Source organism: Typopeltis vanoorti, chromosome 21 (assembly GCF_054136105.1).
Source record: "Typopeltis vanoorti isolate ZY-2024b chromosome 21, IOZ_Tvanoo_1.0, whole genome shotgun sequence".
In the NCBI taxonomy this organism is placed as follows: Eukaryota; Metazoa; Arthropoda; class Arachnida; order Uropygi; family Thelyphonidae; genus Typopeltis; species Typopeltis vanoorti.
Window position 1 is genome coordinate 90974743 of NC_143569.1, and position 288358 is coordinate 91263100.

The following is a 288358-nucleotide window of genomic DNA, read 5'->3' on the forward strand; positions in this document are numbered from 1 at the left end:
TTCAAATTAATTCTCCCACATTGCCTCAAAACCTTACCCACATTTTTTCCCAAATCCCCTTTCCTTTCAACACCCTAATAGCAAAACTATGCATATCACAGAAAGAAGACAGCCAACAACATCCAAAAAAATGTACTTGCGAATTTCTTCCTCTATTACTCTGAATATATATTTGTCTTTAAAATACATCTATAATGCCCTAAGAATTCTTGAGTTAAAAGCCAATGCATTAAAAAAAGGGGCACTCCTAAACGAAAGCAGGCAAAATAGCCGTAAAAATAATGAATTTGTTAATTCTTCCGTCCGTTAGGAGGCCTTACGACCAACGTGGGAGAATCACATGTACTTTCGTGTAAACAAAAATGAAATATCAACCGACTAAACCTATGGTAATTGGGAGTGCGTTTGGTGTTTTTGTTGGAGGTATTGTTTTTTTCAAGTGAGTGTCTTAATTAGTTAAGAAAATGAATTAAAAAATAAATGAAAATATTTTAGGATTAAATTAATAAGGAAACGTGTGCGAATGAACAGAAAAGCTAAATTTAGTTCCTGAGGTAGCACCAGGAATGGGGATCAATCGTTCGCTGCTGTTGGTACACTCTCCCTCGATGAATCTTTGGACTCCCTGGAGGTGTCACATAATAATAATAATAATGGGGGATGGTTAGTGCAAAGTATAATTGCAAAGGATGCAAAGTGCAAAGGATAGTTGTGGGCTGAGCAGTTTAATACGCTTTTTGTACACTAATGCCAAAAGCAGGAATTTTTGGCCCAAAAGTCCTTGGTATTAACGAGACATAGTTGACAGAAGGTGATATTACTATAAAATGTGAAGGCTAGAGAATTTTTAGAGCGAATAGGGGGAAAACAAGATGCGGGGGAAGGGTACACTACAGGGATAGATAGATTGCAGCCAAAAAAGAAAAAAAGAGTAGTAGTTCAGGGAGATGGAAAGTAGCGCAGATTAGAGTTTTTGAGTTGAGCTAACGGACGTTTGGTGTGAGATAGATGCTAATAGGGACAAAATATTTAGTCCCTTGCTGCTCTAGACCAGAGATTGCAAGGAAAGCTATGAATGACAGGTAATTATTATTAGGATTTAGCTGTGGGGACATGGATTGGAAACGGGTGTATGGAAATGGAATTTATGCAGCTGCTAAGGCAGCATATGATAGAAGGTAGGATTTAGAGTGCTGGATCTTGTGATTACATCAGATAATTTAGTTATAACTAAGATGGCTCTGTGTTGTGGCTAGATGGTAAGAATGTGGAATTTTCAGTAAAGAAGGGTGTTGTATAAAATTAAAGTTGGTAGTAATAGCAAAGTCAGGCAACTTCTTAGAGTGGTACCACAGGAGGACAAATTGCAAAGAAAAAATGTTAGTCATTCATGGGAAGTGGTCAACGGGTGTTTGAAGGTAGTGGTAGCAAACCTAGTCTAAAATAGGAATTAAGTGAATGAGTAGCTCATTAAGCAGGAGTTGGAGGGGAAAAAAAAAGCTTGTGGAGGGAATTTAAAGAGAAAAAGCAATCAGCATGCCCACAAACAGTATAAACCACAAGCCAAAAAGGGTGACCAGTATGGTTAGAAAGAAATCAAAGTATGACAGAGAATTATCTAAAGTAATCCAAACTAAGTCAAAAAAGTTCTTTTCAATATATGTAGTAAATGAAAGGAAGAATGACTATGGTAAAATAATTTTGATGAATGCTGATGGTAGAGAGATGTGAAGCAGATGAAATAGTTGAATTACTGAGCAATCAATTTGCAGAGATGTCCAGGCAGAGTTACTGCAGTAATAGATGTGATAAGGGCTGATGTGTGTATAGAATATTACAGAACCCTGATGTGAATACAGCTATGGGATTTTGTGGAATATCAGCTCATGCATTACAAGAATGTGCTTGGTAACTGGTAGTGCTCTTGACTAAATTGAGTCTCAGTTCTGGTAGAGTTCCCAGGAAGTGAAAAGAGAGGAAAATATTTGTTTCATAAAGGTGGTTCCATTATAGAAGTAGCAAATTGGCATACAATCAGCATTTCAGGAGTGGTCGTCAAGGTATTAAAGAAGTTGGTTAAGACAAAATTCAGGAATAGATGGATAGACATAGAATACTGTACTGGGGAAAAGCATGGATTTGTGAAGGGTAGATCATGCCTCAGTAATTTACTCACTTTTGATAATAAAGTGACAGCCGAGTTGGATAAAGATAATGGCTACAGAATGATACTGCTGGACTTTTCAAAAACATTTGACAGGGTACCACACAGAACTGTTGCAGCAGATGGGTTTGGATATGAAACCGGTGATTGGATAAGAGGGTTGTTAATGGATAGATATCAGAGTAAGCTAGCTGTAATCCAGAGGTATTTTAATAATAAGGTTTTATACCTTTTCACTATTTGTATATGAGAAATACATGATTTCTGCATTTCTTCAACCAAGAAAAATAACCGGAATTGATGGCAAAGGAAATCAGTTCTGGTTGTTTTTCTTGGAAGAACAAAAATCTACAAACAGGTAGAGGGAACCATTATGGGTCCCCCCACACTTACCCCTCTTGCCAATTTTTACATGGAAAATCTTGAAAAATAAGCCATAGACTCAACCCCTCTCAAGCCTTCTATCTGGCTAAGATATGTAGATGATGTGTTCTCTTATTTCGCCTCATGGCCCAGACATATTAGACTCCTCCCTCAATCACCTCTATAGCCTACATCCAAGAATACAGTTGACAATGGAAAAGAAAAATAACAATAGTTTACCCTTGACACTTTAGTAACACGCCTTCCTAATTGTAACCTTTCCTTCTCTTATATAGAAAACCTCTCACAGGCAGATACATTCACAACCCCCCCCCTCCACTGCTTAACAATATGGCATTATAAAACTAACCAATAGAGTCCACAAGCTTTGTTCCAGTGGAACTCTCTTTCAACTGAACTCAACCACATACACAATACCTTCCTTTCCAATGGCTACAGCGATTACAGAATTAAAAAAAATAATCAGTTCCTCTCCCATTCCTGGCTATCTCTTCAGAAGGACTTCAGAAATGCCATCACCATACCCTACATCTGTGGCACATCAGAAAACATAGCCAGGTCATTAAAAAAGTACAACCTCCACACAGCGTTTAAGGGGTAAGTGTAAACTTACTACCCTTATCCGTTCCACCAAAGATCATCTCTCCCTCCTCTCTTAGTGCCTAGAGTATATAGAGTACTCTGTTCCTGCAAGCTGGCTTACTTTGGACAGACAGGCAGATCAGCAGTCATCTGTTTAGAAGAACACAAATCATACATCTGCATTCATGACTATGGTCAATCTGGCCTTGCAGACCATGTTTTGGATACAACCCACAGGATCTCCTGAAAAAAAAGCCACCATGCCCCATCATAGTAAATTAAAAAAAGAATGACTGTTTTTAGAATCTGCAGCGGCACCCAAAAATCAACCGAATTTAAATAAATATGGTTGCATAAAACTTCCCAAAATTTGGAAAACTTTAATTATCAGAGATCCCACGTTACATCCTAGGCCACCTACAAACAGACACACTACCTAGATTAGGACTTGAGTCACCCATGTGTTTCACTTAGTATTGTATTTGAGTGTGTTATTACAAAAGTTATTTGTAATCCCTGAAGATGTCTCAGTGACTGAGATGAAATATTGGAAGCAGTTTTAATTAGTTAATTTAATTAAATTTTAGTTGAAGTTAGTAATTTTAGTTAAAATTGGTTAATGCCTGTGTAGCTCAGTGGAAGTGGTGTTTACGCTCCTCAGTGCCAAACTGCCCAAAGAAAGAGCATCACTAGTGCGATTCTAGTTGCCAACAGGAGGAACTTTTTTTTAAACCTTTTTTCAGTTGGTTCTTCCCGAGTCAGTTGATCTCTGGCATGGGCAAGTGAGTTTTGTCTCTCTGAAACTCAAGAAAATTGACCCTGGAACCCACACTATTTTCAGACATTAAAAATATTGTGTTAGGGTTACGTACCATGAGATGGCAGCAATAGCCTTGGATCAGCTATCTCTGATTGGCTTACAGTAGAGATTGAACTGCTCACTCAGTCTCCAAAAGTGAATACAAGGCATTAGCTGATTTTTTTTTATAGTTTTAATCCTTTCCCAGTGGTGAAAATATTCCATTAAACTTCTAACATGATGTTGGAAGTTTAACCTCACAGCACTTAAGCCTCAACACACGCACACACACTGTACTTGAATCTGGACCACGCTGTTTAACTTTTATACAAATGATGTAGAAAATGACTCGAGGGAAATATTCAGGTTTTTTTTTTTTTTTCTGATGATATAAAATTTGGTAGAGCAATAGTTAATAAGGATGATATAAAGATCTTGTAGGATGATTTATATAGACTGACAGACAGTATGAGCAAAGAAGAATAGCTGTTAGTTTAATATGGCAAATTGTAATTAAGTTGTGCATTTTCAATGAAAAGATAACAGCTGTGTACTGTGTTGGAACTGGGCTGCAAGAAATTAATGTGGCTAGGGATTTGTGGGTACTGTGCATGCACTCTGATTATATTGCAAAAGTGGCTAAAATAGCTTGTAGAGTTACGGGGTTATTAAAGGACACACTGACAGAGACGAAGTTGTTATACTTATTTGATACATAGTCCCATCTTTATTATGAACAGATCTGATCAACTGGGTTTTTTGAAAATGTGGAAATGATTCAGATGCAGGTTACCAAGATGCTCCATATATATGAGGATAGATTGGAAATTTGTGGATTTCAGAAATTGGTTATTAGGTGGGGAAAAAATGGAAGGGTATAATAGAGACATTTAAGTCAATTAAAGAGATTTTTTGGATTGATCCAGATTAAATTTTTCAGTACATGACTAGGGTGAGGAAAACCATAGTCAATCCTGGAAATTAAGTAAGAATGTGGTTAGCAAGGGCATGAGGACTAGATTTTCATTTGTATGGAGAATGGTGAATAAGAATGGATTGGAAGAATCAGTTGTGCTTTGTCAGTGCATGAGGTCAAATGGATTTCATGTAGTGCCCATATAATAGTAATGATGTATGCAAATACACATAAACGCAGAGTGTACTGTATATTTTTTCATTAATCCATACTCTTCTCTTTCCAATTCAGATTAACAGAGATTTTCTGTTAAATGATATAAGATTTCTTCTTTTAATGCATTCTAAAAATGCCCTACAAATCAATGTGGCTAAGCAGTGTTAATGTCTGAATTACTTTCCAAATAGAGACAAAATCTATGTTGGAAATACATTATGAAAATTATGGAAGCAACTACCATGTTAGAGTAAAACTTGAGGTAACACGAAGGAAAGGACTATATTGGAAATAATACCCTGATCATCAGAAATGATCACTGTATTTGGAAATCTGAAAACTGCTGTTGTATAATATAAATGTAAATATTATTTCTTCTCTATCTCTCTTTACTATCCTGTATAATGATATGCATGCAGGAATACCTCCCCGCCCCCCCTTTTTTTTTTTTACAAGATTCCCAGTGTTTTTATAAATATTCTAGTAGGATAGCAAACATTATCAATTACTTACAAAAAAAAGTAAATAACTTTAAAAAAGATATTATTATTATTATCGGGCTTCATGAAGTTACAGAATTCTTTGCAAGAAGTCTGTCACTTGTGATAACTTTTGTTAAATTCATTACCAGTACATTTATCTTCAACATGATTCTCTTAAACAAATCATGATTATTTTATTATTATTATATTATATTATTTGATCACAAAAGAAATGAAGAAATTATGAAAGAATTAAACCAAGAACCATTAATAATTAAAATTAAAAAATATAAGCATAAATGGGCGGAACACATTCAAAGAATGAAAACAGAAAGATTACCAAAACAAGCATTAAAGTACAAGCCATTAAGAAAAAGAAAACCAGAACGTCCTCTTAAACGATTCAACGATGACTTCTAAGGCCAGAACAGGCCATGCTAGGCCTAAATCCTTGATATTCATGATGATGATGATTATATTTCATGTTAAATAAGGATTATTTTGAAATTGGTGTAATTAGTCAAAAATGCATTAAAATTTTATTTTGAATCAATTATGATTTGTGAGTTATAAAACAGTTTAATCTTCTTAAAAAAGAAATTGATATTGCATCTTGTGGGAGTGCATTTATTTTAGCTTCCATAAAATGTTTACTTGTTTTGATATTATTTATTCATTTAGAGAATACATCGGTGGCTGCAGATACAGAGGACCAGAGGTTCTTAATGGAAAAACAGCTATAGTCACTGGTTCAAACACTGGCATTGGCAAGGAAGTGGCAAAGGAATTTGCAAAAAGAGGTAATTATTTTTTATAATTTATTTCCCAGTATCCTGAATTATGATTAAGTATTTCAAAAATATTACTAATAATTAATTACTTTTAGCAAATTCAATCTACTATGGAGTGATGATTAAGATAAGGTATTGGAAAATTACGTTACAGCTCACTTTCTATAATACAAGAATACTCATAAAGTGATATTTAAATCAAATGAGAGAAGTAATTATACTACATTATAACTGGACTTTGCAAAGCCATTTGATAGGATGCTTCACAAAGCCTATTACAGAAATTGGAGCAAATGAGAATGATTATGAAGCTGGTGATGAAAAATGATCACTGTATCATTTGTCATCTGCACTGTCCTACCAGATTACTCTAGAAGGATAGTGTCTAAGAGACTGAAAGTGATCAGATGTATAACCTAATATGCCATAGGACTCAGTGCTAGTACCATTGCTGTTTAATTTATACATTAATAATATTGGAAATTATTTGAACTAAAGCATTAGGTTGTTTGCATGTGATACTTGCTGAAGAGGACAATAGTAAATGAAATTAATGTATAAATACTTAAGGAGGATTTGAATAGAACATCGTGAGCAAAAGATAATGACTGCCAATATTAAGAAAGATTAGTTTGATTGAGGAGATTATAATCCTTATGTTTCATTGAGACTGCACTACATGAAACTGAATAAGGCTGTGGATTTGGGAGTGGTAGTGGACAGGGAATTAAAGTTCAGGAAACACATTGCAAAAGTGGACAAAACAGCAGACAGAATCAGACAGAATAGCCTTTTGGCTCATTATCTTAGCAGACAGAATCATTGACATTAAACACACACACACACACACACACACACACACTGAGTAGGGATAAGGAATTAACTCTCCCTTTGGACTACTGTAGTTTGGGGCTTCATGGAAAAAGAAAGTGACGAAGTCCAGTAACCAAAATAATATAAAGTCTGTGGTGTCCTCACTGTGTGAATGGATTAAAGTTTTGGTTGTAAATTTTAGTTTATCACTGGTCAATTAGAAATTTTGTAACTAAAATCAATACAAGCAGATGTATTCATTTCAGACAAATTATGGAGACTACAACCATGTTAGAAATAATTATTTTAATTTTCTGACATTTTGACCTTCATATTAAAGTCATCATCTGGAGTACACACACATATACTGTGTGACCACAGATGCGAGACCCCTCAACACTTCCTCGCATGGCAGAAGGTGAATCCATTCCGATAATAGGGTAATCAATGCATTTCGTGTTGTGAGTTTATTATTATATGTCAGAAAATTTTCTTTTTCTTTTATGGGAATTCTAGTTTATAAAATGGTAACTATTTTGCTTGTACAACAGTTGGAAAATTTTACGTTTAAAGCACGTGATTTTGCGTGTTGGTGACGAATTTGTACATTCCTTATTCCTTTCTCCCCTTCAATATGAATTGACTCTTCTTGGCACATTGTCAGCTGAGGTTCTGGCATCAGTGGGTGGACAATATATACAGAGACAAGCTACATTACATTTCACACAGCATGCCAAAGAGACTGATTTGATCAATGGTTATTCTACTGGCCTCTAATGAAAAAAAAAAAAAATAAAATAAATAAATGAAATAAAATAACTACATCAAAGCTATATTCTATTTCTGACCACCTCAGAGAACAATTTCATATAGATTACAGCAAAAGTGATGTCCTAATTTAACATGAGAGTTGTTATATTAGAGTTAAGATTCTGGATTACCTACAATCCTATGTATAATTAACTCTTAGGCAGAAAGGTCAATGGTGGTTAGAATATGTGCCTTCCATATTCTTGGGATTATAGGCTGTTTGTTTCTTTTTTGGATAGGAATTGTGCTTCCTATTTCCCTTATATAGGGCAAATTAGAGGTGCAGTGAATATGGTATACTTCAGTCTGGGCCAGCAGAGGAGGATGCTTGGATGAGTTGAGTAAGTTCTTTAATTTTGCAGGAGGTTTAAAGGTGGCTTTAAGGTTGTATTTCTGTAGCATTCTGTTTATTTTATCTGATATCCCTTTAATGTAATGATATCCCTTTTATGAAATGGATACAGTTTTTATTGTAATCTAGTTTATTTTTTTAAGTGAGGTCTTGTGAAGAATTTTGTTGATAGTATTTTGGCTGTAGCCATTTTTCAGGAAGGTATTGCTGTTAACTTTTAATTCATCTTTAAGTGCTTGTTCATTGGAGCAAATCTTCAAAGCCCTGTTTTTTAGTGTGTTAATGACATCTAGTTTTTGTGTTGGGTGGTGGTAGGAGTTTGTGTGTATATACATTGGCCAGTATGGATAGGTTTCTGGTAAACAGCGAAGCAAAGACTGCCAGAAGGAAGATGTGTGACAAGTGTATCTAGAAAAGGAAGTGTGTTCTACCTTTCAATCTCAGTTGTGATTGAAAGGAATATACCATATTCATTGCACCTGAATAGGTAATTTTCCCTATATAGGGAAAAAAGGATGTACAATTCCTTTCCAAAAAAAAAAAGAACATAAACGGCACATTAAATTTAATAACTATGGTAAAGCTGGCCTTTCTGATCATGTCCTGAATACTTTACATAGAAGTGACTGGAAAGACACCTGTTGTTTACATTTTACCAAAACGTTGTATGAAAATAAATTTAAGGAGGCCTGGGAAATTCTTATCAACCACCCTAATCTTAACAATAATGATGGTCTGAAAATCCCAAGAATATGGAAGGCACATATTTACATAACCCTTTCTGCCTAAGAGTTAATTATAAATAGGACTGTAGGTAAAACAGGATCTTAACTCTATTATAACAACTCTCATGTTAAATTAGGATATCACTTTTGCTGTAATAAAACTATCTGTGAAATTGTTCTCTGAAGTGGTCATAAATAGAATATAGTTTTGATGTAGTTATTTATTTTATTATTATTATTATTTTTTCACTAGAGGTCAGACCAGTAGAATAACTGTTGATCAGCTCATTGTCTCTTTGGCATACTGTGTAAAATGTAATATAGCTTGTCTCTGTATATATGTGTGTGTATACTCTAGATCAGTGCTTCCCAAACTGTGGGCTGCGGCCCCCTTGGGGGCCGTAAGTTTTGTTGAGGGGGCTGTGAAATAATGAAAACAAATTTAAAATGTTTTAAGACTAAGTAGATTTTTTTTCATCTTAAAAGAAACGTATTTAATTTTTATTATTTATTATTTCTTTTTTGTTCTTTTTTATATTTTAATGGAAAAAATCACACATTGGTGTTGGTTCACAAATTTTGCTTCTTGCGTATTTCAGTGATTAATGAATATTAGCAAATATATGCTTATTCATATAAGTTTCATTTCAAAGGTATTGATAAGAAACATCATTTTGTATTTTGGTTTAAGCCAATAAGAATACAATTTGTTCGGCTAAATCCCAAATTGCCAGCCCATCTTCGTTTGTTCACTATCCAGGTAGATACCCAACAGGGTGCACCATGAGAAGGTGAGGATTGGACATTAGGTCAGAATTTCATCCAGGAATGCATTAGCAGAGCTAATCTCAGGTGGTATGGTCACTTAAACAGAATGGGCAAGGAAATATTAGTAAAACAAGTGTTCTCTGCCAGGTTGGCAGGAAAATGACCCAAAGGAAGACCAAGGATACAGGTGGATTGATATGGTACAATGTGCCTTAGACGATAGAAATATAAGATCTGATAATGTTGACGATTAACAGACTGATTTGGAGGAAAATTTTAGATAGGAATTTAGTAATGATGTAAATTTTTCATGTAGTACTATCATATCCTGTAACACCCCTTTGAGAGTACATGGCAGGAATTTGATGATGATGATAAGAAACACAAAAAAAGATTACAAATGCAAAATCTTGAATATAAATACAATAAATATTATAATAACATGTGTCTATATTACGATTTTTTTTTTCGATGGGGACCGTGAAATATTTTAATTTTTCCAAAGGGGGCCTTGGCATCCATAAGTTTCTGAGGCACTGCTCTAGATGATGACCTTAATATGAAGATCAAAATGTCGGGAAATTAAAATAATTATTTTTAACATGGTTGTAGTTTCTAAAATTTGTCTGAAACGAATGTAAATTCATTTCAGACAAATTTTACTGTGTAACACTAAAGAAAAAACAGATATATTATTTTGGGCACAATTTAAGAATTGATTTATTCCCTCCCCCACCACCATCACCAATCATATAAGGGTTTTTTGTTACAAAAAGCATTAGCATGGTTGATTGTTCTTCAGTGATAAAAATTAAAAAATAAAAATCCATTATTTTTATTATTATTGTATTGACACCTCTATGCAGACCAAAGACTCATTGCAGGAGATCCAAACTATTTACACAATTTATCATATCTCTCCTTAACCCCATTAACAGACAAAGTGCCCATAACTGACTGGCAACCCATTCCGTTCATTCACCACTTCCCAAGCGAAAAATGTAGTCTCACACACCTACTAACCACACCTTTACTCACCTTCCGGGGATGATCTATTGTTCTGCATCCTCTATCCAAGTTCTGAAACCTCTTCCTTGTTTCAACCCTATAAAACCTTTTTAAGTAACTTAAATGTTTCTATCATATCTCTTTTTATGCCTATCAATCAACCTCTGCAACCCACGGACCTTCAGTCTCTCCTCATGGGGAGCATTCCACAGAGACCAATCACCATCTTGGTCACTTGCCTCTGAACTCTCTCCACCACTTCCTTATCTCCAAGCAACCCAGTAGACTAGACCTGAGCACAAGATTCCATGTTTGGATGTATCAAGTCCTTATAACTTCCTTGTCTCTACTTGTTAATGTGTTTTTCAATAATGAGGTAATCTTATGAGCTACTTTGTCATTCTTAGCAATATATCTTTTAAACTTTGACTCTCTCAATCTACTACCACTCTCAAATCTCTTTTCTTAACAGGAGATGAGAGAAAATATGGATCACTGTAGGAAGTGTGATATTTTATTAGACTATGAGTAAACAAATGCTAAACAGACTGAAGAAATGAAAGATAGTGTAAATGGAAATGGAACAAAAGTTAGTGAGAATGAGAGAGTGAAAGAATACAAAAATGTAGAAGTGAAAGTAAGTGATAAGGGAGTGAAAGGAAGTATAAATGAGGAAACGGAGGTAAGGTGTGGCAGAACGAGAAGTAGAGAGACTACAGGAGTGACAGAGAGTGAAATTGTCGGAATGCAAGATTTGATGAAGCCGTTATTCAAAATGAAAAATGAAATGAGGAATATGTAGAGTGATATTAGATGTTTAGTGGGAAACAAATGAAAGTATGCAAAAGAATAAAATGGAAGAAAAGAGAGTAAAAGAGGTGACAATCGATTCAAGAGGATGGTAGAGTCCATATGGTCTGCTATCCAGGAGAAAGAGTGAACAAGATAATGAGGAGAAAATTAGCAAGAGAATTAGTGGTGGTTGTAGGGGCAAATGACTTAAGTGGACATAAGGAGAATGTGAGGACAAATATCAGGAGGTCACTGAGAAGAGTGAAAGATAACAGTATGGTGGGAAAGGTTGTCAGTGTGTTGCCCAAGTATGACAATGAGTTGAGATGAAGAGCCAGAATCATGAATGGTATGCTAGCAGAGCTGTGTGAGGAGAGTACAGTTTGTGGATGTATGGCATGTGTTTGAAGGAAGAATGGAATTATACAGACATGGAATGTATTTGAATGACTTCGGATTGAGTGCAGTGGAGAAAGTGAAGTGAAATATCAGGAGCTTGGCAATTGAAACAGTATTAGTGTCAGAGTTGAAGAAAGAGTGCAAATATCAGGACAAATATCAAAACTGATGCTGAACAACCAGCTTCTGTCCACTGTTTGGATTTTGGTGTGTAATGGTGAATCCAAGTCTCATCCATAGTAATAAATCAACGCACAAAATCAGTTTTATTCTTGTTAAAACACTCCAAGCACTGTTCTGAGATTTTCTTGCGAGGGCGTTTTTGATCTGCTGTGATCAAGTGCGTCACCCATCTTGCACAAAGCTTTTTCATTTGCAATTCTTCATTCAAAATATATCCTATATGTTCTTCTGAAATGCCTATAGTCTCAGCAATTTCATGCACTTTCATGACTTGCCGGTCATCCAATACCATATCGTGCACTTGATCAATGAGTTCGGTGTTGTTACACTTTTTTGGACGTCCTTCACGTGGATCATCTTCAAGGCTATTACGGCCATGTTTAAACTCGAAAGCCCATTAAACCTTCTTTTACAAAGAATTTTATAACCACACGATACTCAATTTTATCCATTTCAAGGGATAATACAGATAACACTTTTGCTTCAGACAGCTGTATAAAACAAACTACTTGATAGAATGACTTGCAATTTCACATGGATGCTTATGACAGATATACCAACTTAGAAAAAAAAAATCGTGCTAATAGTATTGCCATCTATGGTTGAGGCCGAGAACTTTTCAGACCACCCTCCTATGTATGTATGGGAATGATTGATTAGCATAGAAATGGGATAGATCAGGATGTGGATGGGGAAGTTGAAACTAAGTGGATATATGTGGAAGCGGTGATAGAGGTGATTGGGCGAGGGCAGGTGTGGTGGGGATATCACAACAAAGTGGCTTGGATAGGACTGGTTATAGACCTAAAAAAAAAAAAAAGTGAACTGCTGTGTTTATTTACAAATGCCAGAAGTATCAGAAATTAAGGAGATGAAATGGTTTCACTGATTGAGTTTCTTCACCGTAAAATTGTTGGAATAAGTGAAACATGGTTGAATGAAGATACAGTATTTTTCACGAAGGATAAAAAGGACAAGAAGGGAGGGAAAGTACTGCTGATGATAGCAGAGGAATTATGTCCACATAAGGTAGACATGAAAGAGAGAAATAATAGCAATGACAAATAGCATATGGGAATAAGGAAAATGAATTTCTTGAGTTCTCGAGAGACAACTATCTTGGGCAACATGTAAAGGAGGCTACGTTTAGATTGAGTTTTAGATCTGATCATTAAATCAGAGGATGTAATTGTGAGTGGGGTTTCCCACTTACTTTCAGTTGTTGAGAGTGATTATGAAATGATCACATGGGTTGCAGCTAGCCATATGCAGACGTCTGTGAGGAAAGGATATATGTGGAAGTACAAGACTGGTGATTATGACAAATTCAGGAAACAGTGTGGAGCAGCTATACCATGGAATGAGGGCTTGAGCAGTAAGGAAATAAATGCTGCTTGGGAAGTGACAAAGAAATACATAACAGCCAATTATATATTTGGATTAATCCTTTATCCAAGTGTAAGCGAAACGAAGTTTGCGCCTGAAGTACTTTCAGGACTTTGGCAACTCGTGGTAAAGGTGGTGTAAGTTCTCATCCACTTGCCTTAGTGTCTCCCATAATGCAAAGTACATCTCCTTGCAGAGATGTATAATGCTGTGCATTAAGGGAAGGGCCATTACCCAGACCGGTTTGGACCTTTATTGAGGTCTCATCAGTGGGAGCCAGACCCAGAGGTGGTGATACTAAGGTGGAAGTAATGGAGAAGTCATCATATTTACCTATACGAGTTGTCAAAAGGTGTCACACCTCATTATAATTCTCTGGATTAGAGATAAATTGATGGAAGTTTTTTCACTTGGCTATGCTACCAATTATGATGTGAAGTGATGAGAAGTTGTACCAACTTTGCCTTGAGTTGACCCAGTCCTGAAAATACTTCAGGCACAAACTTTGTTTGCTTACACTTGGATAAAGGATTAAACCAGTGTTTCTCAACTTTTTTTGGATTATGCCCCACTTCAATGTCTCAGAGATTTTGATGCCCCCCCTAGCATAATAGTCAGCCAAATTCTGAAAAAGTATAATATAAATATGTATATGTACATTTTCTAATTGCCCCCCCCCAAAAAAAATATTCAAATTGCCCCACGTTGAGAAACACTGGATTAAACCAAATATATAATTGGCTTTTATGTATTTCTTTGTCAGTTCCCAAGCAGCATTTATTTCCTTAATTATATAATAGCATATAATATAATATAACTTGGCTATGATACCAAATATATAATTGGTAGCATAGCCAAGTGAAAAAACTTCCATCAAATACATGACAGCATCAATATGTGAATGTATTCTGAAGGTTAAATGGCTAAATAAGGTAAAATGGATGAATGAGGGGCCTAAACATGAAATCTAGATGGCACTTTGGAGGCAGTACAAGATGAATAATGGTAATAATTGATTGCATGAAAAGTATAAAGAACAAGCCAGGAGAGTGACTCAATAAGGACAACAAAAGTGCAGTATGAACTGGAATTGGCAAATCAGGTGAAGAAAAACCACAAAGAGTTTTTAGATATGTGACAAGTAGAAGGAAGAATGATTATGGTAAGTTGAATGTTAATGGATGAAAATGGTAGAATGGTAAGTGCTGCAGAAGACATTGTTGAAGTATTCCATGATCAATTTATAAGTGTGTTTCATTCATCAGGGTGAAATCATGAGAAACTTAAGTGTAGAGGACATAGGAGAGGATGGCTTAATTATGAGTGAGCAGGAGGTATTTGAGGAAATACCCTTGATGTCAATAGGGTGATAGGATTTGGCTGTAGAATGCCTGTTTAATAAGAGTTTTACAACAGCACAAGTTCCAAGGGAGTGGAAAGAAGGTAAAATTAATTTACTGCATAAAGGCGGTGAGAAGGCTGTGGCTACAAATTATAGGCCAATCTGTATATCTGGAGTTATGAAGGTACTAGAAAGATTGATGAGAAGTAGGATGCAGAAATGGATTGATAATAGCAATATTCTCTGTGGTTATCAGCATGAGTTTGTTAAAGGGAGATCATGTTTTACTAACTTATTTATGCAGTATAACAAGGTGACAAATGTCTTGGACAAGGGAAATGCATATACAGTGGTATACTTAGATTTTGCAAAAGCTTTTGATAGACTGCCACACGACAAGCTGTTAAATAAATTGAAATAGATAACAGACTTCTGAGTTGGATCAGTGACTGGCTGTCAGATAGGTGTCAGAAAGTTGTATATGGGGGTGCAATATCCCGAAAGAGAAGGTCACTAGTGTTCAATTTTGGGAGTTGTTCATTTTTTATATTAATGATATTGGGATGGGTTTAACTGGTGATATGCAACTATTTGCAGATGCAAAATTCGGTAGAGCAATGCATAGTCAAGCAGATATCCACTGCTTCAATCTCTTGTCCTGATTCATACATCTGACACCCACTTTCATAGCATTTTCAGCACACTGTCTCTCTCTCTCTCACTCACACACACACACACACACACACACACACACACACACACACACACACACACACACCACTGTCGCTTTCAAACCAACATTCATTCGCCTTAAGTAATGCATACATCTCATAGACAGTGCACTGAATAAAGTCCATCTGGTTGAATTTCTTAAACATCAGTGCCATTTGCCATGCCATATAACTCAGCTTACCCTGCAAAATGACTTATATTAACTATATTTAAATAAAAATTTTAACTTAAACCTAATTAACACCATAATACAATCTAGTATTGTGGTGTTAATTTTTATCTAAAATCACTAATTTTTCTAAACTAAATAACTTAGCTTTCAGAGCTCGCCAAACACAGGTCTGCTACCATTATATATGCATGTAATGGCTCTTAGAATGTTATTTGGAATTTGTCTTTCATATAAGGCATTAAATAAAACGTTTCTTTTTACCTTATCAAATGCTTTTTCAAAAATCACTAAATGCAATATGTGTTTCTGTGTTTTTCTGTTATTAATGTTAGAACAGAAAGCTAGATTTATATACAAATATCTTTTTCTAAAACCATTTACTGCTTCCAGAATAAAGTCTTTGGAATATTTTGGAAGTTTTTTATTTAGTATTTTGCAGCACTCATTAATGTACAGATTGTTATTCAGTCTGTACATACTCCCTGCAGGTCTCTCTTAATAATAATAATTTCAAACTGGCATCTTCAGAGCATAAAACAATATGTTACAGTTCACACGTGACAGTGAGCAAGTGAAATAGTTCAAATTGTAACAAACAAAAGATCTAAAGTTCTAATTTGGTGCCCTCTAATGTTGTAAAAAAAAAAAGTATTAGAGCTATGTATTAGTTGATCCTGATCTTAAGATAAGTCTTCCAAATTTTTGGCAAATTAAAGATAGTTTGATATTGATAGATTGCATTTGAAGGAGTTTGGTTCGACAGTGGAGAATCTGTTGTTTGCTGAGAGTGCACAGTCATAACTATCTTTAGTGTTATTTACGACCGCGCTAGAAGTTATGAGAAAAAGTTAGCATAACTAACTTTATCTCGACTGTGCACTCTCAGCAAAATTCTCCACTGTTGAACCAAACTCCTTCAAATGTAATCTATCAATATTAAACCATTCCAACATCCTTTATTGAGTTGCATGAGACAAGCCTTTGCCTCATGCAACTCAGCCATCCTGCCATTCATTATCTCTGCTATCCTTCTCTATTCACTGCTGTCATATCTGGGCAACAAGCTAACCACTTTCTCAACAGCACTATTAACCTTTAATTCTGCAACAACTTCCTCAAATCTTTATCCATATTCCTTTTTTTTTCACCATCTAGATCATTTGTGCCCAACTACTACAAATTCTGATGCCTGTTTCTTCCTATCATGCAAAGCATGTTTATTTGTTTCAATGTTCCACCTAGAAAACATGTATTATTTACACTTTTATTCACCATACCTCTAATGATTGAATTCTCAAATAAACAAGCAATTATCCTCTGACATTTGCTTCATGCTACTAACTTTCTGATTCACATCAGTCAGTCTCTTCTTTAGACATTGTCTCAGCCTCCAGATGTTTCATTTCACTATTCATTTTCATCAACTCTTTCCTAAGCTCCTTCATTCTATTACAATTCCTGTCATTACCACCACTTTTATCCATTTTCAGATTATATATAAAAGTAATTATTTTGAACAAATTAACAAAAAAGAGGAATATGGTTGGTTAAAAAAAGAGTTATTTTATATCTAAGCATTAACCAGTCAGGGTTACAATGGATGTGAAGTGCATATTAAAATTGTAATACCATTGATATTATGTTGAAATATATGATAGATGCGAAGTGTATGCAGAGTGATGTATTTTATCTATATGGCCGGTTGCGTTGTTAAAATTGGGGAAAATATGTTTATTACATTATATAATATACTTCTATCAAATTGACATTAACATATCAAGCTGTTGATTTCATCTGAAAAATTAAATTAGGACATCTGTAAATTGGAATAATTCAAAATCCCACTTGAGTTTAAAATGCAGTTATTATTATAACTTTTAGGGGCAAGAGTTATATTGGCTTGTCGAGATCTGAAGAAGTGTGAACAAACTAAAAAAGAAATAATATTGGAAACCCGAAATAAGCAAATTGGATGTCGTCATCTGGATTTGAGCTCATTAAAGTCTATTAGAGAATTTGCACAATATGTGAATGAAAGTAAGTTCTACTATTTTAATGATGTTTTTATTTTTTTTAAAAGATAATTTATATTTGTTTCTCAGATTTGCTGAAGATATTAGTAAATAATTTGAGCCCAAATATGGATACTAAAATCATAATAGGACACAAACTTGAAAAATATTTTCAAATTTTGTCATATGTGACATCATTTAGCACACAAGGAGTAAATGATAAACCAGATACAATAAAAATTATTGTATTTGTCATTAATCTCCTTTCCCAGATATGCATTATCTCAGTTAAACATGTATGGATTTTACTTTTGCAAAAGAATGACTTTTTTTATTATTTTATTAGCATAAACATTCATCTTGGTATTAAGGCATCTTTGGTATGATTGCAAATTAAACAGCTGAAACAGAAACCGGTAGATTTAATCAGTTGAATCTAGTGGTCTCTGTTCTGTTTGTGTATATACACACACATACAATAACACACCCATTTATATATTCACTTTAGGAAATTAACTTTTTTGGCCATAAATTTGAAAGACTGTTAGTTGAAGGAATGCTGCATGTACCATGGGGAAGCGCCTGAGACTAACGAATGCATTTCGCATTATTATCAAATTATATAATTGCTGAAAGTTTCAGTGGATTTCTTCAATAATAAAAAGTAGTAAATAACATTTAGACATAATAACCTTTCTCACATAGCAATTAGGAAATTCTTGAAGTGGAGGAGGAATAGAGGGAGATTTGATCGCAACTAAACAAAAAAATATTAGTTTTGTTCGCTATATTTAGTTGCATTGTCTGTTTCTAGAAGAAAGTGATTGTTTTTCTTGATTATTATGTACTTCCTTTCTATCAAATGGAGAGTTCTAACCACAACAACAGGAGAAAAACAAAAATTCCAATTACAAAGGTTGAAAGTGCAAAATCACAGATATTGGAGATGTTAGTGGGATGATGCAATCAAGTGCAGGTCTAGCCACCCCTGTGACACATGAGTGTGCATATAGAAATGATCATGCAATGCTGAGTTCAGTTTTACAGGTTTAGAGTCTGAAAGGGTTGATGATTACATCACACAAGGATAATTGTGGGTTCAATGGAGTGTTGAAATCACATATACAAATGCCAGAAGCATTAGAAATAAAGGGAGTGGGGAATATTGATCAGCTCGACTTGAGCCAAAATTTATCCGCATCTGTGAGACCTGGTTGACAGAGGATGATATAGTTACTGTAATAGAATATAACGGATATTGTATTTTCAGGGAGGATAGAGGGAATAGGACAGGAGAAAGGGTATTACTGATGATAGCTGAAGATCAGCTATTATCCATTAATACCCTTCACTTTAGCCAACACAGAAATAGAAATTCAGGAAGGGAAGAGTTTAGGTTTGAGAAAAATTCTTCATTTGAGGATGTGTGGTGCCAGATAGACTAACAGCACAAAATATATTGTTGTTTTCTGCTATAGACCAGGGGATTATTGTTATTATTATTATTATTCAGGCCTCCATGGAGTCAAAAGACTCATCGTGGGAGGTCCTTTCTAAGAAACAAGTCTATCAGGACTCATCGAGGGAGGTCCCTCCTAGGAAGCACAGTCTATCATACCACTCCTTAAATGCATCGACTATTCTCGATCTCACCACTCCATCAGGCAATGCATTCCATGGTTCAACCACCCTCCATGCAAAGAAACCACTCCTCACCCTCTTTCTCACAGTTTCCTTTCGTAACTTCCAGGGATGGCCCCTTGTAGTCGGAGATTAACACAGTGAGTGCAGGCTGAGCAATTATTATGAAGTACTTCGACTATGGTGGACATAGGTTGAAAGAGAGAAAAGAGTGCATGGTAAGATGGAAATAGTATTTATAAAGGAATATTTATTACATGAATAAATGGTATTTATTACATACTGTTTCAAGTAATTGATAAATCAATTACTTGAAACAGTATGTAATTGAGGGACCAGGGACTTGAGAGTGTTGAATCTGATAATACCATCAGAAGGTGTATCCCTAACACCTGTGATCAGGGAAACTAATCAACCTTCCAGAACAAGGCTGCTAAACATGTGGAATTCTCCATAATGAAGTGTGAACTGCAAAGCGTGATTAATGCAAACTTAGGAGGCAGCCTTGGAGCAGTGCCATGGCCTAAGAAATTACAAACAAATAATGTCAAATAGTATGGAAGGTTGTATTATCGGACTGGTATGCCCAGGGTCAGGAGGATAAACCAATTAAGGGTTAATGGATGAGCAGAGATATATAGCAGGAACTGCAAAAAAAAGAAAAACATTGTGCTGGGAAGAAGAGTGATTAGTATGGTAAGAAAGGCTAAATCAGATTATAAGAGGAAATTAGCTAATCAAACCAAAGTAAATCCAAAAAAAATTTTTTACGATGCAACAAGTAAGAGAAAGAATAATTGTAGAAGGATAGTTGAGCTACTAAACAATCACTTTGCAAATGTGTATCATCCAGGTGGAGACTTCATCGTTCTGATGGGACAGAGACTAATGTGAAAATTGAGATAGACAAACTGGATGCATGCTTAACATATTGAAAAATATCAACATGAATACAGCAGTGGAACAGAACGATATGTCAACCTGTGTGCTATAAGAATGTGCAAGACCATTGGCGCACCCAGGGAGGGGGGGGGGGGGCAAGGGGCCCTGGCCCCCCTAAATAAAAAGGAAAAAAAGACTAGAAAATTTTCCAAAAATATTTACCTAATTAAAATTATTATTATTTTTTTATTTATGTTGTGTCTTCTACTTCTATACTACTTATGAATTAGCGGTCACGTAAGGTGGGGATACCCTCTGGCTCTCAGGAATCACGGCCGTTGTGAATGCAAGCCGAACGAAGTAGTGTTCGGGCGATACTTTGTTTGCCCGAGCCAAACCAGAGATCACGGGTATCATGTATTGGCGATCACTGCAGATGCTCAGTCATAGGTTGTATGCAATGCATAGTGTGTATTCTCAAATCGTCTACTCAACTCGCCCCCCCCCCCAAGATTAAATCATGAATACTCGCCCCCCCCTCCAAGATTAAATCCTGAGTGCGCCACTGTGCAAGACAACTGGAATTGTCTCTGACGAAGTTGTTTAATCTAAGTCTCAGCTCTGGTTAGGTTCCAAGGATATGGAAAAAAGGTTAGATAGTCAAGTAGCAAATTACAGACCAATTTAGTACCTCAGTAGTAGTAGTGTTAAAATGCTGAAAAATTTGGTCAGCTCAGCTCAGCTAACGCCTATTCGTTCCTGTATAGAGAGTAGGTGGAGCTGTTTACCCTATCTAACTTTTGGAGACTGAGTGGGCAGTTCAATCTCCACTGATAGCCAATCAGAGAGAGAGAGATAGCTGGCCCAAGGCTATGACTGATTCATCGGTACGCAGTGAAGAAGGCGGTAAGCTAGTGCCGCCATCTTGTGGTCCCTAACCCTAACACAATATTTTTAACGTCTGAAAATAGTGTGGGTTCGACGGGTGATTTTCTTGAGTTTATGGGACGAAAAACCAGAGTTTCCAGGAGAAAAAACCCACTAGCCTGTGCCAGAGATCGACTAACTCAGGAACCGGTCGAAAAAAAGGCTTAGAAAAATTTCCTCTAGTTGGCGACTAGATTTGAACCACCATATCCTTTCTTCATGCGGTCAAGCCTTCTACTGAGCTACACAGGCTCTAAATGTTTTACAAGAAAAATTTGGTTAAAAGTAAAATTCACGAATCCACTTTATTAAAATTTCCATATTTTTAGTTATTCATGTTGAAAATTTCTGGAATAAACTACATAGACACAGGAATGAAATAACCAAACTTAATAACTGAATTAATTATTTACAACTTGACATTTTGCCAACTCAAGCTAGCATTAATAAAGGCATTTTTAAGATACACACTCAACAGAGACTAGAATTTCCCGAATTAATTCTGCCCCCTCAAGTCCAAACTATGGCTGAGATATATAGATGATGTCTTTGCCATTTAGCCACATGGTCCACAAGCTCTTTCCAGCTTTTTACAATTCCTCAGCAATATCCACTCCCAATCACTTTTACTTTGTAGAGGAAAAAGAAGCAACGCTAGTCTTCTTTGGATACCTTAGTTACAAGGCAACCATTTGGGTCCCCCATGTGTTCAGTCTACTGGAAGCCCACACAGAGGGAGATACTTACATGCCACTTTAGGTCACCATCCTGGCCAAAAAATAGAATATTCAAAATTTAGCCTCTACATCAGAGTAAATTTCATCCTCTTGACAGGCAACATGTCTAAACAAGAGGCTCTACTTACACTTTTTGAACAGAATGATTATAACAAAAAATCCTCACTAAACTTCTAAAAAAAAAGAAAAAAAAAAGAACAGTCTCCCCCATTCAACCTGATTATGTATATATCATATCCTTATCCTTATCCTTACTTATTTCAAAGGTACAACATATAAACCAGGTTCACCCTTGAAGTAACACAAAATCAGAACATACAAACTGCTAGACAAAGTCTCCAATTTCTTTAGACAAATTAAGTACCACGAGGATCCTCTTTCCTTCTCAGATGTCTACAGTATCCCCTGTTAATAAGAGATCCAGTATTTTGGACAAAGAGGATAGACAGACCACTGTTACCAGAAAAAAAGAACATAAAAAATATATTTGGTATGAATAATGAAAAAGTGACTAGCCCAGCATGCTTTAGATGAAGATCATTTCATTAGGTGGAAAAAAAGCAAAACTACCACATATGTTCCAGTTTAAATCATGGAGGCTGTTCCTAGAAGTGACTCACATACTACGAAACCTATTGAATTGTAACAGAAATGATTGTGTAATTCTACATAAATTTTGGTACACCAACCCCGAGGGGTGCTTAAGGGTCAAAACTGAGAGGAGACCTCCACATAGCCTTTAAAGGAATGTGGAGAACCGACCAGTGCTTCCGACCTAATGTCCAATCCTCACCTTCTCGTGGTGCACCCTGTTGGGTGCACCACGAGAAGGTGAGGATTGGACATTACCTGGATACTGAACGAACGAGAATGGGCTGGCAATTTGGGATTTAGCCGACCAAATTGTATTCTTATTGGCTTAAACCAATACACAAAATGATGGTACAACATGACAAAATTTCATGCCGACTGGGGCGTAACCCAGTTAAATAAGGCCCCCGTTGTTTTTGGCAGAGAACCAGGGTGAACAGCGAAAAGTCAGCTACTGGAACAAATCTGAAAGCACGCCCCAACTCAACGTCACCAGAGTTAAAGATCAGTACTATCAACATAAGAAGCCTGAATGGCAAAGAAATGGAGCTAGCTGAAGAATTAGATAAGTACAAGAGCGACATAATAGGGATGACTGAAACTAAAACGACAGAAACTGGTGAGATCTTTTTGAGCAATAAATACAAAATGTTATATTCAGGAAATGACAATCAAGGAAAAGAAGGAGTAGCCATAGTATTCAACACAAAACACGAAGCTAATCTTCTTGAATGGCAGGCAGTCGCAAGTAGAGTGATGTGGGCTAATATCAGAATGGGGAATTGGACGATGAGACTTATTTGTGCCTATGGTCCCACAGAAGGTTCTACTAAGATAGAAGTGGAGGAATTTTTTGATGCTTTAGAAAAAGCAACTGACACAATGAAAAAAGAAAAGCTGGTCCTTATTGGGGATCTAAATAGCAGAGTAGGAAATGATTGTCAGACATACGAAAATATTTTGGGAAAATTTGGAGAAAAGAGCAAAGCTAATAATAATGTCAAATACCTGTTGGATTTCTGCTCAGGACATGGACTGGTTATTACCAACATAAAAATGTGCACACACTATCAACACTTAATGTTGATAGTGATGTTTTCTACCTGGTGCAGGACACCGGAGTGTACAGAGGATTTGAAATTGGAAGTGATCACTATTTAGTCTTGAGCAGGATAAAATTGAATTTCATATTGAAAAGAATAACACGTAAGAAAGTTTTAAAGAGAATAAAAGTTGAGCAGCTCTCAGATGTGAACTGTAGACTAAAATACACAAAGATTATTGAAGAAAAAATTAAAAAGAGTTTGAGAACAGGAACCAAACCTTGGGGTTTCAGCCAGGGAAGCATGTGATGAGGTTGTCTGCAATGATAGAAAAATCAGAACTCCATGGTGGACACAGGAAGTTAATAAGGCAGTGAAGGAAAAGAAGAAAGCATATCAAAAGTTCCTGGCAAATAAGTCAGCTTTTGCTCTTAGAGAATACAGAGAAAAATGTAAGAAAGCGAAACACTGTGTAAAACTAGCTAAACAAAAGTCATGGAAGGACTTTGGCAAGAACATAGAAAATAAATATCTAGGTGTTAAGATATTCTGGAGGTTGTTGAAGAAGCTTAGGAATGGAGGAAAGAGTGCTGTAAAAGGAGTTAGAGATGAAAAGGGGACATGAAAACGGGAGAAAAAGATATCCTTGAAGAATGGAGCAATTACTTCAAAAAATTGCTAAACGAAACAAGCATTGTGATAGCACAGTGGTAAAAAACACTCAACAGGCATACAGTCAGGAATACATATCCATACTTGAAGTAGAAAAAGCCATCAAAGGCTGAAATGTGGAAAGGCAGCAGGAGTAGATGATAGTCGACCAGAAATGCTGAAATATGGTGGTATAAAAGTCTTACAGTGGCTGCACTGCATAGTTCAGAAAGCCTGGACAGAGGGAAGAATTTCCGATCATTGTAGTAGAGCTTTAATAGTACCCATATATAAAAAGGGAAATAAAACTGAATGTGAGAATTACAGATGTATTTCTCTGCTGAGTGTTCCTGGCAAAATCTAGGCAAGTATACTTGAGAAACGGTTGAGAAGAATTGTGGAAGAAAATCTTCGTGAAGAACAAGCTGGATTCAGGCCAGATAGAGGCTGTCAGGATCAGATCTTCACTTTACGAAAAACAGTTGAGAAAGCATGGGAACATAACAAAGATCTGTATTTAAGTTTTGTTGATCTGGAAAAGGCATATGACAAGGTGCCAAGAGAGAAGCTATTCAGTATGCTACAGTTATATGGTGTGAATGGGGCATTATATCAAGCAATACTTAGTCTTTATTTGAGTTGTAAGTCAGCAGTTAGGATTGAAGGAAGTACAGGAAGAAGGTATAATGTTCAATCTGGTGTGAGACAAGGATGTACATTATCCTCTCTGTTATTCATTATCTATATGGATCACATTATGCAGGAAAGTGGTATTAAACATGATATCAGAATTGGAGATGTTAATGTCAGCTCTTTGCTTTATTTGGATGATGTTATACTTCTAAATAAATCCGCTACAAGTTTGCAAGATTCCCTGACTAAATTGAATAACTTTGTAATAGATATGGTATGAAGGTCAGCAATAAAAAGACAAAGACAATGAAAATAGGCAGAATCATTGAAAATGTCAACTGTGTTGTGAATGGAGAACCTGTGGAATAGGTAAAACATTTCAGCTACTTAGGCACGATTTTTAGTGAAGATGGTAAATTAAATATGGAAATAAACAATAGAATCAACAAAGCTGGTATGGTAGGAAGTCAATTGAATAAATTGATTTGGAATAAGAGAGAAATTAGTCGGAACACTAAATTAGTTGTATACAAGACAGTGTTCAAACCAGTTTTAACTTATGGATCTGAGAGCTGGGTCAGAAGTAAAACACTTGACCAAAGACTAGAGACTACAGATATGAGAGTCCTGAGAAAGATTAGAGGAGTGAACAGATGGCATCAATGGCAATATCATATTAAAAACGAGGATATTATGAAAGAACTTGACATTGTCAGCATCCAGCAATGCGTTAGCAGAGCTAATATGAGGTGGTATGGTTACTTAAACAGAATGGGTGAGGAAAGATTAGCAAAACAAGTGTTCTCTGCCAGGTTGGCAGGAAAACGACCCAGAGGAAGACCAAAATATAGGTGGATTGATACGGTACAAAGTGCCTTAGACGATAGAAATATAAGATCTGATAATGTTGACGTCTTGACAAGTAACAGACTGATTTGGAGGAAAATTGTAGATAGGAAGTTAGAAATGATGTAAATTTTTCATGTAGTACTATCATATCCTATACACCCCTTGACAGTAAATTTCAGGAATTTGATGATGATGATGATCCTATCTGCCCATCAGCAATAGCCACTGTCACTTCCATACATTTGACTGTCCTTGTTCTGGAGGCCATTGTAATTCTAGTCTTGGTTGAGTGTGTATCTTAATAATGTCTTTGATAATGTGTTGAGCTGGCAAAATATTAGGTTGTAAATACTCAATTGAGTTATTAAATTTAGTTATTTCATTCCTATGTAGTTTATTCGAGAAATTTTCAACATTAATCAACATGAAAATTCACAAATTTGTGGATAGGAATATGATACTCTATGGTGGGCAGCTTTGTGTAGTAAATAAATTAATCTGAACAAGCTGAATTTTCATCAAGTTTTTGGTTTTGGTTTTAATTCACTTTAGTTTGTTCAAGTGCTGCATGTTTTATTTGTCTCTATGATGTTTATTAATAGTGTTGTGTGTTTTTAATAGTGTAAACAAGTTGATATTTGTAGTGTTTTATTCATTTTGTGCAGTTATAAAATGGATACATCTGCAAGAAAGCATTCAAAAATATGCACTCTTTCTTAGCACACATCCATGACTCAAAGACAAATTGCTAATGAGTGTGGTGTTGGTTTGGGTACTGTTAATGTAATTGTAAAGAGGTTTAGGGAGACAACCTTTTCTCCTGCCAGAAAAGGAAAATGTGAGTGAAAAAGGAAAACTACATTTAGTGGGATTACTGTTTCTGACATGACAGTCCAACGAAGATTGTTGGAAGAGGACTGTCCACAGACCAAAAAAAGAAATAACTGTTCATGAAGGCTATGCAAAAAAAAGTGGGAAAACATGTACAAAGATTGGACTGTTGAGAAGTGGAAGAAATTTCTATTCTCAGATGAGAGCCTTTTCTTTGTCCAAGGAGAGCAAGTATCCTATGTTTTGCAAATCAGTGGTCTAGGATCTAAACTTCTAAACATGGTCTAGGTCTCTAGGATCACTTGTATCTGTTGACGGTATGATGAAAGTGACCAATACATAATATTGGAGAAAAGAGTGGTCCCACAGATCCAGAAAGACAACTCATCTTTCAACAGGACTTCAAAAAAAAAAATGAAACAGTTCCTTAAAAATCACATCTAATTTCTTCAGTGGCCAGATAACTCTCCTGACATTAACCCAATAGAAAATTTTGGGTCATAGTGAAAAAAAAAGACTTGGAAAATTAAATTGTGATACAAAGAATAATAATCCATTATAAAAGTATGATTTTGAGATGTATAAGTAAGAAAAATGTGTTCTGCGTTAGTAGAGTTCATGCCTAACCGAATTAATGAATTTATTAGGAACAGAGGAACACATATAAATTATTAGGTAAAGTTGTTTTTAGTACTTATTTTTTGAAATTAAAAATTTTTCTTTAAGATGTGTGTTCGGATTAATTTGTTTGCTTCTGTAGGTCCTACCTTAGTAACGTATTCATATTTTATAATAAAGTGACAGCAGAATTGGTTAAAGGAAATGGTTACACACATACTGGACTTTGCAAAAGTGTGTTAAGGCTTAAGTGCTGGGAATACTAATTTTAATCAGTTTATAGTGCTGTTTTACTCCATTAAACTTTTATCATGACTTTTCAAAGGAATTTGACAATACTGCATTGAAAAATGTTACATAAGTTGGAGCAAGGATATGGATATAAGGTTTCTGTAATGTATGGGAGGGGATGCTGACATCATTGACATCATTGAGCAGCACATCATGGTATGGAATCAAGGCTAAAACAAAGGTGAGTGGAGCCTACTGTCCTCCTCATTTATATATTAATGAGGAGGACAGTAGTTGATAAAGGTGATGAATATATTCTGCAGGGGGATTTAAATAAATTGGCATTGTGGGCAAAAGTTAATTGTCAATATAATGTTGCAAGATGTCAGGTTATGCACTTTGGGATGAAAGGATTACATACTTTGTATCATATTGATAGTAGTATATTGCAGAAAATTGATGAGGCTAGTCATTTGGGAGTGATGGACAGAGATTTGAAGTTCAGAGGGCACATTGCAAAAGTTGGCAGAATAGCCTCAAAGGATGACTTGGATGTTGGAAAAACACACAAGTAAAGATAGGGAAGTTATTATCCCTCTTTGTAAAGGCTATGATTTGAGCTCCATCTTGGCTACCGTGCACAGATTTGGTCACCTGGATTTATTGGAGAGCAGGAGATGGTGGAAAGGATTCAGAGATGATTGTTGACCAAGCTGGTGTCAGAGCTTTGGAATGCTTCATATTAAGATAGATTGTGTAGGTTGCAGAGTTTAGTTGAAATCCAGAGGAGAGGGAACATGCTGACCTGGTTGGCCAAGTGGTCAGCATATCTGCTTTCCACCCACAAGGCTCCGGGTTCAAATCCCGCTGTGGGCATAGATGTTTGCGATTGTCTGTGAACATACTAGCGGTGATGATAGGCTGTAGATGATGATGATGGTAGTTGCGATTCGTTGTAGTTGGTGGATTGAGTGGTGGAGACAGAGTTGTAGAGTAGGTGCCCTCCCTCAATGAGTCTGGACTCCCTGGAAGTGTTACTTAATAATAATACATAATAATAGAAACTTATAAAGTTACTAAAGGAATTCTATAAGATTGACACAAAAGAAATTTTTCAGTACATGACTAGGGAGAGAACAAGGGATCACCCCTGGAAGTTGTGTGAAAGTGGTTAGCATTAATATGCGGATGAGATTTTTTTTGCTTGGAGAGTGGTTAACGAGTGTAAGGAATTGCCAACAGTTTGAGTTTAAGGAGAAGTATGATTGGTATTGTGTGAATAATGGTAGCACGAGTCTCCAGTGTTGGGTCTTTAGACTCCATGAAGATACCTGTATAATAATAATGTATACTGACAAATATTAAAAGCAAGTGGCAGCCTCTTTGTCTATTAATGAATTAAATTTTGACTTTAGTGTTTTGTGAACCGTCAGATGGATTACTCGTTGGATGACTAGGCTCTCGATGGATCCCATTTATCCAGCTTAAGGGTCAAAGCTGGATAACTGGGAGGAGACCTCTCCATGTAATCTTTTAAGGAATGCAGAGAACCAGTCTGGTATGGGTATGGTGTGATGAACCTCATTAGTAGGTATCTACCTGGATACCAAATGAATGAGGATGGGTGTGCAATTTGAGATTTAGTCAACCAAATAGTTATTCTTATTGACTTAAACCATAATACAAAATGACAGAATTTGACAGAATAGTACAATGTGACAGAATTTTGTGCTGGCTGGGGCATCGTCCAGTTTAAAAAAAAAAAAAAAAAGGCCAACGTTGTTTTCTTCATGGAACTGGGGTAAACAGCAAAAAGTCAGCAACTGGAACAAATTTCAGAACAAATCACAACTGAACATCAGCAATGTTGAAAGATTAGCACCATCAACATAAGAAGCATCAATGGAAAAGAAATGGAACTGGCAGAAGAATTGGGTAATTACCAGACCAACATGATAGGTGTTACCAAAACAAAGAAGACAGATGCAGGTGAGATCTTTCTAAGCATCAAATACAAGATGTTATATTCTGGCAATAACAATCAGGGAAAAGGAGTAGCTATAGGATTTAACACTAAATATGAGGATAATCTTGAATGGTGGGCAGTTTCAAGTAGAATGTTGTGGCAAACATCCTAATAGGGAACTGGACAATAATACTTATTTGTGCCTAATGTCTCACAGAAGGTTCTACTTAGGAAAAAAGTCGAGGAAATATTTTGAGTTATTAGAGAAAGCAGCTGACACAATGAAAAAGAAAAAGTTGGTCCTTGTTGGATAGACAGCAGAGCAGGAGGTGATTACCAGACATAAAAATGTTTTGGGAAAATTTTGAGAAAAGAGCAAAACTAATAATAGTGGAAGAGTTCCAACATGAAAATGTGCGCAAATTCACATGGAGAGAAGATGCAAGAAATAAGAAGTCTCATTGACTGTGTTATTGTTAACAATATTTTCCACTGGTTCAAGAGAAAATTTGAAATTGGAAGTGATCTCTTTGTAGTTTTGAGCATGATAAAATTGAATATCATATTGAAAAGAAGGGTGTATAAGAAAGTTTTAAAACAAATCAAAGTTGAACAGCTTTCAGAGATGAAATGTAGACTCAATTACACAAAAATGAAAGAGTTTCAAAACAGGAATCAAACCTAGGAGATTCACTGGCAAACCCTGAAGAAAACTGATTGATTCAGCCACAGAGGCATGTGGTGTGTCTGTAAGGATAGCAAAATCAGAACTCCATGGTGCACTCAGAAAGTTAAAGAGGCAGTTAAGGAAAAAGAAGAAAGCTTATCAAAGTTCTTGGCAAGTAAGTCAGCTTGTGCTCTTAGAGAATACAGAGAAAAATGTAAGAAAGTTAAGCACGGTGTGAAACTAGCTAAACAAAAGTCATGGGAAGACTTTGGTAAGAACATAGAAAATAAATATCAGGAAGGTTGCACAGATTCTGAAGACTATTGTAAAAGAGAAATGGAGGAAACCGTACTGTAAAAGGAATCAGAGATGATAAAGGTGACATGAAAACTGAAGATAAAAGATATAGATGTCTGGAATAATTACTTTGAAAGATTGCTGAAACAAGCAGGTCATCACAGTGGTAGAAAACACTCCTCAGGAATGCAATCAGGACTACACATCAATACTTGAAGTAGAAACAGCTATCAAAAGCCTAAAATGTTGGAAGGAGCTGGAGCAGGTAATATTTGACCAGAAATGCTCAAATAGGGAGGTATAAAAGTTTTACAGTGGCTGCATTGAATAATTCAAATGGTCTAATCAATTGGTTGAATTCCAGATGATGATTGGAGTAGAGCTCTCGTGATACCCATCAAGTCATAAATCTTACCAGAAGCACTAAGGGTACTTCTGGTAAGATTTATGAAGTATACTTGAGAAACAGTAAAGAAACATTGTGAAGGGGAAGCTGGGAGAAAAACAAGCTGGATTCCTGCCAAATAGAGGTTGTCAGGAACAGATTTTCATTTTAAGACAAATAATTCGTTTAAATAATAAAAATAATAACGTTATTAAATGTTTAAACCCCTTCGTGACTTATGGGCCACCCTGCATATCTGGAAAATACGTTTTGCAAGTTGTGCTAAGAGAAAAGCTCTTATATAATTATAATAATTATAATTATTCAAATCATTTATTTTAATCAATATACTTTCCCTCAGCTTCGATACAACGTTTGGCATGGTCGGTTAATTCGTTAAATGAGTTTTTTATATCGGTTTTTGGGATACTGTTGTTATGTCCCCCTCCCCTTTCTATTTTTATGTCTATCTTATGGTCAAATTATGTCTCTTCCTTTCCTTATCTCACTTCTTTTATGTGCTCTAATCTTTACTCTTAACTTGGGGCTGTATTTTACTATAAGGATATGGTTCATGGGTTGAAAGCAAAGAGATTCCCACCAGACAATGGCAATTCCTTTGTTTCTGAGCTAATGCTGGCTCTTTCTTCGGACTCGGGGGAAATTTCTAATTTTTGCTGCGCCCCCCCCTAAGTTCTAGATTTTCAAACAGTGAAGAATCAAAGAACCAGTACCAAGTTCTGAACTGTATCCTTAATTTCTGAATCATATATAAAATAACTCGAGTCTCAAATTTATTCCTATCTCAGTCTACAGTTGCGACCTCCTTTCCAAAATGCCTCCTGCTGTAGTTCGATATTTATGGGGGGTGCAGTAGAAAATGATTTCAGGCAAGGCAATTGTTAAATCAAAAGAAAACATTTAATTATGCACTAAACAAATTACAAGTCATGGATAACTCAGACATACGTTTACTTCAATATCAATTTCGGATAAATCACAAGCACTCAATCTCTCTAATTCTGTCTTAACAAGCTTAGGTATCAGTTCCACATGGCACTCGAACAAAGGTGAAACAAACGCTAATGACTCAATACTGTTAAGGTTAACTCTATCATGCACTAACTTCAATATCAATTTCAGATAAAATATATGCACTCAAATTCTCTAATTCTATCTTAACAAACACAGGTATCAAATCCACATAACACTCAACAAAGGTAATACAAAGATTAATGACACAATTCTACTAAGGTTGTGCACTTCACAGACATTCAGGTCATGCTCTAATTTCTACATTCATGTCTTGGAATTTAGTCTGTCTTTCTAAACTAAGTTTCTAGAGTCCTTACGTGAAATCACAATATTCTAGACTTAAACGTTCTATTAAAAGTTACATTCACTCTTTCTGCACACTTTCATTGAACAAAGAAAAGGTTTCTATGTTACCACCCAGTTGGGAACTGCTGGAAAATCATACACATCTCGGTACAGCTGCACCTTCAAATTTGTTCCTGGTTCCATTTGACCTTGCCGTTCACTGGTCGCCAGGTTTAAGCAAAACTCGGCTGTCTATGCTGCATACCAGACCTCAGCTCCACTGGATGAACTTTCTATCGGCAGATTTTCAAGGACTGCTCGGCACTCTTTCCTCACTTGTGGCTTGACACTTCGTCCAAGAAACCGGGACGAACATCGGGGCACGGAGAGTATGACTCCCACAAGAGCAGATGAATGGCCGGCAAGGGACTCTGGCAGAGGATCCGACAAACGAGAGAAAAAAGCCCCGGTCAAGCGCTGCATTGCCTTTTTAATTTCCGCACCCCTACACTTCCGTACTACGTCATCTCCCTTTCCTTCCTTGCTTACGTCCAAGTACAACTCCCATCACTAGTGCCACATTTTCCCTTAGTAATCTCTTTGGTGGTGGTGGGGGGTTTTAGTCGTGTGCCTTCCCTTCACGGTCAGCGCGTACTCTGGCACATGTGCATTGCCCCTGGCAATCAATCTTTGATCCGTTAGACCTTCACTCAGTAGTGCACAAACACTCAATCTATTTTTAGCAAAGCTTAGGCAGTGGATTTAATCACAACAAAATACATTATAATATTAAGGGATAAATAACAGAATTCTAAAATTATTAACTTGTCTGGCACCTTTACATTTAATTTTACCTGCTCGACCTATCAATATGTGCAAAGTTTTAAAATGCATATTAAGCTCTGAAGAAATTACAAGTTAACCACTTTTAGTTTTATTCAGAACTTAACGCTGTTGATGGTCGTGGTTACTGTCACTTGAACATTTTCAGTGGTGTCGTATCGCTTTCCTTTCATTGGCAAATGAAGTCAGGGGAAGAGAAGGAAGTCACAGGGTGCTAAATTAGGTGAATACGGCAAGTGATCCAACACGCAAACTTGGTTTTTGCTCAAAAACTGTCTCACAATGTTCGAACGATGAGATGGTGCATTATTGTGCAAAAGTCACCAGCTGCCTGCATCATGATATTCATGCCGTATGCAACGAATTCTCACTATCAATCGCTTCAAAACTTTGAGATAAAATTCACTATTGACTGCTTGGCCAGGCAGAATGAATTCTTTGAAATCATTCCACTTTGAAATCGCTTAAACCACTCATAAACTTGAGTAGGGGATAAGCATTCACTGTATGCTTTTTGATGCGTTTCGGTAAAACGTTTGCCAAGTTTAACACAAAAGTCATTCGCAGCTCTCTGTTTGAAACTCATTTTCCGACCGTTCGTCAAAACACACTGTTACTCTTGGCACTATAACTCTGCTTCTAATAAAACAAATGTCATAAACAGTTGACACAACACTAATGAAGTTGCCGCTTTCAACAACAAAAAGATACAACAGGTGTGCCACTAGTTCCTTCTATTTTTGAATAGTTCGGTTTCTTTTTGGACAGAGAGTGTATAATGGAGGAATACATAGTCTATATTTCAATTGTAAATCTGCAGTTAGAATCTCAAGAGGTACAGGAAGATGGTTTAATATAAAATTGTGTAAAACTAGACTGCATACTATCTCTAATGTTTCATCATCTTTTGATCGCATTATGAAGGAAAGTAGCACTAAACATTATCATAATTTGAGAATATTAACCAGCCTTTGCTTTTTTTGCAGATGATGTTATACTCTTAAACAAATCCAGTACCAGGTCTTCAGGATTCCTTAATTAATGGATTTGGTGAAAATTGGCAATGAAAAGATAAAAACTATGAAAATAAGCAGTAATATGGAAAATGTCAGCTGGCATCCTGAATGAGAACTTATTGAGCAAGTAAAATATTTCTGCTTAAAATGTTGGCACAATTTTTAGTGACTATGGCAAATTAAATTTTGAATAGACTACAGAATAAACAAAGCTGGTATGGTGAGGGATCAACTGAATATATGGAATAAAAAAGAAACCAGTCAAATACTAAATTAGCAGTGTACAGGTTCAAACAATTTTAACTTATGGATCTGAGTGTTTGGTTAGAAGTTGATCAAAGACTAGAGTGCGAGTTCTGAAAGAAATTAGCAAGTGGTTAGTGACTGAAGTGGATTGAAAAAGCTCGTTGTTTATTCTCTAGAGCAGTGGTTGGCAACCCTTTTAATATGAAGGGTGCAATACTGCAGGCGCCATGATGCTCGTGGGCACTGCATTGCCGACTCCTCCTTATTTGCATAATTAAAATTACAATTGGCATGAATGGTTTTGAAATGTCTTTCTACATTACTTTTTTTTAGAAATAGCCACATTATTATTGCATAATAAACAAATAATTTGCCATTACGATTGATAAAGTAAGGTGCTCGCATCTGATCTGACAGATACATGCTAATTGTTAACATGTATCTGTCAGATCAGATGCGAGTGGACGAGAGACCTCTGATCATAAGTAGTTTGAGTTGTTAACATCATCTAGTTATAACTATTATGACAGTTATAACTATTATGCGATCGCTTTCACTACCCTTCACACCATTTCTAAACGTTGTTAGAACCTTTTGTTTTTTAGTATGTGTGTTTGTTGAATCACTCCCGCTATCAGTGCAAATACTTTGGTTTACAAAGATATTTCTAACCCTTTATAATGGATGTCATGAGCCCTGCATAATTTTCAAATTTTATATTGCGGTCTTCATATTAAAAAGGTTGCTGACCTTTGCAATACGTTTATGGAAAATACTAAGGAAAGAGGTCTGGAGCTTGCTCCACCTTTACTTCGAATTGCCCATAAGGCACTACTTATGCTTGCATCCGCCAAAACTTTTAGTTTCTATATATTCAGCACAAAACTCTTGTAGTTTCTATATTCAGCTATGAAATAATGTTGCATTCAATATTCACTTAATTTGTACCATCATGTATTATATTTGCAGTGTTTTTTCTTTGTTTTCTTGCATTTTAGCACATACTAGTAATGAATGTATCTCTCAGATATACTGCGATCTACGCTGCAAAATTACCGCTGCGAGCTCCAAAGCAGTTTACAATAATTTCTCTGAGGGCACACTAAAAATTCACTGCGGGCACCATGGCACTCGTGGGCCTGCATTGCCAGCCTCTGCTCTAGAGCATTGATGGCGAACCTGTGACACATATGTCAGCGGTGACACACCACGATGTTTTGGATGACATGCCAGCATTTGCCATCACCCAACAACTATTCTCCCTGTTTGAGTTCAGTTCAGCTTTTACACATTTTTGTAAACAAGAATTGAATTATTTTGTGTCAGTTCAACAAGTTCTAATTTCTTGTGAAATTCGTAATTTGTAATGCAAAGTTTTTATTTCTTTAATATTCTAGTCCTGTTATGGAGGAACCTCAAATTAAAAAATCACGATTGAGTGATAAAGGAAGTGGTCAAAGCTTTCAAGATGCATGGACTGAGAAGTACAGCATTATTGACAGAAATGGCAAATTATTGTGCCATGAAACAGTAGTAAGCAGAATGTGGAATGTAAAAAGACATTTCGAAACAAATAATCAGTGGCTTTTGGAAAAAAGTGAGAAAGAAAGGAAGGAATATGTTTCTCAGCAGCCACACTACAAAGAATGTCTATCAAATAACCTTCTTAAATTCTTAAGTGACCCTACGAATTTAACATCAGCAAGTTTTAGCATTTCTCACTCCATAGCTTAGCATGGAAAGGCCTTCAGCGAAAGAGAATTTATTAAAGAAACCCTTCTGAAATGTGTGCCTTTTTTGTTTCAAGATATGCAAAATAAATAAATAAAATCGGCTAACGCCTTTTTTCCCATATACGGGAGTAGGCGAGGCCATTTAGCCCTATCTAACTTTTGGAGACTGAGTGGGCAGTTCAATCTCCACTGGTACCCAATCAGAGACAGATGGCCCAAAGCTATCACTAATTAAGCGGTACGCAGTGAAGAGAGACGGCTCAAATGTGCCGCCATCTCGTGGTCCCTAACCCTAACACAATATATTTAATGTCTGAAATAATGTGGGTTCTACAGATGCTATTATTAAGCATATTTCTGATTTACCAGTCAATAGAAATACTATTAAAGACAAAGCGATGATAATGATCTTGGACATACAACATCAATTAAAAGAAGACTTAAATAATTGTAAATTTTTTTATTTGTCTTGACAAAACTACTGATGTCGTCTCATCAGCTCAGTTGGCTGTTATTGTTAGATTTTCTGATGGTCGGACAATGAGAGAACTGGTAAAGCTAAGAACATCAGCAATAAGCACATCAGGGAATGAAATATGCAACATTGTTCTAAAAATGCTCTGTGACCTATGCATTGATATGTCTAAAGTTATGTCTGTGACGGCAGATGGGGCATCAGATATGTGAGGAAAAAAAAAAGTCGGATTTGTGAAACTGTTTATGGAAGCTATTGGACATCTAGTTGTGCTGTTTCATTGCATTATCCACCAGGTGGTGTGTCCCAAGGCAGGATTCACAGGACTACATGATGTAATGACAGTTATAACAAAAATAGTGGTTTTAATAGCTCCTTGACCTCTTCACAAGCAAGAATTTTCTGCACAATTGCAGCAGTTGAATCAACTTACAACAGACTGCTGATGGAATTTTTAGTGCACTATTTGAATCCCAATTATCAGTGTACATATCGTTTTCTCTATTGTAAATCGCATTTTTCTTTTGTATGAAACTATTTTTAATAATGAATTTTTTTTCATCATTATTATTTTACATGTCTGAGTTTATTTTACTCATATTTCATTTTTGTAATTATTTCATGTTTCAATATATAATGCACGACACTATACATGATTGGACTGTATTTTTTTAATACAGTCCAATCAAAAATTCGGAAAATGCCACAAGTTAGGCATTTTCCAAATTTTTGACATGCCGAAGCCTAAAATGTTTGTCATCAGGGGGGAAAACTCATAGGAAGACAAGGTGGACAAATGCAGTTCAAAATGCCTGAGCAGCCCCAAATATAAGATCTGACAGTTTTGAAGCCCCAACAAATAACAGAGTAATACAGAGAAAAAAAAAGTTGCAATATTGCAAGCTTATCATGTAGCACTATCACAGTATTCTGTATAACTCCTCCTCCTTCCCACACCCTTGAGGGTACATAGCAGGAATTTGATGATTAGGTGTATTTCATTATCTTCATCAAATTCCTGACATGTACGCTCAAGGGGGTGTACAGGATATGATAGTACTACATGAAAAATTTACATCATTACTAATTTCCCATCTACAATTTTCCTCCAAATCAATCTGCTACCTGTCAAGGCTCCAACATTATCAGATCTTATATTTCTATCTTCTAAGGCAGTGCTTCCCAAACTTATAGGTGTAAAGGCCCCCTTTAGAAAAATTAAAATATTTCACCGCCCCCGTCGAAAAAAAATCATAATACAGACATATATTATTATAATATTTATTGTATTTATATCAATACAAAACATACACGGCACATATCACAAAAATCAAATGCAAATATTACGTTTTTAGCATCTTACATACACATTTGACATGGCACATTATCTTATATTTCAAAATATATTTTGACATGAAACTTATACGAATAAGCATATATTTACTAATATTCATTAAGCTCTGAAATACGCAGGAAGCAAAATTTGTGAACCAAATTTTGCTTCCAACACCAATGTATAATTTTTTTTCCATTCAAATATAAAAAATAACAAGAAATAATAAATAATAAAAATTAAATACATTTCTTTTAAAAGATAAAAAAAATCTACTTACTCTTAAAATATTTTAAATTTGTTTTCATCATTTCATGGCCCTCCTCAACAAAACTAATGGCCCCCAAGGGGACTGCAGCCCACAGTTTGGGAAGCGCTGTTCTAAGGCACTATTTATTGTATCAATCCACCTATATCTTGGTCTTCCTCTGGGTCTTTTCCTGCCAACCTGGCAAAGAACACTTGTTTTGCTAATATATCCTCTCCCATTCCATTTAAGTGACTATACCACATGCGATTAGCTCCAATAACACATTCCTAGATGCTAATAATATAAGTTCTTTCCTAGTATATAATATATAATTGTTTGATTTGAGATATGTTTTTATATATTATTCAGACAATATAATAGATGTAATAATAACAGCATACAATAATTTACAGTGCTAATTGTGAATATGGGAATTATTGTGTATCTTTCTTTTTTGACAGAAGAACATTCGCTCCACATATTAGTTAATAATGCAGGAATTATGAGGTGTCCTCGAATGTTAACTTCTGAAGGAATTGAGATGCAATTTGGTGTGAATCACTTAGGTAAGTGTGCTGTTTTGTGATCCTAAGTAAAGTGCAGAAAGCATTGCTTTTTTGAACTAAAGAAGGCAAACTGATCAGTCTTGTGCTTCACTTGACTTTCAACCTCATTTTTATTCATTCCCCTGTAGTTTACGATAATAATTGACTTAATATTTCTTTCTAATAAGAATAATTATTTGGCTATCATTATCTAACAAAATCAACATTTCTTAACCATTTCATGACTTGGCTAATTTAGCAATTTATCTTTTCTTGAACCTGCTCATAGCTAATCTAAAATTCCCTTATGACTTACCACTTGAAGATTGTCTATAGCATTTCTTAAGCTAATTAAGGCAAAAAAAAAAAAAAAAAAGTGAAATATAAAATGATTATTACAGTGTTATGTTTTATGAGACATCAGTAATAACATCAGAAGAGATTTTTCAGTTGTGTGTTTAAACAAAAGCCAAGTAATCCTGCCGCTTGGCAGCAAGCTGGTGTGTTTGACTTTAATTCACTGACCTTATTGATGCTTCTGCACTTTTTTTTTAACTGGGGATGATCAGTTTATTCTTCTCACATTCATTATTTTCATGTTAATTTATGGTTGTAATATAGTAACATAATACTTTTGAAAAAATAATTCATTACAATATTATCTGAATGAAATTACAGGAGACCTGAACTTGACATCAACAAAATAGTTAAGTGGTAATTAAAACCATGCCATGCCAGTAATAAACTCCCCACCTCCACCCCACTGTTTTTGTAAATTAAAATTTACATTTATTTCCATAATAAATCCAGCTATTAATTATTTTAATACATAAATAACATATGGGGTGCTTAAGGGTCAAAGCTGTATAACTGAGAGGAGACCTCCACATAGCCTTTAAAGGAATGCGGAGAACCGACCAGGGCTTCTGACCTAATGTCCAATCCTCACCTTCTCGTGGTGCACCCTGTTGGGTATCTACTTTGATACTGAACGAACGAGGATGGGCTGGCAATTTGGGATTTAGCCGACCAAATTGTATTCTTATTGGTTAAACCAAAATAAAAAATGATGGTACAACATGACAAAATTTCATGCCGGCTGGGGCGTCACCCGGTTAAACAAGGCCCCCGTTGTTTTCGCCAGGGAACCAGGGCGAACAGCGAAAAGTCAGCTACTGGAACAAATCTGAAAACAAACCCCAACTCAACATCACCAGAGTTAAAGATCGGTACTATCAACGTAAGAAGCCTGAATGGCAAAGAAATGGAGCTAGCTGAGGAATTAGATAAGTACCAGATCGACATAATAGGGGTGACTGAAACAAAAAAGACCAAAACTGGTGAGATCTTTCTGAGCAATAAATACAAAATGTTATATTCAGGCAATAACAATCAAGGAAAAGAAGGAGTAGCCATAGTATTCAACACAAAATACGAGGCAAATCTTCTTGAATGGCAGTCAGTCTCAAGTAGAGTAATGTGGGCAAATATGAGAATGGGGAACTGGACGATGAGACTTATTTGTGCCTATGGTCCCACAGAAGGTTCTACTAAGGTAGAAGTGGAGGAATTTTTTGAGGCTTTAGAAAAAGCAACTGACACAATGAAAAATGAAAAGTTGGTCCTTGTTGGGGATCTAAATAGTAGAGTAGGAAATGATTGTGAGACATACAAAAATATTTTGGGAAAATTTGGAGAAAAGAGCAAAGCTAATAATAATGGCAAATATCTGTTGGATTTCTGCTCAGGACATGGACTGGTTATTACTAACACAATGTTCCAACATAAAAATGTGCACAAATTCACATGGAGTGAAGAGGCTAGGAATAAGAAAAGTCTCATTGACTATGTTATTGTTGATAGTGATGTTTTCTCCCTGGTGCAGGACACCAGAGTGTACAGAGGATTTGAAATTGGAAGTGATCACTATTTAGTCTTGAGCAGAATAAAATTGAATTTCATATTGAAAAGAATAACATGTAAGAAAGTTTTAAAGCGAATAAAAGTTGAGCAGCTCTCAGATGTAAACTGTAGACTAAAATACAGAAATATTATTGAAAAGAAAATGAAAGAGTTTGAGAACAGGAATCAAACCTTGGAGATTCAGTGGCAAACTCTGAAGGAAACATTGATTGATTCTGCCAGAGAGGCATGTGGTGAGGTTGTGTGCAAAGATAAAAAAATCAGAACTCCCTGGTGGACACAGGAAGTTAAAGAGGCAGTGAAGGAAAAGAAGAAAGCATATCAAAAGTTCCTGGCAAATAAGTCAGCTTTTACTCTTACAGAATACAGAGACAAATGTAAGAAAGCTAAACAGTGTGTAAAACTAGCTAAACAAAAGTCATGGGAGGACTTTGGCAAGAATATAGAAAATAAATATCAAGAAGGTGGCAAAATATTCTGGAGGTTGTTGAAGAAGCTTAGGAATGGAGGAAAGAGTGCTGTAAAAGGAATTAGAGATGATAAAGGTGAAATGAAAACAGGAGAAAAAGATATCCTTGAAGTATGGAGTAATTACTTTGAAAAACTGCTAAATGAAACAAGCAGTGATGACAGCACAGTGATAAAAAACACTGACCAGGCATGCAGTCAGGAATACATATCTATACTTGAAGTAGAAAAAGCCATCAAAGGCTTGAAATGTGGAAAGGCAGCAGGAGTAGATGATATTCGACCAGAAATGCTGAAGTATGGTGGTATAAGAGTCTTACAGTGGCTGCACTGCATAGTTCAGAAAGCCTGGACAGAGGGACGAATTCCCGATGATTGGAGTAGAGCTCTCATAGTACCCATATATAAAAAGGGAAATAAAACTGAATGTGAGAATTACAGAGGTATTTCCCTACTGAGTGTTCCTGGCAAGATCTATGCAAGTATACTTGAGAAACGGTTGAGAAGAATTGTGGAAGAAAAGCTTGGTGAAGAACAAGCTGGATTCAGGCCAAATAGAGGCTGTCAGGATCAGATCTTCACTTTACGACAAATAGTCGAGAAAGCATGGGAATATAACAAAGATCTGTATTTAAGTTTTGTCGATTTGGAAAAGGCATATGACAAGGTGCCAAGAGAGAAGCTATTCAATACGCTGCAGTTATATGGTGTCAATGGGGCATTATATCAAGCCATACTTAGTCTTTATTTGAGTTGTGAGTCAGCAGTTAGAATTGAAGGAAGTACAGGAAGATGGTTTAATGTTAAATCTGGTGTGAAACAAGGATGTACATTATCCCCTCTGTTATTCATTATCTATATGGATCACATTATGAAGGAATGTGGTATTAAACCTGATATCAAAATTGGAGATGTTAATGTCAGCTCTTTGCTTTATGCGGATGATGTTATACTTCTAAATAAATCCGCTACAAGTCTGCAAGATTCTCTGACTAAATTGAATAGCTGTTGTAATAGATATGGTATGAAGGTCAGCAATAAAAAGACAAAGACAATGAAAATAGGCAGAATCATTGAAAATGTCAACTGTGTTGTGAATGGAGAACCTGTGGAACAAGTAAAACATTTCAGCTACTTAGGCACAATTTTTACTGAAGATGGTAAACTAAATATAGAAATAGACAACAGAATCAGCAAAGCTGGTATCGTGGGAAGTCAATTGAATAAATTCATATGGAATAAGAAAGAAATTAGTCGGAACACTAAATTAACTGTATACAAGACTGTGTTCAAACCAATTTTAACTTATGGATCTGAGAGCTGGGTCAGAAGAAAAACACTTGACCAAAGACTAGAGACCGCAGATATGAGAGTCCTGAGAAAGATTAGAGGCGTGAACAGATGGCATCAATGGCATTATCATATTAAAAATGAGGATATTAGGAAAGAACTTGACATTGTCAGCATCCAGGAATGCGTTAGCAGAGCTAATCTCAGATGGTATGGTCACTTAAATAGAATGGGAGAGGAAAGATTAGCAAAACAAGTGTTCTCTGCCAGGTTGGCAGGAAAACGACCCAGAGGAAGACCAAGATATAGGTGGATTGATACGGTACAAAGTGCCTTAGACGATAGAAATATAAGATCTGATAATGTTGGAGTCTTGACAAGTAACAGACTGATTTGGAGGAAAATTGTAGATAGGAAGTTAGTAATGATGTAATTTTTTCATGTAGTACTGTCATATCCTGTACACCCCTTGAGGGTACATGGCAGGAATTTGATGATGATGATGATGATGATAAATAACATATTAATAATCTTTATAAGTACATCTATATTGAATTTAGTGGAAACACTCTCTTTTTTGAAAAGATCTGAGTATAAATAAGTTTAGAGATGAGAAACATTTATGACATCTATCATCTGAAGATGAATTGAATTAGCTTGTAAGGTTTCCATTGCCCTTCTGCAAAAGAGACAAACTGGACAGATTATGCATAAATTGAAAGACATTGCAGAATGCAGAAACAGCATTGAGTAACTTATTTTATTAAAAGTATGATTAACCATCCTACTTTTATGTCTTCCAACTGACTATTAGCTGTAGTAATTCATCTATATCTTGGTCTTCTTCCTCCTGTTCCCTTTCCTACATTTCTTCTTGGGATGTCTATTTTGCTCTGCTCATCTCTCTCTCTCTCTCTCACACACACACACACACACCTCTCACATTCTGGTTAAGTGACCATACCAACTTTAATTAGCTCTTCTTACATATTTTTGAATATTAATAATGTCAGACTTTTCTATTGTCTCTTTTGGGTCCACCTGTTCACTTCCTAATTTAGTTTGTGCAGTTTGGTTGGAAAGACCCAGGCATGAATCCTATTGACACACTTTTGTAAGGACTTCACAATTGAAAGTCAGTTATCTGGTCTCATATGACAATTTCAAGTTCCATCCAGAAACTTTAGTTTTTCATCACACAAAGCAGATACCACTTAGCATATTCACATAGCTAGCAGACATACTGATCTCACTTCACAGCTTTCCTTGTTCCAACCATAATTCGACCCCCCCCCCCAATTTTGCATTTTGTTCAAAACTCTCATATAGACAGTTTCCAATATTTAATCTAATTTTATCTTTTTTTTAAACTAACACATTCATTGTTAAAGTGTTTGAACACTGTCTTCTTTTTGTCTCCTTCACACACACACACAAGTAAAAGGAGGTTTGTAAACTTATTACACATTAATTAGTATGCTTAGTGGGCTAATTGATAATTCCAGATTACCTAATCCTTAGCTCATATTTGGCTAAAGGTTTAAAGAACTGAGCTCATTATTATCTATATTGGCATCAGGTCTAATATCACTTTTTATAATCTGATCCATATAGATTATAAATAGCAGTGACAATAGTGAGTGATACAGCCTGATTGATTACCAAACTGTCATAAGTGTAAATTATGTATTAGTCTGCATAAAATTCTATTTAGTCCACACGGTTAGCCTAGTGGCTGTACGTTTCACAACCATATGCCTGAGGAAGGAGTGTCCTAGATTGAATTCCTGTCAGTGATGTGAGGAGCTGAAGGATCTTCCTCAGCCATAGCCAAGTTAGCCGGTCTTAGGCATGGACAGTAGGGTTTCCCCCTAGTTTATTCTGGGGTTTTTCATCCTGCAAAGCAGACAAACTGGCCTTGAGAACTCAACACTACAGGACATAGGAGTTTTCCTTTCAATAATTTTTTTAATTCCCTTTTTTATAAAATGGTGTAGTGTGAGCTTTACTCATCTGGGATTCATCCATCTGAATTTAGCTGCTGTGGTCAAATATCTACTCCAGCTGCCTTTCTGCATTTTAGAATTTGTTATAATGAATGCTATAAAAATTATAACATGTTATAGTTATAACATACATATAAATTCCACATAATTACATAATTATGTAAAAAATGTTATAACGAATGAAAGAGGAGAGCTCAGTCTGTATTTATTAAAATTCAAGGACAGATACTGAAATTACTGAAATTATTCTCAAATAATAAATTATTTAATACAAGTAATGAGGAGCATTGAGTAGGACATCTGCCTGTTAGTAATTTTGGTGTAGATGCTGATAATAATTTCAGTGTCTTTTCCTTGAATTCAAATAGTTACAGATCAAACTCTCCTCTTGCATTTAATATTATGTGCTATAATTTTATTCTATTATGTTATTCCATTTTATTATTTTTCTTTAACTGTATGTATTGAAAAAAGTCTTAAAATACGACCTGGAATTCTGCTCTCATTAAATAATTAATTTTTTGTATAAGTGAATTCTTTATCTTATTTACTTTTACTTTGTCTACTGCTTAATGTATTTATATTCCACAATATATGTAATTATTTCAGATATCCAGAATTGGTTATCTTCAGTTTTTGTGTAAGTTTATGATAAATTTCATTCTTTTATAACTTTGATTCTTTTTTGTGATATTATCTTCATTTAATAAACTTTTTCATTAACCTCCTCTAAAACATGATCACATTTGTGATATTTATATTCCGTATTATTTTTAAAATTATTCAATGATGTTTAGCTAGCTACTTTCACATATAATTTAGTTTCCTACATTTTTCTATATAATTTCTTCTTTTTTAGGGACTACTTTTTTAGCTTCCTGTGTCTATGGCAGTTTTACAATTTTTCTGTCTCTGAGGACCACATGCTTTCTTTCTGATTCAGGCAATGTTCACTTTGAATTTTACCAGTCAGTCTCTAAGATTTGGTTTTTATTTTCAGATGTGTTCACATCATCTTCAATAATTTTCTATATTTGTGTTCACAGTTCACATCTGAAAGTTGATTCTTTGGCTTTCTTTCAAAACTTTAATACACATTTCTGCTTTAATGTGATAGCTATTTTTATCCTGCTCAGAATTGCTCAAATCATTTTCTCTTTCAGCTTCTGTATATTATTTTTGTGTGAGCTTTTCATGTAAATTTTATGCACAATTTTTTTTGTTGGAATGCCATTAACAGTGATTTATATATATATATATATATATATATATATATATATATATACTGAATGGAAAACTAAATGGTTCTTTTATATGCAGATTTTCTCAGAACTTTTCTTTAGCTTAGAAATAGCCGGGATTCGTTTCTTATTTCAGTTTAGATATAAAAGAAGAACTAGCTGTTCCTTTTTCTTTATATTCTGTTCCTGTTTCCCTTTATATATCATTATGAATTGAAAAAATTCTGTTCTTTCTTGTTGGCACATACAGTTGTTGTCCAATTTCTCATTTTTATGAAATTTTCCTACAAATCCAGAAAACAGCAGGCACATTAATGTATATACTGTTGGCTGTCTTGGGTTAGAATCCTGGAACCCTGCACTTGAGATCAAATGCGGAACTTTCTCAAACCACTTTAAACCTCCAATAAGCAGAGTGGTAGTCTCACGCTGAGTGATGATCACAAATATACATGCCACAATGGAATTCAGATCCAGTTGGCCGGAGATGCCATTCACTCATCTAGCCAGACCAACTTGAATATACCTCCCATTTGTGCACTTATTTTCAAGTATAATTGTTCAAATACCATTTTAATTCCTTTTTTTCTTTTCCCCTCCCACATTCCCCATTGCCTGAATAGATCATATTATACTTATTAATTATAAACATTTTTCTTGTTTCCAGTGAAAAGTGAACACACATGCACACATGAAGCTGCATAATCAAATATCATGTTGGCTGATGATCTTGTATAACCAGACAGTGCCATGGCCAGGATATTTGATTATTTTGCTTAATATGTGATTCTGTTCCTCTCATAGGAGGTCCTCTGCATCCCATGATAACATGTCATATTAACATCACATTCTAACATTGTTGTGTTGCAATATATGTAAATAGTGATATTTCCTGTTCTGAGCTTCATAATGCATATAGTTTCAACCAACAAAATTACAATTATGGTTGACTAAGTTCCAAATTTTCAGCCAGCAATCATTCATCCAGCATCAAAGTGGATACTCACTAATAGGACATATCACAGTAGCGTGATTGACTGGGCATTTGGTCAGCATCCTTAATTGGTTATCCAAATTTCTTAACATGCTATACAGAGGTCTCTTCAAAAAAAATGGAAGAATTAGAACATTGTCCTATCTTCACACTAGGAATAAAAATTAACTGAAAAAGATTCTCTTATGGTTTCTTATATAAGGTGATTTTTTTAAGGAGTTGTCATATAATAATATCCAATATAAGATTACAGTTTAATAATTTAAAAAAAAAGCAGGAGGGGAAAGGAGGTAAACTGCTAGAGTATACCTCTTGTGGAAAAATAATTTGTAATTCTTGCTTTCTGTTTTATGTCTTAATTTAGGTCATTTTTTACTGACAACTCTCTTACTTAATAAATTGGAAGCCAGTGCCCCAAGTCGGATTATTAATGTTTCCAGTGTTGCTCATAAAAGGGGTGAAATCAACTTCAGTGATCTGAATAGTGAAAATTCTTATGATCCAGCACGTGCTTATGCTCAGAGTAAAATAGCTAATATTCTTTTTACACGAGAGCTTCACAAAAGACTCAAAGGTACAGAAGTTTTTATATTTTTACAAGTTGTATAATTCTTTACTCATTGTTTTTTAATTCTAAAATAGTAGTAGTTTTTAATTATCATTGATCCCCTCCTTCCATGTCAAGCTATCACACACACGCACATATAAACAAAGCTCATCCACACTCTCCTGATACAGCTTTCTGTTCTATTCCTCTCTCCTTTCATTCTATGAAAAATCTTTTCCACATTAATTTGGTCACTGCCCCTTACCAGCTCACATATTTACATCATATATAAACCCCCTCTTCCCTCTCTTATCAACTAGGCTTTGCATATAATGTACCTTGAATCAGTTCTGAAACTCAATCTTCCATATTCATTATACAATGGAGCCATAAACTCTTTCTTCTACATGTTATTCATAACAGTATTATTTAAGGAAATTACAACATACACGATATATTAATTAGAATAACTTCTAATTAATATATGTGCATGCTTGCACTATAGTGTCCCCTAGTGGGCTAGGATAGGTGTTTTTGTCTGTTAGACTGAAATTCTAAGGATGAGTACTTCCCAGATTTGAGTAGTTTCATACAACCAAATTTGTTGAGGTTTGAGTAATTCCTTAAAGCTGAGTCATATTCCAGGAAAAGTCTTTCATATTTAAATTTTTCTTCTGTGGAGTGAGATGGCCTTTTTTCATTGTATCCTGTGGTGGGCATCCAAGACATGATCAGCAAGCTCTGAGCAGCCATAGTGGTGGAACTAAATGTAGTCCTTGTCTTTGATAGGATATTGGCTGTCCTACTATGTGCATTTCCTTTCATTTATGGACAATAAATGAAAGGAAATGCACCTACACCTTTTAGTTTTGTGACGTGCAAAACTAAGGCAAAGCTAAAGGGATAAGAATATACTAAAAACACAGGAGAAAAAAAAATTATAATTTTTATCATCAACTAAAAGTGACCAGTGGTGTACCACAAGGCTTTGTTCTTGGTCTGTTGTTGTTTTATCTGTATATTAATGATATTGGAGATAATTTGAAGAGTGATATCCAATAGTTTGCTACTGGATGAGCCATAGACTTAGTCTCCCCTCCCCGCTACTCTCAAATTTTCTCTTTTGTTAAGATATGTAGGTGATAGGTTCTTTATTTGGCTTCATGGCCCAGACACATTAGACTCCTTCCTCTGCCACCTCAATAGTCTATATCCAAGAATCCAGTTTATGGTGGTAAAGGAAAATAACAATAGTTTACCCTTCTTAGACACCTTAGTGACACGCCTTCCAAATGGTAATCTCTCCTTCACTGTATACAGAAAACCCATAAGACCTATACTAGAGATCACTGATGCTCCATGCTACAAATTGTGAAAACAGCTAGTAAACTTTATTCACACAGGCATATACATACACAAACTTTCCCACCACCTCTCAACAATATGGCATCATTAAAACTCTAACCAATACAACTTACAATCTTGTTCCATTGGAACCTCTGTTTCAACAGAACTTAATCATTCCTATCCAATGGTTACAGTTCTTACAGAATTAAAAAATAATCAATTTTCCCCCAATTCTTGATCATCCCTTCAGAAGGATTTCAGAATGCCATCACCATCCCCTTTGTTCAGGATACATCAGAAAAAATAGTCAAGTCTTAAAAAAATACAATCTCTGCACAGCTTTTAAGCCTCACTGAAAACTTGCTGCCATTATCCATTCTACCAAAGATCAGTTCCTTTTCTTGTTAGTTGGCATACTTTGTACAGATCAGTCACCATCTGTTTAGATGAACACAAAACTTGCATCTACAATTATGACAATGGTCAATCTTGTCTTGTGGACCATGTATTGGATACCACTCACAGATCATCATCATCATCAAATTCCTGACATGTACCCTCAAGGGGCATACAGGATATCATAGCACTACATGAAAAATTTACATCATTACTAACTTCCTATCTACAATTTTCCTCCAAATCAGTCTGTTACTTGTCAAGACTCCAACATTATCAGATCTTATATTTGTATCATCTAAGGCACTTTGTACTTCAATCCATCTACAGCTTGGTCTTCCTCTGGGTCGTTTTCCTGCAAACATGTCAGAGAACACTTATTTTGCCAATCTTTCCTCGCTCATTCTGTTTAAGTGACCATACCACCTGAGATTAGCTCCGCTAACGCATTCCTGGATGCTGACAATGTCAAGTTGTTTTTAATATGATATTGTCATTGATGCCATCTGTTCACGCCCCTAATCTTTCTCTGGACTCTTATATCTGTGGTCTCTAGTGTTTGGTCAAGTGTTTTACTTCTGACCCAGCTCTCAGATCCATAAGTTAAAACTGGTTTGAACACTGTCTTGTATAGCTAATTTAGTGTTTCGACTAATTTCTCTCTTATTCCATATGAATTTTTTCAATTGACAGCCTACCATACCAGCTTTGTTGATTCTCCTGCCTATTTCCATATTTAATTTATCATCTTCAGTAAAAATCGTGCCTAAGTAGCTGAAATGTTTTACTTGTTCCACAGGTTCTCCATTCACAACACAGTTGACATTTTCAATGATTCTGCCTATTTTCATTGTCTTTGTCTTTTTATTGCTGACCTTCATACCATATCTATTACAACAGTTTTTCAATTTAGTTAGGGAATCTTTGCAAACTTGTAGCAGATTTATTTAGAAGTATAACATCGTCTGCATAAAGCAAAGAACTGACATTAACATCTCCAATTCTGATATCCTGTTTAATACCATTTTCCTTCATAATGTGATCCATATAGATAATGAATAACAGAGGGGATAATGTACATCCTTGTCTCACACTAGATTTAACATTAAACCATCTTCCTGTACTTCCTTCAATTCTAACTGCTGACTTACAACTCAAATAAAGACTAAGTATTGCTTGATATAATGCCCTATTGATACCATATAACTGTAGCGTATTGAATAGCTTCTCTCTTGGCATCTTATCATATGCCTTTTCCAGATCGACAAAACTTAAATACAGATCTTTGTTATGTTTCCATGCTTTCTCAACTGTTTGTCGTAAAGTGAAGATCTGATCTTGACAGCCTCTATTTGGCCTGAATCCAGCTTGTTCTTCGCCAAGCTTTTCTTCCACAATTCTTCTCAACCATTTCTCAAGTATACTTGCATAAATCTTACTAGGAACACTCAGTAGGGAACTACCTCTGTAATTCTCACATTCAGTTTTATTTCCCTTTTTATATATGGGTACTATTAGAGCTCTACTCCAATTATCATTGCAGACAACCTCACAAACCCTGATTGATTCAGCCTCTCTGGCTGAATCAATCAGTGTTTTCTTCGAGGCTTGCCACTGAATCTCCAAGGTTTGGTTCCTGTTCTCAAACTCTTTCATTTTTTCTTCAATAATCTTTGTGTATTTTAGTCTACAGTTCACATCTGAGAGCTGCTCAGCTTTTATTCGCTTTAAAACTTTCTTATATGTTATTCTTTTCAATATGAAATTCAATTTTATCCTGCTCAAGACTAAATAGTGATCACTTCAAATTTCAAATCCTCTGTACACTCTGGTGTCCTGCACCAGAGAGAAAACATCACTATCAACAAAAACATAGTCAATGAGACTTTTTTATTCCTTGCCTCTTCTCTCCATGTGAATTTGTGCACATTTTTATATTGGAACATAGTGTTAGTAATAACCAGTCCATGTCCTGAGCAGAAATCCAACAAGTATCTGCCATTATTATTAGCTTTGCTCTTTTCTCCAAAATTTTCCCAGAATATTTTTGTATGTCTGACAATCATTTCTTACTCTGCTATTTAGATCCCCAACTAGGATCAACTTTTCCTTTTTCATTGTGTCAGTTGCTTTTTCTAAAGCCTCAAAAATTTCCTCCATTTCTACCTTAGTAGAACCTTCTGTGGGACCATAGTCACAAATAAGTCTCACTGTCCAATTCCCCATTCTGATATTTGTCCACATCACTCTACTTGAGACTGCCTGCCATTCAAGAAGATTAGCTTCGTATTTTGTGTTGAATACTATGGCTACTCCTTCTTTTCCTTGATTGTCATTTCCTGAATATAACATTTTGTATTTATTGCTCAGAAAGATCTCACCAGTTTTGGTCTTTTTTGTTTCAGTCACCCCTATTATGTCGATCTGGTACTTATCTAATTCTTCAGCTAGCTACATTTCTTTGCCATTCAGGCTTCTTACGTTGATAGTACCGATCTTTAACTCTGGTGATGTTGAGTTGGAGTGTGCTTTCAGATTTGTTCCAGTAGCTGACTTTTCGATGTTCACCCTGGTTCCCTGGTGAAAATAACGGGGGCCTTGTTTAACCGGGCGACGCCCCAGCTGGCATGAAATTTTGTCATGTTGTACCATCATTTTGTATATTGGTTTAAGCCAATAAGAATACAATTTGGTTGGCTAAATCCCAAATTGCCAGCCCATCCTCGTTCATTCAGTATTCAGGCAGATACCCAACAGGGTGCACCACGAGAAGGTGAGGATTGGACATTAGGTCAGAAGCCCTGGTCGGTTCTCCACATTCCTTTAAAGGCTATGTGCAAGTCTCCTCTCAGTTATACAGCTTTGACCCTTAAGCACCCCACAACTCACAGAATCTTCTCAAAAAAAAAAAAAAAAAAAAAAAAAAAAAAAAAAAAAAAAAAAAAACAACATTATATAGCACAGTAAATTTAAAAAAGAATGACTTCTTGTAGCCAAATTTAAACATATATATGGTTGCAGGAAACTTATGTAGACTCCACAAGATTTTCTTTTTTTGCAGCTCATTATTAATGATACTACTCATCCATCTAATTCATACCCAATTTTTCTTTCTGACCTGGGATATACAGTATCAGTTTGACTAACAAATTGATATTGCTTCCTCCAGATACCCCTTGACTATCCCCCATGCACTGTGAACATCCTTCCCTTGCAGATGTTTATGCCACGGTACTGCTTCAAACTGCCTCCTCTAAGTATATCATAATCACCTGCCTTGTAGTTCCACATACACCCCTTCTTAATTGGGAAACATTAATCCTCAGAGATCCCAATTTACAACCTAGTCCTCCTGCAAATTGCAAATGTCCATAAAGGGTGGATAGGACCTTAGAGTCATATTTGATTAGTATCGAATTGCCTTTGTATAGGTGTGTTACAAGTGTTAATTGTATCTCCCCCTCCCCCAAAGATCTACCTCCAACATGAGATTTTAAAGTACTTTATTTCCTTTCATGCTATCTGATTGAGTTATGATTGGTCTACAGTTTGCTACCAGACTTAGATCCTCCTGTAAGCAAAGGAATTATTTTGTCATCTTCCACTCTCTTGGGAATTTGCCAGAGCAGAGACTTAAACGGCAGTCAAAGGCATTGCTAATTCCCCTGCATATTCTCTTAAAGCATGAGCTGCTATCCCATCCAATCCCACATCTTTATTTGCATTAGAATTCTGCAATATCCTAAGAACCTTCAATTCATCCATCCATCTCTGTTCCCACACAATCTCACATGTCACAGCTCTAACCTCACTTGGATGATATACCCTTGCAAAATGGTCACTCCGTAACTCAACTATTTTATCTGCTTCTGTCACCTTGTTACCATCAGTACTCATTAAAGTTATTCTTCCTCTTACTTGCTACATAATGCAAACTCTTCGACTAACTTCTTCTCATAATCTGATTTTGCCTTCCTTACCATGCTGGTCACTTTTCTTCTTATGTATCCTCCACAAGATTTTCTTTTTTTGCAGCTCATTATTAATGATACTACTCATCCATCTAATTCCTACCCAATTAAAGTTCATTACCATGCTGGTCACCTCTCTTCTTATGTACCCTCCACAAGATTTTCTTTTTTTGCAGCTCATTATTAATGATACTACTCATCCATCTAATTCCTACCCAATTTTTCTTTCTGACCTGGGATATACAGTATCAGTTTGACTAACATATTGATATTGCTTCCTCCAGATACCCCTTGACTATCCCCCATGCACTGTGAACATCCTTACCTTGCAGATGTTTATGCCACGGTACTGCTTCAAACTGCCTCCTCTAAGTATATCATAATCACCTGCCTTGTAGTTCCACATACACCCCTTCTTAATTGGAATTTCCACATTTTGCTATGACCCAAGATATGTATCCTAATCATTGTAGTGTTTTCCAGACGACTGGACAGAATTTGTTTTATATTTTTATCCAATCTCTCTCTTTCTCACACACACACCATTACACTGAGGATAGTAAGATATGGTAAAAATCTTAACATTTAGCAATTTACACAATATTAAGAGATGTAAACTGTTCTTCTTGATCTGGAAGTAAGGATCACACAGTTTCATATCCACAAATAATATTTAAGAACTTCTTTGCTATAGTCTTTGCAGTTTAATCTTTCATTAAGAGTACTTCAGGAAATCTATTCATCATATCTATGGCTACTAGAATATACTTATAGCCTTTTTAGAAGTTGGCAGCAGACCTATCACACCAGTAGCAAACCGGCCTGATAATATCTTTTTTGGAATAGGAAATGGTTGTGGCAGAGCTTTTGGCACTTAGGGCATGAATTTACTTATGAGTGTTAGTCTTCATTCCTTTCAAAATATATCTATCTTTTATTTCAAATCATAATTTACAATTATGAATCTCTTTACAATTCATAATGAAGGTTTATTTTCTTGATCCTGAGAATTAGTAATAATATTTTTGGTTTACAGATCAAGTGTTGATCAATTTTATTAACTTAACCAATTAGTTTCGCCAAACTTTAACTGTTGGCATCTTTAGGACACTTACATATAGGCTGAAACAATCTCACAATTATGTGTAACTATAAAACTGACAAGAATAACTGTAAAAAACTGACTAGAATAATTACAAATAAAATAGTATAGAACGTGCGTGAAACACGTATAGCGTGTACAAGATTAGCTAGCTGTTGGTAAGGAACTTTCTGTAGTTTGTATTAAAGTTCATTTCTTTTGTTTTTAAAGATTTGATTAGGGTTTTTCCATATCTCTGGGAGTATTAGGCCTTAATTTCTGTTAAGGTTGACAGTAGAACGGGCGACTGTGGCTGCTTCTTTGAAAATTCTTGAATGGTAATCTTCCTCTAAGTAAGGGGAACAACTTTTGTCCCACTCAATGACATGGTTAGTTGTAGAGAAATGAGACGATAGGCCAGAAATGTCCTGTCTGTTGTTTTTGACATAGCCAATGTGCTCTTTTTGCCTGATTTCAAATCTTCTCGAAGTCTGTCCGATGTAACTAGAGCCACACGAGCATGGAATATTATAAACTCCAGCATATTTATAGAAAAGGTGGTTATCTTTTGGAGATCTTAGTAGTTTACGAATAGATTCTATTGGTTTAAATGTTACTCTTATTTTGTGTTGTTTGAGGAGGCTGGCGTGATTGTAGGAGATGTGACTTACAAACGGAATTGCAATAGTTTTTATATACTGAATATCTTCTTGTTCTTTTTGTGGTGGTTCAGAGAAAAGGACTTTATTGACTAGTCTTCTTGGATAGCCGTTCAAGTACAGATTGTTGGAAATTAATGTTAACTCATCTTGAAGGGTCTCATTGTCTGTTTCACGCACGTTCGATACTATTTTATTTGTAATTATTCTAGTCAGTTTTTTAGTTATTCTTGTCAGTTTTATAGCTACACATAATTGTGAGATTATTTCAGCCTATATGTAAGTGCCCTGAAGATGCCAACAGTTAAAGTTTGGCGAAACTAGTTGGTTAAGTTAATAAAATTGATCAACACTTGATCTGTAAACCAAAAATATTATTCTCTTTACAATTGTTTCTGTACATTAGAATTTTTATTAGTTTGTTTTATAACTTGGCACTTACCACGTGCATGATTAGAAATTGATATTTATGTTTAAAAAAAAAAATGAAATGTTTTAGATTAAATGTGCATACTGAATATCTGATAATAATTTCATTGACAATTTATTCTAATTCACAGTTAAATGTACAGTAATATTTCTTGTTGTCACAAAGACACTCTCCTTTTGCTAACAACAAGGCAGCAATTACTAACTTCTTGCTTGCTCCTTAGATGAAGTGTGCATGCACACCAAGGAGATTCTCTGCACAGAGAGAGATCGTTGTTAACGTACCCTAGGTAATGAGAAAAATGAGAGAGAGGAAGTTTGAGAATGAAGACACAGAATTTAGTTAATGAAGTTTTAGTAAAATTTGACATTCAAAATGTATTAACAGATGATTCCAAACAAGGAATTTTTATAAGATGAATCCTTTGACTAACAAATTGATCTTGTAAACAAGCAGGTAGTAATAGAAGTAGATATTCAGTTGATGTTCTACTACAAGATTTGAAGAAATGCTGAAATGGAAAGTTTTTTTTTTCTGTCTAAGGGTGATCTGAGGGTGATATTGATGAATTATTTTATTATTATGATTAAGAGAGACCTCCAGAGAGTCAGCGACTCATCGAGCAATGCCACATGTAATCTGCACAAGCTGTCATACTCGTTCTTGAATTCATTCACACTACTTGCATGCACAACATTCAGTGGTAGTCCATTCCAATCACAAAATGTACATGGTATTCCTTCCACATTATCTTTTTCCTACGAATCTCTTGCTTAATAAGATTACGCATCCATTTCACTCCTACCCTATTTATTTTTCGAATTCTAGGGTCACATTCTGATATTGCATCATTTAAGTATTTTTTAAATGCTTCCTATACACTCTCAATATTCTTCCCATTCAAACTGATTAACCAATACCATAGCACAGAACCCAGCATAGCATACTCCTCCGTTAGGCATAATTTCCTGCTTTCTAGTTGAGCATGTAACCTTTTCTGAATGGAACATTTATAAACTAAGTCACTTCCCAAGTGAGTACTGCATGATCACTGTTACCATTCAGAAGCAAAATAGTTGTCTTTAACTGAAAATCCCCTTTGATACTAATCAAATCTAACACTCTTTGATCTTGAATTTCTTTTGTCACATGCTGCTTCAGGAAGTTGTCTTGCAGCAACTCATTCTTCTCATGAGATTTTACTGCTACCCAATGAATGTTTGGATAATTAAAGTCCCCATCATGATTACTCATTTCTCACCCATCATCTTTATTTGGTGATGCATTTCTTCATCACTAGCAACCAATCCACTAGGTCTGTAACAGCACCCCACTATGTATTTGATCTTGTGCTCCACCTCACTCCAGATGACTTCAAACTCACTGGCACATGAAAAACTGTTTCTGGTATTACAGTTATGGGTCTCAATGCTAACTGGATTCAAGTCATCCAGTATCATTAATAGAGCACCCCTCCTTCCCTATCCTGTCTATTCTTCAAAATACCATGTCTTTTATGCTCGATACCAGTTAGTATGTCTGCTTTTAATATTTTTTGTGGAAACTAGTGATGGAATTAGACAAATCTGAAAATGTATAATGGCATTAAAGATCAAGAGGTCTACTTTCTTGTTACATTTTATTTATTAAATATTAAGTGAAACTGTTTCCTCTGGAAAAGAATTGCAATTGTTGTTATAATTAAATTGACTCAGGTAAGACAATATTTTTGCTCATTGAGATGGGGGATAAATGGATCAAGACAGATATAAGCTAAACGAGAAAACTGTGTATAGTCCCATGTTCTGTGGGACTGTGCAGGATTTCCTCATTTAGCAGAAGATAAAAACAAGGGGGGTGGGAGCCAGAGTTATACATATATTTTAAAAAAAAAAGCCTGATAAAAAAACTTTGTTATAGAAACTTTGTTTTTTGTAACAGTTTTTGGTGATAAACTGCTTGGCTGGTAGATTGATAATTGTGTGGAACAATCTTTAATAGGATGACATTTCTTGGATAATGTAACTTGTGGGATATCCATTATTATAGAATCGCATGTACCACAGTAAAAAAAAAAAAAAAATTTCATTTATTATACAGATATTTCATTTTACATATTGTAAATCATCGACATCATCAGTGTGGACCGAAAACAGTAATAAGGAGTTTGAATAAAAGAAACAGTAGAGCACATATGTTACATTGGAATTCCTCTATGTATACAGTCATGTGTTCATTGGTTACAAACTGTTGGGTTGAAACTATAATTAAATTGGATTATTTTGAGTTTAAAAAAAAAAACCTTGAATATAATTCATGTAATGCAATTAAGGATGACAGTTTCTCACACTTTAGGAATTGTGAGGCAGTCATTGCAGTTGAAGTTAGGTCGATGAAGTAAGGCTTCAGCACTTTCCTCATATAAACATTAATGTTTTTACATGGTCCTGATGTTCAACTCTGAATGCCAAGGCTACATCCGACTCATCAAACCTCACAAAAACCTTGCCTAGCACAACACAGGATTGAAAACACCAGTGGAAAAATGTCAAAACGTTACATAGATCCATGTATAAACATTCATGTTTATACATGGATCTACTGTTTCTTTGATACAAATTCCTTATTGTTCTCTGTCCACAGTGATGATGTTCTTACAATATGCAAGAAAAAATATCTGTATAAATAAATTTTTTGCTGTGGTACATACATTATTCTATAATAATGTAACATGAATCGGTGTAACCGTAAATCAGTTTTTCCTGATTTAAGCTTACACGTAGACCTACACATTTTACCATGTAGGTGTTCAGAACCAAAATCCCACGGAATAGGTTGGTTACTCCTCATTCCTGGAGGTATCCTATGTCTGTAGAAGCGTATGTTCATGGTGCCAGTTTGCCTGTTTGCAGGAGGAAAAACCCCAGATAAATTGGGGAGAAAAACCCTGCAGTCTATGCCCAAGGTTGGCTAACTTGGCTATGTCTGAGAAAGATCCCAAGCTCCTCGTGTCAGCGACAGGAATCGAACGCAGGACACTTCTTTCCCGGGCATATGGTTGCAAAGCGCATAACCAGTTGGCTAACCATGCGGACAATCAATTTTATGGTTTTTAAATTTAATTAATATACCTTGTATATAATTTTCTTTATTGTGTGTGTGTGTATATTTTTAATTTGTTCATCGGTAAATAATTTCCTGGATTCTAAAAATAATGGATTTTAAAGTACTTGCATCAATTGGATATGAATTCTTATGATATTGTCTTTATAACAATATTTCATACTTATTTTCATAACACTCACTATGAACACAAGTTGATGCATCTTATAGGATACCTGAAGTCTGTACATATAACACACACTAATCAATCAGTTAGCCAGGTTGACAGTCAGTTTTGAAGTTTAAGTAATATTTGTTATATACACTTTGATATAAACAAATTGAATGAAATAATTAAATAATAAAATTTGAAATTTAAGTTTTGATTAACTGAAACTGTATAACTATTCAGAAAAGCAGTTTTTAGTTTGCATTTTCATTTCTGCCCATGAAATTAATTTCATTAGCTTTCATGGGTAGATTCATAGTAATTCAGTTTGACAAGTTTTTAGTTTATTTAATAAGATATAGAGTTTTCCTAAAATGTTTGAATTTTATTTGTACTCTAAGATTCTGAAGTACGAGTCTATGCAGTTCATCCTGGTATAGTTAATACAGAAATTACAAGGCACATGGGCTTTACAAAATCATTTTTTGCAACCATCTTTGTGTCACCTTTGCTGTGGTTATTTTCTAAGTCACCTAACCAAGGAGCACAGTCAGTCATTTTTTGTGCCCTATCACCTGATGTGGTTGATCTGAGTGGAAAATATTTCAGGTAATATTCTTGCAAATCAATAATGATTTTTTACTCATGAAATCTAATTAAATTACTCAAAATGCTAAATCAATATATATATATAGCAAAGTCCATTTTTGATGTTCACTTATAACTCAAGAATGAATTGACCAATCTTGATCATGTCTTCACCAATAGATAGATAGAGGATGTTCCAAAGATAGTTTATGTACATTTTCATCGATGTATACCCTCCAGATTATGGAGCCATGATTTTTTTTACCTCATTCCATTGCCTGCCTATGCATGTTCAACTAAATGTACTGGCTGAACTGTAGAAAATAGGTGCATACTATGTGTGACAAAAATGTAGATCCCCATGAGATCTACAAAAAAAACTCTGTTATTGAAGCAAATGAAGCAGCCAAGGCACATTGGTAGGTGCTCTATGGAGGGAAGAGGCTCGTCTTGCTCAGGCAAGAAATCATGGCCTAACACGAGCTGGCATGAGTTAGAAACATCCCATTCATGATGTCTGCCTGGTGAATAGCTTACTATACTGCAGTTTAACAGTATCTGGCCACTATTTTGCAAAGTTCTTTCATTATTACTATTATTATTATTACTATCATTATATTAATATCAGTGTTTATTAGTAGTTTTTATTTTTAGATTTTTAGTAGTTTTTATAATTATTAGTAGGTATTTTATTTATTTTTTCCAACATGCCATGATGGAGAGCAAATTCTATAAGTCACTCGATTCCTGCAGCAATGTGTATGAGGCTAAATAGACAGAGTGAAATTATTGAATTTTCTTGGAAGAATAAGGAACAGTCTGCTTTCTCTTACAATTGTAAGAGAAAGTAGACCATTCCTTAATCTCAATTGTAATATGAGATATTTCCCTGATTCAACAGTTGTGATTGGTACTATGACCATAGTATGTCAGCACTGTAAAGCACTTAAATATAGACTTGTATCGCCTGGAATGTGTTGATTGAATGGAAAGGTGAAACTAAAGGAAATCGCATTTCATTTAGCCTACCTTCAAGAAGCAAGGGCAAGTGTACCATTTGGCTGGAAGATTGTTGCCAGTTGAATCAATTGATCATAAATTTTTACAGATTTATTTTGTTTAAAACCTACACAAACATGCAGCTTTCTGTTGTAGACAGATCACAGGGTTCAACTCAGAAATTGCTAAAATTGAGTCTAAGCATCTCACATACATATGCTTAAACCAAAGTGAATTTCAGGTAGAAAATTATATGCATTTCTGCGATGCATTGCTTGTTGATGAAAATGTTCAAACATTGGCCAAATTCAAATATTGCCTTCTTTCATGGGAAGCTGTGTTATTTCCATGAAAAGAAACATATGATGCACAGTCCATGCGGACCTGTTAATCCAAACTCGCCATGCATGAAGAGATATCTAAGATCAGTTATCAATGAAACTCAAACTGGCGAGGATGGATATCCATGATATTATCGTGCTCCTTCAGATGGTGGCCGAATTGCTGCCATACATAATAGCCGAGGAACTTTTGAAATTGATAATTAGCATATATAGTTTTTAAATAACGAAACCTGCGGTGAGATCATAATTAAAAGATACACACATATTAACCACAGTAAAAATTACTTACTTGTAAATATTTCATCCTAAGTATCATCCATTGGGAAAAGTCTAAACTTTTACATAGATCTTTATATAAACATGAATGCTTATATAAAGAAAGTTCTCTAGCCCTACTACGCAGACCAAATTTAAACCGCAACAACGTTCTTACTATTCCTAAAGTATGGGAAATTGTCATACAAAATTGTGTAAAATAATTATTATTAGGTTCTTTTTTTTTATTATTATTATTTTTTTTTTTTTTTACTTCTGTAACGCGTTACGCACCTTTAATGAGATTCTGTTGTAATCATGCGCCCTAACTGTATGTTATTCCTATTATTGTTTAAACTACTGTACTGATGATGTCCTAAGATACTTAGGATGAAATATTTACAAGTAAATAATTTTCACTATGGTTAATATGTGTGTTTCTTTTAATTAGCATATATAGTGCCTTATAATCTGGTTTTGTCGCAAACCTTTAATGCACACATGAATGTTGAAATTTGCAGTTCTGTAAAATCCATCAAATATGTAAGTATAAAAAGCGCTCAGGCAAATCTATGTTTTGTTTGCAAAATGAATGTAGTGAAGTAGATCTATACCAAACCAGACGATGCATCAGTACCTCTGAAACTGTTTGACGGAATTTATCTTTTAATATTCTGAGCACCAGGGTCGCTTAAGGGTCAAAGCCAAATAACTGGGAGGAGACTTCCACATCGCCTTTCTGACCTAATGTCCAATCCTCTCCTTCACGTGGTGTGCCCCATTAGTAGGTATCTACTGGGAACTGAATGAACGAGGATGAGCTGGCAATTTGGGACTTAACCGACCAAATTCTACTCTCTATTGCTTAAAGCACAAAAGCATATGATGGTATAACATGAGAGTTCATGCCTACTGGGGCATCGACTGGTTAAACAAGGCCCCTGCTGTTTTTGTTCGGGAACCAGGCTGAACAGTGAAGAGTCAGCTACTGGAACAAGCTCCAACTCAATATCTAGAAGAAGAATAAACCCAGCATCAGAAGAACTGAAGATAGAAACCATCAATATAAGGAGTATTAATGGAAAGGAAATCGAACTTACATAATTAGCATTAACAAAAACAGATGAGATATTACTAAATAATAAGTATAGGATGCTATTTTCAGGTAATAATGATCAAGGAAAGGAAGGAGTAGCAATAGCAGCATTCAACATCAAATATGAAGATAAACTTCTTTATTGGAAGGCAGTTTCAAGTAGAGTTATGTGGGCAAACTGCAAAATGGGGAAATGGACAATGAAACTTATTTGTGCTTATGGTCCCACAGAAGGTTCTTCTCAGGCAGAAGTGTCGGAATTTTTGGAGTCATTAGAACAGGCAGCTGACAAATAAAATGGAAAAAGTGGTCCTTATTGGAGACCTGAGCAGCAGAGTAGGAAAGGAACCTCAGTAGGCATATAGGAACATTTTGGGAAAATTTGGAGAAAAGGGCAAAGCTAATAATAATGGTAAGTATTTACTGGACTTCTGCTCAGGACATGGACTAGCCATTACTAACACCATGTTTCATAAAGATGTGCACAAGTTCACATGGAGAGAAGACACAAGAAATAAGACAAGAATCATTAACTATGTCCTTGTTGATAGTGATATCATAATGCTAGTTCAGGATACAAGAGTGTACAGAGGATTCGAAATTGAAAGTGACCATTACTTAGTACTAAGCAGGATAAAAATGGATATCGTGTTGAAAAGAACAGTATGTAAGAAAATTTTAAAATGAATTAAAGTTGAGCAGCTTTTACAGGTAAATTGTAACCTCAACTATGCAAACATTATTGAAAAAAATTTACAGCAGTTTGAAAACAACAACCAAACCTTAGAGTGTCAGTGGCAAACCTTGAAGACATTGATGGATTCAGCAAGTTCCTAGCAAATAAGTCAACAGATGCCCTAAAAGAATACAGAGAAAAATGTTAGCGAACTAAGCTATGTGTAAAAGTAGCTAAACAGAAGTCATGGGAAGACTTTGGTAAGAATATATAAAATAAATATCAGGAAGGTGGCAAAATGTTCTGGTGGCTTTGCTTATAAATAAAGAAGCTTAAAAAAAAAAAGGAATCAAAGATAATAAAGGTGCCATGAAAACTGATAAGGATGTCCTAGTTATCTGAAGTAATTACTTTGAAAGACTGAGAAAATTTTCAAGAGGAGTACATGTCTTACTTGAGGTAGAAAAAGCCATGAAAAACTTGAAATGTCGAAAGGCAGCTGGAGTAGATGTTATTTGATCACAAATGCTTAAGTATAGAGGTATAAAAGTTTGGCACTGGCTACACTACAAAATTCAGAGCCTTTTCAGAGAAGTTTTCTCAAAACGAATATGCATGTTCACCTACATGGAGACTCTAATGCATATTCCTTCTCTTCAAAATTGTTAAAAATTGGCAATGATGAAGTACAGCAAAGAGACAGAAAAATTATATTAATACACCTAAATATTGGGAAAATTGTCCAAACTGCACACGAACTATTTTGCAGTGTCTACTGTTTGAAAGGTTTAATTTATTGTAAAAATATTTCATTCAGATTTAACAGGTAACAAAATTTCCAGAAGAATACTTGTATATATGTATAAGTGAAATTGTTAATGAAAAAACGAAATACAGTGGTATCTCGCTAATCTGAACTAATAAAAACCGCGCTCGTTCGGATTAGCGAATTTCCCCCCTTTAATTTATTGTAAAAATATTTCATTCAGATTTAACAGGTAACAAAATTTCCCAAAGAATGCTTGTATATAGGTATAAGTGAAATTGTTAGTGATAAAACGAAATACAGTGGTATCTCGCTAATCCGAACTAATAAAAACCGCGCTCGTTCGGATTAGCGAATTTCCCCCCGAGAGACCGCAATAACTAGCGTTTAAGACAAAAATAATAAGATTCTAATGGTACAATTCTGTAAATAAATGAAGTAACTGATAGAAAAAAGCTACTGTACTGTAATGTAAAACTTAAAAAATAATACAGTACACAAGTTGATTTTAGTAAAAAATTTAGTTTGTATATATCTGTATTGTTGAGTATTCTAATTTAATAAAATTGCGTAGTTCAGTACATAACTTAATTTGCGTAAAAAAAAAAAAAAATCACTTTCTTGTACGCAACACACACAAAAAAAAGTTTCACCAAATAACACACAAAAAAGTATTTTTATTAGCAATAAAATATTGTGGAATGGCGTATCATTCTGCTTAGCTCATTCTTGCACTCGTTAAAACTGTCAACTTGCCTCTTCATGTTTTACTTTTTTTTTTCTTCGAGTTCTTTATCGTCATCATCGTCTTCTAATTCATTCTGTAGCATCTGATTTGAAATCGAATTCACTTTCGGTTCTACCTGTGATCTATTCCGTAACATCTGTTTGTGAAATTTCAACATCAGAATTTATATTTTTAACCAAATTATGCACGTTTTGAATTTCCTCTTTTTGTGCATCACCATAGTTATCTTGATAAATTCTAGAAGGCCACAGTTTTTAACGACAGCGGTGATTCATGCCGACAATACAGTACGTACTATATTCTCTAGTATAACCGTACAATCCACAGTATGAAAAAAATACTGTACTGTAATAATAATAAAATAAAAAATAATAGTTAATTTAATAATTATTAAATAAAATGATAGCACACAAAATAATAATACATAACTTTTTTTCTTTCAAACCACAGTTCGGATTACTGGAGGATTTGGACTAAAGAGGTTCGGATTAGCGAGATACCACTGTAGTCTTTTAATTGTAAATTCTCCTATGTGTTATACTTTGTGTCCTTGTAAACCCAACAAGGGTTGAAATTTAGTGAAAAATATGTTAGCATGAGAAAGTTAGATCGACATAAACAATGAGATAATCAACTTATAAACATAACCCAAGCCAGTCACGTACTCGAAGACTAAGTTGCGCATGGGAACTCCCCGTGGAGAACTCTGCGAGGAGAGAATGGTACCAAGTGCAAGAATTTTAGGTGCTGGGTGGAAAAGGTGACATAGTAGGGAGAGCAGCTCAGGAAGGATATATAGAGCTTCGCGACGCGAACTCGTGTGGCCTTTTGCTTTTTTCTCCTTTGGATTCCTGTTCCAGTTTCTTGGAGGAGGAGTATGTGAGCGTGGTCGAGAAGAATGATATTCAGTGGCAGCTATGTGGCCAGTTAGCGATCCAGTGTGAGCGTAATCATCGGCACGGCAGAAAAGTCAGCACAGACCGAAACAACATGCAGGACCACATGGACCAATCCTGGCAGAGCAGCTTCGCCCACATCAGAGAAGGCAATTCATGATCTGAAGACAGCAAACCGTAGAAGGTAACAAGCCATGTGAATTTAATGAAAGATTGAGAGAGAAGACCAGAGAGATCCAGTTACTCGGTAATGTAGGAACTTTTTAATTCCTTTGTATACTAGAAAGAGTTAGAAAGCAATAATGTGCAGATATGCTTAGTGATTGGATTTATATGAATTGAAACAGGACTTGAGAATCTAGCCAGCCTGTAAATTGTGTCATGTCTGTAAATGAGATAGTGTAGAGTTAATGCACTAATGCGTGTCATAGCCTAGTATATCTTGAAATTAAATAGGGTAAATTCTTGTATAGGATTGTCAGATGTTGTAGGAATGAGTCAGTGATTTATACTAGTTGCACATATTGTCTAATGTTGAGAAAGATTAGGAATGTTAAGATTTTGTCTGTTTAACTCACTTAACTTGTGGAACAAATCTGAAAGCACACCCCAACTCAACATCACCAGAGTTAAAGATCGGTACTATCAACATAAGAAGCCTGAATGGCAAAGAAATGGAGCTAGCTGAGGAATTAGATAAGTACCAGATCGACATAATAGGGGTGACTGAAACAAAAAAGACAAAAACTGGTGAGATCTTTCTGAGCAATAAATACAATATTCAGGCAATAACAATCAAGGAAACGAAGGAGTAGCCATAGTATTCAACACAAAATACGAAGCTAATCTTCTTGAATGGCAGGTGGTCTCAAGTAGAGTGATGTGAGCAAATATCAGAATGGGGATTGAGACAATGAGACTTATTTGTGCCTATGGTTCTACTAAGGTAGAAGTGGAGGAATTTTTTGATGCTTTAGAGAAAGCAACTGACACAATGAAAAAGGAAAAGTTGGTCCTTATTGGGGATCTAAATAACAGAGTAGGAAATGATTGTCAAACATACAAAAATATTTTGGGAAAATTTGGAGAAAAGAGCAAAGCTAATAATAATGGCAAATACCTGTTGGATTTCTGCTCAGGACTGGTTATTATTAACACCATATTAACAACATAAAAATGTGCACAAATTCACATGGAGAGAAGAGGCAAGGAATAAGACAAGTCTCATTGACTATGTTATTGTTGATAGTGATGTTTTCTCCCTAGTGCAGGACACCAGAATGTACAAAGGATTTGAAATTGGAAGTGATCACTATTTAGTCTTGAGCATGATAAAATTGAATTTCATATTGAAAAGAATAACATGTAAGAAAGTTTTAAAGCAAATAAAAGTTGAGCAGCTCTGCTCTCAGATGTGAACTGTAGACTAAAATACACAAAGATTATTGAAGAAAAAATGAAAGAGTTTGAGAACAGGAACCAAACCTTGGAGATTCGGTGGCAAGCCTTGAAGAAAACCCTGATTGATTCAGCCAGAGATGCATGTGGTGAGGTTGTCTGCAAGGATAGAAAAATCAGAACTCCATGGTGGACACAGGAAGTTAAAGAGGCAATGAAGGAAAAGAAGAAAGCATATCAAAAGTTCCTGGCAAATAAGTCAGCTTTTGCTCTTAGAGAATACAGAGACAAATGTAGAAAGCAAAACACTGTGTAAAACTAGCTAAACAAAAGTCATGGGAGGACTTTGGCAAGAACATAGAAAATAAATATCAAGAAGGTGGTAAGATATTCTGGAGGTTGTTGAAGAAGCTTAGAAATGGAGGAAAGAGTGCTGTAAAAGGAGTTAGAGATGATAAAGGTGACATGAAAACGGGAGAAAAAGTATGGAGAAATAAAAGTATCCTTGAAGTATGGAGTAATTACTTCGAAAAATTGCTAAATGAAACAAGCAGTGATAGCACAGTGGTAAAAAACACTCAACAGGCATACAGTCAGGAATACATATCCATACTTGAAGTAGAAAAAGCTCAGGAGTAGATGATATTCGATCAGAAATGCTCAAGTATGATGGTATAAAAGTCTTACAGTATTTGCACTACATAGTTCAAAAGGCCTGGACAGAGGGACGAATTCCCGATGATTGGAGTAGAGCTCTCATAGTACCCAGATATAAAAAGGGAAATAAAACTGAATGTGAGAATTACAGAAGTATTTCCGTACTGAGTGTTATCTCAAGGGCTCACTTTAGTGAGTACGGGCATGGCAAACCAGAGGTACCTGATGCTGGACCATGCCTTACTTCATGTAATATATATCTGTTATATTAATCTGTAGACTGGTCCCTCCCCTTCTTTCTTTGCTTCTTTCTCCTCTCCTTGTTCCTTCACCCTGATGCTATTAGAGTATTCGAGGGCTAGGGGTGAGTCTTTCCTATCTTGCTAAGTCATTTCGTCTTATGCAGCCGCCGAAGGAGGCAAGCTAGCCTCAATAGGTGCTGGTCCCAAGCCCGGATAAATGTGAGGGTTGATGTCAGGAAGGGCATCCGGTCGGAAAACTTCAATGTCAGCTCAAACTATGATTATGAGTCGAAGTGAAAATGATATAAGGGCTAGGGCATTACCCCTTAAGCGATGCGCAGCCACATAGCCCTACAGCTGCGAGAAATGGACAAGGGCTACCGCATCAAGGGCAGGTGCGGTTAAAGAAGCGAGCCCAGCAGGTGGACAGGATGTTGCGAGTGGGAACACTGAATGTTGGAAGCATGACTGGAAGGGGAAGAGAGCTGGCAGACACGATGAGGAAGAGGAAGTTGGACATTTTATGTGTGCATGAGACAAGGTGGAAGGGGGGAAAGGCAAAGGAACTGGGAGATGGATATAAATTGTTCTACTCTGGAGTGAATAACAAGGGAAGAAATGGTGTAGGAATTGTGGTGTGTGGCAGAATGAAGGGTGAAGTACTGGACGTAGGTAGAAGGAATGACAGGATCATGCGAATGAAATTGGGTCTTGGAGAAGAGCGGGTGGTCGTATTATGTGTATATGCCCGGCAAGTTGGTTGTACAGCAGAGGAAAAAGATGAGTTCTGGAACGTGTTAGATGAAGAAATGAGGGAATTGGAAGAAAATGATATGGTGATTGTTGGAGGAGACTTGAACGGACACATAGGAAGACAGAATAGAGTTTGATCTGGCAATTGTGAACTCGTTTTTCTACAAGAGGGAAGAACATTTGATAACATTTAGGAGTGGTAACAACAGCTCACAAATTGACTACATTTTAACTAGAAGAAAACATCTTAAGGTTTTGACAAATTGTAAAGTAATTCCAACAGATCAAGTAGCACAACAACACCGACTGCTGTGCGCAGACTTTAAAATAAGATCGAAGATAAGAACTTCTGGATGCCGTGGAATGAAGACAATTAAGTGGTTTCGCTTAAAAGAGGAGAGTGTGAGGAATCGTTTTAGGGAGAGGGTGTTAGAGAGGATTTCAGATGGACTGGAAAGTGTACAGGATTGGTGGAAACATAATTCAAAAGTAATCCTGAGCTGTGCAATCGAGGTGCTTGGTGAGACATCTGGAAAGATTAGAGAGCAGAAGGAGGGTTGGTGGTGGAATAATGATGTACAAGTGGCAGTGACAGCTAAGAGAAAGGCAAAGCAGAAGTGGGATGAGTCAAGAATGGAAGAGGACAGAGAGGTGTACAAGGAGAGAAAGCAAGAAGCCAAGAGAGTTGTGGCACAGGCGAAGGCCATGGCATATCAAGACCTGTATGATCAATTAGAAACAAAGGAAGGACAGAGAAAAATTTACCAACTAGCGAAATGTAGAAATAAAGCAGCAAAGGACATCTTACATGTGAGGCAGATCAAAGATGCTGAAGGAAGAGTATTATGGAGGGATGTGGATATAAGAAACAGATGGAAACTATACTTAGAGGGACTTTTGAATGAGGAAAACGCAAGGACTCTCAGAGGAGATGGGCAGCCTTCTGAGGGGATGGTGCAGAACATCAGTAGAGTGGAAGTGACGGAGGCCATGAAGAGACTGAGGAATGGAAAATCGGTGTGCCCCGACAGAATTCCAGTGGAGGCATGGAAGGCACTGGGGGAAGAGGGAATTGACCTGCTGTGGAGGGAGAGTACTCTTGTCCCCATCTACAAGGGTAAAGGGGATGAACAAGACTGTAAAAATTACAGAGGAATAAAGTTGATGTCCCACACAATGAAAATCCTAGAAAGGGTTCTTGATGGTAGATTGAGGAAGGAGGTGGAGATTGCAAAGGAACAATTTGGCTTCATGCCTGGTAGATCAACAACAGATGCTATCTTTGGGTTATGACAGATGATGGAAAAATATCGAGAGAAACAAAGGGAGCTACATCTGGTATTTATTGATCTGGAGAAAGCATACGATAGAGTGCCAAGGCAAGAAGTCTGAGGGAGAAGAAGGTGCCGGAGAAATATATCAGGTTGGTGTGGGAAATGTACAGAAATGTGAAGACAAGTGTTCGGACCTGTTTGGGACAGACAGAAAGTTTTCAAGTAACAGTTGGCTTGCATCAAGGGTCAGCATTAAGTCCGTTTCTGTTTCATATTGTGATGGAGGTGGTAACAGAGGAGGTGAGAGAAGATGCACCTTGGACAATGTTGTATGCAGATGACATCTTGTTGTGTGTAGATTCAAGAGAAGAAGCGGGAACTAAACTGGAAAGATGGAGAAAAGTTCTGGAAGAGAGAGGTATGAGACTGAGCAGAAGTAAGACAGAGTATATGTGTTGCGCAGTGGGTGGCGGCCAGGAGACAGATCTCGAGCTGGAAGGAAATGTCATCAGAAAGGTGAGAGACTTTAGATACTTAGATTCAACAGTGGAAGAAGATGGAGGAGCTGAGAAGGAAGTAGGATGCAGGATACAACATGGTTGGAGGAACTGGAGGGAGATGGCTGGAGTGTTATGCGATAAGAGGGTGCCGATCAATCTGAAAGGCAAAATTTATAGGACAGTAGTGAGGCCAGCTATGACATATGCTATAGAAACTGTGGCCCTGAGGAAAAATAATATCAGCAGGATGGAAGTAGCAGAGATGAGAATGCTTAGGTGGATGTGCGGTGTGACCAGCAAGGATCGTCTGAGAAATGACTTATGTCAGGGGAACAGTGAAAGTTATGAACTTAGGAGTGAAAATACAGGAGGCAAGGTTGAGATGGTTTGGTCATGTGATGAGGAGGGAGGACGAATATGTGGGAAGAAGGGTCATGCAGATGGATGTGCAAGGAAGGCTGAAACGTGGGCGGCCAAAGAAGAGATGGAGGGAGCTGGTAGAAGAGGACTTGAAGATGAAGAACTTGGATGTGGTGACAGCCCAAGACAGGAAGGTGTGGAGGAGACTCATTACAAACAGTGACCCCACTTAAGTGGGAGAAGCTGCAGAAGAAGAAGATTTCCTTACTGAGTGTTTCTGGCAAGGTTTATGCAAGTATACTTGAGAAACAGCTGAGAAGGATTGTGGAAGAAAAGCTTGGTGAAGAACAAGCTGGATTCAGGCCAAATAGTGGCTGTCAGGATTAGATCTTCACTTTACGACAAATAGTTGAGAAAGCATGGGAATATAACAAAGATCTGTATTTTAAGTTTTGTCGATCTGGGAAAGGCATATGACAAGGTGCCAAGAGAGAGAGAGAAGCTATTCAATATGCTACAGTTATATGGTGTCAATGGGGCATTATATCAAGCAATGCTTAGTCTTTATTTGAGAAGTCAGCAGTTAGGATTGAAGGAAGTACAGGAAGAAGGTTTAATGTTAAGTCTGGTATGAGACAAGGATGTACATTATCTCCTCTGTTATTCATTATCTATATGGATAACATTATGTAGTAAAGTGTTATTAAACATGATTTCAGAATTGGAGATGTTAATGTCAGCTCTTTTCTTTATGCAGATGATGATATCCTTCTAAATAAATCCGCTACAAGTTTGCAAGATTCCCCTGACTAAATTGTAAAACTATTGTAATAGATATGGTATGAAGGAGACAAAGACAATGAAAATAGGTAGAATCATGAAAATGTCAACAGTGTTGTGAACAGAGAACCTGTGGAACAGGTAAAACATTTCAGCTACTTAGGCACGATTTTAGTGAAGATGGTAAATTAAATATGGAAATAGACAACAGAATAAACAAAGCTGGTATGGTAGGAAGTCAATTGAATAAATTCATATGGAATAAGAGAGAAATTAGTCAGAACACTAAATTAGCTATAAAGGACAGTGTTCAAACCAGTTTTAACTTATGGATCTGAGAGCTGGGTCAGAAGTAAAACACTTGACCAAAGACTAGAGACCACAGATATGAGAGTCCTGAGAAAGATTAGGGGTGTGAACAGATGGCATCAATGGCAATATCATATTAAAAACGAGGATATTAGGAAATAACTTGACATTGTCAGCATCCAGGAATGTGTTAGCAGAGCTAATCTCTGGTGATATGGTCACTTAAACAGAATGGGCGAGGAAAGATTTGCAAAACAAGTGTTTCTCTGCCAGGTTGGCAGGAAAACGACCCAGAGGAATACCAAGTTATAGGTGGATTGAAGTACAAAGTGCCTTAGACGATACAAATATAAGATCTGATAATGTTGGAGTCTTGACAAGTAACAGACTTATTTGGAGGAAAATTGTAGATAGGAAGTTAGTAATGATGTAAATTTTTCATGTAGTACTATGATATCCTGTACACCCCTTGAGGTACATGTCAGGAATTTGATGATGATGATGAACTTGTAGGGGAGATTTAGCTTAATTAAGTAACCTTTAGTAATTGTGTATTGTATTAGTATGATGAATAAATCTTTTTTCTTACCTAACAAAATTTCCTGTTCTGAAATCACAATGCACCACTCATTAAAATAGAATCATTAGTCGAGGATTGCTAAGACCAGAATAAGGGAAAAAATTTAGACATATAAGATTTTGGAATTGGAAGTATTAATTGCTTGATTGTCGATAAGTGTGTCATTCTGAGAATCAACTCCCTGGCAAAGAAGCTTCTCTTGTCTAAGAATTTAGATGGCGCAGCTTCAACAAATAAATTTTTCCAAATTCTGATACGGAGTTAATTCCAGAATTGTAACAAAGAATTTTGGCTCTAGCCTGAAGCAAATTTCTTTGTCTATCGAGTTTTGCACACGCGAACAATTATAGTAGTTGCCACAAAGTAATTAGAAGTTAATTGGAATTGATACAGGTAGCACGGTAGAAACAAGCTCGAGAATACGTATTAAGTATAATCACTTAACAAGTACAATAAGTAAGGTTAGGCTATCTAACAATTCACAATAGCTACTAAAATATATAAATAATAAATATAAAGAATTTAACACTACCTATCTATTGAAAACATAACAGAAAAGTCACCTTCTTGGTTCAGGGTATCCTCGCACCTCGAAATGATGCTGTGTCAGTAATGAACAAGTTGGCTCTTAATAGGGTTAATGGATCTGTTAATGTTTACAAATCAGTAGATACTCCTGTGGATGTTGATGATTCAGTTCATTTTCCCATGGAATTTTTAAATTTGCTTAATCCACCTGGATTGCCTGGTCATGAAATTAAATTGAAAATAGGTGTTTCTATTATGTTGCTCCAAAAAATCTGCCCCCTCCCCAAATCTTTGCAATGGAACTAGGCTTCAAGTAAAATCGTTGAAACCAAATATGATAGAAGCTGTGATATTTACAGGTCCTGTTATTGGAGAAATTGTCTTCATTCCCCAGATAACCCTCATTCCTTCAGACTATTCATTTACATTCAAACGGTTATGATTTCCAAACTCTTATTGCAATGATGATTAATAAATTCCAAGGACAGACCCATAGATATGCAGGTTTAGATTTAAAAGGTGAATGTTTCAGACATGGGCAGTTATACTCGAGTTAGCAGTCCTGAGAATTTGATTATTTTTGTCGAGGATGATGAAGCTTCTAATGTTTCATCATCATAAAGTGTTAACACTCACTATTGTACACCATGATGAAAGCACCAAATACTCGAGTAAATACCCTGAAGTGAGCCACTGGCAGTATAAATTCACCTCGTGAAGCAGGAGGGCTCAGATAGTTTAATTATAAAAGAGAAAGAATCCAAGACTTTAATCTATGCTATAAAGATAGCAAATTAAAATCATATTTAAATTTTCTGAATTAAAAGCAAAGAGAATAAATTGCCTTTTTGAAAAAAAAAAGAAAAAATCATTTATATAAATCTTTATTATTATTATTATTTTATATATATATTTTTTTTCTTCTAAGATATCTGGCTTTTGTTTTCTTGTAGCAACTGCCAGGAAACAGAACCTTCAGAATTAGCTAAAGATGATGAAGTGGCTAAAAGACTATGGTTGGTGAGTGAGAACTGGACACAGTTAAGGAAATAATCTTTGTTTGGAGATATAAGTTGTTAATATAGAAATTTGTGCAGAATAACTTAGAAATAATTCAGTAGCCAAAATCATTTTGAGAGGCTGCCAGCTTAGAAGGAAAGAGAAATTCCAAAAGCATCTTACATGTTGCAGGTCCATCAAAAGTTATGAGGTATGGATTTAAATCTGTGAGTGCATTTATAATTTTCTTCCTTTTTTTACCATCTCGGCTATTGGTATGGTATTTTTTCAATAATTTCTACCCGAAAAATTTTATTTATTTTAATAGTTTTTATATATGCATTGTAAACTGTAATAATTTTTCAGAAATTATTTTAAGTTAATTGAAACTTAAGAAAAATACTCATATTTATAAATTTAGGGACACAAAAACACGTGTTGAACAGATTATTTTATTAATTACTAATAAAATAAAACTTGACGTTTCGACCCCTATATCGAGGTCACCATCGAAAGGAAACAAGTGTATAAGGAACCAAGCTACATGCTCTAGCCCTGTATACTGGTAAACTAAATCTATGTAGTTAATTAATCCTTTTCCTAGCCTGACCTCTAGTGATAAAAAAAAATTTTTTAAATAAATAAATGAAATTAAAAAATTAATTAAATTAAAAAAAATATGAAAATATAAATACAACTACAATAAACTGCTAAAGTCCACATGTATTAATATGATTTCTTTCACTTGCTATTGAATGTTACAAACACTTCACCAGGTTATCTTCTTGTAGTGGGATTTTTCTATGGCTAGTTTAGGTTGTTATACAGGTTGTAGATAGGTCCTCCACATTCTTGAAATGGTTAGGCCATCTTTTTTGTTGAAATTTGGGTTGTGTTTGAGCATTTCACGACTTTAAATTTTCTCTCAAACCAGGTTTTGGTACAGTGTAGGTTTGAGAGAAAATTTAAAGAGTCGTGTGAAATGCTCAAACACAACCCAAATCTCAACAAAAATGATGGCCTAACCATTTCAAGAATGTGGAGGAGCCATCTACAACCTGTATAACAACCTAAACTAGCTGTAGAAAAATCCCACTACAAGAAGATATTTAGCAGTTTATTGTAGTTATATTTTTTTATCACTAGAGGTCAGGCTAGGAAAAAGGATCAATTAACTACGTAGATTTAGTTTACCGGTATAAAGGGCTAGAGCATGTAGCTTGGTTCCTTATACACTTGTATCCTTCTGATGATGACCTCAGTACAGGGGTCAATACGTCAAGTTTTATTTTATTAGTAATTAATAAAATAATCTGTTCAGCACATGTGTTTTGGTGTCCCTAAATTTATAAATATGAATGCTGATCACCGTGTAACCTTAAAATTAAGAAAAATAGATTTTAGGCATCAACTGCACAAAAATTAGAGGAAGGAAGAGAATCATTTTAATTCTCATGTATGATTTTCACATATAAATATTGTTGGACATGAACTGCAGTGGCACTGCATCTTACAAAAAATTGAATATCCTTCACTTTTGATTATTAACATGTCACCAGAAAGTGCTTTAGATTTTGATTGAAATCAAAATTTTATTCAAAAATAAACTGAAATGTTGTACTGAATTGATAAAAACATTGACATTCTTTTAATAACAACAAATTGAGTCATTAAGTATAATACTTCCAAAAACTGAGAAATAATTTTTCAAAATAATCATTTAATCTCATAAGCAACAATTTAATATATAAGAAAGTGTGCAAATACTGAAGCAGGAGATTGGCTGCAATTGAGAAGAGGCTACATTACTAATATTTTTAATAACTAGTGATATTTTGTTGCTGCTCCTGTATCAGAGAGCTATATGTTCCCATCAGTTAAGACAATAGTATCCAACAAGTAACCACTTTTAAATTTTAAAATCTCCTTATTTATTTATTGCATGAATAAAAATACAAGAAATTAATGAGCAAAACTATGAATAGATTTATAGTTAACCAATCAGTAGCACTATTTGGGAGTAAGTGCAAGTTTCAGTGATGCATAATCTTCACAGCACCACACAAAGATAACTGTGATCCCTCACAGATGTAGTAAGACCTTTACCAGTGGTCTTATCCAGTCCTAAATCTGTTTAGCTGGCTCTAGAGATTTTGTCTATCTGTTCATTGGACATCAACAGATGCTGTATGCTTACTCAGTTGCTCAGTGATGTGCCACACACCAGTCCTCTCCATGTGGTCCTGTTGTATGCTTTCTGGAGGCTTCAACTCTCTGAAGATCAGTCATTCCATACATACCATCCATCCATCCATCTCATTGACTGTGTACCCCTTCCTCTTTTTCCAGGAGCTTTACCTTCTATTACTGTTTTGAGAAGTCCTATGCTTTCAATGTGTTCAAAGCATTTCAACTTTCTTCTGTCAGTATCCTTAAGGAGCCTCGAAGTCCTACCAATCCTTTCTAGCACCCATCCAATTATCTACCTTTCAGTATATTATATCCTCAACACCTTCTGTAACACCACATTTCAAAAGCAGCAATCCTTTTCTTTTCTTATCAGACTTCTTTAGGTTCCAAGCGTCATAGCCATGTCTCTGTTGGAAAAATAGCTGCATTCACAATCATCAACTTTGTTCCTGTGGATATAGATCCATCATTCTACATTTTAGACAAGTCTTGTTTTAGCCATTCCTAATCTTCTTCTGACATATGAACAGCAATTCTTCACAACTGGTCTACTTGTATGTAGGGACGGCATGAGAAGGTGAGGATTGGACATTAGGTTAAAAGCCCTGGTCATTTCTTTGAATTCTCCAAAAGGCTACTTGGAGGTCTCCTCCCAGTTAACTAGCTTTGTTCCTTTAGCACCCCAATCTCAGGGTGAAAGGAATTTCTTTCACCCTGAATTCCTTTCACCTTGAAAGGAATTTCTCTCGAAACTGCAGTTATTTGAAAAATTATCATAATAATAGCATGTCTGCATTGCTGGAAAAATTCATTTTATAAAATGAATTGAATTGAGAAAATCCTTATAAAATAGTCTTAATAGTTCTTAAGACTTGATATCCCAAGTAGTATTTGTATCAATTCAGATACTTGAGTTATAATTTTTTTTTTTTTTTCAGAGCCAAGTGTACCAGAATGATGTACATTTGGAATATATCATAATGTTTACCATCCAATGTATGTTGTAGCAATCTGCCTGACACCAAAAGATGTGAGTTTAACCCCCTAGCAGGCACAGTGATCTTTTTATCTGTATGCTGCATTGATGTGCTATAGGTCTTTTGACCTTTCATGTGTGGGTCAGATATTAAAAAAAAAAAATCAGATGTCAGCATCCACTAGTGGTATACAAAAGTATAATTACTTGGATCATGAAAACAACTTAGATAATTTTTGCAAAATATGCTGCAAATTAAAAAAGCAATACATTAAGGTGTTTGATTAATTATTATTTAGACAACTAAGTAACCAGGGCAATTTTGTGCTTTGAAGGAAAGATTTAATGTCATTCCTGTCAAGTAATAATAAAGAACTACAATTGATATTTGGTAAGCTTTATTTTTCAGGACAATTTTTTTTTTTTTTTCATCTAGATAAACATCTTAATATTATAACCACATGTAAACATAAAATGCAAACAATTTTTATACATGTAAATGCTTTAACAAATTTTTTACTTTGGTTTCATAAACCTTATAAGAATTTCCTGTACAACGTGAGCTGGCACTTGGTAACAATATGAGTATTATTCACCATCATCATTTTATGTGTATGTATATATATATATATATATGTATGTATGTGCGTGAAAGAGAGTTATTGGATTTATGGCAGCTGTTACAAAGTAAAACCTGCCAAGTTTAAATGATAGGCTTGTTATTTACCACTTATCTTTCCCACTAATGGTATTACTTGAAACTAATTAATTAATGGTGTGATGATTTCATTTAAAGTTTGAAAAAGGATAATTTCAAAAATTCCCACATTTCTTCATTCATTTAAGATGATGAATAGATACAGATCAATTTTTTTTTTTGTACTGTGAAATGAAGCAAGCAATGTAATCTTTCTTACAATTTACATGAAGTGAAATTTTATGACTTTTGGGCTTGAGACCACCACATTTGTTTAAAAAAAAAAATGCCAATTTTACATATTCATTGTGAGAAATCTCTTGTATTCATAATCAACAAGCATTTCTCTTAAGCTCAGAATCTTATGTATGTTTACATTTCAGATTTATGCCAACATTTTCTGTTTCTTCCAAGACCTTCTGAAACATGCACAGAAATCAAATTTCATAAAAAAAAAAAAAAAAAAGAAAAGAAAAAAGATCTGTTTCATCTTCTGAACTCTGGTTTAAACCAAATATCTTAAATGCCAAATTGTTCCAAAATTTATTGCCATAGTAGTTTCTTCTGCTCTTGCATGCAACAGATGGACAAAAAAGATAGTAATATGTGTTTTGACATTCTCTGATGTATATCTAAAAAAAGTTTACATACATAATTACATTGAAAAATTATTAATTTCTTAGTAGTACCAAATAAAGTAAATAATTTATTGCTGTAAATTTAACAAGCTTTCCCCCATCCTTCTAATTCTTTGACACATTCTGTTACTTAACTTATTTTTTACACATCATTCGTTTGCTTATCTTATAGTGATATCAGTAATTTACAGTAAATCATTTTAACAACAAAAATATGAAATCAGACAGTATCTTGTAACAAAATAATACTAGTATTTGAAGTTGTGTAGTATGAAACATTTGCAACTATAAATTAAAAACCAATGTTCTTAAATAATCTTCATACAGTTGATTCTCACTATGACAAACTTGTAGGAACCTCAGGAATAGGTTGTTGTAGTGGATAGCTTGTAAATGAGCTTGTTATAACGTTTGCTATAGTACAAGAGATGATTGTAGTTATCTAAATTTCATACACTTCATTTTAAATGTTTATTTTACAATGTTAACTTTTTACAATTCCAGAAAATAACTTCTTTAATTAAAAAAAACAATCGCATTTTTCACATCAAATTTATCCTGAAACTAGTTTTGTAAGTATATATAAAACAAATGGTTCAAATGCATTTTTCTGTTGTACATGGGAAATTTTTATGAATTGGGAAATAAATTTTTATTTTATTAATTTTGCTAGTCGCCTTCTTACTGGTAACACTATCTAATATCCAATAACATATACATTTCAATTTTATTGCTTTTCATGTTAAAATTATAATATTGAGAAATGTTGATACTATTAATCTGCATCATAACACTTTTAGTAGAATAAAACCATACTTAAATTTCATCTTATGCAATATAATTATAATAGAAAACAAATTTTCAGTCATCCAGCTCATCAGCATCCACATAAAATTTATGTGGATGAACCCAGATGTTTGCCATTAAATGTAATTAAATTAAAGTTAAAGCTCCATCTTCATGTAAAGATTCAACTAGAAGTTTTAATGAGTTACTTTACACTTATTAATTTAAATGCTTTCATACTTTTTTGGTCAGCGGTTACTTAAATTTCTAAATTAATTACAAATAATGTTAGTATATCGTAGGTTATTAAAAATGTAAGGAACAGTACTCTTAAAATGAGAATAAAGAACTTTTGTGCCTCATTTCTGTTGTACATGGATTTTTTTGTCTCATTTCTGTTTCTTTGTACAGCATGTCCTCAACAAGATACATAGGCCAAAGCTGCTTGGGAAAATCTTAGCATAGATAGTTAAAAAAAAAAAAAGAAAGAAAAAAGCTACTGCAAGTAATAGCCAATATATTGTGTAAACTGCATGATCATGAATTCCTGTATAAGCAATTAGCTCACAGTTGATTTTTAAACTGACCAAATTTCCTGCTGCATTATTTAGAACTGAAGAGATTGTGATGTGATAGTTATACTTAATATAATTGCCTGATTACTTTTTAGCTAAGACTGGTATATTAAGTATTCTCTCTCTCTCTCTCTCTCTCTCTGTTCATCTGGTTTGTTGAGTTCTAAGGGAAAAAACCAACAAAATTACCACAATTTTAGGCAAAGGCAGTTTTTTACATTGCAGATGAAATGATTAATTATGAAACTAATTAGAGAAGTTCACTAAATTTGGAGATGAATCGTAAATGGATGTTGACCAACAGCTGCTCTTATTCTTACAGTTTTGGGAGAAAGTGGAAAAATGATGGTGGCTAATTCAGTAGAGTACTGACCATGAAAGTACTATAGTAAGGGTAGGACAAAAGTTAATAAATAATAATGTGGAGAGCCTACAGGATGATTTAAATAGTGTGAAAAAAAGTGTGTAGTTATACATTTTGGGATGAAAGGATTACAAGCCATGAATTGCACTGGACTGCAGGAAATCTAGGAGCCTAAGTATTTGGGGGGTGATACTAGATAGAGAGTTGAATTTCAGAGGGAACATTGCAAAAGTGGATAAAATCACCTGAATTTTGAAGATCATACTGATAAGATAAGGAGCATGTGAAGTACTTCCTATGAAGATACATTGATAGTGTGTGGGTTACAAAGTTCAGTTAAGGCAGAAAAGAGGGCATATGACAAATGCATATGAGATACTAAAGGGATTTAATAGAATTGATGTAGAAGAAATTTTTCAGTGCATGACAAAAAGGGAGAAAACAAGGTAGTAACCCTTAGCAATTATGTAAGAGTATGGCTAGGGCACAAGTATTAGATTTTTTGCTTGAAGAGTAGTGATTGAATGGAATAGATTGATGGAGTTGCATAATGGTTAGTGTGGATCCCTTTCTCTCCTGCGATTAGTCTTCCGCAGAGATGACCATATAATAATAGTTATAGTAGTATTTTTGTTACTCCCCTCACCCTCCTTTTTTGATCTGTGCAACATCTCTGTTCATATAACTGTATATGTTTAGGCATGATCAATAGATACAGATATCAGTGACAGTTATTTCAATTATACAAAACAAATGTACACTACCCAACAAAAGTAAAATATAAAACAAGAACAGTTTAGGAGGCAGATTATTGCATTGCCCAGTGACACTTTTTTTTATTGAAGAAATGAAGTTGCATGAAAAGAAATACATCTCTGAAGCAGGTTATCTAGTCCTTATCCATTCACAACCAAGCATGTTGGTGTTATGATTGAGTCACTTTCATCAAAAGTATCACCTTGACCATTAATTGTACTCTTTATGTGCATCCCTGAGGTATTCATCTTCATCTCTATAAAGACAAAAATAAATAAATAAATAAATGCTGAGTAAATAAATCTGGGTAAGTCACAGATATCAGCCTCCTTGGTTAATTTCTACAAAAGCAAAATGCATAGTTCCACAAATTCATATGCTAAATGCAAGATTTTCTTTTTTTGTTAGTAATTGTATTGAGTGCTAAAGCATCATTACACCCAGTTATTTTATTCTTGTTCTGGATGTTAAATTTTTAGCTTATATTGTTTAATTTTGGAATCATTTAAAGCAAGTGTTCCTTTGACATCTTTGTTCATTTTAGTCTAATCTGTATCATTATCATTCTGTTTCTATTAAGTTCTTTGAACAGGTGAATTTCAGCTTTCTAATTCTGATGTCTGCTAATAAATTTTCATCAGAAGATCCTTCACATCAGAATCAAAATGAGACGTGACGCGACATCTTTCGAGCCCTTCTAATAATACCACTTTCAACTGAATCATGCACAAGCAATAATATACGTTCAGACATTAATGTTGAATGTTAATGGTTTGACCATTAAGAACAGATACATTATAATTAATTTTTTGTTACTGAATTCTTTGTTTTATATAATACTGACATTGTATCTGAGAACTTTATCATTTAATTTTTAAGCTATTTCTCTCAAACTAAATCACCATGATATCAAAGAAATCAAGACTTGGTATAAATCTTAATCCTAATTCTCTTCTCTTACCACAGTCTTCAAGCACATTAGACAGAACTTATTGGTTGTTCATTTCTTATAATAATTGGTTTACATCTGCTTACCGTGTGACATGTTTGTTCCTTCAAACTGAATTCATCACATTACCATTGTATTATCTACAACTAAATCATCTGGAGCATTATATTTAGTAGAAACTTCTTTTCTAAAATCTACTAACAACATTAAATGGTTTGAACAGCTGTTTGCCACTCTTCAAGTACATTTCTGTGATGGCATTATAATGCAATACAGATGATACCTTCATAATATTAGCTATTACACCCACACAATAAAATTATGCAATTTTTATGATTAGGCTATCTACATGTTTCTGTCTCTTATCTCTTCTTGTATGTATGTATATATAACAAACATATTATTTTTTTTTAATATCAAATATTCCCCTCCCCCCCCCCTCACATACACAAGACTGGAAAAATCTTTTTAAGAAAAATTAATACCGTGAAAGACTTAAGTTTTATGCAAATAAAACTTAATGCTAATTTTTCTTAAAATTTCTACTTTTGTTTCAGTTTGTCAAAATACTGTAAAACCTGTAGCACATCAGTGCCTTTTTTGGAGGCAGGGATAAGAAAATACAAATATGCTTATGAAGATAATTTTATAAAATCTGTATATAACACTGGGTTGGAAAACATGTGCAATGTTGAACAAAAGCAAAATATTTAAAAGTTTTCAGTGGTAAGAAAAAATCAGATCTTTTCAAATGACCACAAAAAATTTCAAGAGAAAGAAATCAGAGTTTCTGAAGAAAAAAAATCAATAGAGAATCCATTTGCATGTGGAATACTGGAAAATATGCACATCTGAATTGCAAAATTAAGAAAAATATTAAAAAAAAAATGCATCAGAAAAATTTTGCATGTTTTGTACTCTTATAATGTGTGGATATTACTAAGATTTTAGTGCTGAAACATGTCATTCAAATTTAAGATATACCTTGAATTTTTCCTTGCAATTGTGATAAACTTAAGATTACATATTGTCTAAGAATATCTAGACATCAATCAGGTGGAGGCATGATATAAAGGAAATATAACTGAATATTCAATGAAATATTAAGTCCTGACAACAGGACTTAATATTTTGAACAAATTTATTGATGAACAAAAAATAGTGCCATGTCATAAAGGAGAATCCAAGTCTGTCTTGTCAACTATAGGTCAGTGTGTAATATCAAGTATAGTGGTGAAGGTGTTAGAGAGGCTAGTTAGAGACTAAATACAAATGTGGATTGATGAGAATGGAAGGCTTTCCAGAGAGCAGCATGGGTTTGTTGGGAGGAGGTCGTCTTTAGTAACTTTGGTTGCATTTTATAATAGGGTAACTAGCATATTAAATAGGGGAGATGCTTATACAGTGATTTATTTGGATTTTGCTAAAGCATTTGATAGCGTACCACATGATAAACCACTGTTGAAATTGGGTTGGATAGTCATTTGGTAACTTGGTTGCAAGACTGGTTGACTAACAGGAGCCAGTAAGTTGCGTATGAAGGTATAGTGTTCCAGAAAAGGAAGGTGACAAGTGCGGTACCCCAGGATTCTGTTATGTTCTGGGACCATTACTGTTTAACATATATCAATGATATAGTTTACGGTGTGAAAAGAGACTTTCTGTTGTTTGCCAATGATGCTAAATTAGGAAGAGTGATGTCAGGAAATTTTTTGGCCAGAAGAATGGGGATATCATTTCATTGTTGCTAACATAAAGTTATGCACAGAGGAAGCAAGGGATCTGGACATCTTGGTGGATAGGGAACTGAAGTTCGGGGGACACATTGTGAAATTTGTAAGGGTTATCCAGAAGATTATACTACTATAATGCAAAGAATGCTGACATATAAGGATAAAGAGATGATAGTTTCACTCTATAAGGCACTAATTAGGCCTCATTTGGATTTCTCTGCACAGATTTGGTCACTGGCTATATCGATGATAAGAAAACATTGGAGTGAGTGCAGAGGCAAATAACCAAGACTGTCTCAGGACTCGAGAATATTGAGAATGAGAACAGATTGAGGGAATGTGGTCTTCAGAGCTTGATAGATAGGAGAAGGGATGATATGATTAAGACATATAAGCTGGTGAGAGGAGCTTACCAAATAGACTTATCATCGATATAGCCAGTGACCAAATCTGTGCAGAGAAATCTAAATGAGGCCTAATTAGTGCCTTACAGGGGAATTATTGCATAAGATAATGGGTGATGGAAGAACTAGAGGTCATACCTGGAGGCTGTACAAGGGTCATGTGGGGAAAGAGGTGAAAAAGAGATTTTTTGCTTGGCGAGTGAAGAGTGCTGCAACATTGAATGTGTTCAAAGCAAGGTATGATAGTTATTGCACTTTGTGAGTATTTGACCTCCCACGATGTTTGGAAGTAATACTAAATACTAATACTATATTCCTGCAAACTTTCAAAATTGAAAAATTGCCAATTTCAATTAAAAATAAAAAAATAGTAGGACCTCACTCCATCCATCTGTCTATTCATTGGACATCATCAGATGCCATATGGTCACCCAGATGCTCGGTGATGTTCCACACCAGTTCTCGCCAGGTGATTTTGTAGTATGCTTTTCTATTTCAACTCTCTGAAGATCAGTTTCTCCAGACACATCATCCACTCATTTCATTGACGGTGTACCCCATCCTCTTTTTCCAGGAACTTTACCGTCTGTTACTGTTTTCAGAAGTCTTTCTTCCATCCTGAGTTATGAACCACTCACATGAATAGTTTTCTCACCTATCTTGTCATGAAAATAGAAGATACAATACATTGCTTTTCAAATTGCTAAATGTAAGAAGAAAATATTTAGGTAATCCTTCAGAATTAGTGATTAAAAAATGAATAGAAAAAAAAAGCTGGCAAACATAAAAAGATGAAATGACTTTAATATTTGTATACAGTTTTCTAATATTTTGTTTTGGTTGGAATAGTGGATATTGGAGTTTCCTTGGCTTTATGTTGTTATTATTATTATTATTATGTGACACAACTAACCAGTCCAAGGACCTTGTCGTGGGAGGGCACTCTACACAACCCAACAATGTCATATGCAGATGAAGGGTTAAGTCTACACTAGTTAATCCTTCATCTACACCACTACTATCTGTACACTAGGCCATCTGTCACTCACTAATGGTACTTTTTTCTGTTAATTGCATTTATTCCCTGCCTGTATGTATGGCTTTTCAGCATCACTTAAGCTACTGCTAAGTTCAGATTGGAAAGAAAAATAAAAACTTAACAGTTTTATACCCTAACAGTTGCATTAACTGCTACAAATATGCCAAGAGAAATTACTGTTTAAAAAAAAATTAACTTCGCTACAAATTCAGTTAAAATATCTATATACTTTGTAATATTAAAGATTTTATAGTGATTTGTAGAACTTTTCTAGTCCTTTCTGTGACTGATTCTAGAATTAAACTTTGGTGTTGTCAAACAACCCCATCCCCTTCGCTGAAGAAACTTAAGTTTAAACTTCACAGTTTAGTGCAGTTAACTGTAAAATACACAATTATATACAGTAAATATTAGTGAGGATTAAGAGCATTTCTTCTCATCTCTTGTACTCCATGAAAATGCACTCAACTTGGTAACAATGATAGACAGAGACTGCCACTGAGATTGGGGAAAAAGGTTGTCAGAGAATTTTTTTTATATTGAAAAAAGTTTTTAACATTTTTGTCTGTGATTCAACTTACAAGCTATCATTTTTTAAAAAAATTTGTTTGTGCAAAGCAAATTCAGAAAGAAATAAAAAAAATGTTAATAACTTTTAAAGTTTTTTTTTTTTAATTTCTGAAGTTTTATGTGCATTTTTTTGTGATCTGAAAAAGAGAAAAAACACATTTTGTTATATACATGCACTCCACCAAGCTGATAAGCAGTTGTTAACAATCTGTTAAGGTTTGATATGTGGCTGAATTACAACATAAATTACTGAGAATGTCCCTTTTTTCTCTGTTTTGTGTTTCCACTTTATTATTATTAGTTTACAATAAAATTTTAAACAGCAATTTTTTTTCCAGTAAAATAAATCTTTTAATTTGATGTCTATGAGATGGTTTTAACTGGCGAGCAGAGCAGGCTTTTGCTTTTGCTCTTTCTCTTTATCAGGTCTTATTAACTTTTGATCGTTGTATACAATTACTTAGATTTCCTAAACAAGTTTTAAAGAAGTGCCCTGTTAACTTATCCAAGTCAGCTTTATACAACCTGATTTTAAAATATGGGCAAACTAAATAACATTGCATCAAGTTTGTCCTGTGTATATATGCTGCTGTTTTGAAAGCCTAGTTGCTGACCACAAGTGTCATGAAGTAGTTAATTATTGCGACTTTTTTTTTTTTTAAACATGACTCCTTACCCACAGAAAAATTTGTAAACTTACAGTACCTTAGTACTGTAGATAGATCAAAAGTTTTATATATATATAATTTTATGTATTTTCTTCACTATTATGGAAGAGTATTTCTTGTATACATCACTGAGCCATTTAAAGGCTCAATAATCTATACAAAAATAATTCTCTCAAAGTGCTAAGCATATCATAAGGCAAATGCAAGACAAAGCACTGTCTACATGATAGCAAAAAAAAAAAAAAAGAAAGAAAGAAAGAAAAAGAGGAGGAAAGATGAGCTACCTAAAGATGAGGCTTATATAAAGCATGACTCTTTCTCTCATCTCAGTAGAAAGATTATGACAAGATTCCCAGTGAGAGATTAATGCAAGACATATGGGATGCCTCTTGTTCTATTGAAAGGGAATATGCATGCCTTAATTAACCAGTCTCAATGTGCATGCCCATCAAAGTTTCAATAGATGCAAAGTGCATATAAAAAATTGTTACAGTACTGATTATGAATTTTGATATTACATTGAATATTACATGGATATGAAGTGCATGAGGAGTGATATGTTTCATCCATATTAATACAAATGTAGTTAAACACTGTATGCACCCAAGATCTTTCAAGTGAGGGATAATACAATGCCTATTCTAAAAGATTCACCTCTCTCAAGGTCATAGGACTGTTAAAAGATTACTTAAGTATAAAGAGCTAATAATCTTCATTTCGGCAATGAAAACATTACTTAAATTTAGGGGATATTAAATCATACATAGTTTTAAAACCGAATAAGAAACTCAAAGATTGGAATCAGAGAGTTTCTTGCCGAATATAGTAAACTATAAAGTATCGGCGACACTAGCGTTAGCCAATGCAAGTGATCCTAGTACGTAGTACAATACCGGATGACTCGTTGCAAAGGTGGGGGAAGTTCAGATCGTTATTCTTAGGTATTTTCCATAATGTAAAAACACATTTCCTAGGAAATGTATGCTGTTATTACATTATGGAGGGAGGTCACTACCCAGACCGGTTTCAGCCTTTTTTGAGGCTTCATCAGTGAGTAGCTACATACTAGGATCACTTGCATTGGCTAACGCTAGTGTCGCTGATACTTTATAGTTTACTATATTCGGCAAGAAACTCTCTGATTCCAATCTTTGAGTTTCTTATTCGGTTTTAAAACTATGTGGGATTTAATATCCCCTAAATTTAAGTAATGTTTTCATTGCCGAAATGAAGCTTATTAGCTCTTTATACTTAAGTAACTTAATGGTTGCACCTGTTTGGAAAACTCGTTCGCAGAGTACATAAGTTCTTTTTGCTATACACTTTGGTATTAGGTCTAGCTACTCACTGATGAAGCCTCAAAAAAGGCTGAAACCGGTCTGGGTAGTGACCTCCCTCCATAATGTAATAACAGCATGCATTTCCTAGGAAATGTGTTTTTACATTATGGAAAATACCTAAGAATAGCGAACTGAACTTTCCCCACCTTTGCAACGAGTCGTCCGATATTGTACTACGTACTAGGATCACTTGCACTGGCTAACGCTAGTGTCGCCGATACTTTATAGTTTACTATATTCGGCAAGAAACTCTCTGATTCCAATCTTTGAGTTTCTTATTCGGTTTTAAAACTATGTGGGATTTAATATCCCCTAAATTTATGTTCTGTTAAAAGATGTTTAAAATACCTAGAATATGTGAACTTTTTTTGTGGCTTCTGAACTCCCTTATGAGGTAAGAATTCAAAAGGCAGTTTCATTTATTTTCTACTAATGTAGAAGTTTTTCCATTTAATCAAGAGAAAAACGCAACTATCTTAATTCTCCTGCGCCACTTGTTTTGTGCAGGCATAATATCAAGCCAAACAGACCAAGGAACTGGAGTGAATCTCTTCCTGACTAGTCTTCCATGTCATGGTCTGATCAGCCTCTTCTAATGAACTGCCTTTTGCTGAGTGTAATGGTCATGTTTGATCACTACACTTGACTGTGGTCTTGTGCCTATAGTCTTAAAACTGAGAACTGTAACAAGGCGTTGGAACAATGCCAGCCAGTTTCTTTCAAAGATTCAGTTTCCTCTTCATCTGATTTGGGCACACAACATTCACAAATTCCAGTACGATGCTCTGCCAAAAGGTTATCTTTGACAGTGGAAATAAGGAGCTGATATTTGGATATTTGGATTGCATGTATGTTTCTCAGGTAAACAGCTTAAGCTATTTGATCTTGAATTCAGTGCCTGTGAAAAATTAAAACAGTCCAGACTGTTGGAATAGTGACTGAAAGAGAAATCAGGTATGAAATGAAAATGTTATTCTAATTGGAATATTTCTTTGTTATTAAGAGAATAATTATGTTGATTAACATTAACAATTTTGATGTGGTTTAATAATAATAATAGCATGTGCTCAACATGAGGATACCAATCCACAGACAGATGGTTTGCTTTTGTATTTATTTTCAGTGAAATGCCAAAATTTGTTTTCCTAATCAAGTTTATTTTTCTCCATTAAGAACCATCTCTTCACCAAATGGATAACAAATCCATTTTTTTTTTTTCATAGTAGAGAGAGAGAGAGAGAGAGAATTATTCTTGTATATAGCTAATAATATTTTATACTTTATTTAATTTGAATATAGTTTTCATTTTTGCTAAAGAAGTTTTTCACAGTAACAAAGCATAGTTTCATTACTTTTTTCTCAGCTGTCCCTACAGTTTTGTATTTTTTTACTATTCCATTTATTTTTCCAAGTGATTCCTCTTTGACTTTCTCTAAGTGACAAATTAAATTAATTTTTGCAATCATATCCATCAAACATGTTGCTTATTGCAACTAACACATGTAAATTTTTTAAATTTTATTTTGTGTTTATTTTAATTTTTTTATTATTATTTTGTGCTCAGATCAAAGGAGAAGTTTGGCAAAATCCTCCAACTGAGATGGTGAGGGAGGGAGATATATTTCAAAAGATTCCATAACTCAGTTAGCTTTGACAAAACCCTTAGGTCAGAAATACCTGGGTTCAAATCCTGTCTAGAATGTGAAGCACTGTATTATGTGAAAACATAATAGCAGTTAAATATTTAATAACTGATTCCAAAAAAGGACAAACATGATATATATTAATGAGTGCAGAAAGGACCTGGCAGATGTCCAGTTGTTTGCTGATAATTCAAGTATAGGTATCAAGGATTCTATTGATATATACGACTCCTACAGAATTATTTGAATAGGCTGGAACTGTACAGGGCAAATGATAATGGCTGTCAGTTCAGTGTCAGTAAGCATGCACTTTGGCATGATAAGATTTCCAGGGACATGTTATATGGGTGAGTTATTCTTGACAAACTGAGGCTAGGGATTTGAAGTTACGGCAGATAGCAATTTAAAATGCAAAAGGTCACATAGCCAAAGTTATAAATACACCTCAGAGGATAATTGCAATGCTAAAAAACAAACATTATTATGTAAGGATAAGGAGGTCATTTTGTCTCTTTGCAAGGCTTTGACACAACTGCAAATATATAGATTCTCATCAACAGATTTTGCTGGAAATTAAACTTAACCTCTAGGATTATGACACGTGTACCTTAAAAGCTTCATTTTGATCCATGCAATACAAAAATACATTTTACAATTTGCAAATTTTTTTCGAACATTTTAAATTTTCAAGTTTCTGCATATTTTCAGTTTTCTGTGATGATCTTTTATACACTTGCACATATTCTGACCATTTCCTTTTCTGTTATGTGCTACAAGGATCAGATGCTATAAGTATTAGAATGGAGCTCAAATTTGAGAGAGAGAACCAACAATAACTTGTCAAGTTACTGGTAGATCTAGCCTACAATTATTTTATTTCATTGTGACTAAACAGCAATCTTTATTTATATTTATGGACTCAACTACTGTTTGAGATAAAAAAAGAAAACAAACAAAAACATTAAAAATTCTACTTTTTTTGACCTTTATATTAAAATTATCTTTGGAAATGCATACATGAATAGACTATCAAAACTAGCACTGTAGTGTTGTAAGCTACTTAATTTCTAATATTAATAAATCTGCCTAGTCTAACCAATTTCAGTAAATATATATATAAATCTAAATAAAATAAAAATGTAATAATTGCAACAGCCAATCAGAAAATTCTTAATTTTTTACCTAACCTAGTTATGTATTTTAGCCTAATCAAAAAAAACTTTACCCTCCTGTTCACCTTTCTTTATTGAAGTTATCTTTTTTTTTTCATTTCAAGTAACCAACAGGTAATGTGATCATCATTATTTTTATTTATAGAAATTACCTGTTATCTTAGGCAATTTGAGGATGAGCATTGTTGTATATATGTTAACATAACTTTGAAATTTCGAGACCATCATTCTTCTTTAAATTTGGCATGGCTCTTTAAATTTTCTTTTAATGCAATACACTGCTTTGAAAGAAGTCAATGGTCACCCCCTTATGGGCTAGGCGCATTATGCTATGTAATGAGGAATATGATGCTTTCAAGTCAGTGCAACTATGTCCAGGCAAAATGGCTGCAAGAAGGGAACTGATGGAGTTTGAAACAGGCATTGTGATAGGATGCCATGTTGCAGGCCTATCTGTGTGGCAAATTGGTAACAAACTGGGCCATCCCAGGTCAACAGTCAGTGATGCCATACTGAGATGGAAGTGCAGAGTCAACTGCAAGTTTTACCTGCAATGGACGACCCACCACACTAGCCAAATGTGACTATAGGATGCTACAAAACTGTCAATCGTCAGCCAATTTTTTGAATTCAGATTTCAGGACATTGACTGGAACACAAATCTGCACAAAAACATTCAGAACCGAGGCTCACAGTATGGGTTTCCATGGTAGGACCGCAATGCGCAAGCCACATGTTACCTGAACCAACATGCAGCATCATCTTCAGTAGTGCAAAGGTGTGTATAGTGGGATGTGGAAACTTTGAAGGTTGTGCTATGGAGTGACGAATCATGTTATGCCCTTTACTGAGCAGATGGAGGGGTATGGGTGTGGCAGCTGCCTGGTGAATGTCTCTTACCAGAGTGCATAACCCCAACTATGAAATTTGGAGGTGGTAGTGTGATGGTATGGTACCGTTTTTCCTGTGTATGGTATGGTACCGGTTTGGCCTCAGACCTCTGTTTGTAGTGCCATGAACATTGAACTCTGAGAGATATCTGAACATTCTGGACAATGCAATGTTTCCTACTTTGTGGTGTTTCTACAGAATTGACCATTGTCTCTTTTATCAAGATAACGCACCATGTCCTAAGGCTGCAGCTGCTGTTAATGCATGGTTTGTGGACATGAATGTCACCACATTTGACTGGCCTCCACAGAGCCCTGATCTCAACCCTATTGAACATCTGTGGGATGAACTGGAACATTGGGTGAGATCAAGGGATGCCTGTCCTGCAATAGTCTAGGACCTCATTACATGCCTAGAAGAAGAATGGTCCAAAATTCTCATTGATTGCTATCATGCGCCAATGTGCACTTCTATCAGCATCTTATTTAGGTGGGTGCTGTGGCTGTTCTACACATTGCTGTTTGTTGACTTCTTTCCAAGCAGTGTATATATATCAGGAGTGTGTGTATGTACATACGTTCCTGAAGTTGACATTAATATAAAGGTTGAAATGTAGAATTTTAATGCTATTAAATTACACACACACTTGTGTGTGTTTTTTATTATTAATATTATTATTATTATTTGACACCTCCAAGGAGTCCAAAGACTCATCGAGGGAGAGTGTGCCAACAGCATCGAACAATTGAACCCCTTCCAACTACTAACCGTACTCAAACTTGCTTAACTTTTTGCATGAGCCATTAGTAGCAGAGGCTCTACTAATCGACCAACCTTTGCCGGCAGTGGTATGTGCGCTCATGTTCATAGAAACTGCATCACCTTATATAAATCACTTTTCCACTAGTCTTTCACCAGTTCATCATTAGATAATCATTGTATTGCATCATTATCATTCCTACAGGTTTCTATATAATGTAATAGTTGCTGCTATTGCATCAGAATTTTTAATGCTATAAATAGACAGCAAGAGCTAGTTTTTGCATTTTCGTGCTGAGATCACTATGGCTAGTTATCAACAGTTAACACCTCACAGAGAAAGTGTGATCCGATAGTGAAGGCTATTTCTCTTGTGAAATAGCTAAAAGGGTGTCCTGTAGTTAACTACTGTTATAAGTGAAGAAAAATGGATATGCTGAAAGGAAGCTGCTGTTTACATCATGCCAAGATTGAGTTATAAAGTGGCTCTTCCTCAAATATCGCAATGCGTCGTCCAGAGAACTGAAACAAGACTGGAAAGAACAGACAGGAGTTGTGGCAAGCTCTGTAACTGTCAGGAGAAAACTCATTTAACAGGGACTGATAGCCAAGTGTCCTAAAAAAGAAGCCCTTGTTAACCAAAAAAAAAAAAAAAAAGAGATTTGTATGGTTAAATTGGTGCAATGAGCATGCCAAATGGACTCCTGATCAGTGTAATAATTTTTTTCTGATGAGAGAAAGTTTAACTTGCAGGGTGCTGACAGCAGACAGACAGTTCAAAGACGATCAGGGTAAAAATTCAACCCCAACTGTCTGGTGTCAACAGTTAAATTCTCAGCCAGTCAGATGATCTGGAGCTTCATGTCGTATCATGGTGTTGGTTGCTTGCATTTCATAAAAGGTTCAGTGAATGCACAAGTATACAAAACTTTTATCATTGCTGCCTAATATCAGAGCCCACTTTACTGTAATGACAGACTGCATCTTTCAGGATGACTCTGCCTCTTGTCATATGGCAAAAAAAGTGCAGTAATGCTATTATAACCCTAAAATGTACTATATGAATGGAGTTTAGTACTTTAAAAAAAACTTTAGTTTTTGTTGCAAGTTAATAAGTGGCTCAATGAGCACTCAATTCAGTGACTACCATGACCAGGAAATAACTCAGATATGGAGAATTTGTAGTACCAAATGAAGACGGAAATATAAAAGAAGAAGCCAAAAACACTTCAGGAGCTCTAAGAAGCCATTATAAGGATATGATGGAACCATGAAATGACAGTTGCATCCATCAGAAAATTGATTGTGTCAAGAGACAAGCAAATTATTGTTCCTCTGTATTGAGCCTTGATAAGACCCCATCTTAACTACTGTGCCCAGATCTGGGCACCAGGGTTTCTTCTTGATGGGAACGAGGTAGAGAGGATCCAGAGGCGAGTGACCAAGATGATAGCAGGTCTATGGAATGAACCTTATGAGAACAGGTTGAAGATTTGTGGGTTGCAGAAATTGGTTGATAGGCGGAAAAAGAGTGATATGATTGAGACATTCAAATTACCGAAGGGTTTCTATAAGATTAATTCAGAGGATATTTTTCAGAACAGGTCTAGTGGTGGGAGGACTAGGGGGCCATCCATGGAAACTGGGCAAGAGTGTAGTTCGCAAAAGTGTTAGAACTAGGTAAATTGACTATTTGGGAAATGTTGATCAAGTGTCTGAGAAAAATCTATTTTAATATCAATTAGTTTTACCAACTTAAGCTGTTGGCATCTTCAGGGTACAGGACTGATGATAGGAACTAAAGCTAACAAAACATGTTACAGACTAGATATTAACAGAATTCTAATTATAAATTACAAAACAACACTGAACGTGTGCAATACATGTGTGGTGCATACATGATTTCACTTGTTTAGGAACATTTTATAGTTGGTACTAAAGTTCATTTCTTATGTGTTTAGAGATCTAATTTAGTTCTTCCAGATCTCGGATAAGATTAATTAAACCTTGGTTCCTATTAAGAATTTCTACAGAACGGGCAACTGTTGTGGCTTCTTTAAAAATACGAGAGCAGTAATCCTCTTCTATGTAAGGAATACAGCTTTTATCCAACTCAGTGACGTGGTTGGTTCTGGAGAAATGGGAAGATAAGCCCGATATATCTTGTCTGTTGTTTTTGACATATCCGATGTATTCTCTCTGTCTTATCTCAAGGCTTCTTGAAGTTTGGCCAATGCAATTTAAACCGCACGAGCATGGGATATTGTAAACTCTAGCAAATTTAAAGAAAGGATGGAAGTCTTTTGGAGATCTTAAGAGTTTTCGAATTGCATCTTTAGGTTTAAAGGTCACTCTTATTTTATGTGGTTTAAGGAGTTTAGCAACCTTGTTAGAGGCTGTACCTGCATATGGAATGACGATTGTGGTGATATATTGAGTGTCTTCTTGTTGTTTTTGTGGAGGATCAGAGAACAGAATCTTGTTAACAAGTCTCCAGGGGTAGCCATTCAAGATGATGTTGTTGGATATCAGTGTCAATTCGTCTTGGAGATCTTTTTGGTCTGTTGTAATCCGGACAGCTCTCTTCTTTAGCATATGTACAATACCGAGTTTTTGAGAAATGTGGTGGGAGGAGCTGAAGTGTAAATAAAGTCCTGTATTCGTGGGTTTTCTATAAACTGAGAGATTGAAATGACCATTAGCTTGCTTCTTAATTAGGATATCCAGTAATGGTAGTTGTTTTTCTTTTTCAAGGTCCAGAGTGAATTTAATTGAATGGTGTGAAAGGAGTTGATCTTATTTAGGAATTCAAATAAGTCGTCTTTTTTGTGGTTCATCACAATGAAGATGTCATCCACATATCTCTACCATATTGTGTGTTTGGGGTCTACTTGAGATAAAATTCTACTTTCAAGATCTTCCATGAAAAGATCGGCACAAGATGGTGAGAGGTGGGGGCTACCCATTGCCAAGCCAGTCAATTGCTGGTAGACGGTTTTCTTCCATAAAAAATAGTTTGATGTTAGGCAATGACTGAACAGTGAAGCAATATCTTGTGGAAACAAAGTACCTAAAATGTTGATGACTTCTACCACAGGGATGCTTTTAAATAAAGATTGGACATCTAAGCTGGCCAGCAGATCGTTTTCGGAGATGGAGAGATGTTTTCTAATTTCTCAACAAAATGCTGAGTTTCTAATATAAGTATCTGAATTATGAAATGTTGTTGTAGGAGTTCTGCGAGGGGCTTAGACAACAGATAGGTAGGAGAGTTGATACCATCCACAATAGGGCGTAATGGAACTCCATCTTTGTGAACTTTAGGAACGCCATATAGTCTAGGAGTTAGAGGATGCATCGACTTCAATTTTTTAATTAATTCTATTGGCCAGTTAACCACGTGGCGTAATAAGTTGTTGGTATCATTCTGATTTTTGAACGTTGGATCTGTTACTAGGACACTGTAAACAGACATGCCTGATAGTAAATAGCTAAGTTTATCATCATAGTCTTTGGTGTTTAAGATCACTGTGCTGTTTCCTTTATCCGCTTTGAGTATAATGATATCTTTCTTTTTTTTTTTTTTTTTAAATTAAGTATAGTTTCTTTTTCCCAGAGAGGTGAAGTTTGTGTTGGGAGTTCTTGAAGAAGAAAGGATGGTACTACTTTTTATTCTAAGGTCATTGGCTGTGTGTTGGGGTAACAACGATATTGCCTTATCTATATTACAAATGATATCCACTTCAGGTATGTGATCAGGTGTTATCGCAAAGTTGAAACCTTTTTTGAGAATAGCAATCTCTGGTTTAGTTAATATGTGATACGATAAATTAAAATTAACTTTGTTGTCTGGCAGAGATGGTTTAGACTTAATATGATTTGCATAAAGGTAGTTAAATTTTTTAATTTGGTTCCGTTTCTTTTTTGTAAAGGCTTTCTCATAGCTAATATTGTTACCCCAACATACAGCCAATGACCTTAGATTAAAAAGTAGTACCATCCTTTCTTCTTCAAGAACTCTCAACACAAACTTCACCCCTCTGGGAAAAAGAAACTATGCTTAATTTAAAGAGAAAAAAAAAAAAAAGAAAGATATCATTATACTCAAAGCAGATAAAGGAAATAAACAGCACAGTGATCTTAAACACCAAAGACTATGAAGATAAACTTAGCTATTTACTATCAGACGTGTCTGTTTACCGTGTCCTAGTAACAGATCCAATGTTAAAAAATCACAATGATACCAACAACTTATTACGGCACGTGGTTAACTGGCCAACAGAATTAATTAAAAAATTGAAGTCGATGCATCCTCTAACTCCTAGCCTATATGGCGTTCCTAAAGTTCACAAAGATGGAGTTCCATTACGCCCCATTGTGGATGGTATCAACTCTCCTACCTATCTGTTGTCTAAGCCCCTCGCAGAACTCCTACAACAACATTTCATAATTCAGATACTTATATTAGAAACTCAGCATTTTGTTGAGAAATTAGAAAACATCTCCATCTCCGAAAACGATCTGCTGGCCAGCTTAGATGTCCAATCTTTATTTACAAGCATCCCTGTGGTAGAAGTCATCAACATTTTAGGTACTTTGTTTCCACAAGATATCGCTTCACTGTTCAGTCATTGCATAACATCAAACTATGTTTTATGGAAGAAAAACCATCTACCAGCAATTGACTGACTTGGCAATGGGTAGCCCCCACCTCTCACCATCTTGTGCCGATCTTTTCATGGAAGATCTTGAAAGTAGAATTTTATCTCAAGTAGACCCCAAACACACAATATGGTGGAGATATGTGGATGACATCTTCATTGTGATGAACCACAAAAAAGATGACTTATTTGAATTCCTAAATAAGATCAACTTCTTTCACCATTCAATCAAATTCACTCTGGACCTTGAAAAAGAAAAACAACTACCATTACTGGATATCCTAATTAAGAAGCAAGCTAATGGTCGTTTCAACCTCTGTTTATAGAAAACCCACGAATACAGGACGTTATTTACACTTCAGCTCCTCCCACCACATTTCTCAAAAACTCAACATTGTACATATGCTAAAGAAGAGAGCTGTCTGGATTACAACAACCAAAAAGATCTTGAATGGCTACCCCTGGAGACTTGTTAACAAGAAGACTCAATATATTACCACAATTGTCATTCGATATGCAGGTACAGCCTCTAACAAGGTTGCTAAACTACTTAAACCACATAAAATAAGAGTGCCCTTTAAACCTAAAGATGCAATTCGAAAACTCTTAAGATCTCCAAAAGACTTCCATCCTTTCTTTAAATATGCTGGAGTTTACAATATCTCATGCTCGTGCGGTTTAAGTTGCATCGGCCAAACTTCAAGAAGCCGTGAGATAAGAGAGAGAGAGAACACATCGCATATGTCAAAAATAACAGACAAGATATATCAGGCTTATCTTCCCATTTCTCCAGAACCAACCATGTCATTGAGTGGGATAAAAGCTGTATTCCTCACATAGAAGAGGATTACTACTCTTGTATTTTTAAAGAAGCCACAACAGTTGCCCGTTCTGTAGAAAATCTTAATAGGAACCAAGGTTTAATTAATCTTATCCGAGATCTGGAAGAACTAAATTAGATCTCTAAACACATAAGAAATGAACTTTAGTACCAACTATAAAATGTTCCTAAACAAGTGAAATCATGTATGCACCACACATGTATTGCACACGTTCAGTGTTGTTTTGTAATTTATAATTAGAATTCTGTTAATGTCTAGTCTGTAACATGTTTTGTTAGCTTTAGTTCCTATCATCAGTCCTGTACCCTGAAGATGCCAACAGCTTAAGTTGGTGAAACTAGTTGGTATTGAAATAGTTTTTTCCTCAGATATGTGATCAACATTTCCCAAATAGTCAATTTACATAGCTAATGTGGTCAAGAAAAAATATCGTTTAATATGGTATAACATCAGGAAAGGGACCACCTGAGGATAAGGAGGCATGGTGGTGGAATGAGGTGGTGCAGTTGGAGATCAAGGAAAAGAAAGAAGCAAAGAAAAAATGGGACATGACTGGAACTAGAGCCAACAAGGAGGCATATAGATTAGCAAAGAAAAATGCAAAGAGAGCTGTGGCAAGGGCGAAAGCCAGGGGCAGTTGATGAGGTTTATGAAGAACTGGAGAGAAACGGTGGCAAAGCTCAGTTGTTGAGAATAGCGAAAGCCAGAGATAAGGCCTCGAAAGACATAACATAACATCGGTCAAGCAGATAAAGGATGCCTCAGGAGTAGTATTACAAGACGAGGACAAAATCAGAGAAAGATGGAAAGAATATTTCCGAAAACTATTAAATGAGGAGAATCCAAGAGAGAGGTGCGAGGATGGAGAGGTAAATGAGAGACCGGTGCAAGACAAGTAGAGAGGAAGTGGTTTGGGAAAAATGAGAAAAATGAAGAATGGAAAGGCTGTGGGAGCAGACCAGATACCTGGGGAAGTGTGAAAAAGTTTGGGCAGTGAGGGCGTGGATATGTTATGGGATCTGATGTGTAAAACAGCCCAACAGGAAAAGATACCAGAGGAATGGAGGAAAAGTATTCTCGTCCCAATCTACAAAGGAAAAGGAGATGTTCAAGACTGTGGCAACTATAGAGGAATCAAGCTGATGTCACACACATTAAAAATATGGGAAAGAGTAATTGAAGCAAGCTTACGGCAGGAAACGAAAATTGGTGAGGAGCAGTTTGGATTTATGCCAGGAAGAGGGACAACAGATGCAATATTTGCGCTAAGGCAATTGATGGAGAAATATAGAGATGCAAGTGGATCTGCACATGGTGTTTATAGACCTGGAAAAGGCATACGACAGAGTGGCCAGGCAGGAAGTATGGAGGTGTATGAGGAAGAAGGGGGGGGGGGGGGGGGGTGTCGGAGAAGTACATGAGGTTGGTGAAGGAGATGTATGAGGGAACAGAAACTCAGGTCAGGTCTAGTGTCGGCATGACAGAAGGGTTCCCTATTGTCGTAGGGCTACACCAAGGGTCAGCTCTGAGTCCCTACCTCTTTGACCTGGTCATGGATGTACTAGTGGAGGATGTCAAGAAGGCACCATGGAACATGCTGTTTGCCGATGACATTGTTCTATGCGAATCATCCCGAGAGAAGCTTGAAAATACCCTGGAAGAGTGAAGAAAGGCATTGGAGGAGAGCGGCATGAGAATTAACCGGGTGAAGATTGAATATATGTCAACGGGGAGTGACGAGGATATTGTCATACGACTCCAGGGTGAAAGGCTAATTTCAGGGAAGAAATTCAAGTACCTTGGGTCGGTTGTCGAGAGGAATGGTGACCTGGATGAGGAAATACAGCACCGAATAACATGCGGTTGGATGAATTGGAGGAAGATGAGCGGGGTCCTGTGTGACAAGAGAGTGAGTTATAAGAGGAAAGGAAAGCTCTATAAGATGGTGGTGAGGCCGGCGATGCTCCATGGTGCAGAGACGTGGCCTATAACCAAGGCACAGGAGAGGAAGACGGAGGTAGCGGAGATGCGGATGTTGAGATGGATGAGTGGTGTGACAAAGAAGGACAGGATAAGGAATGGCTACATCAGAGGGACGGTTAAGGTGGGACCAATTGGCAAGAAGATACAAGAAAGTAGGCTGAGGTGGTTTGGACATGTTGAGAGGAAGGGTGAGGAGTATGTTGGTAAACGAGTGGAGTATATGGAGTTGGAGGGAAGGAGGAAAAGAGGCAGGCCCAAGCTCAGGTGGAGGGATAAGATGACAGAGGATCTTAGGGAGAAAGGATGGAGTCCGAAGGATGCTCTGGACCGGAGAACTTGGAAGAGGAAGGTTAAAGATTGGTGCACCGACCACGTTTAACATGGGATAAGGCAGAGTGAAAGAAGAAGATGGTGTTAGAACTAGGTTTTTTGCTTGGATAGTGGTGAATGAGTGGAATAAGCTGCCAGGATCTGTTGTGGGTGCCATGACTGTAAATGAGTTAAAGGCAAAGTATGATAAATACTGTGTGGAAGCTGAATAGTTGTTCTTGACATGATGTTTAGCCTCTCGATGAGTCTAAGGAATCCTTGGAGTTGCCCATAGTAATAATAATAATAATTGTCTCATTTTGTACCAAAAAGAGCCAAATATTAATCAAAAATAAGTTATATTACCATCTTCATTATTTGTAACAATTAGTGTTATTATCCCTTTCCAAATAGGCATTCAAATTTAATTACCAAAAAAACATGGTTACAGCAGGTGATGTGATTTCTATGAACATGAGTGTATGTATATATCAAACTGTAGTTCATAAATATAAATATCAGTTGTCTACAAATGAACCAGATGATGTATATCTTGTGCATCTGCCCTCTCTCTCTCTCTCTCTATTAAAAATAAACAATTAAAAAACCTAACAAGTTTCATGTGTCATAAGACTTACATCATCAGGGGTAATGGTACATAGGTGTTACACAACAAAAGCTTATTGACAATTAATTACACATATTAGATGTTTTTAATAACTTCACAACTGTTAAAAAAAATAACAGTTGTGAAGTTATTAAAAACATCTAATATGTGTAAATAATTGTCAATAAGCTTTTGTTGTGTGAAACTTTTATGTACCATTACCCCTGATGATGCAAGTCTTATGATGTACGAAACTTGTCGGTTTTTTTTTTAAATGTTTAGTTTTATGTGGTCTCAAAACCGAAAACTCCCTACAGAACTGCTTAACCACAGAAACCTACATTTTACAGAAGAAACAGTGTCTAGATCTTTTTTGAAGTAACTTTATTATTAAGGTAAGAGTGGGGGGAATACTGTATGTATGGAATTAAGAAGTGAAGCTTTCTTCATAATTTATTAGGATGGGGAAGAGTAAACGAACATTAATTGCATTCAAAAGTTTCTCTCACATCACAAATTTTTCTGCTTTAATAGCAACTCCTCCCTCAGAGAGAGCAAAAAGTGAGTTTTTTTTTTTTTTTTTTTTTTTGTGGGGGGGGGGGGGGGGGAGATTCATAATCGAAATTAAATAGAAAAATATTTCCACCCACATTGGTAAATCTTCCATGAACTAAAAACATTGTATAGGTACATAAAAAAAAAAAAAAAAAAAAATTAGTGTATATGAAAGTTCAATGGGCAAACAGAGTAAAAAGTTAAAATTTACTTTTATAAAACTTGTTCGCAACACAAGTAATGAGAGAACTGAATTTTGAAAGGGGGGGGGTTAAAAATTCAATATAAATAAAAAAAATAAAACTGGAATATAGGCTGTCCACAGTATACTATAAAAATTCTTAATAAAGAAAAGGTATATTTGCAGATCTTAGATAAAATTTTTACTATCTAAATAAAAATTTTAATGGAATTTTAGGTGGAAGTTAGCATGCATGCTAACTTATGACTCTGAAGTAGTTGTGGTATATAATCCTAATGCATAAATTACACAAGTTTTTCCCCCCCTCATAGTGACTACTCCTGCTTATATAATACACTAACAGTATAATTACTGTCATTCTATCAGAAAGCACAAACAGATAAAAAGTGAAATGTTATTTCAGTGGCTAAGATTGAATTATGGTGGTATCTGTTCTAACAAGTGAAACATTGGGTTTCATGTTGTTGCTTAGTCATCTAAATTGAAAATATTTAACTGGTATTAAGGAATTTTTGTTATCTGTCACACTTATTGATGAGACTTTCCCAGGTCTCAAATCTTAATGGAACAATCATTTAAAAGATTCAAGAGTAACTTTGTCCTAAGGCAATATTGTAAACCATATATATTAATGTCAGAAATATAGCAGGAAAAGAGAGGAGGAGTTTTATTTTGTCATTGTTAACTCAACTGGGCTAAAAATTTATGAGCATTAGTATAAGAATCAATCTGAGAAGGATAGAGCTACATGGATAATATGCAAGTAATATTGCATATTTCTAAGGAGGATAGAGAGAACAGGAGAGGTGGAAGAGGGTATGCTGATGCTAACAGAAAAATTGCAACCAAAAAAAAAGTATATGTTCAGCAGGAAGGTAAGTTTGAGGGAGGTAGCACATTCAAGGCTATCTATGAGTAAAAGCCAACAGGGCAAAATAGTCATTTGCTGATATAGGTCTGCAGAGGGGAGATGCAGATGATATACATAAGCATGTTAAGCTCAATGAGAACAGGGCAAGTAATTATTATGGTGGACGTCAGCTGTGGGGATATAGGCTGGAAGGAAGGAAATGGAATTTGTGTGGCTACTGAGAGATAATTACCTAAAACAGCATGTGATATTCAGGATTTCAGAGGGCTGAATGTGGTTATATTATGAGGGAATTTGTCCTTAATGGAAGTATCTTTGCTGATGGGGAGAATGATCATTCTTGACCCTATTAAGCACTTGGAATCTATCAATTGAGAAATATAAGTGAAACTACACAGCCAGTGATTATAATGAACTTAGGATTCACTTTTAGTGGTATATGGGGAATTGTCAAAGAGTAATATATAAAATATAATAATGTTATATAGTGAGGAAAGTAGTATCAGACTTCATACCTAGGATTCAGAGACAAATAAGGTGGGAGTTAAATGGATAAGTAGCATCAAACAAGAGCTGGGGGGGGGGCTATAAAGAGATATGATTAGCAAAGCAAAATCAGACAGATGAAATTCCAAAGTGTTCTTTAACTATGTAGCTAGTAAAAAGAAGAATGATGTTGGTGAATACAGACAACAGGCATGTGAAAGAACAGTGATTTCTTTTCTTTTGCAAGGATTAATTATCCTTTAGAAATAAAGCAGTGATTTGTGTTACAAAGACTAATGTGAGAATACAGATAGATGAACTTGAAAGTGTTCAGGATATTAAAAAAATCTCAATGTGAATATAGCCAATGGGATCAGGTGGAATATCAACTTGTGTTTGTGAGAAAACTGGCAGTACTTCTGACCAAGCTGTTCAAGTTTTATCATGGTAGGGTGCTAAGATAGAAAATTACAGATCAAGCAGTATGATTAAAGGTAGAATTCAGGAAGGTGGATACTTTAACTACAAAGGTATTAGTCTATTGAATAATGCTACAAAATATATAGCAGAATACTTAATGAAAAACTAAAAATATACGGTGAATAAATATTATTAGAATGTCAAAATGGATTTAGAAAAGGATGCAGCTTTCTGTTTTAAAACTACTTATAGAAAAAAAGAGAATTTAATTTGGAAACTCATCTTTTGTTTATAGATTATGAAAAAGCATTTGACAAAGTAAAAAGATATATACTGTTTGATATATTACAAAGAATAAATATACCTAATATTTTACTTCTAGATATATGTTGAATAGGCATGGGGATAATGGGCATCCTTGCATTTACTCCTTTTTGGATCTCTATGGGTTCTGTTGTGAGTGTGTCCTTTTTTAATTATTGCATTTATCTATCTTGCATTTGCCTATTAAACTTATATCTAGAAGAAGTTGTAAAGAAGGCAATAGACAGTGAGCCTGGAATCAATGTCAATGGTTTAAACATAAATAATATCAAATATGCGGATGATCTCATCCTTCTTGCAAGAACCCCAAATGAACTACAAAAGTTAATAAACAAGCTAAACGAAACCTGTAAAACATATGACATGACAATAAAAAGTGATGAAAATAGGGAGGAACAGAAACTACCATCTCAGCCACCCTAAATGGAGAACAGGTAGACAACTTCATATACCTTTGATCAAAACTAATAGAAACAATAGATGAACTCAAAACAATCAAACACAAAATAGCGATAGGATGAACCACCATGGGAAAATTACAGAAAATCTGGAAAACGAACAAGATATCTAAGCAAGCCAAAATCAAATTATATGAAGCAATAATTATACCAACAGTCATCTATAGAGCAGAAGCATGGACAGTTAAAAAAAGAGAAGAGAAAAAACTGCTGGCATTTGAAATGAAATGCTTAAGAAAAATAAATAGAACAAGTTGGATAGAAAAGAAAACAAACATCACAGTCAGACAAGAACTATTGTATAAAAAGACAATAATAGAAAAAATTAGAAAACAACAACTGAGATGGTTTGGCCACACTTGTATGCATTCATGCAAACAGACTTCCTAATGTCCTAATCAATACTTTTCCAACTGAAAAAAGAAGACCTGGAAGACCAAGAATTAACTGTCTGAAATTAAATAAAGAACATCTCAGGATGCAGAACATATAAGGTACTTTTTCAAACAGCAAGGAATAGAGAAGACTGGAAGATCCTGCTCAAGAGAAGACTCAACCCATCTTAGATGGAAGAGAAGCAGAGAATATTTTACTACATGCAATATTGAATATATATAAAGATAATGAAATAAAAATAAATGAAAAGTTGTCTGAAAAATAATCTATAAACCAAGGAGTAAGACAGGGATGCCCTCTGTCTTCAACACTAATATTTCATTAATGTAAATATTGAAAATATTTACATTAATGAAATATTAATACAGTGGAACACCTTAAACAATCAAGGTATAGAAATTTCCTGGAATTACAAAATAAATACACTATTATTTGCAGATGATCAGGTAATAATATCAGATAAGGAAGACAGTTTACAAAGAGCAACATACAATTTAAACATTATAATAGAACAGTTTGGAATGAAAATTTCCATAGATAAAACTAAAACAATGGCATTTTGTGAACAAACTCCAGTTAGAAACAAAATAGTTATTAATAATAAAATAATAGAACAGATAAATACTTTCAGTTATCTTGGATGTGAAATATCATATGAAGGAGAAAAAGACATAAAATTAAAAACTTCGAAATTTTTACAGATTATAGGCCTGATAAATAGAACACTCAACCCAAATATAGTACAAAAAGAAACATGCTTGAAAATATACAATACTTTAGCAGTGCCCACATTATTATATGGCAGTGAAATTTGGGCAATAAACAAAGAATAAAAACAAGTGAAATGAGATTTATGAGAAGAACTGCAAAATACACATTAATAGATCAAAAAAGGAACGAAGACATTTTAAAAGAACTAAAAACAAAATCAATAGAAGAAAAACTAAACAATTATAAACAAAAATGGATTGAACATGTAAACTGAATGGCCAACACCCGACATCCTAAACAAACACTAAAATATAAGCCAATTGGAAAGAGAATGTAGAGTAGACCTCAAAAAAGGATATTGGATGGATAATGAGACCGGAACAGACCAATATGGTCTATACCAATAATTAGTGTTATGATGATGGTGGATACTCTACAGTGGACAGCATGGCTTCGGAATGGGAGGTGGTCTTATTTTAGTAATTTACTCACTTCTGTACAATAAATCGATAGATAAGGAAAATAGCCTCGTCATGCTGAATTTTGCAAAAGCATTTGACAGCATACCATGTGAAACCCTATTTACATAAACTGGAATAAATGGGAATAGACATGAAGCTTGTGGCTTGGATAAGAGGGTGGCTGATGGGCAGATACCAGAGAGTAGTATATTGTGCAATGAAACCAAGAAGGCAGGTGATAACCCGTGGCATGCTGCAGGAATCTTGCTATACTTGGGTTGCTACTGTTTATTTTATATATTGACTAATTTGAGATGGAGTATCCAATTGTTAGCAGATAATGCTAAACTGGGTGGCAAGTTGTTAATAACATTAACATAAGGATTCTGAATTTTTATTTAAAAAGACTAGCAGTTTGGGAAAGGATAATGGATGCTAGCACAATATGCACTCTGGAATGAACAGACTTTTGTGTATTACACCAGAACCGGATTGCAAGAAAGTCACGAGACATTGCATTGTTGATTTGTTTTTTCTGTTATATGCATGTAATTCTGTTCCATTTCATAAGGATGAAAGATGCCTGTGAAATGTAGGCAAAAATTTGATGCTTAATAAATAGTTGATTTTATTTATATAAAGAATCAATATTTTTAGTTCATAGTTTTATTCTTTTTTGAAGGCAAACCTGTTATAAAATAATAATAGTTACTTGGTTTTTTTTCCCTAAGTAAAGCAGAATTTTGCACATTACACTAAATTTAAAGTTGTATAATGTGCAGAATTGGAGCATTGACAACCCTATGCGATGTTATGCTACATAATTGGTAATCAGTACTGATGAAGATCATGTAGGCTAATATCTTCAGATTGTTGTTCTTGTCATATAATCAAAAAGCATTTTGGTCATTCCAAGTGAAATCATCAGGGGCATGAAGCTGCATAATTTTTCATTTTGACAAAAGCGAGTTATTTTGTCACACTATATTTTAGATGGAAGGAAAAAAAAAAACTATATATTCTGACAAGAAGAGCCGCCTTAGCTCAGTTGGTGTAGATGAAGCACTTTGGTTGGAAAGACTGATTCGATTCTCATCCAAGACATGAAAAACCTTTATCTGGTCTCTTTCGACTAAAGGTGAGTTAACCAGAACAGGCAAATTGTATGTCATAAAAATTGTCCCCCCCCCCCATCCGAAAAAAAAAAAAAAGACTCTGCAAGGAGCCAGTTGGGAATAAAGAGAAGATTAGATTCTTTCTGGCATCTAATTTTGGAGTTTTAAAATAAATCACAGCTTATTTCCAGACTGTCCTAATTTCTGATTTTTTTTTAAATGGTCAAGGTGTGTACTTTTTGATTTCTTATTTGCATTTTCAGACCAACTAATTTTGTGCAAGATGACAGCTACTTATTTTAGGGATCCTATTGTTGAATTCTGAGCCTCCGTAGCTTAGTCGGTATAGCCCTTTGGTCAAAAAGACCTGGGTTTAATTCCCATCTATGATGTGAAGAACCTTTACCTGGCCTCTTTTGACTAAAAGTGAGTTAGTCGGTCTCATACGGAGGTAGAAGCTTTTTTCAGCTGGAAACTCGGGTTTTTCATCTTTCAGAACAGGCAAACCAGCCCTGTGAACACACACGGATCTACAGTCAAAAATATATAAGGAACTTTTTCCCTGTACTTGATTCTTGGGGGCCCCCTGTGCAGTATTAGCCCCAGTGTTGTATTATGGATGCATCCATAATTGCTAACCTTCAATATGAAGATACCACCTAAGATGATGATGAGGTTGAATTCACAGGTCAGTTCTTTATGTTCATATTTCATTCATACATGTAGTAGAATATGTATGCTCAAAATGATCTTCAACAAAGAATTTCTTCTGTGCCTCAAAGTTTGCAAAAAAATTAAAAACAGTTGGCTTTGAAGCAGAAAAGTGTTGTGGGAGACCAAATAAAAATTTGAAATTTTTGAGAGAGATTCTTGACAGATGACTTTAAAGAAAAATAGGTGCTATTCTGTTATTTTCATCCTTTCAGACTACTCTTTTGAAAAATGAAGAAAACTGCAATTGTTTTTGTTGGATCTTTCAGTAGTACATCTACTTATCAATACAGCTCTCAACATGTCATCAGAATCAATGTGACAGTTGAACCTGGTGTAATTTGGGCTTATTTGCTTTACAAATTTAAACTCTGTTCAAAGGCTTCAGATGCATCCCATAAGATATGTGGGGCATTTGGAAAAGATGCAGTAGCAGAACATACTGCACAGAAATAGTTTACAAAATTTGTTTCTAGTGATGAATCACTTGAAGATGCACTACATTCAGGAACACCCTCCATTATTCATAATGAAGAATTACGTGCTGCTGTTGAAAATAATAGGAGATTAACATGTCAAGAACTTTCATAAATGTTTAACGTGAGTAGTGAGACAGTTCATTTAAACTTCCATCAATTGGGAAATCATGGAAGCTAAACAAATGGGTCCCACATGCATTATCAGAAAACAATAAACTTCAAGGCTATCAATTTATTCTTCACTTCTTTCATGTCATAAAAACAAGCTGTTTTTGGATTACTTGCTCACTTGTGATGAAAAATGGATCTTGTACTCTAACAGGAAGCGAACTTATCATTGATTGTCACTAAATGATCCAGTACCACACACACCAAAGGCACTGTCCCCAGAAGACTATGCTTTGTGTGTGATGGACTAGAGCTGGTATTGTCCACTACGAGTTTCTCGCTGCAGGCCAAACAATTACGGCCGAGATCTACTCATTGCAACTCGAGCCTGTGCAGGATGCATTACCTCAGAAACGGCCAGGACTAGTTAATTGGAAGAAAGTACTATTCTTACAGGATAGCACAAAACTTCATACTGCAAAACCTACCATGAGAAGATTTGTGCTTTAGGATGGGAGATACTCCATCCTCCATATTCTCCTGACATTTCTCCAACTGATTATCGGCTTTTTTTGGCACTAGACAGTTCCGCAATAAAATGGAGATTGAAGCAGAGATTGCTAGGTTTATTACTTCTAAAGACAAAATGTCTTATTGAAGCAGAGTTTACAAACTTGTATCTCGTTGGGAAAGAGTTGTAGATTATGAAGGTACTTATTTTAATGAATAAAACATTTTATGAAAATTTCTGCAGTTTAATTTTTATTATGAAAAACTGTACTTTTTTTTACTGAAGGATTAGAGCTAGTTGGCAAAAGTTTTTTTTGCTTGGTTATAAATTAAAGATCCTAGAAATTATATTCTTGTTTAATCCTTTATCCAAGTGTAAACAAACAAGGTTTGTATGTGAAGTAGTACAAACTGGGCCACTTCTGCATATACATATAGAAAGATACTTACACATCTTCTTTTTCTTAAGCTTTCATGAACCATTGAGGTTCTTTAACTGTCAAACTTGAACTTCTCAACCCCCCCCAAGGATAAGGTGGTTAGCCCTATGCCTCCCCAAGTGTCCTATGTTTGTAGATGCATGTGTTCATGGGGCCTGATTTGCCTGTTCTAGGGAGACGAAAAACACGAGTTTCTGGTTGAAAAAACACCCTACCTCTGTATGAGACCGGCTAACTCACATTTAGTCGAAAGAGACCAGATGAAGAAGGTTCCTCACATCTTAGACGTGAATCGAACCCAGGTCTTTCTGACCAAAGGACTTCATATACTGACCCAGCTACGGGGGCTCAAAGATACTTCACATGCAAACCTTATTTGCTTACATTTCAATATAGGATTAACAGGAATATAATTTTTGGAATCTTTAATTTACATTTTTTTAAATTATTATTTATGCCAGTAACTTAGCAATTATGTAATGTATATTTCATATCACCAGGTTGCGAAAAACAGATGCACTGCAGGTTGAAGTACTTAATAAAATTTTGTTCTATCTTATTTTACTCAGCTAGGTAATAAAAAATAACTGGTTCTCTCCACTTAAATGTAATTTATTTTTCCAAAGGATGTTATTTGATATTTTATTCAACTTTTTTTGCTGTTTTTTTTTTCCTTTTTTTAGAAAAACATTTTCTGTTACCATAGAGATGAAAATTTTTTTCCACATACTTATAGTGATATATGTAGATATTTACATTACCTCCCACCTGATCTGTTTTACTAATGTTTTAACGTTGTCACTTAACTCACTCTCATCCATTAACTGAGATTTAGAATAAACAAGTTTGTGACACTCCTCTTTAACATAAAAGATCAATATACCACTCCATTATCACATTTAGTCAACCTGAGTACAAACATAACTTCACACCAGGACAGCTAACATGAGAATGAACAAAACTGGAGTAAGGAGTGGACAGGATGGAATTTGGCAAATAGCATGTTGAATTTTGTCTCAATATGCTGTTTGATGAATCATGTTCAAACTTGGCTGTATTGCCACAAGTTCTTCAGCTTTCACAGTTCTTACATGTTTGGACATGAGAATTTTGCCATTTTATGTAATTCTTGTTCATATCCGATTACCATATCTAATTTTAAAATCATATTATTTGACTCAATAACCATATTATTTTATCATTTTAATTATCAAAATAGTATTCTCTCTTGAAAATGAAATGGAGTAAACTGTAAAAAAGAAAAGAAATAACAGATTAAATAAATTTCTCCGATTAAAAGTTCAGGATGTTTTATGTACTTTTAATATAAATGCTAATTTTTTTTCTTTTTATGCATTCATTTTTTTTTTTTTTACTCTCCAGTTGCTATTGTCACAATGGCACGCCACTCATAAGGGTACACGACAACTGGGTGATGGCCAAGTGGGCGACGGAATAAAAGATCAAATATGCAATTCTATTCTGTTGATCTATTACCAGATAAATTTAAATAATTTTTTTTGAGAAATGAGTTAAAAGAATGGTATAAACATAAAATTTGAAAAATCTCGCTTATAATTAAGTTTATTTGGCTCTCCAGCCAAAGGGCTGTGGGTTCGAATCCCGCCGTGGGCATGGATGTTTGTGATTGTCTGTGGAAATAGTGGGGGTGATCGGCGGTAGATAGTGTTGGTGTAGTTGCAGTCAGTTGGTGGATTGAGTGGTGGAGACGTAGAGCAGGTGCCCTCCCTCGATGAGCTTTGGACTCCCTGGAGGTGTCAAATAATAATAATAATTTTTATTGTGTAGAATTACGAATTGTATAGACGTTATATTGAAATGTCAAATACAAAAAATGAGTCAGCTAGTTAATAAATATTTATATTACCGTATTTTCCAGTGTATAAGACACACTTTTTTACCTTAAAAATTCATCTTAAAGATGAGGTGTGTCTTATATAATGAAGGTAAATAACGAAGGAAGTCTTGGTTTCGAGTCTAGTCGGCGACTAGAGGAAATTTTTCTAAGCCTTTTTTCGACCGGTTCCCGAGTTAGTCGATCTCTGGCACGGGCTAGCAGGTTTTTCCTCCCGGAAACTCGGGTTTTTCGTCCTGTAAACTCAAGAAAATCGACCGTAGAACCCACATTATTTCAGACATTAAATATATTGTGTTAGGGTTAGGAACCACGAGATGGCGGCACATTTGAGCCGTCTCTCTTCACTGCGTACCGCTTAATTAGTGATAGCCTTGGGCCATCTGTCTCTGATTGGGTACCAGTGGAGATTGAACTGCCCACTCAGTCTCCAAAAGTTAGATAGGGCTAAATGGCCTCGCCTACTCCCGTATACGGGAATAAAATGGCGTTAGCTGATTTTTTTTACTACAGAGAGTAATTTCAGCGAAGAGAAATAATATTGGAAACAAAATGAGACCAGAAAACATGCAACTGGATGAAGAATAGATAAAACTTCTATTCTGTTTTATTCAAAGTGGCAAACTTTATGCTTTCTAAGTGGTATATATATCACAGGTTTGCAAAAGTTTGTGTGTAGCAGTGCTTTTATCTAACTTTACAAATAATTAGATGAAAGCATTTTATAAATAATGAAACTAAAGCTAGAAAGATATACAAGAATAATTCAAGAAAATTAAGGCACCATATATTTCAAATATTATAAGAATGATTGCATTCAGAAAAGTTTTAACTTAAAATTTTCTAAAAACAAAAGGAAATTTTAACTTAAAAATTCACATATGGCAGAGTTAAGTGCATATGTAATTATATTTAAAATAGCAAATACAACATCCTTAATGTGCTAATGTCTAAAATTTTAAATATTGCCTATGAGTGTAAGTAGTTAAAATTTATATATATAAAGCCATAATGTGCACTAATTTTGGATAAAAACTGCATCTGAAGTAATATATTCACAGCCATGCAATTTATGGCAATTGTTTTGTACATTAAAGTTTCAAACTACAAATACAGTCAGTTCACACACACTATTCCTCACCAGATCTCCTCAAAGCACTGTTATATTTGAAGGGAGTTTCCCTCTGAGTTGACAGTAAAAGTTGACTATCTGCTTAATCCAAATGGCAGTCATCAATAAATGTCTGAGATGTTGCAGGTAATTCTGTTGTTAAGGCTTATATGCTATTTAAGGACATTAACAACACAGATAATATAAAATAAGGTAACCTTAATCTTAATTTGAAGGGAGATATTCAATTGTTTTCTGGTGATGCAAAGTAGGTAAGATAATAGTTAAGCAGGGTGAAGTAAAGAGTTTTCAGGGTGATTTAAATAGACTGACAGTATGAGCAAAACATAACGGATGTCAATTTAATGTAGAAAGGTGTAAAGTTATGCATTTTGGGATACAAAGATTACAAGTTGTGTACCACATTGAGGGAACTGTACTTCAGGAAATTGAAGCTTTGAATTTGGGAGAAGTAGTAGTAGATAGAGAGTTGGAAACTCTCATCTACTACTACCTTGCTAAGTAGCCCGCGTAGCTCACAGGATTACGTATTAGTGTTACTGAAGAACACTAACAAGCAGAGATAAAGGAATTATCTCTGCTTATATTTTGTTGCCACCACTTCCTCATTGCCAATAAACATTGCTGTTTCTTGGCAATGAGGAAGTGGTGGAGAGATCCAGAGGTAAGCGACCACAATGGTGATTGGTCTATGGAATGCTTCCTGTGAGGATAGATTAAAAGCTTGTGTATTGCAAAAATTGGTTGATAAGAGGAAAATGGAGGGATATGATAAAAACATTTAAGTTACTTAAAGAGTTTTATAGGATTGATGCAGGGGAAATGTTTCAGCACTTGGCTAATGGGGGGGGGGGGGTCCAGAAAAAGAGGTCATCTCTGGAAGTTAAAAGTGTAGTTAGCAAGGGCATGAAGAGTAGATTTTTTCGCTTGGAGAGTGGTGAATGAATGGAATGGGTTGCCTTTGTCTGTTAATGGCTTCAAGGAGAGGTATGATAGATGTTGTGTTGATAGTTTGGGTCTCCCACGATGAGGTGTAGGACTCCATGGAGGTGCTCATGCAATAATAATAAGAATGTAGTACTGTCATCCTGTAACACTCCTTCAAGGTACATATCAATAAATTGATGATCTGGTCTGATCCTGTGGCTTCCTCTCTTAGAGAGGGTTGCAGCTGATTACTAGGGAAATAATGATGCAAGGTGGTTTCCCGTTGCCTTCCTTGCCGTATTTTTTATGACTGTAGCCTGTGTGTTCACAGGTCCGGTTTGCCTGCTTGCGGGATGAAAAACCCCAGATCAACTGGTGGTAAAAACCCTGCTGTCCACATCCAAGACTGGCTAACTTGGCTATGGCTGAGGAAGATCCTTAAGCTCCTCACGTCGTCGACGGGAATCGAACCTAGGACACTCCCCAGACATATGGTTGCAAAGCCACTAGGCTAACCGCGCAGACAAATTGATTGATTAATTGCAATAAATAAATTTTAAACACTCTTAAATATGGCATTTCAAGCCCTCTCCCCCCCACAGAAAGTGACTAATATAAAGCAGTTACAAAGAGTGGTTGGTTTTGCTCTCATTTGGCTGTCTTGTCTTATTTCACAATTATCCATCTCATCAAAACTGCATAGTAAGCCAAAACAGATTAATACTAAAGAATTGAAAAAAAATAAAATAAAATTTACTAGCCTGCCATGGTAAAAAGGTACTATAGGTTTACACCTAACCTTTTGTGGGTGGGAGCAACATAAAAAAAAATAAAGTTGTACCTTTTCTTATATACAATCAGTTCACTATAGTGAACTACCCCATATGGATCAAAAGAATATCTGTAGTAGATGGTTTGCTATAGAGAATTTCCTTTAGATTGCCATCAATGTTTTAGCTGGAACTTTTTGGGTAGTTTGTCGTAGTGAACGAGTCACTATAACAATGTTTACTAGAATGAGAGTTGACTGTAGTTAAATAAATACCAACCTTGGAGGTTCTTTATGAAGAATCACAAATTCAGAAAAGACTAAGATGTCTTTGAAATTTTACCTTTACCACTTTAGGTCATGCTCTGTTTTGCTTATTCTTAGATGTTTTTTAAATTCAGTTGGTCTCTTGGTACCTTCTAACATGGTCAGTGATATTGTATTTTCTTGCAGTTTATATGATATGCTTTCTTTAGCAATTCAATTACTGTATCCACATACAATAGCCTTCAGCCAGTCTTCATTCACTTCGGCAGCTGCTTTCCTTATCTTTCTAATTCAGTTATTTTTAAATCAAGCTTAAGCACATCTATAAAGATGTGTTTAATTGTAAACACATCTTTATAGACTACAAATTATAACTGCTATAACAGTCATAATTTGTGATCTGATGATGCAGAGTAGAAAAGCAAACCAATGACATATTAAGTTCAATAAATTAATTTTTTTTTCATCTCTTGGAGTTGTTTCTACCATGAAGCAGTAATATGAATATCATTTCTCTTTAATACTATGCTCAGGCCTAGTGACCTAGATTTGAAAATGAAGTGGTGGAGAGGATTCAGAGCTGAGTGGTCTGTGAAATGCTTCTTATGAAAATAGATTTGAGGTTTTGTGGGCTGCAGAAAATAGAGTATATGACAGAAACGTTTAAAACCTATTTAAAAAGGGGGGAAAATGATTTTATATGCTTGATGCATACGAAATATTTCAGCACTTGACTAGAGAGACATTAGCTATGGAAATTGGGTATGAGTACCTAGATTCTTCACTTGGAGAGTAGTGAATGAGGGGAAAAGAGTTGTCAGTCTGTTGAGTGCTTTGTCAGTCAGTGAATTCAAGAAGAGGTATGATGTGTGTAAATAGTGTGGGTCCTCTGTAATGGATTTTCAGATCCACATAAGTTCCTGTGCAATAATAATTATCTTTCATAAGTGTACGTCCAGTTCACCTTAATTTTCATTTTCTGATTTCCAGGTTAACTTTTTTTTGTTAATTTGTTCTTTCCCATAGTCTTCATTAGTAACAATTTGAGGCATACTCTGTAGCATTCTTTGTATTTCATTTGAAACCAACCATGTTTCACATCAAAAGAACTGATTTAAAATATGCATTAATTTTGTGCCTTTATCAATATAATATATTTCATAATCTACTAAGTCATATGCATCTCTTGCCTTTTGAATTCTTATATCAACATCTCTAGCTGCAGTTCCATCTGCTTTAATTTTCTATTTCACTTTGATTCACATGAATTCTCATTTCTTTCATTTTATTTGTATTATTGTCGAACCAACTTTCATATATTGCAGTGTGGTTAGTTTATTTTGGATATCTACACGTTTGTGACAAATTAGACATACACTTTTTGCATAATCTAGATCACTCAGTTTTCTTTCTACAATATTCTTCTGGTATGTGTCATATACTCTAGATATGGTATGGAAAGGTTATGACATATCTATCATGCAGTCATACGTAATTTATGAGGTTTATTTTCTGTGGCATTCCTTTATTTTGAAATGCAACCTCCCCCACACAATCTCTAGCAATAGAATCAAAGGCTTTTTCATAATGTACACAGAATGCAACCTTGAAGACTGTCAACTAAAAAAAGACTCCTTACTTTTGTTACTTTTTTTCTGGACAAGTACTACCATGGAAAAGTTTGACAAGTGGTTGCTCTTGACTGGTCTGACATAGAGGTCTATTAACTGGTGTTTTAGTGATGATACTTGTGCCATAAGGTTGAACAGGATAACACAAAGAAAAGAGTGAATGATATTTTTTTATTAAGTCAAATATTTCACCTGAAAATTACATGTCATTATCAAGTGGCATCAGGCAGTTTGAATACAAAATAATATGGATTATTTAAAATAATAAGAGGCACATATTATTATTACATAACACCTCCAAGGAGTCCAAGAACTCATCATGGGAGAGCACTCTACTCTCCTCTGTTACACACCTCTTGCATCTCCTTACTACTAATTATCTAACATCAACATTACTACCACTAACAACATTATTTTTTTGTCTGTAAATTGCATGTGTTCTGTTCTTGTGGTCATTTTGCCTGTGCACCAGATGAAAAATCTGAGTGTCAGGGAGGGAAAACCCTCCTACCTCTGTATGAGATCAGCTAACTCACCTTAAATTGAAAAAGCGCCATATAAAGATTCCTCTTGTCATGACAAGAATTGAACTTAGGTCTTTTCTAATTGAAGGGTGCAATATCCATTATTCTTCCAATTGTGTTACAGAGGCTTCAATTTTTGATATTATACAATAAATGATGCAAATGGATAACAGAAGAAATGAAAAATGTTTAAACTTATGGCAGCAATGATCATATTTCAAACCATACGATATTGTGGTTGGTATTAATTCCATGATATTCTTGCAGTGTTTTCTCCACTGAACATCCGGTTTGAAGTAAAAAGGTGAGTCACATGGAAATTGGTAGATGCCAGGAATGGCATCTTCGAGACGTTGAGGTGGGGCATGATCCAAAAAACGTTGTGAAACACTGCTCTAAATCCAGAGTAATTTAATAATATAATAAGGTGAGACACCTTTTAGCAACTCATATAGGTAAATATGACTTCTCCATTGCTTCTGCCTTAGTATCACCACCTCTGGGTCTGACTCCCACTGACAAGACCTCAATAAAGGTCAAAACCGGTCTGGGTCCCCCCCCCCCACCCCCCCCCCCCCCCACCCCCCCCCCCCCCCACCCCCCCCCCCCCCCACCCCCCCCCCCCCCCACCCCCCCCCCCCCCCACCCCCCCCCCCCCCCACCCCCCCCCCCCCCCACCCCCCCCCCCCCCCACCCCCCCCCCCCCCCACCCCCCCCCCCCCCCACCCCCCCCCCCCCCCACCCCCCCCCCCCCCCACCCCCCCCCCCCCCCACCCCCCCCCCCCCCCACCCCCCCCCCCCCCCACCCCCCCCCCCCCCCACCCCCCCCCCCCCCCACCCCCCCCCCCCCCCACCCCCCCCCCCCCCCACCCCCCCCCCCCCCCACCCCCCCCCCCCCCCACCCCCCCCCCCCCCCACCCCCCCCCCCCCCCACCCCCCCCCCCCCCCACCCCCCCCCCCCCCCACCCCCCCCCCCCCCCACCCCCCCCCCCCCCCACCCCCCCCCCCCCCCACCCCCCCCCCCCCCCACCCCCCCCCCCCCCCACCCCCCCCATAGCTCCACTCAGGTCTCCTAAGGATAGCATCCCTTTTTACAAACATCCAGGAGTATATAGAATACCATACTTTGTGTTATGGCCTAAGCTGGGCAGGCAAGCCATGGATTTGAAGCAAGAAGGAAAGAACACGAAGATGTTGAGCATAAAAGAAGAGAAAGAGCTAGTCTGGCCAACCATAACTTATCCACTAACCAGACAGTAAACTGGGCTTCTAATTCTATTACAGTTGTCCATTCACACAGATCTTTGAACAGGAATCAGTCTTATATTAAATGACACCTGGAATCCTCTGATCCAAAGGATTTGATGAGACATCTTAGATTTCTGTTTTGCCAACAATTACCTCCAGTCTTTGCATGATGACAGTTAATTCATGGCATGCAACTTCACATTTGTGTTTAGGATGAGTCAACTGATCTTCCTTTGTAATGATTTTTCAGTGTTTAAGAAACTTTGTTATTTTTTTATATATATCTTTTCAGCTTATTTAAACCCTTATGAAGCCAACAGTTTTAGTGAGCAAAAGTCAGATATTAGTTTTAAAATAAATGACTAATATAAAAAAGAATACTGTAATCAGTTTTTTAGTTGTAAAAATCTCTCAAACATGAAGAGGTTTCTTCTTTTTCCTCAACATTCTGCTTCAACTCAAAATACTATTGATCGACCAACCTCTCATGTTATGGGATCATAAAAATCGGTTGTTTCCTTTCCCAATTCAGAGTTGATAGCTCTGAACTGTGAAATACAGCTGATTCTCAATATAACATATATAGAATGAATTTCTTTTGTATGCACTAAAAAGTCCTAGCCAAAATCTCCATAGCATCAATAACTAAGAATATTATTATAACAAACTGTTCCTGCTCCCTGTGAGCTTCTAGTACAAATTGACTACAACATTTAAAAAAAAAAAAGAAGACATATGCTACACACTCAGCAATTGCTACTCAGTTCATGTGTCACTGAATATTTTCGAAATTAGTTTGCTTAAATTCTATAAATGCAAATGACACACACTAAAGTAAAATATGAGAAATACAATTGTTAATAATTATATTTCTCACATTTCTTATCATAAATGTAATAAGTATGTTTTTAGGTGATTTTCACCATGAGGAGATTTATATCAACTTTAATAAATAACCAGGTTTGACTTGCTTCATAGGAGAAACATTCATTTTTAATTTAAAAAAAAAAAGTCCGAGTCAAACCAGGTTAATTCCTAAGTAAAAGATACCTATTTCTCTGCTTGGGGTTTTATATAAAGTGCCCAGATTTTAATATTTCAGAAGGGTTAGTTATCAAAATGATGGTATGTTTAACTTGCTATTAACAGGCCTTAATTTCAGAAAGAATGATATTTCCACATCTCAACTTAGAAATAAGTTACAAGTAACATTAGAAGTGTTCCTATTTTTAGTAGCCCAGTTGGTAGGTGCCCTTACGTTGGAAAGCTATGGGTTTGTTTGTTTTTTTTATCCTGGAAGTCTGACTATAGAATATATGCAATTAACAGGCTGTGTATTATAGTATTAATTATATCAATGGTATTAAACTTGATTGTCATAAAGAGGAGGGAAAATTTCAAATATTTGGGAGTGTGCATTATAGTGATATAAGTTCAGATTTGGGAAATATCAAGGAGCATTTCTCAGGGCCTAAACCTTGTCAATAGTCCAAGTAATCTACTTTGGGACAGTGAGGTCCCACTGAAGTGCATGTTTTTGACTAACAAAAGTTAATTCTTTTCTATTCTGTCTTAAGCAATAGCAACTTAGAAGGAGAACAGTGAAAATCTTGAGAACAATGTTGGCAGAATTAAGAAAAGACAATAAAAGAAACATGGACATTTGAAAATAATGAATTCAGAAATACTAAGAATGTGTGACATGAAAGTTAAGTATGAACTAGGTTTCTACAAAGCCATCTTATATGACCATGAGGATGAGTTGGCTAAGGATTAGATAATTCATTAGTTCTAAAAACCCAGAATGAAACCTTTCAGGCTTCTTAATAAAATGGTTCAAAATAAAGTATATTTGAAGCACACTGAGCATTATAATGTAAGAAATAAATACTGCTAGTTGGTTGAGATTATTGCGTGGAAGTTTTACTTCCTTCGGGCTTATTTGTACCTAAAATGTTAGTGTTTCACTGGCTTTCTTACAGCTACAAATTTCAAAAAGTTCCAATTCTTAGATCTACCACAAGTCTCAGTAATACTGTAGAAAACTGCAATAAATTTAGCCATCATTATATAATCAATGGCTAAATCATCTACAGCTAAGATTATGATGTGATATAAAGATAAATAAAAAGTGAAAAAAAAATTTTTTTCTTCCTGAACATTGATAATAACAGGCATTTATTCACTATATAGACAATACATAAATATGAAACACCTATCACGGGCAATGAGAAAAACTTCAAAATGTACACCTTTGAATGTTGGCTCAATACAGATGAATATGAAACCCTGTTTGTGCTTCTGAATTCAGTTATTGCAAGCCAAATTTAATGGTTGATGTTTTTTTTTTTTTTTTTTTTAAATACATATTATATAAATACCCCCTCCCAAAAACATAATTAAACAAACTATAAAATGGGATCTTTGGTAATCATTTATAAATATAACAGGAAAAATATGGTACCACCATTTTTGTAGTGATGGCTGCTTTGCTACTAAAAAAAATCTCGGAAAAAATTAAAACACTGATAAACGTACTGTACATACAAAATGCTGCAGGTACGAAAAACATTTTTTTTTTTTTTTTAAACAGGCTCCTTCAGTCACATGAGATCTAACTGGTTTTCCAGTCTTCTTTAAATTACCAACTGCCTGTTTGTTTCAGTAATGAAGTTCCATTGTAAAAAGTGTCCTAACACAAGAGGAAACAAGATCCTATCAGATCACACACGCAACATGGCGTGAAACAAAAGTTCTTGTGAATGAAAATCTAGTTTTTTGTTTTAATTTACAGTTCCTATGTTCTAACTGGCGTACCACTTGGACTTGTCTTCATCCTCTTTCTCCGTCCCTCTTTGGAATCATCCATATCAGAACTTTCAGAACCAGATCCACCATCAAAAGCTGAGATTGCATCACCTTTGCTGTTGAGATGTGAAGATGCCTCCAGTACAGTAGAAGCTGCAAAATTTCCAGTAGATTTTGCTTTTTCCAATGTCCGTACTAAAACAAGATATATCACAATAACTGAGTTAATGTTACCTAGAACTATCATTAATTAATTCACTATTTTCATTGTGTATTCAACATACACTCATGAGCAGTTGAATTAGAGATACTTACCTAGTAGCGGTAGCACCCACTTTTGCCTTATAACGGCACCGATGCAGCGTGGCATGGACTCCACAAGGCACCAGAAGCATTAGGGAACCAAACTGATCCGTGACCGCTGCACAGCCTCCCACAATGCACGGAGATTGGTCTGAGCAGGGTCCAGGGAGCGTATCTCTTGACAGCATCCCAGATGTGTTCAATAGGATTGAGGTCGGGGGCCAGCTCCACGAACATCCTCACGTCTGTGGAGTGTTCATCCACCTACTCGGCCACAATTTGGGAGTGGTGGGCCGGTGCATTGTCTTGCTGTAGGTACAGGTCTCCTGCAGGGTGCTGTAGGTACAGAAATGGGTGCACATGATTTGACAGCAGGTCCCTGTATCGTTCGCCAGTGAGAGATGATGCTAGATCTACCAGGGGACCCATTTCCTCCCATGTAAACAGTCCCCATACAAGGATACCACCATCACCGGCCTGAACTGTACCCTGCTGGTACGAGGGATCCATCGCTTCATGTGCTTGGTGACGCACTCATACCCTGCCATCGGTATGTACCAACGTGTACCTCGACTCATCAGTCCAGGTGACCTTTTTCCATACGTCGAGGGTCCAATGGCAGTGTTCCTGCACCCATGCTAATCGTTGTGCCTTGTGACGTGCAGTGAACAGAGGTACCCTAGTCAGCGGCGACTTCTGTATCCCATAGCGAGGAGATGGTTCTGGATGGTGTGGCTGCTCACACGTCACTGTTGTCCAGCATTGAACTGGCGAGTGATCGGCGACACTGTGGCCTGTCTATCCGCTGTTACCATCCGAGCTAGCCGACGTTGTACACCATGGCAGTTTTACCCGCCGGCTGTGGTTTTACCCGATTCCATGTACTCGTGGTACACTCTTGACACAGTGGCCTGTGAAAAGCCCAGTGCCTGCATGACTTTGGAGAAGGAGTGCCCTATATGTCTGGCCGCGATAGAATTCGCTGAGATCTCAAGTCTTCCCCATGCTGTGCTCGACTATTACTCAGACGGTCAGTACAAGGTCTGACGACATCCCCCATCACGTGCCACGTAGCACTATTCCATTTGCCGGGGCAACCACAGCACCATTTTGCCAACATGGCAGGTATCTCTAATTCAACTGCTCATGAGTGTATTGTCACTAAAGTTCTGAAAACCTGATATTGTTCTTCCATGTGGACAATATAATCAAGGCAGTAAATTTATATATTGTTTATTACACAGCTACTTCTTACTGAACTGGGTTTTTTAATGATTGATTTAGATGGCATTGTCTTGGGGAAATCATATAAATAAAATAATTTATAATTGAGATGTAGAGAACTTCACAGTACACTGATTAATTTAAACTGATAATTTTGTTTACCATTTAATTCAAAATATATCCAATTTCTTCAGCCAGCTGAATATAATTTTACATGCTCCTCGGCTTATTTTAAAATGAAGCTACACTGACCATTTAGATACGAATTATTTGAAATATTCAGCGAAAAAAATCTTTCCTGGATTTTCCTTTTGTCCTCTAAAACATTTTGAACTTTTAAAGTTCATGTCAACCAGTTATCATTTCCATGTACAGTAGTATACAATCAATGGCCACTAAATTTAATTCACTTTTGAGTAATGAAGTTGCACTGAATGTATGACTTCATTACTCAAAACAAATTTCAGATATCAGCTCAACCAGATGACACAAAGAAAAGCTTGTTCTTGTTGGGTGTCTAATAGCAGGAAATAAATTCAAGATATACAGAAATGTTTTGGGAAAATCTAAAAAAGAGCACAGCTAGCTGACTTTCTGTTCAAGATATGGACTAGTCAATGTGTTCTAACATGCAATGTGCATAGATTCACATGAGACAATGCAAAAAAAGAAAGTCTTACTGACATGTTTCCTATATCTTCACACTGTTTCAGGAACAATAGTATACAGAGGATTTGAAAATAGACATGATCGGCATTTAGTTGTTATTATTATTATTAAGAGAGACCTCCAGGGAGTCAGGGACTCCTCGAGGGAAGTCACATAATACACACACAGACACAAGCTATCACACTTATTCTTGAATTCATTCACACTGCCTGCAACACACAACATCCAATGGTAATCCATTCCAATCACACCACCCTGTGAGAGAAAAATCTAGTCCTCATCCCCTTCTTAGCAGGATTCATTCTCAGATTCCAAGGATGCCCTCTTGTCCTTTTCCCACCCTCCATAAACTGAAATCCTGCATGACCCTTTCAGAAGTTTGTTGTAAGTCTCAATCATATCATCCCTCTTTCTCCTGTTTGCTAGTCTCTGCAGTCTACAAATTCTCAATCTGTCTTCATAATCACTATCCCACAATCCCGATATCATTTTTAACACTCTCCTTTGCACTCTCCACTGCATCAGAATCACAACTGAGACCAGACCTGAGCACAATAGTCCAAATGAGATCTATATCTTTAGTTTTATGTTACTTAACTCCAATTCCTTTTACAATATTTTGACACCTTCATTATATTTATCATTCTTTCCTAAATCTTCCTGTTTTGAGCTGTATAAAATTGAAAGTCGAGCAGCTTTCAGAGGTGAACTGTAAACTTAAGTATTTGGAGACCCAGTGGTAAAATCAAAATGTTGACTGGTTCAGCTAGGGAGGCAAAGTGAAGTTGTTTACATATATAGAAAAATCAGAATTTTATGGCAAGCTCAAGAGGTTAAAGAAGCAGGCCTTGAAAAAAATTATATTGAATGTTCCTGCAAGCAAGTCCAAAAGTGCCCTGAGAGAACACAGGGAAAAATGTATGAAAGCTAAGCTATGGATTAAAGTAACTAGTCATGGTAAGAGATAACTCTAATAAGAAAATATTCTGGACACTATCGAGGAAAGCTTAGAAATGGAGGAAAGATTACTGTCCACCAACAGGCCAGCTCCCCAGAGCTCAGTCGGTACATTCTTCCTGGATATTTTCTAACACTTATTTAATTATATCCTTATCTTTAGTTTTATGTTACTTAACTCCAATTCCCTCTATAGTATTCCCCTCCCCTCTTTCTGAGATTTTAACACCTTCATTATATTTATATTCTACATTATTTCCTAAATTTTCCCAGGGCCTTAACTACTATTACACTAACTTAGCATTCTTACATTTATCTCTGTATTCTCACAAGCATCTGCTGTGACTCACTTGCCAGGAAGTTTCAATATACTTCGTAGAAAGTTTTCACTTCGTTACAAAGTAAATTATATCTGACAAGAAATAATGTTTGATCCTTTATCCAAGTGTAAGCAAACAAAGTTGGCATGCGAAGTATCTTCACAACTAGGCTTCTTGTGTATACAGGCCACTGACTTCACATCAATTGCTTTTGGTATCTGATAATGCAAAGCACACTTCCTTTCAGCTGTGTATATTTAAAAATATACATAGTCTATATAGTTTACATCTGAAACTTCTTAACCATGATCCTTTTTATCAGTTTTGTAAATAGAGCTTCAAGATTAAAGTTACGCAGCAAGGAACTTTTGAAACCAGAAAATCAAAAGGGATCAAAAAGAATTCTGAGTTTAGCATTCTGACATCAGATATCAAATATTACAACCACATTGTGAATACCATCCTTATGATAATCATAAACTACATCAATTGCACTGTGCAGGTAAGGCTGTCAGGTGAGTGTCTGAGCAGTGGTGCACATCATTTATATATTTGCATTTAAGTCATGAATGTCAGATCAAGTGGAAGTGTTTTTGATGTTTCTATATTAACAATGTAGTTATTAAGTGATGGCTACATTTAGATACACAAATCGAGTGTACAAGAATGTCAGATATATTACAGCACTAACAATATTGTTCCACTCCATTACTATCCCACCATTTCAAATTTTGTTTAGTTAGTACCCTTGTTTATGGGTACTAACTAAACAGTGCCAGAATGCTATTTAGCTTCTTTTTTTTTTTTTTTAAATAGAGTTTATGGCATTAAAAATAATCAATGTTGTCTGAAACATCTCTTTCTCAAACACCATACAGAGTAAAAACTGTCTTTATTCTGTATGGCTTGTTTTATAAGTAGCCACCTTGTATCATAGCATTTAAAAAAAATCCAGTTCTTTCATATTTGTAGAAATGGCTTGGTCATTTCTACAATGAGGTGAATTTTGTAACCTCCTAAATTAATGGAGATTCTATAATAAATTATTACTCATGAGTGGATCAAGAGCTGGATATGTTACTGACTTGATAACAAAGCAGAGGCTTTACTTGTTGTCAAAGCCAGAAAATTATAAGGCTCTTCATGTATAGGCTATTCTATTTGTAAAAAAACATTAGCAAATGAATTTTGAAGAGATTTTTTTCAAATTAAATGAAAAGCAGAAAACATATTTCAAGATGCAAAACTAACTGAATTTTGGTGTGTGTGTGTGTGTGTGTGTATATATATATATATATATATATATATATATATTTAGAAAGATATTTAATGACTAAAAAACCAAGAATTAATTAAAAGCTTTAATGATAAAAAATACAACTAGTTTCGGCTTTTTACAGCCTTCATCAGGTATCTTCTTAGGAAGAGGAAATAATAATAAAAACTGAAGATTCTAAAAAACTGAGAAGCAGAGATAAATTGCAGTACATAATTGAAATAAAAAACGTATTAACATTCAACTTGTTCTATTTTATGTGCCATTGTTTGTTGTATGCATAGTAGCAGACTCTCGAGAACGCCAGTACTAAATAACAGCAGTATAGCTATCAGGGATGTTATAGCTTAAATTGTTGTTTAAATGTTCACGGTTAAGGACGATCTCCCTAGATTCCACTATCTTTCTTTCAAATTCATCATGGCAGCAGAAAATTATTTCAGATCTGTCCCAGGAAATTGAGTTACCTTGAAAATCATCATGTGGATTGTTAGAGAAGAGAATAAGGCTGGATAAGGCACTGGCATGCGATCTTTTATAGGAGATGTCTCTTTTGGCTCAAAGTCCTTAAGAAATACAACATCAGGACGTTATTCACTACAGTTCCAAAAATCCAATCTCTTATAAGCCACCCTAAGCAATAGCATCACAATCTGAAATATCCTGGCGTATATAAACTATGGTGTGCCTTATTATGGTCAAACTAATAAGTCTATTGAACTTCGTATGGAGCAACATAAAAGAGACATCTCCTATAAAAGATCACATGCCAGCACATTGTCCAGCCATATTCTCTTCTCTAACAATCCAAATGATGATTTTCAAGGTCATCCAATTTCCTGGGACAGATCTGAAATCATTTTCCGCTGCCATGATGAATTTGAAAGAAAGATTGTCGAATCCAGGGAGATCATCCTTAACCGTGAACATTTAAACAACAATTTAACATCCCTGATAGCCATACTGCTGTTATTCAGTACTGGCGTTCTCGAGAGTCTGCTACCACGCATACAACAAACAATGGCACGTAAAATAGAACAAGTTGAATGTTAATACGTTTTTTATTTCAATTATGAACTGCAATTTATCTCTGCTTCTCAGTTTTTTAGAATCTTCAGTTTTTATTATTGTTTCCTATTCCTAACCTGATGAAGTTAAATGATGAAGGCTGTAAAAAGCCGAAACTAGTTGTGTTTTTTATCATTAAAGCTTTTAATTAATTCTCGGTTTTTTAGTCATTAAATATCTTTCTAAATGTATCACAGTAACCGAGTCAATGCTCATGAATATATATATATATGCTTAAGGGTCAAAGCTGTATAACTGAGAGGAGACCTCCACATAGCCTTTAGGAATGCGAAGAACCGACCAGGTCTTCTGACCTAATGTCCAATCCTCACCTTCTCGTGGTGCACCCTGTTGGGTATCTACCTGGATATTGAACGAACGAGGATGGGCTGGCAATTTGGGATTTAGCCAACCAAATTATATTCTTATTGGCTTAAACCAATATATACAAAATGATGGTACAACATGACAAAATTTCATGCTGGCTGGGGCATAGCCAGGTTAAACAAGGCCCCCATTGTTTTCGGCAGAGAACCAGGGCGAACAGCAAAAAGTCAGCTACTGGAACAAATCTGAAAGCACACCCCAACTCAACATTACCAGTGTTAAAGATCAGTACTATCAACATAAGAAGCCTGAATGGCAAAGAAATGGAGCTAGCTGAGGAATTAGATAAGTACCAGATCGACATAATAGGGGTAACTGAAACAAAAAAGACAAAAACTGGTGAGCTCTTTCTGAGCAATAAATATAAAATGTTATATTCAGGCAATGACAATCAAGAAAAAGGAGTAGCCATAGTATTCAACACAAAATACAAAGGTAATCTTCTTGAATGGCAGGCATCTCAAGTAGAGTGATGTAGGCAAAAATCAGAATAGGGAATTGGACAATGAGATTTATTTGTGCCTATGGTCCCACAGAAGGTTCTACTAAGGTAGAAATGGAGGAATTTTTTTGATACTTTAGAGAAAGCAAGTGACACAATGAAAAAGGAAAAGTTGGTCCTTGCTGGGGATCTAAATAGCAGAGTAGGAAATGATTGTCAGACAAAGTGTTTTGGGAAAATTTGGAGAAAAGAGCAAAGCTAATAATGGCAAAAAAACCGTTGGATTCCTGCTCAGGACATGGACTGGTTATTACTAACACAATGTTCCAACATACAAATGTGCACAAATTCACATGGAGAGAAGAGGCAAGGAATAAGAAAAGTCTCAATGACTATGTTATTGTTGATAGTGATGTTTTCTCCCTGGTGCAACACCAGAGTGTACAGAGGATTTGAAATTGGAAGTGATCACTATTTAGTCTTGAGCAGGATAAAATTGAATTTCATATTGAAAAGAATAACACGTAAGAAAGTTTTAAAGCGAATAAAAGTTGAGCAGCTCTCAGATGTGAACTGTAGACTAAAATACAGAAATATTATTGAAGAAAAAATGAAAGAGTTTGAGAACAGGAACCAAACCTTTGTATGTAAACAGATGAACCTACAGGCTTCTTGGTTTTATAGACCTGAATTTGTCCAAGAGAAACCTCTTCACAGTGAGGTCACTGCATGGTGTGCGGTTTCTGGGTATGGCATAATTGGGCCATACTTCATTGAAGAGTGTGGGATAACCATGACAATGATGTAGCAAACACCACATCAAGAATGTGTTGATTTGGTTCACTCAGGATTTGCATAAGATGTGTCGTACAAAAAAACATTCCATTTCATGCACAGGTATTCCAACAGGACATAGTAACCTGTCACACATCATATTTATCAGAAAACTTCTCCAGGAGACTCATTTTAAGGTTCACAGAATTCTCGTACCCCTACCCCTTCACGTTTCCCTGATCTCACATCACTTGATGCCTTCGTTTGGGGTATATTGAAGAAATGGGTATTCTACCATGACCTGCCTTCCAACCTTGATGAACTAAGGGATAAAATTACACGATATGTCCAACAGATTTCCAAACCCTTATTCTCCAAGATGACAGAGAACCTTCAAGACAAGGTGCCAATTTTGAGTACATAATCTACCATCGTTAATGCTTTGTTCGACCAGTATTCCACTGACGGTTGTGAATGCACATGTCATGCGTAAACATGATCTGGTTCTGGTTTTTTCCTTTCAGTCGTTTCCTACCATAGGTGACTTTGTAGGCATTGCCCACAAAGTATTCCTGGTGAGATTTTTACAGGGTAGTTCACCATTGCTTTCCCCACTCCTCCAATTTTATCCGGGCTCGGGACTGGCATATGGCTGGGACGTATTCATGACTGTAATCCATGTGTGTTCACAGGGCCAGTTTGCCTGTTCTGAAGGATAAAAAGCCTGAGTTTCCGGATGAACCCTCCCCCCTTACCTCCATATGAGACCAGATAACTCACCTTTCGTCGAAAGCGACCAGAAATATCATGTTTACCATGATATCATGATGGTAAATATGATATTCTTTGTTAATAACCTGTTTAACATATATAATCCATAACATATATTGTCGTAGTTATTCAGTGATGTTTTTTGTGCCATACTGTATTATCTGACATTAAAGCAACTTATATAACCACAAGAACAACCTTTAAGATATGTCTTAAAGGGTTTTAAGACATATAAACATAATCTAAAACTCTGACATGTCTTCAATATAAGAAGACATGGCAAAGGTTTTGAAGACAGAAGTGCAGGCCATCATCAAGTTTTTCGTGCTGCAAGAAAAGTCTGCAACTGAGATTCACCAAATTTTGTGTGAGACTTTAGGGGACTATGCCCCAACATATCCAACAGTTGCCAGGTGGGTGGCCTAGTTTAAAACTGATCATTCTGAGACCACAGATGCTGCCAGGTCAGGAAGACCATCCACAGCGATCACATCTGAAAACATCGATGCAGTGCATGCCATGATCCTTGATGATAGATGAATACCAGCCAAAAACATTGCAAAGACTGGGATAATCCAGGGAAACGAGTTGGGGTCATTATTCACCAACATCCAGACATGCAGAACCTCTCAGCAAAGTGGGTCCCCAAATGAATGCTGTTTGAATGCTGTCCAAAAGAGAGAACGTGTGCGATCATCTCAAGGGATTTTTGGATCATTGTGAGAAATCAGCTACAAATTTTTTGGTGTCACAAATCTATTGTGACCATTGATGAAACAGGCTTCATCACTATGACACAGAGACCAGTCAATGGAATGGAGCCACAAAGGTTCTCCATGGCAAAAGAAGTTCCAAACCCAAAAGTCAGCAGGGAAAGTTCTTGCCATTGACTTTTGGGATATGGATGGTGTAACACTTACCAAGTACCTCAAAAAAAGGTGAAGCTGTTACAGTAGCAGTTTATTCAACAGCTCTGAAGGAATTGGAGGTGCTGAAGGAAAAACGCTGTGGGAAACTGAGCAGAGACATGTTGTTTTTGCAGGACAATGCAACTACTCACACTGCCAAAGAAACCCAACAGATGATACATAACTTGGGCTTTCAATGTCTGTCTCACCCATCCTATTTGCCAGACCTGGTCCATCTAACTACTTTCTATTCCCAAGTTTAAAGAAATGCAATTTACCACAGATGATAAAGTCACAGCTGCTGTCAGTCATATCAGCTGAGGACTGATTTGTGCAACAATGGAAAGACTTTTTTTTTCTCAGAGGATTGCAAATGATGTAGCAGTGTTGTAACAAGTGTATAGCACTTTGTAGGGAATATATATAAGTTACATGGTTCTACCTCAATTCCTTCATGGGGATTATCACAACTTTTTAGCTAGCAGTCTTCCAGCAATTAAAAAAGTAATTGTAAAAGTGGGAGTCTATTGTATATGTGCTTCACATTAGACAGTCTTGAAGGATACCATCTGGAGAGCAAAAGCATTATCTGAACAGCAAAATGGGGACTGAATATTATATTTAGAATGTGAACAAAATCAACATGGAACACGAGTATCCCTGATGCAAAACAAGTAAGTGTAAAGATGCTACTGCAAGAGAAAAACAAAACCGCAGAACACCCATGAAAGGTTTTGCTACAAACCTATAGTACATTTGTTCCATGGATAGGCTAAGGATTTCTCTCTATTTTTATTAATGTTTACTTAGTCTGCCACCTTGTTCTAAAAAACAAATATGGATCTTTTTCAAGCCACTTGCAAGCCTCCAGTAAGCAAACTGGTGGCCTCACATCATGTGATGAAACTCATCGCCTCAATACAATCACAAACATCCATGCCTACAGTGAAATTCAAACCTGCAGCCTGTTTGTTGGAGATGCCAGTCTACAATTCCCCTCCAAATGTACTTACTTCCATAACTATCTGAGGAGTAAACTAGTCACTGACTTCCATCACCAATAATCAACTAAATCTGAATCGAAATGAGAAGCCATATGAAAATTGCCGTATACATCGTTCTAGAATTTCTCTTGTGAGAAATCCTAGAATGGTAAATGAAACAGAAGTCTTCTTTGGAAAAAAAAAAAAAGGCAATAGGCTTGCTGTTTCATTTCCCTTGTCTTGTGTGCATGCATTGATCCTCAATCCAGATGGATCTTTCTACAATGTTTTTCCTGCTAATAACTGATGCATGAAGACTATAGAGTGTTAAGAACTATTTTTTTTTAAATGTAATACACTGAGTAATATCAGAGGTATTGGAATTCTACTTACTCTGTTCTTCTAAAAGCCTGTTTTGTCTTTTCAAGTCATCAATATCTTGCTGATGAGAAGAATTTTTCCTACGCATAAACTGTATATATTCAGCTGCTTTTTTCAAAATTTGTGCCCTAGATGCCTAATAAAAATAAATAAAACATTCCTTCAGTTTACTTTATCTAAAAGCATTTTGAATTTGAACTGGATATTAACAACTATGATTAGTCATATAAAGAGATCTTTCTAGGGCTTTAAATATTACAAACAAGATAGGAATACAATTTATATTTATAATTCTTCTCTCTCTAACATGGTATATTATGACCAATAATAAACTGGCTTCCTTTGATAACCTTACCTAATTTTGGTAATAAGGCAATTAATTCATCTCCATAGTCGGTTACATCTGACAATGTGATCTATTTTTAAGGAGGGAAATCTATCTCTGTATGAGGCTGCTAACTTACCTTCAGATTTAAAAAAAAAAACAGCCCCACCCCAAATATTAGACAAGATGAGAATCCTAGTCTTTCCAACCAAAGAACACTTTACTTGCTACTGGAGGCATTTGCACTCAACTCTGATGTTTTTCATGGAGTAAGTTTTTGAAACAAAACTGGTATTTATTAATAATTAATATTACATTAGTAATTAATGCTGTGTGCAGAATCAAGAGAAAAAGTGGTAGGTAAACTGGAAAGTTGGAGGAAAGTACTGGAAGAGAGAGGGGTATGAGGCTGAGAAGAAATAAGATAGAGTACATGTGTTGCAAGTGGATGGCAGCCAAGAGACAGATCTGGAGCTGCAAGGAAATGTCATCAGGAAGGTTAGTGCCTTTAGATACTTAGCTTCAGCAGTGAAAGAGGATGGAGTGGCTGAGAAAGAATTAGGATGCAGGACGGCTGAAGTACTATGTGATAAGAGGGTGCCGGTCAAACTAAAGGGAAAAATCTACAGGACAATGGTTGAGATTAGCTAAGACGTATGCTATGAAAACTGTATCCCCCCCCCCCGAGGAAAAATAACATCAGCAGGATGGATGTAGCAGAGATGAGAATACGTAGGTGGATGTGTGGTGTGACCAGAAAGGATCGTCTGTGAAATGACTATATAAGGAGAACGGTGAAAGTTACGAACTTAGGAGCAAAGATACAGGAGGCAAGGTTGAGATGGTTTGGTAATGTGATGAGGAGGGCGGATGAGTATGTGGAAAGAAAGGTCATGCAGAAGCTGATGGAAGAGGACCTGAGGATGAAGAACCTGGATGTGGTGACAGCCCAAGACAGAAGGAGACTCATTAGAAACAGCAACCCTGCTTAAGTGGAATAAGCTGAAGAAGAAGATTACATTAGTAATTTGCTTCTTCACGATAAGAATAAAGGCACAAATATAGTACAAAATAAGGTAAATTTCAGATAACTGAAATTTACCGTATTATTATTATCTGTGCTAAAGACATCTAGAAATATAACTAATGCTACATTTCAGTCATACAAAAACTATGCATAATAACTTCACTAGCAGTTTATATAATATAATAATAATAATATAAAACATAAATTTAGAATAAATCACAATTTAATCTGAGTTTTTACCTTTGTCCTTTGAGCATTTAGCAATATTAAAAAAAATATTTTTTTCCTTTCTTGTGAAACTAAACATTTGAACTGCATTTTTATAACAATTCCACTTTGAATCTTTAGTTTCATCAATTTCTTTTATAGTTCAGGTAGCTTTTGTCAAAGCAAAAATTAGTTGAAATCAAATTGAAATAACAAAATTCTAAAATGCATTTTAATGATATGCTTGTGACAGATGAATAACCAGATACACATAAATGCACAAGAAAACATCTTATATTATCTTTGGTTTATAATTATTGTAATAACAATGGTCTGCAGAGCTTGGTAGATAGGTTTTGATTGAGGCGAAGAAATACGATTGAGACATATAAGTCAGTGAGAAGAGGCATATCAAACAGGGAATTAGGTGAAAGAGAAATCATCCTTGGAAACTATACAAAATTGTGAGTAATAAAGTGAAAAGGAATTTTTGCATTGTGAGTAGAGTGAATGAATGGAATTTACTTCCAGGGTGGGTGGGTAGGTGGTGACAGTCCCAGTGCTGAATGTTTTCAAGGCAACTACAATTAGATGCAATTAGTTATGGCTCCATGCAGGCCCATAAACAAAATTCTAAATGCATTTTAATGATATGCTTGTGACAGATGAATAACCAGATACACATAAATGCACAAGAAAACATCTTATATTATCTTTGGTTTATAATTATTGTAATAACAATGGTCTGCAGAGCTTGGTAGATAGGTTTTGATTGAGGCGAAGAAATACGATTGAGACATATAAGTCAGTGAGAAGAGGCATATCAAACAGGGAATTAGGTGAAAGAGAAATCATCCTTGGAAACTATACAAAATTGTGAGTAATAAAGTGAAAAGGAATTTTTGCATTGTGAGTAGAGTGAATGAATGGAATTTACTTCCAGGGTGGGTGGGTAGGTGGTGACAGTTCCAGTGCTGAATGTTTTCAAGGCAACTACAATTAGATGCAATTAGTTATGGCTCCATGCAGGCCCATAAAAACAATAATACTATATACGAGGTGTGGCTATTAAATAACGAGACGTTGCAAAAATGTGGTTTTTATTACAATTGTACAACTTAATTGTTATCTCCTTCAACATACTCTCCTCCTATATCTATACTCCATTGCATACAAATTTTCCATTGTTGGAAGCAGTGCTGTAAGTCATCAGGTGTTATCTGCTTCATTACTGCTGATGTTTTCTCCTTTTACCACATTCACTGACTGAAAATGGATGCCCTTCAATGGGGATTTTAACTTTGGAAAAAGGTAAAAGTCACACTGAGGTTAGTCTGGCGAGTAAGGTAAATCGATGCACTGGAAAACTCCCACGTCACCGAGAATGAAAAAAGGAAGAATAAGCAAGTCAAAACTGAAGGCAATGCTGATCGTTTTTTTTTTATATCAATGGCATGGTAATGGTTGAATGGGTACCAGAGGGTCAGACAGTTAACCAACATTATTACCTTCAGGTTCTGGCTAGCTGAGAGAATGAGTGAGAAAGAAGAGACCCAATCTGTGGAAGAACAACACTTGTCTTCCACAGATTGGGTCATTTTGTCTTGATGGATTCTCCATCAAGACAAAAGCAGTATCTGGCTGATAAGAAGATCCCAGTGTTGGATCATACACCTTAGAATTAGGTGAAGTAAGACTTCACCTAATTCTAAGGTGAACTTAGCTCCATGCGACTTTTACCTTTTTCCAAAGTTGAAATCTGCATTGAAGGGCACCCATTTTCAGTCAGTGGATGAGGTAAAGGATAAAAAACGGCAGTGCTACTGAAGCAGATAACACCTGATGACTTGCAGCACTGCTTCCAACAATGGAAAATTCGTATAGATAAAGGAGGGGAGTAGGTTAAAGGGCATAACAATTAAGTTGTACAATTGTAAAATAATAAACCACATTTTGGCAACCGGTCTTGTTACACATTGTATATCTTCTACTGCAGCTTTTCCAACTTAAGTAGGATCGCTGTTTGTAGTGAATCTCCTCCACCACCTCCTGTCTTGAGCTGTAGCCACATCCAAGCTCTTCATCCTCAAGTCCTTCTTCACCATCTCCCCCACCTCTTCTTTGGCTGCCCGCACTTCCTTCTCCCCTGCACATCAATCTGCATGACCATTCTTCCCACGTACTCTTCCTCATCACATGACCAAACCATCTCAACCTTGCCTCCTGTATTTTTGCTCCTAAGTTCGTAACTTTCACCATTTCCCTTACATAGTCATTTCTCAGACGATCCTTTCTGGTGACACTGCACATCCACCTAAACATTGTCATCTCCGCTACCTCCATCCTGCTGATATTATTTTTCCTCAGGGCCACATTTTCTATAGATACGTCATAGCTGGTCTCGCTACTGTCCTGTAGATTTTGCCTTTTAGATTGATTGGCACCCTCTTATCGCATAGCTCCAGCCATCTCTCTCCAGTTCCTCCACCCTGCTTGTATCCTGCATCCCACTTTCTTCTCAGCCTCACCATTCTCTTTCATTGTTGAACCTAAGTATCTAAAGTCACTGACCTTCCTGATGACATTTCCTTCCAGCTCTAGATCTGTCTCCTGCCTGCCATCCACTTTGCAACACGCATACTCTGTCTTACTTCTGCTCAGTCTCATACCTCTCTCTTCCATTTCCTCTAACTTTCCAATTTAGCTGCCGCCACTTCTCTTGTTTCTGCACACAGCACAATGTCATCTGCATACAACATAGTCCAAGGGGCATCCTCTCTCACCTCCTCTATCATAATATCAAACAGAAACGGACTTAATGCTGACCCTTGATGCAAGGCAACTGTATCTATATTATTTTTCCTCAGGGCCACATTTTCTATAGATACGTCATAGCTGGTCTCGCTACTGTCCTGTAGATTTTGCCTTTTAGATTGATTGGCACCCTCTTATCGCATAGCTCCAGCCATCTCTCTCCAGTTCCTCCACCCTGCTTGTATCCTGCATCCCACTTTCTTCTCAGCCTCGCCATTCTCTTTCATTGTTGAACCTAAGTATCTAAAGTCACTGACCTTCCTGATGACATTTCCTTCCAGCTCTAGATCTGTCTCCTGCCTGCCATCCACTTTGCAACACGCATACTCTGTCTTACTTCTGCTCAGTCTCATACCTCTCTCTTCCATTTCCTCTAACTTTCCAATTTAGCTGCCGCCACTTCTCTTGTTTCTGCACACAGCACAATGTCATCTGCATACAACATAGTCCAAGGGGCATCCTCTCTCACCTCCTCTATCATAATATCAAACAGAAACGGACTTAATGCTGACCCTTGATGCAAGGCAACTGTCACTGGAAAACTTTGTCTCTCCCAGACATGTCCGAACTCTTGTCTTCACATTCCTGTACACTGTACCAGCCTGACATATTTCTCCGGTACCTTCTTCTCTTTCAGACACCTCCAGACTTCTTGCCTTGGCACTCTATCATAGCTTTCTCCAGATCAATAAATACCAAATAATTACAAATTGCTCCTTTGCAATCTCCACCTCCTTCCATCAAGAACCCTCTCTAGGATTTTCATTGTGGAACATCAACTTTATTCCTCTGTAATTCTTACAGTCTTGTGCATCCGCTTTACTCTTGTAGATGGGGACAACAGTATTTTACCTCTATTCCTCGGGTATATTTTCCTGTTGACAAACTTTTATTAATGGGTCCCACAGCAGATCAATTTCCTCTCCCCCCAGTGCCTTCCATGCCTCCACTGGGATCCTGTCAGAGTCCACCGATTTTCCATTCTTCATCCGCTTTATGGCCTCCTTCACTTCCACCCTACTAATGTTCTGAACCATCACCTCGTAAGGCTCCCCATCTTCTCTGTGAGTCCTTGCATTTTCTTCTTTCAAAAGCCCTTCAAGTATATTCTCCATCTGTTTCTTATTTCCTTCCAGCTCTAGATCTGTCTCCTGGCTGCCATCCACTTTGCAACACATATACTCTGTCTTACTTCTGCTCAGTCTCATACCTCTCTCTTCCAGTACTTTCCTAATTATAACGTTAATACCCTTCCTCCAGAGTCTTTGATCTGCCTCACATGTATGATGTCCTTTGATGCCTTATTTCTACATTTTGCCAATCGATAAATCTTTGTCTGTCCTTCCTTTGTTTCTAATTGATCATAAAGGTCTTGATATGCCATGGCCTTCCCTGCAACAACTCTCTTGGCTTCTCACTTTTTCTCTCTGTCTTCTTCCACTCTTGACTCGTCCCACTTCTGCTTTGCCTTCCTCTTAGCCGTCACTGCTTCTTGTACATTATTATTCCACCACCATCCCTCCTTCTGCTTCTAATCTTTCTGGATGTTTCACCAAGCACCTCATTTGTGCAGCTTAGAATTGCTTTTGAATTATGTCTCCACCTCGTATATATATAATAATAATAATAATAATATAACGTAAATGATTTGTTTAACTAAATGGCAAAGAAGTGAAAATACATCTTAACATCCAGTGCTATTTAAATAACATTTTACTAAGCATTTTAATAACTTTTGAACTCCTTAGTCTTTTCTTCTTTCAAGCTTCTCCAATTGTCAGCAGCTGCCCCTTCTCAGATTCTGGAGTAACCAGTTCATAATTCTCAAAGGCCATCGTTCTTCTGTCATTCTCTGGATGTGTCCATAACATTTCAAAGCATATGCCTCTATCCTCTCCATAACTGGCTGTTCAACTTTCATTTGATATATGCATTTCTCAGATGATTCATACAGATAACTCTCATACATTGTCTTAAGTAATCCATTTCGACAACGTCTACTTGTCTCCTTTGGCTGTTAGTGTTCAACACTCACATCCATAAGTCATTATGCTCTCTATAATCACATGATACAGCAGCATCTTCTTAGTTTTTATTGAGACCTTTATGACTCCATAAAATACCATTCGTGATTCTAATAGCTGCTTGTGCCCATCCCATTGTAAACACTATGTCCACTTCATACTGGTCATACTTGTTCATCATGGAGCCAAGACATTTGAAGGCATCTACAGATTTTATAGTTCCCGTCTCTAACTCAAGATCTGTTGCACTATCACCTCCAACTACTGTGTACTTGATTTTTGAACAAATTAACTTTCAGGTCCCAATGTTTATATATACCCAACAATTTCCTCATCTGGTATTCTATATCTACCTTGTCCTGCACAAGAATCACTCTGGTCATCAACAAAAAGAAGAGAATGTAGGACTTGGTCTCCTATGGGTATACCCATACCACAAAATTGTCTGTTCCATTCTTCAAGGCCACATCGAAGTAGATCTTAAACAACGTTGGTGACATACAACATCCCTGCTTGAGCCTCTTGCTATAGTTCGCCCACCGATTTGAGGTCCCTCAACACTTCTGCGCATCTCAGAAAAAGAAGAATCCATTCCGATAATAGGGTAATCATTCCGTATAGTGGGATGAGTTGTTTATTATTACTGGTCGGAAAATTAACTTCTCTTTTATGATTATTGTAGTTAACTATGTTGCTTGTATAACAGTTGGAAAATTTTACCTATAAAGCACGTGATTCGGGGTTTGGCGACCAATTCAGACGTCCTTCATTTTTTTCTCCCCTTCAGCATGAATTGACTATTCTTGGAAAGACGCGAAGCAGGGACCTGGAAACGGTGGGGGAACTATAGTAGTAAATTCCTCTGAAAGTTTGTTACCAATCTTTATACGTAGCAGACCTGGATCCTTGGTACATCTGCACAATTTCTACTGTACCTTCATTTATTCCTGCTCTCTTCAAAACATGCCACATTGTCTTCCTTAGGGGAGTATTGTAAGCCTTCTCCAGACTACAAAAATTAAATGGAACTTTTTATTCTTAGCAACCATTTTTTAGAATATTTGTTTTTAAGAAAATATATTATCTATACAAGATCTTCTGCTCTGAAGCCAGATTGTTCTTTCAATATTATTAAAGATGTTTTAAATTCAATTCTGCCCCTCATGATTTGACTAAATATCCTGCTAACCAAACAAGACACATTCCTCTATAATTTTTGGGTCTTTCTTATTGCCCCTCTTACAAGTTCCACTCATCAGGGATATTCTCACCTACAGTCACTTTGTTGAATATCATTGTCAGGACCTATAGTACTTTATTATTGTCATACTTAAACATCTCTATTACCATTCCACCAAAGCTAGCCACCTTTCCATTTCTTGATGCTTGAACAGCCCACCTCACCTCCTACAATGTTACTTCATGTTCTTTCTCCCAACAATAGCCTATCATCTCCTTGATATTCCACCCTTTCCTTATATAACAAAACCTTCATAGTATCTCGTAAAATCTTGGAGGGAAATGATTAAGTCCAGCTCAAGATGTATAAGGGACTCATACCTGTCGCACAAATCACCAGGCCTTGGAAGAGCAATTATATCCCACTAGATGTTTGATTTCACTGCACTTTCTTTCCCACATTTTTTTCTTTAGTCTTAATTACCATTCTTTTCACTTGTCTATTAATACTGTTGTACTCCTCTCCCTGTGTCCTGAAGGGTGTTACTGCAAGTAGTAAATTCTTCTGAAAGTTTGTTACCAATCTTTATAGTAGACCTAGATCCCTGGTACATCTGCTCTACCATTTCTACTGTTCCTTCATCTATTCCTGCTCTCTTCAGTACTTGGTCTTCTGAAATGCCTTAGTAAAATGTTATTTAAATAGTATTACCAGCTTTCACACATGTGCCACAATTCACTCAAAAAAGAGTATCGTGTTTAGTCTCAAGTGTAAAGTTCCCAGATTATATCTCTCAGCTTACCAACTGTGCTAAATATACTAGGTTTCAACTTGTCTTGGATGGGACTGTCTTAAAGAAATATTTATATACACTTGCTGTCTGTTAAAACTGAAAGGTCAAGCTTTATTCTATAAAGTTTTTTACGTTGAGCCCATACATGAGAGGTTAGTAGATCAACCTATAGTACTGTGTATGGGTTGGGAAAGGAGGTACTTGTTCACATTAGATTTGAATGACTGCGAATTGTATTCCCTAGGGAACACATCAAGGGGAAGACTGTTCCATGGTATAACGGTTGCAGGGACAAAGGAGGAGGAGAAGAAACTTGTTCTGTGGGTTTTTCAAGGTGCACTGTTTAGGGATGTTGAGCAGCAGCTGCACGTGTTCCAATGAGCTTAGTACTAAATGGGGGAATTATTGATGCTATTTCGGATGAACATTTTCCATGGAAATATTTGTAGAAGACACAGTGCTTCTGTGTGAAAGTGGGGGAGTGAGTTGGTAAGAAATGGATCATTAATATGTCTGATTGCTCTCCTCTGTATGGAGTCGAGTAATTTGAGGGAGTTTGGGGGCCCCACAGCATATGTGGGAGCAGTATTCGATGATTGAGTGGATTTCTGATTTGTATAAGGTTAATAGCTGTTCCGGGGTGAATAATGTCTTGAGCGAAAGAAAAATCCTAGTTTTTTAGAAGCTGAGGATGCGATGGTTATGTGTTTATGCCAGGAGAGTCTTGAAGTCAGGGTAATTCCAAGAAGAGAAATCTCAGATTGTCTGGAAATTTGGATATTGTCAAATATAATACTGAGAGAAACTGGTTCTTTTTTATGAGAAATGAGACAGTACTGGGTTTTATTTGCATTGAACTAAAGTGAAAAGATCAAAATCAAATATAACATTCTAATATCAAAAGCCTAGAGGAATTTAAAAAAATTATGTGAATCCCAACTATAAAAGGCTGTTAGCGTAAGGTTATAGAATTCAGAAAAAAGATTATAAGGAGCAGACATGGAACTTTTCCTAACCACACAGGCCTTACTGATCTCTCACCAGGCAATAAAATCGATCTACTCTCTACTATTTCTATTCATCTACTTGATGAATTAGGATAGTCTTTCGAAATATAAATAAGAAAATTAATAATATATAATTTTTTTGTAGCTGATATAGAGAGAAAGAGAATATGAAGACAACCATAGGATCTACATTTAAATCAGGGACACTATCAATAAAATCTGACACCACATTTTAATTTTTTTTAATATAAACTGAACATTATTTAAATATACACATAGCATGTAAAACAAGAACTAGTAATAAAAAACAATCTTGTTAAAATCTGAAGAAGTACAATTATAACTGCGTTCTTCCCGTTTAAAAAATAATAATAATTAAAAAAAAATTGGCTATAAAATAAAAAATAGTTATGCAGAAAGCAGCTGTGATCGTTGTTCCCCTAGATCATATCAAAGAGAAGTGATAATTAAATCCCCTCCATTTCGGATTATTTTCAAAGCACAAAACATATATATTTTTCTAATTTCACACATTACCAATGAGTGCTGCACTTGCTAAATGAAGTTTTTCTACATTAAAGTATCTGCAATCCTAGCATGACTCGAGAGAAATTAACTGGTTTAGTCTTAATATAATTCATCACATAAGTACTTAAGTTTCATGTTTGTTATCTTTTTGATGCTATAAATGCTAAACATGAAGAATAACCCTTTTCAAAGGAAGGCCATTTCAAGTAAAGTGATATGGGCAAATTTTAAAATGGAAAGGTGGAAAAGGAAAACCTATAATTGCATTGTCCAATGGAAGTTATCAGTAGTGACTTAAAGAATTCTTGACTCATTAAAGAGGACAGCTGATAAAGTTTGTACTGGAGACTAAAAGCAGAACATTAAATTAATCGCAAGCCTACACAAAATATTCTAAAAAAATAATAATAAAAAAATAATAATAATAATAAATAAAAACTATTTTACCATTATTATTAGCCATGCTAATAATAATGGTAAAAACCTGCTGGATTTCTATTCACATATTCATCACTAACACCATGTTTCCACAAAGAGATGTACAATTAATTCACATTAAGAAAATACACAATAAATAGTCTTATTGAGTATGCTGTTGTTGATAGTGATGTCATCAAACTAGTTCAGGAGAATGCAAAAAGATGTGAAGCAGAAAGTGATCATCATTTAGTTTTGAGCAAATAAAAATGATTATCACACAGAAAAGAAAAATATGTTTAGTTTTAAAAAGAATTAAGGCAAGCAGCTTTTAAATGTTTACTTAAGACATGCATGTCTCCAGTCACTTGATGAAAAAGTTTCAAAAACAAGAATCAAATCTTAAAATCCATGTCAAAATCTAAATTTAAAAAAAAAAAAAAAAAAAAAAAAATCACGGATTTATGATTTATATGGGAAACAAGTGGTAAAGATATCAGTAATGATTACTATCCCCATTGATGGGGTCCTCTGAAAAAAGCTATATCATCAGCAAATCAAAGATTGCTTAGTTTCTTTCCTAAGATACCAATACTTTAGTTCATCCAATCAAGTTTTCTGAACCCATTTTCAAAGTGTAGATGTAAACTGGCCTGGTTGGCCGAGCAGCTAGCGTATCCGCTCTCCAGCCAAGAGGCTGCGGGTTTGAATCCTGCTGTGGTCAAGGATGTTTGCAATTGTCTGTGGAAACACTAGTGGTGGTGGTGGGAGGTAGATCGTTGGTGTAGTTGCAGTTAGTGGATTGAGTGTGGAGACAGAGCTTGGAGTAGGTACCCTCCCTCGATGAGTCTTTGGACTCCCTGGAGGTATCACGTAATAAGAATAACAATAAACACCCTGATATCTTAAGAATGCAAAATTCTCAGTTATCATGGTGTAACATGAAGAATAAATAAAATAAATTAAAAACCCTGCATAAAAGATAATAGTTGAATTAATTAAAAGAAAAAGAAAGATTCTTGCATCCAATAAAATATATAAAATATAAAGGTTTTTGTTAAACTAACTAACAAAAGAAAGAATATATTAATATTGTGATATGATTTAAATGAGAAAAGTTAAATAAATAAGACAGAAAAGGATTAGTCATAAGAGATGGTATGTGAGAGGCTAGAGATTAAATTATTAAGTAAATTCATGGAAAAATTTTGGAAGGGATTAAATTAGAGGCTAGCAAAGGAAAACAACAGACTATCGCTCAGGACCGATTCCCGGATTGAGACATCGTTACGGGCTCGCCGATCAAAGGACGTTTGGCAGAAAAATGCCACCCTAATTGGTCGGTGAAGTAAAAACAAGTAGGGGGCGGAGAAAAGAAGTTAGAATAAGTGCCGTTAGGAGAACAGGTATAAAAGGGTTGGAACCCCCCCCCCCCCCCACGAGGCTTTTTTGGTTTTGGTTTTGATTCTGTTCCAGGAGAGTCCTTCGCGAGCTCTTCCATATGGATTTCACGGAGCTTTCCTGAGTGGTGGTAAGTTTGGAGTTATATCTCCGACGTCACAACACAGAAACAAAAGTGAGCGGAATTTCGGTTCCGTATTTCCTATGTGAGAAGCAAAGAATGCCATATAGTCGAGGAAAAGAAAGCCTATTCTTTGTATTTCGACTTCAAAAGCCTACAAAAAAAAAGGAAAGAGGTAAAGAAATCGATGTCCACGTGGCGAGTTGCACAGCCGATATATAGATGATTCAGAGTGTGTTCGGAGTTACAAACAGTTAAGCCAGCGTAAGCCTAGTTCAATTCCAAAAAGAACGTAGGAGAAGCAGATTATCGGTGAGGTTATATCAAGATAATTCAATCAGAAGAAGGTAAAGATCCATATGAAAATCCCAAGAAAGAAAGGTATTGTGAAATATCTCTAATGTTAACTAAAAATGTGTCTGTGATAAGTATCATTATTCTAATACGGAACTGTTAAAGCGACCAAGGAAAATTTGTACTAGGACTTTAGCATCTGACAGAATATATTAAGAGTAAGCTGGCTAGTGTTAATGTTATGTGAATAATTAAGTGTCCTGAGAATTTTGCATGTCTATTGTTAATGCATAGGAAAGTTAAAATGTCATAGTTGAATCTACTTAAGTTTGAATAGTTAAATAGTGTGAATTAATCTTATTTGTCCATGTCAAGTGAATTTATGTGTTGAATTGTTATGGCGGCATGATCGTATTACCCATTATAGGATCATAGCCTAATTACTTGTAATAAGCTAATGTTAGTTTGTAAGTATTTGGTTTAGCATTGCATTGAGTAATCATAAAAATTGAATTGTACCATGTTAAGGAATTTAATAAACCTTTGTTCAATGATAAAAGAGTTGTCTGAAATTGCTGTCCAATGCTCCACTTGAAAATTTACGAACCTAATCACGCGGGAAATTAATGTTAAGAAACAAGATAAATGTCACGACTGCAACATAGTTATACTTCCAGACATATTTGAGTTCTTTCTCCTTGTTTTTGTATATAATATCTTAAACTAAATATCCCAAAAGGCGCAGTATAAATACAAATATTAGGGATACTAAGGGGAGAAATAACTTAGATATTAGTATAAGTTTTGGTGATATCTCGTGCGTAGATAATAGAAAAACATAGGTAAGCGGAATTTATAAAATAGAATAAAAATCGTAAAATGGGACACAACACTCTAGGGCTATTGGGTCACCTTGTCTGACACCTTTACTGATTTAGAACTAATCTTCGTTTCTTTCTGTGGAAAGAGCTGCTTGACTTTTGCTGTAAATAGCTTGGATTAGATATGAAAATTTAAATATTTTGTTTATTATTAATAATAGCTTATTTAAATAAGATTTTTCTTTAGCTGTAAATACTTATTGGATTTCAAACCAGTATCTTCAGTGCACAAACAATCAAAGCTGCAAAATTGGATGAAAGTTCTTTTCCTTTATGTCCATTACAATTCTGAATTATTTTGACTATTACTGGATTGTTATTTTCATGGTATTGAACAGGGGCAGCTTGTGCAGAACTTGTATAGCACTGCAGAACTGCAGTACCTCAATTTTTCTCAATATATAAATATATTTATTTTTGCTTGTAATATTTAATTTTATCATCAACAATCCTATATAATTCTCTTATTTTGTATAAAAAATGATAAAAATCCATCTTGTATCACTTAGGAGGGCAAAGGATGCTAGCAGCACTGTATTTACCACAGTGTCATATTACTACACGCACAAGCATATGCACGTCATAGTGAGATGCGAGCTATTAGCGTAATGTAGCACTGTCCATCATGCAGTTCCACTGTTGTTTATATGCAGTTTGCGGCAGTAGTACAGTATTCATAGTGCTTATCATGTTTACGGAGTAAACACGATATACCCCATGATCAACAAAGAAAAACTTGAAACTGAACTTCGAGTATTCCACAGTTGACCCGACATGCATGATTATTGTAAATTAATTGACTTGTTAAAATTTATAACAGAAAACAATTCAGATTGTGTTCTTAGTGAAATTACTGTATTGATAAAAATTCTCTTGACAATTCCTGTGATACATCAGTGTCTGAATGCTGTTTTTCAACATTAAAGAGAATAAAAACATTTCTGGGGAGCACTATTAATCAAGATAGGTTAAATGCACTTGCGATGATTTCAACGGAGAAAAAATTCTTCAACAGTCACACAAACATCAAGAAAAAAGTTATTGTACTGTATAATTTTATCAATAATAAACAATTTTTTTTCACGTTTAATTTTTTTTTTTAATTTTTTATCATAATTTTGATATTTTATCCAAACACATACACTGTACTTACAGTATGTATGTATATTTTGAAAGTTGCAGAACCGCCACGAGTCACCACTGGTATTGATGACAACACAGAATGATAAGAAAACAATATTTATTAAATTATTTGTTGATATTTCACTGGTATTATATCTAGCATCTTCAGAATACAAAAACAGTTTGTCACAGTATGGGAAACAACAATTTGGTATAACAGTGGGACCAGTTTAAAAAATTGTAATAGACAACATAAGGAACTAAAGTTGTAATTAGGTGCCATCTCGTTAGATAAAGAGAAAAAGCTTGGCTTTAATCCTTTTTCCCAAGTAAGCAAACAGACAAGTCAAGTTTACGCCTGAACATGGTTCAAGACTTATGGTGATGGTGCAATACAGCCATACAGGTTTATATAGCCATATTTGTTGAGGTTTGGAGTATGGAGTATTACTGGATTGTTTGTGATTTTAAGATGCTGACTTGATATTGTTGTCTTAATTTATGATTTTTATTCTAACTAGTAATTTCCTCTCATCTATGTTCTACTATTATCTATGCTCGAGATATCACCAAAAAATTTACTAATACTTAAGTTATTTCTCCCCTTAGTACCCCTAATATTTGTATTTATACTGCGCCTTTTGGGATATTTAGTTTGAGATGTTATATACAAAAACAAGGAGAAAGAACTGAAATATGTCTGAAAGTGAAACAATGTTGCAGTCGTGACACTTTATCTCATTTCTTAACACATTAATTTCCCGCGTGATTAGGTTTGTAATTTTTCAAGTGGTGCATCGGACAGCAATTTCAGACAACTGTTTTATCATTGGACAAAAGGTTTATTAAAAACTTTAACATGGTACAATTCAATTTTTGTTATTACTCAATTCAATGCTAAACTAAATACTTACAAACTAACATTAACTTATTACAAGTAATTAGGCTATGATCCTATAATGGGTATTACGATCATGCCGCCATAACAATTCAACACATAACTTCATGTGACATGGACATATAAGATTAATTCACACTATTTAACTATTTAAACTTAAGTAGATTAACTAAACCTTTTACTGCACTAACACACAACTATGACATTTTAACTTTCCTATACATCACAATAGACATGCAAAATTCTCAGGACACTTAATTATTCACATAACATTAATACTAGCCAGCTTACTTTTAATATATTCTGTCAGATACTAAAGTCCTAGTATAAATTTTCCTTGGTCACTTCAACAGTTCCGTATTAGAATAATGATACTTATTACAGACAAATTTTAGTTAACATTAGATATATTTTACAGTACCTTTCTTTCTTGAGTTTTTCATATGGGCCTTTACCTTTTTCTGATTGAACTAGCTTGGTATAACCTCTCCGATAATCTGCTACTCCTACGTTCCTTTTGGAGTTGAACTATGCTTATACGGTCTTAAACTTTCATAATTCAGGACACACTTTGAATCATCTATATGACGGCTGTGCGACTCGCAACGTGGATATCGATATCTTTATAGCTTTCCCTTTCTTGTGGTTGTCACTAAAGTTGAAACACAAAGAATATGTTCCCTTTTCTTCGACTATGGCATTCGTCGCTTCTTACATAGGAAATCCGGAATCGAAATCCCGCTCACTTTTGTTTCCATGTTGTGACGACGGAGATATAACCCCAATCTCCACTCAGGAAAACCGCGTGAAACCTATGCCACGGAGCTCGTAGAGAACTCCTCGGGAACAGATCCAAAACATAAACCAAAAAAGCCTTGTGTGCGTGTGTGTGTGTGGGGGGGGTCCAACCCTTTTATACCTACTCTCCTAACGGCACCCTCTTTAACTTCTTTTCTCCGTCCCCTACTTGTTTTTACTTCACCGACCAATTAGGGTGGCGTTTTTTTCTGCCAAACATCATTTGATCGGCGAGCCTGTAACGAAGTCTCAATCCGGGAATTGACCCTAAGCGATTGTCTGTTGTTTTTCTTGTGCTAGCCTCTAATTTAGTCCCCTTTCCAAAATTTTTCTATGAATTTAATCTCTAGCCTCTCACATACCATTTCTTATGACTAATCCTTTTCTGTCTTACTTAGATAAATTTTCTCTTTTATATCATATTACAACATTAATATATTCTTTCTTTTTGTTAGTTAGTTCAACCAAACACCTTTATATTTTATTGGATGCAAGAATATTTCCTTTTTTTTTAAATAATTCATTTAAATTAGCTATTAGCTTTTTTACAGGGTTTTTAATTTATTTCTTTTCATGTTACACCATGATAGCTGAGAATTCTACATTCTTAAGATATCACGTGTAACAATATCCAGTGAAATATTAACAGCCACTTAATATCTTATTTATTTTGTTCTTGTAGTATGGTTTAGAGCCTCCATAGTTCAGTTAGTTTCTAGGAGGCTCTTTGGTTGGAAAGACTCAGGTTTGAATTCTACCTCCTAGAATGCAAAATCTGGTTTCATATAGAGGTGGCAGCATTGTTTTTCCCAGAAACTGTGGTGTTTCATCCCACAAAATAGGCAAACACATAAGAATACACAATATACAGATAGACTATTTATTCTTTCAGTTCTGGTTTTGAAAGCCTGCATGGTAAGGTGCAATATGAGTCTATGTGTAAACGTAATAAGGAGAGTGAGAGTATTGGCAAAATCATATTAAATATGAAAACATAATAAAAGAGCTCAACATTATTAAGCATGCACTGAAGAGCTAATACAAAATATGGTACAGACAGTTAAACAGAATGGAAAAAGAAAGAAAGACTAGCAATAGAATCTAATGCCAAGAAAGATTAATTTAGATAGACTGATGTAGCATTTTATAAGACCAAAATGTAAAATGAAAAGAATTATAAAAATAAAGGAAAACTCGTGTAAAAACGTTATTAATGCAGAATTTTTGCCTATGGATCATAAGCACATGATATTCTTATCATTAGTTATGTTACATTAGCTACTTGATTGGTACTTTTTTTGAACTGTCTGTTAATATTTAATTGCCATTCTGTGATCTTGTACTGACAATACTTATGATGCTTTGGTGAAAATTCTATGTTAATCAAGTTTTTATGTGAGTTTTCCTCAGTTTTTATAATAATTCTTTTCAATTATGCTAACACATGGTTATTTCATTATTGAAACAAAATGTAAAATATGACAATATTGAAGACTTCAAACACACAGAACTATTTAGAAGAAAATTTTGCTCGGAGGCCAATAACAATTTCATTATATACAGCAATAATTTATTAATTGTCTGACATGGTGTGTTGGGGGGGGGGGGGGGCATGGTAAGATAGTCATACTCCTGTTAGTGTTTCATGATACGTTCCTAGAATGTGAAATACTAACCAAAACAGTGATAAAACAAGGTTATCCTAATATTTTATTAGATAGGGGAAAATACAAATACTGTAGAACAACAATGAACTTTTACTGAGCATTTTAATGAGTCACCAACTATACTATATTTTAGATAACAAACTAGTGGTGTCCAGTAGTTGCAGAAGCTCTTTCTGCATAAAGTGCACTGAACGAATGTTGGTGAAATACCGAACATGATTAATACAACTAAACAGCAGCATTAAGCAGGGTATTACTGTACGTGGGAGCTGGGCATCTTTTTCATTAAAGCATGTAAATACTACTTACTTTTTCTCCTTGTAAGGATGGTAGAGCATCTCTCAAACTACTGAAACTATCTTTTATATGATCTCTTCGTTTTCTTTCAAGGGCATTATGATGAGCTCGTTTATCTGCCTGAAACAAACATATTTTGATTATTTTTAAATTGCAGTAATAAAACCGCTAGCTGATTAACAAGAGGATGTTTCACTCTAGTCTCAACAATTAAGATAGTCATGAGCTATTATTAAAAAAAAATTAGGAAACATTTATTGAATCAGTATACAATCAGTCCTCAACTTACCGCATTTGTGACTTAATACGCCCATCCCATTGACACACCAACTACTGCCTCACTCCTGTTATCAACAGACCTTCAAAGCATATATTATTATGGACCTCCGAGTAATCACAAGACCCATTACATGAAATCCATCTTAGACAACACATCTATCATACATTCCTTAAACTCAATCACCACCCTTATCAGTCAATGAATTCCAATGTCCCTCCACACAAAAAGTCACTTCTTACCCTCCTACTCATCACCTCCTTTCACAACTTCCAAGAATAGTCTCTTGTCCTTGTTCCTTCTCCTTGTTCTATTTTATTAAAAATCTCCCCAGTGTCAATCCTGTAAATACCTCTCAACAGTTTAAATGTCTAAATCACATCACCCCTTTTCTTCTATTCACCAATTTCTGTAGTTTGCATGCCCTCAGTCTATCCTCATAACTAGCATTGTAAGAAATTATTTATTTTATTTATATATATATATATATATATATATATATATTTATTTATTTATTTATTTATTTAACAAATTTATTACTTAAGAAATACTTTTGTTCGGGCTATTGTTACTACTGAGGGTGAGAAAACCTTTAGACACTTTTGGTAGGAATACATCTTGCACTGTACAAAGATTGTATATGCAACATGGAGTGAAGTGGTAACAAAGTATGAATGATGTTTTGAAGAAGCTGCTGAACATATATGTTCACACATTTACAAGATTTGAGAAAAACAAAGATTTTACAAAGAGATTAGTCACAAATGTAGGGCAGTTGGTGGAAGCTGTATGAAGCTCTTTTAAATGAAGACCTTAATAGAGCTAGACACATGCAGAAAGTTGCAGAAGAATAAAAAGAGGAAACAAAAAAAAGAAAAATTCCTGGTTTACAGTGGGGAAGAAAAAAGAAGGCCAAGGCATTTGCCTCAATAGGTTGTTTGAGGAAATTAGGCTAAGATGGAGAGATTGATGATCTAGCCTCCCCTGATGAATTGTTCCATTAATAAAGCAGTAGCAGTTTTGATGAATTAAAAGTCTTACTCCATGTGTTTCCAGTTGGTTATTTTATTAAGCACACAGTGCTTAATAAAATACTTCACTACAAAAAAGCAAGTAAAAGTAGTTTAAAATATAACAAAACAAACCCACCCATATTAGAATTTGGGCAGCAAGTTAATTATTAACATATCCTGATGTTTCATACAGTGATTTTCAATGGGATCACTGGAGTAGAATCCCATCATAAATCGAGGACTGACTGTATATTTTAAACAAGCAAATAATAAGCATGGCATTGAGAAGGCAAGAAAATTTCATTAAGATTAAGGTTTAGTATTTACAAATGAATAATTTATTTTAATTGTAAATTTGTGTTTAGCATTAACATTTAATGTGTTAATGATAAATTTTAATACCTTTCTATACTGTTGTGCTTAAATGCATCAAATAGTTATTTTGATTATTGCTTCAATATTATGCATTAATCTATCAAATTAAAACTCCAAATATTCTACTGTTAAAAAAAAGTTAAGGACATCTTAAATTGATAATTTAGTATAATATGTAGTATGTAATGCAAGTGTATTTAACCGTGATACTGCCATAGCAAACGGTTTCTTAAAATACCATGATCGTAATTATTACCATATAACTTCTATTGTAAAACTTCCTTGACTTGCCAACAGTTCTGCAATAGTTATCTCAGCAGCAAAAAGTATGTAATTATAAACCAGAAAACTAATGACACACATTATTGAACTTAGTTTGGCTAAAAAAGTAATAATAGTTAAAAATATTACTTTTTGCTTTTACAAAAGTTATATTTTATATCTGTATAAATATTTTCTAAAATAAATTTTAAACTATAGAAGACTGCACAAATTAAACAACCACATTTTATGAAATTTTGGCTACATTAAAAAAAAAAAAAAAAAAACTTAACCAAAGTAAAGTAAGAAATAATTAATTTAACTTTTAACAGATATTTTATGTATTACAAAACATCTTCAGTGTGCAAAGGAAGAACAAACTAAAATGCAACAAATTACAACTACATTGGACCTGTGTTTAGAGAGAAAGCTGTCTGTTTCACATTTGTGATGAATGCAAAACTAGAAAGGATAATGCACCTTGTAACTTATTTTCAAGAATAAATTTAATTCTAGGATTTTTACAAAAATCCTAGAATTTTACAAAAATGTTTACATATTTTTAAAAAAAATAAATAAATAAAATCTGCATCCTAGAATTAAGTAAATTTTTAATCTGCATGTTTCCGTGTAGTAAAAGTGTCATCAACCTGATAGATCCACAAATGCAGTTTTGGATTTATAGGGACTAAAACTTTTTTCTTCCAAATGATCTAAATTTGGGATCAAATTTAGATCACTGGGAATAAAGGAAAAGCAGTGGCAGTGTTATAAGGTTTATTTTCCCAAGTGAAATATCCTGAATTTATAACAGATTTGAATGAACCTGCAATGTCATGTGGAAAATAAAGTGTTAAATATTCCAAGTGCATCAGTAAAAAAGGAAGTTATGTTTTTCAAATATGAGTGTTGAATTACATATAAGATGATGGAGAATGTCAGACAAGAATTTGAATCCATCGGTAAAGCTGTTGAAAGAATCAACAGTTGATCTAACAAGAAAGTCAATTTTATGTAAATTCAGTAGACTCACCAATCTGGGTTCTATGCCTGCCTTAAACAATACTTAGAACTACTTTTACCTGTATTTGCTATAAACAATTTGAGTGAGAACTAGAAATGAGTTTTGCTATGATTAATGTTAGCTAGGTTCCCCCATCCCCCTCTATTTAAATGAATATAAAATGGAGCAGGGTTTTTGGTGTATCTGTCTGTGTGGGAGCATTTATCAACTATAACAGAGCATCTGTTCTACTAAACAAGGTATAAATTAGATGCTATTTACAGTAAAAGTCAAGCAGCTGAAGAAAGAAAGGGAGATTACTTTTTATCAATAAAGATGTTAAAACAAGGATATCCAATAGCGCCTAGACTTTTTACAGATATACTTGAAAATGTGTTCAGAAAGCTTGACTGGACTAACAGGGTATCAATATCTTAGGAAAGAAACTAAGCAAATCTTTTATGTGCTGATGATATTGCCATGTTCTTTGAAGACCAACTGCAAAGAAGAACCCAGAACTAACGCCTATCCTCTAAGTCAACCAATGAACTGCCATCCAATTACTCTCATTTTTGCTCTCTCTAAAATTAGAGACAACTGACTCTTGAATCACCTAGAGTCATACCAGTTTATCAGTGCCCAGCAGTATGGATTCCACTACTTGCAATCTACAGCCGATCTTACTTTCACCACCCACCTCTGGACTCAATCCATGGAGAAACTCGTGGTTACCATCGACATTTCAAAGGCATTTGATCAGGTTAAGCACAGGGACCTACTTACCATACTGCCATCCTATGGTCTGCCTTCATCACTCTGCAACTGGATTGCCAAAATGTTTTCACTGGTCACTCATTACGTGTCATGGTGAACGGTTTTCTCTCCTCAGATTTCCCTACCAACGCAGGAGTACCTTAGGATTCTGTTCTTTCACCCACTCTCTTCTTGTATTGTATATAAATGACCTGCTTTCTCAGACTTCCAATCCTATCCATAGCTTTGCTGATGACAGTAGACTCCATTCCTCCTTTTCATTCGACAAGCCTTGTAGTTTTCAAGTATTAGAATCCTCCAGATCTACCAGTGAGGTGAACTCAGATCTCCTAGTTATATTGGGTTGTCCTCGCTCCCAGTGGGGCAAGGACAACCCTGTAAACATCAGTGCCACCAAAACTCAGGACTGTCTGATCTCTCACAAGAAAGAGCTCACATCCCTTTCCCTTCCCTTCAGTAATACTGAGATATCCAAACACGATCAGACTGACCTGGGCCTCCGATCTTTCCTGGCACAACCACATTTCAACTATAGCTTCTGCAGCCACCAAAAAACTTCATATAATTTTTCTGGGGAGACTGTGCAAAACACTACTTCACACCTGCTAACTCTATACAAAGCCCCAATCTGCCAGCCATGGAATATTACTCCCATATTTGCAGTAGAGCACCAAAATCCTCTCTAAGATTGCTTGACTCTATCCAGAAGAGGGCAATATGGCACACACAGAGATGTTCAGTTTCTGCTTTGTGCCTCTTCTACTTCATGGACAGTGTTCTGCTGAATTGGCCACTATTATTCCATCATTCTCTCCAACAAAATCATCAAACAAGAGCCACTGCCAACCAACCAACACCCTTTTACAGTTCATCTTGAAACTTGCCCAACCAACTTCACTGCCACCTTCTCTATCCCATGTATACTTCTATACTTTGGAACAGTTTCCCTCACTTTGCCTTCCCTAATACAACCCTCAGCTGTTCAAGCAAAATATGAACAGACTCGTCCTTTCTTTTATTTCTCTTGCTCACACATGCCACTAACGTGCTATAGGTCTTGTGGCCTTTCATGTGCAAATCAGATATTTAAAAAAAAAAAAAACTAAATAAAAAACTGTGTATATTTGATTTTTTTTTAACTCTGATGATATGAACTGATAAAGCCAGTAAAATTTTAATTTATTTTAATAAACTAATATTCTATTTTTTAAGCTGATTAATCTGCTGTTTTATTTAGGATGCTAACTGGTTAGCCTTGTATTCAGATCATTAGGAAATGAGCTGATCGCACTTCTAATATGCTGGAATTAACTCAGTCCACCTCTCTCACAACAATCTTTTGATGGGCCCCTCAAGATTTCTGCTGGGCTACCTAATTTCCCTGTAGGATATATACTTTAACATATAGTGAATACAATAGATATTCAACTACAAATGGTTACAAACCACAAAAGATAGGGCAAAGCAATTTTAGCACAGCTCCTTGTTATAGATTTCTTTCATAGACTTTTTAAGATCCTAAAATGATATGAATATGCACGTGGTTCCTATTTAGATAACAATGTCTGGTATAGCAGTATAATATCTTATGTTCAGATGGCCATATGTAAGATGAGGCAGTCCGTACTAATCAAAATGGAGGGACAGTGTGTAATGTCATCATCATCTGAATATTCAGATTTAGTCAAGTGCCAAGCAATGATAGCAAATCACAGAGCACAGCTGACCAAGCTATCTTACTCCATCAGTAGAGACAAGACATTAAAAACTTGTGAAAAACTGAAAAGACAGAGACCAACAGGAACACAATCTGCATACTAAAAAATGTAGTGTTCAATTTTAATCTTAATAATACATTCCTGGTCATATGCAGCATTCAAAAATACTCAGACATGTTAGATCATTCATTCATAAATAGAGTGGTTGCAGCAGTGACTATACATTATAAATTAAAGATACCAAGAAATGATATGCTTGGTTTAATCCTTTATCCAAGTGTAAACAAAGTCTGCACCTGAAGTATTTTCAGGACGGGGGTAACTTGTATATAGAAGCTAATGGCTTCACATCACTTGCCTTAGTATCCCATCCCATAATGCAAAGCTATATGTATCCTTACAGACATGTATATCGTTATGGGAAGGGTCACTACCCAGACTGGGTTTGACCTTATTGAGGTTTCATCAGTGGGAGCCAGACCCAGAGGTGATACCAAGGTTGAAGTAACGTAGAAAACGTATTTTCATATACGAGTAGCTGAAGGTGTCACACCTTATTATTAAAATACTCTGAATTAGCGAGAGTTGTTGGAAGTTTTTCCACCAACTTTTTTTTTTTTTAATGATTTGCTTGGATCATTTCTGCACTTATATTTATTCTAAATTAACTGTCAACAGAGTTGGCTAAAAAATTAGTTTGTTGGATCCAGTTTTAACCAGTTTTAGAATGATTCTTAATGTGATCCACCTATAAAAACCAAAATGCCAAAAACAATAAACTTCTAGATACTTTGGGCTGTCCTGTTTTGGTGTATCAACTCAGGAAAACGCAGTTTGGATAGAAGAGTAAAAGAAGTGTAGATTTTAAATTTCTTGAGAATTTTACCTAACTTTGATGAAACAGAGCTGATATTTAATTATGTCATATAGATGACATAATTAAATATCAACTCTGTTTCATCAAAGCTCTGTTTCATCAACAACCACTGATGTCGCAATGAGTAAATTCATTGCAACAAACAATTATTTTATTTTATTTTTTTGCAATTCCACATTATATCCCATCTGCAAGTTTGCTGGATTCAGTTAATTACTCAACTGGATCCAGCTATACAAACCAAAAGGCCAAACGGAGAAAAACGTTTATTCATTTTAGAAGTCATTAAGCAAGAAAATCACAGTTAATTCAAATATAAAATAATAAAATGAAGACAATGATACCAATAAACATTTTGAAATGTAAAAGAAGTTTAACTACAGTAACAATCAAGTTTTATTTAGCTTAGTTATTTTACGTGTCATGGGCTATATTCCATTTAAGTTTAAATGCACTCTCAGTCACATTATATGGAAACTTCATTTTTATTTTGAGCTATCTTTCAAATTTTGGATTTCTTTGGAAATCCACTATCACCCTTAATCCATGAAATATTACTTTCCAAAATGTGATGTTGAAATATTTTTTTGACTATCAGCTCAGCTTCACATCTAATTCACTAACTTCTCATCTCTTGTTCCATTCTGTCTATTACCTCTTCTTGGAAAAGATTTCCTCATACTATTCTTCCCAAGTTCTCTAAGAAATACATCAAAAGTTCCTTTTTTCTCATTATCCACTTGTCCACCCGCTGATACCACTGTGTTATAAAGATTTAAAACTTCTTGTTGGGAAACACATGCATAATTTTTTTTTTTTTACTAACCACTTTCTTTCATTAAATCCTATGTGAGATGGTGTTCAACACTTGATATAGTCCTAATATGCCATTACATGTACTTCCTGTGCTTCTCGATGTTGGCCTGGTTGGCCGAGCGGTTAGCTACAAACATGGTTCTACCAAAATTGTTATAAAAATTTTAAAATCATTAAATTTTTCCCTAAGGTATGTCTAAAACCATCTTTCATGTCATCACTTTTTAATATTATTATTATTACTATTATTACGGGCAACTCCAGGGAGTCATTAGACTCATCGAGGGAGGCCCCAAATCATATTCATCACAACTATTTGACATTCATACAGTATCTATCATACCTCGCCTTAAACTCATTCACTGTCACAGCATCCACTACAGACTCAGGGAGCGCATTCCACTCATTCACTACTCTAAAAGTAAAGAACCCAGCTCTAACACCTTTACTAACCACACTTTTGCCCAGTTTCCATGGATGTCCCCTAGTCCTCCCACAACCAGCCCTGTTCTCAAAAATATCTTCTGAATTAATTTTATAGAAACCCTTCAGTAATTTGAATGTCTCAATCATATCTCCCCTCCTCCGCCTATCAACCAATTTTTGCAACCCACAAATCCTCAACCTGTTCTCATATGGTTCATTCCACAGACCTGCTATCATCTTGGTCACTCGCCTCTGGATCCTCTCCACCTCCTCCCCATCAAGAAGAAACCTAGGTGACCAAATCTGAGCACAGTAGTCTAGATGGGGTCTTATCAAGGCTTGATAAAGAGGAACAATAACCTGCTTGTCAATGTATTCTTCAGCAACCAAGTGACTTGATGAGCTGTTTTGGTCACTTTTGCAATGTGTCCCCTAAATTTCAACTACCAACACTCCTAAATCTTCGTGCCTCATCAATTTCCTGGAGCAGGGTTCCACCAATTCAGTAAACTGCCGCCAATCTTTTCACTCCAAAATGCATAACCTTACATTTTGCCACATTAAACTGACATCCATTCTCCTTAGCCCAGACCTCCAATCTATCCAAATCATCCTGCAAAATTTTGACGTCATCTGCATTCACTATTGCCCTACCCAACTTCGCATCATCCGCAAACAAATGAACTGTTCCTCTCAGATCATTTCCTATATCATTTATGAACAAATTAAACAGCAGTGGTCCAAGAACAGATCCTTGTGGCACACCACTAGTCACAGGCCGTCTTGTGGACTCTACTCCCGAGTAAACCACTCTCTGATAGCTCTCCGTCAACCACCCTCCTATCCATCTCACCAACCCTATGTCCATTCCCATATGCTGCAATTTACTGATTAGAATTCCATGTGGAATCCTGTCAAAGGCCTTGGCAAGGTCCAGTAGAATCACCGTAAACCCATTACCCTTATCCAGTTCAGCCGTCACTGTGTTATAATACGTGAGCAAGTTACTGAGGCATGACCTACCCTTCACAAAACCATGCTGTCCCCGATACAGTATCCCATTTTCTTCTATCCAATCTTGTATTTTCCTCTTGACTATTTTCTCTAAGACCTTGACAATGATTCCTGATATGCTAATCGGTCGGTAATTTACAACAGCAGTCTTGGAACCACCTTTATGCAGTGGAACTATTTTCCCCTCTTTCCACCCGCTCGGGACTAACCCAGACCCGAGACTCAAATTAAACAAAATGGTCAAGGGTACTGACAATTCTTTAGCTGCTTCTCGTACAACACGAGCTGGTATACCATCCAATCCCACAGATGTATTGACATTGAGGTTATGCAATAGACTACTCACCTCCACTTCGTTAACCACAATTCCTGTATAATCTACTGGTTTATTCGTTTCTGCAATGTCACCACCTGGATGATATACTTTTGCAAAGTGCTCACTCAGTAACTCAACTATCTCAACTGATTCAGTTACCTCCCTACCATCGGCATTCTTTAAAATCAATCTGCCATGTACATTTTTCCTTTTACTTGCTACATATCTAAAAAACTGTTTAGGATTCTCTTTAGCCTGCATGGCCAATGTTCTTTCGTAATCCTTTTTTGCTTTTCTTACCACACTCGTCACCCTTCTGGCCTGCGCTTTATACCGTTCATGTGCCTGCCGGTCACCCTTCTCCTTAAATTCCCTCCATAGTTGTTTCTTTTTTTGCAACTCAAGCTTAATGGTGTTATTCATCCATTTAACACCTACTTGATTTATTATTCGGACTCTAGGTATACAGTCAGCCATTGCTTCATGCAAGCACTTCTTAACTACCTCCCATGCACTATCAACTTCTCGTCCTTGCAGTTGTACATGCCATGGCACTGAACCAATCAAACTCCTAAGCTTGTCATACTTTCCCGCCCGATAATTCCACATGTACCCTGTCTTAATTGAAAATTCTACACCTTTAGCCACCTCCCAAGTTAAGACCCTATGATCGCTCTCACCGATTGGTGGCAATGTGGTCATATTTGTTACAGCCAAATCCTCAGATGTAATTACTAGGTCAAGCACTCTCTGACCCCTAGTATTTTCCATTACATGCTGTCGCAGATAGTTATCCCTTAATAACCGCATAAAATCCAGTTCCTTCCTCCCGTGTGTCCTCTCCTCACTCCAATCAATGCGACCATAGTTGAAATCTCCCATAATAATCACCCTCTCCTTCCACCCATTTCTTCTATTTGCTTGTGCATACTGTCACCACCATCTTTTCCATCACCTGGTCTATAGCAGCACCCAATTGTATATTTAGTTCTGCTAGCCACAATCTCACACCAAATGGCCTCAAATGTGCTCTTTTCTCTATCCTGCAATTCAACTTCTATTCTCCTTGGCTGGAGCTCATCAGCTATCATCAACAATACTCCTCCCCCCATTTTATTCTCTCTGTCATTCCTGAACACACTATACCCATCACATTCAATCCCACTAGTTATATCATCTACAGTCAGCCATGTTTCACTAATACCTATAACCTGTGGTCTGGAAGTGCCAACCATGGCCAAAAACTCTTCCTTCTTGTTCCTAATATATGGCTGAATATATCTGATCACAGGAACCATTGTTTCTACATCAGGATATTTTGTAACCAAGTGAAATAAAATAAAAAATCTACAGCATACAATCTGCCAAACCACAACTACAATGGACTGAACAACACTGAATATAAATTTATGATCAATACTATTAATAGAAAACGCCATTAATACCCCCTCAAAGTCAAGGTTATAGCTTTAATAATGTACAGACAAGTCCATAAATTAAAATTCATACTTGCCAAACTGTGGAGTCTACAATCTACCTCCCATAATTTGTAAACACTACATTTCAGTTAGGATATTAGCTATGCTGAAATGCAACATAGCTGCCAGCATAAATATCCTAAAACAACAAGATTATTCCAAAGTTTCTATTTTTAAAAGAAAAATTCCATTCAAGACGAGCGAAACATATTTATTTTAAAACATCTTTGGCACTTCTACGTGAACGGATACAGCATACCAGATTTCTGACGATATTTCTAGTACTTTAGACCAAGATATATGGTCGCATTTGGACAGAATGGTCACTATTAGCTATGATAAACCTTTACAACAAGCAAACGAAACCAAATCCAAAAATTTAATGATCTTTATACAAAATGCTTTAAGTCTAAACTTTCTCTACCAAACAGCAGTTATTTTTAATTTATCGGATCATGTATTAACAAAACCAGAGATCAATATACTTAAAAAAGGTTTCAATTTGCGATAACACCTGATCATGTCCCTAAAGTGGATATCATTTGTAATATAGAAAAGGCAGTCTCATCCAAGGGTTTGCCATTATCCCCCCCCCTGAATGCTAACTTTTATATGGAACATTTTGAACATCGTTACCGGAACCCATAGCTAATGATATTAGATTAAAAAGTAGTATCATCCTCTCATCTTCCAGACCTCCTAACAAAAACATCACTACTCTGGAAAAAAGAACATTGTATAGCTTGAAGAAAAAGAAGGACATTATCATATTGAAGGCAGATAAGGGAAATTCAACAGTGATTTTAAATACCAGTGATTACGAAGATAAGATTAACAGCTTGCTGTCGGATACATCAACCTACCGTGTCCTAGTCACAGACCCAACACTAAAGAATCACAATAACACCAACGATTTAATACATCACATGGTGAACTGGTCTATAGACTTAAAACGAAGATTGAAATCCATGCATCCACTAACACCAAGACTATATGCCACTAGGTACCCAAAAATGGAATACCACTATGCCCGATTGTGGTTCGCCAACTTATCTGTTATCTAAACACCTGGCAGGCCTCCTCAAAACCTCACATCCATAATTCGGACACTTATACAGGGTGTTCGGGATAAATTTGACAGTTTCGTAAGGAAAAAGAAAATCTTCTTTGTATCTATTAAATTTAATGAATTGACAAAAAAACATTACAGGCAGAGTTAATTACAATACTATCAACAAGATTTACTCAAAATAACCACCATTAGCATCGATCACAGCTTCAATTCTGCTTCGGAACCTCGAACAAGCTGATGCTACAGTCTCCCTGGGAAGGGCCGCAAAAACTGTTTTAATTTTATCCATTAACTGGGCTTTTGTATTACTGGAAGTGCGATTGGTGTCTTTTTCAACTGCGCCCCATACAAAATAATCCATGGGGTTAAGGTCTGGGGAGTTTGGAGGCCAAACATTTGGACTGGTGAAGTCGTAGAAATTTTCAGACAACCATTTTTGACTTTTCCCAGAGGTGTGGCAAGGGGCCGAATCCTGCTGCCATACATATGGCCTACCATTGGCTACCCTTGTTATCCAGGGCTTGACTACAGTTAGCAACTCCACGAACAAAGCCCGAATTCCAATGCCAGGGTTCTTCAACACCTGTTCCTGCAGATTTGCGAGGAATTCTGCTGTACGAACGCAATCAGATCGTCTGCTAGGGATCTTTCTTCTTGCTACATCCTCGTAGTCACCATTGCAAGTCTCTAGTTCATGCCTGATTGTTTTTACTGTATTCAGGGAGCATTGGGCAGCAGTCGTAATATCCTTATTTTGATGGCGGGCACGAATCATCATGATACAAGTTATTCTCTTCCATGATTCAGGTGGGTTCCAGCTATCCATCCTTTCTGACATCTTGTATATGAATGAAGAAGGGTCCAAACTTTTAAATGAAGAGAAGTGTGTGTTAATACATGTAACTTACGGAAAAATATAATTAATTATAAATATGTCAAATTTATCCCGAACACCCTGTATATGAAATTTGCAACATTTCGTTGAGAAACTGAACAACATCTCTATCTCCAATATGGATTTACTCACCAGCCTGGATGTTACATCTCTATTCACTAACATCCCTGTGGAGGAAGTCATCAACATTTTAGGAAGTTTGCTCCCACAAGACATTACCTTTGTTCCATCGTTGTTTAACATCAAACTTTTTCTTATGGAATAAAACCATATATCAGCAATTGACTGGCCTTGCAATGGATAGCCCTCCCCCCCCTCTTTCCATCTTGTGCTGCTCTCTTTATGGAAGATTTTGAAAGTAAAATCTTATCTCAAACAGACCCTAAACCTACAGTATGGTGGAGCTACGTGAACGATATCTTTATTGTTTGGAACCACACAAAAAAGGACCTGTTCGACTTTCTTAACAAAATCAACTCTCTACACCACACAATCAAATTCACTCTAGAACTTGAAAAAGATAACCAATTATATCTGGACACTTTAATTAAGAAGCTTCTGAATGGTGGTATCAACCTCTCAGTTTACTGCAAACCTACCACTACAGGACATTATTTACATTTCACTTCCTGCCACCACATTTCTCAGAAACTTAGTATTGTACACATGCTGAAGAACAGTGCCTCTCTCCTTACAACAGATCAACAAGACCTCCAGGAAGAACTATCCCTGATATCTACCAACCTTACCATGAATGGATTTCCTCGAAGACTCGTCCACAAGATACTTTTCTCTGAACCCCGACAAAGACAACGAGATGATATATGTTATATTTCTACCATCGTCATTCCATACTTAGGGACAGTTTCCAATAAGATTGCTAGACTCCTTAGACCACATAAAATAAGAGTAGCCTTTAAACCTACAGAAGCGATTAGACAATTCTTAAGATCTCCAAAAGATAGTCATCCTTTCTCCAAATATGCTGGAGTTTATAACATACCCTGCTCGTGTGGCTTGAATTACATCGGCCAAACTTCAAGGAGCCTTGAAATTAGGCAAAAAGAACACATAGGTGATGTCAATAATAACAGAGAAAAAAAATCGGGATTAGCTTTTCTTTTCTCAAGAACGAACCATACCATAGAGTGGGATAGAAGCACAATTCCTTACATGGAGGAGGACTTCTGCTCCCGAATTTTTAAGGAGGCCACAACAGTTGCCCGCTGTATACAAAACCTTAACAAGAACCAAGAACTAATCTTGCCCATGATCTGGAAGACCCTTATTAGATCTCTCAACTTGCCAGAACTGAATTAGTGCCAACTATAGAACGTTCCTAAATAACAAGTGATATCATGTACGCTCTATGCATGTATTGTACGTGCTCTGTTCTTTGTTTAATATTTTTTTTCTTCTTTGTTTAATAATTGGAATCGGTTGATTATAGTTTGTAACATTTTTTACTTTTTAGTGCCTTACATCAGTTATGTACCCTGAAGATGCCAACAGCCTTAGTTGGTGAAATTAGTTGGTATAACATAGTTGTTTATTATATGCACTTGATCAATATAATCCCATTAAAAGTCATTCCAATCCTAAACTAAATCTAGTAAAGCTAATATTCTCCAAAAAAAGATACAGCAGCTGTCAGAAATCTATATAATAAAAAAGATTACTGTAAAAAAAGACATAACAATATTACTGTTATCATGAATCAAAGAAAACACACTGTATAATCTTTTAAAAGATTATATAATTTTTTTTATCCCATCCATGAGATTTTATTGCATGTATGTTATTACTGTGATAATGGGAGTTTATTTATTAATTTTTAGGTAATCCAAAATCCTGTTCTAGAGAACATAGAATTTTTCAAGCCACTTCAGGCCTCAAGCAAGTGATGAAATCCATCTTCCATCTAAAGACATTCACAAACATCCATACCCATTGTGGGATTCAAACCCACAATGTACTGGTTAGAAAGAGAGTAGTACTCTAACCACTCAGCCAACTAAAATAGCATGTTATTACAGTTAATCAGATTATAGATAATAATTCCACAAACTCACAAAGTTAAAAAAAAAAAAAAAAAAAAAAAAAAGTATTTTAATAACTGGTAAATTATTTTAAAATGTTATTTCTTGGTTGAAAAAAAAAATCACTAACATGCTGAATCCTTACTATATAAATCATCTTGTATACATTGGACTACAGAAATTCACATATCCAATTCTTGTTTTTAGAGAAACTTGTGCCATGCTTTTATACAATATACACGAAAACACAAGATAAAAGTATTATTTATTAAATATACTGCCGTATATTTTAGTCTGAAATTAGCAAGCCTCGTTAGTGGCTTAAAAAACAGTTAAGGTAGAATGCAAACAATGGATTTATTCGAAACAGAATGAGCCACATGATGTTAAATTGCTAATAACACAATGCTTTAACTGAAGAAAAGGTTAATCATAACAGTGTAAAAATAAATTGCTCAACTCCCTATCATTTACAAGAAGAACTCTCAAATATCAAACAATATATTAAATTATATATATAAAATTATAATTAGAGCCTGTGTAGCTCAGTGGATGTGGCGTTTGCACACCACCGCGCTAGGCCGCACGAAGGAAGTCTTGGTTTCGAGTCTAGTCGGCGACTAGAGGAAATTTTTCTAAGCCTTTTTTCGACCGGTTCCCGAGTTAGTCGATCTCTGGCACGGGCAAGCAGGTTTTTCCTCCCGGAAACTCGGGTTTTTCGTCCTGTAAACTCAAGAAAATCGACCGTAGAACCCACATTATTTCAGACATTAAATATATTGTGTTAGGGTTAGAGACCACGAGATGGGGGCACATTTGAGCCGTCTCTCTTCACTGCGTACCGCTTAATTAGTGATAGCCTTGGGCCATCTGTCTCTGATTGGGTACCAGTGGAGATTGAACTGCCCACTCAGTCTCCAAAAGTTAGATAGGGCTAAATGGCCTCGCCTACTCCCGTATATACGGGAATAAAAAGGCGTTAGCTGATTTTTTTTTTTTTTTTTTTATATTAAATTAAATGGCTTCTCAGAAAGGGCTACACAATAGCTATTTGACTCCTACAACCTAGCCCAAACAACAAGGAATCAATACAGGATTTCTTCAGGTGTAAACACACAAACTAGTACACAAAAAAGGACTAACAAAGTATGCGTGTGTATGTATATCAGTGGCGTTGCATGCTCATGTCAATTGGATGTGCTATCATGGCTCATGCAACCAGCACTACAAAATTCACATCAGTGGACATCTTAATTGGTCTAATGCAATTAATTGTAGGATAACTTTGAATACTTTAATTTATCAATTAATTGTAACCAAATCTGCGCAGAGTGGGGGACAATGTGTTTATTTTAAGATTGTGTATATTAGAAAACAATAATGAAGGAGAATGCTATATTTGGTTGGTATAATTGAATTACTCAAAGGTGTAAAATTTGGAAGAGCAGGATGAGGCCTACCTCCTTTGACTACAGTACTGTTTCCCATTGTAAATATGGGCAAAAAGTTATAAATTTATTGAAAATTATATATTAAAAACATGTCTATATTATATATAAAAACTTGCCTACCACGTCAGTTCACACTTCATACATGCAAAACAGATGAAACTCGGTAAACAAAAACGGCAACTCATGACAACGTTCGATTGGATTGACACAATAACTAATCACAACGTCTAGATGCTATTGTCTCAGAGCTCACCCAGCCTCGCATTCTGAGTGGTTTAAAACTACTAGAACACTAAAAATTTGACTCACTGCACAATCTACACATCTTTTCAAAGGTGTATGTATTTTGAACATAAACCTGGGCTATTAACGTGAATGTTGATGCAATGTTTACGCATAGAAAAGTGTTCTCTTCATGAAGCATTAGTCTATTGTGGTAACTTTTAGCAATCACGTGAGGTTTGGAAACAATTCGGGGAGTCTAATAGGAATAACTGCAAAAATATAATATTGGTGATATTGCTATTCAGTGGATGAGCACTGTACATCTGGAATATTTGCCCCTGATATATATATATATATATATATATATATATATATAAATAAATAAATAAATAAATCTGATTTGATATTACATATCCCTTTGCTAATGTAACCAAATCTCATCAACTAATGGTCAGAAATCCTCAGATGATATGCGTTTCCTATATACTAAGAAGTTCATACCACTGCTTATTGTATATAGTAAACAAAATATAGCATAACTATTGATAAGATTCAGTCACCAAAGATTTATTTTGCATCTCATAAGTATTATAGTAAACTTCCTGATGTTCATGACACTTACATTGCTAAAAACATCTGTAATAAAAATGAAGGAATAACTATCAACCAAGTTTGTCAACCATGATCCTGCATTGTAACAGTCGTATATTATAAATAATTGTAGTTTTAAAAAATTGCCAAATTAATCACATATAAAACTGGCATGTATGACTAGGAGTTTCAAAGCAAACTACAATAATGAAGGAGATTATAACTGAATGGAATAACTCTATATTATGACTGAACAATAAAAGTATGACTCCATGATTCATAATTTTTACTCTGACTCTATACTCAATCTAAAACTCGACAAGTCTGAATCCAAATTTTGTATATGTTAATCACAAAAATTAATTGAATTTTATTGATTTTCAGTACTTCTTGTTTACCTTTATTAATAATGCTATATTTATCATCATGTCGTACCTTCATTTTATATTGTGGTTTAAGCCAATAAGAATACAATTTGGTTGGCTAAATCCCAAATTGCCAGCCCATCCTTGTTTGTTCAGTATCCAGGTGGGTACCTAACAGAGTGCACCATGAGAAGGTGGGGATTGGACATTAGGTCAGAAGCCCTGATCGAATCTCTGCATTCCTTTATTAAAGGCTATCTGGAGGTCTCCTCTCAGTTATACAGCTTTGACCCTTAAGCACCCCTTGATTCAGCCAGAGGAGCATGTGGTGAGGTTATCTGCAAGGATAGAAAAATCAGGATAGGTAAAAACAAATCAACAAGGTGGACACAGGAAGTTAAAGAGGCAGTGAAAGAAAAGAAGAAAACATATCAAAAGTTCCTGGCAAATAAGTCAGCTTGTGCTCTTAGAGAATACAGAGACAAATGTAAGAAAGCTAAACACTGTGTAAAACTAGCTAAACAAAAGTCATGGGAAGACTGGTAAGAATATACAAAATAAATATCAAGAAGATGGCAGGATATTCTCGAGGTAGTTGAAAAAAGCTCAGAAATGGAGGAAAGAGTGCTGTAAAAGGAATTAGAGATGATAAAGGTGACATGAAAATGGGAGAAAAAGATATCCTTGATGTATGGAGTAATTACCTTGAAAAATTGCTAAATGAAACAAGCAGTGATGATAGCACAATGGTACAAAACAGACATGCAATCAGGAATACATATCCATGCTTGAAGAAAAAAGCCATCAAAAGTGAAATGTGGAAAGGCAGCTGGAATAGATGATATTTGACCAGAAATGCTCAAGTATAGAGGTATAAAAGTCTTACAGTGGCTCACTGCATAATTCGCAAGGATGGACAAAGGGATGAATTCCAGATGATTCGAGTAGAGCTCTCATGGTACCCATATATAAAAAGGGAAATAAAACTGCATGTGAGAATTACAGAGGTATTTCCCTACTGAGTGTTCCTGGTAAAATTTATGAGTATACTTGAGAAACGGTTGAGAACGATTGCGGAAGGGAAGCTTGATGAAGAACAAGCGATTCAGGCCAAACAGATGCTATCAGGATCAGATTTACACTTTACGACAAAGAGTAGAAATATCATGGGAATATAATAAATATCTGTATGTAGATCTGGAAAAGGCATATGACAAGGTGCTAAGAGAGGAGCTATTCATCAATGGGTCAAGCAATACTTAGTCTTTGAGTTGGAAGTCAGCAGTTAGAATTGAAGAAGTACAGGAAGATGGTTTAATGTCACATCACCTTTCTGTGCAAAAAATATATAGCAGAATAAAAACATTAACATACAGAGCTAGAAGTGTTTGCCCAAATGACAGTATACTCCAAAATGAATTAGAATACATTTTTACTACTTCCATAAATGTAGTGGTGACAGTGCTTAAAAAGCAGTTTAAACACTGCACTTGATAGCAAAATAGAGATAAGTCTGGCGTGAGACAAGGATATACATTATCCCCTCTGTTATTCATTATCTATATGGATCACATTATGAAGGAAAGTGATATTACACCTGATATCAAAATTGGAGATGTCAGCTCTTTGCTTTATGTGGATGATGTTATACTTCTAAATAAATCCACTACAAGCCTGCAAGTTCCCTGATTAAATTGAATAACTGTTGTAAATAACTGATTAGATAAGGTATGAAGGTCAGCAATAACAAGACAAAGACAATGAAAATAGGCAGAAGCATTGAAAATATCAACTGCATTGTGAATGGAGAACCTGTAGAACATTTCAGCTACTTAGGCACGATTTTTAATGAAGATAGTGATTTAAATATGGAAATAGACAACAGAATCAACAAAGCTGGTATGGTAGATAGTCAACTGGATAAATTTATATGGAATAAGAAAGAAATTAGCCAAAACACCACTAAATTAGCTGTATACAAGGCAGTGTTCAAACCAAATTTAACTTATGGATCTGAGAGCTGGGTCAGAAATAAAACACTTGACCAAAGACTAGAGACCCACAGATATGAAAGTCCTGAGAAAGATTAAGGGCATGAACAGATGGCATCAATGGCAATATCATATTAAAAATGATGATATTAGGAAAGAACTTGACATTGTTAGCATCCAGGAATGTGTTAGCAGAACTAATCTCAGGTGGTATGGTCACTTAAACAGAATGGGAGAGGAAAGATTAGCAAAACACGTGTTCTCTGCCAGTTTGGCAGGAAGAAGACCAAGATATAGGTGGATTGATACAGTAAAAAGTGCCTTAGAAGATAGAAATATAAGATCTGATAATGTTGGCATCTTGACAGGTAACAGATTGAGTTGGAGGAAAATTGTAGATAGGAAGTTAGTACTTCCTATCTACAATTAACATGTAGTACTATTATATCCTGTACATCCCCCTTGAGGGTACATGGCAGGAATTTGATGATGATGATGATGATATTTATCATCATATCTACAATTCTACCACTACACATAATATCTAACCTTATTTCACTTTTTATTTTTTAGCACATCTGCAATCAGTGATTTACAAAATTTTGTGGCCCAGGACTAACAGTCATTTAATAAAATTATCAATTTTCTTGAAGATTAACCATTGTAACTGCTATGTGACAGCAGTTTGTAGATACAATGAAAAGATCAGAAACTTGAAAAATCATATCAGGGTTTGGTAACATTTCAGCCAACATCAACAAATTCTGAAGAAACATTCTCAGCTGCTAGAAATGTTTGCATGAAATTTCAAAATTAGACATCTTTAAACACGTTTCTTAATTTTTTTTTTTTGAATAAAATTTCTATTTGAATGGAAATAAAAAAAAATAAGAAAATGTAATTAAAATGGTTAGTTCTTTTTTACATACTCATTTTTCTTGAATGAAATAAAAACACATTCTATTTTATTCAATTAAACACCAAATAAATATATCGATGTAAAAATAGATAACTGAGATAATTTTGATATTAGTATAATTTCCAAGGGTAATCCTACATCTTCGTTCTAAATTTTTGTGTGGCATTTAAATAAAATGGGAGTTTTTAGTTATATACATATTTTAAATGAAGTACAATCCATAAACAGTGTGATTAAGTAAAACAGAGTATAAAGAAAATAACTGGTGAAAACTTAATTCACACTAAAATTTATTTACAAATGTAAATATTTCAATCAAATCATTTTTTTAAAAAAATAAATCTTAGTTTATCAAGTAATTTTTTAGAATAACTTGGACTCAATATTAAGCTAGACATGTCCTCAGAATGAGTCACAAAACACCAAGTCTTCTCCAAACCCAGGTGTCTTTTATTTGTGTCAAAAGACACACTGCAAGAGGCAAAAACTACCATTATTCACATAATACCTTCATACATCTATTTTTTTTGGAAATTAAAATTTCTCCTTTTCATTCTTCACCTCAAGAAACTTTCTCCATGAGGTTTTTTTTTTTCAGGTGTCTACCAGATTCCTTGCTCTTGTGGTTTACCCCTCCCCCAAAGCTCTTCATGTACAGTCTAAGTCCTTTTCAAAATGCATGCCAAACACATTGTAGAGATTCAGAAACTCTTCCACTAGAGTGGATTGTGGTTATATCTGGTATGATGTAAAGAGTAGGTAGCTTTCAAATCTGTTTGGTGTAGAGTGTTCAGGACAAGGCCCAATTTTAAAAAAATATTAAATTATGTGTTATTAAAAGAAAAAAAAAGCACATAAAAGTGTGTTGTTTGTGTTCTTTTTTTTTCTGGACAGGAATCATGCATCCTGTTTCACTATATATGACAAATTACAGGTGCAGTGGATTCAGTACACCTCATGATAGTCTAAGAGAAAAGAACTTGGATTAATTAAATAAACTGGATTTTTGTAATGGATTTAAATACAGTATTAAAGCTGTATTTATGTTGCATTCTATTTTTTCTTTTTCTGATATGCTTTAATGTATGGAATGGCTATGGTTTTACTGTAAAAAGTATTTTCATTTTTGGGTGTGGTCTTGCGAGGAATTTTATTGATCATATTTTTTGCTGTAGTTGGTGTTTATAAAAGTATTGCAAATAATTGGAAATTAATTCATAAGGGCTTACTCATTAGAAAATATCATTATTGCTCTGTTTTTGAGGGTGTTAATGACCCAAGTTGTGTTACCACCACCCAACACAAAAAACTCGTCATTAAGACCCTAATCAATCTTTTGGTAATTACTAATTGCAAAAAAAAAAAAAAAAGCTGCTGAATTTTTTTTTAAGAGTTATTTTCTAAGACCAATCTTTACTGGTGAGAATATAATTTTTTTTATCTGTTAGAACATACTTTGTAACCAACAAGAAAAAAAAATTTCTACAATACACTCATGATAAAAGTTTAATGGAGTGAAACAGCACTAAGAAACTATAAAAAATAGTATTTAATGCTTACAATATTTCATCTCGATTAGAAAGACATTGTCAGCAAGTACAAAATGAGTCTTGTAACACGCAGGTAGACAGGCAGCACAAAACTAACTGAAACGTGGACAAAAGACTAGTCCTAACTAGGCAGGGCACCCTCTATCCATATGTTCACTGGGCATTCACAGATACCGTATGGTCACTCCGATGCTTGGTGATGTGCCACACCAGGCCTCGCCATGTAGTCCTGTTATATGCTTTTTTGGAGGCTTCAACTCTCTCAAGATCAGTCACTCCACACACACCATCCATCCATTTCATTGACAGTCTACCCCTTCCACTTTTTCTGGGAACTTTACCTTCTATTAATGTTCTGCGAAGTTCTCCTTCCATCCTTTCAATGTGTCGAAAATTATGTAAATTGGGATCTTAAAGTATCAGTGTTCCCATATTTTGGGAAGTTTTACGCAACCATATTTATTCAAATTAAGCTGATTTTTAATACCAGCAGCAGATTCTAAAAATAGTCTTTCTCTTCTAAATTTACTGTGATGGAGCATGGCAGTCTTTTTCCAACTGATTTTGAGCTGTATCCAAAGCATGGTCTGAAAGGTGAGAGTGACCATAGTCACGACTGCAGATGTATTTTTTATGTTCTTCAATTCGGACAACAGCTGATCTTCCTATCTGTCCATAGTATTCCAACTTGCAGCAACAAGGAACTCTATATACACCTGAAACTGAGAGGGAAAGAAGTTTGTCTTTAGTGGAGCAGACAAGGGTAGCTAGTTTTAAGTGGCAGCTTGCATTATCATCAAATTCCTGACATGCACCCTCAAGGAGGTACAGGATATGATAGCTAAGTGAAAAACTTACATCATTACTAACTTCCTATCTACAATTTTCCATCAAATCAATCTGTTACCTGTCAAGACCCCAACATTATCAGATCTTATATTTCTATCTTCTAAGGCACTTTTTACTGTATCAATTCACCTATATCTTGGTCTTCTTCCTGCCAACCTGGCAGAGAACACATGTTTTGCTAATCTTTTCTCTCCCATTCTGTTTAAGTGACCATATCACCTGAGATTAGCTCTGCTATATTCCTGGATGCTAACAATGTCAAGTTCTTTCCTAATATCCTCATTTTTAATATGATATTGCCATTGATGCCATCTGTTCATGCCCATAATCTTTCTCAGGACTCTCATATCTGTGGTCTCTAGTCTTTGGTCAAGTGTTTTACTTCTAACCCAGCTCTCAGATCCATAAGTTAAAATTGGTTTGAACACTGCCTTGTATACAGCTAATTTAGCATTTTAACTAATTTCTCTCTTATTCCATATAAATTTATCCAGTTGACTTCCTACCATACCAGCTTTGTTGATTCTGTTGTCTATTTCCATATTTACTTTACATCTTCATTAAAAATCGTGCCTAAATAGCTGAAATGTTCTACAGGTTCTCCATTCACAATGCAGTTGATATTTTCAATGCTTCTGCCTATTTTCATTGTTTTTGTCTTTTTATTGCTGACCTTCATACCACATCTATTACAATAGTTATTCAATTTAGTCAGGGAATCTTGCAGGCTTGTAGTGGATTTATTTAGAAGTATAACATCATCTGCATAAAGCAAAGGTTTAATACCACTTTTCTTCATAATGTGATCTTTCATAATGGCAGCTTGCATCATTGCCTAAATCCATTGTGTTGTATTTACAACTCTAGCAATGTGTCCCTGAAATTTATTCCTTTATTCACAATCACTCCCAGATCCCTCATCTCCATTATTAATAATATCCTTCTTCTCAGTTTCTTAAACCTTTTACTATGGATCACTGACTCATTATATATTGGGTTTTATCCTTTATCTAAGTGTAAGAAAACAAAGTGTGTGCCCGAAGTACTTTCAGGACTGGGGCAACTCTTGGTAAAGGTGGCATAAGTTCTCATCACTTGCCTTAATGTCTCCTATAGTGCAAAGCACAACTCCTTGCAGACATGCATAATGCTATGCATTGAAGGGCTACTACCCAGATCAGTTTCGACTTTTATTGAGGTCTCATCATTGGGAGCCAGACTAATTATATATTGGGTTTTATTCTTTATCCAAGTGTAAAGTTCCTTAAACTTATTTCTAATCCAGAGAATTTTAATAATAGGATGTGACACCCTTTGGCAACTCGTATAGGTAAATATGACTTCTCCATTACCTTAGTATCACCACCTCTGGGTCCCACTGATGAGACCTCAATAAAGATCCAAACCAGTCTAGGTAGTGGCCCTTCCCTTAATACATAGCATTATACATGTCCGCAAGGTGATGTGCTTTGCATTATGGAAGACACTAAGGCAAGTGATGAGAACTTATATCACCTTTACCACGAGTTTCCCCAGTCCTGAAAGTACTTCAGGTGCAAACTTTGTTTCGCTTACACTTGGATAAAGGATAAAACCCAATACAGTGGAACCTCGGTTGTCGAACTTAATTCATTCCTGAAGGCTGTTCAGAAACCGAATTGTTCAAAAACTGAAACCATTTTCCCATAAGAATTAATGTAAAATGGATTAATCTGTTCCCAAACCCCAGATGATTGTTTATTTAAGCCTTTGCAACAGTACTTCATGCATAAAATCGTATATACAGACATAATGAAAATGCATAAAATTTTACGTAAAAGAATAAACACAATAAATAGATAAAATATAGACGAAAATTGATCGCCTCTTTATTTTTTGAGTATTGTACAGATTGTTGATTTCGCCATACTGAACTGCATAGCAAGATCCGAGACACGAATGCCATTTTCATGTTTGGATATGATTTCTTTTTTCATCTTTATTGTGGTTCTAATAACTTTTCTTTTTGCTTTGCTGCTATCACTATTCTTCTGCGGTCCCATGGTAGCTTACTTAATAATAATTTATGAAAAAAAAAACCATAAAGAAAATCAAGAAAACTCACTATAAATCAAGCAGGTGTCTGCACTGAACGAAGGCTGCTGCCTAACTGACGCTTTCCCGCCTTACAGCTCAGCTCTGTTCGGGAACCAAAATTCTGTTCAGGAAACGAATTGTTCAAGAACAGAAGCATTCGACAACCGAGGTTCCACTGTATATGATTAGTAGCATAGCCAAGTGGGAAAAAACTTCCTTAAAAAGGGTCACTGGCTGGTTAAAAACAGGTTGTTTGAAACATACAATAGAAAATAATGAAGGAAATGATAATGTGGGGATGAGGGCAAGAAAGAACACATGCATCAGGATTAAATATTTCTAATGAAAGTAATGAGTTGGAGCCATGCATTTATTACTAATAAGTAATAGTAATAAGAAAAAATAACTTCTCACAAAATTGTCATTGCCTGAGAAGGGGTATTGTTGGCCTTATTAAAATTTTAAAAGGGATATGCCAATTTAAGGGGGATAAAAATCCCTTATTGTTTTTCAGCCAGTAAGCAAAACTAAGATCGAAAACTACGATCTGAACGTTTCATGCCGACGAACTGTCGGCAGATCCAAGCGTAAGTGACCACTTGGTAGTGCCACATCAAGGCAACTCGTTGCAACGGTGGAGCAAGCTCCCTCATTATTCTTGATATTTTCTCATTATGTAAAAACACACAGCTCCTAGGAGATGTAGTACTGTTTTACATTATGAGGAGAGGTCACTAGCCATACCGGTTTCTACCTTTTTTGAGGTCTCATCAGTGAGTAGTTAGACCTAGAGTATCAGAGTGTAAGTGAAAAGAACTTATATACTTTTGCTATACGATTGCCAGAAAGGTGTGTCACTGTATTATATTATAACATATTATAACTAAGATGAAAAGCCAAATGGCTATTTTTCTGGCAAGGTTGATAAGTTAAGGGGGATAAAAATCCCTTATTGTTTTTCAGCCAGTAAGCGAAACTAAGATCGGAAACTACGATCTGAACGTTTCATGCCGACGAACTGTCGGTGGATCCAAGCATAAGTGACCACTTGGTAGTGCCACATCAAGGCAACTTTTTATTCCCCTTAACTTATCAACCTCGCCAGAAAAATAGCCGTTTGGCTTTTCATCTTAGTTATAATATGTTATAATATAATACAGTGACACACTTTTCTGGCAATCGTATAGCAAAAGTATGTAAGTTCTTTTCACTTAAACTCTGATATTCTAGGTCTAGCTACTCACTGATGAGACCTCAAAAAAAGGTTGAAACCGGTCTGGGTAGTGACCTCTCCTCATAATGTAAAACAGTACTACATCTCCTAGGAGCTGTGTGTTTTTACATTATGAGAAAATATCAAGCATAGTGAGGGAGCTTGCTCCACCCTTGCAACGAGTTGCCTTGGTGTGGCACTACCAAGTGGTCACTTACGCTTGGATCCGCCGACAGTTCGTTGGCATGAAACATTCAGATCGTAGTTTTCGATCTTAGTTTCGCTTGCTGGCTGAAAAACAATAAGGGATTTTTATCCCCCTTAACTTATCAACCTCGCCAGAAAAATAGCCGTTTGGCTTTTCATTTTCGGGATATGCCAATGTTATTACATTTTCAAAAGGGGTATGCAGGTACTAAAAGTTTGGAAACACTTATAAACCATAGATAGTTCTTGAGCCTTTGGTTGCAGCTGGTTAGAAGTATGTTTTGTTTTCAGGGATTGCTGTTGTGCCATAAATTGTACTTTTGATTTTCTAAACCACTGAAGAAACAACCTGTAGAGCAGCGCTTCCCAAACTGGGGGCCGTATGTTTTGTTAAGGTGGGGGGGCGGGGGATGAAATAATGAAAACAAATTTAAAATGTTTCAAGACTAAATAGATTTTTTTTAATCTTAAAAGAAACGTATTTAATTTTTATTATTTCTTTTTTGTTCTTTTTTATATTTTAATGGAAAAAATCACACATTTGTGTTGGTTCACAAATTTTGCTTCTTGCGTATTTCGGTGATTAATGAATATTAGTAAATATATGCTTATTCATATGTTTCATTTCAAACGTATTGATAAGAAACACAAAAAAGATTACAAATGCAAGATATTGAATATAAATACAATAAATATTATAATATATGAGCTGTGTGTGTGATAAAAGGACCTTCCAGATGAATCTTTGACTCCATTAGGTTTTCGGGTGGTAATAATAATGTCTATATTACGATTTTTTTTTCGATGGGGTCCGTAAAATATTTTAATTTTTCCAAAGGGGGCCTTGGCATCCATAAGTTTGGGAAGCACTGCTGTAGAGAGTTTGGCAGTTGTGTGTGTGTGAATGCAAATTACAGAGCCCAGTAGATAGAAGGAAGAGGGGGAGACATGATTGAGATGTATAAGTTGGTAAGGGGTAATTACCAGATAAACATGGATGAGATTTTTCATAGAATATCTGGAGATAGGGGAGAATGAGAGGCCATCCCTAGAAGCTCTATGAAGTGGGTGTTGGCAATGTGATATGTAGATTTTTTGCATGGAGAGTGATTGGAATGCATTGTCTGATGGTGTGGTGAGTGCAAGGATAGTGAATGCATTTAGGCTGAGGCACGATGAGCTGTGCATGTACAGCAGAACCTCCCATGACAAGACTCTTTACTCCATGAAGGGCTGTTGGTAATAATAATAATAAAGACCAGTCCTGTATGCCTAACCCACCTAGAGTCATATGGCAGATTCAGCTGTTAACAAGCTACAAATTATCGAAAACAAGTGTTTACATCTTCAATATACAATGGTTTGCAAGAAGAGAAGCCGGTATTCTTGAGATCAAAACTTTCTTATAGAAAAAAAGTTGCAAAATTCTTTGCAAATGCTGCTCCAACCTAACCCATTAACCCTCCAAGTGGCAGACTATAGTGAGACTGGTCTAGAAAAACAAAAACATTTCCAAACTATACTGAACAGGTAAGTTTAGTTTTTAAACTCACTGCAAGATGCCCAAAATGGGAAAACCAAAGGCTCAATATCACAAGTCAATTCTGGTTTATTACCTAGCAGTAAACAAACAAAAACGGCTTGGGACAAAAAACTGCACTGAACAAGTTTTTTTTTTTTTTTTTAAGAAACACTTACTGCCCATAGTCCACAATAGGAGAGCCAGGTATTAAATGATCACCCTGAATCCAACAATTTCCCTGCATATTAAGGAAGGGGATAAGGGACCACAGTTCCAATGAATCCCCCATGCCAAAACAGCAGTTAACTTTGGTATCTTCTTAAGTATGGCTCCCACTGATGAGACCTCAATACAAATCAAAACTGGTCTGGATAGTGACCTTTCCCATAATGCATAGCTATATATACACCTGAAAGGAAGTGTGATTAACATTATGAAATATTATGGCAATTGATGTGAAGTTAACACATTAGCCTCGTGAAAATGCTTCATATGAAAATTTTGTTTATGCTTGGATAAGCTAATAAATATAATTAAACTATAATATAATTTCTAATGAAGTGAAAAAAATCCTTCTATAATCAGACGACTTAGCAGTGTGTGTCAGTGTATCATTAGAAAGAAGAATGATTAGAATGTCTAAGATGTGCATGTTTTTAACCTGCCAGAAACACAGGCCAAATTGCAAACAAGTCATTTAAATGATGCAGAAAAGCAAACTTAGCTAAGGTTTAAGGTTCTGATTTCTAGATCATCTTGATAGGAGAGGGGAAGGGCTTGAAATCTAATGTTCCCTTTTCAGAGATAGATTAATTGCGCTTCTTTGTCAGCCACTAAGATGCTATCCCATTCCTCCTTGCTGATGCTTGCCAATCCCCAAGTTGCCACTTATGCTTTCTCAATTTCCCTTGCTTACATTCTGGTTTCAGGCTATTTTGAATGCAAATGTGTAATTTAAAACCCCGGCAAAATAGATAATTTTTTTTTATATATGAAGAAAGCATAAGATATTTTCGCTAATGGCACCCCTTTTTTTTAAAAAAAATTATCCACCTGCATTATAGATGCTAAATAAATAGGATTATATTAAATAAGGATTATTAATTTGACACGCCTGCATGCATTTTTGAAAAATATAATACTTTGGACCAGGACTTGATTAGATTGAACTTGTGCATAATTTGATATGTTAAAGATGAAGAAGCAATAGTCTGGGCATAGATATACTTATCAGATAGCCAAAACATGAATAGACCAATAACAAAGAAATTAATTAAACTAGAATTTTAAAAAAGAGTTGAAAATAAAGAATAAAACAGAATACAAAACCTGTTATGTGCATGGCAAGCCAGTAGCATAACGGGCTCTAGCCATTTTATTTTGAAATGTCAGCAAATGTGGAACAGATAACTGTTCTGTAAGTATATGAAAAAGCAGAGAAGTAACTTTTTATGCCCATACACAAAAGCCAGGAGCATCAGCAAACACTGCTTGAATTTGTTGCTTTCATAAATACACTGTAACCTAAAACTGTTGGCATGTAGTCATATGTTTTAATTGGAATCAGGTTACAGTATTTTTCAGAATGAGAGAAGGGGGGGGACTACGAATGCTATCAGATCACTTTAATCCAGTTAGGGTAGAAACTCATTAAAGCACATGGTAAATGTTATGTGCAGCAGTGAGTGTGAGGTGTGAAATTAAGGCTTAACAGGATGAAATATATGGTGGACTATTGCTGGGGTGGGGCGGGGGAAAATGCATCGCCAAATTATCCTGATGAGATGATAATTATTCATTTAGTGCCAATCAATCATGACACTAAATTAAGAATAAATATCTTATGATCTGTTGAGGTCTTGTTTTTAATCTAATAGCCTTCTCTTCACATTTGGTTTAGCATATCAAGTGTTAGACATTCAGTTTAAGTGTTCAATCCAGTTTTGTTTAGTTTTTCTTCCACTGATCTCAGTTCTTTTAAATATCTTCTTTTTTTTTTAATAATTATTATGGGTGATTTAAATTATCCAAACACTGACTGTGAAGCCTAAGAAAATTCATGATAAGAATAAGGCAAAGTTACTGAGTTGTTGCGAGACAACTTTTTCAAGCAGTATGTAAAAGAAGTGCTGCAGACCAAAGAGTGATGGATTTGATCAGCATGAGGAGGGGGGGGAAGAGGTGTTCAGTTAAGGATGTGACTGTTTTAACACCAGTTGTGGTATTGTTCTGGAAATTAGCCACTATGTGGATATCTCAATGACAGGCTATATGTGGAACTAAATGTAGAAATTATGACAAACTCAGAGAAGGCTATCATTGATCCCATGTTTAAGTTACTAAATGGGAATCTTTGAAAAAGTGCTTAAATGAGGCAAGTATCTGAAGGTGTCCCTAGAGTTCGAAAGACAAATAGGATGGGAGTGAAATGGGTGTGCAACCTTATTAAGCAAGAGATCCATAAGAAGACAATATGTAGAAGAATATCATGAAAAACAAAAGTCAGAGGAGTCATGAAACATAAAGTGCAAGCCAGAAAAGTTACAAGTATTTACTGAAAACATGGAGTATTAAAAGAAACTGGTTATGCAGGCTAAAAGCAACTCAAAAGAATTTTATCATTATGCTGCAAGTCAGATAAAGAATGAATGTGCAAGCATATTACTGAATGTAGATAGTACCACTGTGTTAGAAACAAATGTGATTGTTCAAATAATCTAATTTTTGAAGATCTCAAATAATATATCAATAATTCATACTCACTTCACTAAGATCTATCAATTGTATGTAATATAATGCAGTGTTACCACTATAGTGGATGAAGAGATAGAGGTGTACGAAGTGATTTTAGAGCTGTTGCATGACCCGGATAAGAATTTGGAGGCAATGGGATATCAGCACATATGCTAAAGGTATGTTCAGCCAAACTGGCCAGGCCCTTGATATGTTTGTATAATTTGAGTCTCAGCTTAGGAAAGATCCCACAGAAATGGAAAGAATGTCAATAAATCCCATTGCACAAAGGGTGGTGGTGGTGGTGCAAAACCTGATGTATCTAATTATCAACCTATCAGATGCTTCTGGAGCGATTTGTGAAGATTTTAGAGAAGTTTGGTAGAACTTGCACAGAGAAATTGGTTTGACAAACAAAGCTATGCTTTGCAAGGAACAATAATGGGTTTACCAAAGGGAGGTAACATTTGAGCAGTTTGCTCATATTTTAATGAGTAATAATAATATAAAATATGAGCAAATTTTTATTTTATATTATATTGTAATATAATATAAAATATAATGTAATAAAATGTAATATAAAATTTATATTATAAAATATGAGCAATATTTTATTTTATATTATAAAATATAAAATAAAATATTGGATAAAGGGAATAGATATGCTGCTACTACAACAGCATTTGATAGGATACTGCATAAAAGGCTGTTGCAAACACTGAAGAATACTGGATTGAATATATGCTGCTGACTTGGATAAGCAGGTGGCTGATAAACGTATCAGCAAGTAAAATATGGGAGGTGTAAATCTACCAGATTTAAGGTGACCAGCTGTGTGCTCCAAGGATCAGTTCTTGTACCACTGTTGTTTAATCTATATACATTAATGATAATGGCCTGGGCATGGGATGTTCAATTGTTTGCAGATTGTACAAAGATAGGCAGGGATCCTGAGATGCTACTGATATACAGCATTTACAGGGTGATTTGAATACACTGGAGATGTAGGCAAATGATAATGGCTATCAGTTCAATGTTAGTAAGTGTAAAGTTTTGAAATGATATCTGATAACATGTTATAATGATGGGATTATGCCTGGAGAAAGTGCCAAGGCTAAAGATTTTAAAGTTATGCTGGATGGGAAGTTGAAGAAAGGTCACATTTCAAACTCAGAATAATTGTGACATTGAAATGAATGACATTTAAGAATATTAAAGTCATTTTTGCCTCTTTACAGGCCTTGACACGATGACACCTCTACTGTGAATTGATTTGGTATCTTGGGTTTAAAGGAGATAAAGACTACAAAGAAGATTGTAGCCTTCATGAAATGATATCAGATTATGGATTGAAAGTACATAAATTGCAGTTACTGATGGACACGAGGAAAAAAGGGTGATAAAAATCTATAAACTACTGAGAGGGTATTATAGGATGGCAGTGGATGAAATTTTGCATTGTATGGAATGTGAGAAGACATGGGACATCCATGGAAGTTGAGTTTGTGTTGTGGTTAAGAATGGGGTGAAAGCTAGGTTTTTCTCTCACAGCTATAGAACTGAATCAGTGGAACAATTTGCCTGTGAGCACATCTAGCATGCATGAGTTTAAGATAAGGTATGACAGCTGGTTTGGGTAATGCATGAACTCTCATAAGCTGGCACACAGTGGGAATGCTGTTGAAAAATAATGTTAACTAAAAAAAAAAAAAATTAATTTATTGCAGTTTTTTTTTTATTATATAGGTGTATGAGAGAATGAGTTTCTTAAATTTAAGAAAAATTTATATTTCTTTTAAGTAAATATTGTCGGTATGGTGGCAATGCATAGCAGAACAATGGCAGCTAAGACGTAGGAGAAATAATCTATGTAGGAAAGTTAAATTTGCAATATCGTTCTTAGTGCAGCATGTGTAAGATGAATTGTTTGCGAAAGTTGAAAGGTGTATGGAAAGAGAGTGAGACTGGTGAGCAAATATATAGTAAGTGTTTTGAGAGTGAGTACCAGTTAGTTATCGAGAACAAAACATGCAATAGTAGGGTAAACAGTATTGACAGAAGTCTGGAAAATATTAATACCAGAAATAATGTTATAAGTGCAGTGGTGAAAGGTCAGGAGTACAAAGAGGACTAGCAAAGAACTGGTCCAAAGATTACAGAAACATCAAGAGATTACTAGAGCTGAGAAGATAAATAAAAGCAAGACTTCTGAGGCAAGAAACAAGATGATATGAATAAAGGAGAAAAAAAAATTATACCGATTTATGATAAGAGGAGTACTTAATGGAAGCCTGACAAAATCTTGTTTCTCTAATGTGAAAATTAATATCAGTGAAGCTGTTGAAATGAAAAAAGGCAAGATGAAAAGAATTGATTATTTTGGCCAGCATTGATGATCTGATAGGTGGTAAGAAGTGTTGTGTGAGACAGGAAATGAAGAAGAGTGAGAGGAAAAGATTATAAGTCTGTTGCCACTATGATAGAGCCAAACCAAGGAGGAAGACAATGATAGTAAATAAATCAATGTGCAGGATTGTACAGAAGAAATGGGTTTGTTGATGTGATCTGAATTTGATGGATGGAATGACTTATATAAAGCTGATGGACTGTTCAAATGATGTCTAGAGAGCTTTGTTCACTGAAAGTGTGGAAGCACAAAGTAAGAAATCTAAAGCAATTAGGGTGGATGCAAGTGAGTGTGTGTGCAGGCATCCATGAAGTGAGAATGGCCAATATGGAATCTAGTCTCTAGCAACAATATTAAATGGGATAGTCAATACAAGAAGTAAAAGGTTGGGTGACCTAAGGGAATGCTACAGTAATATATACTAATGCTAGAAGTATCAAGAATAAGAGAGAGGAGTTAGACATTGGTTAATGAAACCCTCATCAAAAGTTAGAAGCATCAGTAAGACTTGGCTAGCAGTAGATGATGTAGTTACAGGGACAGAATATGAAAGTTTTAATATTTTCAATAAAGATATAGAAAACAGAATGTGGGGGGGAGGGAGTATTGCTGCTGATAACAAATGTACTATGGCCAGAAAGATTAGGAGACAGGCATGCAGGTATCATTCATTTGAGGCAATCTGGTGTGAGATTAAGGCCAACATGACATACAACTGGTTGCTGCTATAAGCTAGGGATGATGTGGATGATATACATCAGCAAATTAGCACAATGAATGCAGGTTGAGAAATTATTATGGGGGACTTCAACTATGCAGACATAAGATTGATGGAAGAAAATGGATTTATACACCTATTAAGAGATAATTACTTGAACCAGCATGTGATAGAGAGGACTTGAGGTATGAGAGTACTATATCTGATCAGAGGATCTGTCTATAATCAAGCTAGCCACGTTGCCTCCAACTGGGAAGTGCATGTGATTGCAAAATGGGGAGATTTCAGTTGAGAATGGGTATATGTGGAACTACAGGGCAGGTGATTATGACAAGCTTAAGATTTAGCTTGAATCAGTGCCAAGGCATAAAAATCTGCATTAAGCAGGAGCTGAAACAAACAAACAAAAAAAACGCTTTAGGGTGTATGTAAGAAGAAGGTGATCAGCAAGCTCATAAACAGTGCAAGGCTTGGGCAAGAAAGGTGACCAACATAGTAAGGAAAGCAAAAATCAGATTATGAGAAGAAATTAGCCAATCAGACCAAAGGAAATCCTAAGAGTTATTTTTGCTATCCGGCAAGTAAGAGGAAGAATAATGAGAGGATAACTTTAGTAGTGAGTTGTGTTTCAAAAGCAGACAAAAAATAGTTAGATTACTGAGTGACCACTTTAAAAGGGTATATCATCCAAGCGAGGATACCGCTGTGACAGGGACTGATGTGAGAACAGATGCTGATGAATTGGAAGTACTTGAGATACTGCAGAATCTCAATGTAAATATGGCTATGAAATTAGATAAGGTATCAGCTCACATTTTACGAGAATGTACAAAAGAACTGGTAATGCCTTCAAACAAGGCCATTTAATTTAAGTCTCAGCTCTGATAAAGTCACAAGGGAGCGAAATGAAGGCAAAATAATTCCTTACATACAGGAGGCTCTCAGGACTGCGATAGCAAATTATAGAGCAATCATTATCCTGGGAGTAGTGGTAAAAGTACTGAAAAAGTTGGTCAATGACAGAATTCAGAAATAGGTGGATAATTGTGAATATGATACTCCATGAGGGGAAGCATGGCTTTGTGAAGGGTTGGTCATGCCTTAGTAATTTGCTAACTTTTTATAATAGAGTGACAGCTGAGTTGGATTTTGCAGACACATGACAATACCACATGGAACTCTGTAACAAATTGGAACAAATGGGAGATGGATATGAATATAAGGGTGGCAGTTGGACAGATACTACAGAAGTGATATAGGAAGGAGCTGAATCCAGGAGAAAGATGACTACATTTGCACGGCTCTATGCGTGGACCACTACAATTTAAATTTGTATATAAATGATATGTGAAATAATTTAAAGCGAAATATTCAGCGAAATATTAAATAGGCTGACAGTATGCAAAATATAACAGATATCAGTTTAATGTGGAAAAATGTAAAGTTATGCATCTTGGAATAAAAATATAAGCTATGTAACCACACTGATGAACTGTGCTCCAAGAAACTGATGATGTTAGGGATTGGGGGGTGGGGGTGGAGTTGAAATTTAAGATGGCATATTGCTAAGACTGCCAAGGTAGCTCATTGTAGCACGCACTAACAAGCAGAAATAATGAAGGTTATCATTCCTTTCAATAAGCCCACATCTGTGCTCAGATCTCATCACATGAGTTCCTTGGTGATGAAGAAGCTGTAAAAAGAGGATCCAGGGGTGAGTGACCAAAATGGTCTGTGGGTTGCAAAAGAATAATAGAAAAATAGAAACATTTAAGTTACTTAAAGGGTTTTATGGGACTGATACAGGGGAAGTGTTTCAGCAGTTGGTGGGGTGAAGCAGAACAAGAGTTCAGCCCTAGAAATTGAGTGAAAGTGTTGGCATAGGTTTGAGGACTAGATTTTTCACAGTGAATGAGTGGAATCGGTTGCCATAATCCGTTGAGTTCTTTGTATGTCTATGGATTACAGGAAAGGTATGATAGATTTTGTGTGAAGATTTTGGGTCTTCCTCTATGAGTTTTCAGACTGCATCTGCTGGATTTCTGCTCAGGATACAGACAAGTCACATTGTGATCCAATATATCCTAGATGTCTGATGTAATTTCTTTGAAAGACTGTTAAACAAAACAAGCAGTGAAAGAACAGCAGTAGAAAATTTTCAAGAGGAATTCAAAGAGGAGTACACATCAATACTTGAAGTAGAAAAAGTCATCCAAAACTTGAAAGGCAGCTGGAGTAAACCTGGTCAGACAGTTGAATTCCAGATGATTGGTATAGCTCTCATAGTTCCCAGCCATAAAAAAAAAAAAAAAGGCAATAAAGCTGAATGTGGGAATTACAGAGGAATTTCTCTATTAAGTGTTCTAGGTAAGATTTATGCACACGTCCATGAAAAGAGGTTAAGAAAAATTGTGGAAGAGAAATGTGCAGAACCAGCTGGCTTCAAGCCAAAAAGAGGTTGTCAAGATCAGATTTTCACTTTACGACAAACAGTTGAGAAGGTTGAATTCCAGATGAGTGGCATAGCTCTCATAGTTCCCATCCATAAAAAAGATAATAAAGCTGAATGTGGGAATTATCAGTTTCTCTAAATGAAAATCTAGATCAGATTTTCGTTTTAAGACAAAACAGTTGAGAAGTCGTGGGAGTACGACAAGGATCTGTACTTAAGTTTTGTAATCTGGAAAAAAGGAATATGACAAGGTGCCCAGAGAAAAACTTTTTAAATTACTACAATTATGTGGGTTAAATGAAACATTATACAGAGCAATATATAGTTCTATATTTAAGTTGTAAAGCCAACAGTTAGAACTGAAGGAACCAGAAGATGATTTGATGTAAAATCAGAGGTAAGAGAAGGATGCACATTATCTCCACTCATATTAATGATATGGATTGCATTATGAAATAAAGTAGCATTAAACCTGATATTAGAATCAGAGATATCAAACTTAGCTCTTTACTTTATGCAGATGATACTGTACTCTGAAACACTTGCAATGTCCAGTCTCCAGGATTCTAACTAAATTGCATAACAGCTGTAACAAATTTGGCATGAAAATCAGCAATAAAAAGACCAAACAGAAAACCAGCTGCATTCTCAATGGAAAATCTATAGAAAAAGTAAAATATTTCAGCTATTTAGGCACAGTTTTTAGTGAAAATTGCAAATTAAATTTGGAAATAGAAAACAGAATATGCAAAGCAGGTAGGGTGGGGAGTCAGTTGAATAAGAGAGAAATTAGCCAAACGGCATCCAAATTAGTTTTAAGCCACAGATCTGAGAGTTGGTTTAGAATTTGTCACTTAATAAGAGATTAGAGACCATGGATATGAGAGTTCTGAGAAAAATTAGGAGAGTGAACTGATGGCGTTAATAGTAGAATCATATTAAATTTTAAAATATTATAAAGAAACTTGATATTAAAATATTATAAAGAAACATTATTAACATTCAAAAATGTGTAAGCAGAGCTAATCTAATGTGGTATAGCCACTTAAATAGAATAGGTGAGGAAAGATCTGATGAAAGACCAAAGTTCAGGGAGACTGATTCAGTCAGAAGTGCCTTAGAAGAATGAAATGTTAGATATGACAGTTTTGGAGTGCTGATAAGCAATAGACTAATTTGGAGGTAAATTGTTGATAGGAGATTAATAATAATAATAATGTAAACTTAATCATGTAGTGCTCTCATAGTAGTCTGAACCCCCACCCCCCCATGAGGGTGAATATCAGAAAATTGATGATGATGATTTATGTATGGGCCATATAATAGGGTTGCCAAATAATGAAATTCAGGAGCAAGGGTTCCATGGTGTTAGAAGAAAGACCAGTGAATTAGGACAATGAGGGTTAGATAATAAATTAGTACTGGAAAGGAGATTGGCTGTCTGATAAGTGTCAGCACAGCATGTGGGAGCAAAGTGCCTCAGAAAAAGAAAGTCACTAGCGATGTGCCACAAAGTCTGCTTTAGGACTATTATTGTTCAACTTACATATTAATGATATTAAGTGCAGATATATCATTCTTTGTAAATGAGTTGAAGAGAACCATGAGAAGCAAAACTGATGTTTTAGAAACATTTGAATAGATTGTGTAAGCAGATGAGTGGGTTACTAATCCAGTGTTGTGGAGTGTAAACTTCAGAAATTCAGAAGACAAGGACTTGCTACAAATGTATTTAATTGAGGATGCAGGGAAAACAAGTCAGGGATAATAGTAGACAAGCATATAAAATTCAGGGCACACATTTTACCAATTTTACAAGTTAACCAATTCACTGAACAGGACTGATTCATAAAGAAGTTATAGTTCCACTGTACAACCTTGATCAGGCTACATTTGGACCATTGTGCACTAATTCGGACACTAGTTTGTGAAGAGATAAGATTTTGAAAGTGGTCCAAAGAAGAGTGACCACTTTGTTCATTTTCCTTTGGACTAAGATTTCTGGAATGTTGAGTATGCCATGAACAAGAGGACATGATATTGCAACTTAGAATTGATATATAGCCAGTGCTTCACATGCTTTTCCATTGGCATGTCTATAATAAAAGTATATATCAACCAATTTGGTAAATGTGAGCTCACCTTCAATAGCAAAACACTGACACCTGACTCGGAAACAAATAGCAACTGCCACTTGCTCAGAGCAAACCTATCGGACTGAACTTTTTGCACATATCAGTATTCATGCTACAACTACAAAGGGCTGTATCTGGAACCATATTTACTGGGACCTTTACATTAGTTTGGAGGTGTAGAATATATAACACAACAGTGGTGCAGAATTACCCCCCCCACACACACACACCTCTAATATAGTACCATTTCACAATTCAACGTTAAACCAAATGACACTATGGCTTATTACAATACAAGATTTTGATATTTTGTCTATATGTGCTAAAAACAGGAAGTTTATGTAGATCATCATCAAATTCCTGATACATACACTCAGAGGGTATACAAGATAATTATTATAGTACTGCATTATTATTATTACACAATGCTTCCAGGGAGTCCAAAGACACATTAAGGGATGGCTTACTCTACAACTCTCTCCACCACTCAATCTACCAACTACAACGAACTGGAACTACACCAACGCCATCTACAGCCCACCACCACTAGTATTTTCATAGACAATCGCAAACGTCCATTCCCATGGCAGGATTCGAACCTGCAGCCTTTTGGCTGGAGAGCAGATATGCTAACACTCAGCCAGCTAGGCCTGCAAAAATATTGTACCCTATTAAAATGCCAAATACTAAAATCAATCCTCTCCAGCAGGGAATCGAATCCCTGTCTCCCGCATGAGAGGTAGGGATACTAACCACAGATTAATCCTACATAAACATGAAAATCCTACAACATGTATATGTAGGATTAATTCAAAATAGTAATTCCTTGCAATGAATTAGAATGAACTATTTGACGCACAAAGTGAATTAAACTGATATATAAATGAAATTATTCATGTGTTTTCTTATACCTCTAACAGATGTTTTTCCTATCCTGTGCATCAATTGTGAATTTCTGTTGAAAGCAACATACTAAACACGAACAGTTGAAAGAATAACACACATAAATTGAATAGAAAGATTAGTTTGAATCCTGTCCAAATCATAATGAACATTTATCGAGGCTTTCCAACTTGAATTATCTAGTCTCATACAAAAGATGACCAGCTTTTAACCACCTCAAAACTTGATTACACACTATGCTTGTGTGTAAAATAACGTAATCAACTGTGAGACATAATACTGCCCCTCATAATCAACAAGAACAGGCTAAATAGTAGGAACACTTAAAATCAATGCAATATACTGTATTCGTAATTTCTTATTCTCCATCAACCATTGAACAGGTTGCATTCCAAAAACAGCAAATCTAAGTGATAAGCTCACCTTATTCATCAAAAAGTATCATGAATGAATAATGAACTAATTACTTTATTATTAACACTCAAGTTAAAACTAAAAATGCTATACAGCAAGAGAATTATTCAATGATCCCCAACTCTAAGTTGATTTAATTCAATCTAAGCATCGCAACTTGATGTAGAAATCATTAGAAATAAAAAATAAAAACTGATTAAGGTGCATTCACAACAACTGGAGTTACAGGTTTGGAATGGTATGAAAAATCTAGTACTGTGGTCTTTAAACAGGGAACTGTTGAAGTAGTGTTAATTAACAACAAAACTGATAGCAAACAAAGAAACAGCTAACCTACATAAGTGAAACTTTCCAGTGACCTATCATATAATGCACAAACTGAATTATTTGTTTTTAGGTTATATTTTGCACTAATTTCTCATAGAGAATGCATTGGTGACAAATTATATGGTAATCGTATATACTAATTTCTTTATGACTGATTGCAAATTACTCCCCTACTTCTGTTACATGTGGTGGAGTGACAGTTGATGATCACACATAATTAACTGTAATTAATATAGCCAAAACCTTCATAATTCAAACAGTTGAGTGGGTCTATATACTGACCCTAAGAAGAGTACTTAGGACTGAATTTAATGCATCACAGAGCTTCCCAATGAGCTAGCAAATAATTCTGCTGCTACTTTCTCTACCAAATCATAATTAAAGGGAGTGTAAATATGGTGGCATACAGGAGAAGCAGCCAAGATCTCACAAGAAGAAGCGAGTGGATACCTTCTGGTCCATGAAAAAAAAAAAAAAAAAACATGAATGTATCTACTTGTGAAAGAAACTGTTCATACTCCTACTCTCATGTAGTGAGTAGATTTTGCCAGCTGGCAAGTAGTTGCAGACTGGACAAAATATATTTTTTGTTTAATAAAAAAAAAAAAACCCTTTCTGAACAAAATCTTAACTTTAAGAAACCACAGATGCAGGCACCACTAATCACCTTATGGAAATCCTATTGACTTAGGACAAAGAATAATTTGTTGAGCAGTGACACTAACCATAGAAGACATTAAAAATGCATTAAAGCTGCAGATCAGAAAAAAAAAAAAAAAAAAACTTCCACAAAAAAATAAAAAATTCTTTATCCATTCAATATCCTTGACATATGTACCATTACTTACATGCATCTAAAGATAATCTACTCTTGCTTACAGAACTCGCACATCTACTGCTTAAGTTCTGTAGACATAATGAGCTGAACAAAATGAACATGTGAATGCAACTGTTTCATCCATTTGTCCAAAATCAAGTACAAAAACTACACTTTATATGATTCCTTTCACCACAAGGGAAGTAAACGTGCAATATCTGATAAAATCTGACTTTCCATGTCAAAGAATGCTAAACCAAGAATTCCCATTTTATGTGCTCAAAATTTTGTTGCCAAACTTTGTCGCATTCACTTGTCTTTATCCTACTTCAAACTCATAACCACTCTGAAGACCAATTTTCTGCAATCTAAATAGTAATGCCATTCCCATGGGGGATTTGATGGTTGTAACTTACAACCACTGATCAAGCTGACAAGATGTTCAATTAGTTGCTGTCAGTAATGATCTAACACAATGTGAAAAAAACCGAGAATTCTCACTATCCTATCCCAACATCATTCTCCTCTTGGTAATGCAGATCATACATAGACTTCTGCATATGTTCTGTCACCCAACCATACTTGGTCTTACATCCTTTGACACTGATGGTATATTAAATGGAATGACATTCACAATTTTTCTACTCCTTTCCATGATCTGACTCTTTCCACCTTCTGATTCACACAGTTGCTCCAAATTCAAATAACCCTTGCTGGAATGTGGACCAACCCAGACAGCTATCCAGGTCTTGGTTCTCCAAATTTGGCAAAGCAGTTCAAGCTAAAAAGCAAGCATATCTCAAGTTACTCAAAATCAAAAAGCTCAACTGCAGATTCAGCCTACAATGCAGTCTCTAACTTCTGTAAAAAAAAAAAAAAAACTAAATCAACTCTGAAAGAGAAAAAAGGCTTCTGCTCATACAGTAGTGATGCCTTCTAGTTGTTCAACAGGCAATTATGCCTTTCATGCTTCCATTTCTCACATTTAGATGGTGCCACTACAACATCACACAAAGATAAGGTTTACCTGTCTTCTCTTCCAACTTTTATACATGTGACAAACCTTTTCCTACTACACCAAGAACAGTTCAATGCATACTTATGGTGATGTTTTGCTAGAGAGACATCAGAAGAATCTTTAATAGCTTGGATTATCAATAAGCCTTCCGGTCCAGATGTATTCTCCTGGCTATGTTCTTCAAAATTTAGTACTCAGTCTGTATTATCCATTCCTTGCTGCATGGAAGCAAGCCTACATTCAGCTTTCAACCTATTGCCTTCATTTCAATTCTCTCAAAAACAATGGAGAAGGTCATCAACAGCCAATTTCTTCCCTGCCCTAGAGATTCATCAATTAATCAGTGATTGCTACTATGGATTTCGCCATTCTTGCTTCACAGAGGTTTCTCCAAACACTGAAAGGTGTGGTGCAACTAGTGTAGTCAATGATGACATTTCTAGGCCATTTGATCAAGTCTGACAAATGACAGAGGCTTAATTGCCAATTAAGCCTCTGTCAAATTCATATGTTCACTGGACATCCACAGATGCCGTATGGTCATTCCGATGCTCAGTGATATGCCACACCACGCCTCACCATGTAGTCCTGTTGTGTACTTTTCTGGAAGCTTCAACTCTCTGAAGATCAGTCACTCCACACACACGATCCATCCATCCATCTCATTGATGGTCTATATAGTAATATCCCTTCCTTTTTCCAGGAACTTTACCTTCTATTACTGTTCTGAGAAGTCCTCCTTCCATCCTTTCAAAATATGTGTCCAAAATATTTTAACTTTCTTCTGTCAATATAGGAGCCTTAAAGTTCTACTGATTTTTTCTAATACCCAATCATTTGTAAGTCTTTCAGTATATGATATCCTCAACAGCCTTCTGTAACACCTGCAGATCTATCAGAATGCCACATATGGTCAGACTTACCTTTACACACTCTAGATCAAAAGTTTCCTTTGTGGATGTTCACCATATGTTATGGTGGTCCCACCACTGCCAGAATATCTCAGAACTCTGTACCCATACTCTTTCCTATACATTAATGATTTATAACTGTGTCTTACTAACAATGAAAAAAGGCTCAAATCTTATTTGCTGATAAAAATACACTCCAATCCCCAAGTATTTCTCAAGATCTATGCATGGTTAAGCTTCAAACTTTCCTGAATCCTCTTTGTAAATCATGCACATTATCATTACTATATAAGGGTAAACAACGGTTCCTGGGAGATTCCTGTTATGGTACCTCTTTATTCCAATTATGGTACTTTTTTTTTTGTAATGTCACACAACAGTGCCACATGTGGGTAAGTGATTAAGGAGAAAGAAGTAATCTATCGATGTGTTTCTTAAAGAGTTTGAGGTTGTAGTCAATGAGAAAAACAGTACAGAGAAGACTGTCCCAATGATTCTGTTCAGAAACACAACTGCTTACATAGCCAGCCTGGTTGGCTGAATGGATAACATGTTTGCTTTCCAGCTAAAAGTCTGTGGGTTCAAATCTCAATGCAAGTATGGATGTCTATGCATGTCTTTAGGTGATAGATGAATTCCATCCCGTTGTGTAAGATCTTGTTTATTGGAGGCTTGAGGTGCTTCCAATAAATAAGCAGGGTGATAATTTCACAAGGGTTGTAGACTGTATGCAATACAGGTTTACAACTTTTAATGGGCAGAATACACACAAAAAAACTTATTTGTTAGAATCTCCTATCAACAATATTTGCTACAATTTGCAATTTGCATACCAATTTACCACAAGATAATCTGTCAAATGCCTTTGCAAATCCAGAAACATTAGTAAGTGAATCCTTTTATTCACCAAGAATCAGTATATGAACCTCTTATCCCAGATACTTATAATTTAATCAAAATTACTGCCTTAGTTCCATTATATTTTCTGCCTTGATCACTCTTACACCAACTCCATCGCAGTGATTCTACCATTGCCATTTGCTTGCCACCCACACAGCAAAACTCCCTATATGTTTTTCAGGAACAAAAACAAAGTTTAAATGAGATGTAATTACTTAGATATTCTGAAACAACATTCTCATATTAGAAACGAAAGAAAAGCGAGTTCTGTTTGTGATATTTGTTTATATATATATATATATATATATATATTAATAATAACAAATATCACACAAAACTCTTCAGATAAAATTTCTAAAAGTTAAGTATTTTTTTCAGTTCGCGTTAATACCGGAACTGCAATACCTCATCGAATACTTAGTCGAATCAACTGCTTTGATGTTCTTAAAACAATTATTATTATGGGAACCTTATTATGGGAACACGACTTTTTGCTTATTTGAAAATTTGTGTCTTTGTGAGAGAGAGAGAGAGAGAGCAAATTCAACTTGCTAATTTATCATGCTATGCTATTTTAACTGCCAGTACACATGATTTCAACCTAAACACAGATGATATGACAGACAACAATCTCTGTAATATCGTCAAAGAAAACTTAATTTTGAATATTCTAATCCCAAATTAATTGTTACCTATGTTTAAGAAGACTAGATTAACTGCAATATGCTAACAAAATTAAATATAAAATTATTTGCTTGTTTGCTTTCTTTTTCTAATTTCCTACTCGTATTCTGAAGAAATATTTGGAGATTACCACGAGTAGTACCCGCAGCAGAATACGATAACAAAAAGTACCAGTCACTTACTACCTGGCCTTGAAATTGGTTGCTTCCGTGCTTGTTTAAACTCGAATTTGAAGATGAGAGGCTCACGTCATCCTCCTGAAATGAAAGTAAACAACAAATGCAATGCTCTCCATCATCGAGAAATTAGGCTTAGTGTACTAAGACTAGAGCAATACAAACTAAGCTTCAGTCGTGTTCCAAATAAGGTCTACTAGAGTTTCGTTAAACATATACATCTCAATATGATCAAACTTACATCACTTTCGATGTCTACATCTCTGTCTTCATCACTCATGTTTTTCTCACCCCAAAAAAACGGCGGGACTCTTAATCCAAAACTATGCAATATAATACAATATATACAATTTTAATTCCCAGATTGGCTCACTCCCATAAAATGGCGATTCTCATCCGCCACGCGGTCAACCCACGTGCAAAAGCATTTCCACAACAATCATGAACATAAACACATGACTCATGTAACATGACTCACTTAAATAACAATTTAAATAATATTGATTTTTATTAAAAATTTCATTATTGAAGAGTAGATAATTAAATAGAAGACCATGTATTTTTTTTAAGGGCTGTTACTAACTTAACTCTTGGTACTACTTCCTGGGATTTAGGATAAATCTTCAAGATGCCAGTGGCCTAAACTGACCAATCATAATCTTGCTAGACTTGGACAACTTCCAGGTAAATAGATGTGATGCATCAAACTGAGTAACGTCTTCTTTCATGCAGTAGACACTTTGTCTGCAGCAATCGGGAAATTTGTTATTTGGACACTATATCGACACAAGTTGCATCCTTCGCACAAATACCAGTGACTTTTGTATATTTTGGCATGCTGATTACGAAAATGTTATTACTTTTTATCGATGACCTACAAATTTTCAGAAACTACATTAATGTTGTACTAAAGTTGTTTATATTATATGACATAAATGCGAGACAGTCCTAATGTCCAAGAAAAAAAAAAAAAGTTGCCATGTTAAACAGAAATATGTTCGAAATGAATATTTCGAATGCGCCTCTCCAAAAGAAAGTTTTCATGCCACTTCTTTACATTAACCTAAACTTGAAGTTTGTTAAACTTTAAATAATAAAAATGAAGAAATATTGATAAATAAATTCCCAAAGAATAAGTGCAGTTAATATAAAATAACGCATTGTTCAGATTATTTAGATCATGGTCAATTAAAGATCAATATATATTTCATAAAAATAAAAAAAATCAGCTAACGCCTTTTTTATTCCCGTATAGGGGGAGTAGGCGAGGCCATTTAGCCCTATCTAACTTTTAGAGACTGAGTGGGCAGTTCAATCTCCACTGGTACCAATCAGAGATAGATGGCCCAAGGCTATCACTAATTAAGCGGTACTCAGTGAAGAGAGACGGCTCAAATGTGCCGCCATCTCGTGGTCCCTAACCCTAACACAATGTATTTAATGTCTGAAATAATGTGGGTTCTACGGTCGATTTTCTTGAGTTTACAGGAGAAAAACCCAAGTTTCCGGGAGGAAAAACCTGCTTGCCCGTGCCAGAGATCGACTAACTCGGGAACCGGTCGAAAAAAGGCTTAGAAAAATTTCCTCTAGTCGCCGACTAGACTCGAAACCAAGTCTTCCTTCGTGCGGCCAAGCGCCGTGGTTGGCAAACGCCACATCCACTGAGCTACACAGGCTCTTATTCGATAGCATTCGAATGCAACGAACGCGGCGTCGCCGCGTTCGCTTCTCAGAGTTTCGACTGCGTCGCAATCGAGGTGCTCCGACTCGTGGAGCACCAAGGCATTTCATTAGCCCAAAAATGCAGATATTACTTTTTGACAAAAAATAAATGAAGTCGAAAAATCAGATTGCTGGCGTATAAGTAGGTTTGCTTTTAAACCTGTGTACATCAAATCTGATTATCATGTTGATATTATGAATGGAATGTTAAATTGCTGTAAATCTATGGGTTATATGTATAATATGTGGCGTTGGTGTAGATGATGAAGGTGGTTACGTTTGGTGGAGACGGAGAGTTGTAGAGTTGGTGCCCTCCCTCGATGAGTCTTTGAATTCCCCGGAGGTGTTACGTAATAATAATAATATGTCGTTAAAAGGCGAATATCCTTGATATTCGCCTTTTAATATCTGAAGTTCTTCCTAAACAACTTGGAATCTTTCGTTTTGTTCACCGAGCACTTCGAGCATCAGAACGTGGCCATCGTGGAAAAGCGGTATAACAGAAGTTGGAATTCCAGTATGTTGGCTTCTTTAGAAAACTTCAGGACCATATAAATAAACAAAAAATAAAAAAGCCCAGGAGGTTAAATTCAACGATTTTTATTGTTTTATTCCATTATTATTGTTAGAATAATTAATGCCAGCCGGGCTGGCCGAGTGGTTAGCATATCCGCACCCCCGGCCAAAAGGCTGCGGGCACCGCTGTTTGTCTGTGGAAATACTAGTGGCTGTGGTCGGCGATAGATGGCGATGGTGTAGTTATGGTCAATTGGTGGATTGTGAGTGGTGGAGGTAGAGTTGTAGAATAAATGCCCTCCCTCGATGAGTCTTTGGACTCCCTGAAGGTGACAAATAATAATTACAATTAAGCACCTCCATAGCACAATTAGTAGAACGATGGAACAGTGCTCCCTTCGTTTGGAAAAGATCCGAGTTCCATTCTTGTAGACGAGAGGAATCTTATGGAATTTTTCAATTCAAGGTGAGTTAGTTGATCTCATACAGTGGTAGAAGGGTTTCCCCTTGGAAACTCTACTTTTTCATCCTGCATACAGCCAAATAGGCCTTGCGAATTCATGAAAATTATAGATAATTGGACTACTATTGGCGGTGGTGGCGATGGTGCTATTGATGGTAGATGGAAGAGGATTAGATAGAAGAGATGGTGGGTTGCGTTTTAGAGTAGTATGCCCTGCCACGATCAGTCCTTGACAGTGTTATGTAATAAGGGTTTTTATAGTAATATTACTTTGTTAATTAATTCCAACAGATCAAGTAGCACAACAACACCGACTGCTCTTCGCAGACTTTCAAATAAGATCGAAGATAAGAACTTCTGGATGCCGTGGAATGAAGACAATTAAGTGGTTTCACTTAAAAGAGGAGAATGGGAGGAATCGTTTTAGGGAGAGGGTGTTAGAGAGGATTTCGGATGGACTGGAAAGTGTACAGGATTGGTGGAAACATAATTCAAAAGTAATCCTGAGCTGTGCAATCGAGGTGCTTGGTGAGACATCTGGAAAGATTAGAGAGCAGAAGGAGGGTTGGTGGTGGAATAATGATGTTCTAGTGGCAGTGACAGCTAAGAGGAACGCAAAGTAGAAGTGAGATGAGTCAAGAGTGGAAGAGGACAGAGAGGTGTACAAAGAGAGAAAGCAAGAAGTCAAGAGAGTTGTGGCACAGGCAAAAGCCATGGCATATCAAGATCTGTATGATCAATTAGAAACAAAGGAAGGATAGAGAAAAATTTACCAACTAGCGAAATGTAGAAATAAAGCAGCAATGGGCATCTTACATGTGAGGCAGATCAAAGATGCTGAAGGAAGAGTATTATGGAAGGATGTGGACATAAGAAACAGATGGAAAATATACTTTCAGGGACTTTTGAATGAGTAAAATGCAAGGACTCTCAGAGGAGATGGGCAGCCTTCTGAGGGGGATGGTGCAGAACATCAGTAGAGTGGAAGTGACAGAGGCCATGAAGAGGATAAAGAATGGAAAATCGGTGGGCCCCAACAGAAGTCCATTGGAGGCATGGAAGGCACTGGGGGAAGAGGGAATTGACCTGCTGTGGGACCTGTTCATGAAGGTTTGCCAACAGGAAAATATACCTGAGGAATGGCGGGAGAGTACTCTTGTCCCCATCTACAAGGGTAAAGGGGATGCACAAGACTGTAAAAATTACAGAGGAATAAAGTTGATGTCCCACACAATGAAGATCCTAGAAAGAGTTCTTGATGGTAGATTGAGGAAGGAGGTGGAGATTGCAAAGGAACAATTTGGTTTCATGCCTGGTAGATCAACAACAGATGCTATCTTTGGGTAATGGCAGATGATGGAAAAATATTGAGAGAAACAAAGGGAGCTACATCTGGTATTTATTGATCTGGAGAAAGCATACGATAGAGTGCCAAGGCAAGAAGTCTGGAGGTGTCTGAAGGAGACGAAGGTGCCGGAGAAATATGTCAGGTTGGTGCGGGAAATGTACAGAAATGTGAAGACAAGTGTTCGGACCTGTTTGGGACAGACAGAAAGTTTTCAAGTAACAGTTGGCTTGCATCAAGGGTCAGCATTAAGTCCGTTTCTGTTTAATATTGTGATGGAGGTGGTAACAGAGGAGGTGAGAGAAGATGCGCCTTGGACAATGTTGTATGCAGATGACATCTTGTTGTGTGTAGATTCAAGAAAAGAAGCGGGAACTAAACTGGAAAGATGGAGAAAAGTACTGGAAGAGAGAGGTATGAGACTGAGCAGAAGTAAGACAGAGTATATGTGTTGCGCAGTGGGCGGCGGCCAGGAGACAGATCTGGAGCTGGAAGGAAATGTCATCAGGAAGGTGAGAGACTTTAGATACTTGGGTTCAACAGTGGAAGAAGATGGAGGAGCTGAGAAGGAAGTGGGATGCAGGATACAAGTGGGTTGGAGGAACTGGATGGAGATGGCTGGAGTGTTATGCGATAAGAGGGTGGCGATCAATCTGAAAGGCAAAATTTATAGGACAGTAGTGAGGCCAGCTATGACATATGCTATAGAAACTGTGCCCCTGAGGAAAAATAATATCAGCAGGATGGAAGTAGCAGAGATGAGAATGCTTAGGTGGATGTGTGGTGTGACCAGAAAGGATCGTCTAAGAAATGACTATGTCAGGGGAGCAGTGAAAGTTACGAACTTAGAAGCGAAAATACAGGAGGCAAGGTTGAGATGGTTTGGTCATGTAATGAGGAGGGAGGACGAATATGTGGGAATAAGGGTCATGCAGATGGATGTGCAAGGAAGGCGGATGCGTGGGTGGCCAAAGAAGAGATGGAGGGAGGAGCTGGTAGAAGAGGACTTAAAGATGAAGAACTTGGATGTGGTGACAGCCCAAGATAGGAAGGTGTGGAAGAGACTATTACAAACAGTGACCCCACTTAAGTGGGAGAAGCTGCAGAAGAAGAAGATAGTAATATTACTTTGATTTTAGTGTGATTATAGAATTTGATATATTTTCTGATATTTTGTTGATAATTGTGATATTAAAGTAATACCTAAATTGCCCAAAACTTCAGAAGAACACACTACAGTGCGAAATAAAAACTAGAGAAATTATGATATAAACAAGATGGCTTGTTCCAATGAACATAGACATGCATTTCTGGAATGGCATGATTATGCTAATTCATAGTCGAAGATATCGACTATGAATTAACAAGACTGAAGCAAAACATCAGACAGACGACGAGAGGATGGGACAAAGTTGAAAGGGAAAAAAAGGCATTAGAAGAACATGAACAGCTAAATGAGAAACAAGCACTGATTCTGGTAAAATTTGCATAACGATAATCAGGTAGCCAAAACTTTTAATAAAAAAGAATGATGTGTGGTGTGGAGATTCAATTACTAAATATGGATTTATAACAGTATTGCCACTTCGAAGATTTCCGAGTGCTAGGATCAAAAATTTACCAAATGGAATTGAAATGGAGAAAAGAAACGGTAGATTTGGTATGAACAAAAAGATTTGTCTTTTGATAAATACAGTATGAGAGAGAGAGGATATGAATGTACTACGAGAAGACCATTACTAACTAACTATTTTCACCTTCTCGTTGAAGACTGAGAAGATGAAATAGGATATTATTTAGATGGATATTACCTAGACGATTCGATGCATAGAAAGAATGGTTGCGAGTCTTTGGATGTGTTGCGTGAGCTTGAAGGAAGAAGGCATTTATTTAAGAGGGACAGTCTGCACTTCAATGCCTTTGGTATCACGAGTCTCGCAAAATTATTTATTGGTATGAGATCTAATACAGATACAGAGAATCACAAAAACTAGTTCATGATGGGAAGAATGGTGCAAATCTGTATGTAAGACCGACTAATTCATGCAGCTCTATTAAAAACTTTTATACCTTGAGCATTCTGTTCCAATGCATGATAGATTCTTCTAAAAGAATATATATATTGTTAACCGAATCTAGAACCGGTTTGCATGTTTTTCGGAATGAAAAACCCGAGTTACCGGGAGAAAAAAACCTACACTGCCATATGAGATTAGTTAACTCACCATTAGTCGAAAGAGACCAGGTAAAGGTTCCTTACGTCATGGACGGGAATCGAACCCAAGTCGTGACGACCAAAGGGTTTCGTCTATACTGACTGAGCTACGAAGGATTGGAAATATATTATACAATTATAAATGTTATGTGTAAACTTAGAACTGATATGGGCGTTGGAATTCTTATTACAAGTGTAGAAGATAACGCTATGGAACTGGTATAATGTGCTGTTGTTATTATAAGTGGTTGAATATAATCTTGATATGTGAATTTCTTATTAATATTAATAGCGGCATAGTTGACCCAGTGGTCAGCGTTTCCGCTCTCCAGCCAAAAGGCTGCGGTTTCGACTTCCGTTGTGGGCATGGATGTTTATGATTGTCTGTGATACATTAGTGTTGATGGTGGGCAGTAGATGGCGTTGGTGTAGTTGCGATTCGTTGTAGTTAGTGGATTGAGTGGTGGAGACAGAGAATTGTAGAGTATGTGCGTTCCCTCGATGAGTCTTTAGACTCTCTGGATGTGTTACGTAATAATAAAACATAAATAACTTGTATTACAAGCAGTTGTTTAAAATTGTATTGAATATAATTACAAAAATCTTTTGCAACTCAAAGCGAGTTTTCTGTTTGTCTTTCACGATAACAGCATTTTTTCTTTGTTCAAGAAAGTGGAATTTCTTTTGTATTTCTCTTAGGAAAAGCAGATAGACTGTACACATAACAGTATGTTCTTTCTGATGAGTGCCTTAATATATGAGCACCCATGTGTTTATCTGCCTGGATTTGAAGAAATTGCATGACACCATAAACCTTTCCATATACAATATTTATGACGGTAATTCTTCGGTCAGAGAGAACTAAGTACACAAACGCCATTTTCACAGATGTCATTTTGCAAGTATTGAACCTATCAGTTGTGTTCGCGAAGGATTTGTTGAAATTGCATCAAACCAGACATCAGATGATACTTTTCTGCCAAACTTTCCAGAGGATCACCACTTCATTGAAAATTCCTCCAAGAATTAAAGATTAGAAACATTTATGGTAATTTTTTGTAGATAAAATCAGAGATAACTTGTACTTTTTTATTTATTAATTATTTTTATTATTTTTGTTATAATAAAATACAGAACCTGGAGATTTCTTTATTAGTTATGAGAAACCACTTATTTTAAACTCCTTTGTGAATTATGGAGGTTCTATATGTTCATCATTATAGATTACAAGTTATCTCTGATTTTATGTACAAAAATTAACATAAATGTTTCAACTCTTTTATTCTTGGAGGAATTTTCGATGAAGTGGTGATCCTTTGGGAAGTTTGGCAGAAAAGTATCATCTGATGTCCGGTTTGATGCAATTTCAACAAATCCTTCCCAAACACAACTGATAGGTTCAATACTTGCCAAATGACATCTGTGGAAATGGCGTTTGTGTACTTAGTTCTTGCTGACCGAAGAATTACCGTCATAAATTCGATTGCATATGGGAAGGTTTATGGTGCAATGAATTTCTTCAAATCCAGGTAGATAAACACATGAGTGCTCATATATTAAGGCACTCATCGGAAAGGACATACTGTTATGTATACAGTTTATCTGCTTTTCCTACGAGTAATACAGAAGAAATTCCACTTTCTTGGACAAAGAAAAAGATGCTATTATCGTGAAAAACAAACAGAAAACTCGCTTTGAGTTGCAAAGGCCTTTCGTAATTATATCCAATACAATTTGAAACAACTGCTTGTAATATAAATTGTTTATGTTTTATTATTACGTGACACATTCAGGGAGTCCAAATACTCATCGAGGGAGGGCATATACTCTACAACTCTCTGTCTCCACCACTCAATCCACCAACTACAACGAATTGTAACTGCACCATCGCCATCTACTGTCCACCATCAACACTAGTGTATCACAGACAATCACAAACATCCATGCCCACAACGGGATTCGAAAACTGCAGCCTTTTGGCTGGAGAGCGGTAATGCTGACCACTGGGTCAAACACCACTATTAATATTAATAAGAAATTCACATATCAAGTTTATATTCAATCAGTTATAATAACAATAGCACGTTACACCAGTTCCATAGCGTTATCTTCTACACTTGTAATAAGAATTCCAACGCCCATATCACTTCTACGATTACACATAACATTTATAATAGTATAATATATGTCCAATCCTTCGTAGCTCAGTCAGTATAGACGAAGCCCTTTGTTCGTCACGACTTGGGTTCGATTCCATTCCGTGACGTAAGGAACCTTTACCTGGTCTTTTCGACTAAAGATTAGTTAACCGGTCTCATACGGAAGAGGTGGGTTTTTTCTCCAGGTAACTCCGGTTTTTCATTCTGAAAAACATGCAAACCGGTTCTATGAACAAACACAGCTACAGTCATACTTATGGCAAGGAATGCAACAGGAATCCACCTTGCGTCACCTCCCTAGTATGCAGTTACAACTCTCTGAAAGAAAGGAGGCCACAGGATTATAATTAGGAATATATGTCCATTCGATCAAATATGCATTTCGTCTTTAAATTATAAACATTTAAATCTTATGAAATAGATAAAGTCATTTCAAATTACTCCAAGATATTTTCATAATATTCTTTATGTAATTGATTTGAATAAAAAATTGCTTCAAAATCTTTGCATAATATCATTTGTTTATATAATAAATTAAATGCAAAAAAACTGGAAAAAAACAGCATAGATTTATAATCCAGTGCGTTTCAATATCTACAGCTGTTAACTGTTAACTTTTTTTTGTGTGATGGACTGAGTCCTTGACTCCTTATCTCTTTATCTATGTTCTTGTTTGCGGGTGGGGGGTTTAGTGTGGGTGCTTTGCCTGCTCTTTGTGAGCATTTTGTGTTGTTTCAGTTTTCGTTTGCGATGAAGGCTTTCGGTCTTCTTTGTTTGAAGCGGTCTGAGGGTTTGTAGTCAACTGCTTGTCGAATTAGCTGATTTGGGTGATTATCTGTGACTGTGAAGAATTTTTCTGCAATTCCTGTGACCTGGGTCTTGATTGGGGAGAAGGTTAGCTTCACACAGTTTCTGGAGGTTTCTGATGAATCAGAGAGTTCCTTGCGCCATTCTTACACATTTGTTCTGGATCGTTTGCAGTCTTTGGATGTTTCTCTTAGTCGTGTGATCCCAGGCTGGTGAGGCATAGATTAGTTGAGGTCTTATTTGTAGAGGAGATGATCGTGTCATCTGCATAGATGGTGGTGATGGATGGGGGACAACTTGGGGAGGTTTGCCACGTATATGGAGAAGAAAGCAGAGTCAGTAGAGAGACTTGGGGGACTCCAGTCGTGATTTTTCTCTCAAGGGATCTAATTCCATTTATTTTTATCCTAAATGTGTTGTTATTCGGATATGACTTGATGAGTAGAACTAGTGGTAATGAGACATCTACTTGGTGTAGCTTGAAAATTAACCTATAATCTCAGATTCTGTCGAATGCCTGATCTATGTCCAACAAGATTGCACCAGAGTGCTGGTGACATTCGTATCCTTGCGTAATGTATTCTATGATTCTGTAGTGTTGAGTTGTGGAGTGCCGTTTTCTAAAGCCGAATTGTTTGGCTGGTATCATGTGGTGTTTTTTTATGTTTCCTCTTGGACCCATGCAAGTATTGAGCGTTCAGCTATCTTGCCTATGCATGATAGTAGGCTGATGGATCGAATGTTCTGTGGAAACTATCTTTTCCTGGTTTTGGAATTAGGAAGACGTCTGTAATTTCCACTATTTTGGTAGTGATTTAGCTGTAGGATGGCATTGGTGATGACCGCTATATGCACAATGCCTTTGCGTGGGATCATCTTGAGCGCCTTGTTCATGACTCCACCCGTGACCGAGGCCTTCTTGGTATTGAGTTTTCTTATAATTCGTTATATTTCTGCTCTTTCCATATTTAATCTGTTATCGAAACTTATTCAAAAACTTAATAATTATATGAAATAAATTGAAGTTATTAATAACAGTTTTAAGATATAAATATATTTACTAAAAATCAGCTAACCCCTATTTGTTCCCATGTAGGGATTATGCGAGGCGCCGTTTTAGCCCTATCTAACTTTTGGAGACTGAGTGTGCAGTTCAATCTCCACTATCCCAAGGTTATCACTAATTAATCGGTACGCAGTGAAGAGGGCGGCTAACAAGTGCCGCCATCTCGTGGTCCCTAACCCTAACACAATATTTTTAATGTCTGAAAATAGTGTGTGTTCGATAGCCGATTTTCTTGGGTTTACGGGAAGAAAAAAGGCGAGTTTCCGGCAGAAAAAACCCGCTTTCCCGTACCAGAGATCGACTAACTCGGGAACCGGTCGAAAAAAGTTCCTCCAGTCGGCGAATAGATTTGAACATAAGTCTATTTATTCGTGCGGTCAAGCGTCGTACTAAGAAAATGTCTTAATAATTATATTTTCCACGATATTATTATATAAATATTTAGTTTTCACAGGAAACTCTACTTTCTCCTCTGAAACTGGCTAGCTATACATACATGAAAAGGCAGTTGATAGACAAATATTTCTGTCCTCATGACCGAACCGAACCTACGGCTTTCCCATTCGAAAGGAGCATATCCCATCGTTCTTCATACCGAGCTAGGGAAGGTTCCATGTTACATATCTTAACTGTGTGTATTATTCTCTGTCAAGTTTTTCTGTTCGTATGTTCTTCTCAGCTGGTTTAATTAACTGAGAAAAACTTAAAAAGTTTTCTCTCGTCTCGGAAAAGATTATTTCAACCCAACCGGAAAAAAAATGTTAGGATGTCCTCCCAACAACTACACCAGTTGTTCCTAAACTGTGAGCCTAGGTGCTTGGGACCCTGCGAAATAGTTCAATATTTTCACTGAAATGACACTTAGCATATGTGGTTTTAGAATCAGGCCATCGATGTGTTGATGTCATGATAGGAAGGACATCTAATGGACATTGTACAAACCACTAACTGTTTAGCTTTTAGTAATACATAGTAATATTACTAGAAGGCTAAAATCGTGATACACTAAGGGCGCCGTGAAACGAAAAAGTTTAGGAACCACTGAACTACACTGTAGTGACGATTAAATTTTGCGAAATGCACTTAATTAAGCAAAAAAGTAAGATAGATGGTACTCCAACCGCAACACATCTATCTAGCTTCTAAAATTTAAATAATTTCATTTATTTATTTGGCGTTGATGGAGTTGATTCGTAGTAGAGGTTCGATGTAGTGGTTGAGACAGTTGTAGGTGTCTCAACCACTACACCGAACCTCTACTACGAATCAACGCCATCTACCGTCCACCTCCACCACAACTAGTATTTTTGTCTGTAAATTGCGTGTGTTCTGAAGGGCCGATTTGTCTGTATGCGGGATGAAAAACCCGTGTTTCCGGGAGAAAAATCCCTGCTACCTCCGTATGAGATCGGCTAACTCATCTTCGATTGAAATCGTCCAGATGAAGATTCCTTCCGTCCCTACGAGAATCGAACTTAGGCCTATTCCAATCGAAGGGCACAATGTACCGCTGTTCTTCCAATTGCGCTACGGAGGCATTTGACTATAAAATATGGATGAATCCATAATTTGCTGCTTCTAATATCTTATTATGCCAAATTTCATTCATTGAGCTGAATACTTTCGTAACAATTTACTTCATTTGTATTCTTCATATGATATTTCCCATCTATTTTCATATTCATATTTTCATTCACGTTGACAAGACTGCTAGTGCCCAATTTCAGGTTTAATTTCATGCAGTTTATTTCAGTACTCCTGCCATTGGACTATTAAGTTTGATTTTATTATTTATGTGTAGTCGGTGTATGGAACGGTCAAACAAGATTTTCAGAAGGAATGAGCTGATCTAGCAGCTGCATCTGCGATATCATTTCCCTTAATTCTAATGTGACTGGGAATCCAGCAAAATTGAACATTGAAATTAAGGATCTTTATTTTGTATAACAGTTGTAACACCTCACCAAGCACTGAGTATGGATTATACATCAGAAAAGAGATAGCTAGAAAATAGCTTAAAGAGTTTCTATAAATCATGTATAAGTGCGCGATTTATACAGATAATCATGTATAAGTGTGAGCTGAATAGCATGTAATTCTGCTGCATAATTACTGCAATCGGATGGGATTTAGTTGGAGATCGTGATATTAGGAAACAGCAGCACTGCCAATAGAGATCTTCGATCTTGAACCATCAGTATAGATGGGAAAGAAATCAAAGTGGACTGCTCTGTGGGCATTAAACAATTGAAGGTAGATAGATGGGGGTGTATGAGACTTCTGTAGTTGACTAAGTGAGAGGTTGCACGATGGTGTGTAAATCTGTCAAGAAGACGAGATTTTGTTTCGTACAGGTAGTGTTGTTAACTTCTTGCACATACCAAAAGGACGAATGGCAGTCCGACATGTGAGATTTGAATGGGTGATATGCAAAAGGCACCAGTAACTATCCTGATGATGGACAGGCTTCAACCACTGGAGCGTGCTTATTGTAGGAGGAAGCTGTTCAGTGATTGAATTCACTTTAACAGCAAAGAGGGTCACACTTAAGACAGAGTCTTAAGGAACACCATCTTCTTGGTAATATGGCTGAAATAACGCACTTCCCACTCTGACTTGGAAGACTGAGCTGGAAAGAAAGTTTTTAATAAAAACTAGCAGGTGACCTACATTGAACAGGTCTTGTAATATACCATATCGCTAGGCTGTGTCATAAGCTATTTCAATGTCGAAGAACACTGAAACCACATTCTTTCTTCAGAAAAGCATCTCTTATGCATGTCTCTAAGCAGATCAAACGGTCCAGTGTTGATCAATGTTTATGAAAGCCACATTGTGTGTTGGAAAGGTTTGTTGCTTTCTTGGTACCAGAGGAGTCTTGCATTTACTATTTTTTCGAAAACCTTACCTATACAGCTACTTAGAGTGATTGGGCAATAATTATTAGCCTGTTGGATCCTTAGCTGGTCTCTGTAAATATTCTCTTATATAATAAGAGTAGGAGATCCACAGAAATAGTGGGGTGTGCTTTATCATCTTATATTGGATATCATCAGGACCTACTGTGCTAGGATGAGATAGCAAAGCAGCTCTTTTCAGTTCCACTTTAATAAATGGTTTTGTTATTTAGCACTATGTCTTTGGAACAGAAGCTTAATCGTTGTTACTATTGTTGCTCTTTTAGTATTAAAAATTCACTGGGATATGAGGCTGTTGCTTAGATTCTGGCGACGTTTTTGCCTGCAGTAGTTTTGGAATCAGCGATGATACATCCATTATGTTCCAAGGTTGACAGGTGATGCGTTCTGTATCTACCTTGCATCTTCCGGATTTTATCCTATACAGTTTTTGCACTAGTTGTTTGATTCATCAATGATGTAAATTGTATCCAAGATTGTTTGTGACTCTGACGTCTCATATACCGTGTTTTTCCCCAAGTAAGCTTAAAAGGTATTAAATTTAATGTGGTGGGGTATCTACGAAATATATCTCAGGATCTTTGTTGATGTTTTTTGACTGTCTAGCGATCTTGGTTCCATCAAGGCTTTGGGTAGAGTGGAAATCAAGTTGATGACAAATTTTCGGGTGCGGTATTCCAAATGATGAAAACATCGTGTGAATGTGAAACTTTTGAAAAGTTGATGACTTTCTTGCTTGCCATGATCATAAATATCTATTTGAAGGTAAATATTTTATTTTTCTTTACCATTTTTTTGTTGTTGTTATGGTCAACATTGATGTCGCATATTGTTTTCAAAAAATATGGTAACCCTACTTTCAGACACTTGTTAAGTTTAAAGTCTTAATTTCTGTTTAGTTATGAATGCGAAAAAAAAATACGAGTGCAAATTACCAACTCTTAGTGCAAGCTGTCACACTACAGTGTGAATTATAGTACTAGACTTAATATTCAGTTGAAATAAGAATAAACAATTATTAATTTGTGTTGGAAAAAATACATAACATAATAAATGAGTTTAAAAAATATATCACTACTGTGAAATTAATGCTGGGAACGAAAAAAAAAAACCATACATGAACCAAAGACACAACGTGACGTCAATAATGGATGATTCCAAACATTCCATGCTCTAATCATCACCCAGAATTCCATACTAAAACCATTATCCATAAGCCACCACTGAAAACAAACAAAAACAAAGCACTCACACAAATCTGCCACCCATGACACACAGGAAGTCAAACCTCCCCACTACAATAACTTCCTTTTCCACTTCAACTCAATGATGTCACTTATTTACACCTAACAAATACGTCACTTATCTACGTCTAATAACAACACGCACCCATGACACTGACGTCACTTCCCCAATTTACTCTACCCCTATTTGGTTCATAGTGTGCCACCAATGATGTCACGTTTCCTGTGTTACATCCCTCACCATTTACCTTACCCCTATTTGGTTCAAAGTGACCCCCATAGTACTTTCGTCTATCCTAATAAATTAATAAATGATCAGAAATAAATAAACTTGATATCTCCTAATTAAACGCCAACTAATTTTTGCCTAATCTACATAAAATAAAGTACGTATAATAATGAAGTAAAGGTGTATAAATTATTTTAAAATTTCATTGTCAATTAGAAAAGACAACTCTGTCTACCTTTCGTACTTATTTGATCATTGAAAGAAGACATTAAATGTATATACAGTATGTTGTCGGATTTTTCTCTCGGAATCTCAGGTTTTCCTACAACGAAACGGGGGGGGGGACCCATATTCCAGTGTGTAGAAGATGAGGTATTGTGTAGTGTCGATAGTGGAGACCAAATTCATATAATTGTGAAGTGTAGAGTAATCTCCCATTGAGTTCCGGGGCTGTGACTCGTCGGTAATATCAAGTATTTAGTTATGCTCATATCGATTTATGATATATGATTTATCTTATGATGCTTTATCAGATTTATGCGATGATTTTTTTTAATCGTCTTATATTCCGTATATAAAACCTGAAACTTTGATTTCGGTCATGGAAAACATGTAGAGCGATCTTCAGCATAGCTCCTGAAATAATGCACTGTGTGATGGTGTTTTGTTAGACCCGTTTACTGTGTTGTAGTAAGTAGCTGTCAGCACAAATGTAAATTTTATGGCTATTATTATACGGAAAGTAAAGCACAAAATAAGCATGTTGAAAAGAGATTTTAAGGGAGGGATCATTATAATCATCAATTAATCTCGATCCCATTTCCTTACTAGATATGACGAATCCTTTTGACAGTATTCTCTCCGACAATTTTTAGTCAAACCCTTGCTAACTAAACAACATACATTCCAGTTATAAGCAATTATTTTGTAATAAATATTTGTCCTTGCAGCAATTAATATCCTAAGTTTTTTTGCTTGTTTGTTTCTTACATTTCTTTGGATTGCATGAACGTCGAGATCTGATAGCGAGGATAGAGCTTCTACACCTTTAAGTCTGCAACAAACCAAAGGTAATGGATAGAGTGGGTCTCCAGCGATGAGTCTTTTGACTCCATGGAATACCCATATAAATAATAATAATAATAATAAATAATTCAGGGAATTTGGTAAGCAACTGACTTTTATCGATGCAAGAATCACAACGGATATTAATAGTTAACTTTTTTTTTTTTAAGTGCAATTTAGATGTCTTTGGTGCATTATTAGATGTTGCAAGCATAAATTTATATTAATTTTACCACGCTACCGGCCAATACATCTATAGACGTCAAGGTTATCATGGATGCGAAGTGCATATTAAAATTGTAATACCATTGATATTACAAGGGAGCCTGTGTAGCTCAGTGGATGTGGCGTTTGCACACCATGGCGCTTGGCCGCACGAAGGAAGACTTGGTTTCGAGTCTAGTCGGTGACTAGACTAGAGGAAATTTTTCTAAGCCTTTTTTCGACCGGTTCCCGAGTTAGTCGATCTCTGGCACGGGCAAGCGGGTTTTTCATCCCGTAAACTCAAGAAAATCGACCGTAGAACCCACATTATTTCAGACATTAAATATATTGTGTTAGGATTAGGGACGAGGGCCTACGAGATGGCGGCACGTTTGAGCCGTCTCTCTTCACTGTGTACTGCTTAATTAGTGATAGCCTTGGGCCATTTATCTCTGATTGGTACCAGTGGAGATTGAACTGCCCACTCAGTCTCCAAAAGTTAGATAGGGCTAAATGGCCTCGCCTACTCCCCGTATACGGGAATAAAAAGGCGTTAGCTGATTTTTTTTTTTTTGACATTGAAATTACATTGAAATATATGATGGTACGAAGCATATGAGGATGCGTATTTGATCCATAATGGCCGGTAAGGTGGTTAATAAATAATTAATATTTAAAATGTTGTTTGCGAAAACATTTCTAATTATCAGTGAGGTAAGATCTATCTAAAATGTAAAACTGTGACAGAAATTTAAATATTTGTTTACCTTTATCGAAAACGATTGCAATCTAACCGTTAATGAAGACTAATAATAATTATTATTATTATTATTATTGTTCCGGGAAACTCCAAGGAGTCGATAAACTCATCGAGGGAGGCCCTAACATCATGTCTGGAACAACTATTCAACATTCACACAGTATCTATCATATTTTACCTTGAAGTCATTCACGGTCGTAGCACCCACAACAGACTCTGGAAGCTTATTCCACTCATTCACCACTCCCCAAGTAAAAAACCTAGCTCTAACACCCTTGTCAACCACGCTCTTGCCCAGCTTCCATGCATGGCCCCTAGTCCTCCCACCACCAATCATATTTTCAAAAATATCTTCTGGATCAATCTTATAAAAACCCTTCAGTAATTTGAATGTCTCAATCATATCACCCCTCCTTCGCCTATCGTCCAATGTCTGCAACCCACAAATCCTCAACCTATTCTCATAAGGTTCATTCCACAGACCTGCTATCATCTTGGTCACTTGTCTCTGGACCCTCTCCACTTCCTCCCCATCACGAAGAAACCTTGGTGCCCATAACTGGGCACAGAAGTCCAGATGGGGTCTTATCAAGGCTCGATACAGAGGAACAACAACTTGTTTGTCTCTGCATGTTTTTCATAAGCCAAGTGATTTGGTGAACTGTTTTAGTCACTTTTGCAATGTGCCCCCTAAACTTCAACTCCCTATCCACCAGCACTCCCAAATCCCTGGCCTCATCAATCTCCTGGAGTATGATTCCACCAATGCGATATACTGCTGCTATTCTTTTCACCCCAAAGTGCATAACCTTACACTTTGGCACATTAAACTGACATCCATTTTTCCTAGCTCAGTCCTCCAAACTATCCAAATCATCCTGTAAAATTTTGACATCCTGTGCACTCACAATTGCTCTACCCAACTTTGCATCATAATACTAAAACTTATAGTCCATAAGCAGCGCCGGCGCCTAGTCTTTTTCTTGTGTGCGCGATTAATGTTCGGTGCCTTTTAAAAAAAGTTTATTTTTGAATAAAGTGTGAATAAAACGAACAGGAAATGAAAATCAAATGAAAACCGCCTTACAGTATAATATTACCTACGGATTAGTCCTGCTTATACAATTTTGTTTTACGCAGAACTCAACAATTAATCATAAGTTGATTTATGATACATCAAAAAATAAAGAAGAACTATTTTAGGTATTTTTCGTAAATTTTAATCAAAAATTACAGTGATATAATCGAATCCAGCATACAATTTCAGAATTTATTTGTTCGTTTCCAGGAAAATCTGAAGGGGCCCAAATGGAAGACGACGAACATTCATAATTATATGTACCATTCTGTACCATTCGTTGTTCGTTTAAACTCTTATCTCATATTTTTTGACATCATTTAGGCGCCTTTTCTTCTGCGACGCCTGTGTGTATTGCACACTTCGCACACGCCACCAGTCGGCCCTGTCCATAAGTCACGAATTGGTTTAAAAAAAAAAAAATCACCTAACGCCTTTTTTATTCCCGTATACAGGGCAATCACCTTCTCCATTACCTTTCTCATGTGCGTCGGTATGCGATCGCCCAGGGCAAACCTCTCCCCTCGAATTACTGCTTCGTGACCTTTGGATTTACATCCCCTTCAGAATTTTGTGCAAGTCATTCAACAATTCTTAATACTTATGGCTCTAACAAATATTAAATATTTACACAAACATGGTGAGTGATCTTTTCTTGAAATACTTGATAACTACTCTTTTTTATGTGAATAATATTATGATTTAAATTTTTTTAATTTAATTAATTTTTTTTTCGGGTATTCTAAGCAACATCTGGGACATTAATCATGGACATTAATCAATTTATGGAATCAAAAGTGCAAAGTTTATACCAAATATCAGCATCATTAAAGGCAGAAAACCTCTCTCATATAAAGTCTAAGCTTGTTATTGTTTTAGAGCTATTGCAGATTTATGTAATGCTTGGATGCCAATGTATTATGCCTTTTAATTGCATATGTTCTCGGGCCTTAATCAGTAGTGGCCCGTACATAAGCACTGAGACACTACAGCATTCCCCAAGGAAAAAATGGAAAAATTAAAATTTGTTTGTGTTTATAAATAATAACAATGATTACAACATTATATAAATGCAATACAACATGTTAAAGGTTACAGCTTATGTTTTGACATTGATTGAATAGTTAATAATTGGAATTGTTTGATTAACGCTTTAGATTACGAAACAAATGCACTGCGATCTAACGCCGATAGTTTGCGTTTGTCATTGCACGTTACGTCATTCCCAACTGTAACTGCTCAAACGGCAGTGTATTTTTAGTATGCTTACTTGCCTTATTTCTGTGAGATGTGAAACGTTTATTATTGGTGCATGTGCCTGGTGAACTATTTTCTGTAAATCTTATTTTATTTTGTTAAAATGACATATAATTATTTATGTATTATAGATACAAGGCTGAATTATGACGAGTATCACTGTTGAAAATATGAAAAGAATAATATTTTTTCAATTATCGTTACAAAACAAATACACTGTGATCGAACGCCGATATTCGTTTGCCTTGTCGTTGCACGTTACGTCATTAGATACACTGCCGCATGGGCAGTGTATCTTATGCCTGCGCTCGTTATTTCTGTGAGATATGGAACGTTTATTATTGGCACATGTTCGTGGCGAATTATTTTTTTGTAAATCTTATTTTATTTTGTTAAAATAACAATAATTATTTATTTATTATAGATACAAGGCTGGATTATGACGAGTGTCACTGTTGAAAATATGAAAAGAATTATATTTTACAATTATCGTTACATGAAACAAATGCACTGCGATCTAACGCTGAATTCGTTTGCACTTGTCATTGCTATTGATACGAAACTTTTATTATTGGTGTTTGTTCGTGATGAGGATGAAATATTTTTAATAAAGCAATTTTTAATATGTAAATTTATTTATTAATAAATTAGTTACTGATTAGGGAAAAAAGTTTTTTTTTTTTTTTTTTTTTTTTTGTATATGCAGCACCTGCACTTAAAATTTTCATCGGCCGCCACTGGTCTTAATGTTGTCTTACTTACCAAGAGCACAATGAAGTGCCAGTCACAGATTTTGTGATTTCTGCAGAATAACAAATGCGTCTTGAAATACAAACTTTGTTGGTAAAATGTGGCTTAGAGCTCTGACGAAATTTCCTACTCTGGATCAAGACGTAAGACGAAGTTAAGAAAATGTGAGATAGTCTCCTAACCATCACAGCTCAGCTAGCACTCATCAATATTTAACTTTATAATTAAAGGTGAATACCTATGTTTAAATAATTTAAAACTTGCCTTAATAGAAAACAATCATAAACGTAGATTCAATGATCAAAGAGGATGTATATACCCGGTTGTTGCGTATACCAAACCAAGTCTACCCTTGGGACATCTCGACGCCATTTTATATCTCATATAACCTGACGTTTGTTAGAAATAAATAAATAATGTAGATGCTTTTCTCACATGGGTTTTCAGCTATTTAAATTCAATAAATAAGAGAACAGAAACGTACACTTACAACTCCGAACATGCGTACTTCACAGAGCGAAAGGCAACTCCTGAGATAACGTAAGAGGAAAAACTCACTTTATTGGAAATAATAAAATTTTAGTAGACATTTATCTGGTAAATTTAATAGACACTGATTATTATGAAATGCATAAATAATAAACAACTCATGTTACATGAAATTATCATTATATTTATTAATAAATATAAACAAAAATTCGCAGAATGCAGAACTTTACAGTATAAGGGTGAAGCAAAATGCTTTTATAATCCCTGCTATCTGATAAGGTTATTCTGTAGGGGAACGTTTAAGCTAAGTGCTCTGCCCGAGTGGGTCCGAGTTATAGATCCTTGTTAGGAACTAGGATGGCCTTAGGTCTCATATATTTGAAGAAATCCGATTCGTCATAGTTTGCTGCTTGTTGAATTAGTTCATTTGGATGTGAAACGATTTTGAGAAGAACTTTACTGCTAAAGATCGCAGGAAAGAGTAGATGTAAGGGATATTTGTGTCCCAATGAAGTTGAACATCCCTGATATACCATGGAGCATTTGGAATCATGAGTAGGCATTTGTTTTGCACTCTGTGCAGGTTAAGCATATTTGTGCTTGAAGTGCGACTCCAGGCAAGGGATGCATAAGTAATAATGGGACAAATCATCAACTGGGTAGAGGAGCAATTAGATTTTGGTATCTAATTTACTATTCCTATTGATAAGCGAGTAGAGCTGTGCGATGACTTTTGATGCCTTTGTAGATGAATCTTTTGTATGGGGCTGAAGGTTACTTTTCTGTTCAGCAGTACACTGAGATATTTGGCTTCTGCTTTCCAGTGAATTTTGATATTAAATAGGAAAAAAAACCAACTAACGCCTTTTATTCCCTAATAGGGAGTAGGCGAGTTCTTTATACCCTATCTAGCTTTTGGAGACTGAGTGGGCAATTCAATCTCCACTGGTAGCCAATCGGAGATAGATGGCCCATGTCTATCACTAATTATAGCAGCCACCGATAAAGAAGCTGGCAAACAAGTGCTGCCATCTCTTGGTACCTACCCCTAACAAGATATGTCACTGTCTGAAATAATGTGGGTACTACGGTCGATTTTCTTGAGTTTACAGGACGAAAAACCCGAGTTTCCGGGAGGAAAAACCTGCTTGCCCGTGCCAGAGATCGACTATCTCGGGAACCGGTCGAAGATAGGCTAAGGAAAAAGTTCCTCCAATCAGCGACTAGATTAGAACCTAGGTCTAATTTCAAGCGGCCAAGTGCAGAGGATGCAAGCGTCACTTCCACTGAGCTACACAGGCCTTATTAAATAGGAAGATGTCTTCATTAGGAGATATTGAATTTTTAGTGAAAAGCATAGCAGTGCTCTTTTGAAGGTTTATTTGCAATCTGAAACAAAAACGCAGGAGGAAAGGACATATATGGTGCAGAGGGTGAAGCTTGACGCTTTTTATATTCCCTGTTGTCTGTTTCGGGAGCGGTGATGGGAGAGATTTGTGAGCTATTTTAGCTCGCCCTGAGTGGGCAGAAGTGGTTACACATCGTTGAGTGATAGGATGGCTTTTGGTTTTTTATGTTTCCAGTGGTCATTACCGTCATAGTTTCCGGCTTGTTGTATTAGTTGGTTTGGATGCATAGATATCTTCATAAAGAATTTTTCTGCTAGGGAGCATAATAATGGAGAGATGTAGGGGATATTTATGTCCTGGTGGTGCTGGGCATTCCTGATGAACCACGGGGCATCCAGGATCATTCACAGGCACTTGTTGTGTAGTCTTTGTAGCTTGAGGATGTTTGTCTTGAAGGTATGGCTCCAGGCTGGGTAGGCATATATAATTGTGGGACGGATCACTGCCTTGTAGAGTAGAATTTTGTTTCTTGAGCTTAGTTTGCTGTGTCTGTTGATCAAGGGGTATCGATAACTTTTGAAGCTTTGGTGCATGTGCTCTTGATGTGGCTGTTGAAGCATAGTCGTTTGTTGAGGAGTGTTCCGAGGTATTTAGTTTCAGTTTTCCAGGGAATTTTTGAGTTGAACAGGGTGTGTCTCCTTTGGGGGATGCTCGTCTTCTTGTAAAGAGTATCGATGTGCTTTTCTGGGGGTTTAATTGTAGTCGCCAGTCTGTAAACCATTTTTCTAGATTCAGGATAGCGTCTTGTAGTTTTTTTGGTTATGAGATGAGGTTGGCGGGACCTGGCTAGTATAGCCGTGTCATCTGCGTAAAGGGCGATGGTGGATGTGAGAGGATTTTGAGGAATGTCTGCCATGTAGATGTTGATCAGGATCGGGGCTAGCAGTGATCCCTGAGGAACTCCAGCTAGGATTTTCAGATGGGTTGAGACTGTTTCATTTATTTTCACTTGCATCTTCCTGTTTGTGAGGTATGATTTAATCATATGTATCATGTTTAGTGGAAGGTTTTCCGATGATGAGTTTGTAGAAAGGCCTTGATGCCATATCTTATCAAAGGCCTTTGAGATCTAGGAAGACAGCTCCAGTGTGCTGATTCCAGTTGAATCCTGTGGTGTTCTATTCTACCAGTCTATGAATCCGTTGGGTGGTGCTGTGGTTTTGACAGAAGCCAAATTGTTCTTGTGCAATGATATTTAGTTAGTTGACATGATCTTGGAGTCTGATGAGGATGATTTTCTCAGCTATTTTTCCCAAGTTGGATAGCAGGCTGAAGGGATGGTAATTTTCTGGTAGGTGTTGATCTTTGCCTGGTTTGCCGGGTGGGGACCCCCGCAGTTCGCGCATTTGGCTGGTGAGGTCCTTGGTTTTGAGTAGGTTGCTGTGGGGGGTTTTGTCCACATCTGAGGCATTTGCAGTCTGCTCTGCAGAGTTTCTGTGTAAATCCGTATTTCTGACATCTGTGGCACTGGCCTGACAAGGCTCTTTTTCTTAAAGGTTCAGTTGTGATCGCGCCAGGAGGGATCCTTTAGGCACTCCAGCAAAGATCTGCCGCTGGGTAGATACCGCCCCATTTAGTTTAACTTTCATGCGTCTTCCAGAAAGAAAGGACATAATGAGGTGGATCAGATCCAATGGAATGCCGGCTAAAATCAACTTGTATAGGAGTCCAAAGTGCAAGTGCCATAATTTGTCGAAGGCCTTTTCTAAGTCAAGAAAGACTTCTCCGGTGTTTTGATGCCAGTTGAAGCTGGTGGTAATGTATTCAATTAGTCTATGGATCTGTTCAGTAGTGCTGTGGAGTGTGCGAAAACCCAACTGCTCTATAGGTAGGATATTTAGCTTGTTTAGAGAAACTTGAATTTTGGAGTGATGACTTTTTCAGCGATTTTGCCCAAATTGGAAATCAGACTGATGGGGAAATAACTTTGTGGCAACTGTGGGTCCTTACCTGGCTTATAAATATTTTTTAACTTTTGTATGATGTCGTAGATTTCGGCTGTAGAAGTAGGTGTGAGTTGGCTGATACAGGTATCACACTGTTTTAGTACGTATCTGACGTCACGGTGGATTTTATAAATATGATTGAAGTTAAGGTAATCATATGAAGGGTATCCGGAGAGTTCATCGAAAAACAGTTTACCGAAAGACAATTCATCGAAGCCAATTCATCGAACAACAATTCATCGAAGCCAATTCATCGAACAACAATTCATCGAAAAAGCAATTCACCGAATAAACAATTCATCGAAAATCAGTTTATCGAACAACAATTAATCGAAAAAGCAATTCATCGAAAGACAATTCCCCAAAAAAGCAATTCACCGATGAGCAGTTAATCGAAAAGACAATTCATCGAAACGCAATTGATCGAAAAACAACAATTCATCGAAAAATCACAATTCATCGAATATACAGTTCACCGAAAAATGAATTATAAGGCGTGTGGGGGCGAAGATGTGTGTGCAATTTTTTTTTTTGTTTTGTTTTGGATTATTTTGAGAGGTATATATCTTTTTATTATCCTACTATTTCTAACTATTATTTATCCTACTTCGTTCGGAAAGCGAATTTTTGGCGGGGCATACTGGTTGCAGTGAATGATATCCACTGAGGCGGGTATAGTTGAGATGTTAAAAGAACATTTCATAAAGGAATTTCATCCTCGTGAAATTTTTTAGCTCATATTCTAACCGTTGATGAAACATGGCTTCGTCACTATGACCCAGAGAACAAACAACAGTCAATGGAGTGGAGACACAAAGGTTCTTCCTGGCCAAAGAAGTTTCGAACCAAACAGTCAGCAGGGAAAGTTCTTGCCATTGTCTTTTAGGATATGGATGGTGTAATCCTTACCTTACCTCAAGAAAGGTGAAACCGTTACAGCAGCTCTGAAGGAATTGAAGGAGGTACTGAAGGAAAATCGGTTCGAGAAACTAAGCAGAGGCGTGTTGCTTTTGCAGGATAATGCACCTGCTTATGAAATCCAACAGACAATATACGACTTCGGATTTCAATATCTACCTCAAACACCATATTCACCAGGACTGGCCCCAGGGCCAACCCTAGAAATTTTGTCGCCACGTGCAGTAGCATATTTTTCCGCCCCTTCCCCTTAAAAAAAACTCTTTTAATGACGTCTTAAAAGCCATGATATTAATCTAGGCTTCAACATCTCTGATCATAAATTCTAAATAGCAGCATTAGCTAATAAAAATTCATACGTTAATGAAAAAGGATCATAAACTATATTTTTTACAGAGAGAGAGAGAGAGAGATTTCCTCTTAATGTGCAGTATAATAAAATGATTCGAAACGTGTTATTGTACTTCGAGATCTTTTAATTTTTAAAGGGGGGGGACACAAAAATTTTGCACTCAGGCGGCGCAAACCCACGGAACGGCCCTGAAGATCAGTCACTAAGAGTTGTGTAGATTCTAGTTAATTGTTAAGAAAAGTTAATTGCTCTCCACATGTTTACTTGTGCCACCAAATAATGAATGAATGATTCCAGGAAAACCAAAAGTTTCTTTTCCAGGCATTAAAAAATACACAGCCTATATATTTACAAATGAATTGTAAGAATAAATTGCTGGTAGACAGTTTCATTTCCTGATCATGTTATCAGGAAATGAAAGTTTATGCTAAGAAAGAAGATATATATATATATATATATATATTCAAGATACCAAATAATTTTATATTAACTTTGTTTTAATCCTATTTCCGAAGTAAGCAAACAGACAAGAAAGTCAAGTTTGCGCCTGTAAGTAGTGCAAGTCCAAGGCAACTCTTGGTAGTGCCAGTCGAGGCATAATATATATATATATATATATATATATATATATATATATATATATATATATATATATATATATATATATATATATATATATATATATATATATATATATATATATATATATATATATATATATATATATATATATATATATATTAGTTAGTTAGTTATTAGTATTATACACACTAAGAAAAGTGATCAGAACTTTATCCACCTTTACCAAGAGTTGCCTCGACTGGCACTACCAAGAGTTGTCTTGGACTTGCACTACTTGCAGGCGCAAACTTGACTTTCTTGTCCGTTTGCTTACTTGGGAAATAGGATTAAAACTAAGTTTATATAAAATTATTTGGTATCTTTAATACATAATATACCCAAGTTAAAAAACGTTATATATATATATAGTTCTGTAGTACGCAAGTTTACATTACTGAAATACATGAACTTAATTAAGAAAGGAATATTAGCCACATTTTTTTACATAGAGAAAGCAAAGCATTCACCATGAAATTTCTTCACGTACCATGATGCACGGATGTCAAAAATAGACTGGACGTATAAATGCTTGTAATCTTTTTTTTTTTTTACTAAATTTAAAAAATTAAAATAAACATCGATATTTTTTAGGCAACCAAAACGAAACGAGAGAGAGTGTTCGCTGTGAAATAGTAAATTGACGGAAAGAAGAATAAACATCGATATCGCCCAATCTAAGTAAACTCAAAGAGACCACACATAAAAATCAGAATTACATTAGTTGGGATGTCTTTCTAAATATAAAAAATGAATTCATTTACGGCGCCATACCATTTTTGCAGAAAATGTTGTGATATTTTCAGCTATTTTGCCTAGTTAAAGTTATGTTTGCAGCTTAGCATCATTCTACATGTCTAGAAAGAGTGATATCTAATGTTAAGGGAAAAAACAATAAATTGATAATTTCGACTGACTGCACAGGAGCCCTCAACTATCGCGAGAAAGTGCAGTTTCTGTGGACATCTGACCTATGGTTCAAATCTTTGAACGATAGTTGTTTGTTTCAGATGTCGAATAAACTGTAGATTATTAAGTGTGCGTGGTGTTTTCGTTTTCTTCCCAACAGTAACCCTACCGGGAGGTTTATCGTATGACAATCTACATAAAGTTATAAAAGTACATTTACAAAAATGGGTACAGGTATGTAAAAAGTAAAATAAAAAAAAAAGTGTAAATGATAAATAATTACAATAAAACAGGCAGTTACACGTTGGACGGACAACGCACTTATAAGTTAAGATCATGTTCTCTGATCCAGTCTATAGAAGGCGGTGTCGCCTCTAGGAAGTCGCTCCTTTGACCCGTATATGCGCGAAGACTGCACTCAATGCAAATATGATGGATTGATTGGTTCGGGTGTCCACAGTCACACCCCGGTGAGGGAATTTTCCTCCACTTGTACAGAAAGCTTGCACATCTTCTATTGCGTACGAATCATGTTCAGTGTTATCCATGTCTTTCCAATTCCACACCCGAGATACAGGGGCACGCCGGCCATATGTGCAATGTGTGCGACGCACACAGGCGCCAGGATAGTAAAGGCGCCAAAGAGGAGGAAATACTTAAAAGAAAAACGTTTTTTTTAAGTGATTTTTTTATTGGAGGGGAGGATAGGAGCGCCAACTAAAGTTTTGCACACAGGCGCCAGACACTACTGGCGCGCCCCTGCCGGGATGTTGAGGCAGCAACTATCAAACTAAATTTTGAGTTGGGCATTAGTATTTATGCTCCACACTCGTTTCCATTAATTTTTAGTATTTTAATTAATCATTCTCAGATGTTTATCTTGACGAAGAGGGGGCTTTCTTGATTTCAATCTGTTTAGCTATAGTTCTGATATGTCATTATGTATAGGCAATACAGTATTTCTGAGTACTTTGTTATGTTCTCGTGAACAAGCATCACTTCTTAGATTTGGTGGTATTATGTAGCATTGTAAGCCAATAAATAGGAGTTGTTTTAATGGTTCCAGATTATAAGTCGCATGGTGCTGTTAAGCTGACCGTCAATTATCAATGGTAGTATAGCTCCTGTATATATTGTTTTCATGGCTCATTGGCCTAATCCCTCAATCTCAATTTTCAGTCTCTTGTTATCCTAGGTATTTTAGCTGACTGGCTACCTCGAGAACTTCGACCTTTGGAAAGACCGTTATGGGTTGTTTTGATTATTTGAGACAGATGTGGAGTATTTTAGTCTAACGCTTCCCAAACTGTGGGCGCGACCCCCGGAGCCGTTAGTTTTGCTGAGAAGTCTCAGATATAAGTTGCATTGTGCTGTTAAACTGACCGTCAATTATAATTGACGGTCAGCTTAATTGTTTATTTATGAATAATTGTTTATATATGAATAATTATTCACTTAAAAGTGAATAATTATTCATGTTGCGGAAAAGGTAGATAATATATTATTCATAAACTGTTATTTGTGTTTTCTTTCTGGTTTATCTTTTAAAAGTTCTTATATTATCACATTTTTGAAATCAATGGCTGAAATCAACAGTTTCACCATTGAATGTAAAGTTGCATCGTAAACGAAGAATTTAAAGAATTTTTGTAGAACGCACTTAGAACTTTTACTAGATAGCTACAAGCATCACAGTTTTCCATAGTGTCAATAGCAATGGGAAACCTAGGGCATGCCGCCTTTTCACAATTAAGAAAGAAATGTAATCAAAAATTATGAAATTAGCTCAGATTGAGATTTTAATGAGATACAACTACATATCCTATTCTGTGCAGTTAAAAGAAATCGTAAGGAGAACGCTGAAGTTATCACAGATATTTAATATTTAACATATTTAACATTTAATTTCATTTCCATCTCCTAATGGGGTATTAGGGTTGAAGTTATTTCCGTTGTCGAAGTTCCTTCAGAATTCAGAATTTTTGTAGAATACACTTAGAGCTTTCACTAGAAAGCTACATGCATCACAGATTCCACAGTGTGGCCCATATATTTATTTATTTATTTATTTATTATATTAAAAGCAAACAGGCCAGAAGAACATATTTAATATTCACTTAGACATTACACAGTCAACGAAGGCTTAGTCCATTCGGCCGAAGCATATTTATGCCGCATATGTTTGCATATGGAAGGACATTAGTGTGAAACCCATAAAATTCAAATGAAGAAACTACACATATGGCATCCTCGAAAACATTTAGTTGTTTAGGAATATACCCTAAGATAGCAGTTTGAGAGCGATCAACCACAAACAAAACAAGAAACCAAAAAAAGTCGCATCACGAAGCTGCAGACAAAAACTCAAAATAATTAACACAAACAGAAATCTCGAATGTTTAATTTAATGCGACGGATTTCACGCCCGTTTGTATCTTATAGCTTGATTTGATTTTTAATAATTTGTAAAATTATTAAAACTACACTTTCAACTTGTGAACTACACTTTCCAGTTGTCATGGCGGATAATCAACAGCTTATAATATAATATATATAATATAGTATAATTATATGTAATATAATATAATAATATATATGTGAAAAGTTTTTTAACTTGGGTATATACTATGTTAAAGATACCAAGCAATTTTCTAAACTGGGTTTTAATCCTTTTTCGCAAGTAAGCATACAGACAGATAAGTGAAGTTTGCGCCTGAGGTATTTTCAGGTTTGAGGCAGCTCGTCGTAAAGGTGAGGTAAGCTCTGGTCACTTTCCCTTAGTATCTCCCCTAATGATAATAATCCTCTAATGACCACATGTAATAATCCAAAACAGGAAAGAGAATTGGTATACAAATGCATTGTTTAAAATGAGTAAATTAAAATGAATAAATAAATAAGGATGCACTAACAAAGATTATCGGGAACTAGAAGACTAGATTTCAGAAAAATAGATAATAAAAAGAAGTATAGAAAACAACAAAAACGACTGTCTTCAGTTTACAATGTAGAGTAATACTGCTTAAGAAACTTGCGGTGTTATGTTTTGAATAGTATTCTAAAATAAATGCACATTATTGCAAAAATTGAAATGTAACATAATGTATAATATAATACGTATAATAATATATATAATATATGTCACTGAATAATTGTATTTCCTTACTAATTCTCATATGATTAATTTATTATCAGTATACGAAAGTTGCTGGTAATTGCAATTACATATGGAAAATAACGGGAATATAAAAGTAGGGCAAGTTAATTACAGTCAGGAATACTGACCCAACCATAGGTCTGATTCGTAATCCGTTCCGGAGCCCGGATAAAATTTTGGGGGGAATGAGATGGTACCATACCTCCTCATAAAGGGGACTCACGGCCGTGTATCATCATATGATTATTATTATTACTAAAAATCAATTAGTTTCAATACTTGGTACATAAATTTGTTGACAAAAATGATAAATTTGTTGGTAATAGGAATTTTTATCTACAATATTGATCTTAGCATAAAGATGATAACTAAAATATTTAAATAATATAAAAAATATTTAAGATGCGCATGCAAATATCTTGTCTAATTTTAGTTCTTGGCTAATTCTCTTGTGACAAATTGAAGTACAGGTAACTGTCGTATAACGCGGACGTTAGGTTCCACAAAAATACCGCGTTGTATAAATCGCGTTATGCGAGACTCAAATCACATAGAAAAAGTAAGTTTAGGTTCCCAAATCGTTTTTTTCTTTTTTTTTTAAGATTATAAACAATGACATATTCAGGTAATTCATGTAAGTTAAGAAAACATAAACGATGCAACAAATACATAGTAAAAAATTATAAAAATTATAAATTGTATGTATACTTCATAGATGTTCTTTATTTATATATGCAATAGTTCTTATTGCATACTTCGGCTGGTTTAGTTATGAATTCAAGAAGTCAGTAATAAGACCTTGCCTACCACTATGCTACAATTTTTTATTAAGTTCATAATACGGAACTAAACAAATATCCAATTGTCTCGTAAATTTTCTGGAAAGCTCCATTGAGAGATCATTATCCATAAAATAACTTTCTTGCCAAGTCTAATCCTATTGCTAATTTCTTTAAACTGAATTCTTTAACGGACTCATCACAATCATAATCTTTGGCAGAACTTTCCCCGCCATTTGATTCGACGTCATCTATTAATTGTACCAGTTCCTCCTCGTTTACCCCCCCCCCCCCTCAACCGGTCAGGACTTCTATAGACGTCCAGATAAATCTGGATACGATGAATGCTATCTGTTGAAGTTATAAGAAGTGCAATTCGACCAGCATGTCCATTAGAAGGTGTGATAAACCCTCCCGCTGAAGAGAACAGTTAATCGGATTATCTCACGCTCATAGCTGCATCTCAGTTGTCTATAACAAGGAATGCAGTTCCTCGTTCTATGCTGGGTAACTGAATCCTAGTTATATTGGATAAACTAAAAATATAGAAATTATTTTTATTTTCTCTTTTTATTGTACAAAGCAATTTTAATGCCTGAACAAAATAAAGGTTCTTGCATAGTTTCTTCATTTAAATATTGCCTTACCTTGGAACACTAATTTCATTTTTATTTATTTTTATTTTTTTGCTAATTTTTTTCTAATCGCTTACTCCACAAAACATTTTCTTTGTTCTCGAAAAAAATTAATTCATCACGATAGTTATTTGATATATTTGAATTATTTTTGAAAAAAACAGACTGCGGAGGTTCAAGATTATGTTATATTTTTGTTCAAAATCATGTTTCGAAGAATACTTCGCAGATTTCCTGAAGGACGTGCTTGAGCGACTCTGCTTTATAGAGAATAAAATGAAATTCTTTAATCATATCACTAATTTTTTTCTTTATTTTCTTTATATTGTGATCTTCTTGGTTTCCCTGTATAATTGGTCATTAAAAAATGAAATTAAAGGTTATGATTTAAATTGATATGTATATATTTTCTGCTACTTCAGATATACTAATTGTATCAGATGTTATAATGGCAAAAATACTAAGAAAATAATCATTTACACTTTCCTTCCAAAGGACACAAAGAAAGGACATTGAGTGAATTGTAAATTCACCCAATGAAAAAGAAAATATTACATATTTTTCTTGTGTTATCTGATTTTTTTTTCTTGTAGTACAAAGAAGAAATCGCTGCCCATAAGATGGTAGAATACAAGAGGGCAAAAATCTGTAGATTGACATTATAACTAATAGAGATATGTCAGAAAAAATTATTTATGTAAGAATTCTAGCATCAGCAGATTTATATCTGCTGATGTTAGAACATCAGCAGATGTTATTACTGTTGTATAAATGTTATTACTCATGTATAAATATTTTTTTCTTCCAGTTTAGATACATGGCATTGTTGAAGTAGCTAAACCTTTGCTACTATTTACACTAAAATGAATGGACATGTTTCCCCAAGTGATTTACGTTTGTAACAGTTGTCTTGCGAACGATTTATAAAATAAATTATCTGAAATATCTGCAGTTTGAATAAGTCTATAACCCCCCCTCCCCACCAAAAAATAAGATTATGCATATGTTCCTTTTCTTTCAAAAACAATTCAAATCTTCTTTTTCAAGATAATTGAAAGAAATAATTTATAACTTTTCGATAATAAAAATGAACTGATCATTACAAATTAAGAACTTATTTTTAGCATAAATACTGTATCAGCCTGTGAAAGAAATGTCTATATTTATTTCTATGTTAGGATGTCTACTAATCAACAATTGAAAACAAAACACGACATTCTTGATCTAATTCGCACTACAGCTTGAGGCACTTTAGTGTCCCTTCTTGCTAAGTGTCCTCTCTTTTCTTTCTCAATAGCACCCAAAGTAATCTAAGCCTTTACCCTTTTCCTCCAGCTAAGAGGATTACTATCAAATATTTCTAAGCCATAGTATTTCTAAGACGTAGATTACTTCAGAAATAGCAACTAGCATCAGAAGTAGAAGTAAAAATATTTAGATTATTTTAAGAAAAAGAAACAAAAATCTGAACTTTCTTTTGTGTGGTATGCATATAAGCAGTTTTACACGTTGAAAATATAGCATAGTGTTTCTAAAATTTCAAATAATTTCAGCAGACAGTAGAACAGCTGATTTTAGATGGCAAAGAAAGATTACAGAATTAGAATCTTCACGGTACAACAATATTATTCTCTTATTTCTTTTGTCAAAATGGTAAAATGAAGTAATAGATTTTGAATACTATCTGGAAACTTTTTCAAACCTGTAGAAATTTAGAGTGGTTATGTAATTGAATTGCAGGAGAGAATAAGGAGGGGGGAGGGGCGTAAGGATTAGAAATTCTTCAAAATAAGCATAAATTTTGAATCATTCTGTATATGATATCCTTCATATTATATTTTCAACATATCTACGGTGGTTACGCACTGGATATTATCGTAACGTGCATCCTACAAGAAAAAAAAAAAAAAAAAAAAAATATATATATATATATATATATATATATATACTCTCATATAAATCCAGTATAAGTCTGCTTCCATAAATAAACTGAATAAATGCTGTATTAAATTTGGTATGAAAATCAACAGTAAAAAGACGAAATATGAACTGCATCCTGAATGGACAGCTTACAGAAGAAGCATAATATTTCAGCTTTTTAGGCACAATTTTTAGTAAAGTTGGCAAATTTAAAATTTTAAATATGGAAATAGACAACAGAATTAGTATAGCTGGTTTGGTAGGAAGGAAAATGACCAAAGTTTCATGGAATTAGAGAAATTATTCAAAACACTAAACTGTATATAAAGCTGTATATAAGACAGTGTTCGAACCGGTTTTGAAAAAGTATGGATCTGAAAGCTGGTTTAGAAAGAAAAAAAAACACTATCAAAGTCTAGAGACCGCAGATATTAGAGAGAAAGATTAGGAGCGTGAATAGAGGGCATCAATGGCAATATCATATTAAAAACAACGATATGAGGAAAGAACTCAACATTGCTAGCATTGAACAATTTGTTAATCTCAATACATTAGTTTTATTTTATTTTATTTATTTTTTTTTTACTGTCAGCAGCTCTTATGTCTTATCAATAATAGAAGATCTCAAAAATGCTAATATTTTGTTGTAAATCAACTTCTTATAACACACAGAAGTATTCATTTTTACTCAGGAATTGATAAATTTTTGCTACTTCTGTTTTGTCCGAAGACTACAATGAAAATGTCCATGTACCATTAAAGAAACTTTCACTTCAACAGATGCTATAATGCAGAAGCCAGAAAACAGGTGGCTTTGTTTAACACTGATTACAGTAAAAAGACATTTATGTATTGCGATGGCAAATAAGTTTGTTCAGTTTATACGTTAGTAAAAGTTTACGCTACGAAATTTATCTTCACTGCATTTACCTTTCATATCGGTATCAATGCAATTTCATTTCAATTTTCTAGCGAATAACATTTTCAGCGAATTTTTTCTGCAATCAATAGTTCGCGAGATGAATTTTTCTCTTTTTTTCTCGCAATGAATTGTTCGGACACGAACATAGCCATATGTAAAAATCGGAAAAAGTAATCATTTGGGAAAATAACTCTTTTACTTAATTATTTATACACAAATATAAATATACGCAAAAGAAGAAATCCATTGGAATCAAATCGAAACTGCGCGGTGGCCACAAGCAGTGGGATACGCGCAGTCGCCATAATGTGGAGTTGCTCCATCATGTTGGAAAATGAGGTCCTACACATTCTCAATCTGGGGAAACAGAAATTTCTCTAGCATATTTAGGTATGCCACTCTCGTAATCGTCTCCTCATGGAAAAAATGGCTCACCAAACGATCATGCTTGATCGCATTGTTGAGCCATATTTTCGAACCAACTCGAAAATTCCAAAACAGAAAAATCAACTTTAAGAAACATCTCATCTCTGGAAAATGTAAGCCTACAAAAAAACTTGGCGTGAATGTATAAAAAAAAGTCCTCCATCCTAAACTTATTTTCTACAAAACTGCAGAAACCGAGAAGAGAAAAATTGTACAGCTCATTTAATGAAACTGCTGAAAAGGACTTCAGCATCCTACGTTTATCAAGGATGTCAAGCGCCTTTATCAGGGCGTTTAACCTGAAGGTGAGTTAGCCTGTCTCATACGAGGATGGAAGGTTTTCCCTCTCTGAAACTTCGTTTTTTCTTGCCCGAAAAACAAGCGAACCGAATTGGAAAAACACGCAGGGATTTAAGGCCAGTTGCTTCATCCTTAATTCAAAACAACCCAATTCCAATTTCCTTTAGCACTGTGTTTTCTAACTGTGATCTGCGGACCACTGGCATCCTTCAAAAGTCGAATAAGACTTCCAACCGCTGCTCATCTAAATATAACACTAGATGAGTATGCTTCTAAAAGGTTTACAGGTTTGTTTTTTAAGACTCTTTATTCATCTTTCCTTATTTTATTATTTTCCTTTCTCAGAGAATATTTTAACCTTTTATTTTTTTTAACAAACTGCACCGATCACCTCCTCAAAACCCAGAAATAAACCCACACATATACTCATTATTATTCTTAGTCAATTCCTTCCCTTATAAACTGCAATTACTTGCTTTCGAGGTTATTCGGGAGATAAGTGCATGTGGCACTCCTGTCGTTGAGGAATAACAGAAACAGGAGTAAATAAGTGAAACATGATTGAAAAATCTTCAGGAATGAATTTTTTTCAAGTTTTCCAATATTTTTACTCTGAATTCCTGTATATTTTATTATTATATTGTGAAAAATATTTACATCAAAGAATCAATTTATTATTTTTAGTAGTAGTAGTAGTAATAATATTAATGATTAATACTATTTTCCCCCATCCTCCTCAATATAATGATTGTTGGTATATCAATGCTGCTTTACTAAGGAATAATTACAGAACAATATGGATTCTTATTGTCTTTCTTGTCCGATTTGCCTATTTCCAGGAGGATAAGCCTAGTCATCTCAGTATTAGGCCTACTAACTTACGTTCAGTAAATTTATTTATTTATTACATTTATTAATGAAAAAATTTTATTTGGATTCCGTATTTGAAACTTTTACAAAAAAATGTCGAACCCTTCCAGTTTTCAGTTCAGCTATATTCGGGGCTACAAAGAAAAATGTCGAAATTATGTATTACAATAACTCGCAGACTTAGCAGAATTCGCAGAAGTTTTCAGAACAAGAAGCTGAATGCACGGTTCAGTTTTAGTTCGTAATGGATCACTTTTATCATGACATTTCCCTAAAGAGGTTCCTAAATGATATTAGCAATTTCGCTCTGGCTGGATGAAATTTAATGAAATTTTTAATTTCACTCGACTAGACTTATTGTGACAAAATTTGGTAGAACGAATTTCTTAGCCTATTCCTCCCCTTATTAACTGCAATTACATGTTTTCGAGGTTATTCGGGAGATAAGTGCATGTGGTAATCTTGTCTTTCCTACAGATAAATCGCTAACTGTACAATGAAGCAGGATGTACACTTACATTAAATGCTCTAAAATGCAAGAAAATAATTATTACGTTTCAATGACCGCTTCCATATGTTGTCTGTATCACGAGTAACTTTCCGCATTGTTGCTGAACATTTTCTAAACAATAGTTTGCAAGAAAAATGACTTTTCGATGAATTATGAAAGAATTCATCGAAAAATTTTCGGTGAATTGTTTTTTCGATGAATTTCATTTTCGACGAATGGTCGTTCGATGAATTGTCATTCGAGGAATTGATCATCCGATGAATTGCCTTTTCGACGAATTGCCATTCGTTAAATTGTCGTTCGACGAATTGTTTATTCGGTGAATTGCTTTTTCGATGAATTGCTGTTCGATGAATTGCATTCGATGAATTGTCTTTCGATTAACTGTTTTTCGATGAATTTGCCTGTAACCACTTAATCATTGGTTTGAACATTTTACAAACTATTCCGGTGATATTTTGAAATATTCTCCAATTTACTTATATGTATACTGTTGAGTTCGCATGTTTATGGAAAGCCGGTGGAAATAAGAGAATGAAATAATAAATAATAATATGAAAAATGTAACAAGCAATAATATGAAATTGTAATACGACGGCGAACAGTCATCACTGCTGCAAGCCAATCTTCAATTATTCGGGAATTCAAATTCAATTCGAAATCGCGTAGAAGAGTAGTTAAGCACTTACTGCGTATAATTTTCGTCTTCATTTTTAGCATCGACGAAATCGTTTTCTTTTACTTTATTTTTTATCAAGAACGCTTTAAGTTTCCATACAGAATTATCTCAGCAATTGAAGTAAATGTTAACAATTAATCCTAAAAACGAAAGATAAATTTTTTCTGTAATGAAATGTTAACAATTGGATACGTTGTTTTGGCATTAGTGTATTGTTTACGAAATTTTGGCAGTTATGTCCAGATAATTGTTCAACCGGAATTCAAATTCTGTAAGAAGATCCACATTTCATTAGGGAAGTCTATGTTATGACACATTTTGATTCCTAACTCAATACATTTTTTTTTATCACGAGTTTCAGTAGAAGTATGTTTTTTTTCCCCGCTCATTAAAGGGTAGATGTCTTTTGTAAAAATAAAAAAAATAAAAAAAAATTTTATTTGTGAAAAAAAATTAAGAAAAATAGCCATAAAAATTAATAAAAAATCATTTGTGAAAATATAACCGTACAAGCAATTGACAACTGACGATTGACATTTATGTCTTTATTCCCCGCTATCTGTTGCGGTTACAGTGAGGGTAAAATTTATGAGCAGTTTGCTCGCCCTGATTGGGCATGGAGATTATGCATCACTACAGGAGGTTAATATAGCTTTTGGTCTTCTATGTTTGAATATGTCCGTTGCCTCGTATGCTGCAGCTTGCTGAACCAAATCACTGGGATGTATAGACGTCTTTAGGAAGAACTTAGATACTAAAGATTGTAGGAAAGAGAAAATATAGGGAATATTTGTATCTCTAAGAAGTTGATTGTTTCTAACATACCATGGGGCGTTCAGAATCATTCTCAAGCACTTGTTCTGCACTCGCTGTATTTTGATAATGTTAGTATTAGAGGTGTGGCTCCATGCTGGAGAGGCGTAGGTGATGATAGGACGAATCGTCATCTGGTATAGCTGCAACTTGATTCTGTTACTTAGCTTGCTATTTCTATTAATTAGCGGATAGATCTGAGCTATGCCTTTAGATGCCTTTGCGCACACAGACTTGATGCGTTGGTTGAAAGATAGCTTTTTGTCGAGAATTACACCCAGCTAATTTGTTTCTGTCTGCCAGGGAATTTTAGTATTGAATAGTAACACATCTCCTGCAGGAGACATTGGCCTTTTCGAGAAACGAATGGCTGAGCTTTTCTGGAGGTTGACTTCGAATCTCCACTTGGAGAACCAATCCTCCAGCTTTAGAAGGTTTTCTTGACGCTTTCTGGTAATGAAATGGGGTCTGAGAGATCTGGTTAATATTGCTGTATCGTCCGCATACAGGGCCAGGATGGAAGACATCGGATTGTGCGGAATTATTATTATTATTATTATTATTATTATTTAAATTAAGGGGATATTAAATCCCACATTGTTTTAAAACCGAATAAGAAACTCAAAGATTGGGTTATAAAATTATAAAATACTCCTATAGAGCGCCCTCTTTTCTCAGTCCCCCTTTTTGCACACGACCCTTATCTTTTCACCCCTTTGGGTTCATCCTTCGTTTTTTACGACGCTGTTATACTTGGATTCACAGAATACATGGCAACCTAATTTTCCGAGTAAGCTATAGCCGCTAGGGTTACGCTGTGCACGTGTAGCTTTATGCCTTCCAGGAATTATTACTCAGCAACTTTTTAGATGACTCACAGTAAATTTTACATAGCTTAAGTGTTAAATCAGATTATCTCTCTTTTTAGACATACTTAAAAATGAAATCTTAATATAATCACATCAGCTTAAATATAAGGCACTTGAAATAAAAAAATACAAATTTTACATAAAGGGAAGAAGATTCACTTTTAATTACAGCTGATGTGCAGGTATTTCTCTTTGTCAGCAAGTTTTAAATGTTAGATTCCAAATGAATGATTTCTTTCCAAGATTCCTTCATTTAGGATCTAACAACATCAATAATACACGAAACTAACACGCGAGCCGCCATCTTATTTTCCCTCCTGTACAAGCAAATTCAAAGCAACAAGTATATATTTACGTCTTAATGAATACTGAAAAAGATGTTTTAATATTTCTAAGAGAATTTTCAGAAATTCTAAATTTAAATCATATTCTTTAAGATGTTTAACGTTTCTTTCTTTTACAGGGTGTTCGGGATAAATTTGACAGTTTCGTAAGGAAAAAGAAAATCTTCTTTGTATCTATTAAATTTAATAAATTGACAAAAAAACATTACAGGCAGAGTTAATTACAATACTATCAACAAGATTTACTCAAAATAACCACCATTAGCATCGATCACAGCTTCAATTCTGCTTCGGAACCTCGAACAAGCTGATGCTACAGTCTCCCTGGGAAGGGCCGCAAAAACTGTTTTAATTTTATCCATTAACTGGGCTTTTGTATTACTGGAAGTGCGATTGGTGTCTTTTTCAACTGCGCCCCATACAAAATAATCCATGGGGTTAAGGTCTGGGGAGTTTGGAGGCCAAACATTTGGACTGGTGAAGTCGTAGAAATTTTCAGACAACCATTTTTGACTTTTCCCAGAGGTGTGGCAAGGGGCCGAATCCTGCTGCCATACATACGGCCTACCATTGGCTACCCTTGTTATCCAGGGCTTGACTACAGTTAGCAACTCCACGAACAAAGCCCGAATTCCAATGCCAGGGTTCTTCAACACCTGTTCCTGCAGATTTGCGAGGAATTCTGCTGTACGAACGCAATCAGATCGTCTGCTAGGGATCTTTCTTCTTGCTACATCCTCGTAGCAAGTCTCTAGTTCATGCCTGATTGTTTTTACTGTATTCAGGGAGCATTGGGCAGCAGTCGTAATATCCTTATTTTGATGGCGGGCACGAATCATCATGATACAAGTTATTCTCTTCCATGATTCAGGTGGGTTCCAGCTATCCATCCTTTCTGACATCTTGTATATGAATGAAGAAGGGTCCAAACTTTTAAATGAAGAGAAGTGTGTGTTAATACATGTAACTTACGGGAAAATATAATTAATTATAAATATGTCAAATTTATCCCGAACACCCTGTATATTAGTGATTACTAACGGTTGATAATATTAATTTCAAAATAATGATTTATAATTGAATAAATTGCAGAATAACAGAGCACTTGATGGTTAACCCACGATTTCTAAAAGATTTAAACATTAAAATTTTGGTTTATAGTTTTTTTCTGAACTTTCTTATAAGTTTAACTAAAAGAGCCGACGTTGATAAACGTGACCGAGATAAAAAGTGAAAAGGATTCTTTAGTATGTCGATATTCCAATATTCTCTTCACAAACTAAATTCTGCAGATTTTTTGTTCTTCAGACAGCGACGAAGTTCAGCTCAAGATCAATGGAATTCTTTTCATACACTCAAAAGGCAGATTTTTCGTCCGTGATGACACAGACGAAAAAGCATTTCATACCCAGAAAATAAGCGAGTAACATTCTGCTCGCTGAAGATGCCCACAGGTCTCATCCTTTTTCTGATTTACTTCAGAACAGTTTCAATTCCGATTACTAACTCCGTGGCAGTTGAATCCACTCTGGTAGTAAAATAACTCGACTACCGCTTGACAAGTTGCTAAAAGTCCCATGGATTTGGAGCCACGATCCACAGAAAATTCTAATTTCTTCCCCATAAATATAAAACTGACCTTCAACACATGTGATCATGTGTACATTCTGATAGAAGTAAAAATTTCCATATTTTTTGGAGTACATGCCACCCTTAATGGACAAATCCTCTAGCGAAAGGACTTCGATAATAATAATAATAATAATAATAATAATAATAATAATAATAATAATAATAATAATAATAAATTTAATTATAGGGCACAGGATGCATATAAATAAATACCAGCCAGGACTGGATACATCGTCTCCCGTTTATCGATTTTTATGCGCGATTCACAGTTCGATTATGCGCATCAAACTTCAGAAATAATTAAAAGTCTGTAGTCAAACTTTTATACCGAGATTTGAGTATTTTTGCATGAATATTATTTACTCCGAGGCCTATGTAGCTCAGTGGAAGTGGGGCTTGCATCTTCTGCGCTAAGCTGCATTTCTAAATATGTTTCTAAATATGTCATTAATTCATTAATAACTAAAACCATATGTCATTAATTCTTTAATTAATGACATCAGTTAAATTAATGCGTGATGTGAACTGAATAAATTTATATTATAATATAGTTAAGCATATGATTAAACACTTTCCCTTTTGTAATTTGTAAAGAATACAGACTGATAATTGAATTCCTATCAGTTTTGAACAACCTCATTCGATTATCATAACTTGTATGGGTGCTCTGTCTAAAGGAAGTTGATGGAATTTATTATTATTATTATTATTATTATTATTATTATTATTATTATTATTATTACGGGAAACTCCAAGGAGTCCTCAGACTCATCGAGGGAGGCCCTAAACATCATGTCCATCACAACTATTCGACATTCACACAGTATCTGTCATACTTTGCCTTGAACTCATCCACTGTCATAGCACCCACAACAGACTCTGGCAGCTTATTCCACTCACTCACCACTCTAAAAATAAAAAACCTAGCTCTAACATCCTTACTAACCATACTCTTGCCCAGCTTCCATAGATGTCCCCTAGTCCTCCATCACCAGTCCTGTTCTCAAAAATATCCTCTGAATTAATCCTATAGAAACCCTTCACCAATTTGAATGTCTCAATCATATCTCCCCTTTTCTGCTTATCAACCAATTTTTGCAACCCACAAATCTTCAACCTGTTCTCATAAGGTTCATTCCATAGACCTTCTATCATCTTGGTTACTCGCCTCTGGATCCTCTCAACTTCCTCCCCATCAAGAAGAAACCTAGGTGACCAAATCTTGGCACAGTAGTCGAGATAGGGTCTTATCAAAGCTCGATACAGAGGAACAATAACTTGCTTGTCTCTGCTCGTCAAAGTATTCTTCAGCATCCAAGTGATTTGATGAGCTGATTTAGCCACTTTTGCAATGTGTCCCCTAAACTTCAACTCCCTATCCACCAACACTCCCAAGTCTCTGGCCTCATCAATCTCCTGGAGTACACTTCCACCAAAGTGATATACTGCTGCTAATCTTTTCACCCCAAAATGCATAACCTTACATTTTGCTACATTAAATTGACATCCATTCTCCTTAGCCCAGACCTCCAATCTATCCAAATCATCCTGCAAAATTTTAACATCTTCTGCATTCACTATTGCCCTACCCAACTTTGCATCATCAGCGAACAAATGAACCGTTCCTCTTAGATCCTTCCCTATATCGTTAATGAACAAATTAAATAGTAGTGGTCCAAGAACAGATCCCTGCAGCACACCACTAGTCACAGGCCGTCTTTTGGATTCTACTCCTGAGTAAACTACTTTCTGATATCTCTCCATCAACCACTCTCCTATCCATCTCACCAACCCTATATCCATTCCCATATGCTGCAGTTTGTTGATTAGAATTCCATGTGGTATCCTGTCAAAGGCCTTAGCAAGGTCCAGCAGTATGACTGTAAACCCATTACCCTTATCCGGCTTAGGCGTCACTGTGTTATAAAACGTGAGCAAGTTAGTGAGGCATGATCTACCCTTCACAAAACCATGCTGTCCGCCATACAGTTATTCTTACAAATACTCTGTTAATGTAAACAATAGTCCCATTGAATTATAATAAGAAATATGTAATTTGGAATTAATATCTTAGCAGAAATTCCTAAAGCTAGATTATATGTATTTTTCTGATTTAGAACTCTATCATTACTGTTTATATATTAATTATAGTTTCATATATCAACGATAGATGGCACCACGTGCCAGCAGCTGCAATAACTACTTTTGAACGAAATGGTGTGTATATTTAGGTCTTTCTTGAATTAAAAGATACTAAAACCATATGTCATACTTCGATTTCTAAATATTTCTATATATTAATGATTTATCCTTTACTTAAACGTTTATGAAAAAATTATTAAGATTAATATTTAAGCTATTTAGGCACAGTTTTAAGTGAAGATGGTGCTTAAATAGCTGAAATATTTTACTTATTTTGTAAGCTTGCCATTCAGAATATGATTGACATTTTCAGTGGCGTAGCTAGGGGGGTGAGGAGGGGGGAGGTCTGCCCCTGGCGGCACTTTGAACTTTTGCAGTTAATTCTAAAATACAGTCTCGAGAACTCAGTTCTAAATATTGTAATACTACTGCGAATTTTCCTCAAAATTGCTGTAAGTTGTGAGAGGAGTTTTTCTAAATAAAATTTGATTAAAAATTACCTACATTACTATGAAATAGACTTCGACAATGTCGTCGACAATTTTGCTAACAGAAAAGCAAGAAAAATAACATTTTAGAATGTTGAAATTAAAGTTTTACTTCAAAAATGAACAAAGTGTTTTAATTCATTTCCCTATACGTTTTGATTTTTTGTAGTATTTTTGGTGTGTATTGAGAGGGGCGACAAACTCTGGACCACCCACGGGTGCAACAGCTCTAGCTACGCCACTGCTACCTATTTTCATAGTTTTGGTCTTTTTATTGCTGATTTTCATGCCAAATTTGTTAGATCCGTTATTCAATTTAGTTAGAGAATACTGGAGACTTACACTAGGTGTGTTTAGGAGTACATCATCTGCATAAAGCAGAGAGTTCGAGTTTGACGCCTCCAATTATAATATCAGGCTCGATACCACTTCCTTTCATGATGTATCCATATCAATGATGAATATTCCTTCCTATCCTTATCTTACTCCTGATTTTAAATCAAACCAATCAAATCAGATCAAACGCCTCCGTAGAGCCGGTACATTGCGCCCTTCGATTGGAACAGGCCTAAGTTCAATTCTCGTCGTGACGGGGGGGGGGGGAATCTTTATGTGGACTTTTTCAATCGAAGGTGAGTTAGCCGATCTTATACGGAGTAGCTGTGTTTTTTCTCCTGGAAACTCGGGTTTTTCATCCCACATACAGACAAATCTGTCCCCTCAGAACACACGCAATTTACAGACATAGAATACTAGTTGTGGTGGTGGTTGAGATGGGCGGTAGATGGCGTTGATGGAGATGATTCGTAGTAGAGGTTCGGTGTAGTGGTTGAGAAAGTTGTATCAGTTGAAACAGTTGTAGGTGTCCTCCCGAGATGAGTCTTCGGACTCCTTGGAGGTGTCAGGAATAATAATAATAATAATAATAATAATAATAATAATAATAATAATAATAATAATAATAATAATAATAAACCATCTTCCTGAATTTCCTTCAATTCTAACTGCCGGACAACTTAAATATAGGCTACGTATTTTTCTGTTGGAAGTTTTTCCACTTGTTTATACTATAAATTAAAGGTACCAAGAAATTCTATACTTGGTTTAATCCTTTATCCAAGTGTAAGTAAACAAAGTTTGCCAGTGAAGTAATTTCACAACTGGGCAACTCATATATAGAGGCTAATGACTTCACATCGCTTGCCTTAGTATCCCATAATGCAAAGCACATATCCTTGCGTGTATGTATAATGCTATGCATTATGGGAAGGGTCACTACCCAGACTGGTTTCAACCTTTATTGAGGTCTCATCAGTGGTTGCTTACACTTGGATAAAGGATTAAATCAAGTATATAATTTTTTGATATCTTTAATTTATGTATTTTTCTGTATAATGTTCCATTCACCCTATTTAATTGTAGTGTTTTGAAAATCTTTTCTCTGGGCACCTTGTCGTATGCCTTTTCCAGATCTACAAAACTTAAGAGTACAGATCCATGTCATATTCCAACAAATTCTCATGTTGATCTTGACAACCTCTATTTGGTCTGAACCCTCAACTCTTTTCAAGTATGTTTTCGTAAATCTTACCTGGAACACTCAGTAGAGAAATTCTTCTATAAGTCTCACATTCACTTTATTCTCTTTTTGATAGATGGATATACTATGAAAGCTCTATTCCAGTCAATGGAAATTCAACCTTCTTAACAGGTCCACTGAATTATACAATGTAGCCACTGCAAAACGTTTATACCACCATACTTTAGCATTTCTGGTCGAATATCATCTAATCCAGCTGCCATTCCACACCTCATGTTTTTGACCTTTTTTTCTCACCTGAATTATTAATATTTACTCCTCTTTGAAAATTTTCTAGCATGATTCTGTCACTGCTTGGTTCGTTTAACAGTATTTCAAAGTAATTACTCCAGACATCTAAGATATCCTTATCTTCAGTTTTTCATCTTTGAAAACCTCACATGATGATCACGAATTCTCTCTGAAATATAATAACTGACGTTAATAAATATGCAGTTGATATTAAAATAGAAAATATTATGGATTCCTTAATATTTTATAACAAAATACAAAAAGAAACTCAAAAGTTTCAAAATTTATCAAAGATCTTACGAGAATATGATCTTCTGCATCAGGGAAATGATGCATTCGTACTTTCTATAAATATTGTTTGGGTAATTTGAATAAACAATAAACACTTCTAATACTTCTGATATTTTTTGTTTATTTCTTCGAAATTTATATTTACAGGTGAAAAATGTCATACATCAGTATCCTAGAAACACCCAGATACATTTATATATTTAAAATCTTTAATTATAGTATAATATACATTGAATAAGCTTAAAAATTTTAAATGTAAACGTTTTATCAATGGATATTTTATCTAAAATTTATAAATAATCGACACACCATTTTATTTTGAAAATAATTTTTATACGTAAATGATTTCGCTTTTCATTGGAATTTGATTCCTGTGTGGTAGCCGGGTGTAAGAATAGCCCCATAGCGCATGCATATCGTACGAGACAACTATAATGGGTACCCAAATGGCAATGCTGTAGCCAATGAAGTTCTAACTGACGCTGGGCTATTGCTGTTACTCTCCTGCCATGATCAGAGCTATATTTATATAGCTCAATAACACCCTATCCTTACACTATCCTCTTCAGATAATGGGGAATAAGAAAACCAGTCTTGCTTTGCCCATCTAGCTAGTCCCTTTTAGGACTAATAAATTTGAAATTTGAATCTACGCAGACAATACAGTAATTCTAGCCAGATCTCTTCTACCTCATCTTGTCACTAAAAACTTAAAGAAAATCTGTTAAAATTGGAGCACTGCTTCTCTAATTGGCGATTGAAAGTAAATCCTCAAAAGAGTACTGCCATGTTTTTCACCAAAAAATCAATATCTCCTAAAGAAGACATCTCCCTATTTAATACCAAAATTCCCTGTAAATCAGAAGTCAAATATTTCGGTGTACTGCTGGACAGAAGATTATCCTTTAGCACTCATATCAAAGCCTCTTGTGCAAAAGGCATCCAGAGTTGTTGCACAACTCTACCCTCTAATTAACAGGAACAGCAAATTAGACACCAAAATCAAATTGCTTCTCTACCAGTTGATGATCTGTCCCATGATAACTTAAGCCTCTCCCGCCTGAAGCCACACTTCTAACACCAATATTCTCAAACTGCACACAGTACAAAACAAATCTGAGTCGTTCAACTTCACCGAGACACAAATATCCCTTATATCTATTCTTTTCTGCAATCTTCACCAGTAAAGTTCTTTACAAAATCGTTCACTCACCCAAATGAATTAGTTCAGCAAGCAGCAAACTACGATGAAACGGATTTCTCCAAATACAAAAGACCAAAAGCCATCTTAGTACCAAACAACGACCTATATAACCTTCACCCACTCGGGCCGAGCAATTAGCTCATAAATTTTCCTCTTCACAGTCTCCTTATCAGATAGCAGGGATTATAAAATTATTATATTATTAAAACAAGTATAATTATAATAATATTATTAATATTAATAATATTATTATAATATAATTATTATAATTATTAAAACAAATGACCTCTTTCGGTGGTGGTCGACTTTTGTTATCCGTGTAACTGTATTATTCGCAATTTAATTTGTAATTTAATATTGTCAATTAGGCTAATGAATTCCTAGGCTTTACAAAAACAGAAGTGAACTCGAAAAGCAACAAAACAGAGAAAATAGCGTTTTGAATTTCATACTGTGCTTAGGGAAGTTAAATGTTTAACTTCTTAAGACAGTCATAAGAATAATCGGGGTCACGTGAATAAGAACCAATTGAATTATTTTGGCAGAAGATTAGATTAGATGATCTTGATTATGTGAAGATGAAATTTCGAAATTTATTTTATAATCGAACTTTTTTTAAAAAAAGTTCGATTATAAAATAATGACAGATAAAAACTATTATATTTTGTCATATAATCATGAAAAAAATACTACAAATCAATAAAAAATGACTACAATGAAAACCAAAAGACTTGGAATTACTAAAACCAGCAATACGCAAAAAAGGAAATAATTTCAATTTTATTACATATTTTTATTACTTTAAGTTTCAATTAAACTGAATGATGATCTGATAACTCATCACCAACATTTACACAATTTTCAGAGATCTTCTTTTTCTTCTTCTGAAGCTTTTCCCACTTAAATAGGGTCGCTGTTTGTGGCGAGTCTCCTCGACAACTTCCTGTCTTGGGCTGTACCCACATCCAAGTTCCTTATCCTCAAGTCCTCCTCCACCATCTCCCTCCATCTCTTCTTTGGCCGTCCGCGCTTCCTCTTCCCCTGCAAATCCATCTGCATGACCTTTTTTCCCACATACTCCTCCTCCATCCTCATCACATGACCAAACCATCTCAACCTTGCCTCCTGTATCTTTGCTCCCAAGGTCGTAACTTTCACCGTTCCCCTTATATAGTCATTTCTCAGACGATCCTTTCTGGTCACACCGCACATCCACCTAAGCATTCTCATCTCTGCTACCTCCATCCTGCTGATTTTATTTTTCCTCAGGGCCACAGTTTATATAGATACGTCATAGCTGGTCTCGCTACTGTCCTGTAGATTTTGCCTTTTAGATTGATCGGCACCCTCTTATTGCATAGCACTCCAGCCATCTCTCTCCAGTTCTTCCATCCTGCATCCCACTTCCTTCTCAGCCTCACCATCCTCTTTCATTGTTGAATCTAAGTATCTAAAGTCACTGACCTTTCTGATGACATCTCCTTCCAGCTCTAGATCTGTCTCCTGGTTGCCATCTACATTGCAACACATATGCTCTGTCTTACTTCTGCTCAGTCTCATACCTCTCTCTTCTAGTACTTTCCTCCAACTTTCAGTTTAGCTGCCACTTCTTCTCTTGATTCTGCACACAGCACGATGTCATCTGTATACAACATAGTCCAAGGTGCGTCTTCTTTCACCTCCTCCATCACAATATTAAACAGGAACGGACTTAATGCTGACCCTTGATGCAAGCCAACTGTCACTGGAAAACTTTCTGTCTCTCCCAGGCAGGTTCGAACTCTTGTCTTCACATTTCTGTGCATCTCCTGCACCAACCTGACATATTTCTCCGGTACCTTCTTCTCCCTCAAACACCTCCAGACTCCTTGCTTTCATACGCTTTCTCCAGATCAATAAAAACCAGGTGTAGCTCCCGTTGCTTCTCTCGAAACTTTTCCATCATCTGTCGTAATCCAAAGATAGCATCTGTCGTCGATCAACCAGGCATGAAGACAAATTGCTCCTTTGCAATCTCCACCTCCTTCCTCAGTCTTCCATCAAGAACACTCTCTAGAATCTTCATTGTGTGGGACATCAACTTTATTCCTCTGTAATACTTACAGTCTTGGGCATCTCCTTTACTCTTGTAGATGGGGACAAGAGTACTTTCCCTCCATTCCTCAGGTATATATTTCTGTTGACAAACTTTTATGAACAGGTCCAACAGCAGGTCAATTCCCACTTCCATGCGTCCACTGGGATCCTGTGAGGCCTACCGATTTTCCATTCTTCATCCTCTTTACGGCTTCCTTCACTTCCACTCTACTAATGTTCTGCACCATCCCCTCACTAGGATCCCCATCTTCTCTGTGAGTCCTTACATTTTCTTCATTCAAAAGCCCTGCAAAGTATATTCTCCATCTGTTTCTTATATCCTCATTCCTCCTTAATACCCTTCCTTTAGAGTCTTTGATCTGCCTCACATGTACGATGTCCTTTGATGCCTTATTTCTACATTTTGCCAATCAATAAAGCTTTCTCTGTCCTTCCTTTGTTCCTAATTGATCATAAAGGTCTTGATACGCCATGGCCTTCGCTTGTGCAACAACCTTTTTGGCTTCTCGCTTTTTCCCCTCTGTATTCCTCTCTGTCATCTACCACTCTGGACTTGTCCCACTTCTGCTTTGCCTTCCTCTTAGCCGTCACTGCATCTTGTACATTATCATTCCACCACCAACCCTCCTTCTGCTCTCAAATCTTTCCGGATGTTTCACCAAGCATCTCAATTGCACAGCTTATTTTCAGAGATAATCTCTTCTTATTGACCACCCAATAAGTCCTCAACACTTCACAAGTCTGTCATATCATTCTCCTTTTTATTTACAAAGCTTTGCAAATTACAATCTACACTCCCCTCCATAACTAACACTCCAAACTCCAATTCGACATTGTTACCCTTCCCTGTGAACTATTTCCAACGTTTGCTCATCTCACTCCGGGAAAAAAAAAAAAAAAAGCGATTGTTTGAGCTCAATTGCTTTGTTTGTTCAAACTGATGTGTCTATATTCAGATTTTCGTACGTTGGATTTATTGTTAACATTTATAATAACATAAGTTTTGTAATTCACTAATTTGACTAATATTTTCTGAAAGTGTTACTTGTAAAAATTTCTGTCAATAGCCTTAATAAAATATAATGAAAATAGTAATGCTTGAGGCAAGGTTGTACTATATGTTGTGAGAGGTTGAACATTTTATCCAGTAATATACTTCAACTCCTCTCTCCCTCCACCTCTCAAAAATAATAATTAAAAAAAAAAAAATAATAATAATAATAAATAAATAAATAAATCAGCTAACACCTTTTTATTCCCGTAAATAGGGAGTAGGCGAGGCCGTTTAGCTCTATCTAACTTTTATAAAAAATAAAAATAGCCTTCATATCTTCGATTAGTCTTTGGACTCCCTGGAGGTGTAACATAATAATAATAATAATAATAATAATAATAATAATAATAATAATAATAATAATATCAATCTGTTATTGAGGATAACCTCCACATATGGCTGTAACCTAAGATGATTTTTTTTGAGAAACAAATCTCATCATAATCTAGACTAGCATGAGATTCACTTTTTTTCTTTCTATATTTTTTCTATTTTTTTATTAATCTAGTAAAAGAACACTAGATTTCATTAAACTTTCCAGAAATAGATCTTATGTATAACGTTATTGGTATTGAGTTTCAACAAAAGTTTCGAATTGTTTATAGCTAATGCAATATTCGATATTTCATTTCCATGATTCAGCAAAAATAAACACGAGGTGGCGGGCGGGGGCGTTCTAGCCACTTTTGTTTATTTATCTATCACATAAATAGTTTTCAAGTCTGACAGTTTGGTATCAATATACATCTTTGCCGCTGCCAGTCAAATGTTATTTCAGGTTCTTGTTTTGCCATAGTTACTTAATACATATAATTTATTTATTCATATGGAGTTTATAAGTCGATTAATGCATAAATTCGTATATATTTATTCACTACTATAAGTTATCAAACTTCTCGGTAATCCGCACACTATTATTTAAAGAAGGAAGGGAAAGAAAAATAAAAGAAAATACGCAGCCGGTAGGATTCGAACCTACGCGGGAATATCGCAATGGATTTCAAGTCCATCGCCTTAACCACTCGGCCACGACTGCAGCGATAGCAATCTTGCTTAGCGTTTAATTGATTTTTTTAACTAGTTTGTTATTATTTATTGATGTATTATTGTCTTGCTAAAGTAAAAGTAAATAATAAAGATATTAATAATATTTTTTAGAAAATCATAATCAATTATTATTTCAATAATTTAATTCGACCTTTTCATTTTTATAATAAAATTTTAACATGCGCAATTTACACATAAAGCAATTGCCTTATACTATAAGTTAAAAAAAGCTAAAAAAATATTATAAGCTTAAAAAAAAAAGACACTAGTAATAAAGAATTTTTTTCAGCGAAATCTTACAAAATATTATCCAAATTTAAATTTCTTGCTTCATCACATAACTCAAAACTTATGCTGACCCTCAGGGCAGCATAAGTTCGGCGCCCTGCATTAAGCTGTAAATCCCCAAACAATCGCCCAACCAACTTTTATGATAATTAACCAAAGTGGAGAGATCGCTGAAAATATACAGACTACATTTTCGTTTAATAAAGATATGTTACTATAACAGATATTATACAATGAAACAGTGGACAACACGACTACGATGTTTTCCCTGGTGGTCAGAATTCAAGGCAATTATGGCTGCTTCCTTTAGCAGAAATCAGAACATATTTCCTCAAAGTTACCGTGAGATTCAGGCAAAATATTCCTTCACACCTCCACTTTGGCACCATTGTGGCCATATTAATACTGCCGGCAATATTGTCCTTCACTATCCCCTCCTGTTCATAGAGCTTAATGGGAATTAAGCACACACACACACACACACACAATGGTTACATTGTGTGTGTGTGTGTGTGTGTGTGTGTGTGTGTGCGTGCGTGCGCGCGCGCGCGCGCGCGCTATCTACCGATAATTGTCCAGACACTTTAGCAATTTACAATTGATAACAGCAGGCGAACTTAATATCGAGTATGTCAGCCTTTGGCTTTGATCACCTCTTGCACCCTTTGAAGAAGGCTTTCCAGCAATGTACAGCAGATATCAGGTGGAATTTGTCTCCATTCTTCCATCAAAGCAGCACTTAGTTCAGCGACAGATCGAGAACGTGCTACTCTGGACCGTAATCGTTGCTCCAATTCGTCCCACAGTTGTTGGATGGGATTGCGGTCAGGACTTTGCACAAGCCAGGGCAGTCGTTTAACATCCATCGCTTCATGCTGTTCCATGGCAGCTGCAGCTTTGTGTATGGGGAATTGTCGTCTTGATAGTAACACGGGTCCATTCCATAAAACTCTACAGCGTAGGCAGCATCTGATTATCCAAATTATCAAGATACTGAACTGCCTTCATGGAACCACAGTCAAAGACAAGTGGTCCCACTCCAAACCAGCCGAATGCACCCAAACCATTACTCCTCCACCACCAAATTTTACTGTGGGTACAACACATTGTGGTAACAAGTTGATATGCCTCAATCATATCTTCCTTTCTCCTTCTATCCAACCACACTCAGCAAATTGCAATCCTTCAATCTCTCCTCATACTAAACTTCAGGGGCGAATGCTGGTCTTGAAATTCACGCTTGCTCTTGTTACCATTCAGGGAGTGAGAGGTGTGATTGAAGTCTGATTAGTGGAATAATGAATTACTGACCATTTAAAACTATATATTTAGAAATTTATGTATATTTAATCATACAAATACAACATTTATTTTACAAATGATATTCTATATTTTTCAATTTAGCTACTTGAATACAAATTCTACCCTACGGTTCTTTTTTATGAACTGGTCAATAACATCGTCATAAAAAGTTGGTTGTAACTTAATTCTCCCAAGCTACATGCACACTTGTAAAGACTGGCTGAAGCTCACTGGGTAGAGTTACTTTGACTGTGTATGGCCTGTGTTTAAGACGAAAGGGAGCGGAAATGGCTTTGCGCTCGTATGAAATCACGGTGCTGTAGCGAGGACCTGGAAGCTCCGATAACCGAGCAAGCCAAGGTAGCTTTCACTAGACGAGCAAGCATCGGCCTTCGATACACAACGCAAAGCTCAATTATTCCCGCGCAAGCTTAAGACTCTTCTGTCTACAAAAACAAAACCTAAATGGAATGCTTATAAATGCATGCATTTATTAACAAATAAATATTACTTCTTTCTCAAGTAATGAGCTTGCACAACAAGCATAGCAAGCAGAGAATTCGCCCCTGCTAAACTTTCCAGAGACCAGCAGCTAACCTAGTTAATCGCTGTATCCTTTCCAATATCTCTTCATCCAAAGCTATGTGACTAAATCTGTGCAAAAGAGTTCGTATGTGACCTTATCAAAGACTTACTTCTACACGTGTGTTCTCCAAATCATTGCCACCATCACCTCCAGATTCCTCATCTCCTTCTCCACCCCCTCTAAGGTCCCCCCCCACCAATTGCATTCTCTGTTCCATCTTTGCTTCCGATTTTAAAACCTGGCACTTTGCAACAGTGAATTGGTAACCTTGCACATAATGGCTCGTTCGGCAGTCTATCTAATTCCAAACTAAAATAGGACACATGAACAGGGAATCTGCAAAAAGCCTAGAAAATTAAGCTGAGAAAGCTTGTCTTTTGGCGACGAGAGAAATGTGGATATTATTTTCTAATAGGGCATATGCCATATAGATCTTGAGAAGCCTTGCCTAATTTATTAAAAAATAAATCCGGTATGGTCTCTCAACAGCTATGTAACCTTTAAATAAACAAAAATAATAAATTATGATGCCTGCATAGCCATGCAGAAACGTCATTTGCATCTTTAGTACTAGCCCTCCCAAAGATAGACCGTTTTAGTCGACTAGAGCAGCGCTTCCCAAACAGTGGGCCGTAGGTTTTGTTGAGGGGGGGGGGGGGTCGTGAAATAATGAAAACAAATTTAAAATGTTTTAAGACTAAGTAGATTTTTTTATTTTAAAAGAAACGTATTTAACTTTTATTATTTATTATTTCTTTTTTGTTATTTTTTATATTTTAATGGAAAAATTCACACATTGGTGTTGGTTCACAAACTTTGCTTCCTGCGTATTTCGGCGCTTAATGAATATTAGTAAACATTGCTTATTCATATGTTTCATTTCAAAGCAGTGGTTAATTGTATTTACTTCGAATGCTCTCCAGGGAAGCTCCAAATCTTCCTCCAAATCTTTCACCACGCGTTCATAATCAGGGACTGTTGATATTGACTTTATATATATATATATATATATAATGAATGTTATGGCAGTTTCACATATGGAATTCGGTTGAAGAGAGTTAGCATTTCAACTCAATTGTCAGCTATGCTTTTATCTTTCGGTTGCGCGATATTTTGTTAATACCGCACCAATCATATGCACGTTTTAATAACTGCCTTTGCTGCCTGTTTCGCGTTAGGCTTAATTATCGTAAAGGGAGAAAAGTCACAAAAGAGAAAAATGTTCCTGGTCCGGGGATTCCATTATTCAGGTAATATTCACTAATTATTTGTTATCAGTCTGTGGTGTGCCAGTATTGGTAAGTGGTGATATTATTTGATCTATTCTACGTTAAAAAATTTAACCCTGAGATGGATAAGTTGATAAAAAATAAAAAAAATCCCCGCGAACAATCAGAAGAAGCAGAAACAGACTTAAAAAAAAAAAAAAAAAGGGACAGTATTTCATATTTTACCAGAACAGCCCGCATCGTCTTCAGAACCAAACGGTAAGAGGCAAAAAATGTAATATATGCATTTGATTTTTGCAATATTCGCTGTGTATGTTTTGTATTGAATATAAATATGATAAATATTATAATAATATATCTCTCTATTACGATTTTTTTTCGAGGGGACCGTGAAATATTTTAATTTTTGCAAAGGGGGCCCTGACATCCAGAAGTTTGGGAAACACTGGACTAGAGGAACTGTTTTCTAACTTTTCCTTTTTCGAACGCTCTAGCGCTATGGATGAAAATGTTTCCACAGGACTACATACTGCTACATGTTACATACTACAGGGCATCATAATTTTTTTTTTAATTTAAAAATTTAAACTTTTTTAAAAAAATGTAATCCTAGATTCCTTGTTATTACCTTACTAAAGCTACCTGATGCTTTTTAGACTGTTTCTGTTAATTGCTGAGTTGCAATTAAAAGAAACAGTTAATATCAACTATTCATGTAAGGCATCTTAGATGTATACGCGAAAATTCCAGAATTAAAATCAATTAATTTAATGTTATCCATTTCTTTTATCTCTAATATCGTGCCTACTTATGTTCGTCCAATTCTAAGACAGATGATCAATCCACCATTCAGCAATAAGACTCCACATATAGTTTCATAATCAGCCATCTGCAAACTACGCCATCTACTGCCCGTTAATTGTACTTTTATCTGTTAATTACGTGTTTGTTTCAACTATTTTGCCTGTGTATGGGATGAAAATTCGAGTTTTCTGGTTTTTCATTCCGGCTGAGAAAAACTCGATGTAAATATTAGTTCTTTAATAGATGAAGTATTTATATGAAATAAATGTTAAAAAATTAAAAAAAAAAGACTAAAATATATAGATAGTAATAACGTAGTCAACCAATTAGGAAGAGCCTCGCAATTTAGTTTAATTTAGGTGATTTTAAAATGACAATTTTTTTTTCTGGTTGATACTTTATTTTAAATTTTTGAAAATACGCGCGCGTGTGTGTGTGTGTGTGTGTGTGTGTGTGTGTGTTAAGACACTGAGGGGATAAAAAAAAAACACATTCAGTGATAATGAGATGATTATAATTTTCTTTTTAATTTCATTGGTAGCAGTTTGTCTCACGAGATGTCACTAGTAACAGATCTAGCCGTACCTGAGGAACATTGGACACTTTATGTCAGTATAGTATCTGCACATACACAGAAAAGGGGGGGGGAGTTTCGTTCTGGCTTCACTCCAGTGAATTAGTCATATCTAGCATGTGAACAAATGAAAATTAATCTGGTGTAATCCAGGCAAAATATTTTGTGATATACACTAAAGAAATTTTTTTAAAAATGATAATTATTGCTTATACATAATGCATACTAATGTGATAAATTGTAATTATTATATAAAACAAAGAATCATAGAAGTCAAATTTATTTTCTCAATAAATGAGTAACCCACATGCTTTAGATTTTTTTTTAAATATTAGAAAACAGAAGATTATGTTCGAGGTTATTTACAAAATATTGAGAATCCGAATCCTGTGTTAATTGTTGAGTACTTCACTGTGCCATCTAAAATACCAAAAACTAACAAAATATTTGTTACGATAATAAAATTATAGCCAATTCGTTTTCTATTTTCTATCCTATTTCTAATTCTAATTTATTTATGAATGTTAATTAAGTGAATTTTTAAAATTCTTCAGTATACTCCTCTTTTATGATATTTATAATATGCACGCATGATCTCCTATTAACAATCAATCTTTGTAAATTTTTAATTTATTAAAACTTCGAGAAATAATCAATTACCAAACGGTGTCATTCTGTCATGGTTGATTATAAAATTTAAATCGATTAGAATTTTAATTTTAAAATGAAATGTCAGTATATCTGGGTTTAAAATTAATTTAAATTACATAAATATTAAAACGTTACTTATGTTATTGCTCATAGATGGCGCCATTGGTCTCTATCGTTTGGTAACAATTTAAACGCTTAAGATTTTGAAAGGTAATCGAGGAAGCTATGTTACCTCTTTCCTGTCATCCATGAAGTAAAAGGTATGCAGGAAGTAAGCTTCTTTCAACATTCCATCGTTCTCTATTTCGTCCCACAAACATTTTTCTCACTCTTAAAGTATGTTGTGTAAGTCTGCTAGATGAAGGCAAAATAATCTTATGATAACACGGCTGAGCGATGTTTACTAAAGTTGCTTTACTTTAATAATTAATTGCTGTTTTTTTTTTTATCTCTTTATAAATATGTTGCAGGTTTATTGACATGCGCAATGGCTTCTACTTATCAACATAAAATGGATATGTCGGTTGATTAGAATGCAATGTCAATGGCTGATGTTTATCGAATATTTCAGTTGACTGGCATATGAAATAGCTTATATTTACGAAATAAATACGTTTCAAGTTTAATGGCGGATGTTAAGAAATTTACCAAATTTCTTAACATTTCTTACCAATTTCTTACCGATTAAAATCGAATGAATTCTGAGAACTGCCTATATGGTGTTATGCTACGTCGAATGGTTATCAAGTGCGCGTGTGTGGTACTGTTCTAATGTAAGATAGACGTTTATTACTGACGTTCCTCCGATTTTATTTTAAGAACCCGAATGCGTACGAGGAGACGGATAACGGCTCTGTGGAGTCAGAACACAAGTTGCCGTTGTGGTAATCAACATCGCGACACAGGGGGACGATTCGGAATGGGGTTTGTAGAGCAAATGATAAGTGCACGGGGTAGTTCCAGGGCCTAGAGGGGGGATGATGGAGGAACGCATAGGCAGACTAAGGCAGTGTTCCAAACAGGATAGCTGGAATCCTGAACTATGTAGACAAGGCCATCTATCAGATGCATCAGGGATACCAAAAATAAAAATAGCTTCTTGATACTGGCGGCAGTGAACTTGAAGCTTCAGATTCCTGAGTCAGTAATGGCTGATTACTTCTTTTCAGACAAAAAAAAAAAAAAAAAAAAAAAACTTGTGTTCTTCACTGCGTGCTGCCATTGGAAGTATCAAAAGTCTGTTTGCAGGAAACTATAATAAACAAATATATAAATATAAATAAATCTTATAAATAAATATATTAATTAAACTGTTAATTAATATATGCTGTAAGGTTTTAAACGTGCGTTTTTTTTTTTTTTGATCGAACTAACTAACCTAACCATTTGTATTTATTTAAGTTAGTTATTAATAAAAAATTTCGCATATCTGAAAACTACATGGTAAAGACAGAGACTGTTATTTCGTCACACAAAAATCAAAAGATATTAATAACCAGAATAAGAATAAATATTATTTTTCTTTCACCAAGTAGACAAACTAATAACTGTGCCAAGACTTGTTCCTGAAAATGATAGATAATTGAAGTTTACCGCCTTTGCTATGCTTTACTTTGTATTGCAGTACATAAAAAACGCAATCAAAGACCGCATTTTTTGCCTTTTTAGTAGATATTTTATATAAAAAATAAATCACTAAATGTAATTAAAATTTATTAAATTAGATTAACAAATTAGATTAACTTAAAATTAAGTGTTTAATTTTTTTTGTTGTTGTTAAATATCTAGACACACACACACACACACACACACACACACACGATTTGCAAGTCTGTTTTTTATGCCACAGAGCTTTAGACCTTTCGCTCATTTTACACCGCAAAAAAAGTGGTTAGTGAAAAAAAAACTTGTAATATAAATACATTTTACCTTTAAAATGTCCATATGATTTTTTTTTTTTTTAAAATAATGCCTTGACTTCTTTGTAACATAATTTAAATCTGATTCATTCTAGCCTAGTGTCCCTCAGTAATGTGTATGTAAATATGCATTTACCTTATTTAAGTTAAGGGATATTACATCCCATATTGTTTCATGCCGAATATAGAAACTATATAAAGTTCGGCGAGTCCTAGCGTAAGCAAATACCTGAATAGTCCGTATGGTAGTGCAACATGGGGCAACTCATAGTAAGGGTGTAGCAAGCTCCGATCAGTGTTCTTGGTATTTACTCATAATGTGAAACCCAGCTCCTAGGAGCTGTATTACTGCTCTACATTATGAGAGAAGGTCACTACCCAGACCGACTTGAAATTATTTAAGTTAAATTATTTTATAATTAAATTTATTTATTTAAGTTTAATTATTTAAATAATTAAATTATTTAATTATTTATTTAGGTCTGAGTAGTGACCTTCTCTCATAATGTGCGGGTACAAAAAAATTCAAATGAAACCCTTTGACGCTTTTCATTCTTCCAAAGGAATTTAAGTCATACTGCTTTAGCCTAACTTTTTGAAAACCTGTACGCAGTCCATTCCATACCTTTCACCACCTCCAAGGTTGAATGGGTTTCCGTGTCGTTCCAGAGGCGATATTTCTAGCATTTATTTGTACGAAGTTTTGTGTTGTACGGTCGATTTCATTTATTTTCAGGCTAAAAGCTTGAGTTTATTCGATGTATGGGGGATGAGAACCCCCACTTGCCTACATGAAAGATGAAATAACACTGGATTTGCTAAAAAAAAGTCTAGAAAAAGTTGTTTGAGTCAATAACTAGAGAACTCTTTTTTCTAGGAATTGAAGCAGGTATATCTTTCTTCGACAGAGCTAACATAATTGAAGTTACCAAGCCTTCTCTAACACCTCTATTTGTGAAAATCTAAAAAAGAAAAGAAAAAAGAAAGAAAGATAGCTGCCTCATCTTCACACCGTAATATTCCCGTTAAATTATTACTGTTTCTTTCCTCTAGGGGAAAAAAGCACTTCCACTATATAAGCACTTATTCTAGTCGTGATATTTCTCTCTGGCAGAACCATCACTCGAGGAGGTGTGGTGGCAGTCGGTTTCCATCGACTGATGTGAAAACTCCTCTCTGCTCATTGGAGATCTGAAGTGCCTTGAAAAAAGTTTCCTGTTTGGTCTCTAAAGGAGGGGAAATCAATTATCTAGCTCTTGGGCCATCCTCAATATTATAATTTACTAAATAGAGGTTGACAACTGGCCAGGTGGAATTCGCATTAAAAAATTATCACAACTGGATGTCAAACAGATCCTTCACCAGCCTGCACTATGATATAATATACAATTCACGATACGATAATATACAAGATATCTTAGACACGAACAAACAAGTGTGTACCGATTTTGTAGCAGCAGCAAAACAGACAGCTGCAGTCCAAGTGTGAATTCAGAGTTTTAACAAAAATGTATAAATGAAAATAAATCAGCTAACGCCTTTTTTTTATTCCCGTAAGGAGTGGGCGAGGCCGTTTTAGCCCTATCTAACTTTTGGAGACTGAGACTCAGTTCAATCTCCACTGGTAGCCAATCAGAGATAGGCTACCAGTGGAGTCTCTTCACTGCGTGCCACTAATTAAGTGGCACGCAGTGAAGAGACGGCTCAGCAGGAGCCGCCATCTCGTGGACCCTAACCCTAACACAATATATTTAATGTTTAAAATAGTGTGGGTTATACGGTCAATTTTCTTGAGTTTACAGGACGAGAAACTCGAGTTTCCGAGAGGAAAAACACGCTTGCCTTGCCAGAGATCGAGTAACTCGGGAATCGGTCGAAAAAAAAGCTTAGAAAAATTTCCTCTAGTCGCCGACTAGACTCGAAACCACGTCTTCCTTCGTGCGGTCAAGCGCCATGGCGTGAAAACGCCACATCCGCTGAGATGTTTTGCCGAGTATTTTAGTACCTTTTTCAACTCATTTTTTCCAAAGAGATGCAATGCCCAATATATCTGATAATTAAAAAAAAACAATGATCATTTCTTTAGATGTTTAACGTCTTGCTGTAAATGAAAATAGTACAAACAATTACATTCATATCAAAGCAGAAGCCATTTTGTATAATTTTGAAATGTTCACATCCTTTAAATTACGTATTAATAAAAATAAACTCGTTGCCGATGTTTGCTATAAAAGTAGTGTTTAAATGGCGGTCTTCCGTTTTCGCTTGAAAAAAACAAAACAAAAAAAAAACATTATTTTTAAATTATAAGTCTTCCCTAGTTGAGTGCCTGACATCCAGGAGCAGCCTACATATAATAATAATGATAAATTTAATCAAAATCTACACTGAGCAGAATGGTTATAACACGTACTGAATGGGTGCAAACAAAATCACCCTAATATGTGTTTGCACATGGCACCACTGCTGCATCGAAAGTTTGAATAACTGAAAGGATTATCCCATGTACATACAATATTTTAATATGATTTTTAAAATTATTTCTAACATTTCATTTTCTTGGAAACCCAATTACACAACTTTTGGGTGTTTCTCTGTCATTTCCCTCAGTTCTTTGCACCAATAAGAGTCAGTCAAAATGCATGTCGTATGAACTGAAATATACAAATGGGTGGGGTTCATATATCCTACATTAGAATCAACCCAAGGCGTGGGAAGTGAACAAATGTGACTAAATAAGGTATGGGAGTGGCAACATGGCCAGCTGGTCATACTGTCGATTTGTGAAGGCTTCGTTTAGAGAAAAATGCAAATTTTCTGTACACACACACACACACACACATACACACACATTTTTCTCTTATCAAAAAGGAAGGTTTGAAAAAATTCATCGCAGGATTTAGATGATTTAATGTTGCTATTTTAAAATCAGTATGAAGCAGTGAGCGTTTTTTTCAAGACTTTTATTTCAAAGTTATCCAAAAATGGCCATTTTAGAAATTGAAATTAGTTAAAATTTATTCTTACTCCGGCACGTCACAGAAATAATTACATGTATTGACAGTCACGATAAAATTTATTACGAACTAATTCCATTGTGAGTTTACCAGCACCTAAGCCTAAATACGCATATTAAGAAGAAGAACTCAATATCAGTCGTTTTAGTGTTAGTTTGTGGGCAGAATAACAGGCTATAAATGAATGGATTTATTTAATTTGGAAGTACTTCTCCACAGAGGAAAAATAAAATAACATTAAAAAGATTGGCATTGCTGTAATCTTCACAAAACAACAACATTTGAGGAGGTACAACATGTGGCTAAATAGCTTTTCACTTTTCCTTGTCGGATGTTTAGTATTGCTCCAGTAATGTTCAGTACTGTTTGAGCAATATGGACAGCTAATTTGAGAAACACTGATGTTAGTGGTGCTCAAGCCGTTCATGGTGGCATGCACTATTAGGTCACGAATGACCTTAGTTCATCACAACAAACTCGTGGTGCTTTCTTTCCCGTTACTCTTTATCTGTGTTTCTAGTTTAATCGATTCCTTCTCGGAATCCAAGACCATCCGGCAAGTAGCAAATTACTCGAAATGAGATCCGAAACTTTCAAAATTGTTTTCTCCAATACTTTGGAGAAAAGATTTCAAAAAAAAATAGATGAGTATCTTAAAACTGGAAAAGTTCACAAGGTGGAAAATATTCGTGCCAACAAGGATAATGAAACACTGAATGTTTTAACGAGAGTATCAGGAATAGGTCCAGCAGCAGCAAAGAAACTTGCAAAACATGGAATTAAAACTATTGCAGATTTAAGAAAACATCAACATTTGCTTAATCACCATCAGAAAATTGGCTTGAAATACTTCGAAGATTTTGAAAAGAGAATACCCAAAGATGAAATAGAGGAATTTAAGAAAATAATAATGAAAGAATGCAAGAAACTGGATAAAAAGTATGTTGTGACTATATGTGGTAGCTATAGACGAGGTCTTCCATCCAGTGGTGATATTGATATTTTACTCACCCACCCTACCTATACTTCAGAGAAGAAGAATAGTGGAAATTTCAAAATTGTTGTTGAAAACCTCCCCAGATTCGCATTTGATTTAATTGAATTCCATCTCGGTTTGAGTTTCGACTACAAAAAAAAATTATAACCTGACATTGATCTGAATACCACCATTTCTGACGTTAATGGTTTTCGTTTATTTATTTATTTCATTTTTTTTTTCCTGGGTCGACAATTATTCCTAATTATTCCTAACATAGCCTATGTGTTCCTTCTTTCTTGTTTCAAAACTTCTTGATGTCTGTCCCATGTAATTGATACCAGATGAACAGGGTATGCTATAAACTCCAGAGTATTTGTAGAAAGGATGGTTATCTTTCGTGGATCTTATAAACTTTTGAATGGTCTCAATAGGTTTGAAGGTTACTCTGATATTATATGGTTTTAGAAGAAGAGCTAATTTTTTGGATATGGTACTAACAAATGGAATTGTTATAGAGCTGATGTATTGGATTGCATCTCGTTGTCTTTGCTGTATGTCACTAAAGAGAATCTTGTTGATGATTCCTGTAGGGTAGCCATTTAGGGATAGATCTCTGGATATTTTCATTAATATAGAAAACCTACTAACACCGGACGCTACCTCCATTTCGACTCATGTCACCACATATCCCAGAAACTCAGCATCATCCATATGATCAAAAAAAGAGCTATTCAGTGTACCACAGACCCTGGCGACTTACAAGAAGAATTAATGAAAATATCCAGAGATCTATCCCTAAATGGCTACCCTACAAGAATCATCAACAAGATTCTCTTTAGTGACATACAGCAAAGACAACGAGCAGCCCAATACATTAACTCTATAACAATTCCATTTGTTAGTACCATATCCAAAAAATTAGCTCTTTTTCTAAAACCATATAATAAAAAATTAGACAAAACAAATTTATGGTTTTAGAAAAAGAGCTAATTTTTTGGATATGGTAGTACATAACAGTACACAGGCCAAAAACATCATATCTATTCATTGGAATAGATCACGAGAGTGATCATACGTATGATCACTCTGTTTCTTGGTAATGTGCCACACCAGTCCTCTCCAGATGGTCCTGTTGTATGCTTTTCTGGAGACGTAAACTCTCTGAAGATCAGTCACTTCAGACACATGATCCATCCATCTCATTGACGATTCACCCCTTCCTCTTCTTCCAGGAACTTTACCTTCTATTACTGTTCTGAGAAGTCCTCCTTCCATCCTTTCAATGCGTCCAACGTATTTCAACTTTATTCTCTCAATAGTCTTAAAATTCTAGCGATCCTTTCTAGCACCCATCTGTTTGTCCACCCTTCAGTATATGATATCCTCAATGAGTGGAGGTTAATTAAAATATTTTAAATTATAAATAAATAAATAATAAATGATGATGAAGAATGATAAGTTTAACATTTGTCTGACAATAATATTGAGTTTCGTTCCTTTCTAAAGAAATTATTTGTCCCTTGTTTTCAAAACTTACTTCTTGTTATCATAATTTATCAAGGCTTCCTTTAATTTGATTCCGAACAGTTTGGAGCTATTATATGTGCGACTGCTATGCGTTCAGCTCTTCGTAAATAATTCATGTACGAAATGGATGCTGGAAATCACTCCAATGTGTCAACAAATTGATACATGACGCAATGCAATCTCGTTAAGGTATTGATCCAGCCTGTATTCGTGGAAGCTTTGCAATCTCGCAGCCTCATTTATGAGCAGACGACGGGAACGAATAAAGATCGTCTGGCTGTAGACGAACTCGTTTCGAAAATATAGCCTCTCTCATTAATTACAGAATTTATGAAAATATCTTCATTCTTATTTCATAGTGGCAGCAAAGCACCGTTTTAACCTACATAGTTATGAAATGAATTGTATTTTTGAACTCATTGTTTTTGTTATTTCGTGGGCAACTGACGTACCGGTCGGCGAAGACAAAGCAATGGAGATAAGCTTCCCCTTTTCTATTGTTTTACGTTTCAGTGGGCAGTGAGGTCGCAGCATGGGAATCAGTTCATTAGTAGGAGGAATTCAAGATCTTTGGCGCCACAGTTCCACTTTCAAAACTGCTTCTATCCGCTTCACGTTTATCAACATATAAAATAGTTTATTTGTTTTCAAACAAATAAACTACTGTATGTATGCATTTAGAAAGGCTGTACATTTTCTGGATCACCTGGTTCTACATTATTCTATGTAAATTTTCAAAACAGTTCATGCCTTTTTTTTATGTGACTCCCGCTCACGAAAAGTTGTGTAACTGATAGCATATTAGTACCTTGTGAGCTAAGATTTTTTTTCTTTTTATTATTATTTTTAAATATTTTTCATGATTTTTATTTATATTTTACATGATCCAAAAACCCACTAAGTGATTAAACATGGAACTTTTATAAGAAACTTAACGCCCAGTAAGCAGGGCGGTAATCTCACCAGATTATGAACTTCATCTCCCCACTTAAAGTGGGAGATGAAGTTTTCACTGGTGTTTTCAGAAATTTGGACAATATCTCATGGTATTCCATCTACCTCCATAGACTAGATGGAATGAAAGATATATGAGAGTAACAAGTTTGGTGAGTCAATAATTCAATTCTAAAAGGTTGTTGGACAGCTGTCAGGTTTAGCAGATATGCAGGGGTAGGGGAATGGTGAAGGCCGGTCCTGTTGAACAACATGGAAATATCTGTAGGAAGAGGTACAATGAAGAAAATTAATCATATGTGAGACATGAACAGCATCCAGAATTTTTAGAGGTCTTAGGTGCACCAAAAAAAAAAAAAAATGCGAGAGCTATACTCCATGGTTGGTCAGGTTTAGGATTTGTACAGATTTAGCACAGATGAAAAGTAGTTAAGTGTCTTTAGCGACAAAGAATATCAAGTATTGTGGAAGCCATGAATGCTATTAAAGGAATGTGTTTTTTTGCCAGGAAAGGCTACGATGAAAGTGTCGGTCCTAGAAGCGAGATATGGTCTTGACTATATATAAATTGTTTAGATTATTACCAGTCATCGTTATTATATTGATATATTATTATGCGACCAGTTTTTACCAGCTAAAATTTCGTACTCCCAACATCTTCGGATACACATGAGCATAGTTTGATCAGGAGTATAGTTTGCAGAAACCATAACCAGAGATTCAAACACCAGAACAACAAGAATTAGAACATTTTAGTAGGCACGCTTGCCCAAAATAGGGATGGTGGGAACTTGTTAAAGAAAAAAAAAAAAAAAAAGACATTCCAAGAGACACGCCGCGCTAACGAAGTGACAATCACCCACAAGAGCAGCAATATTACCATACGTTGGGAAAGCCACAAAGTTTTCTAAAACGACTTGCCATAAAAGTAGCCCTCATCCCAAAATAGACTGTGTGCATTCTCGAGATCCCCATTCTACTCTCTGGGAAAAAGATCAGAAGTATAAAAATTTTTAATTCGCGCTGAAATCGTGTTTGTATAGACATTGAGGGGCCAATTTATTTAGTTCACTCCACCACTCTCATGGAATGCCATCTCTTCTTCGTCAAAGATTATGCTATGCATTCGTTCTCTCTCTCTCTCTCTCCACATGAAAATACCTATAAAAACAGTCTCAAAAACGAGAACAGTATTTAAGGTTGGGTGGAGTCTGGGATTTATACAGTATTAGAATTGTATAGATAAGAAACGGTGTATTGAGCTGAAAGTGTAATGAATTTTTTAGAGGATGAGGTGGTAATGGATGTGATGTGTTTGTGCCAGGAAAGGCTAGAGGTGTGGGTCCAACAAAAGAAGTCTGATCTTGTCTAGAGATCTGGATATTATCCAAAATAGATAGGATGTGAAATGAGTTCTTTTTTCTGAGAAATAAGACAAGACTGCGTTCTGGTATATCGAAGTTCAGGGCTGTTGTCCTCACTCCCAGTTTGTTTGTTTGTTTGTGTGAATCATCCGAAAGAAAAAAAAAAAAAAAAGGAACGTTTTGACGGAATCGTGAACGGGGAAAACAATACATGAACCAGACATCGTTCTGGTCGACCAGAACACTTTGTTTCAATAGCTCTCTATTGGCTGAATTTCAGTTTTGGTTTTAATGCTTTAAACATTTTAATAAATTTGAATAAATTATTAATTCCATATTAATTTATGCAACCGAGTTTTATGTCTACGAGTGTGAATTTTCGCTTCGACTATCCCCATTTGTATTTTTCATATTCGTTATTTTTTAAGCTTGGCATAAGGGAGTTTACATGCCAACCAGTTTGGTCACCAATCTACAGCATTAAAAGTGTTTCCATTTCGGCAAAAAGTTTGTCACGTTTACGGATAAGTATAACATTCGTTAGTGTACCACTTTTAACTTTACGTTTGTGTTTAACAGAGGCAAAGTTAAAAGGTAAAGTTTATTAACTGCTCGTAGAGTAGTGCGAGGTAAGTTTAGCGTATGGGCTACTAAGTTTTTTCGACACACCATCGTCACTAAATTTAATCATTATAATCTTAGTATGTAATGTAATAAGTTTATGCGTGTTTTCATAGGAAACTACAGCACCCTTTGAATTCGATCTGCCATTATTAACAACAATAAAATAAAATAATAGTTATAAAAAGTTTACGGGAGCGTCATGTCGCTATAAAGGAATGTAGCGTATAAATAGTGGACATTGATCACACCCAATATATATGTGTGTGTGATCAATGCCCGCTCATTGCCAAATGAAATTCGGTATCTTAAAAACTATATCGTTAAAGCACATGAAAAAGAATAGCTAAACAACGTATGAAACCATTAGATACATCAAAATGAGATGAGGGCGAAGTAAAAAGGTAGAAATTGGGATAAAGTCTTCTTGTACAGAATTATTTATGAACACATCGAGCTACAAACACCCTAACACCGAATCTTGTCCAAATACCTATCCAACTTCTAACCACTTGACTCTTAGAAAATTACCTATAAACACTACTTCTTGTCATATACCTTTCAAACAATTTCTTCTCCATCTTATTATGCGCTTATTAATATTTGTATGGTTTCATCAACCGCTTATTATTATTATTATTATTATTATTATTTTGACACCTCCAGGGAGTCCAAAGACTCATCCATGGAGGGCACGTGCTCTACAAATCTGTCTCCACCACTCAATCCACAAACTGACCGCAACTACACCAACGCCATCTACCGCCGACGACCACCACTAGTATTTCCAGAGACAATCACAAACATCCATGCCTACGGTGGGATTATGACGTAGATTTTTCGTTATCTTAAACAAAAAAGAAAAATATTTGTATTTGAATTTAGATTAAAATCTGAATGTATTCAAGGAATAACGTGTAACCCGCCTATACATGCCACTAATGTACTATAAGTTCTGCAATCTTTAGTGTGGGAATGGATGGGGGGGGAGCAAGAACTCAACGAGGTTACAAAATGTATGAATATGCAGAAATACAACAAAGTATTGCAGCACGAAGATGTTTAGAAATACGACCGAAGTAACTATGAGGATGTGTTGTGTCTGGTGATTTGCATAAAATAATCCTTCCATGTGTGTATGAGAACGACTAATTCACCTTTATCTGAAGAAGAAGAAGAAAATTCTTCGTCTCCTACACTAGACTGAACCCCCCCCCCCGTCCCGTCTTTCCAACTAAACAGCGTCTTCGGTAGGGACTGTGTGAAGAAAGCTTTTTGGTAATAAATAACATTGATAATAATACAGTAAATACTGTACTGTACAGCATTTACAGATAAAACAGCCACACTTACCGCTTGCCATGTCATTTGGTTAATTTTGAATTTATCCATTTATTCTGAACAGAATACGGATATTATTGTTATTGTAGTTCAAGCACTCTATCATTTCGTTTCTATATTTGGATCTGTATAGCCCTGTGAAAATGACGATTGTATCCATAGCGCTAGGCCGCCCGAAAAAAGAAAGACCGTTATAGGTTCGATTCTAGTTGCCAACTAGAGAAACTTTTATACGTTTGTCATCTGCCGGTTTCCAAGTTAATCGATCTCTGGCACGTGATTGGCGGTTTTTTGAGTCCATATCTCTAAACCTCGATCACAGAACTCACATTATTACAAACAAGTATTACGGTTTAGAGCAGTGAAATGGCAGTATGTATTTATCTGCTTCTCTCTCTCTCTCTCTCTTTCTCCTGAAAAGCCTCGATTTGTTGTTAGTTAGGACCAGGGGGGGAGGTGCTTCGCGTACTCTATTTGGGGGAATAAAAGGAATTAGAAGATTTTTATTGCTATTTTTCTGGTTTCTTTTCTCATTATTATGGTAGATTATTGAACATATTTGATCTTTTGGGATTACATGATTTCATGCGTAATACCTTACTGGAAGAAGCGCGCTTTGCTTGCTGCATTGGAGAATGGATTAAGCAAAATGCGCAGCAGAATCACCGTATAAATGTTTAAAGACAGAATATTTAATAATCTATATTGATGGATCCTTGTAATCTTCCTATATTCGTACCATACTATCGAACAGACTGTATACTCTCGTCCAAGAGATGTTTTTAACATTATTGTATGTAGTTCAATCCTAAGTTATTCAATTCAAGAACACAGCCGTGATCAATACTAAATTAATTTAGTAAATGGATTTAGGAATTATGTTTACGTTTTGTGATCTGGAGATTAAATAGCTTTGTAACTAGAATAAAATATAATAATAAAAATATTTCTAGAAAATTTGGCCAAAATAGTTTACGTTGATCAAGCTAAGTGTAAAATGAATTTGTGAAGTTGATAAAGCATGTTCGGTACTTAGCCTTTGCTTTAATCCAAAGTGTTTTGTTGGAAATGAAGAGTTTCTCTTTTGTAATTACTTCAGTATTGTCGAAAATACGTCTGGAGTCATTCAATGAACAATTCAAATACGGGGACAAAAATTCACGATAAATTGTGTGTTCCAGTCTAAAAAACCGACAGAAGATTATAAGAACCGTATAATTTAAATCTGCAGAAGAGTCACAATCGGTCAAGTAAAGCACAATACAGCAACAGTGGTCTCAAAAAGAAAAATATGAGCATCAAATCCTTTAAAGCAGGGTTTCCCAAATTGTGTTCCGTGGAAAGTGAATAAGTGTTCCTTGATGTCAATGACCAAGCCGTGTATTTTTAAACATGGAAGTAATGCGGGAAATGGAGTATCGTTGTTTATGATATCGCTGAGTCATAAAAATCCCCTGGAAGCCGATTACAACAATGGGAGGCGCATCCTCTGTTCTCAAAACTGAACGAAATAACATCCGTGTTGCAAATGTTAGTGACCAATCAGCAAGGAAGTATAAAGAAACTTTTCCACTAAAATTTAAGATCAAGGTAGTCTGTATCCGGTTACCAAATCTAGTAATACTGAATACTTTCTTCGAAAGTTCATATTGTAGGGTGAAAGTGCTTGTTTCGAAAATGTAGTGCCGTGATTTTTTAAAAGTAATAGGCCTACAGATTTAAATTTTAATATGAATAAGAGACAAGGGACTTTGTTTAATTTTGGTGTTAATAAATCTCTTATTGAAGGTGTTTGTGACGCAACAGATAGTGAGTCATCCACCGGCAGCCTACAAAGCGATCTCCAGGATGTACAAAAGGAGGGGAAATCTACCAGCACATAGGAGAAAAAGTCTGCATTCACTCGTAAGTACTTATAATAATATTATACATTTTTGGTGATCAGAATGGGATATGTCAATGAAAATCAGCACAAATTAATTTAATGATGTTGGCCTGACGAAACTACAATATGCTACAGGATTTCATTAGTCCACTGATTGAAAACTGATTTAAATGTAATTTTATATTTGTCAACATGTCACACCGTATACATAAGTGCACTAATACTCTTTGTGATTATGCCATAATTAATTATTAATACGTTACAAAATAACCAAGGTGTTCCGTGAAATTTGCACGGAATCCCTTGTGATTTGTGAAGTGTTTCGTAGTAGGAAAAATCTGGTAAACGCTGCTTTAAAGGACGAAGTAACATAACAGACAATTCCACAATTCCGTTTACCCATCTCAGCTAAAAACAAGCAACTAGGGATTCAGTAGAAAAAAGAAACACCAGCACTGGTCATTGCAAGAGCGAAAAAAAATTTTCTGGTCCAACGGATCCATAGTCCGGTTGTTTCACGTTGACGACAAAAGGTTTTTCGAACACTTAAGGTCTTCAGAGACTGCTGGAACGATATCGTCATCGGTATCAGAAAGTGTTACCACCTCCTGATACGATGGAGGTTTAGACTGTATGGATGCTGCTCCACTTCCTGTCTCTATGCTCACATCTTCTATACTCAAGCTGTATTCGAGGATTTTATGAGCTGTCGTGAATAAGGACTTCAATGGGATAAATTTGGTCTTGTGATATTGATGAACGTGCGTGACGTAGTTCGCCATGGGTCATTTGGATCCGTATCTTGTATGGGCTTGAAAAAAACCAAAGTATCGAAGTCGTGTAGTAATTTTGTTTAGAATGTTACTTCCGCATGTATAGAACTAGGCATTTATGTGATGTGTTTTTCATAACTAAAAAAAAATCACCATGTTCTGTATTTCGTTATCACAAACAAAAAAAAAAAAAAAAAAAATATATATATATATAAATAAATAAAAAATTAAAAAAAAAAGTGCTTAAATGTTGAAACCCCTTTCACCCTGTATAAGAAAATATTTTTCTTTTTTTTTTATCATTACACGTTTTATATTGCAATCGTTTAACCTTCAAAAGTATCGCGTCTCTTGTGAAATTAATACGTGACGCACTTTGACCTCATTTTTTAAAAAATAAAATAAAATAAAATTGACAATTTATGCATGCACAATATAAGATTACAATGTGCTCTTGGTTTGAGGTCACTTCCCGACATTTCTTTCAAGTAATCTGAAGTCCAGTTTAAAGATCACTGAAATATGGATATTGACGGAATGTAGAGATCAAGTGGTGTTTCAAATATGCAGCTAAAAAAAGAAATTTTAATTTAATATAGCGACGCCTATTAACTGTCTTGATGGATAAAGTGGTTAATTTTTTTTGTATATTTGTTTTTATATTTTGTTTATTTTTATTGCTATAGTGCCGGCGATCTTCATAAAAAAGGATTTAATTGTGAAGTGATGATCGCGCTGTGCGCTTGGATGTTTGTGATTGTCTGTGAAAATACTAGTGGTAGTGGTGGCCGGTAGATGACGTTGGTGTAGTTCGTAGATTGTGGGTGGTAGAGATAGAGAGTTGAAGAGTAGATGCCCTCCCTCGATGAGTCTTTGGACTCCCAGGAGGTGTCAAGTAATAATAATAATAATTTAACAATTAATTACTTTTAAATGTAATAAACTAATAATATAATAAATAAATTAAATTTAAGTGTCTTTTGTAATTTAATTATTCCAAGTGGAATGCATTAGCTGCTCTTTCATGTGTTTCTACTTCGCTACATATTAATACGTAATTACAAATCTGATTTAATGTTTTATCCTTTTCTTTTTTCTTTGTATCGGATATGGCTCAAATTTTAATGTTATGGTTTTCAAATTCTGTAATTAATTATTTTCTTTGTCTTAGGTACCATCAGCGATATTACATTCTTGACCAATTATCAATATTTCTATTTTTTCCTTATTCCCCTTCTAGTCGATTGTAGAAGATTTTTGAACTTTGTTTCTTTGAACAATTGGGTTTCATATTCTAGACCTTGAAATTTTCGCACCCCTTTCTTCTGAAGCAGTGTTCGACTGGGCACGTGTTTTCAGAATGGACCCTTTCATCTACGCTAAGCAAAACCGTCATCGATTACTGATTTCAATGCGATTGTGAAATGCTTTTGACTTTTGACTTCAGTTTAACATCGTGAAAGCCATGATGGTCTGTGAATTTCTAGAACCATCCTGTACTAGCGTTTGAACCTCAAAATCGACACTTTTTAAAGTGAAGATCATAAACATTTAAGGTTATTGATGGAACGAAGTGTTGATTTACTGAGTGGATTCAGTGAATCAACACTTTTTACTTTGACTCAGCTAATTTTATATGATTCGTTTTCTCCTCTACTCTCATATCTTCTCTCACAATAGCAAATTTTTCTTCTAACTTTATTTGAAAGTTTATATTTTGATTTATATTGCAGGGGCTCACTGAATTGATTAAAAAAAATGCTAATTACTAAATAAGTAAATCAAAATCGAAGATATGAAGCGTGGAAACATCTGACAAAATTTACCATCCCCTACATTCAACATGGAAATTTCTAAAAAAAATTATAAAAAATTGCGTGAGTTGATCAGGCGTATCTTGAGGTATTACTGAAATCTCTCTCTCTCTCTCTCTCAGTGAAAATGCTCCACTTGCTGTTTCCTTGTTGGCCAAAGTCTTCCAACTGTTCAAACAAATCAATCAATTCCTTTTTTTTTTCCCTCTTATCCATTGGTCTACCTATACACAGCACGGATGTGCTATATAGGATTTTACAACCTTTACCTGTGTGGGATTAACATTAAAAACAAAAACAAAAAAAAATTAAGGACTCTTAAAATCATCTACCATAAAAGAGAGGTCAGGCAATTTCTTCTTCAATTTGATACAATTGCCTTTTAGTGCATAATCATGCCGGGGTGGGGGGGGGAAGAAAAAACTGCAGAAATTGGGGCAAAGCATAGCCCTCTGTAGGCAGTCGGAAGAATGACTTTCGAATTCTATTATGCAAGGAATTCTTAACGAAATAAGTTAGCTAGGTTCACACGAAGGTGACAAGATTTTTCCTACTGTAAAGGTTTTTTTTCGTCCCCATAAAAGACACAAACTGACTAGGAAAACACGCGATGTACATATATACTATATATAGTACATAATATACTTAGCCTCTTTGCTTTAGTTGACTTTCGTAATATTAACCAGTCGAAATCAAAGTATGTAAAGATTTCTAAGGTTTCACTTAGAAGCAGCGATTGAGTTTGTCATTTCAATTACCAGAACAGTACAGGCAAGAATTACTAATGCTTCCGTGATAATAATAATAATAATAATAATAATAATAATAATAATAATAATAATAATAATAATAATAATAATAATAATAATCCTATCATGGATTTTAGGCCAGGTGGCCTGTTCCGGTCTCATGCCATCTCTTTCTTGGTCTTCCGATTCTTCTTTTTCCACTTATTTTGTATCTGTATAATATTTTCGGTAGTCTGCTGTTGTCCATTCGATTTAAATGTTCTATCCATTTTTGTTTATACTGTCTTATGTAGTAATTAATTGGTTTTATGTTCAGGGATTGTAAAATTTCTTCATTTGTTTTATGGTCCTACTTGGTATATCCAGCTGTTTTTCTGGGAAATTTCATTTCTGCTGTTTGAATTCGTTTTTCACCGTTTTCTTTTTTTATGCTCCATGTTTCGCTTCGGTATAGCAGAGCTGGTTTTGACAAGACATTATATAATCTGATTCTAGTGTGTTTTTGTACTAGGGATGGCTTAAAGTTGGTTTGGTATATTTAAATCGGTTAATATTTTAAACAATTTTTGTCTACTAATTTTGTCAAAGGCTTTTTCGTAACCAATAAAGGCAACGTGTGTTTCTTTTTAAAATTCTCTTCTCTTTTCTTAATAATAATAATAATAATAATAAACAATTTATAAATATAATTATAAATATAATTATTATATATAATAATAATTATAATTATAATTATTATTATATGAACACCATGGAGTCGGTAGACTCATCGCGGGCTACCCACTAGCATTTTACTTACCATCATTCACACAATACCTGTCATACTTCGCATTGAACTCATTCACCGACAAATGACTCCGGCAGTCCCTTCCAACCATTAACTTAGTCCTCAGGGCCATACTGATTACATTCTTCCCAAATTCTACCCACAAGTCATTTACTGAAAAATTTCCTCTGCATCCATCCTATAAAACTCTTTAATGAACTTATATCTATTACATCCATATAGTATAGATTAGCTATATGACGTAAAATAATAGACAACAATTATTAGTCTGAATAAAATAAACAGTAACTATTTTTCTTTTTCTCCCCCCCCCCTTAGTAGTACTTTTATAATGGATAATTACTTCTAAGTTGACATTAGAAATGCGTATATAATGAGTTTTTGTATAACAAAGACCACCAGGGAACAAAAAAAAAAAAAAAAAAAAAACCGGAAGGAAGAAAGAAAACGTAAAAGGGTTATGCAAGTTACTTTCATTGTCCAAGTCGAAGAGAAAAGCCAAACAATAAAAGTTTCACTTGGCAGGCAATTGAAGGTGAAAATGCGGAAGAAACTCTAATTGACGATGTTGGAGAATACAGAGGGGGCTCCCAAGCCTTACCATCATTTTGATACAGCGACTAGTCCACAACGAGCGTTGCTATAAATAAAGCGCATGCTAACAGCAGAAGCACGTTTTAACTGTGTAGAAGGCGCTTCCCAGGAGATTACGTCATTTACAATTGTATCAACATGTCAAATGTATGCACAGTATTTTTAGAACGGTTTCCAGGAGATTTCGGTTTGCTGAATTTCATTAAATAGATTAGTTTTTCGTCGTTGTTTCGTTAATCACAATATCGTTCCAGTGAATCTTCTTGCAAACCCAGTAACTAGAAAGATAAACAAGGATAAGGGGAGAATAAAATAAAAAAAAATTAAAAAAAATACCGAGAACGTTTTCTTGTCTATACACAGCAGTTAATCCTTTACGAACAGTGCTTTGCTATATTAACCAATCGCACGACACACCTACTTACGTTATAGAGGTACTCTCGTTCTCAAACCCATTTATCGTGAGCATGCGCATTTCACCAGTTGAGATCATCCTAGCGGCAAAATATTTTTACGTCAAAGACTTGAAAGTCGAAGCCTGGCAATCAACACTTATTTTTTTTAGTGCTAAGTTGCGATTAATATTATATTCTTATTTTAATTTCCTATTTAAATAAAATCTTTCAAGGATTTAATCAAATATTTGATTATATTAATTAATAAACTTATAATTTTGTCTTTAATATAATTGAATTATTTGATATAGTTTTATTATTACTGTAGTAATTAGTAACTATGACATTCATTACACAACAAGATTTCTTTAGATTACAAATGCTTGGAATATTTCCTAAACAAGATAGAAATATAATTCACGTGAATGTTTCTCATTTCAAGTTTCCGCTATTAAACATGTGCTGTATAAACATATTATTCTATGAAACATTACTACACCTATACATGGAATCTCTTCAGCAATCAGAACAAGTTGTATGTGAAAGTATAAAGATGCTCCCTGGCATAACTAGATAAATCGTTCTGCGTATGCCATGTTTAAGTGTTTATATTTCACTGATTTTAATTTATGTATTTCATATAAAATGAGAGACTAGGCTAGTTTAGATTTGTAGAGACAGAAGAATCCCTTTCTGATTCTTGGTACATCATGTAGGAAAGTGTTTAGGTTTTTACAGTATTATAACATTACAGTTGACAGGAAAGCATTTTAAAAATGTGGAATATTTTAATTGAAAATACCTGATTTGATCATGATCGGCTTAAATGACGTTGAAGCGTCTAAGTTAACTCTGATGACAGCAAAACAAACTATGGAATACCTCAAATTTAACTGACAACGTTGTAAATTTTGACATTCTCTCCATCTACTACGTCACCTCAAGACTACTCAACTAAATGGCTTCTTAAAAGGTATTTCTTAAAGATTTATAATCTCGCCACTCAAAGCTTAACATGTTTGAAGGGAAGCTGGTAACTCGAGCCAAATCGTCCGAGTAACATAAATGTACCGAGTGCAAAATAATAAATACAGTACTGATTATTCAAATCAGTACTGTATGGAACGGAAGCTTATACATTGAAATAGGGAATATTAAAGACCCGTCCGCATTTCATTTAAAAAAAAAAAATAATAATAGAAATAAATAGAAACTTTGAAAGGTTCCGAAGATGAGGCAGAGGAATATTCTCATGAGTGCTCTGGTCAATTTTCGGAAACTTTCAAAGCTTCTATTGTTTCTTCGGTTATGAATGTATGAAGCTTATGCATTCATCGTAGATTTTGTATGGAAGCGATATCTTACTCTTTATGTTAGCTAGACATGTCTCCTTTTCAGAACGTCAGTATTCTGCTGCAAGCAAAATATTTTAACATGTCTCTTCTTTTTCAGGTTGTTTCTTTAACCGTGGTAGGTGAATGAACTGAGTATGTTCTAGCCAGAATGGTTTGTACGAGCGAAAACTCTTCCAGTACAGTACAGTAACAAAAAAAAAAAAAAAAAAAACTTAACGAAAAGCATTTATAAATTTTCCTAGAAAGAATTCAATCCGGATCTTTTTAATCACGAAACATACATTGCAATCAGTATTGTCGTTCTGACTGCAGTGCAGATAAAATTGACATCAATAAATCGAAAAACAAAAATCTTTGCCAACATTTTATTATAATGTAACAAACATTCCTGACTGTCGAAATTAAATATGAATACTTGTGTTTTTTATCATTCTTTCCAGAAGGTACTTTCTTTCAATCACTTACGATACTTAAAGTATGGTTCTTCTCGTAACTGTGTCCACGCCATAGGAAAAACAAAGTATTATGGGAAACAAAGTATTTGTGTAGTTCCATATTATCACAGCAATGATTTTTTCCGACAAATTGCCCCTGTGTAGTAGTACATATAGTAATGATATCAACGAAGCATAGCCAAGTCAAATAGAAGCAAACTGACTGTGTGGAAATCAAGGATGTTGCTAAAAGTATCTTTACATTTTGTACTGAACTATTTGCGATATCATTCATGAACTCTTGCATTACTAGAAAACTACAGCCTGATAGATCGAAAAATATCATTGATGACCAAATGACTACATAAGTGTACTGCATTTAGCTAAGGACATCACTGACATTGTAAGGAAGAATATACATCTTTAAATTGCACAGCAGATGCATTTTGGGACCATCATAGTATGGTGGGAAACGCCATTCCACAGCTTCGGCTGTGCTGTGAATGTAATCATCTTGCGAAATGTGTGTGTAGTCTGAAGTGTTTGTACTTTACTACTACAACACTCCTGCACACACATACACGGCCAATCTAGTTGAACAATCTTATTCTGGTTCCTTGGCCATTTTTCTGTAGTCCTGACGTAGCTCACAGATACTTCTATCTCCTTGGCCTGCCGTAAGGTAAAATTAAATTATATCAAAATATTATAATTATTAATAAAACTGTTATAACTAATAATTATAATATTTTGATATACCTTAGCATTTATTGCTTATTTTAAAACATCGACCATGTTATCCGTTTTCGTAGAACAAAAAAAAAAAAAAATTGTCTGTAGTTGAGTTGCCAATATACTGTTTGAGGTGGAACCAAGTTTCATCTGAAAAAAAAAAAAAAAAAGAGCATATACAAGACGTAAACTACAAACTAACTAAGCCATTAAACTAATTATCTATTAAATTTTATTAAATAATGGATCTCTTGAGCTGGTTAGTCCATCTGTTATACTTTGTGTATAACGTCAACCTCAATAATATTCAAAAAGATGGAAATAAAGTCATGTTTTCGATAGATGCTGAAAGTCATTTTCCTAATCTATCCAAAACGTCATGTTCTGGGTAAATGGAAGAAAAGTTATTCGAGTAGGAGGTTGCATGCAATTCTCTAGTGGAGAATCTGGCTTTCCCATAGCGAGTGAATAGCTCCTACGTGCGTCATTTCACGTGGTCCACTGGTATACTCGAATATCCGCACTTTATTTGGTAGACATTCTTCATAGAACTGTGTAAATCGTTTCCAAAGCATGGGCCCTTGAATAATCCACAGTACTGTTGTACTGTAGTATAATTTTTAACATTTAGTGGGTAGGGGTGGTTATTTAAAAAGAAAAACAAACAAAAAAAAATGCTGAGTAGGTTATACCTTATTACATGTTTTCATTAGAGACGTGTTGCCTCCCTCTTCAAAGACATGCGCTATGTTGAGTTAATAACCGATAGGAAACGGAAATTGTTTATCTAAGTGCAACTGTATAACAGCCGTTTTTGTAGAGGAGCAAATGAATTGCCTCATAATGTTTATGTTTCATCCGGTAAATAAATACTATTCGGGAATTTTGGAGCAACGTATATTTATATCCCGAACATGGGGCGTCTAATTGCTTTTTTTTTTCAGATATTTCAGAATTTTTTATATATTTTTATAAAAGAAATTGTGTTCGCTGTTGCTATCTGTGTTAACACGAATCACAACGGCATTAGTTGGTGAAGGGGGGGGGGTCGAAATGACGGCTAAGAACCCATTTATAACATATTCCAATATACGGTTAGCGTATTAATTGAGACAGAAAGGTTTTCTGTCTGTTTTTACTTCCGGCACGTTTATCCTCCCTTTCTGTTAAAATAATTCAATGGCTCTAGACCACCACCCCCCCTCAAAAAAAAAAAAGTCACTTAGGTAATCGAAAGTACGGGAGGGGTTCCCACTCCTTTCCTTAATAATATACACACTTATAACCATTCCGACACAAACCTATCAAGGCGGAAGTGTTGAAACATGGCAATGACGTCATTTACTTCTTCATTTCAGTTTCTTGTACAATTTCATGGAAGCATGACTGTACTTTTAGATTTCTTCCTCTTTTAAGTCTATCGTCTTAAAAGAGGAAGAAACAACACATGTGTAGACATAAAGTTTTCAAGTTGAATTTTATTATTTTATAACTCTGTGAATAAATCATTATCTCAAAATGTTCCTTATAAGTTTGTTTTCGAGAAAAAAAAATGCGATTTATGTTGCGAAATGTATTCATATCAATAAATCACTGGAGCGAATTAATACGACAGCACCAAATCAGATGGCATTATTGATGAGAATTTATTACAGCGCGCCCATAACACTAAACTTCATAGACTAATACAATACTACATGTGAGCAGTATTCTAAACATGGACGGATTTGAGATTTATATATAGTAGAGTTGGTTGGGTGCAACATACGTTCTTGAACGAAAGAGAATGCCAAGTTTTTAGGATGATCAGGTGGCTATTGATGGGATGCTTTTATGCCAGAAACTGGAGGTAAACGTTAGTCTAAGCAAACAGATTTGATCTTGTCTGGTGATTTGAGCATTATTGGGGATAAGGATAGTGATCTGGGATCTCTTCTGCACGAGAAAAGGTAAGACTATGTGTTGATGGCACTGAACTTGACAAGGTTGTCCTGGATGTTATACGGTTTGTGAAATGATCAGGATGAATTTAGAGTACTGTCGTCTGCAAAACTGTGGAGAGGATTAGTGAGGTATTTACAGAATACGCTGGCTGCCATTTGGGTTATGATGATCACACCATGGTGAGTGAAGAAGCTGCACATGTATCAAATCGAGACTTTGTTGAACTGTTGTGTGATTCTGTCTATTTCAGCATGCTGTATGTTGGGTTGCTTCGTAGGTTCCACCCCCCCCTCACATGACGAGTTATACTTGATTGAAATGTCGGTTCTGGTGACTGGTGATAATACACACACATTTCTTTTGTTGCATATTGTATTGGTCTATGAAGTTTAGTGTTATGAGCGCGCTGTAATAAATTCTTATCAATAATGCCATCTGATTTGGTGCTGTTGTTGGCTCGTATTAATTCGTTCCAATGATTTATTGATATGAATATATTTCGCAACATAAATCGCATTTTTTTTTCTCGAAAACAAACACTTATAAGGAACATTTTGAGATAATGATTTATTCACAGAGTTATAAAATCATAAAATTCAACTTGAAAACTTTATGACTCAGATATTACAATCAAAATATAATTTTATTATGTCTGCACATGTGATGTTTCTTCCTCTTTTAAGTCTATCGTCTTAAAAGAGGAAGAAATCTAAAAGTACAGTCATGCTTCCATGAAATTGTAACCCCTCCCGTACTTTCGATTACCTAACTGACTTTTTTTTTTTTTTTGAGGGGGGGGGGGTTGGTTGGTCTAGAGCCATACAATTATTTTAACAGAAAGGGAGGATAAACGTGCAGGAAGTGAATACCCCCCCCCCTCTCCAAGCCTGTTTACATTGATATAAACAAACAAAAACCTTACTGTCTCAATTAATACGCTAACCGTATTGGAATATGTTATAAAGGGGTTCTTAGCCGTCATTCGACCCCCCCCCCCTTCACCAACTAATGCCGTTGTGATTCGTGTTAACACAGATAGCAACAGCGAACACAATTTCTTTTATAAAAATATAAAAATATATAAAAAATTCTGAAATATCTGAAAAAAAAAAAACAGCAATTAGACGCCCCATGTTCGGGATATAAATATACGCTCCTCCAAAATTCCCGAATAGTATTTATTTACCGGATGAAACATAAACATTATGAGGCAACCCATATTTCATTTGCTCCTCTACAAAAACGGCTGTTATACAGTTGCACTCAGATAAACAACTTCCATTTCCTATTCGGTTATTAACTCAACATAGCGCATGTCTTTGAAGAGGGAGGCAACATGTCTGCAATTTATTTATTTTTATTTATTCGTATGGAGTTTCCTCCCTATTTCTCCCCCGTCCCTACTGGGACGAGTTGAGCCCCCTCATGGTGGGGTTAAGTATTCATGACTGTAGAACCGTGTGTGTTCACGGGGTCGGTTTGCCTGCTTGCGGGATGAAAACCCCCAGATAAACTTGTGGAAAAAACCCTGCTGTCCACGCCCAGGACCGACTAACTAAGGAAGATCCTTAAGCTCCTCACGTCGTCGACGGGAATCGAACCTAGGACACTCCTTCCCCAGGCATATGGTTGCGAAGCGCAAAGCCACTAGGCTAACCGCGCGGACACGTTGGCAATGAAAACATATAATAAGGTATAACCTACTCAGCATTTTTTTTTGTTTCTTTTTCTTTTTAAATAACCACCCCTACCCACTAAATGTTAAAAACTATACTACAGTACAACAGTACTGTGGATTATTCAAGACTCATGCTTTGGAAACGATTTGCACAGTTCTATTAAGAATGTCTACCAAATAAAGTGCGGATATTCGAGTATACCAGTGGACCACGCGAAATGACGTACGTAAGAGCTATTCACTCGCTATTGGAAAGCCAGATTCTCCACTAGAGATTTTTAATGCAACCTCCCACTCGAATAACTTTTCTTCCATTTACCCAGAACATGACGTTTTGGATAGATTAGGAAAATGACTTTCAGCATCTGTCGAAAACATGACTTTATTTCCATCTTTTTGAATATTATTGAGGTTGACGTTATACACAAAGTATAACAGATGGACTAACCAGCTCAAGAGATCCATTATTTAATAAAATTTAATAGATAATTAGTTTAATGGCTTAGTTAGTTTGGAAATTAACGTCTTGTATATGTGCTTATGTTTTTCTTTTTCTTTTTTTTCAGATGAAACTTGGTTCCACCTCAAACAGTATATTGGCAACTCAGCTACAGACAATTTTTTTGTTCTATGAAAACGGATAACACGGTCGATTTTTTTAAAATAAGCAAGTAAATGCTAAGGTATATCAAAATATTATAATGATTAGTTATAACAGTTTTATTAATAATTATAATATTTTGATATACTTTAATTTTACCTTGCAGCAGGCCAAGGAGATAGAAGTCTCTGTGAGCTACGTCAAGACTACAGAAAAATGGCCAAGGAACCAGAGTAAGATTGTTCAACTAGATTGGCTGTGTATGTGTGCGCAGGAGTGTTGTAGTAGCAAAGTACAAACATTTCAGACTACACACACACATTTCGCAAGATGATTACATTCACAGCACAGCCGAAGCTGTGGAATGGCGTTTCCCACCTTACTCTGATGGCTCCTCTTTCAGTTTGCACTTCTGATGCACTTCTTTCAGTAAGGTATTACGCATGAAATCATGTAATCCCAAAAGATCAAACATGTTCAATAATCTACCATAATAATGAGAAAAGAAACCAAAAAAATAGCAATAAAAATCTTCTAATGCCTTTTACTCTCCAAATACAGTACGCGAAGCACCCCCCCCCCCCGGTCCTAACTAACAACAAATCGAGGCTTTTCAGGAGAGAGAGAGAGAGAGAGAGAGAAGCAGATAAATACTGCCATTTCGCTGCTCTAAACCGTAATACTTGTTTGTAATAATGTGAGTTCTACGGTCTAGGTTTAGAGATATGGAGACTCAAAAAACCGAGTCAGTCTCTTGCCAGAGATCCATTAACTCGGAAACCGACAGAAGACAGACTTATAAAACGTTCTTCTAGTTGGTGACTAGAATCGAACCTACGACGGTCTTTCTTTCTTCGGGCGGCCTAGCGCCATGGATACAATCGTCATTTTCACAGGGCTGTACAGATCCAAATATAGAAACGAAATGATAGAGTGCTTGAACTACAATAACAATAATATCCGTATTCTGTTCAGAATAAATGGATAAATTCAAAATTAACCAAATGACATAGCAAGGGGTAAGTGTGGCTGTGTTTTATCTGTAAATGCTGTACAGTACAGTATTTACTGTATTATCATCAATGTTATTTATTACGAAAAAAAGCTTTCTTCGCACAGTCCCTACCGAAGACGCTGTTTCGTTGGAAAGACGGAACGGGGGGGGGGGTTGAATCTAGTGTAGGAGACGAAGAATTTTCTTCATCTTCTGCTTCTTCTTCTTCAAATAAAGGTGAATTAGTCGTTCTCACACACACACATGGAAGGATTAATTTATGTAAATCAACTTTTTCGTATTTCTGCATATTCATACATTTCGTAACCTCGTTGAGTTCTTGCACCCCCCCCCTCCATCCAATCCCACACTAAAGATTGCAGAACTTATAGTACATTAGTGGCATGTATAGGCGGGTTACACGTTATTCCTTGAATACATTCAGATTTTAATCTGAATTCAAATATAAATAGTTTTTTGTTTACGATAACGAAAAATCTACATTACATGTAGAAAAAAACAGGAATTATGGTAAATAGGAATGAACTAAATCACTTACGATTTGCTGATATTGCTCTTTTAGGAAATTCTGCAGAAGTACTTGATCAATGCATTGAAGAAAGTAAAGAGGAAAGAATTAAATATAAACAAAGACAAAACAGAAATAATGTATGATAAATGCATTACCAAAACGCCAGTACAAATTGAACACCAGGAAATTGATATAGTAACCTTTTATGTTTATCTAGGACAAAAATCACAGCAGAGGGAGATTGTGAAGAAGAAATTTTAGCAGAATTCAACTTGGTTGGGTAGCCTTGGGAAGACGCTGTGAAGCACTCAAAGGAAACATCCCAATCTGCTTATGGAAGTGAAACATGGATTTTGACTAAAAAATTGACCAACAAGTTGAGGATTACGAAGAGGAAAATGGAAAGATCATTACTCGCTATCACCATTCTAGATATAAAGTGCTATACTTGGATCAGAGCTCAGACTAGGATGAGAGACGTTATAACAGTCATTAAACATCCAAATGGCAATGGGCAGGTCATGCAAGAAGTAACACTCAAATTGTAATGTAATTTCCTTAAATTATTTAGTAAAAAATTGATATATCAATTCTTATTATATGATTTTCTTAGGGGATCTTTTACAATCTTCTTTTAAATGCCTAATTATGAGCTCAATTTTTAAAGTTTTTAATTTGATTAAATAACCTTGAATATTTATAGCAGACTTATTTACTATAATATCAACTACGTAAAGAACTGAGCTTCCTATCTGCTAATGTTGATATTGGATTTAATGTCATTTTCATTATAATGAGAACACATTGCCTTTGATTTAATATCAGACCACCTCCCTGTATACATCTTCTAGAGTGTTCACGTTTTTATTTATGAGTCGGTGAATGAGTTTAAAATATATTATCACAGGTATTGTGCAAATTCCGGTTAGTGTGAATGTTAGTAAATCTCCCAAAATGCGTCAACGGATCTCATGGAGGTGCTCATATAATAATAATAATAATGACAACAACAACAAGACAGATCCTTATTATATTCTCATGATTTCTTGATTCTCTTAAGATAAAAATCTACTAAGTTTTTATCTCCTCAAAGTAATAAATAAATAAATTTAGATGATAAAATAAAATTCGCCATCGAATGTTTTTAATAATGATCTGTAAAAACATCAAAAGATGTAAAAGTCTTTGTAAATCTAGTTTAGTACATGAATAATATATTAACAACGCCATATAAAGTAATAATTTTATATCGTGTTGTTAATATATTTAGAAAAGACTTTTATAATGCACTAGAAAATTTGAAAAAAAAAAAAAAAAAACCTTTGCATATTATTTTTTCTAAAGAAATCGACTCAAATTGTAATTAACTTTAGCAAGTTTAAGTTATTACTGCTCTGTTAATCATTGCTTAGAATCGACCGACAGACCAAAAGAAAAAGTGCAATGTATATGTGTTGCGCTTGCGCAGCATATATATTTCAAATATAATATACAATATTAATTTCTGCTGTTTTAAGGATACTTGTGATATAAGACTGAATGATATATGCACGTAAACACAAGAAAGATAAAGTGATAAACATTAGCTTTATCACTAGTGATAAAGTTAATGCTCTTCGCCTAGAAGTCGCTTCTTCTCTACTTAAGGCCAAACTTCCTCCTTCCACCATATCTCCTTCTGAAATGAAATCTTTACAGTCCTTGAGGAAAAAATAATCACCTCATTATCACCAAAGCTGACAAGGAAAAAGCAGCAGTAGTTATGGACTCAGCAAATTACAGAAGAAAACTTTCTCTTTTGCTTCGAGAAGATCGCTCCACACATCAAGAAATTGATTATAATCCAACCAACAGACAACTAAAGAAATTAATTCTCTCTTAGATGAAGTCATCAGTTTAGATAAAGACACAATTGAAAGACTTAAAACTCATTTTGCAAGACCTCCTAGATTTTATGGTCTTCCAAAAATCCATAAGATTGACTATCTATCCTCTTCGTCCAATAGTAGATTGTATTGATTCTCCTACTTACTGTATAGCCAAATATCTAGCTAAATTATTGAAATCTTACACTGTCAACTCTAATTCTTTTTTAAAAAACTCCTCAGATTTCTTAGAAAAATTAAAAAAATGTCTCATTATAGCCTACAGATCGTATGGTCAGGTTTGATATAGAATCTTTATATACCAATGTACCTCTCAAGGAAACTTTAAAATTACTTCCTGACATCTTTCCTCAAGACATTATAAAACTATTCGATTTCGTAATACATTCTGGATATTTCGTATGTCAAAATAAATTTTACAGCCAAGTAGAAGGAACGGCCATGGGAAGTCCTCTTTCTCCTGCTTTAGCCAACTTTTATTTAGAACATTTAGAAAAAGTCCTCTTCTCATCTATTTTCCCTCAACCATCCTTTTGGGTAGGATATATAGATGACATCTTTACTATTTGGCCACACAGCAAAAACTCCTTACCTTCTTTTTTTAAACAGTATCAATTCCTTGCATCATCATATAAAGTTTACTATGGAAATAGAAGAAAACAACCAGTTATCTTTTTTAGACGTTCTCCTCATCAGGTCACCTTCCAATATTCTTACAACTACAGCATACAGGAAACCAACGTTCACAGGTCGTTATATTCTTAAAGAATCAGCCCATCATCCATTTCAAAAAACAGGAATTATAAAATGCCTCATCAGAAAAGCCAAAACTAATTGTTCTACTTTTGATTATCTACAGAAATATCTTTCTACTATCCAACAACACATGAAACTCAATGGCTTTTCTGAAAAAAGTACTCAACATCTTCTCAATTCTTATAATCCTCCACAAAACAACAAAGTGTGAATACGTCGAGTGCCTATTCCTTATATCTCCGGTATTTCAGAACCTATCGCAAGAATTTTAAAGAAATATGATTTAACAACTACATATTCACCTATTAACAAATTGTCTTCTCATTTTCCTTCTCCTAAAGACAAACGCTCAACTTTATCTCTTCCTGGAGTTTATCAAATTCCTTGCAACTGTGATCTCTCCTATTTTGGACAGACTGGACGTTCTCTTGAAAAAAGAATCCAAGAACGTCAATCCTCCGTTCTTCACAACAAACCTGAAAAGTCTGGATTGGCTCAACACGGGATTGAAACTAACTACAGCATCTTTTGGTCCAGGACTCGCCTCTTCATAGATCCCGTTATAGGTTTGAACGTTTGTTCAAGGAAAGCGTGGAGGCCTTGCTCCATCTTCCCAACCTGAATCGTAATGACTGTATATCTATATCAAAAATCTGGGAAAGTCTAATCAAGATTACTCATTAATTTTTTTTTAATCATGTCTCTACTTCAAAATATTCCGTTTCATACTTAGTGATATAACATCACGCAGCGTGTTCTATTTTTAACGATTTATTGTTAGTATTCTCGCTTGTATATATATTTTTAAAAAACTATTCTTGTAATACCACTGAGGATGGTCTGCTATTTCCAGACCGAAATATTTGGTTAATTAAATGTCTTTCTTGTGTTTACGTGCATATATCATTCAATATTAATTTCTTTTGGACGTTCGGCATAAATTAAAGTGCAAATTCTTCTTCTCGTTAATCAAAATTATAAAGAAAGTATCGTTAAAAATAATGCAAATTAAACATTGTTGAGTGTAAGGTATTTTGTTTTCAAAACCCTGCAAAATAATACAATCATGATAAAACGCCCTCACTTAGCCGTTGACCTAATTTACTGATTCTTACCTGTGCTTATCAAGAGGCACATACTAGTGTAAACGTGATTTCTTCTTTAATCGTGACTTGTACGCATTGTACTCGTTTCTTACGTCATTCCGGAACTAGTTGCATGAGACATCCAGCAGACAATGTAGTCTAATGAATGCAGGAAGTCCCACTACCCACCGATGAGTGAGGTCATGTGACAGCGTGCATATTACAATTGTACGAGTATCTATCGTAATTCATTTGGGATTTTTTTTTAATATATTTTTTATGATAACAATGTACCTTGAGTTTGCATAGTTAGTTTTACGTATACTAATTAAGTTGCGGAAAGAACTAAAGGGAATGGCCCGTTGGTCTAGGGGTATGATTCTCGCTTTGGGTGCGAGAGGTCCCGGGTTCAAATCCCGGACGGGCCCTTATTTTTTTTCCCTCTGTTTTTCGTTTAAATTTGACTACTTCTGAGCTTTTCTTATTATTATTTTTTACGTTTAATCATTCAATTTAATTCTAGCATATTTAATCAATACTCAGTATACTTACTAATAATCTATTATCTGTTCTATCGGCGACCTCTCAAATGATTGTTGGCTTACGCATTGGTGTTTAGAGATTACACAGAGGCTTCTAGCCATCATATAAAATTAATCGTTAATTTTAGAGCAAATTAACTCAACCTAGGGGAAGACTATGTTTTTGAATTCTTCTGTACACTGCGTATACCAGTGACGTAATTTTATTTTGTTGTAAGCTGGGTGCGAGAGGTCCCAGTTTCAAATTCCGGACTGACCCGAGTTTTTTCGAATGCGTATGTTTTAAGTGAAATAAGAATCGCCCAATTCTAAGGTCCATCTTTGATTTATCGAAATCAGATGATAATTTGTAATTAGTGCGATCAATTTTTATATCATCTGAATCACAGGTGGCGCTGTTGTGAAAGTAGGCTGACTAGTAAAAAATCGTTCTTCCATCTGTAATAAGTACAACAAATCTCACGAATTTCGTATAACGAAACTTGTTACAGTTTTTGTCTCTATTAAACACATGAAATTCAGAATAAGAATCTTATTAAATACACAAGTATATTATAATGTGAACTATGATATTTAAAAAGTGTATTGAAATATATGTAGAATTAGTATTTATATTTTTAATAGCAGTCCTGCCCACATTAATTTATCATGAATTTGTTGTGAATTATTCATTATTGTGAATGCAGTCATATGCTTCTCGGAGGACAAACGAACAAATTGGAGAATATGAATTGATAATATGTTAGTATTCTCCTGGTCGAACAATAAGTTTTCTCTAGTCCACCAGGTGGATGATTGACTAATAACATGGTGCACAAGCAGCAGACGACTGAAACAAGTGAACGGCGTTTATTTCGTATGGCAATCCAGTAAGGTTCTAAGCACTCCACAATTTGGAGAGTATTTGAAGGATCACTTGAGCCTATAACGGCCATTCCATGATTAAAGTAGTTAATGCTACTTGGATCATGACAGTGGACATCTGGAAAATTCCTGTTACCGTTAAATTGTGATAATATATATATATATATATATATATATATATATATATATATTATAAGGTATATCGAGATGTTCTTCATCCTATATTGAAATTTGAAAAATCGGTGCGCGTATCAGTGGGGAGTAAAAATGGTTTCCAAAATTATTTGGTTTGTCTACAGAGTTGAAAAATTATAAGTGCTGAAAAAGAATATTTCTAGTAGGGTGCCCACGTTGCCGTAGGTGAGAAGGGAAAAAAAAAAAAAAAAAGAAAATCTTTGAACCTTTCTTGATAGGCTTTCGAATGCAAGCACGAACATTGCACATCACTCTGCTATGATATTGATAACAGATGAACAATTCCATTCGCTCTATTCTCTCCGTTCTTTCAAGGAAGGCAGGTTTTTGTGCAGTATTTTGTCACAACAGCATATTTTTTTTTAAAAATAATTCACGGCATGACGATCATAGCCTACTTTTACAAATGGGTCCTTCGCATTAGGGACCACTGCATTAACGGCAGTGGTCCCTAATGCGAATTTTTTTCCTTAGATTAAGTGGGCCTAACGAAAGTGCATAGAGGCCAAGGCCAACAAAATTTCTCAAGATAGAAAATAAGCAAAGGGATGTGTATGATTTCGGTTTCAAAATCGTAGTTATTCTACTCTCCCACTGGGTTTCGTTCGACATGTTCTGTCAGACAAGCTTGCTATCCCTTTTCCTGCAGCAAAAGTGAGGAGTTGTTACATATGATTTTAAGCTGTGTACAACATTTCTTGATATCTATGGAAATTACGGCATACAACATATACATCGAATGGCTGTTGTATTATCGATACCTATTTAACAGCATGTAGGACTACTCTAAATCATTAGAATAGCCTCAATACTTGCAGATATGTATGTTACGAAGTTCTGGAAACATTCCACAAGTATTCTACCTTGGGTAGAGATGAATTCACTCAGATATTCTTACGATGAGTCTCTACCACAAACATTCCAATATGCTAAGTGTGCTCAGAGGAACTAACGCAGGTAACTGAGAACAAGTCTTTCCATTTGAGGTAAATGGATGTAAAACACAATTTTATAGTGTAATTTAGTAAATCTTCAACAAATTTCGACATCTACTACACATCCAGGTTACAAAAAATCAAATCACTGCATGCTGTTCTTCTTTGGTCCATGTGATCATCGAAGTTGCCATATATACGCAAACAAGTTATTTGTGAAAGTCAAATATTTCACTTAAACAACACCAATGAATGTTTATCAATGCACACGCATTTAGTAGCAGGACCAGTGGGGAAAAATATAATAAAACATCCAGGATATCTTCTGACTTACCCTCGTACACTGTATGATAAGATGGTTAAAAGTTTCTTAATGTTCTTAAACATGTAGATCAAACTATTATTCTCCATATAATAATCACTCGATTCTTAAACAGCGATCCTCAATATCCTGTCACAGATCAATAAACCAATACATAATAGCTGATAATTAAAAGCCTCCATAAGGGATTCACTATTATTGTTAATTTTTGACTAGTAATGCCCAAGAAGAAAATATATGCCTATGAATATGAGGTATTCTTGTGTTAGATTGGATTGTGGTACGGGTTGCAAAGTCTGGAGTGTCGGTATAAATCGCACCACTTATATATCTAATCAGACTGGTGCACCATTTTTTTTTTTCTAGATGGAAAAACAATATCTGACAAAATAATGAACTTACGCTTAAATTTAGATAACTTTTTCACAAACACTTATGAGTAAAAAAAAAAAAAAAAATCCTTCAACGCACACTCGTTGATTTTAGCGTAAATCTTTGTCTTATGTGAAGCGTGTGAAATGATGACGGAGGCATTGAGATTTTTATACAGAATCATTCTTATATTAGCAGCTGTCCTGTAGAACAAAAAGTTTGTTTGTTCTTTAAATAAATAATAAATAAATGTATTAGACTGAAAAACACTTAATTCATCCCCCCCTAGTCTGTAAAATAGGGCTACGAGTAAAACGGCCTCACGTACTCCCTATGGGAATAAAAGGCATCATTAGTGGATTTGTTTTATGTTTTTATAATTATTTTCACTTTAAATATTTTTTTTTTATTTGTATATATTTGGAAAATCAAAGTATTCATCTTTTTTTATCCTTCAGACAATTTATGTAAGGTGCACATGTAACTTTGCAGTAATTTCTGTGAAGCTATAATGGTAAAAAATCTTAATGGATTCGATTCTAGTTATCGAGTTGAGAAAGTTTTTCTATGCGTTTTTCACCTGTTCTCGAATTAGTCGAATATAAGCAAGTGAGTTTGTTTGTTTTCCTCTTGGAAACTGTGGCTTTACTCATGCAAATTTTAATCATCGAGCTCATGTTTGAATCCTACGTCAATTTTTCAATCCACCCTACTTCACACTACGTCAACTGCGTATTATTGGGGCGTTTTATCCCAATAATACGAATTAGGGTTAGGTACACGAAATAGCTACACTTGTCATCCGTATTTTCGGCATCCGCAAATACCGGAATCGTCCATAGAAATGAACTTAGTTATCAACGGTGATACTAACTTTACGAAATGGTAGGAACTTTTCTCCACTCAGTGCTAAAAGAATTGTGCCTACTGGTTTTCATAATGAGTGAAACGTCGTGAAAGTATTTATGAATTATAATTTAATTATGTATAATTCAGAATTCATTAACTCATGATAGAGGGCTCTGCTTTCTTAAATACAACAGACGTGAATTGTATTTGCATTTTTGAAAAACACATAGATTTACTGGTTAAGCATTTATCTAAGTAAGAAATTTACCAGTAAGTATTATCTTCCCAATATGTTTCTTTCAATTATTTCTTTGACTACAGTACTGTTATTGTATCTTTTTTACGGCACTTTGTATTGCTGTAAATACTGAAGAAGAACAAAAAAAAACAGTATCGGGGTTTATATTTACAATTATTCGGTGGCTTGATTTTGAAGTATTTTATAGGATTAACTGACTATTTCTTTTTTAAAAATGCATTTTTATTTATTCAGTAAAAACCTGAAAATAAGCCAAAAGAAGAATTCAATTAGGATGGATGGGCTTTTGGCAAACTAAAAAAAAAAAAAGCCGAATTTTTCGGCCAGTGTCTCATCTCAGTTATTATATAAGTATCAGAGACATGGCCAATACCCAAACAAATACCGGACAGGATGAGGAAACCGAAGCGAGTCATGCTAAACTACAAGACAAAATGAAGACGAAAGCTCTAAGAAAATAAATAAAAGTGTTGGTATAGGGGAAGAAATTTTAAAATTAAAATGGGCATGATCAGGACATATATATTGCGCAGATAAAAAGTGGGTGATTGTTTTTGTTCTGGAACAACCAGAGAGAAGATGAAAGAATGACCTACTGGAGAATGGTGGCATTGGGAAGCCTTAAACAGAGAAAGGTGGAGCCAGGTTATAACCAAAAATGATAAAAAAAAAAAAAAAGACTTAGAAGAAGAACAGCGACTTTATAAATGTTTTACATCTGAAAATTATGCGATTCGTCTCAGCTGGAGCTCTCCGGCACAGTGTGCGATATGTGCGACGCACACAGACGCCAGGATAGTAAAGGCGCCAAAGATTTCAGGCGAGAAGGAAATACTTTAAAAAAATATTATTCCCTAATTATATCAAAATAAATTACATTTTTTTAAAATTTTAATTATATTTTATTGATTTGTCTTGAACAAATTATTTATAATCACTTATTTATTATTATTCGTTAAGATCTTATTTTATTGTGATCCTAGTTCTAACAAGTAATTTAGCGTAAACAAGTAAAAACTTGAACTTGCGTGAGTTTACTGTTCACAGGATGACGCGCGTTTGAATTTGTTTAATCTTGTTCAAACTCGCATTTGCTCTAAACATATATAAGAAAATCTGCTGCAGTTTTTAACTTTATTCTATATTCTGCTGTTAGTGTACGTACTGTATCGTATCACTAATCAAAAAGGTATCAGTTGTAAGATTTTGTAATTAGACATAGGACAGTAAAGTGCAGCGCATCAGTAATAACATAATAACAAGAACAAGAAGTAAATTTGAATTTGAACTAAAATCTAAGGTAATTCATTCTTTTCTCGTACATTTAACGTAATATATTTCGTATTTTTTAATATTGTTAAACTGTCATGAAAAAATTAAATTTTCACACTTTTAGTTATTTCGCTAAAGAAATTAGTATATATATTTTTTTATAATTCGACACTTTCTTTTAATATTATGTTTTATTTAAGTTAGTATATTTATACATGGAATATTCATTTTAAAAATTGTGTTTTGTACTAAGTTTTTTTTTTATTAATATAAAAAAAAACCTAATTTCGAATTTTATTTTACTTTCGAATTTTACTCAATTATAAGAAAATTTATTATAATTGAGTATTTTTTCTTTAATTAGATGTCCCCAGAGGAAAAGAAAAAGAAACTTTCCGGGTATCAAAATTTAATAAATAATAGAAAACGGGAAGAAGAAATAGAGAGGAATGCTTCCAGAATTACGCAGTACGGATATTTTTGATACACTCAGTCAGTTGGAAAAGAATTCCAGTGAAGATAGTGAACATGCTGAAGAAACTGTCGTTCATCTGGGGTCCAAAGACAATACAAAAGAAACAATAAGTGAAGATACTGAAAACATTTTCGCTAATTCGGAACGTGAAGAATCTACTGAAGGTACAATAAGTGTGTTTAATTTTGATGATCCTGGACTTCGGCTGGAAACATTTTCTCATACAACAAGGTAAGCCATTTTAGAAACGGGTCCTAAACAAATTAACGATTTTAATTTTCCACGCGATTCTCCCGAATGAAAATTTTCACATACATATTATATGTATGTAACAATTAAAATCGTTAGTTTGTTTAGGACCCGTTTCTAAAATGGCTTGCCTTGTTGTATGAGAAAATGTTTCCGGCCGAAGTCCAGGATCATCAAAATTAAACACACTTATTGTAACAATTTAAATCATTTGAACAAAAAATGGACAGAATTAATTACATCCTCAAAAAATAAAACTTGTATTGATCATTTGCAACAAACAGTTTTAGATAATGAAAGGAAACGTTGGTATGAAGTTATAAAAAGAATACTTTTTGTAGTACAGTTTTTAGGCAAACAAAAAAATGCATTGAGATGTTTGATCCTTGTATATCGGAACACACGCGACGTGTAGCTAATGATCCTGAATTTAAAAATATGCCCTCCTATTTAGGAGATTGAAATCTCATATTAATAGCAGTGATAATAGAGAACAGTATAAAAATATTACTAAGATTATTTAAAAAGAAATCAAACATGCTAGAAACTTATGGATATTGGATGAATGCAAAAATATAGAAGAGGACTTAAATAAAAATAATTCTAAAAGTGCTTTTCAAATTATCAGTAAGTTAACCAAACCTTTTACTACAACTAATTGGAGCATAGAAGATGAAGACGGAACTCCTATCACAGGTAACCAGAAAATAGTTGATAGATGGAAATGTTATGCAACCAAGCTTTTTCAAAAGGACCCTCAACTGACTGATGATATTTTGGACGGAATTTTGCCAGGAGGTTCGGAGGAAGGAGATTACCCGATATTAAAAGAAGAAGTCATTGCAGCAGTTAACTCCTCGAAAATAGGAAAATCACCAGGAATTGATGGCGTCACAATGGAACTGATACGCGAAGGAGGTGACACCATCACAGACACCTTGCTAAATTTATTCCAGGACGTATGGAACACAGAGACTTGGCCTTCTGATTGGCGAACTTCTGTCCTTGTACCTATTCCAAAAAAGGGAAACAGCAATAAATGTAGCAACTATAGAACAATAAGCTTTATTAGTCATCCAAGCTAAATCCTGTTTAAAATACTATTGTCAAGAATCGAAAAGAAAATTGAAAGCAGACTATCAGATGAACAAGCAGGTTTCCGGAAGTCCAGAAGCACAGTCGGCCATATCTTTACAATACACATGCTAGGCGAAAAATACATAGAACATAACAAAATAATCTGTCACTACTTTTTAGACCTTCAAAAAATTTTGACTCAATATGGCACGAGGCATTATGGAAGATTCCAGAACATTATAGTATTGACAACAAAATCATTAGAATTATTAAATCTCTTTATTCTTCATCTAATATGAGAATTGAAATTAAAAATTACAGCAGTGAATCATTCCGTGCAGAACGGGGGGTAAGACAGGGATGCATCTTGTCCCCTCTTCTTTTTAATTGTTTTCTGGAATATGTTATAGATGAAGTTCTTTATGAATATGATACTGGAATAGCAGTTGGCGGACTAAGAATAAATAACTTACTTGCAGACGTTATCGATCTTCTGGCAGAAAGTGAAGAAGATTTACAAGAGATAACCAGCCGCGTTTTCGGAACATTAAAAAAATATGATTATACATAAACCTACAAAAAAGAAAAACAATGATAACCTCAAAATCAGACATTAAATTCTTTAAGATACAAATCGGAAATAAAAAAATTGACAATGTAAACAAGTTCACTTATCTAGGAAGCACGTTGAGTCAAGATGGTCGTTCAAAAATTGACATTAAAGACCGAATTGCTAAGGCAACCGTGGCCCTACAAAAGTTAAAACCATTGTGGGGGAGATAACAGAATAGCAATCACAACCAGACTAAGACTAATTGACACCTTGGTGAATTCTGTCCTCTTGTATGGCTGTAAGGCCTGGATTTTATTGAAGGAAGATGAGAGGAGACTTCTGTCTTTCGAAACGAAAACTTACAGAAGACTTTTGAGAATCCCGTATACCGCTCACGAAACCAATGAAAATGTCCGAAAACTGATTGATTCAATAGACGGGAGAAAAAGGGAAAATATTCTGACAGTCATCAGAAGGAAACAGATGGAATGGTTCGGACATGTGGGGAGGGCTAATGGCATTCCAAAGCAAGCACTAGAAGGAATCGTTCCGGGACCAAGGGTTAGGGGCCGCCCTCGATTAAAATGGACTGATAACATCAAAAAATGGACAAATTCCTCCCTTTCTCAACTGACATCAAGAACAAGAGACCGAGATGACTGGAGGAGGCTAACCAAGACTATCATCTACCAGCCATGAATGACCCAACGGTTCCATTTAGGACTACGGGAGAAGAAGAAGATTTAGGAGATAAAATTCAAAATGAAATACTCACTTTATTGACATCAAATATTAAAAATAATATTATTAACCTGTGTCAACAAAACAAATATTTTTCAATTATTTTAGATTGTATTCCGGACGTATCACATACTAAACAAATAAGTGTGATAGTTTGATTCGTTCATTTCAATTCAGGATATAAAGGTGTTGAATACATGAACACTTTTTAGCATTCTATCCAATTTTAGATGCTGCAATGGCTGGATTGACAATATTTCTTACCGATTTACTGAAAAAATTAAATTTAGACATAACTTAAGAGGTCAGGGCTATGATAATGGCTCTAATATGTGCGGCAAAAATATAGGTTTACAAACACGAATTTTAGATTTAAATCCCCGTACATTTTATGTCCCATGTTCAAATCATAGTCTAAACCTGATAGTTAATGACGCTGCGAATATCAATCAGAACTATTGGTTTCTTTAATATAGTACAAGAGTTATATAATTTTTTTCCTCTTCTGTTTACCAATGGAATATTTTAACTGCTCATGTAACTGATTTAACCTTAAAGCCATTATTTGAAACACGGAGGTCGAGCAGAATTGATGCCATAAAACCTCTCTATAAATATTTACCTGAAGTGTGTGATGCTTTATTTGAAATTTGTAATGATTCTTCAAAACTGGAAGAGCAATCCAAATATCAGGCAAAATATCTAGGTGAAAAAATTACTACATTTATTTGTTGTATTAGAGTTTGGTATGATATTTTAAATCAAGTGAATTTTGTCAGCAAAATAGTGTAATCTTCATACATGAATCTCCAACTTGCTTTAGATGCATTGAATGATCTAAATCAATTTTTAAATGAATTAGATCATTGAAAAATTTTCAAAGAAATTGTAGAAAGCTCGAAATTAATTGCAGCAAAATTTGACGCAGAATCTGTATTTTGTAGTAGAGACCACTAAAGCGACGTAAAAAAGACAACACAATTTGATTACGAACAAGAAAATGAAAATGTAGTAGATCCTGAAATTTCATTTAAAGTAATTTTTTCTCTGCATAATAGATCAAACATTAGAATCTTTGCAGGAAAGATTTACTTTATTAAAAGAACATATGAATTCATTTCAGTTTTTGTTAAGTACTTCAAAAAAGAAAGAATATTTATTATCTTGTAAAAAGTTACGACAAAAATTGACACACGAGAATCATTCAAACATTGACGCAGACGATTTATGCGAAGAAATTTTACACTGTCAACCATTTATTTCTAATTTTAAAAACGATATATATCAGATAATTCAGTATATTTATTCACACGACTTAATCACAGTTTATCCAAACTTTACAATTGCTCTTCGGATTCTTCTAAGATAGACAAGACAGACTTTCAAATCTTGCCATTATATCAATAGAGTCAGATATTTTGGATCAACTTGATATTATTCGAGAATTTTCATTAGTGAAAACTAGAAAAGTTCAATTCACTAAATTATATTTTTTCTGTTTAAATATTTATTTACCTATTTCTTTATCCAATAATGTTTAATATGTTCCTATTTTATATTCTTTAAGTTTATGTTTCTTATTTATACCTGTAGAAATGACAAAATGAATTTCTTGCCAAATAAAATATAGTTAATTTGTTTAAGTTAAGGGATATTACATCCCATATAGTTTCTTAGCCGGATAAGAAACTCAAAGGGTCAGTTGCTGCAGTATCCAGGTATTTGCTTACGCTTGGACTCGCCGAACTTTATCTAGTTTCTACTATATTCGGCATGAAACTCTTTGAGTTTCTTATCCGGCTAAGAAACGATATGGGATGTAATATCCCTTAACTTAAACAAGTCATATGTCGCCGAATCGAAGCCTTTGGCTCTCCATATATCTAAAATATAGTTAGTTTAATTTGGTACCAAAAAAAAATTTAATATTTTTGTTTTATAAAACTGTAAGTTTATCTGTTAATTTGCGTAAAACTATATGAGGTGCAAT

At 35.4% G+C, this 288358-nt stretch overlaps 2 protein-coding genes, 2 non-coding genes and 1 pseudogene across 11 annotated transcripts; 3 read left to right on the plus strand and 2 right to left on the minus strand.

The window, feature by feature from the left end:
- Positions 1–329: 329 nt before the first annotated feature.
- LOC150095101 (retinol dehydrogenase 13-like) lies at positions 330–161362 on the plus strand. Of its 4 annotated transcripts, none has more exons than XR_016550174.1 (8): positions 330–439; positions 6225–6343; positions 17698–17853; positions 38455–38559; positions 46825–47034; positions 58564–58771; positions 72865–73121; positions 161309–161362. XR_016550174.1 is itself a non-coding variant. In XM_090411553.1 (8 exons), the coding sequence occupies exons 1-8, from the start codon at positions 363–365 to the stop codon at positions 77268–77270; spliced, it is 1056 nt and encodes a 351-aa protein (XP_090267679.1). In that variant the 5' UTR covers positions 330–362; the 3' UTR covers positions 77271–77292. The 4 variants fall into 4 exon arrangements, 2 of the variants coding, with proteins under 2 accessions (XP_090267679.1, XP_090267680.1); XR_016550173.1 differs by lacking the exon at positions 161309–161362 and adding an exon at positions 77157–77284; XM_090411553.1 differs by lacking the exon at positions 161309–161362 and adding an exon at positions 77157–77292 and having other exon boundaries at positions 72865–72931.
- On the minus strand, positions 76132–191487 carry LOC150095102 (protein max-like). 5 transcript variants are annotated; one of them, XM_090411557.1, is made up of 6 exons: positions 191305–191487; positions 191070–191144; positions 147168–147275; positions 129367–129490; positions 118901–119044; positions 76132–80148 (listed from the first exon to the last, which is right to left on the minus strand). In XM_090411557.1, the coding sequence occupies exons 1-6, from the start codon at positions 191341–191343 to the stop codon at positions 80033–80035; spliced, it is 606 nt and encodes a 201-aa protein (XP_090267683.1). In that variant the 5' UTR covers positions 191344–191487; the 3' UTR covers positions 76132–80032. The 5 variants fall into 5 exon arrangements, with proteins under 5 accessions (XP_090267683.1, XP_090267685.1, XP_090267682.1 ...); XM_090411556.1 differs by having other exon boundaries at positions 76183–80148; positions 118901–119086; positions 191073–191144; XM_090411555.1 differs by having other exon boundaries at positions 76190–80148; positions 118901–119086.
- A 49933-nt stretch (positions 191488–241420) lies between these two features.
- On the minus strand, positions 241421–241502 carry TRNAS-UGA (transfer RNA serine (anticodon UGA)). The gene has a single exon. It is a non-coding gene; the product is annotated as a tRNA-Ser (tRNA).
- Positions 241503–252460: 10958 nt separating this feature from the next.
- Positions 252461–253027, plus strand: LOC150095104 (DNA polymerase beta pseudogene; annotated as a pseudogene).
- A 24992-nt stretch (positions 253028–278019) lies between these two features.
- On the plus strand, positions 278020–278091 carry TRNAP-UGG (transfer RNA proline (anticodon UGG)). Its single transcript has one exon. It is a non-coding gene; the product is annotated as a tRNA-Pro (tRNA).
- The last annotated feature ends 10267 nt before the right edge of the window (positions 278092–288358 follow it).

Excerpts from the sequence above, each read along its gene's own strand:
- LOC150095101 (XM_090411553.1), top strand. The coding sequence starts at position 363 with ATGAAATATCAACCGACTAAACCTATGGTAATTGGGAGTGCGTTTGGT. Across the intron at positions 47,035-58,563 it reads GCTTCACAAAAGACTCAAAG|ATTCTGAAGTACGAGTCTAT; the intron begins GTACAGAAGTTT and ends TTGTACTCTAAG. Across the intron at positions 72,932-77,156 it reads TGGCTAAAAGACTATGGTTG|ATTTATGCCAACATTTTCTG; the intron begins GTGAGTGAGAAC and ends TTTACATTTCAG.
- LOC150095102 (XM_090411555.1), bottom strand. The coding sequence starts at position 191,343 with ATGAGTGATGAAGACAGAGATGTAGACATCGAAAGTGAT. Across the intron at positions 129,491-147,167 it reads CATCCTTACAAGGAGAAAAA|GCATCTAGGGCACAAATTTT; the intron begins GTAAGTAGTATT and ends TATTTTTATTAG. Across the intron at positions 119,087-129,366 it reads CAGGCTTTTAGAAGAACAGA|TACGGACATTGGAAAAAGCA; the intron begins GTAAGTAGAATT and ends ATCTTGTTTTAG.